Here is a 223,277-nt window from a genome sequence, read left to right as displayed (position 1 = left end):
GTGTTCCCCTCCCTTCTCAGTGTGCAGGGGAGGAAACTGAGGCCTAGACAACACGGGTGGGGCCAAGGTCACTGGGAGAGGCAGCACTAGAAAGCCCCCGGCAGCTTCTGCAAGCCTCCAAGGCCAGGGTGGGTGGGGAGTATCCAGTCCCGGAACTCACTTGGGCCCTATCACCTGGGCTGGGTGTCCCCCGAGGCATCTTCTCAAGGTATCCGAAAGGGATACATCTCTGGTCTCAGCAGGACTGAAACTAGCCAGGGGCACGAGCTTAGGCCATCGGGTGGGGACCTGCTTCAGCTTTTGGAGTCTGGCCAGCCTGTTCACTGGGCACCACCCTTCCCAAGTGGGAGAGGTGCCTGCAGTTGCTCCAGAGAGGTGGCACCTGCCAGCATCAGGGAAGCCAGCCTGGGGGGTTGGGAACACAACTCCCCACCTGGTTGCTGGGTGCTCAGGACACTTCTTGTAAACATGAGGCAGATTAGCAAGAAGCTAGGAAAATTCCTTGGCAAGTAGAATGCGGAAACCGAGTCAGACAGACCCCTGACCTTTCATATCACTGGCCATGCAGTCTAGATGCCTCTGACCTATCCTCCCTGGAGATAGCATGTAGGCTTCGGTTGTTATTTCAGCTCCAGGTGGGCGACACCAGGACCAGCTGCAGTGACTAGTGTTCTCCTGCCCTGGAGCTGACCAATCAGTGGAGACCATGACCCTAAAAGGCCACACCTGGAAAACTGATGCATGTCCCATTGAAATCCTCCTCTAAACTCCCACCTTTAACTCTCAAAACAAAGGACCCAGTGTGGGCCACCCCTGGGAGCCTGCCCTGTCCCCTTCGGAAAGGGGCGGGAGAGAATCATGAAAAAACAGAAGGCTAATCATAATGGGGTGTTCACCATAATTATAAGAAATGTTCAACATCCTTATTGTTAATGGTGGTTGCTTTGTTCTGATGGAGGAGAGTCCGTGCTGACCTGGCTGGGAGCTGCACACCCTGGGAGTTTACCTCGGGTCTGCTGTCCATTCTCTTTCCCTGAGAACTGGCCCCCTCATCGTGGAAAGACTAAGAACCTCGGAGCCTTGGAGGCGGTGCACTGGAGACAGCCCACAATCCCCAGCTCCCATGACTTCCCCGAGCCTGTAACTTGTAACTGTGTTAGCCGTGGATGTGCCCTTTGTCTGCTTCCCTATGTGATACCCACTAGAAGCTACTGGCTACGAGGGAGTGCAGAGCAGGTTTTTGCTGGACCACCCGGCTGCTCTCCCATACTGCAGGCGATGTTGGAATAAATGCTCAAATACAATTCAACCGTGTCTCTGCTTAATTGGCTCAAGTAGTGACAGGCAGCCCGGACCCATTTGCTGTCCAGTTTCGTTTCTTCTTCCCCCACAGGCACGGATCTCCTAAATTTTCAGGGTCCCCAGAGACTTGTGGCCGGGGGGGGGGGGGGGCAGCTCGTCCCTGGCTCACCCTTGAACCTGTGTCCAAGGTCCCTCCCCTTCTCTCACTTCCCAGGGAGCGCCAGCAGCCCTGCCTGGGTCTCTCCCGTTGCTGCTGCTCTCCTGGGCCCTTCCTGGGTCACTGTCCCCGGCTTTGATGAACGTACTCTCAGTCAACCGGACTCACGCTGTGAAATTTTTCCTGCACGAAGTCAAGAACCCACACGCTACCGGCTGGCCCGAGGCAGACCCGCTCGGGGCCAGGTCCATTTCCCCTAACAGGCAGTAGGTGTGGGTACTGAGGCCCTGACCAGGGAGCATCCCAGACACCCAGCCTGGGGGTTGGTGCTGTGACTGACTCATCACAGGCCCAAGGTCAAGTGTGCTTCCTGGGGAACAGGTGAGGGAAGGAAGGGGGCAGGACGGCTCCTGGGCAGCCCCAGGTGCCGTGCGGCCAGGCATGGCCCTGGGCAGTGGCTAGGTGCTCCCAGGGAGCGGGTCTGTGGTCCAGGAGAAAGAAAGGTTGCCATTCCCTCTTTCTAGCCTGGGCACTCGAGATGAGAGTTCTAGAACCTGGGAGTGCAGGTGGGGCTCCACACCCTGGGCCCTGTGGGTGGGGCGGGGGGTCAGCTGAGTAATTACTGGCCCCAGCCCCAGGCGGCCTTGCAAAGAGCCTGAAACACAACAGGTTCAGTCAGGGAGGATCCACCAAGGTGGCTGTGCTTCTGGGTCCCTGGGTCCCTCCACCCGGCCTGGGCTGGGGCCCCTGGCAGTGCCCAGTCTCTTGGGCCTTTATTCTTGGGCAGGGGGCACAAGGTGTCCAGCCCCCGAGGGGCATAGAGCATCAAGGAAGGTCCCTGTCTCCATGCTGGACAGAGCCTTTCAGGGGAGGCCTGGGGCCGCGGGGCAGAGCCAGCCCGGGGGTGAAGGCAGCTCGGCCCGCAGGGGAGGCCTGGGGCTGCGGAGCAGAGCCAGCCCGGGGGTGAAGGCAGCTCGGCCCGCAGGGGAGGTTGAGTGTGGAGGGATGGATGGGGCTCCTTAAACCTGTGCCTCCTCAAAACAGATGAGCTTGAAGCCCTGGAGGGCAGGGCCAGCATCACAGGCTGGCTAATCACTCTGCTGTCACCTTCAAAAAATTCTTAAATTTTTAAAAATCCTCATCCAAGGATATGTGGTAGAGAGGGAGAGAAACATTAATGTGAGAGAAACATCGATTGTCTCCCATTTGCACCCTGACTAGGGAATGAATCCCAAACCTAGCCGTGTACCCTGACTGGGAACTGACCCTGCTAGGTATTATGGGAGGATGCTCCAAACTATTGAGCCACCGGCCAGGGCAAAAAAATCTTAATATTTAAACAAGGGGCCTCTGCCCTGGCTGGTTTGGCTCAGCGGTTAGTGTGTCGGCTCGCGGACCAGAGAGACCCGAGTTCAGTTCCCGCTAAGGGCATGTACCTCGGTTGCAGTTTGTCCCCGGCCCTGGTTGGGGCTGTGCGGGTGACAGCCAGTTGGTGTCTCTCTCTCTCGTTGGTTTCTCTCTCTCCTGCTCACCCTATCTGAAGATAAGTGCAAAAATGTCTTCAGGTGAGGATAAAAATAAACAAATAAAGAGCCTCACCTTTGCATCTTGCACTGAGCCCCACAACGTATATGGCCTGTCAGAGGGTGAGTGTGGTGGAAGGTAAATGCCTTCCCCCCGGCCCCATCACCTCTCCCCCTAGATCACCCTTCCTGATATAGACCCTCTCTCTCAGGACCCCCCTAGGGCTCTACATTAGGGTGCAAGCCAGCTCCTCAGCACAGCCTGGACCCTGCCCACCCCTGCAGCCTCCCCCCACCCCACTCCAGAGGGACTGGCCCTCTCCCCTGTGTTCTCCAGGGCGCTCCTGACAGCCCTCCCAGGTCTGGCCCCAGTCCCATAAAGAAGGATCTGCCCTGCTTAGCTCTGGGCCTGGGCCCACCTCTTCCCAACTGAGCACCCTCGCCTGCTCTCTGGGGTACCTGCGGGCTGCACCCAGGCCTATGGGAGGAAGAGCACAGAAACTCTGGACAGAACTGGCTGAGGGAAGCCCAGGGGGTGCACAAAGATGCAAAAAGAACTGTTCCATCTTTATTAGAAAAGAAACCAAAAAAGGGAGTGGGGTAAGCCTGACCATAAATGACCCTCCACTGCGACACAGGCAGAACCTAGCTGGTCTGGCTGGCCTGGGAGCCGAGCTGGGGAAACGGCCCCTAGGCTGCGCTCAGGCACATTTACAAAGTCAGCATTTCATAGAAAAGGATGCGGCCTGTGCAAACTCCGACCCATCATCCATCCATTCTCACATGTTTAAGCTTGGCCTCCTCTAGGCCCCACTCGGTGTAAACAGCCCCCCAACCCAGGCAGGCAGGGAGGATGCCACGTAGGAGGGAGGCTGGGTAGCTGGCGGTTTTATGGGTCCCAGGGCATGGTTGAGGTCTCTGGCCCCTCAGATGTCCATGTAGTCATCGTCCTCATCCGTGTCACTCTCCAGCGAGGATTCCTGGCTTGATGTCTCCAGGATCTCCAGGGCCGGCTGGCACAGGCTCTCCTTTCGCACGTTGGCAGCCGACTGGGCAGATAGGATGGCTGACTGCAGACCGGGCAGGGCACTGGTCAGGGTGGCCTGGCCCAGTCCCAGGCCCCCTGTAGCCCAAGCCCCCACCCATGCCCCCTGCCCAGCACCCTCGGTCACCTTCAGCTTCTGCTTGGTCTCCTCAGAGATGCTGCCTTTGGGCGAGAGCAGGGTCGGGGTGGGTGGTGTGACGGTGATCTCAGGGGGGAACTTGGTGGCGGCTGAGGGGATGACCAACTTTGGCATGTTGGGCAGAAGGCGAGATTTGGCCCGGCTGGGTTCTGTCTTGCCCAGGTAGCCCTCAGGTGGCTGGGCACTCCCACTGCTGGGCACCTTGGAGCTGGCAACTGTGGGATGGACCATGGGCTTGGAGCCTGGCTCACAGTCTCCTGGGCCTACCTGCCCCTCCCCAGTTTGGGCCTGGTTTCCCTTCTGGAAGACAGGGGCTACATCAGACCGTGGGTGCACTCATTCTCTTGGCCTTTCTGCCTATGCCAGCTGGCCGAATCCAGGCTCCTCTCTCTGCCTCCCTGACTACTGGGCTCTGGCTCTAGGCTGTGAAGCCTGGGGGCTGGGATACCCCCAGGAGCATGGTGCACTCTGGGAGCCCAGGGCCTGGGACAGGGTGTGGCCCTGACCCCTCCCGGGGATTTCGCAGGCCCTGGGCGCTGTGTATGCGTTAACTCTCACATCTTCGCAGCTCTCCTAGGGCACATCTTATTAGTGTCCACGCCACAAGGAGGACGCCGAGGCTCAGAGCCCCAGGGTGCCCACTTTGCCCTCCTGCTCCAGGGCGGGCATGGGGCTTCGTGTGCCTGGAGCCTGAAGGCAGCAGTTCCGGGCTGGCAGCCTCTGGGGAGCTGCATGAGCCTGGCTGGTCTCCACATTCCTCCTCGGCCCCATGGCTTTAAAAGGAGCAGGGCTAACTCAGAGCTCAGGCCTGGCGCCAGGCCCCGCCGTCCGGAGTGGGGTCTGTGAGAGGCTCTGGCCCTGAGGAGTCCCCAAGGGGCCTGGCTGGGTGAGTGGCTGACGGGAATGGGCTCTGACGTGGACATGAACGCCTGGCTGACCCAACACTGCTGGCCACCCCTCTCTGTTGTCTGACTCCTCCCCCCACATGCCTGCCTCTCCCCTGGCCCCATCTGGGCGTGGGTACCCCTCCTGCTCGATCAGCAGCCTGGGCCTGGGCTCTGCCTGCTCTAGCTATTTCTCTAGCTGAGGGTGGACTGGGGGGTCTCTCAGGGGCTCCTCTCCTATCCCTCTCTCTACCCCCCACCCCCACACCAGCCTCGTCAGGTAGGGCCTCCTATGCCTGAACCTCACCACTGAGCCCTGCCCAGGCCCCAACTGGCCAGCCCTTTCCATCTTTCCCAGGCACCTGTGCTGGGAAACCCACCCCGGCTGCTGTCCATGGAGGCCAGTGCTGGGCTGCTCTCAATGCCTTACCCTGGCTGCCAGTTGGCTCGGTGCCTGGATGGGGGGCAGTCTCTGCTGGCCAGCAGTGTGGCTCTGCTGGGGGGCCCTCAGGGGTCGTCTTCACCTGTTCAGTGCACTGAGGCTCCTGGGGCGGGAAGCCAGCACCCTCTGTCCCTCCTGCCAGCTCTTCTCCCTCTGTGGGGACACAGGGTGGCTATGGAGCACATCCTCACCCAGCTCAGGGACAGAGCCCTTCTACCCCACGCCCGGGGGCACCAGCAGGGGATGTGTGCTGAGGCAGCTGTCTGCCTCTGCTGAGTGGCCCATGGACCAGCAGAGGCTCCTCTGGAACAATCACGTGGGCGGGGCCAGGCTGGTACTGGCAGGACGCCTTCATCCCCTCCCCCAGCAGTGGACACTGTCAGGAGCGGTTCTCTACCTGGACCGTTATGTACCTGGCACAGCAGGGGCAACGCTGAGACTACATGCCTCCCCCACCCCTCCACCCTCAGCTTACAGGGACAGCAATCAGAAACACGGTCGGGACCCACAACCAAACAAACCAGCTAAAACCAAAGTGGATGAAATGGTATGCTGGCACTGTGCCCTCCGGCCAGGCCACATCTTCCCTGGCATGAGGCAGGGACCAGGAACTGGCTTAGCTGTGCCAAAGCCTGCATGGGCCTGAGGGACAAAGACTGCACCATGGCCACCAGCCAGGCCATTAGTCAGCAGCAGTGTGCTTGTTCCCAGGCAGGCCCCGCCCTGCCTCCACCTCCTCTCCCCTCCCAGCTGCGTCCAGGTCTGGGTTCTTTTTTCTTTTTTTTTATTTTATCTTCAGATAGAGTGGGAGGGAGAGAGGGGGGAAGAGAGAGAAAAAAACATCGATGTGAGAGAGACACATCGACTGGTTGCCACCCACGCGACCCCAACCAAGGCCAGGGACAAACTGCAACCAAGGTACGTGCCCTTAGCAGGAACCAAACCCGGGACTCGGGTCCGTGGGCCGATGCGCTAACCACCGAGTCAGACTGGCCAGGGCAAGGCCCGGGTTCTTATCCAGCTCCTCTTCCTTCTTATTCAGGCCCCAAATCTCCTGCCATGCTGGCCACGGCCCTACTACCCTTCCACTCCCCCACCTGCCCACCAAGTTCCTGCCAGGAACACTGCCCCGTCTCCAGCAGGTGAAATGCCTTCCTCACCCCGCACCAGGCAGGAATGACAGCTCCTCGCCCTGGGGCACAGAGAGGCCGTGGAGCAGCCTTGGTCCTCCAGGGCAGAGCTCCCCTGGCTGCTGGAGCCTCGAGCCTCCCCCTTCCTCAGGTCGCACTTCCCGGTTATCAGGGTGACAGACTCTGCCCCACACACAATGGTAGGCAGGGATGCACACCTGGAAGGCTCCTCCTGGACCCAGGGAACAGGGAGAGCAGCAGGGCTCCTGTGTCACCGGGGCAGGACTCAGGCCACTGCGGCCAGGCACGCACCCACGAGGCAGGACCGCTGGTCACCTGGTCCAGGCCCTTCGTGGGTGGCGACGCCTGCCTGCCTCTCCTCACACAGCTCCTCCCGAGGGCCCGGCGCAGTGGCCTGGGCCTACGGCTGGGAGGCTGCCCTCAGTGGGGCCAGGTGTCAGCCCTTCTGGCCCCAGGGTTCTTTCGGTTCTTCCTTTTTGGTGGGTGGCCAGGAGGGTGCTCGCAGCAGGGGTGTCCAGCAGAGACACCAGCGTATGGGGTGGTGTTCTCTAGGCCACGCAGCCCCCTCTTCCCCAAAGCAACCATGAGGATGTCTACGGGTGGGCCTGAGGGCCAGGGGACCTGCCGGGGACTCAGCCTTCAGGGAAGGGCTGTCTAGGGCTCCCGCGTCCCCTGGCCTCAGGTTCTCTGTGGGAAGCTGGTGGCCGGGCTGGAATCCCGAGCACCAGGGCAACTCTCCCTGCTGCCCCGGACAGTCTCACAGCCTGGGTGCCGGGTTCCCAGGGCCAGCGTCCTGGGAGCCCCCTGGCCCTGGTTTAGACTTTCCCTGGCTTCTTGACTAGCATGAGGCTGGCACTCCAGTGCCGCAACCCCAGTTGGTGGGCGGTACCCTCCTCTGAGTCCTCACCCAGGCTGGTCCTGCGGCCTGCAGTCTCCGTTCTCCCTCCCTGTCCTGCTCTCCCCACCTTTGGAGACCCAACCACCTCAGAGAGACGGACCCTCACTCACTTGTGGGCCAGGCCCTTTCCTAGCAGCTGCAGAATCAGGAGGAACCCAGGGCCCGCCCCGTCGTGGGCAGATACCCATCAAATAAGCAGATAAGCGAGTGCACGTGCGTGGCCGAGATGGAGCCGACAGGAGTGCCATGGGGATGGGTGGGCAGGAGCCTCCTCGTGACCAACTGTGAGCTCCGCCGGGGGTGCATCTGTGCACGGACCACGGCCCTGGTCAGCGCGGCCAAAGCGAGCGGGTGATGTCTTTCCTGGCAACCTTGGCAGCTTGGCAGCACCCTTGCCTGTCTCGGTTCATGCAGGAGGCGAGACAGGAGCGGGCACTGCCTGCCGCCTTCCCTCTGGCCGGAGTTGGAAGGTCTGCGTGAGGGCGCCCCAGCTGGGGGAAGGCCTGTCCCTGGGGGGCAGTGCCCATGCAGGCATCCTTTGCGCTGACCTCCCTGCCCTCTCACACCTGTCCTTAAGCCTTGTGTGTCACTCACCATCCCCCGCTCCGGCTCCAGGCCCGCATACCCTCTGGTCTCTGGGCACCTACACAGGGCAGGCCTCGCCGTCCCTGTCCATCCAAACCTACACCGGTTCTGGGCTACCCGCTGGTCACCAGGAGTGGCAGACAGGCCACAGTGCAGGCCACCGTCACAGCTGGCGAACCGGCGGAGCCTTGCTGGCTCCGTCCTGGTGCTCCCTGCTCTGGAGGCCGCGGGAAGTGGGCCCTGTGGAAACGTGCCTGTCCCAGCCTTGGCCTCACAGCAGAAAGCTCTGGGAAGCACGGGGTCACTCACCCCAACAGGCCCACCAACATCACCCGCCTGCAGCAGCCCCCAAAGATGGGGTTACTGAACGAGGCAGGTGTGCACATGTGCAGGGAGGGCTGGTTGGGGGGGCACCTGGTCCATCTGGGGTCACCCCATTGCCAGGCCCATGCAGCACACATTCTGAGGCCAGGCCACCCCCCCAGAGCTTACCAGTTTCCTTCTGACTATTTTCTCTCTTTATCTATTCACCCCAAGGCTTTGTGGGAGGAGAAAGCAAAGTCAAAGTCTCGGCAAACCAGTGATGTCAGTGCTCTGTCCCTCCCTCCTCACCACACCTGTATGAAGGGGTTGCTGTCACCACCCCCCTGTGACAGATTGGGAGACTGAGCATGAGAGGGTTAGGTTGAGAGAGAGGTGGTGTAAGACATGTCCAGCCAAGGTGAGTGGCCGATGAGCAGACCAGGAGGTCCTGCCCCACCCCACTCCCAGCTCAGGGATCACCAGGATGGAGGGGGCCCTGACCCCCCGCCCCCCTCCTCATGCAAGGAGCAGGACTTGCTGCCAGCTGGTGGCAGAGGCCTGGGCCCAGCTATGGCCCAGCCAGACCTCACACCCCAGACAGATGGGACAGGACTCACCTGGGCCCAGAGAGGCCATGCTGGGGGTGGCCTCAGGCCTGTGTGGCTGGGGGGGCCTGGGGTCTTTGGATGGGTCTGGGGTGGAGGCTGACACTGAGGGAGGGCAGGTGACAATAGCTGTGGTGGCAGCCAGCGCAGGACGGGGCTTGGTGTGGCCATCACTGGGTCGTTGGAGTGTATCTGCTGACATAGGATCAGGGGCTGTGGGGGCCACAGCCGCAGGGAAGAAGTTCTCTCGACTGTCCTTGGGGTGCTTTGGGGTGGTGGGTGTGTCCCCTGAGGCCTGTGAGGACAAAAGGGAGGTGAGGAAAGCAGGCTGGACTGTCCCATAGGACATGTGTCTGTCCCGGGGACTGCCCACACAGCCCTCACGGTACCACACTCGGCTCCAGTGCAACCCTTGAGGACACTGCTGGGACCCAGAACCCCGCCCTGGGAGGATGTCCAGGCCATGGTGGTGGGGACTCAGTGGAGAGGCCTCCAGCAGGCTGCACCTGCCCACTTCTGGGCACCGGCCTGGGAGGGGCATGTGGGTCATGACTTGGGACATGGAGTCGTCATCTCCAATGTGAGGACTGCAGTAACAAAGGTCAGTCCTCGAGGGTGACTTCCCAAAGGCCACTGATGGGAGGGCGGAGGGAGCTGGAGTGACACTGCAAGAGTCAGCTCCCTGGGCTCAAGTCTGCAGCCCCTAAGCCACGTCACCCACCGCTGCTCCGCCCGACAAGCAGGCCCTCTTCCTGCCGTCTGGCCTTGGTGCCCCGCAGTCCCTTTCCTCCAGGCCTTCAGTGTTCTATCCCTTTGGGGCTGCCTGTCTGCCCACAGTTCCCTCCCCCTCTACCCACTGAGAGCCCACCCCCCTGCGATGGGTGCAGTGCACTCCTCGAGGAGGACAAGCTGCAAGGGGGGCACGGCGCCCGTATAGCCTCTCAGAGCAGAGCCGAGGGGGTGGCTGCCAGCACGTCAACAGACCCCAGCCCTCAGGCCCCCAGCCCTGGGCCCACTGTTCTGAGCTGGTGGGACCCCTCCCTGAGGCTTTAAGTTCGGAAGAGTCTTATGCCTGCTGGGGGCATCTTGGTCAGGCCAGTCCCCCTGAGGACCTGCCTCTTCTGACATTTGTTCTGCTTGAGATGCCTCACCCCAGCTCCATGTGGTGTGGCCACCCCGAGACTCTGCAGTGAGGTGGGAGTCTGGGATGAACCCAGGCTTCCAGTGGGAGGGTGGAAAGACAGACCTGTCTCATGGGTAGACATACCACAGGGAAGGTGAGTACTGTGTCCCTGTCCTCGAGGAGTGGGCCTCAGCCAAAGGTGATGGCAATGAGCCTCTATGTCCAGAGCGCCCTCCAGGCGTGTGCCAGGCTGCCATGGCAATTGGGACATGCTTCCAGCAAAATGAACACTCCCTGAGGGGCAGGAGCAGTGGGCTCTGAAGACCATGGCCACCTCCTTTCCAGCACTGGACAGAGGTGGGCCCAGGACAGCTGTGACCACCCCACTCACCTTCCTTGAGGTCCCTTCCTGGGTTTCTCTGACAGGCCAGGCCCCAGCTGGGTGCTGGTCCTCTTTGGGCCTCAACCACCTCCTCTAAGGAACGGGACCCCTCTGGTTCCTCTGGCAATTAACAGTGGTGTGGACTACGGGTGAGCAAGGCACATCCCTCCTGGGGAATCTGGCCCTTGGCCGGCAGGTGGGCTCACCTGTGTGGCCATAGCCTGTATGGTCAAGGCTAAAACCTTGGGTTTCCTCAGACCAAGAGCCCCTGCAGGGGTGGTGTCCCGATGCCCCATCCACTGAGGAAGCCCCAGGCTGCTGCTGAGCTTTTGCCTCAGGACACCCTCACGACACATTTCTCTAGGAGGAAACACTGAGGGAGAGCCCCAGTGTGCGAGGGATGAGAGGGCAAGGCCCACCCACTTGTGCAACTGGACAAGGGCAGTCGGGCCACCCCTGAGGGACACGAGGCTGAACCTATTCAAATGGCAAGTACCCTGTAAGCCAGTGACATTGGCTCAGGGTCATTCCTACAGAAACACCCATGTGTAGCATACAAAGATGCCCTCAGCAATGTTGAACAGGGAGCTGTGGTGTTCCCCACCCCACTTTAGACAGGGTGCCCCCTTTCTCTGCCAGTGAGACCCTGCCCAAAGGGCCTTACTTTGAGCTGGTCATCTCCAAAAGAGACTCCTTTCCTTCAGCTCCAGCCCAACCACTCCTCAAAAACAGCCCTGGTTTCTGAGCCCCAAATCCAGCATGCTGTCCTTCCTGGATACCCCTTGGTTCTGTCCCGGTTCTCCTTGTGCTGGCAGCCTGGTCTCTGAGCTCAGCCCTGCCCATGACCTCTGCTGGCTCCACCCCAATGGTGTTAGGGACACCTACACCCAGGGCTCCAGTCTGGACCGTCCCTCTGGGTGTGAGGCCCCAACCTTTCTGCCTGCCTACTCAGCTTCTGCCTTGGGAGATTCACAGACTCAACACAAATCCAGTCTCAACCTTGACTGGATCTCCCAGGAGATCCACCTGCCAGAGCCCAGGATGGCCTCACCCTTCCTCCCTGTCACCAAGTCTTGCAGCCCACCTTTTGCCTCTCTTGGATCCACCTATCACTCAGCTGGCCCCTGCATGAACCCATTCTCTCTACCCAACAGCCCGGAGTCTTTCGAAAACACAATGAGATCACGTCGCCTTCATGCTCCCACCTCTGCTGAATAAACACCAAGACCCCCACCCACTCTGCTCCGACATCCTCCCACCTCTCTCCCAAATGGATCAAACTTCCCAGGTGAGACCATCCTCTTCGTTTACAGAAAAGGTAGCTAAGACGAAGCTCAAGTCACACACTCAGAGGTGGGGTCTGGGCCTGCCAAAGCCCCACCCACCATATGATGGTGTCCCACACAGGCCAATTGGTCAGGGGCTCCCTATGGGCCTGAAGCTCAACTTCCCCCTGCCCATCTCCCCTCAGCCCCGCTGTCCACAAGTCAGTCCTGGCCAGGTTCTACAAGTTCCTTGGCCTGCAGCCCAGGACCTTGGCATGGGTTGGGGTGGGCCCTGCACAATGAGGCTGGGTCAGGCTTACCTGTCTCTGGGCAGCAGCCCCAAGGTGCACCTGACAGAATTTCACAGCCTGCTCCAGCGCAGCCTCCTCATCCACCTGAGCAAGGAAAACACCCGAAGTCAGAGGGCTCAACCCAGTTCCTATGAAGAGCCCTCCCTCTGCTGACCCTTGGCCCCCAAATCCACTTGGGAAGCCTGGGCAGGTGCACAGCCATCCCCCAGGACCAAAGTTGTGGCCCATCTGGCCATGCCAAGTTCATTCTTATGACTGTTTTATTTCATCCTCAGGAGCTGAGGCTGACAGGATGCAGGGCCTTTTGGAATCCAAGATCTGGATGGTGGGCATGTCTGATTGGACTCGGAGCCCAAAAGCCAAAGCCCAGGAGGGGTGGGAACAAGGCAAGGAGGTGGGGGAGCCACCTTGGAGAAGTGGACAGGGCATGAGCTAGATGGCCAGGAGTGTTGGGGGCAGCCAGGCCAGGGCAGGCAACGTGGGGAAAGGGCCTGCCCTCAGCAAGGAATGCAGGGCTTCCCCCCCAGTTAATCAGCTACAAAAACAAGTAAGAGTTAATATTGGATGCTGGAGAAGTGGCAATAAAACAGGCACTTTCAAAAGTGACACTGCAGGCCCTAGGCTGTGTTTCTCAGTGGTTAGAGCATGGGCTGCTCATTGAAGAGTCACAGGTTCGATCCTCAGCCCCAGTCCAGGCACATGCTGAAGGCAACCAATTGATGTGTTTCTCTCCCTCTCTCTCTCCCCTCTTCCCTCCCTCCCTTCCACTCTATCTATAAATCAATGAAAAAATATCCTCAGGTGAGTATTAACAACAATAACAAAACAGCAGTGGACTGCATATTGACACAGTTTGAGAAAAAATTGCATGTGAGGACGGTTGCCCCATCTGAGCCAGTCATTGTAGTTCTGGGGTTCTTCTTGTGAAAATCATTTTATTTATTTACTTACTTTATTTCTTTTTTTAAAATGTGTTTTTTATTGATTTTTTTGAGAGAGAGAAGAAGGGAAAGCTAGAAACATCGAGGTAAGAGAGAAACATCAATCAGCTGCTTATTGGGGATTGACCCCATAACTCAGGCATGTGCCCCGACAGGGAATCGAAGAGGGATCTCTCAATCCATGGGGTGATGTTCAATCCACTGAGTCACACTGGCCAGGCCATTGGTTGCTTCTTGGATGTGTCCTGGACAGGGATCAAACCCGCAACCATGGCACATCAGGACAGTGCTCAAACCAACTGAGCTACCCGGCCAGGGTAGAAATCATTTTACATAGAGAAAAAGCTATATGCCTAATATATTAAAAAAATTTTTTTTTTAAAAGGCAAAACCAGAAAGGCGAGTCCTGGCTGATTTGGTTCAGTGATTAGAAATCGGCCCTTGGACCGAAGGGTCGAGGGCTTGATTCCTGGTCAAGGGCATGTACATGGGTTGCAAGTTTGATCCCCGACCCTGGTCAGGGTCGTGCAGGAGGCAACCAATTGATGTGTCTCTCTCACATCAATGTTTCTCTCTCTCTCTCTCTCTCTCTCTCTCTCTCCTTCTCCCTCCCTTCCACTCTCTCTAAAACATCAATGGAAAAATATCCTCAGGTGAAAATTAAGAAAAGAAAAACCAGAAGGGCGACAGAACCCCCTCATATACTCAGGGCACTGCCACAGAGTGGCAGAGGACAGCCACAAAGGTCTCTGAGGAAGTGCCCCAGAGCCCCACCACGGCAGTGGGCTCAGGGGTGCTGATTCCCTGTCCTGGATTTCATAAGATTTCTGCGAAGTGGTTTTATTTTTTGTGAAATTGAACAAAGACTTTTTAAAGCTTGGGTTTTTTGGGTATATTTTATCCAATTTTATTGAGGTACAGTGACAAACTAATGTGTATTTACTTATTTATTTATTTACATCCTCACCTGAGGACATTTTTCCATTTTTTGTTCAGATAGAGTGGGAAGGAGAGAGAGAGAGAAACATCGATGTGAAAGGGACACATCCAGTGGCTGCCTTCCGCAGGTCCCAACCAGGACCGGGGACAAACTACCCTTAGCAGGAACTGAATCCAGGTCTCTCTGGACCGCAGGCTGATGCTCTAACTGCTGAACCAAACTGGCCAGGGCAAAACTAATGTGTATTTAAAAGCATACAACATGATGCCTTGTCATGCTCACTGTTTTCTGACCCAAACCTATTGCAGTTACGCTGTAGGAAACCTTCAATGTAGGAAAGTGAACAGCAGGGGTGAGGTGGGAACAACACCTAACAGGCACCCAAAAGGGCAGGCCCTGGAACATGTGGGTAGACTGAGCATGGCCCTCCATGAGCACCGAAGCCCAGACCCACCCCTTGGCCACTCACTTGCTTGATGAGCATGTAGGTCTCAGACATGATCCTCTCGATGCGGCCCAGGTCATAGGCCACGCCCTTCTGGCCTTGCTGCCATACTCGGTAGGCGTCCAGCAGAAGTGTCTTGCCTGACTCCGTGTCCTCCAGGAGTTTCCTCTTGCGGCTGGGCCGTGGAGGTGGCTCCTCGGGGTGGCCACCGGCCCTCGTGGTAGTGGCGGCGGTGGCGGTGGCAGGGGCAGGGGCAGGGGCTGTCTGGGCTGATGTGAGTGGGCAGGGCTGCTGCCTGGTGCTGATGCTCAGCTCCTCCAGGGACAGCTCGGTAGGCCGGCTCTCAGGGGCCCGATCCCGAGGGGAGCGGCCTGGTGGCAGGGACAGCGTCCGCTCTGAGTCCAGGTGGCGAGTGGCAGCCTCACCCGTGTCCATGGGCTCGGTAGGGCCCACCTGGGGACTCTCCTTGTCCTTCCGCTCCCCTCCCTGGTCTGCACCATCTCCTGCATCCATGGCCACAGGCCGGTGGTTGAGAGGACACACTTTGCCTCCTGGCTCAGCCCCTGGCCCTGAGCCATCAGCCAGAGGGGGCTTCTTAGGGTGGGGGAGGCCCTCCTGACCATCTTCAGGACTGGCCTGGTGAGAGACATCGGTGGTCATCCTGGCTCCGGGGAGGCCACAGGCCTTGGGCCCTGGGTGTTCTGACCCCTACAAGAAAACCAAAGGTAAAAGACTCTGTGTCTTTGTGTGTCCACAACAAAGCACCCCTGGGCACCACCAGGTGTGCCCACCCAAGGCCACTCTGGTTCTGTCCATCTGCTTGTGGGCCAGGCCTGGGCCTGGAGACCTGCCTGAAGAAGGTCCTCCCTGATCTGGGCCTCCAGCCTTGAGAAGGGCCAGTGGGGCTTTGGGGGAGGCACTGCAGCAGGAGAACAGCCCTGGCCAGGCCAGCCTTCCTCAGTGTGAGCCTCGGGGCGTGTGATGGGGAGGTGACCTGCCAGGCTTACTGCAGAGCCAGGTCTGCACAGAGGCCATTGTGAGGGTCTTAGGAGGTGCTGCCCTGGGCCTCTGTACCACAGTCCAGCCAGTCCTGTTGGGCAGGAGGTGCTACAGGGAGACTGCTCTGGCTCAGGTCCCAAAGGTCCCACTTGCTAAGCCAGTGACCTAACCTCTCGGGCCTCCGGGTGCTCAGCTGTAAAATGGGGCAAGGACTGTGCATGCCTTGGCGGATGAGGAGGGACTGTGTGTCAGGCTGCTCTCCGTGGCCTTCTCAGCCTGTGAGAAGCTGGCCAGGCGAGAAGATGGCTAGCTAGCCATATGCTTTGTCATCACAGCTGCTGTTACCGAGCTCAGAGGGGCACAGGGAACCATGGGCGGGAGCAGCCTGAGGAATGCCACTGTTATCCTCACTGACCACAAGTCTGTTTGCCTAGCATGCTGGAACCTTGCTAACTGCCTGTGCATGACTGTGGCTGGCCTTCCCCATCTGGGGCAGGAGGGTGATGTTTCACCGGCGAAGACACGGGAACCTGCCTGAGCACACTAGTGTGTGAATGGTGGAATCGGGACCCCCACCTGGGAGAGGAAAGGGGCTGCCGGCAGCATACCTCTGCGAGCTCGCTCAGTGTGTCCTCCAGCACCTTCACAGTGAGGATGAAGGCCCGCTGCGCCAGGACCTGGCGGTCAGCATCTCGAAGATACTTCCTGCAGGCACGTGGGGATGGCCAGAGAGGATGGCCAAGCATCAGAGCCACACAGCACTGCTAGATGGTGACCGGAGCCCCGCCCTGCCCCAAGAACACCTGCTAGTTTCTCAGTTGCTCCCCAGAAGCCTGCCCTGAAGGCAGGGTGGGCAGGGCCAGGCCCAGTGAGAACTGGGGGCCTCTGGCTTCTCTCCCACAGGGCTGTCTCCAGTGCACCCCAGGTCCCAGCTGAAGGCCCTTCCCAGATCCTGGCACAGGGCCGGAATGAGACATCGAGGAGGGGACAGTCCAGGCATGGAGGACAGCTGCTGGCCTCACTGGCAATGCAAGGACCACATCCGAGCTGTGTCTCTCTTGAGATCCCCCATCCCCCCTGCAAGCGGCAGCTGCAGCAGATGTCCCCTGGGCTTGTCTGTCACACCCTTTTTGGCAGAGGGATCCCTGGTTACCTCTGAGGCCCAGGCCCTCCTGTTCCCTGTCCTGTTGCCTGGCCTTCACCTGGGATATCCCAGCTATCAAATGGACACCTGTTTCCCCACGACCTGACAGCATCCCTGAGAGCCCCGAGTTGGAGAAAGCAGGAGGAAAAGAAAGACTGGCTTGTCCAGAGTGTCACTGGGGAGATCAAATCCAGTAGGGAGAGTCTGTGTTCACCCCAGTGTCCAGGGCAGGAGTGGTGCCATTTGGTTTGAGACTCTGGAACAGAGAAGCCCCGACCCATAGAGACACCCAGGGTAGGTGGGGACAAGAGGCTCCAGCCAGTGCGTGTGCTGCACTCACTTGCCCTGGTCCGGGGTCCGCTGCAGCATGGAGGACACCTTCAGCAGGGTGCTGTGGTCCCGGAGCTGGGCCAGCACCTTCAGTAGCAGCACAATGGAGCGGTTCATGTGCCAGGCAAAGCTGCCCGGCCGGTCGATCTCGTCCACTGGGATCCGCCAGATGCCCTGTGGGATATATGGGGAGGGAGTGTGAGATAGGCTGCTGCCACAGTGCCAGAGGGCTCCTTGGTTGCTGCCCAACCAAGGGCTCCTTGGCCCTCACTGTACCAAGGGGGACAGAAGTGTGAGCTCCCCATCTTGCTTCCTCCCCCAAAACGGCATGAAATGATCCCTGTGCTGCTGTGCCCCAACCCTCTTTTGAATGACTGCATGGCATACATTCACTCCATCTGCCCCTATGGAAGCACACAGGTCATGACTGATCAAATGCAACAACTGGGAGATCCCAGCTATCAAGCCCAGTGCCCACTCATCTGCACAGATGCAGACTCAGCAACAAGCCCAATTCCTGGAGGTAAACTGAGGGTCCAAAGGCAGCCGCTGTGAACTTCTGGCAAGTGTTGCTGCCAGACAAGTTCAGGCATGGGACCCTAACCCCCACAGGTGCTCCTTCCAGCAGCGTCCAGAGACTCAAAGTTTGGGCAGAAAATTACCTGGGGCTCCTAGAACATTCAGTTCCCACTAACTTGCCTTTGTCCACAGTTCGCTCTGGTCAGGACACTCTCTATCACTTCTTGCCCATCCAACTCATTGTCTGAAGGCTGAGCTGGGGCAGGGCTGGCTGTGGAGAGCCTCCCCCTACTCCCTCCACCAAGTTCACTGCTGAACTGGGCACCCTGCCCACTGTCTGCCCCAAGGTCTAGTTCTCTGCAATGTCCCCAAACCCAGCATGGCCTCTGGCACCCACTCGGGTCCACTCAAGGTGTGCTGAAGAAAAGGATGACTCAGGGAATAAATGATGAGTGAAGAGGAGTGCACACCTCTGAGCTGGCCTAAGGTTCTGAAGCTGGACCTTAGGAGTTAAGTGTCTGCAGCAGGACCTTGGGGCCTAGAAAGAGCTGGCAGGCTCCCAGATAGGTCCCTGAGCCAACACCCTAGAGAAACTCCTGCAGAGAATGAACCAGGACTGTGAGCGACACCACTTCCTCTGCATGGGCCCACGGCAAGGTGATCAGGTGGTGCCCCTCCCAGGGCCCTAGTCCCTGGATGCTCGATAACTGTTCACGGCACCCACCCTCTCCAGCAGTCCAGGGAGGGAAGCCAGGGTACCTCCTGACCTGAGCCATTCGAGCAAGAGAGGATCTGAAGCCCTCAGCTCTGAGTCCCCACAGACTCCACGCTGGGTCACCAGCTCACACTGGACATGGAGGGGCCACCCAGGCAGGCTGGGGGGCTGTGTGGAGCTTGCAGCCACCCTCCACCCCGGCAGTGCCAGAGGAGGCACCAGGTGCCCCACAAACTCCATCTGGACAGAACCAGAAGACTGAAACCATCCTTGCCCAGGGCATTTAACACCAACCCTGCACCTTCCCGCCCAGCAGATGCAGCTTCTGCAGCAGCTCAGGAGAAGATGCCACTTGAAAGAATGAGGGACAGCCTTGAGTAGCTGTCCCCACCAGAGTGACCCTGGCATCCCACCCTCCACTGTGACAGCAGCAGCCAGGAAGGTGCCACCTGTCACCTGTCAGGCCCAGCAGTGAGAGAATGGCCCTGAGGTCCTACAGAGATTACTGTGGTCCTCACCACAACTTCACAGTGGTGCCAGTGAGGGAAGAGCTCAGGGTCACACAGCTTGGCCCCTCACCACCCCTGAGGATAAGGAAAATGAACCCAGAGAGCAACCTCCACCGATGGCCCCTTGGCTCCTCTCTACACGTAACAGGGGAGAAAAGCTTGGAGCACTGCCCTGCCTCATGCTGAGACACCGCAGGCGCTGGCCCAGCGCCACAGCCCAGCGGGGAATCTGGGTGTGACCCTGTGCTCCGGATTTCACTCCTCGGGCACAGAGGGGCGCTCTCTCAACCACAAGACCCAGATAACCATGCAATTCCCTCCTTGGGGAAGCTATCAGGAAGGATAAATACAGAATCACACCCCCCCTTTTATTTTGGGGTATGTGCGGAGAGGGATGCTGACTTCTCTGGGCCTTCCTCTGAGAAGTGGCCCTCTTCCTCCTGTGTCACCCCTGCCATCCACATCAGTGGAGCCAGGGCACAGGCAAGGGGGAGGGGAGGGCAGGAAGTCTGAAGACAAGCCTGCCTGGCTGAGAAGTGGGCAGAGGCAGGGGTCACGGGGGCTTCAGATATAGTGCTAATGCCTCTGGAGACTCCAGGTACCTTGTGCTGCCTAGGCCATTAATGCCTGTTTTCCACATCTGCAAAGTGATGCCCACTGGGTCCACACATCTGGGAAGCCCACCATCTCTGGAGGTGACCCGTTTCATCTTTGGTTAATTAGTAGCAAAGGCCCTTTCTGCATACTGTGCTGGAACCCAAGGGTTATTCCCATGCCCCTGCTCCTCCCTGGTACCTAAGCCTGCACCCTATACCCCTAAAATCCCTGATCCAGCTGAGGCCTCATCCTGTCTATTCCTTCTACTCTTGCCCCCTAAATCCCTACCCAACCTGGGCCAGGGCAAGCTTGGAAAAGGATAATGTGGCTGAATCCCTCCCTGCTTACAACCCTGAAAGATGGCTCCCTTCACCTACCTCAGCTGAAGTCTGAGCCATGTTGGCTCTCACACTTCTCCTGTCTCAACTCAGGACACTTACACCCATTCACATAGCCATTGATTTCATGCTTCTTGCCTTTTCAGATGCCCTCCTACCTCCTCTGCCCAGCCAGCTCTCCTATATCCTTCTAGGCCCGGCTGCACATCACCTCTTCTCTTAAGTCCTCCTTACTTGTTGTCCTTAGACCCCCACCAGGACCACTTGAGGGCAGCCCCTCAGATGGTCAGGGGTGGGTCTGTGGCTGGAGACGTGTTCTAGATAGGGGTGGGTCTTCTTCAGCTCGGGGCCCCTAGGGTCCTGACACAAACCTGGCAGAACAAGCAAGGTGCCCAGCTTGAGAAAGGCTCTCAGAAGGCTAGCTCCCGCCTCTCCCTGCTGGCCCCTCACCCTGGAGAGTTCCATGGTAGGTAGGAGACAATCCTGCTCACAGAGAAAGGAATGTTGTTCAGAGGGCCGGGGGCACACAGCCCTGAGCTGGGGGCAGGGGGGAGCAGGTGGTGGCGGGTCTTACTGAAAGGGCAGTAACAGCGAGTCACCACCACCACGGCAGTAAGCAGCACACTCACTAGGGCTTGCGGGACCTTGGCTACGCAGGGGCAGTGTGGGCCAGGCTCCTGGTCAGGTGAGGGCAGGCTCTCTTCTCTCCCCTGAAAAAGGGGGCTGAGAAGGCACTGCAGAGGCGAAACACATTTGGCCCTCTGCAGGGTAGGCCAGGTGGGCACAGTGGCCTTTGCAGATGGTGGGGGCATGGGTGGGGCCCCTGGGCAGAGGGATCCCAAATACCTGCTCTTGCTTCCAAGGTCTAGAATCAAAGACACAGGGCATTTACCTGTTTTGTTTTTTCCTTTGCGGGGAATGGGAGTGCAAAATGAGCCAATCAGCACACTAAAAAAATTCCCCGGAGGGCCCACTATGCCGTACCCTAAAGTGAGCTGACCTGGGAATGTGCTGGGCAGCCTGACACTGTCAGTCTTACTAGGCATCAGATGGAGGCAGGGGCTGCCATCTGGTCACTGAAGCGAGGCAATGCCTCATTTAAGACATTCCCTGTATGCACACTGAGGCAGGTCTGCCAGCCATCCACTCCCCGTCACACCATGGCACTGCTCGCCCACCTGTCTCACCCTCTGGGGCTGCCCTCCCGCCCCCCCTTCTTCCTGCACCCCCGCCCCAAATCCCAGGACGCTGCCCACTGAGCAATCTGGTGGCATCAGAGTTATACAATCATGTACGTTTCCCAACATATCTAGCTGGCTGAACCTGCTCACTGTGTAGGTGGGAACCCAAGGGGGCCTGCCCCTAGCCACACTGCTGGTCTGCAGCTGAGCGGACAACGTGTGGGTTGTCTCCTCTTGTCTGGGGGTGGTAGGCCTGACTAAGCAGTCTCTCCATGGGCCAGGGCCAGGACACACCCTGTGAGGTCAGGTCTAGTTTGTATCACACATTTCAGGGCATGGTCTGAAACCCTTTACAGGAAGGCTCCCTATTAATCCATTTCCTTTCCAGACACATGCACGCAGGCATAACATAAAATCATCTATCTCCATAAGAATGAAAGATGAAACAAATCAGTCAGTGCGCCCACAGAAAATCAAAAGGGAACCACAGACAGGATCCCTGAGGAGGTTCCTGCAGCCATGAGGCTGGTCTCCAGGGACAGCTGGCCTGAGGGTCTGGGGCCACCAGGCAGTCACAAGCTGGCAGGGTAGCAAGCAAGCCTTGTGCCCAAGCAGGCAGTGCTGGGCTTCTGTGTTTACAACCAGTGCCCTGATACCAGCAGCCCCAAGATGGCTGGGACACACCCCACTCCTCAACACCCCCTCCCCAGACTGCCCTTGGAAAAAGATGGTCCTCCCACATGGTGCCTATGGACAGCCAAGAAGCCCTGGAAGGAGCCAGGGGGCTCCCAGGGAGGGGGAAGGCATCGTAAGGTGACGGACATGGGAGCCAGGGAACCCCAGGAGGGGCTCTGGGATCACCCTAGAGGGAAGGCAATGCTAGGCCAGGCAGAGCCCGGGGGCTATGACTCAAGCCCTCCCCAGTTCTCCCCCAGCACCCTTGCCTGGCTGCCGTCCTCTTCCAAGACCCTCTCCTAGCCCCGCAGGCTCACAACTCAATTCCTGGCTGGGAAGATGCTTGCCTGGAATGCTGAGGGCAGTTGGGGGCATACAGTGACAGCCTTGGGGCATTCAGAAGCACTGGGACTGTGCTCAAAGCTCAGTCCATGTGCTGAGCGTCTCAGTGGGAGCATCTCGGCCAATCCCTCACCCCATCAGAGTGGTTCCAGGCTTCTGACTGGCAGATGAGATCACCAAGACAGACTATAACCACCTGAATAATTCATAGGGCCCCAGACTCTGATACAAGTTACCAAATCCTTCCTGTAGCCTTGAGTCTCAGGCATCCTCCTGCTGCTCTTGAGGAAACAGAGCTTCAGAAGCTGAGCCCCACAGTGCCCCCTACCCCAGGGAGCCATAGTTGGGGGCCCTTGGAAACTTTCACGGAGAAGCTGGGATCTGGGTTGATGGAGGGGGTGGGTACTGCTGGCCCAGGTACCCAGCCAGCACTCTTGCCCACAAACACACTGTTTACTTACGAGGGGGGATGGAAAGCAGGGCCAGGCCAGTGCCTGGGCAGGAGGGCCATGAGGCTTGGCCTCTGGTCATCACTATCTTGACAGGTGGCACCCCAGGGAGGGGAGGACAGCAGATGCCACCTGGCACAGAGCACTGCTCCTGGTGGCTAGGCCAAGGCCATGCTCAGGCCCACAGCTCATGTCTCCAGAACACTGTGGTCTGAGAAGAGCTTCTTCCTGGAGAGGCAGGAGCTGCCCTCTCCCAGATTGCTGATTAACTGGCCAGTTCACACCTCCCTCACCACCTAAGTGTGGGCCAGAAGACCCCGCCCACCAGTGGACCACCAGTGCCCTGCACACTAGTGAGGCTTCGGGCACAGTCTGTTCACCAGGCTTAGAGCCAACTCAAAGCTTGGCAGCCTGAGGCCACAGATCCTGGCACAATTCTGGTTCTCACCACTGGTTCAGACCCACCACTCTGCTGGGCTACTTCTGGACGGCACATCCCAAGGTTGTTCTGGGGCTCCTAGCCCCACCCATCACCCTTGTGACCCTACCTTTCAGTCACAGCTCCTTCTGGAGCCTCCTCCACTCCAAGGACACAGGCAGAGGCCCTCCAGCAGCCTGGAAATGCCAGAGCATGAAAGAAGGTGGCAAGAGGAGTGCATCAGTCAGGCTCTGCTCCGTCCAGGCCATACTCACACCCAGTGCGCGGCTTATCAAAGAGTGGACGAGGCTCAGGCTGTGGGGGCGAGGGGGCACTCACACTCATCCCACACCCACCTGACAAGGACAGTTTGGGTGTCTGATCAATCCACTTCTCTCTTACAAGAGGGGAAAAGTGAGTTTAGATGACCTGCTCAAGGCTGCCTAGTGACCCTGGGGTGGGACCAGGACACAGAGGGCAGATTCGCTCTCCTCAAGTCTGTCCCTGCACCCTCCCTGAATGCAACAGTCTATATGCAGTCTATAATTTACAGATGTAGAAACGGAGACACAGAAAACTGGACAGTGACCCAAGTCACTTCAGTTTTGAGCCAGGGTCTTTGAAGACCTGAGGATGCCCCTCACAGGGGCAGGCTAGGACTGGAATGTTGGCCTACAGAGGGGTGGGAAGCCATCGGCCTTTGCCAACAACTGAGTGTCTCAGAGGCTGCAGAATCAAATCCCTTGGGCCCTTGTTGTTGGAATAGCCTCCAGCCTAGGTCTCTGGGACTCCACTGGGCTTCTCCCGTTGTTCCCTGCTGCCACACCCATGGACTCAAAGGTGGCCCCTTTCTCACTCTGCTGTGCCTAGGGCATTATGTGAGGCTCAGGTGGGAGCGAGTAAACATACCTGGGAGCAGCCAGCTAAGCCTGGGCTTCTCATGGAAGAACTAGGAGGGAAAGGCAGTGAGGTACCAACAGTGCTCTCTGGAGACCCAGGGCACTTGGCTTGACCAGGTAGCTGGCAGGCGGTGGCATGCCCCATGCAGTGGCAGTCTATAGCTCACCTCTAGCTGTCTAATCCAAAGGGGCCTGTGTCTGCTTGGGGCCTTCTGCCCACAGGCTGGTTCCACAGCTGACTTAGTTCTCAAGGTCAGTAGCCAGTCCCAAGGGCCTGCATCCTGATATGCCCTACCAGAGTTCCCTGGACTCTGAGCTGCCTAGGGATGGGTAGGGGACAGAGGAGCTGCCTCTCTTGCTCACCAGCACCTCCAGCCCCCTGAACAAAGCCTAGCCTCCGGGTGTGCTCACAATCTCTGAGATGAGATGAAGCCTCAGGGAGCCCCTGCAGCATCCAGTTCTCCCCAGGGGAGAGGGATAACCTGCTCACAAGAGAGTCAGGCCAGGTAGAGAGGGATGCAGGCCCTCGAGAAAAGGAGTGTTTCAGGTCAGTCACAAACCCTGACCTCCAAGCCTGCCTGACCTTGGTGCAGCTCTAGACAACTCTGAGTGAGTTTCTGAGTGTGGCATCTGGGCCAAGGTCTAAGCAGGCTCTATTTATGCCCAGATGAGTGCCCTTAGGGCACTGGGGAGCAGTGCCCTGGAGTGGCCCCTGGATCCCCCAGAGCAGGTCAGCCTGGTGTGCCCTCCCCTTTACAACCTGGCAACTACAAAGAAAGCCAAGTGCACCCTAGGGACCCAGGGTCACAGGTCAGAAGCACCCCCCACCCTCCCCGACAGGGATACCTACTAGTGGGACAGAAACACATGTGGTTGCCATCCAGGTTGAGGGGATGCAAGAGGCAGTTACAAGGGATAATGGGCCAAGAGAGTGAGGAATTTGGGGAGAGGTAATCAGGGAGAGCCAGAGAGAAGCAAATTAGAAGCAGGAGCTGGAAAAGGAGAGGAGCCTCTCCCAAGTGGGGAGAACACGGGCAACCCCTTAGGGTTGACCTCATCATCTGGGTGTCCTGAGCAGAAGGAACAAAGGAACGTGTAATTTTTATCTTAACGTTTAACTCAGTAAATACATCACATATTTCTTGCATCATCAAAAACTCCCCATCATTTAAAATGGCCACAGATATCCCCTTACTCATCAAATCCCCTCCCGGTGAGTATCTGGGTCTGAGTTTTCAGGTTTGTTACGAAGAAGGCCAGCTGAACAGCCTTCTCCATATAGCTTTTCGCCCTTTCCTCAGAATGGGTCTCAGAGGGGACCAAAAGGGTGGGTAGGCAGCAGCTGGTACACTCCTGGAGGCAGGGCCTGGGCCCTTTGTCTTCCTGAGCCCTCCAGCCCCCAGCCAGGCCTATGTGCCATGGTATGACTGGTGAGCAAAGCTTCCTGAGGCCCCTCAGCTCCAACATTCCTGTTCACAGAGAATACAGTGCTACGAGCACCCAAGGGAGAGCCCATTCCCCGTCAGCAGAGGGATTCCTGTAGCCACCCCCCCTCTGGCATGGGTGCAGTGGTGACTCAACTTCAAACAGGCGAGGGCGGGAGCCTGCTGGCATCCCATTCCCAGGAACAGCAGGTATGGGGCTGTAGGATCAGGCTACTGCTAGCTGAGGACCAGCTGTTGTGGGGGCAGCTGGCCCTGGAGAGAGACAGGGAGCCCCTCAGCATGGAGGGGTGCTGAGGTAGCCTCTCTCCCCCAGATAAGCACAAAAACTTTCTGCTGTTTTAGGACAACCAAGAATAGGATGGATTCTGGGCTGAAGGCCCTGAGGTTAGAAGCAGCCTTGGGGAGAATATCAATGTCCTCCAGTCTTGGGGAGACACCTGTCACCCACAAACTCACATGAACATCCCAAAGAGCAAAACCACTTGGTGCCAGTGAGCATCTGGGGCCAACAGTACTCACAGGGTGACTGCCCAGCTTCTCCAACACATGATTTCACTTATACCTCGCTGGGAGAGACTTCTTTTGGGGTACACAGCCAGCGGGGAAATGAGCCTACTGCAGAACTCAGCCTACCCGGCTCTTCCAACTCCACCCTGCTTGCCCCCAAGTAAGGTGAACATCAGAGTAGAGCAAGAAGTCAGGGAAGCCCCTCTCCCACAGTGGGCCCAGATGGCTCCATCTCCTTCAGAAGTCGCCCTGCTCAGCAACCCTCAGCCCCCTGGGGCCAGGACAGAGTTTCTAGGTGTCAGCTCCACATCTTCCTGATGCCCTGAGGAGCTAATGGCCCTACCCCTCCGACAGCACGCAGAGCCACCGATCTGCTCTAGGCCTAAGATTGGGGGTGACACCTGGGGCAAGCTAGGTTGAAGATCCTTGGTAGCAGGAAGTCCTGCAGTTTCCACTGCAAACCCCTCAGGACTGGCCTCTCTGGCCGCAGGGTTGTAAAGAGGCCACCAGGGGCGCCATTGCCATCCCCGCACAAGTGGTCCATGCTGGGCTGCCGAGGGCAAGGGATTCCCCGCGCCATCCACAGGTAACGAATCCCCAGCGCAGGCAGGGACTGGGGAAGCCTGAAATCTGCCTGCAGTGGGCGCCCGCCGTTTCCAGTCTCTTCTACCAAATGAGACGTTGCATACTGGGTCTCCAGAACTGCTGGGCTGTTCCTCCCCTCCCCCTCCCAGGGAAAAGCTTAAACGACAAACAACTAATTGCGTCGGGGGAGACCAGCTGGCAACTCCTCCAGGGCCCCACCTGCGCTTGCTGCACCTCTCACCCTGCACCCACGACCCGCGGCCTTCTACCCACTCCACTCCCTCCCACTCTGGCGCGGGGCAAGGTCCTGGCCCGGCTCAGGGCTCTGAGCAGGCTGGGCGCCCGCAAAGCCCTGGCACCATCTTCCCGCCCCCGCACAGAGTTATTTATAGCTGGGGAAGCACCGCGCGGAGCGCCGCTGCCCACCCGGTGGGTCAGCTCACCATCCCCGGGAACGCCGCCCGCCGAGAAGTTGCTGGGGCCCGAGGCCCAGGGAGCAGCTTTCGCTTTCGCGCGGCGCGGCGCACACCCCACACCCCCGCGCGCCCGTTCTCGGCCCGGGCTGGGTCGGGCTGGGCTCGCCCGGGGCTCGCTGCGCCAGGATTCTCCCCAGGCAGTGCGGGAGTGTGCGGCTCCTCTGGTGCCCGCCGCCCACCCCCGCCCGCTGCCACCCGGCCCGCCCTTCCGCCCACCTGACGCTGTGCAGGGCGCCGGCCCGGGGCATGGGGTGCCGCGGCCCACCACCGGCCGACTTCCTCCGCAGCGGAGCCCGGGAAACCACGACCCGCGGGCTTCCTGCTGCGCCAGGCGGGCCAGGGACCAGCCGCCCAGGCCAACCGGGGGAGCGCCCCAAAGCGAGAGCAGAGAGGGCAGAGGGGAGAGGCAGTGGCGGCCCCCGCCCCCGGGGCAAGTTCCTACCCGCTGGCTCCGCCGTGGCATCTGTGCAGAGGAGCTACTGCGGGCGCTGGGCCATGGCCGCGGAGGCTCACTCGCGGCGGGGCGGGGCGGGCAGAGCCGGACGGGGCGCGGGCTCTCGCTCGGCCTGGAAGCGGGCCCAGCAGCACAACTGACTTTGGTCGGCCAATCCTCGCGGGCTCCGAAGCGCGGCTGCGGTGGGCTGCTGACCCGCCGGGCTGGACAGAGTGGTGTAGAGGTGGCCAGGAGTGCAGAGGGCCGGGCGGGCAGCGGCCAACCACGCGCTGGCTGGGGCTGTCCTCACCCTGCACACGGTTAGCTTTGTGAATGGCGCCCCCCTGAAGTTGTGCCACGGCCCTATGGAGGGCAGAGCTGTGGGTGTGGAGGGGGCATGCAGCCACAGCGAGCTGTCCTTGCTGATCCAGTGGGACAATGGGGGCTGGAGTTAAGACTTTTCGAATAACATCCTCAGGGGGCAGGGCAGAACAGAGATGCCATGGCAGTCCCCCAGTTGGTTTTACAGCTGAAAGGGGCCTCATTTTCCAGCTGGGCTGTGAGGCCCAGCGAGGAGAAGGCATTGGGCCAAAGGGGTAGCAGGGCTGAGCAGAAGCCAGGTAGGCTCAGGACTACCCACCTCAGCTTCTGCATTCCAAGTATAGGAGCAGCACCCCTCCCTCTCAGTACTGGACAGCTTTTTGTAGAATGTTGGGAGGGCTGCTCTCCTGCACATTTGCTCTGCTGATGCCAGGAAGGGGGTACTGTGCCTATTTCACAGAGAGGAATGGGCTCAGAAAGGAAGAGCCTCACCCAAGAGCATACGGCCAATCTCCCAGCACCCATAGCTCCAGTGTGTACACAGCACCTTCCTCCCCAATTTCCTGTGGTTGCTCCTCCCATCCCAGCTCAGGAAAGGCCAAAGGCAGGCTGGATGGAGAGATGCTGCCCCAAGCCCTGACCCAGCACCAAGCCCCCACACATTTCTCTCTCACCACCTCAGAAACCACACGTTTCTCCCTTCCTCCTCCCTCCCCACACACCCAGAGGCTTCAGATCCACCTGGCCCATATCCTGGTGACACATCTAGGTGACATCTCTCCAAAATGGATAGTTTCCACCTGTCTTATACCCAGGCTGGCTCCAGTCCACTAGCATTCCCAGGTTTGCCACACACCCTTGCTAGGTGCCCCCAGTCCATATTGGCCCAGGTCCAACCTATCCTTTTAGCCATGTCCTCATGTTGCACTCACTGCCCTCTGTCTTCCCTCCTGGGACACAGAGGTAGTGTCTCAGCACTCCCTGGAGGATTACTACTCCCTGCCAAGTACTGGAAGAACGAGGTCTGGGCTCCAAGAGGTCACTCACCTGTAGAAGACAAAGCATAGGGACAAGCCACCCCAAGGCTGTGTGAGGAAAACAAGGGACTCCCAACTGAGTGCTATGGGTTGGGTCTCAGGCAAGGACCTTTAAATCCACATATCACTCAAGTCACAACAGCCCCTCACCACCTATATTTGTACTGCCATGACTCCACATATGGGAATGGGTTCAGAGTGTGGGGCTCTGGTTCAGAGTAACACAGCAGTACGTTCAGTATGGCCAGGACCCACCCCCAGGCCTGGACAGCTCTAGAGCTGGCATTCTTCCTGGCTGTCCCCAGGGCTGGGGCAGACATGCGACACTCGTGCATTGCACAGCTTATGACCTCACTTCATACCTTATCCACTTCCTGTAAGACAGAGTCAGACCAAAGAAGGTTGAGAACACGTGCTCATCACACCTAGGCCAGGAAGAAATGGTCTGTGTTGAATGTGTGATTTTAGAAATCAGTGTCCAGGAGGCCTCCAGGTCTGATCACTGGCAGCCCCCAAGCTGCCAGCACATGAGCCCTCCCACCCAGAGCTTGAGGGGAGTACTACTCTCATGAGCACACTGAGGCCTAGGGTAGGCTGGAGCAGCCCAGGGCCCTGGGTCTTGGCTGTCACAGCAGGAGGAAACCTATGGTGGTAGAGGGGAGCTCAGGAGTTATGTGAGTCAACTCCCTGGGGGTACTTCCCTGGTAGAAGGTTTGCTCCTGCCAGTCTCTAGCATCCTCAGCCCTGCTCCTGGCATGACAGAATGCCCTGAGCCCCAGGAGATGGACATCTCTGTCTCTAACTGACAGATCCAGGACAGGGAGAGGAGAATCATTTTCCCTAACCTCCAAAGGGTAACACTCCTACGCACATTTGGAGCCCCTGGAGGGGGGTGTCACATAAGAGCACAGTGAAAGTAAAGACTTGATGGGCCTAACTGTACCAGATCCTCAAAAATGCTTTGGGCCTGAAAGATCCTTGTGCCTCTGCTGGGACTTGTCAACACCCTATGCAGGAGAGCTCCAGAGCCTCTGATGTTGCCCGGAGATAGCCACTGACTTACCTCAGGGCCAACCCTGAAGGCCCAAGAGGTTAGAGGCTTCTGCAGTGATCTGTAAGCTCTGGGGACTCAGAAGGCCAGGCCACCCTGACCGCATTCACTCACAGGCCAGCAGGAGCCACAGTGAGCAGAGAGGGGCTGGTCTAACCGGTGAGCTGGCTGCTCTGGGTCAATCCTTGGGTTGGGGGTATCCCTGGCCACCTGTTCCAGCCTGTCCCTAGATCATTGCTCTTGCTCACTGGCCTCATCACAGCGAGAGCCCAGGGACTCCCTGAGCCTGGGCATCGCCCTGGCAAGGGCCAGGGACTCCCTGGCTGATGTTAGAGGTTGGGGCATGGTCCTGGGCTCAGACAGGCCTGGGCCTCTGAGAAGTCCCCTCACCCGTGGGGCAGGATGAGCCCCATACTATGAGGACACCCACTGCCTCCGAGGGATATCTGATCTTCAACTTCCCAGAGCAAACTTCAGTAATCACTTATAAGAAAACAAATGTCCCAAGGATGTCACCTGGTCACCAAAGGAGCTTTTCCTGGCAGACTCCTCTCCCTGCTCCAGCTCCAGAACAGGTGGATCACCACGGAGAGGGGAAGATGGTGGCAAGGGCAACAGATAGTTGGCCATGAGACCCCAACCCTGCCCCAGGGGCCTTCATTGCTGACCTCTTCTGGATGGGAGGCAGAACTGGGGCCAGAAGGTAGAGGTGGTCAGGGCTGGGCCGGGGAAGGAAGCAGCCCATCCTCCTGCCCTCTGCCCAGACCCCAGGCCTTCCTCCCATTCCCTTCACCCCAAGCAGCCCTCACTACCCACAGGACCCTGCTCTCTCTTCTCCTTGCCCTCCTCCTCAGCCGCAAGGGAGAAGGCCAGCCCTGGGAAGACCTGACCCTTCACATCCTCAGCTATTGTCCACCCAGGCATCCCCTGGCAGCCAGTGGGGAAGTGAGCCAGCCAGGGCTTCACCCATCTCCACAGTGGGAAGTTGGGCAGCCTGCATTCCTCCTGCAGCCCCCACCTGGCTGCCCCGTTTATTCTCCATACCACGGCCACTTCTGAAACACAAACTGCCTGCTGCTCTGAGGATCAAGGCCTGGCCTCCCCAGTGCATGTGCGCTCCTATGGGTGGCTGCAGAGAGGGAGATGTGAAATGGCAATCCGGAAGTCCAGGGATGGTCACCAAAGCCAGGAGGAACCAGAGGAAGCAGGACCGAATGCCCGTGGCCTTGTCTATGTGAATAGCCCCTGGCAGGGGCAAATGGGGCAAGGAAGGTGAGTGGCTTTAGAGGGCAAAGTCCAAACTGTCTCAAGGCATCGGTGTCAAGGGAGGAGCAGCAGAGGACGAACAATGGCTCTTGGAGCAGATGCTGTCAAAGGAAGACTCCAAGGTTAAGAGGCATGCAATGGACCTGGGTTTGGAACCCACATGAACGGGAGAGAATGTGTACATGTTCCCAAGTCTTTGCCTGAGGGTAGTAAATCCTCTCCCTGAGGTGGGCCAACAGAGAAAAGGGGGCAGGGGGAGCTGCTCACACCTCTCTTGGCCACCCTGACAGCACAAACCCCTTGAGTAGCCATAGCTCTCCTTGTAAATATGCACTTGGCGTTTGGCGCACATGGCTGGTGATGGTAAGCACCCCAAAGGCAGAGGTGGGTTCTTGGCCCTGTGAAGCCAAGGCCCAGACCTCAGAACGGGGCTGCTGCCCACAGTGCTGCTGGCTGAGCTGTCCAGAGCACCACCCAGCCCCAGTGGCCCCCTGCAATTATCCCTTCTCAAGACCTGAGCCAATGCAGATCTACAGGTCACTCCTGGTTCCTTTTTGCTGACTGTTACCTCAGTCCCCAGTTGTCCTAACCCCAGTCTTCCCAGGGCTGGGTCCAATGCTGCCTTTTAGATGGCAAGAATGCTTCTTGGAGTTAATACTCTGAATTCTCAGCCTTGGCGCTCTGAGCTGCCAGCCAATTTGGAGGTACGGGCCTTGCCACTTCTCGCCTGCCTCCCTGCTGTGGGACACAGCTTCTCTGCTGACTGTGTGCCAGCCAGAGGCTGCTGGGCCTCATAGTGTCACAACACCAGCTTCCTCTCCTCTGATGGCTACGACAGTGGAACATGCCTCTCCTCACCCGGTCTCCCCCATCACTCCCAGCTACAACCCCACCTCACTCTCACGTGCTAGATCTCCTGGTACTCAGAGACTGTTCAGACTGAGCTCTTTAGAGCTGCATGATAACTTTGAAGTCATTTAGTCCAGCTGTTCTTGCCTGTTTGACCCATGAGTAAGGACACAGGTAGAATGGGGAAATGACCTGCCCCAGGAAACAAAGCCATGCTTGACACAAGAACCCTGTCTTCAGTCTAGGATAGCGTCCACTTCAGTAGACAGCTGTACCCATGCCACGCTCAGCTCCACGAGGACCAGCATGTGAGTCCCTGGTGTGCCTATGTTTCCACCAGTGCCTTACCAAGAGAGAAAGGGATGCCCTGAGAGGGTCATGCCTACGTCCCCGTGCCATCATGAGGCACAGAGGGGGTCTGGGTCACGGATGCCAGGACTCTTGTAGCTACAGCCCATGTCAGCTCAGCTTACTTGGCACTTCCAGCCCAGTTTAGAGTTCAGGTGCAAAGCTGGCCACAGAGGGTGAGAAACAAGGACAGGGACAGGGGAAAGGGCAGCTTCCCAGGGAAACAGCAGCAGGTGTCAGGGCTAGGTGCTGATGGACTGGGATTTCCCCACACAGGGAGACAGATGGGGGGCCTGAGATAACCAGGGACAAGACCACATAAAGGGTAATGGGTACTCAAGTGTGTGTGATGGGGTTGCATGTGGCCTCTGTGGAGAGAGGGGGTTACAGGGGCCTGGGGAACAGGCAGGGCAGAGAATGGAGGCCACCAGGCTCCGAGGCCTCTCAGGCTGAGCTGGGACTCAGGGTGTGATCCGGTGGGCCTGTGAGAGCCTCCTGAGAATAAAAGGACACTGACGATGGGCTACTCTAAGCCCTCCCCCATAGTCTGAAAAATTTCTGCGTACTGGAAAATCTAGCATGTGAGAATGAAGTGGGGTTGTAGCTGGGGGTCTGTGTGCCTGGTGAAGAGAGGAATGTTCCACTGTCTTAGCCATCAGAGAAGGAGAGGAAGGAAGCAGGTTAGTGTGACACTATGAGGCCCAGCAGCCTCTAGCTGGCATACTCTCAGCAAAGCAGCAGTGTCCCACAGCAGGGAGGTGACATCTAGGCTTCTAGAACAGCCAATTCTGCAGGACAGCTGAGTTGCTTCCATTTCATCTCAGGAGGGGAGGCCACATACTAAAAAAGCCAGGTTAACATGCACATTGAGAAAACTAGGGCAGTCCATCTGTCACCTGACCCCTAGTCCCTGATGAATGGCCTTGGGGAACTTGGGAGAGAAGGGGTCTCTGGTTTCTCTGGCTGGGCTGCTAAGTGGTGGGGGGGAGAGATGGGAACAAAGCAGGGTTCAGGCCACAAGTGGCAGAAGGGGCCATGGTTCTGGGTGGCTCTCACAGGTTCCTCCAGCAAGGTGTCAGGCTCCCAAGCAGGCCTATGCCCACCACCTCCTCCTGCCCCATTAAAACCACAGAGAGAAACCCTTTAAATTTGGTATATAGCATCAGAAGGAAAACAAACTCATCCAGGCTTGCCCAGCAGAGAGGGCTCAGTCCCTAATCTGCAGAGGTATCCCTAAACAAATTCAAGATGTGACCAGAAGATGCGAGCCAGGCACAGCACCCCTCCCTTCTCTAGAGCGATGTGCAGCCTCCCTTACAGCATGGGGCCCCCCACCCATGCTGTGAGGGAACAGGACAGGCAGGGCTCCATCCCCTAGGAGTGGGGCTACCTGTTCAGAGAGGCTCCCACATCTGCAGGATGCACAGGCTGGCCCATGGCAGAACTCGGCGCAGGTCTAACTCCAAACATGATGTTCTTCCAGGAGAACAGCCACACTGAGCTACAGCCAGCATGTGTCTGATCACTCCACGGCCACTGACATTCCCTCTGACACCTTTAGGCACAGGGTGCTCTTGGTCCTAACCACCAATCTCTACAACCTGTATAGTTACCAGGCCTGACCTTCATGCTATGCAGCCCACTGCTCAGAGCTCCCAGCCGGACCACAGCACTCCAACTTGGATTCCCGAGGCAGTCCCACTGATGGGACAGATCCAACCTGCTGACTCTGGATACAAGTGGACCTCAGGACAGGCCCAACCCTCTTTGCCTGCCTCCAGCTTATGACCACATCCCACCCCACAATGCCTCTCTTGGTTCTTTCTCACCTGTGTACAATCTGGCCAATTTCAAGGTCAGTCCAGGCCTCCAGGAGTGCTCCTGAGAGTCACACAGTGAGTAATACACTCAGGGTGCCTGGCCCAGTGCTGGGAGTGGGTGCTCACACCCAACCTCACAAATGAAGCTGATAACACTAGGAGCTCTTCCTCCTACCACTTACTGGGCCTCTGAGCACAGCCATCTCCTTTTTCCCAGGAGAGGGTTCCTAACCTGCAGCCGTTGGGGGCCAGCCTTCCATTTCAAAGGCCTCCACAGCATTGCCTCATGGGGTTTCTAGCCCCTAAGGCCAGGTTCATTCCCTATAAGAGGAGTCTCAAGGAGCCTGGGCCTAAGCCACAGCATGGCCTGGAGCCCAAGACTCTCCACCCCTCTTCTGAGTAGGGCCAGGTGGGTCCCTGTTTGGGAATAAAGCCCAGCGCTGAGCCTTGGGGCTGAGGTCACCAGTTCCTACCCATGTTCTTGCTGCCGGACAGAGTCTAAGAGTCTGCCACCACCAGTGATGGGCTGGGGTTCATGGGGGAAGTCCTACAGGGAAGAACCTGTTCTGACATACCCTAATTTTAGAATTCTTATACATATTTAGAAATCAGCATTTCAGCCCTGGCTGGTTTGGCTCAGCGGTTGGAGCGTCGGCCTGCGGTACAGAGAGACTCAGGTTCGGTTCCCAATAAGGGCACGTACCTCGGATGCAGTTTGTCCCTGGCCCTGGTTGGTCGTGCGGGTGGCAGCCACTCGATGTGTCCCTTCACATCGATGTTTCTCTCTCTCTCTCTACCTCTCTCTCCCTCCCGCTCTATCTGAACAAAAAATGGAAAATTGTCCTTGGGTGAGGATTAAAAAAAAAAAAAGAAATCAGCATTTCAAAATTTGTTTTTGATCAACCAAATTTGTGTACTTCCTTCAAAGGGTCTTCCCAATTGACCCTGATCCATCTCACCTCCTCCTCCACTGACCCCTGTAAGCCCTGTCATTCATGTGCCCTTATCCACAAGGTCCCTTCCCTTGCTGCCCAGAGTGGGCCTCTTCCTCCTCCTCCTGCAGGGGTCTTCCTACCCCCTCCTGGACACAATGGCCCCAAGGCATATGGCAATAATGTCTCCTGTGGTCCTCAATAACTGCATGAGGGCCCTGGCCGGTTTGGCTCAGCGGTTAGAGCGTCGGCCTGCGGTCCTGAGAGACCCGGGTTCGGTTCCGCTAAGGGCATGTACCTCAGTTGCAGTTTGTCCCCGGCCCTGGTCGGTTGTGCAGGTGGCAGCCACTCAATGTGTCCCTTCACATCGATGTTTCTCTCTCTCTCTCTGTTCCTCTCTCTCCCTCCCACTCTACCTGAACAAAAAATGGAAAAATGTCCTCGGGTGAGGATAAAAAAAATAAAAAAATAAAAAAATAAATAACTGCATGAGGTAGGTCTGGTCAGCCTTACTTTGCAGATGAAGAAACTGAGCCTTACAAATACTGACTGGATTGCCCAAGTCACCTGGCTGTGTGGGTGAAGCCAGGCATGGAGCAGGGCCTGGGCCTGGCCAGGCCAGGGGCATCTCCTGAGGCTCACAGGCGGGTGAGGGTGAGCATGGGGACAAGACACGTCATCAGAGCAAGGCAGAGCATGGGAGACCCACGTGTGTGAAGGAGTCCACACCCATCACTATGGAAACCAGGCAGGAGCTCCTGGAGCCCAAAGCTCTGGTTTGGATTTCAAACCCAATGCTGTTCTCTCAGAAGCAACTTGGTCAAACTTTCCAAATAGGAAAAGTGGAAAAAACGAGAAGAGGGTAGAGAGACAAATTCCCAGACTGAAGCTACCCCAGAAAGAAGGCCTGGCCGCTGAGTGGGAAAGCCTTGTCTGTGTGACAGAGTGGGGGCAAATTAGAGACTCCTCAGCCTCTCCAGGGCTTATGCCCCTTTTTCCAGGGAGCCTGGGTGGGTGGGGGCACAGCCGGGCAGCTGGGGCACAGCCCTTCCGGTCTCTGCTGGAGTGGCTGTCCTTTCATATTTCCCAGCGGGCGGTGAGAAAGGGCTCTTTTGGAGAAAGGGCTGGAAAACCTCTGGCCCACCTTTGGAGATGGGAAAACTGAGGTCAGATGAGGCTAGGAACAGGAAGCCAACAACAGAACTAAAATCTGCTGGCCCTGCCATCAGAGACACTCTTAGAACAACTGCAACAATGCCCAGCTCTGGGCCATAGGAAGTACAGCCTGGCCCCTTACTCAGGCTCCCACGGCCATACCCATAGTCTCAGGAAACCCATCTTCCCTTGGGGGCTTTCACTCCAACTTAGGGTGCTTCAGGGTGGCCAAGGGCTGCCTCTCTGAGCTCCCCTGAGGACACCTGCCAAGAGGGACACCCTGGAAGCCTTCGCAAGGAAGGGGAAGCAAACACGCAGGAGGTCAATACCAAGGGGTAACAAAGGTGACCCAACACACCGTGCCCTTACCTTTGCCTCCCCTTTGGCCACCCTTTGGCCATACCCCTTTGGGACCCTCAGCTCCTCCACCCCTGCCATCTTCCACACCCAGAATTCTTCCTGTTGGGGATGCTAAAGCTGGTTTTACTGTCCAGGCAGGTTGTTTGGAGGCACAATGGGAATGTTAAAGGGGGACAATAGCCCACCAGTCACCAGTGCTGTGGCAAGTGTCAGGCAGGACAAAATGGTCCCTCCTGAATGACCTGGGGCCCCTGTGTGCCTTCCCAGTACAGGGCAGTCACCACACTGTTGGGGGTGCACTATAACAGGCCATGTCCTCACTACACCAGGCTGCAACTTGGGGCTCATATGTGTGGCTCATGGTCACATCAACACAGAGTTGGGACCACAGGGCTCTTGAGTGCCAAGTGCTGGACGCTCACATCTCCCACATGACAGGTGAGACTGAGTCTGAGTGGTCACGTGGCACCTGGTAGAGGACACAGCACTTCCACACCCCAGCTCAGGGACCAGGACTTGCCACCTCTATTTCCTCATCTGCAAACACGATAGTGTAATGCCCCTCCTTCCTGCAGGGTTTGGTGGGGCCAGCTGATCAGGGCTAGGTAAGCAGTTTCTGCAGGCTCCCTCCTCTCTGCCCTGGGCACCATGGCCATGCAGTGTGAGCTCTGCTTGGGCTTTAACCTCGAATCCTGTAGGTTAGGTGTTGTTGGGTGTCGGGGCAGCCAGGCTCTGTGGGTTGGGAATCCTAGCTCTGCTCCTCATAAGCTAAATGACCCTGGGCCTATGCTGCTATCATTATCGGCCTCAGCTTGCTCATCGTGAGATGGTATCATGGGGCCACGGGGAGAAGTAAATACGAAAGTATCTGGAAAGTTCCTGCCATCCCTGAGATCCTCTGCACCCCACAAAACAAGCCCTGTGGCCTCCCTCCCGTTGGTGGAGGCCCACTCACTGACCTTTCTTCCCACCTCCGCTTAGGAGCCAGGCTGCACCATCTCCCGCAGGCTGGGGGTGGAGGGTACAGGGAAGACCTGAATCTGAAGTGAATAGAGCACAGGCTGGCATTGCCAAACCTTCTCCTTTCCAAAGGGCACATTTTCCAGTGAAGGGCTGGGGAACTCCTCTTATTTCTGGCCCTGACCCCCGCCCTGGGTCCTGGTGCCTCAGCAACCACAGCCCTCCTTCAGCCTCTCCCCGCTGGCTCCCAGCCGTCCTCAGGTTCTTGGTCTGAGTGGGCTGCCTGCCCTAGTCCTCTGCCCAAGCCTGACAGGAGGCCCCATGCCTCCTCCCCGCTCCCGGAAGTAAGCCTCTCCCTGTGCCCTCAGGACCAAGTGCTGCCCCTCCAGATGGGGTGCCTGGGGTAGTATCCCAGGAGGACAAAGTTCAAAGTGCTCTGTCCAAGCTGAGCCAGTTAGGTGTGTGCCTCAGAAAGACATAGCAGGACACTTACTTCAAGAGCAAACCTATGCAAAATAACTTGCAGTGGGAAAAGCAGTCCACCCTGAGAAATGTTCTTCTCTTCAGGAATGTTAAACAGTGAGCTCCTGACTGAGCACCCTAGTGTACACAAACACCACCAGGGGCCCCATGGGCTGGCCAGAAACTCTGGCGTGGAGGCTACCCACAGGATGTGGGGTCCCCGGCCTGGACTCCAGGCTGAGTTCTGCCATTTATGGGCTGCGTGATGCAGGGCAAGCTGCAACTGTACAGGCTGCCGGGGTTTCTGCACCCTCCTGCAAGACTACATGGTGTGATTGTGAATGCAGAGGGCTTAAGCACATCCTTTCCCTCTGCCCAAGCATCCGGGTGCTACCACACTATGAATCCACACCTGGATATGGACACTGTCCTCTATGACCAGAGCAGAATGCATACCCAGATGACCTAGAGGCTGCTTCCATTTGTTTGTTTAATTCAGGCTGTGAATGAGGGTGGCTTGGCTTGGGCAGGGATTTCTGACTGCTGTGATTCTGTCAGGGCAGGGGCCTGGGCAGCCTGTGGTCTTGTCCTGCCTTGTCCCCAGTATATGCTTCCTGCCAGGCTGTGGAGGACACACCACAGCCTCTAAGACAGCAATCAGCCCTCCTTCACCTGCTGCCTCTTAGGCTCACAGACAGGGAGGCAGGGACATGGAGGGGAAAGCCTTAGACACCTGCTTCAGGCTAAACCCAGGCCTAGCGCGCTGGAAGCTGGGAAGTTCAGTGAAGCTTGCAGAGCCCAGGAGAGGGGAAGGAAATAGAGCTTGGGGTAAGTTAAGAAGCCACACAAGTTTGCTAACCTTTTTAAGATTTAAAGACTGGACCTTTTTTCCCTGGAGAACTTGAAATGATTCTTTTGTTTACTCTGCTTTTGCAACTGGCCCATAGATCATCTCAACAAGGCTAAAAATAGCGCTGGTGCAGCAATTCCTACTACAGCCAAGGAGCTCATATTTCCTCAATCTAAACTTTTTCCCTTTATTTTGTCCCAATTCCCACTGTGATGTAATTAGGTTTCCTGTAACCTCACTGCTGCACAGCTCCGAGGAGGAGAAGGGGGAGTCCGGGTCACCTGCCATCCACTGCCATCAAGGGTGGATTCAGGAGCAGAGGCCGAACCCCTTTCCTCACTGGCCTCGGGCGGGATGTCCCTGGCCAACGGTGACTAGGTACCCTGGGGGAAGAGGAACAGTCACAACAAACCCCAGGCAATTTCTTCTGAGAACCAGAAGACGGTGCACAGGAGCGGAGGCCACTGTGGAAGAAACAGTGGGATGATGCACAGTGGCCCACAGGCACACACACAGTCCCTGGGCCCCCTTCCACCCCTTCCCCAGACTCCCCATCCTTACAGCCCTGCCGTTATCCCACAGGTCCTGGTCTTTCCTCGGCCTGTGTCTGAGGCCTGTCCACTGGCTACCATTTCCATTGTCCCTGACTTGGTTCTAAGGCTGATTCCCGCCTTAGAAGATGACGTTGCTACTGTGTCTAGTTCTTGGCTCAAGGGCTGACTTGTGGTATGGCCAAGCCTCAGTTTCCTCATCTGTAAGGCAGGGATAATGGCACCACCTATACCTCATGGGTCATGAGGATTCAATGAGCTGTTGGGTCTACGTAGTGCAGCCCTGAGAAGTGGCAGGTTAGCAGCACTCCTGGGCCCACCCCAGCGGGCTCCTCCAGTCATGGTGGGACATCCGGAAGATCTCCTCCACTCTGCCCCTCTGCCCTGTGAGGAAGTCCCCACTATGCACCTGGCCCTGGTGGGCAGGGTGCAGTGGTGTCTGCCAGCTGCCCCTGCATGCACGCAGCACCATCTCTGCCCCCACCGGGCTCACACTGTTCCCTGTGCTCAGAAGCTCGTCCCTGCTCTGTCACGCAGGCACCTCCTCCAGTGTCACCCTCTGCCTTTCTCATACTCTCTGCTCAAGTTATGGGGCCTGAGCTTCAGGAGGGGTGGGGGCATATTCAGGCCTAGGGGCCTTAAAGAGCACGTATACAAAAGTGACTGCAATGGTGGGGCTCAGCAGGGCCTGACACTTGCTGGAGGATGCCAGCCATAGGCAGGGCTGGGTCAAATGAAGGTGGCATGAGCTTAGGAAGGCTGGGCTATGCAGAGACACTCCTCCTGGCAAAACAAAACATGTGAGGGGAGCACAAAGGGAAGTCCTTCCTACACAAATGGCCTCCAACCTGCATGCTTTAAAAGGCTTAGGAAGGCACTGAGGGAGGCCATTGACAGGCAAGGTTCCAAAGGGAGGCCCAAGCATGAAGGGACTTACCTGTGGCTTCAACAAACCTATCTCATCCCCATGTCCCAACGTGCCAACGATCTTCTCCATCTACGCAGCCCTATCCAAAACACACCATGAGCTCCCACAGCCACTGTTCACTTGATCACCTCCCCCAGGGACTTGGGTGTCCCTCAAGAGTGGGCCTCTCTCATGGCTTAATGGAAGACAAAAAGGGCCAAAGGTGACCAAGGACCAAGCAGAGTGCTTCACCACTAGGTGGTCTCAGAAGAAGGGAGGGGCAAGGGACTCTACCCTCTAAGGAGGGGAACAGAGGGATGAGGACACGACCTGTCATTCTCATCATCCCTCCCCATGCACCCACAGCAGACATCACTCACAGGGCAGACAGAGCCCTGATATGACCCCTGATCTCCCATCAACATAGCAGGCAAGGGCATGGCATGGAGCCTTGGAGGAAACAGACCTGGATTTGAGTCCCAGTCTGGCCACTTGCTAGCTGTGCGATCCTGGGCCACTCCCTCAGCTTCTGCACCTCGTTCAAGGGGGTCTGACAGATCAGCCTCTTGCAGGGCCCTGGCGGCTGTGTCATGACTAGTGGCCACTGCGGCTGCAGAAACACACTCTGCATGCACCCAGTTCACTCCTCTCCCAGAACCCAGAGCAACCAAGTCAGCTGGGAAGTGGCCTACAAGCAGAGCCTGAAAACAGGGTCACAAGCTCTGCTCTCCAAGGGGAGGGGCTAGGCCTCTGGTCAGCCTGGTGGGCAGAGGGAAGAAAAAGGCTTTTGGAGGCACCTGTTGGTATCAACTTCCCCACATGCACACTGGGGATAAGCCAGTACCTAAACATCACAGATGTGCTGTGGAGGACCAGAAGAGACACCCCAAGTGCCATAAACCAGGCCAGTCCTGCCACTGCTGCTGTGAGCTGCCCCTCTCCAACCCCTCAAAGCTGGATGGGCCAGGCACAGATGGTTTGGCACTTCAGGCAGGGTGGCAGCCCCCACTGTTGCTGCACTTGGTCTTAGGAGCCCTGGTACCTGGGTGAGTCTGGGGGGTCTACCAGAGAGATGTAGCCAGACAGACAACCACTCAACATCATGCTCATACAGGCCCGGTGCCTGAGCCAGTTGACAGTGCAGTGTGGTCCCCAAGGGTGGCTCTGGTCTATGCCTGGCTCATCCTGCTTTCCATTAACCTAGAATCCCAGCCTCAACTCTTGGGGCAGAGCTAGATGCCCATGCTCCTGACCCCACACACACACACACTCACTGCCATCCCACCAATGGGCCATTTGGGCAACACTCCTACTTGGGAGCAACTGCGGGCAATCTCAGGGTAGAAGCTAGTGGACCGCTGGCTTTGCACCCTCCTCCCTCACATGTGGCTGCTGGCCACCACTAGACAGAGCGAGGTTCACATCTCCCCTCAAGCACAACCTGCTTGTGGGACCTTGGCTAAGGCCCCTTACCTCCTGGCACCTCCATTAAATGGGACTAACAATCCAGCCTTCCAGTCAGCCTGTGGACCCTGGACTTGTTGACAATGCAGCTGGCCCAGGGCCTGGCACACAGCAAGTTTAACAGTGGAGCAACACCCTCCTTGAGGTGTGGGCATAGGGACAAGCAGAGGTGGACAGTGAACAGGTTAAAACCAGTCCTGAGTGGAGAGAAGACGATTTGGGTGGGACCAACTTCAGGAAAGGTGTGGGTCTGTTGCCAACTGGGCACTTCCCATCCAGACATTCCCCATCCCTGACCAGAGAGGGAGGGTGGGACTCAGAGCTACAGGAGCTGCACTGAGGCCCTCATGGGTCAGGCGGAGCAACCTCACCGGGGCTTGTTTACTGCTGGGAGGCAGCACAGATCTGCCGCTGTCTAAGGCAGTGTGGGGTGTAATTAACTGGGTGGAGACCAACACCTCATCCCTGGGGCGTGCCTTGGTCTTGGCTGATGTCTACCGGCAAAAGCCCTGAACTTGGGGCTGGTGTCTGGGGGCGGGTGTCAGTGACTCAGCTTTTGGGTAGATGTGAGTGAGGCACAGGCTCCCACAGGCCCACCAGCACAGTGCCTTTCGGAGGCTGGAAAGGGGTGGGAGGGAAAGACCAAGTCTGACCCTGTAACAGGAGGTGGCTCTCTCGGGTACAGACCCCAGGGCCTGACCGGGGCTGGTTCTTGGGCACCCAAGCCAGGATAGTGCCTGCTTCCTTTGCTCTGGGGCTGCTGCTCCCTATAGCTCCTTGTCCTAGGGAACTCTGCAGGGTGAAAGGAACTCTCTATCACTAGGTATGCCCTGCCTGCTGGGCACCATGCCAGAGGAGGCTTCAGGAGGATGATGGCGATGCTGTTCTTGATGAGTTCCCCACCTGAGGGTGCCCGGGTACACTGGGCACCTGGCTGTGCCCTGCCTGGCACCACTGGCCTCCATCTGGACCACTGGCTTGCTCTCTCCAGAAGCAGAGGGGCACTGGCTGAGGCCTGGCCTGTACAATGGGTACCATCTCAGGCAGGGCCATGCTTTAGGTTTAGAGGCGGGTTTTTCTGCCAGTCTCTGCAAAGATCCCTTCCTTAACACCTGGCATCTGCTCGCTGGGTGGGGGGAGGAGGATTCCCCTGAGGTCACACAAACAGCTGGTGGCAAGTCAGAGTAGAATGGGTATGACTGATTCTTGCCAAGAAGGATGGGTAGCAGGGGCTTTAAAAACCTTCTGTCCTTCCTCCCAGTTGGCTTTCCAACCAGTGGAGGCCCATCCTCTCACATCAGGGCCATCAGCGAGCCCTCAGGCTCCAGGGCTGGTAGCAGCACAGCACAAATGCTTAACGAAACAAAGATGGCTTGTGACAACTGTAACTCCCATCAGTATAAGCAATACAGTCATGACAAAGAGAACCACAGATCTGGGTGGTTCTGCCAGGTAGGCGATCTCACCAGAGCCCAGGCAGACAAAAGGATTGGCCACAAGTGTGGGAAGGGGCTCAGCCTCCCTGGCTACCTCAGATGGGCCAAAATGAAAGCTGTCTGTGGTTCTGAGTGCCAGGAGCGGGCAGAGCAGTGCTGGTGGGAGGGAACCTGGCTCAGCTCTGCAGAACCATCTGGCAATGTGTGGAGGCACTGGGTGCAGAGGGCCTGTAATCCAGCCTCTGCTTCCTGGCATTCGTCCTAGAGGCTTGCACAGGTGAGGAAGGAGACCAGGGAAGGCAGTGTTTTTGTGCTGGTGGAGAACTGGAAGCCACCTATCCACTGGGAAGAGGGTGAGCAGGCAAGCTATGGAACAAGGATCAGACAGTGGAGTGCTACACAGCTGTGACCAATAAGTGAGCACACCCACAGGCACCAACAACCAAGCCAGGCCGTGCAGAAACGTTCCATGTGGTGAGCAGGGGAGGCCACATCTGCATCTCAGGTGGCCCCACTTGAGCCAGGGCAACCCTGGAGCCTCTGGAGGGCCCTAGACAGGCAAGAGTTGCCTCCCCTCACCCCACTCCAGCCACATCCCTTCTGATATCAGCACTGTGATCCGGATCCAGAGATAAGCCCCAAAGGCTCTGTGCCTGCTGATTTCTGATCTTAAGGATAAATTGTGTGAAGTGCCAAGTATGTGCTGAGGACTCCTGTCCGCTTGCTGTGACCACCCTGCCTATGGCCAGCCCTATGCCATGTGTGGGGCCAAGTAAGAGGCGGAGTGGCCAAAAACTGAGCCTGCCTAAGCCCCAAATCTGTGCTTTTCTTGGTGCCTCTGCTCTGGGGCCGAGGGGCCCACCCCCAGCTGCCACAGGACATGGGCTGCTGGCTTGTGCTGCAGGCTATGGAGGCACCGAGGCAGGGAGGCCTACCTGCAGTAGGCAAGCACCTCCCTGCCATTCCCTCACACAGAGACCACAGCCGCTGCCAGCCTGTACAGCCTTAGAAACAGGAAGCAGTGCTGGCTGGGCCCTCCGCTCCCTTTGCTTCTTTCACAGTGGCTGGAAACTGGGTTGAAACAAGAAAAAACCCTGCTTGCTAAAATAAGCAAACATTTTGGGGAAGAAGGAAGAGCCATCTCTAGCTTGGTTACTATGGGGATGTTTCTGCATCAACTACAAGAGGGAGAAAGTTCACCCTGGCCAGAGCAGTCCAGCTTCACGGACCCACCTGCTCAGAGGTGTGCATACCTGCATAGGAGCTATGGAAGCTTCTGGGCACTCAGAGATGAGCCAGCCCTCCACCTGCAAGGTATGCTTGGCACCTGCTTTCCCGGTCCCTCTGCCCAGGGAGAGACAGACCCCTGGCTCTCCTCAGGGATGGCACTGTCTCAGAAAGTCTCCTACACCCCCAGGCACAACCTCGGCCTCCATGTTTTCCCTGTCCTTGTTCATTCCACACCCAATGCTGTGATCTGTGAAAGGACAGGCATCAGGGTCTAGGCCAGGCCCTACTGGGGCAGGGAGGGCTGCAGGACCTCAACCAACAATATTTGACAACTCTGGCTCTGTTTTGGCAAAGACCAGACTATGTGCCTGGTGTGAGATAGCTAGAGTAATGGGAGCCTTCAGATGAGGCTATGGCCTACCCTGGAGCATGAGCCCTGGCCCAGAGCTCCAATCTACTCAGGAAATAGCCCACAAGTGGTGATTCTCCATGGCAGAAGGAAACGGTGGCTGGGAGCTGTTCCCTCTCAGTCAAATTGGGATCAGTAGGATTGGAAATGCACCAAGTTCATTCCTCTCTCTTTCAAATATTCATTCAACTTCACTGCTAGGACCTGCCACATGCCACTTCTCTGCTGGTATGAGGCCCTGTGTGCAAGGAGCTCTCATTAAGAAAGCTGACCGAAGCCCCAGGTCATACTCACCCACACTTAAGCACCCATCCTTCACACTCCCCATGAAGGCTCAGCCAGCACTGCCTTGGGGGAAGGTCCATCCTTGAGTTCCTCTGAGGGTGCCTCCTTCTCTTGCCCCTTCCTCACTGAGAAGCACTCACCCTACCAGCGGGAGCCCTGCTTCCAGCTCACCCTGACTCCTAAGGGGTTCTCCATCTCTCCCACATGCCCACAGCATCCTCCAGAGGTCCTGCATGAAGGGACATGCATGAGGGGCTCTACTATAAGCTTTCAAGTATCCTATGGCAGAGGCCCTCCATTGGCCAGCACTGGCTGGACCAGGAGAATTTGCTTGGAGACCGTCTGTTAGGTGAGAAGACATGAATGGAAACAATTACCAAATGCTTAGTAAGCACCTCCTCTGGTCCAGGCCAGGCCAGGCCAGGCACTCTAAGAGGAACGCAGGGACAGCACAAAGATGCTTACATAGGGAGGCCCACAAAGACTGGCCCCACTTATGTGCCCACCCAAGGAGACTATGGTCTGTGCACAACCCAATATTTGGTGACAGCTGCAGAAAGCAAGACAGCCTGCACTTCTCACAGGAAAACTCTTCAAAACCCAGTGTCAGTTAAAAAAAGCAAGTTGCCAAAAAGCATCCCCCCACACATACACACACATGCACGTATATTTTTTAAAGCTGCATGACAAACTTGTCTGATTTTGTACACACACACACCTGGAAAAAAAAAAACAAAACAGCCCAGCCACTCACAGAAGTCCCTCTGAGAAGGGCATGGCGCCTGGGGATGAGCAAAATGGGAGGTCTGGGCTCTGCTATTGAACTGTGTCATTGAAAAATAACATGAGGGTCCCCTAACCTGGTAGCACCCAGACAGTCCTTTGGGTGAGTAACACTAAGGCTAGGCAGCGTGGGTGGCCCAGGACAGTGGGTGCTTAGAGGGATGGCAGGTTAGGGTATCTGATGACCCTGCCCTCACCCATTCTACACCTCCTCACAAGGGTTGCCCCACCCCATGCCTTTGCCCCCACCCCAGGTGGTAAACTCCAGCACATACTAGAAGGGAGAAGAACCAGCCTGTTTATCCTATCTACAGCCCCAGCTGTCAGAGACACGACCTCATCAAAGCACTCAGCCAATGGCTGCCCTAAATGCTCCTTCGTAAGCATGGTAGCAGTTTCATCACACTTGGGTAAAATCTGCCGAACAAACTCATGTGCTGAGAGAGTGCAGGGTCACACTTGGTGATGTGCTGGGTGTGAGGTCTGGCTAGAGGTGTCCACCCTGGAGGTCCACCTCTAGCAGCAGCAAGGACAGAGTGAAGTAGGTTCAGCAAGGGCCATCCTGTCACCAACAGGCAGGGAATGCTTCTCTTCGGGTACTTCATAAATGAAGGTGTGAGTGTCTTTCTGGCCTCCGTCCAAAGGTTAATTTTTCAGACTCAATAAGTACAAGGAGCCCCAACCCACCTCCAAAGAATAGAGCTAAGAAAGCAGAGTGTCCAGGACTCAGGCTGGGAGAGGGCCCAAGGGTGATAAAAGCAGCGGGTCACTGGGAAGCATGAAGAAACAAACAGCTGACCTGAAGGAGGCAAAACACCCAGAACATCAACCAGGCGAGGTGGCCTGCATCTGTAGGGGCTTCCAGCTGTGGGGAAGGTATTTCCCCTGTGCCAGGCTCACTGGGGCTCTGCTGGCCTTCCCTCCCATTGGCACAGACTGACTACCTTTCTGCAGGACTCACTTCTTAGAAGACCCAGAAAACCAGAGGAGTGAGCCCAATGGTGAGGGGCCTGGAGAACCAGCCACCAGCTCGTATGTGCTCCAGAGGATGGTATCTGAAGTGCCACCCTCCTAAACTCCAAGATTAGGGCACAGCACCAACGTGGGCAAGGGGAGAAAGAGGAAAACTGTTTTCTTGAGTTCCTAGCATGTGCCAGATCCCACATTAGGGACATTACCCCCTTATATAATTTGATCCCTAAAATTACTCTTCAAGGTAAGTAATGGGAGACCATTTTATAAGGGGAGTAACCCAATAGCTCAGGGAAACTAAGCCACTTTCCTGGCTCTAACTCTGGTTTAGCAACTGAAAAAAAAGACTGCAAAACATTGACAAAGGGCCCATTTCATTAATACATAGAGTTCTTACAAATCAGTAAGAAAAGGACCAATATAAGAAAATGAACAGGAGCAAAAACTGCACAAAAGAAATTAAAACTGCACAAAAGAAATTAAAACATGACGTCATGGTCAATTCCACTGATAATAAACGTAACATTTTCACCTACTGAAGAGCAAATATGAGACAGTTCAATAACACAGAGTGTTGCTGAGATTTGAAAAAATGAGCCTAAGGTTGGGAGTGTCAGCTAAATCAGTATGCCTTTGACCCAGGAACTGTTTCGAGCAATTTATCCTATGAATGGACTCCCACCTATGTGCAAAGACGTATATATGAAGCACTGCTTGTGATAACAACACTGGACACAATATAAATGCTCATCAAAAGAGGATGCGAAGGTAAACTGGAACAACCATATGTTGGGAGTACTATGCAGCTATTAAAAAGAGCAAGCAAGCTCTAAAACACTTTCTAAGATATACTCTTAAGTGAAAAAAAAAAAAAACAAAACCAAGGGGCAGAAGCATATGTACTCTGTCCTTTATGCACATTGCTGTGTGCTGGCTGGTAAACAGCAGACATCCTCTGGAAGGACACATGCAGGACAAGAAATCAAGGTTGCTGAGGGGCAGAGGCTGAGGCCTGGGCATCTGGGTGGGAGGGAGCTTTTCTTTCATTGCAAATCCCTTGGTCCCATGGAGATTAATTACAGGTTACATCTACCACTTGTCTATAAAATATCCAGAGAGAGGGCTGGCAGACGCAGGGCTCCTAGCTCCAGAGTTTCCAAACTGGCCCCCCAGAAGCTCACAGCCTGGGAGAGAAAAGCATGGACCCAGACACCCCACCACCTGGCTGGCTCTCAGTGAGGACCTCACCCTGCCCATATGCTTCCAGAACCAGCCTCTGTCACACCCCTCTAGACCCGAGACCTGCCCTCCTTGGCTCTTGTCCATGGCAACCCTGCCCTTCAATTCCTCTATATGTAACAAGGAATCCAGGAAAATACACAAGAAACCAAAGCTCAAAGCGTCCTTGTGACTTGCCAAAGCCACCCAGCTGGGAGCTGGCTGTGCTGAGAGAGATGGTGGAAGATGGCGAGGACTCAGAAGTGGAGCAGAGTGAAGGGCCAGCTGTCTCTGTGCAGGACAGAGTGAACGAGGAAGGGGTTGATGCAGGTCCGACAGGGCTTGGGTATGGGAGGCAGAGAGACCTTACCATGTGCTGGGCCGTGTCCTGCCTGACAGGTGGGTCTCTCCTCTATATGGAATGTGGAGGCTGGAAGGGCACTGAAAGCCCAGAAACGCATTAAACTTATTGTTTTTAAGCAGTGGGCCCAGCTTCAATCAGAATCTGCAGGTACCCCAGACCACACGGGGCCACACGGAGCTGCTCTAAAGGAAACAAGGCTATGGGAATGTATCCCCTCTCACCACTGCCTGCCATACTCCAGAGAACACAACAAGCTGGTCCATGCCTCTCTCCAAAGAGGGGCAAACTGGTGCCAAAGGGAGGCAGCAACATGCCAGAAGTCCCTCAGCAAGCATGGCCCCACTCCGGAGTCTGGCGCACTCTCGACTACACCACCCTGCCTGCTCTCTGAGGATGCCACAAAACCCATGGTCCTGGGAACGCCCACCCAAAGGTCCATTCACACACCTTTGGTGAAAAAGAGTGGCAACGAACAGCCTTGGAAATCAACAAGGCAAAGTACTCACGTTGAAGAAATTGGTCTTGTTCCTCTCGCAAAAGAGCCCCTGTGCCGGCATGTGCTGCAGTTGTTGCCACGGGATACTGCTGCCTAGCAACACATCACGGGCCCACTGGAGGTTCTGGGGAAACAAGAAGTAGGTTGGAAGTGAGTGTGTGGGCAGCTCACGGCGCCCACAGGGAAGGGAGGCAGTCCCTTCCTTCCGGGCTGCACTGGCAAAGCGGTGCTGAGCAGCAGCTCCTGTCGACATTGATCCCAAAGCTCCAGGCAGCTCTGGCTGCTGGCTTTGATCATCTGGCTGTGGGGCACGTTTCTGGAACTGATTTCTTTCCTAGCACAGCTGATTCAGGAGAGTGTGGCCTCAGACTACCCAAGGAGGGCACAAATAGGGACCCCTTCACCCTGACCAACCTTGGAAAGCTGCTGCATGGAACCAGCGCCCTACCTTCTGTAGGGAGACCCCCCCAGTAGCCCAAATGGCCGGTCCTGACTTGTCAGGATATCAGCAGTGTTACTCCTCATGGCCAGAAACACAGCCCCCTTAGGTTCAGGTTCATGGGAGCTCTGCAGGATGCCAGGGGTCTGAATGCTAGTGGGGGTGGGAGTTCTGTCCAAGTGCTCCAGCTGTGCTCTCTGGGCAACGGTGCCTCTTGGTGGAATCTGACAGGGTGAGAACAAAAAGCTGGCTGGCCTAGGTGGTACTGGGGGGGCAGAGTGAGGCTAGGCATGAATCTGATTGGCCTTCTCTGGGGCCTGAAGCCTGGCATCAACTCTAAGGCTGATTTCTATAGGGATATGGCCTGGTTCTCAGAGTGGCTGAAGGCTGAGGCCCCATAAAGGCAGGCTGCGCTTGCCCAGCAGTGCTGTAGCCCAAGCTGGTCTAACTAAGCAGGCTCAGTGTAGGGCCGGGTCCAGAGGGACATGGACATCCTACTGCACCAGGAGAGTAGGGACAGCCCAGGTGGACAAGAGGGCATGTGCTGTCCACTGCCCTCTGCACAGCTGACCTTTCTGACCCAGCACTCAAGTGGCTTGCTCTCTTGCTCAGAGCCTGGCTCCAGAGGGGAGCCCCCAAGCAAGTCACACCATGGGCCATGTGGGGGCCCCTCTCATTGAGGATCAGCGCTGTCAGGGAACAGCAGCTGCAGTTTGCTGAGACATTTTTCCTTAAAAAAAAATTTTTTTTTTCTTTATTGATTTTAGAGAGAGGAAGGGGCGGGGAGAGAAACATCGATGAAAGAGCACATCAATTGTCCGCCTCCTGCATTCACCCCACTGGGGAGTTGGCCCACAACATGAACAAGTGCCCTGACCGGGAATCGAACCAGCGACCTCTAGATGCATGGGCTGATGCTCAACCACGGAGCCACACCGGCCAAACTAGAGACATTTTTCTCCAGGACTCACAGTCCTTTCCAGGGCCTCAAAAATGGATGATGCAGCTATTCACGGTGACCAAGGCACCCCTTCTCTGCCCCCACCTGGAGGAGGCAGAAGTGAGCAGAGGAGAGGGGCAACCTGGGCAGCAAGAGTCCTCAACCCTCAACCAGGCCCCCAGTCAGCAGCACAGGGTCACTCTGCTCCAAACTCAGGAATGAGAGTGAATTACTCAGTCCCAGCCTTCAACTTTTAAGCTCCAATACACCAGGACGATCAACTTGCATTTGACATTCCAGTGCCCCTAGCAATGCCCAGCAGTCTGGCTCAGAGAACCTCCCAGACCTATTCATTAAGAAGCCCCCTAAAGCCAGTGACAAGTTGTGTCCCCATGCTTGCAACCCAGCCCCACAACAGGCCTTGGAGAAACAGTGCAGAATGGGGAAACAGGGTAGGTCAGGCATGCTTCATTATAAGGAATAAAATCCAACTCAGATTAGCTCAAGATGGCTCCTGGGATTCTGAGAATTCAAAGAGAAAGTAAAGCCTCAGGCCTCAGGCAGCGCGGGGAGTCCAGGAGAGAGGCTCATGACCTACATCAGTGTTCAGCCACGACCCCTCAAGCCACTGAGAGGCTTGGCCTAGGCAGGTGTTAAATGCCATGGTTCATCAGCCACAGATGCACCCTTACGGAATGATGTATGAAACAGACCATTACCTGCACTTTGAATATGATAGGTGAGCACACCCAACCATGCAAAAGAGACCCACCTTAGAGTAAGTAGCCTGAGCAGGTAGGGGAGGTTTCTGGAGGAGGCGACACCTGAGCTATGGTTTGCACAAGGCTGTCATGGGACTGAAGGGCTCATTGAAGCAAAAGTCCAGACAGGCAGGGTGGCCAGACATGGGCCCTGGGACTGCCCATGGACCTGAGCCTGTGCTTGCTCTTCCCCTTTTCTCAAGTCTCAGGCCAAGTCCTCCAGCCAAGGGCCCTTGGAAGACCCAGGACACAGTCCTGGCCAGCACTGCTCAGGAGGCCTGAGAGAAGTTACCCCAGAGCTATGACCTCAACACCTCCTCTGGAGCTCCTTGGGGACTTGTGGGAATCCAAGGGTAACCCCTTTAAGTAGCAGCAATTTGGGGGGGATTGGTGAGGGAACAAGGTTTGAAGAAGCATCTCCACAGTGGCCATCATTTTCTTGAGAATACCAAAAAAACAAAACCCAACAAAGACTTCCTTCTGGCTGGGACATGCAAGAGCACAGTACTGAGGCCGGGGGAAGCGGGAACTGGGTGAGGGAGGACCTTGGTCCAGACCTCAAGATTGTGTGACAGGAAGGCACATCCTTCTGTTTCCACCACTACTCTGCAGCTTCTCCAAAGACATCAGCACCAAGACTGCACTCCTGCCCAACAGGCAGAGAGCATGGAGGAACAGGGAGGGAGGAGGCAGTGGGAGAGGTCCCAAGGCTCTGAGAGACTTGAAAACCAGGCACTTGAGGAGAGTTCAAGAAGCCCTGGCCTGCCAAACCCAACCAGGATCAGCAATTAGCCTCCTGCAGACTTGGCCTGTGCACACCAGCGGGGAGCCCAGTTCCCCAGCTGCCTCCCAGGCCCACCAGAGAAAGAGGCAGCCGACAGCTAAGGCACAAAGTGTCCAGACAGACCTTCACATCTGCGGCCCCAGATGGGAGCTGACAGGGACCAGGCCAGTGGGGCGAGGTGAGGGCAGGGGGAGCTAACATGCACGCTGCACCTGGAGCAGAGCCTGGCCCACAGCTCTGCATTGTGGCAGGTAAGACTTGATGCCACCTGGGCTGAGCACAGAGCTCTAATTCCTCATCCCAGGTAATTGCCCTTTTAGTGATGAGGAAACTGAGGCTCAGACAGGTTCAAGAGCTAGCTCAAGGCCCCAGAGCCAGGAACTGGTAGAGCCAGGCTTGCCTTCTGGTCCAGGCCAGAGGAACTCGGAGACCTGGGCTCTTCCCCTGTCCCCCACAGGGTGAGCAAATCACTTTACAAATTTGCCTGGTCACATGCTGTGTGCCTAACACAGTCAGCAACCAGGGGTAGCTCCCAAGGCAGCACCCTCTCAGGCCCTGTCACCAACACTCTGTGAATTGGAAAAGCATGCATGCCAGAGAACAATACCGATCTTCCTGGGGTACTAAGTTCCTTGAGGCTTGTGCATGGACCCTACTCTGACAGAGAGCAGAACATACTAAATGCCCCAAAGAGGGGGCAGACGAGGGCAGAGGAGATCTGATGAAAGGCACTCCTCTGCTTGAAGGCCTCACCTTCCTCAAAGTGAGGGCCAGCTCCACACTTCAGTCTACCCACCAACACGCTAGCCTGTGCCCTCCTGTTTCCCCTGTGTGCAATCCTCTAGCCACACTTGCCTTGGCCCCGACCTTGGTCCCTGTAGGTCTCGTGGCCTGCAACCATCTCACCCCACCCCCAGAGCCATCTTATTCAGCCATCTTATTCAGCCTGTTCCGCTGACTGGCCAACACCTTTGCTGTCTGCTCCTACTTGTCTGTAAGCCCCACAAGGGCAGGCACACAGTCTGACTTCCTTATTGACGGCTCCTCAGGGGACAGACCACTATGAGGTTCACAGAGGGATGAGACAGATATCTGGGGAAAGAATGAAATGAAGATGAACAGGGTATGAGCTTGCAGAAAATGATCAGCCCGACAGGCCTAGAGGACAGGCGGAGCCCCAGAGGCAGAAAGGTGCCACAGTATATGGAGGAGTGGGGGGACCCACTGGGGGGGCAGTAGAAGTGGGAGTGCTGGGAGCAGAGCTGCTGCCCTGAGGCTCCTTTAACTCAAGGGAGCTGTAGGGAGAAGAGAATGCTTGAGAGCTCATATGCTGGGGGAGACTGGAGCACGAGGTCTGTCTTTTAAAAACACCCTTTACTATTCTCCAGAATAATTACTCAGAAGCTCTAGGTTTGCTGTGCAGTTTGTCATGGGGACATAGAGTATGCACACTGCCATCAGGAGTGTTTTCCCTCTGCATCCCGCTGTGCACACTTGAGGGTGGGGACTTGGCTATGTGCACGCCGCTGTATCCCCAGTACCTCAAACAACCTCGCACATAAACACCACTACGTAACCAGCTGACGAATGAACAAACGAACCCACAGAAATGCACAGGAACCACGCTGGAGGGAACACACTAAAACACAAGCAGTTCTGCCACATCATGGGGTGTGGGACAAGGAGGTGGTGGTAGTTTCACTCTTCTTTCCAATCTTAAACAGTGTATTTGTAATAGATGCTGCCAGCAGAGTGCTGAACCCGTTCATGCTGCTGGAATCCACATCTCTCTGTGGAAAGAGAACCAGGAAGGCAGCCGGCCCTTATGGGATCCATCTGTCCCACCTCTTCTGGCCCCCAAAGGCACAAAAGAACCTTCAAACAATGTGGCAAACACACTTTGAAATGCATAGCCAAGATGCCTAAGTTAAGAAAAATACTGAGTTTTCATTTTGCAAACCACGTAAGGCTGGCTGGGATCTGCAGCAGCCCAAGGCTTCCCCATGGGGGGCTGGGGCATAGAATCCTTTGGCAGGGGGGCCACATTTGTGTATCCAAAAAGAAAGTAGGGGGCTGAAGGAAGGTGGAAATGCCCTGTTCTGTGGCCGGCACACCCTTGTAATGCCTGGCCCCACTGTCTGGTATGGAACGTGAAGTTCACCACCTGCCCTGGGACACTCACTTGCACGTATGCAACGGGGTCTCCCAGCTTGTGCTGGAAGGGAATGACTGCTTCATGCTCTGGAGGATCAATCCCTTCACATCCAGACAGTCACACGGTGCAGGACCCTACTCAGAGGTCCTCTCATTTAACCTGGCTCTACAGGTTCCACACATGAGCTGGTGGCACAGGGATGTGGGGAACTATACCTACAACAGACAGGTGAGCTGGGGTTCATAGTCCAGCTGACAGTCCCCTCACCTGGGCTCACACCAGCACACAAGCTGCCTCTGAAGTCAAGGGCAGCAGATTCCTCTAGAAATAGCATGGAACTACAGGCCCTCCCAGCCAGAGGCAGCCTCTAACCAAGTAAGTCCTAAACAGACATGGGGCCTGGGCTCATCCCACAAAGAAGTGGGTCTGATTGGGCCAGAGCAGCCAGGCTACTATGCTGCCATATGGATAGGCGCTTGCATATCACCAGGAGGATGTGCCACAGCGGGCACTGGGTCATGACGCTGTGCAGCTGCTGCCAGGAGCACACTGAGATGGGGATAGGGGCCTGCGGTGGGCCTACAGCATTGCTCAGAGCAAGTGGCCTCTGTTCCCATCAGAGTCGCAAGCACGTGGGACTTGCAAGGTAGGCTGCTCGTTACATCAGGGACACATTTACTGCCTGGTAAAGCAGCATTAACTCACATGAACCTCACAACAAAACCTATAGCTAAGGTGCCATACCTCCCTTTCTGGCTTAAGAGATCTGTTCACAGGACTGAAACTGGAAGCCAACTGTCTGGCTGAATCCTGAGTAAGGGGAGGGACGGCTCAGTTCTAGCACGTGCACTAGCAAGGGGGACAAGTGATGGGAGGGGGATGCATCCTAAACACAGGGTCTGGGGAGGACCAGGCCTGTGATCAGGGAAGGCTGACTAGCCTTGGGTGAAGATTAAAAAAAAAAAGACTTCAACTTCTGTTTGCGGGCACCTGCCTGGTGATGGGCGTGGAGGTGCATGAGAAGCTGCAGACCCCATGACAGTTCTTGGGGGAAGGAGTATGGGCACACTGGGGCTTTGTGTCCCCTGCATGGAGGCCAGGGTTTGGGAACACTGGTAGTTCTCTCCAGAGATAGTTTTCTGGGGAAGGCCTCTTGGTGAGGTTACTATACTGCTCCCCAAACTTGCTTTGTTTGTGGTTGTTGCTCGGTCTCAACTTGGGGAGAAGGGGTGTTCTTCCCATTCTTTGCGTGCAATCTCTGTTCCTCCCAGGCCATTTATGTCTTAAAAGAAAGAGGACAAGAAGCCAACTTCAGTAGGGCATCAGATGGCCTGGCCTGGGCTTACACCTCGGTGCTGCTTCTTGAAGCACCCTGCCTGGCAGAGCAGCAGGAAGCTGAGCCTCTTCTCCATCTCACACCCCTCAGTCTCCTGAACAATCCTCCTCACCTGGGCGTCACCTCCTGGTGACAACTTGGGTGCTAGCTGCTTCAGAGAGCTGTTCTAGCCAAGAGGGGGAAAATCCATACAGCAAAAGATGGGCTTCATCCCATTGCATGGCCAGTGAGACTCAGGCCCACACTCAAGAGCGGAGGAAAGCCGTTGGCCAACCATCGACATGGACTGTGCAAGGGCCAGACAACATGGGCAGAGCCCCAGCCCAGGGCCCCGAAACAGGCTGTGTGCTGAGCCCCAGGTAGGCAGCCTCCCCCGCAGAACTCCTCTTCCCTCCCTCCTCATTTGGGGGTGCTGAGCGCTCCTGGCTCACTGCTCGCTCCTGACACACTGACTAGCAGCAGCCCTATTACTGTCTGGCGACTGTGCTTGGCCTTGACCCCCTCGAGGGTAGGGGCTGGTATGTTGGCCTGACTTCTGCTATCCCCCCAGCCTCTGTCACCAGGACTAGCATACAGTGGAATTTCAGTGAACATTTGCTGGGTCAGCCTTGATGCAACCATCAACGGCTATGTGGCTTTAGCAAGAAGCTGAGCATCCACCCCGCCTGACCGGGTGAAGGATCTAGGTCTGAGTGACTGTCTCCTCCGTCTGGAAGATAAAGTTAGAGTCAAGATTTAGGTCCTAGCGGCCCTCATCAGCCTGGCCACCCATGGGGACAGAGTCCAGGCCGACCACGTCCTCACCAAGGGGTATGAGACAAGCTACTGTCTCCTCTGAGCCTTCAGAACTGATTATAGGCAGTGGGTTGGGGAGTCAGGGCAGGGGTGCCCATGGATCCCATCAGTGAAGGCCAGAACCCCTATGACGAAGGGTATCCCAAAATCCATGTGGTCTTTTTCCTGGGCTTCCTGTGAGCTCAATGAGCCAGGTTTTTATGAGTACAAACTGAGTCTAGGGCTCAAAATGTGGTAAAGACTATGATCTCAGAGATTGCAAGTGATGAAATAACTAGACTTAGGGCCTGTGGTCATCAACGTAAGTGACCTTCCCTGTCCAAGGTGTGGAAAGCATTAGTGAGCACACCTCAAGTGCCCCTGGCCACTGATGTAGGCCAGCAGGAGGCCTGCCGTGGGGCACCATGGCCAGCCTGTACGCAGCAAATCCAACCTTGGGCAGGAGGGTGGACTTAGGCAGGCATCAAGTGTCCATCAGGAATAGACCAAGCCCTCAGAAGTCCTGGTGTAGGAGCTAGGAGACATGGGAGATGCTGACACTGAGGAATTGGGCCCTGGCATCCTGGTGAGAGGCCCAATTGGAATGAGAGGGGAGGGAAGGACAGTAGGCTGGGGGTTGGTGCATGGTGTGCTGGGTACTACCCGGTAACCCCCCCCTCACTTGTTGTCATAATAATTCTGTGGGAGAACCATGAGACAAGAGCCCTGAGCTCTGCAAGTTCCCACATACAGCCAGGATCTGAAACTGGATGGCATGGGTTTCAAAGCCCATATTCCCTCCCTTCCCCCCAAAATACTGCTACCAGCAGCTAAGCTAGTAGTGCTCTATGCCCTGCAGGCAGTTTCTTAGCAGAGGCTTGGGGAGCTCTAACCTGTGCAGATCCTCACCTGGGGACACTTATGAAAGACCTGCAGTCCCTGGGGCAGCTCTGAGGAAGCGGACATGGATGCTCTGGCAGCCACTGAGCCAGGGGAGGGCAACAGGAAAGTGCCACTGCCGAGCCCACAGGCGGGATTTGATGAAGCAATATGCTGCTGTTAAATACTCATAGTGGGAAGTGTTTGTTACCAAAACAGCTGTGTTTGAGACGTACTAGCTGCTTGTCAGTTGATGGTTCTGCATGAGTCATTGAGAACACTACTTATGTCCCCAAATCTGTGGCCAAGCTAATACCCAGGGCCTGGACAGAACCACACCCAGCACCCATGATAGCAGCATGCCCCAGGCAGGGTCAGCCTTAATTTAGGCTCTCAGTGGAGTCAGGAACCTTCCCTTCAAGTTGCAGTGGCAACTACTGCCCAGAAAAGGTCTGAATGAAGCAAACTAAGAAGCCAGCGGAACCTTTGGGAGCACAGTCAGGACCTAGGGTATGTGGTGGTCCTCCAGAGCACCTAGCACATCTGCACCCATGCAGAGCTCCTGCATGAGAAAGAGGATATTTTTCAGAATCAAGACCAGCATTCCACTTCAGAAAACCAAAGATCCCAACCTGGGAACACAGCTAACAGAAGAGCCACAGAAACACAATGTGGTATCTGTGAGGGGTTAGGAAAACTGACATTCAAGGGACAGACAACCAAGCCAGCCTCCATTCCCACTACCAGGGATGGCTGGGTCAGCTGGGGACCTCCCCAGGGTGACCAAAATGACCTGGGAACATTCACAGAAAGCGCAAAATGGCAAACTGTGGGCACAGATGCTCAAACAGTGTGTAGGGGTCAGTGAGGTAACTAGGTCTGGGTGAGGTGGCTGGGCCAATGCCAGGCTGTCACTCACCCCTGTGTGACCAGCCCTGAGCCAGGTGCCCAGATGTAAAGTAAAAAGGACATGATCCCTACCTCCTTGACCTGAAGCACCTGGAGCCTTAGAAGTAAGAGTCAATAGTGTATGTACACAAGAGCTGGGAAGAAACACACATAAAATGCTTTTGTTTTAGAGTGGCAGAACTGTAAATGTTCCCTCTGTAATGTTCTTTGACATAAATACTGTTCTCCACTTTAAAAAAAACTCCCCCAGTGAGGGGACAGGTTGTGGTAACAGCAGCCAGTGTCTGGTACCGTGGGGAGTAAAGTACCAGAGGCTCCTTCCTACTTAGATGAAAGCCATTTAATGGGGAGGGGGCCACTAGGGACTCTGTGGGGCCCATATCACAGCTCAACTGTCCCTCCACCCAACCCTGCATCTTCCCTCTCCCTTCCACAAGAACTAATCCCTAATAGGCATCTTGTACCCCAAATTTCATCTCAGCTTCTGGAGAAGGCAATCTGCCACAGTGGGGGAAGGTTTGGCTCAGCATGGGAAGCTCCATGTCCTACTCAGAGTGACCACACCTGGCAGGGGCTGCATGGCTGCCTGGGGGAGCATCTGAAGATGGGGATGCTCAAAGTTGGAAAGGCCTGGATGACAGTTGTTAGCATCCTTTCCACCCAAGACTTGTGAGAGCTCCTACACTGGGCTTTGCTAGTCCCGGAAGAGAGAAGGGAGAAAGTTCCCAAGGCAGTGCTAAAGCATGTTGAGGACAAGAAGGAAGCATCAACCATCGCGACCCTGTAGACTATTACTGAAAGGATTTTATTAAAACCCAGATCTTCCAGAGTTCAGAAAGCCAGTGACACCAGAGGTAAGTCCCACTGTGAACTGCAGTACGGGCAGTGAGCAGGCCAGGCTCAAGTACGGCATCAGCAGCGTGATAAGCAGTGGCAGCTGGGAAGGGCAGACCCCTGCAGCAGAGACGGAGCTCTAGAGAGCACCACCGAGCCCCAGCACTGATGGCACCAGTTCACCTGCTCCGCTCTGAGAAAGCCAACCAGAATACGAGTGTGCTGGGCAGTTACTACTGCAACAAGGTACTTACTGTGCCTAGTCCCCAAAGAGAATTCTGTCAAGTAACAACTTCCTGTCACATAACTAGTGCCAAGCCAGTGTCTGTCTCTGGCCAACTGCCCTTCCTGAAGTTCTTCAAACATCCCACAGAAAAGCTGGTAAGGGGTACTGGCAGGAGGAGGTGGTGTTTTTTTTTTTAATCCTCACCCGAGGATATTTTTGCATCTATTTTCAGATAGAGCGGGAGGGAGATTGGGGTGGGGAGAGACACATCGAGTGGTTGCCACCCACACGACCCCAACCGGGGCTGAGGACAAACTGCAACCAAGGTATATGCCCTTAGTGGGTACTGAACCCAGGACTCTCTGGTCCATGGGCCAATGCTCTAACCATGGAGCAAAACAGGCCAGGGCGAGGAGGAGGTTTTGAGCCTGGATCTTACTGAGGAGGCAGCCAGACAAAGCAAAGACCACAGCTGCCCCTACTTGCTCCTGCCACCCTGACCCTCAATGGTCCTCACCCTCACCCTGGTTACTCACCCAGGCCTGCCACATGCCCAGGCTGCTTACCCTGTCCTGCAGCCCACCACTGTCCCCCACTCTGCCCATGGTCACCCTAAATATCTCAGCATAATAGGTGCCTTCAAGGAGCCACAGTGGCACCTCCACCCCAGTGTGCCACCCCATTATCTTCTCTATAGTATTATCACAATGTACTTACTTTATTTGGTAAACTGCAGGTTTTTAATCTGCCTGCCCCTCTGAATGTAGCTCAATAGGGAGCAGGGACCACTACCAGGGTACTCTCTCCACAGTGCCTCCTGGCTAAGTGATGAAAGAATGAAAGAATGCAGAGCACGCCACAATCCCTCTACTAATGCTAAATGCCAGCTTGAAGGTCTGGATGGGAAACTCCTAGAAGCTCTTAAGCCTGGGGCACAGCTGTTAAGAATTGCTACATCATCTGCTTTCCAAAAAGAGCTGGAGGAGGCTGTCAGCACCCAACCCCCATGCAGCACAGGCTGTGAAGATGGCCCTGGCAGCTGCAGCAGAGCCGAGCCCAGGGCAGGGAGATGTTGGGAAGGCCTCTGAGAGATGCAGCCAGAGGGGATGGATCCCATGGCAAGCAAGACCCTGGCACAGAGAGGAGGGAGGCCTCTCTGGCATCCGGAGGATGTGCATGGTGGACCATGCTGAGGATGACAAGAGAATGGCAGGAGTGAGAGAACCTGACAGCAGGTGAAAGTCGCTACAGAGATCTCACAGGTCAGAGGAGATGAGTGTATTGGCCCTCATCCTCCACACACAGGAAGTGCCCAAGCCTGCAGTTCTGCTGTGGGAGCAGCCTCCATGCCCACTCCTCCTTCGATCCCTCACTGTAACCAGCACTGTCACCACTGAGATCTCACCTGGAAAACTGACCACCTTTGGACTGACCCCGCCTCCTGCATTTGCCCCTCCCATTTCCTCCCAGCAAAGTCACCCAAGACCTTTAGCAGCTCTAATCTGTCTTCGTTCTGCCCACCAAGGCTCAAAGATGTCTGCGAACCTTGGGAAGCTCCAACCCCTCTCTCAACCCGCTCTGCCCAGCACCCACTCACGCGGTGGGTCTTGCTGTAGGTATAGAGGAAGGCCAGCCGGTAGAGGCTCTTGTAGTGCTGGGGGAAGCGGCTCAGGCACAGGCGGAAGGAGGCGATGCACTGCTCCGTGAGGAACTGGCGCTGCTCCTCGGCACCTGTCGGCAGTCCCTGTGGAAAGGCTGCTGGCTCCCCCGGCGGGTCCCCTCTCTTCCTCCCGTCCCACGGGGTGGATGCAGGTGCTGAGGACTTGACAGGGACACAGGCAGAGGCTGGGAGGTCTGCAGCAGGCTTTTGGCTGCCTTGCTCTGTGGCTCGAAAGCCTTCTGTACTCTCCAAAGATTCCTCAGTTTTTCCTACAGTTAAGAAGGAAAAGAAAGTCACTCTGGTTTGAGGCCCTGGGTGGTCCACCACCAGCAATGGAGACACCTCAGTGAGCTTACCAGCGCAGCTCCCAGTCTCCTACCCCATGAAACAGGATGGCCCAGTTGGCATGCAGCAGAGGGGCCCCAATGCACAAAAAGCAGGGGTTAGAGTTGGGCTCTGTATGGTGGCTCAGGACTGTCCCACCTCCAGGGCCTGTGCAGGTGCACAGGGAAGCAGCCCAGATGGTGCAGGTGTGGCTACCACCACCACAGAATAGAACAGCCAGGAAAGGCACACAAAGCGCTGCACCTGTTCCACCACTCAGTAGCTCAGCCCACAACCCACCCTCTCAGGAGTGGCTGCTGCTGCTGTGTGTGAACCACCGGCTCAACACCCAGGACTGCTCCACCAAGACGGCAGGGCAGGCAGCACAGGAGAGCCTGCACTGGGCAACAGGAGCTGCAGAATAAGACTATCTGGCCAGGAAGGAAGGGATAGAAGGAAGGCAGTGGAAATAAAGGGAGAGATGGCCCCCAAGCACCCAGGACTCTGGCACAGACTGACTGGAAAAGGCCAGAGAAGCAGGCTGGCACCAACTCTGAAGCCTGTCTGTCCTGTGTGTTGAGCCCCTGACTGCACTCAGCCCGACAGCTCTTCCCTGCAGCCAGGAGAAGGCTGGGACAGCAGCCAGGAGAAGGCTTGGACAGTGCAGATTGGGCAAGGACTAGGGCCCCAAGTTCCCCTCATGCCAAGTCTAAGCATAACCATGCAGATATCAGGTGCACGTCAAGCTTGCCCACCATTGTTCTTCTTGCTAAGAAAAGATTCTGAGCAGCACCCCACCCCCCTCATCTGCCAAGACAGAGCCAGGTTCCTCCCAGGACACACAAGGCTACCTACTATTTGTCAGGCCATCCCTCCCAGCTCCCCTCCTGGCCTCACACCCTGTGACCAGCCACCGGGAACATCTCACTCCATTATTGCCTCCCCACTGTCTCCCACATCCTGGACACACTCCCTGCCCTCTCTCTTCCCCTGCTTCGCTCATATGCTCTTACCTTCAGGACTCTCCTCCTCTTTCAGGCCTCCCTGCCCCCAGGGTGGTATGTGCAGAGCATCTCCTGTGCCCACCTGTCTGATGTCACTGATCCTACTTGGTTTATGCATGAGTGCCTCCCCCTCCCCTGTTGCCCAGAGTCTAGCATTGTGCCTGGGGGTCGTTTGAAGCTGACAGAATGACAGAGAGACAGGCCATATCTGATCTGGACACTATGCTCTCCTCTCATGGGAGCTCAGGAAACTCCTTAGGTCCCACATGTATCTACTCACAGCCCAACAACAGCAACTGCAAGCCTGCTTAGGGCTGGTGCAAATCAGCCAGAGAATACCACCACCTTCCTAAAAAATATACCAGTTTCTAGTGTGTTCAATTAAAAAAATATATTTCAAATGTGGCACAACAAACAGTCTGGGCAATGACTCTGGACCCAGCCAGCCCTGTGCTAGGCACAGGAGACACAGGGAAATCGGATGAGGATGCAGGGCTCCCAGGGGTTCATATAAGGCGCTAAGTACTCAGACACAAAAACACACAGTCCCACACACTATCTGCTTAACCCATTGGCTCTTTTTTTTTTTTTTAATCCACACCCGAAGACATTTTTTGATATTTTGCTCAGATAGAGTGGGAGGGAGAGAGAGACAGAGAGAGAGAAACATCGATGCGAAAGGGACACATCGAGTGGTCGCCACCCACACGACCCAATCAGGGCCAGGGACAAACTGCAACCGAGGTACGTGCCCTTAACGGGAACCGAACCCAGGTCTCTCCAGACCGCAGGCCAATGCTCCAACCACTGAGCCAAACCGGTCAGGGCAACCCATTGGCTCTTAATGGAAGGAAGGAAGAGGCAGCATGCTGCTCATGTGTCTGGAAAGGCCTGCACAGTCTGGGCCAGACCAAAGCTGACCTCTCAGCTCAGCAACACCCCCAGGCTCCCCAACTTCCCCAAGCACAGTGCAGAGAGGCCTGTGATGACACAACAGCAATCACATCAGTTTGCTGCTTGATGGGCCAAAGAGCACAAATGAAAAGCCTCACTCACGCATTAGTAAAAATAATCTTATTTTTGAGACTGGGAGTATAGGTTACTTCTTCCTTCCCCTTCCAAATGCCCTATAGTGTGTTTCTAGCAGCTATAGAATGTTAACATTGGTTTGGGATAGTATAATGACTGCCTAGTGAGAAAGTGGGGCACTGGTCTCATCTCCGATGAGGGCCCAAGGCAGGTAAAGCCACGGCCCGTTCCATGTCCTCTTGATCCAAATGGGGACACCTATTCCAACCTACAGGGTATGTGGCCTCATCCCCTTCTCAGGCCAGCTAGGGGAGGCTGGCAAGTGGCAGAGATCTGGGAGAGGCCTTCCCTAGCACAAATGGTTCTGGCCCCACTGCCACACCAACATTGACCTCCTGAAGCTTGATTCTCCCATCCAGGGCCTGTGCAGCCTCTTCCTGGGGTTAGGCCTTGAACACTGGGGTGGCCAGGTTATCATCAACTTCACCTGCCATGTGCATCCCACCTGCCCATGCAGACAACCCAGAGAGGCAGCATGGGGTAATAGTTAAGGGTTCAGACCAACCATGGACAAATTGTCCCACTCTGAATCTCAGGTTCCTCACTATAAAATGGGAATCATCACAGTGTTTGTTTCTAGGGTGGTTATGAGAAAACAGTGCCTGGCACGGGGCGCCCAAGCATGGGTCTAGGTTGCTGTTGTTATTGTTATTGTTTGGCAAGCACCTGTGCACCCAGGCCAACATTCTAACAACAATGACAAGTGTCTCTGAATGCACACTATGAGCCAGGCACCATGTGGGCACTTTCTAAGCTGTCTCATTTAATCCTCACAACCCTGGAGTAGCCTTGGCATCATTCCCATTCACGGGAAGAACAATGGAGGCCCAGAATGGTGAGTATCTTGCCTAACCAAGTCCCAAGGCAGCAGGTGGAGGCACGAGGCCAGAAGCCAGGCTGGGCCTACACCACTCCAGAGCCCGCTTTCTTCAGCGCTGCCCAGACTGCTACAGGACATCAAAGCAGTTCTAATTCACTGAGTTAGGTCTTCATACCTCTTTCCTCTGCAGCCCCTGGAAGGTCTTTACTGGTTGGTCCTGGCTGGGAACTGGGAACAAGCAGCCTCTTCTCAGCGTAGGGTTTCCGGGAACCCTCCTGCAAGCTGGTGGGCTCATTAAAGAAATCCTGTGTCGAGCTGGAGTCTGAGAGTGCCACGGCCGTGCTGTCCTGGCTGCGCTCTGAGGGGAGAAAGAGGGAAGGAGGGCGGCAGCATGAACCCACCACCTCCAACATGGAAGGGTCTCCCCTAGGCAAGTCTCCCGGTCGGAGGCCTGGTGACTGCCCTGCAGAGAAGACAGCCTAAACACAGCCACTCTGACACTGCTGAGCCTGACCCGTCCTACAGGCCACTAAGCTACTCACCAAAGGCACCAATCTCCATGGTCAACCTTCTGGGAGTTTCCCCAAACAGTGGTATTACTGCAAAATTTTTTTTTTTTTATCCTCACCTGAGGATATTTTTTCCTTTTATCTTCAGATAGAGTGGGAGGGGGAGAGAGAGAAACACCTACGTGAGAGAGAACACATTGACTGGCTGCCTCTCACACAACCCAGACCAGGGCCAGGGCCAGGGCCAGATCGCAACCGAGGTACATGCCCTTAACCAGAATCAAACCCGTGACTCTTTGGTCTGCGGGCCAACATTCTAACCACTGAGCCAAACTGGCCAGGGCTCTGGTAAATATTTAACAACCGATTCTCGGGGTGGGAAAAGCCCTCGTTTGTAGCATTTATTGATTTCTGTGGTGTAAATACTCCCATCATGGCTGATTTCAAGCTTCCAACATGATGCTGCTGAACATGGAGTTGGGAAAAGATGCACAGAAGTACATCATTATGTAGTATTTCTACCACAGATATAATAGGCATAAATAACTGAAGTGGGTAAGAATTCATCAAAAACTTTTAAGCAGTTGCTAAAGGCCAAGTATGGTCTGGCATTAGAGCATATATTCATAGGAATCACAGACACAAGGGAGGTTGGTACCTACTTGTTGACACTTCTCAGACCTGCACGGTGTTCATGAGAAACAGAAAGGCCAGGGTTGGGAGGGAGATTGGAAAAAGCCTTATTTGGGTGCAGGCTTGGAGAAAAGAAGCCACTGCCAAAGGAAGGCATGAAGCCTTGGCTGGACCTTTCTCCCTTAAGGAACAAAGCCTTAAGACACCAGGGGAAGGGCAGCAAACCTTGTTGCCTCCAGGGCATAGGTGAAGACCCACTACAGGTTGGGGCGAGAAAAAGAATAAAACCTACCCTGAGGGAGGGGCAGGAAACCATCCAGGGCCCAAACATTCAGTTCTCCCACCACTGAGAGAGACCCACTCCTGAGATGTAGGGACATAGCCTGCCTAAGTCTGAGGCTGGACCAAGACAACAGAGAACCAACCCTGCCCCTTACTCCACACTACCAAGCATGAATAACAGGTAAAGCAGTCCACTGCAAGAAGAAAAGCAAGAATATGGAGAGAAGAAGGTGGAAATGGAACATGGAAAAAATCTTCCAGCAAACAAGCCCCCACTCTAAGCATAAAATCACATCAAAGAAATTTGAAGCTGGTGGTGTACCGAAGGTAATCACAGTAACAATAAAACCCAACCCCAGCTCAACTTCTTGACTAGCCTAACTCAACTTTCCCCCTCCTCTCACAGCATAGAAACAAAACAGAAAAGTCCATTCATTCCAGGCATAAATATTATTTCTTTTAATCTCTCTGTCCCACACATGCTATCTGGTATTCAATTAAAAATCTGGGACAGCCCTGACCGGTTTGGCTCAGCGGTTAGAGTGTCGGCCTGTGGACCAGAGAGGCCCAGGTTTGGTTCCTGCTAAGGGCACGTACTTCAGTTGCAGTTTGGCCCTGGCCCCAGTTGGGGTCATGTGGGTAGCAACCAGTCCATGTCCCTCTCTCGCATCAGTGTTTCTCTCTCTCTTCCTCCCTCTTTCCTTCCCGCTCTATCTGAAGATAAATGCAAAAATGTCCTTGGGTAAGGATTAAAAAAAAATTTGAAACACACACACACATAAAAGAAAAGAACATTGTCAGAGACAAAATAATCAACAGAACCAGACTCAAAGATGACCCAGATGTTGGAACTACTTGATGGGGAATTTAAAATAACAAAGATTAATATGATTTATAAATATGATGACTATGTTAAAAGGCCCTAGTGGAAAGGTGGACACATATATGAACAGATGGGGGATTTCAGGAGTGAAATGAAGAAAAGCAAGAGGAAAAAAAAAGAAAAAGAAAATTTTAAAAGTTTTAAAAAATAAGAGTCAAATAGAGATGCTTAAAAAAAAAAGAAAGAAAGAGAAGAATGCCTTTGTCAGGCTTCTTGGAAGACTTGACACAGATGAGGGGGAAATAATAAAAATTTGAAGGTAGATAATTAGAAATAATCCAAACTGAGAGAAAGAGAGTGGTGGGAAATCAGAATAGATCATCCAAATGATCTAACATATTAACTGTGATCCCAGAAGAAAATAAAACAAAATAAAATATATTTTAAGAAATAATGACTGAGCCCTGGCCGGTTTGGCTCAGCGGTTAGAGCGTCAGCCTGCGGTCCTGAGAGACCCGGGTTCGGTTCCCGCAAAGGGCATGTACCTCGGTTGCAGTTTGTCCCCGGCCCTGGTAGGTCGTGCAGGTGGCAGCCACTCGGTGTGTTCCTTTCACATCGATGTTTCTCTCTCTCTATCTGTTCCTCTCTCTCCTTTCCACTCTACCTGAACAAAAAATGGAAAAATGTCCTCGGGTGAGGATAAAAAAAAAAAAAAAAGAAATAATGACCGAGTATTTTCTAAAACTAATGAAAGACATCAATCACAAAGAATCTCAGACCATCAAGCAGGTGAAGGACTTCTTCACACACATTCAAAAGAAAAATCACAACACTGCATTATATTCAAACTACTGAAAATCAAAGATACAGAGAAAATTTTGAAGGTGGAGAAAGACACATCACATATAAAGGAACGAAGTTAAGAATCACAGCATACTTCTCATCAGAAACCATGCAAGTCAGACATCATTAAAGTGTTGAAAGAAAAAAAAATGTCAACACAGAATTCTATATCCAGTGAAAATCTTGCTCAAAAATAAAGAAGAAATTAAGACTTTTTCAGACAAACAAAAACAGAGGATTCCTTACCATTAGATCTGAGTTAATTACAAGAAATGTTAAAGAAAGTTCTTCAGGTAGAATAAACTGAAACCAGACAGAAATACAGATCTATATAAAGAAATAAAGCTCTTCATAAATAGTTAAAGTAATGATAAATATAAAAGATATTCTTTTTCATGTTTTTAATTCTCTAAAATATTGACTATTGTCTAAAGTAAAAAGAGTAGCAACACTTTGTAGTTATACAGTATGTATAAAGTGAAATGAATGAAAGCAAGTGTACAGAGGTGGGAGGTTCTTACACTGCACATGAAGTAGTAGAGTATCATTGGAAGACAGACTATGATCACTTAAAATGTATTTTTTGTTAACTCTAAGACAGTCACTACATTTAAAGAAAAATAAGTATAAATAATAAATCAATAGTAGAAATAAAATGGAATCATTAAAAATAAAACATGGTGCCCTGGCCAGTTTTGCTCAGCGGTTAGAGCATCGGCCCGTGAACCAGAGTCGCGGGTTCAATTCCAGTCAAGGGCACATACCACAGTTGTGGTTCGTCCCTGGCCCTGGTTGGGTCATGTGGGAGGCAGCCAGTCAATGTGTCTCTCTGGCACTGATGTTTCTCTCTCTCTCTTTCTCTCCCTCGCTCTCTCTCTCTCTCCCTCCCTCCCCTCTATCTGATGATAAATAGAAAAAAAAAAAAAATCCTCTTGTGAGGATAAAAATAAATAAATAAATAAATAAATAAAACATGGTTTTGTCTTGAACTCTGTGTCTGACAGTGAAGGTCAATGAAACAGGAATCGGGAAAGCTAAGTTCAAGTTCCTCTTGTGCTACTCACTAGTTGTGTGACCTTAAACAGGTAAATTCCTTCCTAAACTATGAATTGCAACCATGTATCATTTCAGAAAGGTCCATACCACAGTGCCTTCTGGAAGAAAATCAGGGAAAAAGTCAGCATGGCCTCCAGGACCCTCGAACCCTTTGCTTGACTGCCTTGAAAACCTGGTCTTGGATGATGCATTAGTACCTAGCAGGCAATTACCCATGATCCACTGGGAGGTCAGACAGGAATAGCTTAGTGGGCAAAAAAAACTTGCAACATAATGTAAAGTTGTCTCAACAAAGTTAAAAGCCTGAACTCAGGGAGATCCAGGCTGCTCTGCTGCTGACCAGGTGGGAGAGCCTATGCAATTGCCATACTTTCTTTACACTGAAGTTTCCTCACAGGTAAAATTGTGATAATACAAGTGCCCACTCTATAGAACTGTTATGTGGATTAAGTAGGTTAATACACATAAAGTGCTTGAAACAGGGCCTGATACATAGACAATGTTCACAAAATGCCAGACCAATTATCACTATTACTTCCAAGTACCTGAATCTATTTTATCTCTAATGTCTCAAACTTGACATTACAGAGACTGAGTTCTGAATGGGCAGAGGACTTTGCTTATGCCTACTGGAGACAATGCCTGAGCAACAGCATGTTGAGGGGGTGGTGACCACTTCTTACACACTGACATGACATCCAAAGAGTGCCTTCCTGCAGAGGAACACTGAGAATCAGGCCCATGCCTCCAAAGGCAGCCCACACCTCTGTCCTCCTCACCCACATCTGATCACAGACCAAGGTTTGAGGATAGTGACCTCTCAGACAGCTCCATATAGCCTTTCTCCATAGCTGCCTTTGCAATGTCCATTGACTAGTGACTGTGGGTCATGAGTGTCAGCTGAGCTGATGGAGCATAAGGATGTGAGGCACATGTGAGACCCCCTGAGTGACCCACATAGAAGCTCTGTGTCCCACTAACAGCAGGGATCTAGCTGGATCCTTCTGCCTTACATTCAGTAAGGAGCTCTTCCCTGACTCACAAGGCAAGACTCCATAAGCACTGAATGGGGATTACAGTAAGGCCTGCAGCCCTCTAGAGAAGTCCCAAACCATAGTCCTCAGTGTGAGATCACTTCTCCCAGAGAAGTGGAGGGTGCCACCCACTCTTTGTGTGGAAAAGGAGCGCTGGAAATAGACACTCTCGGTTTCTAGAGCCCGTACGTGGTCACTGCAGGAACTCGGGACTCAGCAGTCCCAAACCTGCATTCCAATCCCAGATCTGCCACTTAGGCTGCTCCAGGCTTCCACTTGACACTTTTTAACATGTTTGTCACTGCTCTCCCTGACTCTGTCCCTGACACACACATGGTATCCCCACAGGGGCCTGGCCTAGTGCCTGGCACATATTAGAATGATGGCCTGTGAAGTTTTAAGAAGTCCTTCTGGAAGCCAGGGCAGGCGCTCCTTAGCCAGCATCATACCAGGTGAAGTCACTGCAGGGCTGAGCAGCACACCCTGTGGCAAGCATCCAGGAAGCAAGCCTAGCTGAAAGGTTCTCATGAGAACTGGCATGCTGCCAGATGAGCTCATGTGCTCCCAAGCTGTTGGGCTTTGGGCCTAAAAGAATCGCTAATTTGGTGGAATCCAGTGTGATCATTATGAAATCCAGGGATTGGCTTAAGCAAACGGATATTTACTCCCAACATGCTAATGCCCTTTCAATGCTGCTTGGTGAGGGAAACTCTCACGCACCAGTGTGTGCAGCAAAGGCAGCAGATTGCACCAAGGTGTGGGCAACAAAGGGTGGCACTGCGCTTCAGGGTGTCTGCTCCCTTGGGAGGTGAGGCCTCTACTGAGCCTCTGGTAAAATAACATCCACAGTAGCCCTGGCCAATTTGGCTCAGCGGTTAGAGCGTCGGCCTGTGGTCCAGAGAGACCCGGGTTTGGCTCCCACTAAGGGTATATACCTCGGCTGCAGTTTGTCCCCGGCCCTGGTTGGTTGTGTGGGTGGCAGCCACTCGATGTGTCCCTTTCACATCGATGTTTCTCTCTCTCTCTCTCCCTCTCTCCCACTTTATCTGAACAAAAAATGGAAAGGTGTCCTCGGGTGAGGATAAAAAATAATAATAATAATAACATCCACAGTAACAACAGCCAAGTAAGTCAAGTGACTTGTCAGGGATGGGGGCTGTGACCATGCTTTCCTGGAACCTCTCAGACACATGCATGAGAATACAGCAATGGCTGACCATCTGAAACGGTGAAGAGCAGAGGCCTGCGTTGGCCCTGGGTGGCACTGTGGTGATTCTGGACAAGCCCTTACCCTGGGGTGGTCAAGGGTACCTAAGAAGCCCTGAGGAAGTCTGGTACTCAGAAGGGCAGAGAAAAGGGTCTGGAAGCCCCCAAAAGCAACCAGTTGTGTGGCACCCTGAGGTGCTCCCTGAGGGATGCTGGCTGAGATCTGGAGAGATGGGGCTGTTCACTCTGAAGTGCCCTGGCCGGAGCTGCAACCCTTTCCTCACCAGGCTTGTGAAGCAAGTAGGGAGAGGTGCCTGCCGAGGTTCCTGCTGGGGATGTACATACCTGGGCAACAGAGGACAAGCACATTGCTGCAAGCAAGCCACCAAGAGGGACTCAGAAAGCCCATGGTCTAGTTTCTCTCTAATCCTTTTGGGTCTTGTGTATTTGAGAGGGTTGGCACAAGGCTATTTAAAATTATCCTGGCCCAAGCCAGTTTGGCTCAGCAGTTAGTGTCAGCCTGAGGACCAAAGGTTGCGGGTTCAATTCTCAGTCAAGGGCATATACCTGGGTTGCAGGTTCGATACCCAGCCCTGGCCGGCATTGTGCGGGAGGCAGCCAATTGATATGTCTCTCTCACATCGATGTTTCTTTCTCTCTCTTTCTCTCTCTCTCCCCAGCCCCCCTTCCCTTCCACTCTATCTAAAATTCAATGGAAAAAAATATCCTCAGGTGAGGATTAACAGAAAACAAACAAATTAATTAAAATATTTTGAGTTTAATGATTTACTTATTTATTTTTAATACATATTTATCGATTTCTTAGAGAGGAAGGGAGATGGTGAGAGAGAAACATCGATGAGAGAGAAACATCCATCAGCTGCCTCCTGCACGCTCCATACTAGGGATCGAGCCCACAACCTGGGCATGTGCCCTGAACAGGAATCGAAATGGCGAACTCTCGGTGCATGGGACAACGCTCAGTCCATTAAACCACACCGGCCATGCAATGATCTTGATTTTAAATACTAAGAAGCAACTCAAGGTTTTATACCAAGAAGCAAGTCAGATAAAAAAAAAACAAAGTTTCATGTCTTTTATGTCAATAGGGTGAAAGAAGAATGAAAAAGCTCTCAAAATCACTCTATAGACCTGGGCATCTGGTGACTCACCCTTTCCCTCCTCTCCTGGTAAAGTGGACCTTCATTGGTGCAGCAAACCAAGGGCCTCAGTGAGACCACAGACAGACAGACGGTAGGTGAGATTTGCCTTGAGGACCATCTTCCTGCCACCAGCCAAACCACTGTAGATGGGAGAGCTCAGGGGCTAGGCCAGATGGGATGGGGAGGATGACAGGTTCAGTGCTGGGAAGCAGGTCTCAGAGAACATGGGGCCAGTCTTAGAACCCTGTAGGCAGATGAGCTGGATGGATGGGCAGCTGGCAGCAGGGGTTTGGGGAGCAACACAGAGATCAGAGGGCTATATGGACAGGAGTGTGCAACCCAGAGAAGCCCGAGACAGGAAACTCCTGCCCTGGAGGCTTCTGCAGTGGGGCAAGAGAGGGAAGGATGCAACTGACCCCTCTCCTCTCCCCACTCCCAGAAGGCCCCTCTGTAGTATGTCAACTCTCAGGCAGTGCAACCAGGAAAGGCCATGAATGGGGAAACTTCTGGGACAGCAGGGGTAAAGGGCCCTCTAGGGTGAGTAAGCAACAGCCCTGGACACCTCCCCACCCCCGAAGCTATGTGTCTCTGAGCAAGGACCAACTCTCCCTGAGCCACACTCCACCTGCCTCCAGGACAACTGAATTCAGCACAGTCTCAAACACCACCATGCATAGACTTCCCACTGCCAGTGCACCCTGACAAAGGCATGTGGGAGCCAGTATTGGGGGGTAGGGTAGTTCTGACATGGGGAACACCCACCTCCATCAGCTGGCCGAGCTTCTAGGCCTGGCTCTAATTCCACCCCCTCAACCCCCTGAATATCACAGTCCTTATCTGGGACTCTTATTTAGGCCAAAGGTCTAAATGGGCTAACATATGACTTTGTGTAACCATGTACTAATGGCCTGGGGTGCTTACTCCACATCCCAGAGGCCCAGGTACAGGCCAGGCACGGCAGGACACTCCCAGGGTGCTGGCCTGTGCTCAGAGAAGAACCAGGTGGGTCTGCTGATGCTCTGCAGGCAATGCCAAGTCTAGTGGCAACACCCTCTATTCTCCTACCTGCCTGGCGGAGGAGGGCCAGAGAGGGAAGGCAAGGGCCAGCAGAAATGTTGCCATCCTGTCATAGCCACCACCTGGAGGTTCTACGGAGGCACCTAGGCCAGGCTTCTCCTGGACCCTTGGTCCTGAGGCAGAGCAGTAGATAGATGGATGCTACTTCTGTGTAGGAGAGCCAGATTCAGCTGAAGAGCTAAACTTCCCCAAGAGCTGGGTGGGGAAACACGTACACTGAACGAGACCCTAGGGATATCCATAGCCCAGGCTCTGATTTTCTTCAGGAGCTGCCTACTGGCCAACAAGAAAGAAGACTGGCACTGTTGAGCAGGCTGTATCGGCTGCCCTGCTCTTCTTTTGGAAGTCTGCCCACACAAAGCCTGCCCACCCTAACTAATATTGTGGCAAGATTATAAATAGTTCATCCTCTCACTGTCAATCACTGAAACATTCCACTTCTCTGTCTTTGGGCCATCCAGCCCCTCTGCTGAGCCCTTTGAGGGACGCGCATCTGCCAACCAACTGCTGCAGACACGCTTCTTCCAAGCCCTGGCACCCTCCACTTCCAGAGCAGGATCCACAGGGCCAACCACAAAGCAATAAGTGCTGGGGACACAAAGAGAAAGGGATCTGGCTTGGTGACAGAAAGGCTGCCTGCCCATCCTACTTGGTGTGAGAGTGACAATAATCCAAGGACTTTCCGTTCAGGTTTGACTCAGTTCAAATCCCTTGGTCACTCTCAGTTCTAGGCCAGTTACAAGTTTTCTGGTGTGTGTTCTCTCCATTTGGTCCAGCAGTAACATTAGAAAGAGTTCACAGCCATTTATTCCATCAGCTCAGTTCAATGAAAGTTTGAAGAAAAAGACATGGTTATGTCATCAAAAATGGTAGCAACACTGACTTGATCACAAATGTTCTACCAACTAGAAAACAATGGTTTCTAACAACAGTAAACTTGGGTGAACCAATATGAGAAATCTTTCAACTAGACAAAAACTGCCCCAGTTGGTCCCTGATGACCACTGGAAAAGGACATGTCCACTGGCTGTATGGGATGGGGACACCCTACTGTAGGCTAAGGAGACTAGACAGATGCCCAAGAGAGACACCAAAAACCCAGGGGGCTCCCAAAAGAGGCAGACACATGAGCAGCAGCAGGTGGGTACCAGGGCATCACTGGGAGGCCAGGTTCATCCCCTGCCCCTTCTCTGCCAGTGTTTACCAGCAAGGACTAACCAAGCAGCACCAGGCACCTCACAGCCCTAACACGCTCAGACAGTGGCACTGTCCCACAGGGACCCTGTACTCAGAGTGGGGAGAAGGCTTGACCTCCCTGTGCATCTCTCATGGTGTGCCCCTCATCCTGTGTCCCTCCCCATGCATTACTCTGCTCCCCAAGCCAGGTGAGGCACTGACCAGGAGGGCCTTGAGGAAGCTTTAAGCATTTTCCTATCCAAAGCCAGGTGGGACAACTGCCTTATAACACAAAGGTCACTCCTGTCAGGTGAGAGTTTGCGGCCCACCCAGCGATCTAGTGAGGTTTCCAGGAAGGCTCTTCAAACAAAGGATGACTAGAAGAATCTGCCTTGTTTAGAGCCAAGAGAAAGAGATGCATGACCACATCAAGCTCCCTACTTTCTATAGGAAAGAAGCCCCTTTGGGCCCAGCTGGTTCCCCAAGCTTTATCCTCTCAAGGTCTCCTTCTGCCCACCCCAGTCACCTCGGTATTCAAAAGCCGTAGGACTTTCCAAACTCCATGTCTTTGCTCCAACTGTCCATCACCCAAAATGGCCCAAAGGCCTCTCTGCAGGCCCGTGCCTTCCAGTAAGTCCTCCAAACCCCAGAGTCAGCTCACAGCAGTCCCTCTTGGCACTGACCATTGCCCCATGACACTGCCTAGGGACACACAGATGCAACCAAGCAGCAGGGATCAGGGTGCCCTCATCTTGGCTTTCCCCATGGAACCCTCTTCCATGCCTAGCACATGGCAGGCACTCAATAAATGCCATGACCAGCTATGGCCTGAAGAGGTTTTATAAAAAGTAAGAATGAAGGAGAGGAGAACAAATGAGGTGACTGGCTCTGCCCTCTAACAGCCTCCCTTCTCACCCCCAAACCAGTCCCCACTCTATGGGGGACATGCAAGACAAACTGAGCTGCACTCAGAGTCCCTCCCACTTTAAGAAGGTCTATTCACAGGGACACAGCTACCCACCATAGGCTGACTTCCCTTGCTCTGCCAGGCCTGCCCTCCAGCACTGAATGCCATCTGCAGCTCCTCCCTCGTAGCATCTTGGCTACTGTGCACAATTTGTATTTTTACACACTTTTCCTTAAAAAGATAACTTGATATCTTAAAGAGTCTGTTGCCTTTGTTATTTTTTTAAAGCAAGAAAGAGCAAAGCAATGGGAATATAGAACTGAGACACCTGCCAGGCAGGCAGGCAGGCAGGGGAGGCCACTGCTGCATCCGCATCTGTCCAGAGCTGGGAAGATGGGCCGTGGGCAGAAGCCAAGCACATCAAACACACACTCTCCAATTCACAGGACCAGCAGATATGGAGGCACTCCTGGTCACAGGGGGAGCAGGGAGCCGGACTGAGGGCGAAGCATGCAGTCTGCGCTGTTCCCTGAAGCGAGCCGTGACAGTGCAAGCAGAAAGACAAAGCCTGGAGACAGAGTGTGGTCAGGGTTAGGGGCAGCACGGGCAATATTTTGACGGAAGCAATGTGGGTGAGCAGGCAAGAATGAGCACAGACAGGACATGATACAGATGGTGACAGCATGGCAGGTGAGGATGAATGTCACACAGGGGTTTGGCACAAGGTACCCTGGGTTCCCCTGGAAGGTCCACCTAGCCCACACCCTACAACCTGGGGCTCCGGGCAGCCTCTGTTCATGCTGTAAATGGGGTCAGATGGGCATCCTGCAACCATGGACACCAACCCCTATCACCCCAACTCTTCTGACCCCTGCTTGGTCCCTCTCACCCCACCTCATGGGAAATACCAACATACCCCTCAGATCCTTCTCAGGAAGGCCTCCCACCCCACCAAGAGGCCAGGCCAGGTCTCTCTGGGACAGTTTCAGTTGCACCCCAACCCTGAGCTGTGTAAGTCACTGATTCATAACTGCCTCCCCTCCTAAAAGCCTGCTGCAGAGACCAGGGTGGCCCTGTGCACCTGGCACAGTACTGATGGAACACTTGGATGATCATAGCCATAACAGACCAGACAACCCCACAGAAGGCTCAGCCTTAGACCTCTGAGGCCCTTTCTGGCTCCACATTCTGAGGTGACATGGAGCCTGTCGGGCAGATAGCAAAGGTCTTAGCCAGTCCAACAGAGCCACTATGGACACATCCCAAAGGCCAGGTGAGCCAGGCCAAGTTATGGACCAAGGCGTTCTTAACAGAGGGATGCACACCCAGTCTTTCTGTTCAGGTCAGCAGGCACAGGGACTCTCCTTGTGGTAGCCTCACCCTGGCCTAGGGTAGGAGGCTGAGACCCCAACTCTCCCTTGGCTCCGCCCGAACTAGTCACGTGGCCCTGGATGAGCAACCACCTGCCCTTAGCTGGGCTTCCTCATGGGGCACATAACACATGGCCAAGCCTACAGGGGAACTGTGAGGGCAGAAACATACTACTATACTGCAAGCACCCAACCCACAGACCAGCACAGAGCAAGCAAATGCTGCTGTGTGGCAGGGTCCAAATATGTACACACACACACACACACACACACACACACACACACACACAAGCATGCACACAATGCATGTGAGGGAGAGGTATAGATTTTGTTTAGAAATCTCATTATGCTGTGTTTGAACATGTATAAAAGCAATCACTGGAAGCCCCTTGAAGGTCAAAATGTGCTCCCCACGCGACTTTCTTTTCCTGGCAGGGAAACTTCAATTCTAAGGATTTCAGCACTGTGGGCAAACTCTAAGATGGACAGAAGGCAAGGAGGAGTGGTCAGGCAGGGCAGGCAGGGCCTCCAAAACCAGCAACCCATGGCTTAATTTGTTCTCTGTCTCCGTCTCTCAGCTTGGCTAACGGCTCCTCCTCAGGCCAGCTGTGGGTACCCTGCCACAGTCGAGTCTCAGAGGCATCTGAGGGCAAGTTCCAAGGGGTTTTAACCAGAGCTGTGGACAAACTGCAGGAAGCTTCTAACTCTACTGTGGGTGGCACAGAGGTGTAGTTGAGGCAAGTTCAGAAAGTGAATCTGAGTCCTACTGAGAAGACATCAAATGTCAAGCTGCCTACATATACCTGGGGCTATTTTTCTAAATCTTATGCCAAATAAGAACTGATCCGGCTGATTTTTGGTTTTGAAAAAAAAGGCACATGAAAGTGGAGAGGCACCTCTAAGGCAGGGTCTCCTAACCATGCCCAGGGAAGTCCTGATGTTTGGCTCCCTGTCCAGTTGGTGGCAAATCAGCCTCTGACAGGCTCTATTGATACAGAAGACTAGGGTCCAGAAGGCCCAAGGCCCAGGCTCACTCAGGGGACACTATCTGCCTCTCTTCTGATGCCACAGCACTGGCTGGAGAGAGCTGGGGTACAAACCGAGGGTGACCGGCCCCAGAGCCCGGGCTCCTCCCGCCACGCAGTGCTGCCTGGTGCTTATGTCAGCTCTGATGATCTAGGGATGACTGCGTCTCAGAAATAGCTATGATGGCCCTGGTCAGTTTGGCTCAGAGGTTGGAACATCAGCCCATGGACCAGAGAGTTGTGGGTTTGATTCCGGACAAGGGCACATACTTTGGTTGTGGTTCGATCCCCGGCCCTGGTCAGGGTCATGCGGGAGGCAACTAATCGATGTGTCTCTCACATTGATATTTCTCTCTCTCTTTCTCTTTCTCTCTCTGCCCCCACATCTGAAGATAAATGGAAAAATACCCTCAGGTGAGGATTTAAAAAAGAAAAAAAAAAATGTGTCCTCAAGTGAGGATAAAAAAAATAATTAAAAAAAAAAAAAAGCTATGATGTATAAGCATCTTTGTTCTATACCCCTGAGGAAAACATTATCCCATACAGGTGAGGAAACAGGGACTCAGAGAAGTGCAGTCCCTTGCACAAGACTGTCAAGAAAATAGGCGACAGAGTTGGGAATGGAACTCAGATCCCTGACTCCAAGGCCTGTTCTGCCCTGGCCTCCTTGTCTGACATCGAGTGGGTCCCTAAACTGCCTCTTTTCATCTGTACCAGGGCTCTGCTCTGGCCTGGAGTAAGCACTAATGCCTTAGCCTTCCACAACAGGAGACCCAAGGTTGGTCTTGGGCTACATGTTCTCCCAGGGCCTGGTCACAGGAGGCAGAAGAGGTGGGTAGTATGGACCCTTGAGGCTACTAGCATATCCCCTGATATTAGCAATCTGCTGCTTCTGTCTGAGCCACGGCCTTTCCCTAGGAGCTAGCACAACTACTAAAAGGGCTACTTCAGCATTCTAAGATCAATGGCTAAATATTAGGGTCAAAACATTTCCATATTGTGGACACTGCTTTCTCCCCAAGGTGAGGAGGGTGAGAGTTCTGAAAGCACCATGCAGCCAGGCCTGGGCAGAGCACAGTATGGCCAGTGCAGGGCTTTCTGGCACACGGGCCTGGGACTTGGCAAAGGTGGGCCATGGGATCTCAATGGTTCCATATCATGGACAGGAATCACTTTGAAAATAAATTTTTTTTACAACCATTGAAAACCCATTTATTTGTATGGCTCCCTCTAAAAACTTCCACAACAAATAACCATTATGTTGGCACCCAGGACATGTCACAATAGCACCAGGCCCCAGCACTCTTACTCACCCACAGCTCCCTGCACACATGTGTGCCAACATGGAATGGCTGGGCAGTAGTGCCAGGTGGCATCACAGCCCCTTTCTGAGGCATCCCTGCCTCCCTCTTCCTCTGCTCCTCTTGCTGCCCACAGCAGGGGAGGCATACCCAGCTCTGTGGGCTGACAGAGCCGAGCACAATTCCTGCCGCCTGAGTTTGGCTCAAGCCTGTAGAGCTGAGGAGGGTGCCAGCCCAAGCCGTGGACAACCATGAGAAAGTGTCCTCTCTCCTGAAAATCGGCAGGGTGCTAAAGCCTCAAGGAAAGTACCTGGCAGAAACTAATTCCCAGAGCAGGATTTACGTGCAATGTGTTTCCCAGCATTTTCATGAGTGAAAGGTTGGGAACAGAGTGGTTTTCCTATGTAACATGAGTTAAATAAGGGAGTCTATAGGACTGAAGCATGGAGGAAGCAGGCAGGCCAGTAATTCCCATCTCTACTCAATCCTCTGGGGTGGTCAGGGAGGGTCCAACGGCCAGACCAGAGGGAGATGATGGAACCACACAGCACACACTTGGATCCACAGCCTCTCTCTCAACACACACACCGAGAGCCAAACTGAATCCAGGAGGGGCACTTGCAAGTCTCCTTGCCTCTCATCATCAAATTTTCCCCGGGGCCAGAGCAGTCGAGTACTGCCACCTTGTCATCCTTCACCAGCTCTTCTCTAAACCTGCTCTCAACCCCGCTCTCAATGATGCTCGTGCTTTCCAGGAACCCATGCACTGGGCGGCTAAGAGGATCCCATCAGCTGGGGGAAAGCAGAGCAAGGCCCATTTCTTCGCAGCCCCAGTGAGATGAACTACATGTAAGGACCTGGATGTCTTTCAGCATTGTTACCACCTCCGCAAAGCTCTACTTTAACAGCCCTCTAAGTCCACCAATTTGGCTCATTCCAGCAAATACTCTGTCACCAGCTTTTCACTATAAATGTGAGGAGAACATGAAGTCGAACTACGAGGTCAGCATGCGAACCTCCTAATGTTAGTAAGGAATGTGGTTGAACAGTCGCCACCTGCCCCATCCCACATGGGATGGCCTTGTACAGTCCCAGTTGACCCCCCCTCCCCCGCCTGGATTCCCAGGGGTGACAGACAGCAGTCATAGCCTTCTCACGACTGTCAGAAGGGCAGGCCATAATAACGTAGCTGACTGCACAGGAGCTGCTCGAGGCAGCCCACAGACTGACAGCAAGCCCAGAGTCTTCCAACTGCCCTTCAATACCTCCATTTTGCAGGTGGGAAAAAGCAGGCTCAGAGAGGCAAGGTGCTTTAGACTGCCTCACCCTACCCCGGCTCCCAGGTGGGCGAGCTGGCAGGTGGCGACCCTGAGCATGTCTTGGAAGCACAGAATCATCGTGAGTCCATGAGGTTAATGAACAGCCACAACATTGCCCGTGTCACCCCAGACCCAGCACCCCCCTCACCAAAACAAAGCGACTCATCGCCCAAAGCTCCCGCCCCCGATTGGCGTGCCGCCCTGGGCTGGCAGTAGGGAGAACAGGGACTGTACCGTCCGGCGTCGCCTGCTGGTGGGGTTTTTTACATTTGACGTAATCGTGGTCAATCGGAGTGGCTGTGTAAGGTGGGGATGTCAGACCTGGGCCAGAGGAGGAGGGAAGGGAGGCTCCGGGGCCCGGCAGTGTCCCAGCTGAAGAGTGGGAGTCCTCGTCCACCAGGCAGGCCTTCTCCCTATGGGGCAGAGGGTTGAAGTACAGGTCAAAATCTCCACATGGCACTGAAGGACATGTGCAGGGCTGGGACAATGCCCTTCCCAGCGGTCAAGTCCCCAAGTTCCCAGGGCTCACAGCTCCCATGCACTTCCCCTCACTCTTTTGGCTGGTGTTCCAGGGCACCAAAGGAGCTGCCCACATGGCACCCACTCAGGCTCAGCCCCCAGGATCTGTAGGAATCTCAAGTCTCAGGCCTTGGAAACTGCAGGGGACCTGAGGAAGCTCACCTCAGACATGCCCACCCCAAGTCAGCATCCTTCTGTGTGATGCCCGAGCTGACAGATTAATCCCCAAGAGTGCACAGAGAAAAACACCTGCTCACATGCGCATAAGGGTATCTGTTACAACACTGTTGAACAAGTTAGAAACACCTGATATGCCGAAATGGTTATAGCAAAGTACATCTGGGCTATGGAACAGGACAGAGCCACAGCACTGGCAGTGACTAGAAAGAATAGGGAAGTGGAGCACTCTCTCTCTGGACTGGGTCCAGACCCATTGTCAGGAAAAAAGAAAACACTAGAACAACACCTTCAGTAGTTCATTTTCCTAAAAACAAAACAAAACAAAAAAAAACTCTATAATTGTATGAGTACATGTAAGTGTAAGTGTGTAAATGACAGAAAATTATTTGAGAAACTAAACTGTGAACAGTGGCTAACTCTGGGGAAGAGAGGGGTTTTTCTGTTTATAAAATGCCAGAATGTTCTACGACTAGAATATATTCACATGCCACTTGTATCTTTTAAATTTTTTGAGAAAGAATTATGATAAATAAAAGACAACATCACTAAGTTGGGGGCTCTTTGTGACTGAAAAATACGTATATGTAACTTCTGGGCATACTACATCCACCTGTGTTACCTGCCATGTGTGTGCCCATCTCCCCCATAAACCTGTCCTTGAGGACAGGGCCTGGGTGCTGGTCCCTCTGGCACTCAGCTGAGTCCTGAGCAGTGCATAGCCAGGCAGAGGTCCAGAGGTGGGGTGAGCTGAGCCAAAGCTCCAGGATATGGACACCCACTGATACAACTCACAGTCAAGGGGAGGCCTGGGGTTCTGTCTCAGACCCAATGAGGGGGCCACACCAGGGCCCCAGTGTCCTTGAGCCCTATGATACCACAAAGAGTCCATGCTTCCCACACTCCTCCCTGTTTCTTGGAAGAATGGGCAGTAGACCAGGCCTTCAGAGGGCCCCCAGATTTGGGAGAGGCCCTGGAAGAGGACCCAGGAGCACGAGTCAGCAACGTGAAAACTGCTCTCCTACAGTGTTCTGCACAGGGCAGAGCTGCGTCCCAGTGGGAAGGAGAAAGGATGCGGCTTCTCTGCAGGACCTATCCTGGAGGATAGGATGACCTGGACATGGCCACAGGGTGAGGTGACTGGAAACATACTCAGCCTCTCCTTCTCAAGTGCCTCAGCCCAACCATCAGGTATCTCCAGATGAGATCCAGAAACTCCATGAACTCTGGTTTACTCAGCAGTACCCCTTGAACCCCACCTTGCTATAAATGAACCATCACGGTACACTGGGGATTAGCTGCTAGATGAGAGTGTGCTACTCACTTTTCTGAAGCTTTGGGTGTATTCTTCTCCTCACCCCTGGCAAAGGGTCCTTCTGCAGCCTCCTTCATGAAGTTGACCAAGACCTCCGCACCAACCCCAAAATCAGGCTTCCCCAGGAGCTTCAGGATAGAAGCGTGGAGCCGGAAGTATACCTAAGGGGATGACACTCAGGTTTGTTCCATGGGCAGTCAGCCACACAGGAAGTGAGACCCTGATGGGAGACATGCCACCACATACTACCTTTCCTCATTCGTTTTTTTTTTAATGTTTTAATTGATTTTTTATTTTCTATAGTTTTTCTTTATTGATTTTTAGAAAGAGATGAAGGGAGGAGAGATAGAATTTATTGATTATTTAGAGAAAGAGGAATGGAGAGGGAGATGGAAACACTGATGTGAGAAACATCAATCGGCTGCCTCCCGCACACCCCCTACTGGGGATTGAGCCCAAAACCAGGGCATGTGCCCTGACCAGGTATTGACCCAGGACCTCTCAGTCCATGAGATGATGCTCAATCTACTTAACCACACTGACTAAGCTCCTCATTAGTTTTGTTTTTTTGCATTTTATCTTGAGATAGAGCAGGAGGGAGAGAGAGAAAGAAACATCGACGTGTGAGACACATCGACATGAGAAACACATCGAGTGGTTGCCACCCACACGACCCCAACCAGGGCCGGGGACAAACTGCAATTGAGGTACCTGTCCTTAGTGGGAACTGAACCCTGGTCTCTCTGGTTCACGGGACGATGCTCTAACCACTTAGCAACCCGGCCAGGGCTCCTCATTAGTTTTTAAACCAGCCAACCTATTACTTATTCAAAGCAAGCCCTGACAATTCATACATACACAAACTATCAGCATTCCAGCCTAATCATCTACCCAGTAACCCAGGAATGTGGTGATAAGATAATGAGAGTAATAACCCCTCAGCTCTGCTCACTGGGCCCCTCCCACCAAGGCACACTGTTGCCCTCTTTGTGCCCCTCTCCTGGCATCCATAGAAAGGGAGCTTCCACACCTGTCTCCTCACTGGACTCCTTGAGACAAGAAGTAGGCTGGATTTGTGTCCCAGCACCTAGGCAAGCTCTAAGAAGCTCCACCCAGTGGGTGGAGGGTGGGCAGAGGCTTGCTGAGTCAGTCAGGTCCTATTCCTTCCCCTTCACTTCCTTGAATCCCTTTACAAATGTGTGAAGTAAGTTGCCCAAGTCCTTACTGCCAGAAAGTCCAGGGTCAGGTTAAACCCAGGTGCATTCTGTCTCCTGCCCTTTACTGCCCCCAAGTAAATGCTACACCACACACAGGCAACTTCCATAGGCAACTTGACCCCACCTTCCCACCCAGGTGTGGATTTAATGCAGGCTCCCACCTGTGACACATGCTCCTTCAGATGGCAAAATGAGTGCCATGAGGGCTGAGAACCACTGTGGCTACAGGCCCTGATTAACCAGCCTCCCCTCACCCAGAGGTGGTTCTCCAGAGATGTAGCCAAGGACCTACCCAGGTGAGATGCCTGCAGGTCTGGCCCTGGCGGCACTCTCAAGGGGGCAGCCCAGTCCAGAGCCCTCCCCGCTCTAGCCCACCCACGGAACAGAGGAATTGGACCAGCAACTCCATTTTCAGATGTAGGAAACCTTTGAGGCACCACAGGTGCCCAGGTGGCCACATTTGCAGGAGGGGCAAAGTATCAAACTGGAAAAGTTTATTTTAGCGGCAGGTAAAGTATTCTGAATGAGAGCTCAACAGCAAAGGAGAATTTTTACAAGGGCAAGGTTTAATTCTTAAGAGAAATGTCACTTTTAAAGCAAGAGAGTGCCCGCTCTCCTGAGAGCCAGTGTGGTATGCTTGAGAAGGGTAGTCTACACAGCTGAGGCCTCAGTTCCTCATCTGGAAGTCCTTGGGTCCCACGGGACCACCATCTTGCCTGCCTGTCCTTGGACCTACCAGGTAGCAGCAGAGGCCAAAAGTCAAATGCACATGAAGCTGGAGTAAAAAGCATGAAAGAACTGTGATGGGGAAGGATGTGAACCGAGGGCTGTGAAAAGACAGCAACCAGGAAACTGCTGAAGACACCCTCAATAGGAAGTTTTGCAGATGAATCCCGCCCCACGCAAATATGGCCCCCAAACAGCTGCTATAAATACTACTCAGCATGAATCATTTTAAAAAGGCAAATTTTTAAAAATGAGACATACTGCTTGCTTACAAGATAATGAAATATTAAAAAGGATACTAGCTAGGTTGATAAAAAAACGTAAAAGTTCATAGATCAGTACAATGTTTTAGAGCAACAAGACATTCTGGATACAATGTTAAATGACCAACGGAAATATAGTTGAACCCTGAACAATGCATGTCTTAATTGGGCAGATATACGTATACATGGGATTTTTTCAATTGACCTTTGCAGTCCAAACCTGCGTTGTTCAAAGATCAACTGATGGTTGGGAATCTGAGTATGTGGAAGGCCTGGATTTTCAACTGCATAGGTAGCCGGGATCCCTAACCCCTTCATTGCTCAAGGGTCAACTGTACTCAGTTATGTGCTCCCTGATACATATTCAGGACTATGCCCTGCTTGCACCTTGTTATGGAAAAAGTGGAGGAGAAGACCAAATCCATGAAGAAGTGGACAGGCAAATACATGGATGCCCAGCCAGACTAGAGGGCACAGGACACGGAAGGAAGCCCACAACTCCTTCTACTACATCTTGTCCAGTGAAAAAGGCAAGTTGTTAAATGATAATGTATCTATATGTTAACAGGAAAAATATCTAGAAAGATAAAGTCATGCCCAAACTATACATAGTATGACTGGTGTAGGAAAATCACTGGGGGCTTTAACATTTTGTTTTAAATACTTCTAAATTGTTTGATTCTTATATATGTATATGTTTTAACCATAAATATGTGTTAATTTTATTTTATTTTTTAAATCATCACCCAAGGAGATGTTTTTCATTTATTTAGAGAGAGAGAGAGAGAGAGAGAGAGAGAGAACATCAATGTGAGAGAGAAACATTGACTGGTTGCCTCCCTTATGCGCCCTGACCAGGGATTGAACCTGGAAACCGGGTATATGGCCTGACTAGAAATCGAACCTGCTGCCTTTCAGTGTATGAGATGAGGCTCCAACCAACTGAGCCACACTTGCCAGGGCTATATTAATTTTAATATTTTTATTGACTTTTAGAGAGAGAAACATCCATGTGAGAGAATAACACCAATTGGCTGCCTCCTGCATGCCCCCAACTGGGGATGGAGCCCGCAACCTGGGTATGTGCCCTGACAGGGAATCAAACCAGCAACCATTTTGGTGCATGGATTGACACCCAACCAACTGAGCCACACCAGCCAGGGCATGAACTACACTAATTTTATAGTCAGAAAAAAATACATAAAGGCAGAAAAGGTGTAAGCAAGTAGATTCTGCCCCAAACTCCCAGAAGCTGGGCACATGGGAGTAGGGAGCTAGGCACCCAGCCTCAGAAAGGGCAAAACTAACAAGCTCTGGGCCTCAGGAAGTGGAGAATCCTGGGCCAGGCCAAGTATATCTGGATCCACACATGTCCTCAGTTTCCTCCCTACAGAATGTGCTGGTCATGGCCACCCAACCCACTTCACAGGACTGCTATGAGCATCAGTAAGACGTATAATGTGCCCTGGCTGGTTTGGCTCAGCGCTCCGCGGACCAGAGAGTCCCGGGTTCGGTTCCCACTAGGGGCATGTATAAAAAAAAAAAAAAAAAGCATCATGGGAAATGGTCCAGAAAACAGCAAACCCAAGCAGTAAACAAGTGCTCTCTGCTCTTGGGGAGCAGTGGGAGACCCCAAATCTGGGGTTAAAAGAACACGCTGCTCCCCTGGCTGTCCTGCCAAGGTAAGCGCTCAGATGTCTCATCTGCACCTGGAGAGCAGGGTGCTTGCCCTCCCCCTGCCAGCTGCAGAGTGTGAATGCTGCACTGCTCTAGTGTCCTCAAGCCAGGTTCTCAGAACCTGTGTGCTAATGAGGAAGGACGATTTTCTTCTGGGAGGTAAGAATAAAACGCTCACTCTCCCAGAAAGGATGACAAGCACCCCTTAGAAAGAGAGAGGAAAGGATGCTTTAATTTAATTGCACACAAAGCTGCTAAACAGAAGTTTCCATCGGGATGCAGGGGAGTCAGTGGGACCGCATGCCTCGTCCCCAGGTAGACGGGGAGACTGGCCCTCCCCTGCCTTGCTTCCCCGCCCAGAGTCGGCACAGTGTCACCTCCAGGGCCTCCATGGCCAGCTCAGGTGGGTTGTGGTAGTGGATCTTCTTGGGGTAACGGGCAGCCTCCTCATGCAGGTAGTGGCCAGCCTGCCGGTAGTGCAGCAGGTAAACGGTGGGTGGCTGCTGCTGCTTCTCAGCCACCTTGCCCAGCATGTAGTGGATGAGCCACTCCTCCTCATCACCATCACCCTCGCAGCGGGCCGCTGACATGAAACAGTGCCTGGCTGTCTCTAGCATGCTATCACGCCGACCCTCCATCTGTAATGAGACCACGAGACCAGGCTGGCCTTAGGCATACAACCAGAACTTGCACGACCAGATCATGCCTTATCCTGTAAGTAGCCCTGCTGCCTTGTTTGCAAATTGGTAATCCTTCTCAACAACCTTGAGACACAGAAGTGCTATCACCATTTCACAGCTGGGGACCCTGTGGAGAGGCCTGGGAACTCAGAAGCTCACACCAAGTAAGGCAACAGAGCTGAACTGAAACACGGGTTACCTCAAGTCAACTCCATGTTCTTTCTTCTACCTTTCCCTGCAATATCAGTTTATGTGTTTATAAAGTACCTACTGACATCCTTCTAAAGATCCCAACTACAACCTATGTGGCCACAGTGAGGCCCTGTGCCTGGGAGGGGAAGACAGCCATGGGCTGCGTAGGCTGCTGGCCATCACTGCCAGGAGGACAAAGCCAACAGTAGCTCTGCCACCACAGCCGGAGGAGGCCAAGTGATCAGAGGTAACATTCTGAGAAGAGCCTCCATTGCAGGCAGTGAGCACCTTGTTCTCTCATCCTCTCACTAGGGTGGGCAAGCAGAGCTGGAGAAGTTGTGCGCTTAGCACCCAGCTCCACAGCACCAGAGAGAATGTACACCCCTGGAGTCCAGCAGGACTTCCCACCCTCTCTCCACACCCTTCCAGGGACCTAGGGTGCTTTATAGAAGGGCAGATCCCCGAGCCCCACCCAAGCTCCACTAACTTGGATCCTGCGTATCTGTAGCACTGCACTATATAGATGGACACTGCTAGGACAGAGCGTCAGATTCTAAGAGGGTTTCTGACTCAGAGAACCTCTTTTCCAGTCCCTATATGAGATTCTGGGCCAGCCTCCTGGGTGCTATCCATGCAGGATGTCAGCTATCAGGTGCACCCACGTCCTTTCATGCCAGAGCTCCCAGACTGGGAGCTGGAGTGAACACTGCTTGTGTGGAGCACAGAGGCAGCTGTTCCAAGCACCCCAGATATCCAGCCTCTTCTCTTCATGGTCCTGGCTCGATGGCAGGGTAGCTGCAGCCTCTTCCCATCTCATCTCAGGGGCCAGAAGAGGGGAGAGGCTTTAGGCACTAGGCTCTGGAAAGGGTGCTGCTCACAGCCAGGGAAAGCAGCACCTCTGTTCCATCATGCATGGGGAGGCTGCCCTATAGACATCTGTCCCGTAAATGCTTATTTCTATGAATCTCCTATAGCAATGGCCCTGGGGCTAACACATAGGAGACTAGTGCTACCCCTAGTACTCTATGCTAAATACTCCCAAGAAAAGATTACCACCTAGGAATCAAGAAACCAACATGGGGTAAAATATGATAGAAAGAACCATGGTATAAGGCCAAAACATGGCACAAACCAAATGACTCCATCATAAACCTGCACAAATGGGATTCTGAGGCAAATCTGTGTAAGAAAAAGGTAGTCATTTACAGACTGCTCCGTAGCTGAGTGGTTTTGACCAAGTCACTAGCTCTCTGCCTGCCCAGCTCTGCCACTGGGTTCATATGGCTACCCACTGAGAAAGAAAGGGTGACTGTGAAAAGGCTCCCCACCTGGCACCATGCTGATCCCTCCCAAAAGGGGGAGCCTCACATAAAGGACACACTGCCAGTGTCCCTGCCCTTGGTAGGTGTGGCAGTCAGAACACTTCAAACAGGAACAGGAGGAACAGCCACTGAGGGTCTTGCCCTGTTTCAGAAACTCTGCTAGACACCCTCACACCAGTTCTCCATGCTCAGAGCAGGAGGGGCCCCTCTGCATGGCACCTCAGTTCTCTCATGGCCGGGGCCCTGGCCCAGGGCTGGCTAGTCAGAGTGACTCAGGAGATGTGGCTGTTAAAATATTGCCACAAAGAAGGAATGGTAGCCCATTTATAGCCAAAACCACAGCAAAGATGGCAAGGTCCTCACTCAGGCCACACAGCTGGCCTTGAATCTGGACACACTAGACTGGGTGTCCAAAGACCAGGTACCACACTGTCACTGACCAAGGCTTGAGTCTCATGAGGAGAATCATCCATGAGCCCTCAGCATGGTTGTGTGGACAAGAGTGAAGAATGGCTAGGACAGAACTTTGCTGACCCAAGGGCACTCTGGTCAGACAGCTGGATAGCAGCCCCCCAGTGCCCCTCCTTACCTGCTGCACAAGCTCGGAGGGCAGATCGCCTCTCCACTGTTTCAGCTGCCGAGAGGCGAAGGAGTGCAAGGCATAAGACATGGTGCCATACTCGATCCACAGGGACAGGTTGGAGCTGTCGATCTCCAGGGCCCGCCGGAAGCAGTTCAGAACAGGCGTGGCGTGCTTCCAGATAGGCCCATCACTCTTCAGCTCATTAGAATTCAGCTTGTCCTGAATGCGACTGGCCCGGGCCAGGGCCATGCCCGCCCAGGAATCAAACCTGTGGTCATGACAAAAGTACCTGTAAACACACCATTGCCCTTATGGCACTGGAGTCATGACAGCCTAGAGAGCAAGGAAGACAGCCACCATGGGAGCCCACCTCCCAAACTAGGGCCCAGAACCCAGCTCCATTATTCACTAACTGCATGACTATGACCTGACCAATCGTGTCTCTGAGCTTCAGTCCCTGACCTGTGAAATATGGCTAAGAAGACCTACCTCAAGAAGAAGAGCTGTGAGAGCACTACAGGCATGTATTTTAAGTTCATCAGCACCTTACATGTACTCAGTAACTGCTCTAAGAAAATCACCAACTAGAGCACAAATTGTGCTCTCCCACATGGGTGGCTCCTGGACTCTGCTCCTCTGCTTTGAGGAGTTACCTACAGAATGTCTCTGATGGAAAGAAAAAGGGATGTTCTACAAGGCAGAGAAGCAATGGCCCCAAGGCGATAGGAAGGCTATAACCCTAACCAACTACACTGGCAGAGTCTGCCATTGACACACACCCTGACCAAAAGCACAGTGCAGCCAAGATCCCTGAGACCACGACCACCCAGCTTCTACCCCATTCTCCCTCTGGACCATCTCCAGTGTAGTTCCCAGCAGCAAGATGGAGTGCGAGGGAACCATGTGATGGCTGAGCTTACTATTCTACAATGACCCAAAAGAAACTGATGGTGAGAATGCAGAAGCCTCTCTGAAAGGGTGAATTGGCCACAGAGACACCAAGACCAGGACAATTTCTGGGCACTTGAGAGAGCCTGGAGTTTTCCGAGTGCTGGTGCAGAGAACAGAAAAGGTGATGGTCACATGCAGATGCTATTCTCCATACGCTGATCATTCTTAACCCGCTGCTATACTGACTTTAAACTGGCTAACTGGTTTCCTGAACTATTTGACAGTCCCCAAAATGTGGTAAGGACAGAGGAAACTTGTGAAGCTCGCATGTACTTTTGCTGCACTCCAGGCACCCAAAGACGAGAAGTGAACAAAGACCTAAAGGCTTAACGGTGATAGAAAAGCAGCAAAAATGAAGGCCATATCCTTCATGGGGGGTGCTGAGTGTACCCTTTTCTCCTCAGAGGCCTGGGGGTCCAGGGCCACCAAGTCTCCCGCAGTTCTGTTCAGGTCACCCTGGGGAAAGGAGCAAGAAGGTAGGTGTATCAAATTCCCCTTCAGATGCTAGGAACTAAGTTAGGGACCGTCTACTAGGCCAGCTCCTGTCACACCCTGGAGTTTCCTTTCTTAATTTCCATAGCGCCTTCAGCAACTCCCCTTACCCTCACCTTAAGGAAAGAGACCACATGAGGGTGCATGTTCCTATGCCTACAGGAGTACCAAAATGGAAACTGCTACTTCCTGTCACAAATACCAAGAACACAGACACACTGTCACAACATTTAAAATGCTCCTCTGTGTGATGTGGGTTCCTGATTCTAGCAGAGCAGTGCACAGCCCACACTCAGACAGTGCTGACCTAAAGGGACAATGGGACCCTTAAGGGTGGTGACACCACGATTTCAGAAGGAGGAAGTGTCCAGAGCCCGTGTGCTGGGCGGGCCCAGTCCTGGCACTGGGCTCAGAGTTGTTTCTTTGGCAATGGAGATGAGTTGTACGGGGAACCATTCCCAGCCTCACCCTTCCCAAATACCATTCTTCAAAACACCTGGCCAAGTTGGGCCACATCACTAACATCCTCACAGACTCTGTGTTACTGCAGGAACCACCAACTGCAGCCAGAACATTCCACTATCCACTCAGCTGTCTGCTGTAGGCTTCGCCTATACCCAGTGGGCTCAGAAGATTTAAAGAAAAAAAACACCAGTATCGAAACTTCCATTTTGGCTAGCACAGAAGATGAGGCTGAGTCTGTCTTTCCCGGTATGTAACTGTCAGGGCTGGAACAAAGGAGGCCCAGGGCCAGGCCACCAAGTCCCTCCTGGTCCTGGAGCAGGTCCTCACAGGACACCCCACTTCTCTAGCAGGGCTCTTGGTGATCTGATGAATTGATATCCTCTACACAGCTGGGTGTGCAGATTGGAGGGATGCCCAATTGAGCGTTATGACCTTCACATTGCTAACTGAGGGACTGTCACATGAGAGGTGCCATGCTAGGCTCTCGCTCCCCATGGAAAGGTGGGTGTGATCACCCTCAGACATGGAGGCAGCAGTGCAGAGGAGGTGACTCCCCGCTGTTTTGCACAGTGAGCACTCAGCTAGCCTGAGTGTTGGTCTGTTCTACCACACCAGTCCACAGCGACCCGCGAGAAGACAGCTAAGGCCACTAGCATTCGGCTCCCTACCTGGTAGAAACCCAGGCTGAGTAAAAGGGGGTCAGAACCTTTCCCACAAGCTATAAGCCCTGAAAACTGGCTTCTACACTCAGATCCCAGCCCCTTTTTCCCATGGCCAGGTGGATCCTGACAAGATGGAAGAGGTGGCTTACCCATGGTTAGGGGAAAACCAACATGGGTGCCCCTGGTTACTTCCAGGAAGGCTGCCTGCACATACCACTCTGGACCCTTCAGATGCAGCTCAGCCACAGAGCGTAACCTCATTTTGACCTTGACCCAAGGTTTACCTCCGAGGTGTGGCAGCCATGAGAAAATATGCCCACTCAGTCAAGCAAGTCAGACTTTATGAGCCTAGCAGGGACCTCAGGACCCGCAGGTCAATCACTACATTTTAATAAAAAGCTACCAGGACACAGTAGGAAGAAGGCATGAGCTTAATGCACAATAGGCTCTTCTACATTTATTATTGTGACTATAACTACCGCCAACAAAGCACTGTGTCAGAGCAAGGAATGAGAACTCCTGCTTTAATGTTTCTATTACTCCACCATCCCTGAAATGAGAAAACATCCCTTAAAGACACTGCAGTGGAAGAAGCAGGAGTACACACCAGCCAACCTCCCAGAGCAGGAGCTAGGAAAGGGGGTAGCACACAACCCACAGGATGGAGCCAGGCTGCACACTCTTGCCCTGCAGGTCAGGACACCTCATACCTTCTCTGATCTCAATGCCCATCCCAGGGGGTCTTCCAGAAAGAGGCTTTCTCCATTGTTTTTCTTTTTACAGAGAACTTTTCCTAAGAACTGTAGAGCCTAAACCACTCTGTCATTTCTTCTTCCCTGGCCTCCATGCCATGGGCAGGGAAGAGCTTGCTGAGCTGAAGTCAACCTGGCTGCCCCACCAGCCTGGCCTCACACCAAGGTCCACTGGTCCCTGCGGCCAGCCACTCACCTGTCAGGGCAGATGCAGATGTCATGCATGTAGAACTTGATGGCCTTGGATTGCTCCTTGTTTTTGAAATGGTAATCAGCCAGCAGGTAGTAGAGTTCATTCACCACTGGAGGGGAGGGGTCAGCCCCTTCTGGGAGGCAGGGTACCTGGCAGGTGAGAGGGCAAGGATAAGGGAAGGTGAAGCCAGAGGGACTCAAATGTGACCAGTAATGCTTCAAATCCAGACCATTCACATCAGCACAGGACAGACCCTCGCTTCTCACGGCCCTGACTTCTGGTGAAGAGCCAAGGCACACCAGCAGCAGTGCTGAAGGAGAAGGTAGGACATAGCCCCTACCTCAGCCGAGGTCCCCTCAATGTATGCAGAGACTTTGTCCAGGCTCAGGGCTGGCCTCTCTGTGCGGGGCACAATGGTGGCAATTCTCTTTAGGAGGTTAGCCAAATCAGCAGAAACAGTGCTGGTCTTGTAGCTGTCAAATTCAGGAAGGGTCTTGGGCTTAAAATACTCAAACATAAACAGGGCATCTTCCCATATAAGGTCCACCTTGAAAAAAGACAGAAGGCCGATCATAGTATGGTCAGGGCAAAGCACAAAGGGAAAGATCTTCCAGAAAAATGCAGTGTTGATGCAGACAAGGTTACAATGTATTAGAGAGTCTAAAACAAGTCTTATATACATTGAAAAATGTAAATATCCCTTAAAATCCCTAAACCCAAGTTTCTGAAGAGCAAAAAGGAACCGGCTAAAGCCTGGTCTTCATAAAAAAAAATGCTGGAAACTGAGGGCTGCACTTAGTGAGTCCACATGGCCAAGCCAGAGAGTGAGGACCATGGGCCACTGACCCTCTCCTCACCTCAGCTGCCTCATCAATCACTTGGCTGACAAATATTGCCCAAGTGCTTGCTCTGGGAAAGGGCGGGTCCACACACTGTGCAATGGCCACAGCAGGGGCCCTGCCCAAAGGAGCTTACATTCAGGGATGGAATTCATAAGATCAGAGAATAACGGACAGTATTGGGAGCCAATACTCCCAATGGTGCTCTAAAATCCAAAACAATAAAAAATGAAAAATCTCTAAGAAATTATCCATATTATCCAAATTATTAAAAAGAAAATCCATTAAAAATTGCCATGTTGCATTCTTGAATGATTAGTCAACACTTTGTGCAAAAATCAAATACTTCGGACCATCTTCTCGTCCTCCTTATGCAACTTCAGCCTGGGACTTTGAAGCTGCATGTTGGCAAATGACATCCTTCAGGAGTGCTCAGAGCCCCTGCTTCCCTGAGTCCCACTCTTCCCAGCAGAGGTGGGGCAGCGGGCCTGGTGTGGTGCCTCACCTGCTGGGCCGAGTGCTCCTCCAGGTACCTGGCCTTGCTCTTCTTGCTGGGGAAGCTGTACAAGCAGTAGAAGCACTGCTCCAAGGCTGTCTCCAGCTCCTCCTTGTAGGGGTGTGTGTCTTCAGAAGTGGATGCAGCAAGCTCCTTCTGGAGAACTCGTACCTACAGTGGATGGGTGAGAAGAGATGCCTGAAGAGAGGGCCCAAAGCCTCCCTGGGACAGCAGGGCCCCAGGGAACCAACACTCTATCTACTCTGTTAACCCGAGGAGGCCATGATTATTGGGCCCATTTTCTGGAAAGAGTCTGACCCCCACAGGGGCCATTCTGGGCCCAGCTCCAGCAGTAGCCTACTAAGGGGCTTGCCAAGTGGCCCTCCTTTCAGCACACCCAGTCAGCTTCTACCAGCCTTCTGAGAAATTCTTACTCATTTATTTAGCCATTCATTTGTTCCTCAAATATTTACTGAGTACCTTCCTCTGTTAGGCACAGTGCAACATAGTCCCTGCTTTTAAGAAGCTCAGATTCCAATGCAGGGCAGTTAATTAAACAAATGATTATAAGATGATAAATCCCATTAGGGTTGAGGGAATCTCTCTTAAAAAAAAAAAAAAACACTAGTGACAGAAGCAGCCAGCCTTGGTTCACAACTTGGCTTTTACTGGGCACCTCCAAGCCCAGTACAAGAAGCAGCCATGGGCAGATCACTTTGTAGCTTATGTCAGGTGTCCCCGGATAGAACACAGGCCATGGCTGACCTTGCCTCAGAGCCAGCACACCCAGTGGACAGCTTCAGACCATATCGAAACACCACCTTCCAACCACCTCCACAAGTGACACATTTGATGAGTGGACCCAGTGGGTACCAGAGCCCTGATGAAGTAAGTCTTGCTCTGTGTGGTGGGCCCCTGCACATATGATCCTCCAAGGTAGTCAGAGGCCAGTGGTCAGTGGGCACAGGCAGTCCTTGCAGCTGATCTTCCTGAGTAAATCCCTCCCATTGACGTGCCAATAGCAATCAAGACTCAATTACAACAGAAGGGTAGACAGTCCACACAAGAGGTGCACCTCAAGGGCCCTGCTGGGGTGATCAAAGAGGCTGTGCCACTGGATCCTACAGGACAGCTACAACAAGAGGCCACCCTATGAAGCCTAGGAGACACAGCAACTCTACCTAATACATAGAAACATAGAAACAATCACAGAGAAGCAGCCTAAATGAAGAGACAAAGAAACATGTCCCAAATGAAAGAAAAGAACAAAACTCCAGGAAAAGAGCAATCAATCAGATGCAGAGTTCAAAACACTGGTTATAAGGTTGCTCAGAAAACTTGGTAAGACCTTCGAGGAAATTAGTGAGTTTCAAGGAGTTTAAGGAGACCTCTAAGGAACTTAGTGAGAACATCAACAACATAAAAAACGACCAGTCAGAAATGAAGGATGCACTAACTGAAATAAAGAATAATTTATAGGGAATCAATAGTAGAGCCAAGAAGCAAACCACTGATTTGGAATATAAGGAAGCAAAAAAACACCCAATCAGAACAGCAAAAAGAAAAAAGAATCCAAAAAAAATGAGGACAGCGTAAGGAGCCTCTGGGACAATTTCAAGCATGCCAACATTCGCATTATGGGGGTGCCAGAAGGAGAAGAGAGAGAACAAGAAATTGAAAACCTATTTAAAACAATAATGACAGAAAACTTCCCTAAATTGGTGAAGAAAACAGACATGGAAGTCCAGGAAGCACAGAGAGTCCCAAACAAGATGAACCCCAAGAGGTCCACATAAAGACACATCATCATCAAAATGCCAAAGGTTAAATACAAAGAGAGAACCTTAAAAGCAGCAAGAGAAAAGCAGTTCATTACCTACAAAGGAGCTCCCATAAGACTCTCAGCTGATTTCTTAAAAGAAACTTTGCAGGCTGGAAAGGAGTGGCAAGAGATACTCAAGGTGATGAAAAGCAATGACCTACAACCAAGATCATTCTATCCTGCAAAGCTATCATTTAGAATCAATGGACATATCAAGAGTTTCCCAGATAAGAAAAAGCTAAAGGAGTTCACCACCACCAAACCAGTATTATATGAAATGTTGAAGGGTTTTCTTGAAGGAGAAGAACAAAAATATGAACAATAAAATGGCAATTAATACATATCTATCAACAATTGAATCTAGAAACAAAATGAGCAAGCAGAACAGAAACAGACTCATAAGATACAGAGAACTTTTTGATGCTTGCCAGATGGGCGGGAGCTGGGGGAATGGGTGAAAAAGATGAGGAAATAAGTACAAATTAATGGTTAGACTGATGAACCTCAAAGGGAAGGGGGTAAGGAGGGCAGGATGAGATAAACCAAAGAACTTCTATGCATATATGAATAACCAATGGACACCAACAATAGTGTGGGGAAGGCAGGAGGGGTATGAGATTGGGGAGGAGGGGGTCAATGGGGAAAAAAAGAGGGGACATCTGTAATACATTCAACAATAAAGATAAGTTATAAAATGGGAAAATAAAGTATCTGTAATCTGGAAAAAAAAGAGAAAACACTAGTGAGGATTACAGAGGATGTGAACAACACAATTAAAAATTGATATCTATGGATAGCAGATCTAATCGCTATTGTTACCCCCAACTATTAGCAAATACACATTCTTTTCAAACATCCATGAGATTTTGACCAAAACTAGATAAGAAGAAAGTCTCAACAAATACGAAAGACTAGATATAATACAGACCACATTATCTAAACATTATTGAATAAAATCAGAAATCAAGTACATAAAGATAGCAAATGCCAAATGTCAAAATTATGGCATGTAGCTAAAAAATGTACTTGGGAAAAAATTATAACCTTCAATGCACGTATTAAAAGAGTAAATACTAAAATAATCATTCAACTCAATAAATTAGAAAAAACACAAAGTAAATCTAAAAAAGAGAAGATAAATAAAGAGCAAAAAAAAGGTAAATTTTTAAAACCCATAAATTAAATGTTTAAAAAAAGTATTAAAGTGGTAGTTAATAAACTAGAAAGCAAGAAAAAATAGATAAAAATACACCAACAGCTGACAGTTTGAAAAAATAATTTAGATAAACCTCAGAAAAGACTAGTTTTTAAAAAGGGTGGAAAAAGACAAATTAATAATTTAAGCAATAAAAAATGAGGCATAACTACAGGTAGCAGAGAGACATTTTAAATCATAAGCAAACACATGAACAACTTTATACTTAATGTGGACACTATTCTAAAATATAATTGACTTAAGAAGAGAAAATCTAAATGGACCTATACTATAGTCACTAAAGAAATAGCCCTGAGCCCTGGCCGGTTTGGCTCAGCAGGTAGAGCATCGGCCCGAGGTCAAGAGAGACCTGGGTTCGGTTCCCGCTAAGGGCGCGTACCTCGGTTGCAGTTTGTCCCTAGCCCTGGTTGGTCGTGCAGGTGGCAGCCACTTGATGTGTCCTTTTCACATGGATGTTTCTCTCTCCTCTCTCTCCTCTCTCCTCTCTCCTCTCTCCTCCCTCTCCCTCCCCCACTCCCCCCCCCTCACTCTATCTGAACAAAAAATGGAAAAATGTCCTCAGGTGAGGATAAAAAAAAAAAAAAAAAGAAATAGCCCTGTCCAGTTTGGCTCATCCAGTTTGGCTCAGCGGTTAGAGCGTCGGCCTGCGGTCCGGAGAGACCTGGGTTCGGTTCCCACTAAGGGCATGTTCCTCAGTTGCAGTTTGTCCCTGGCCCTGGTTGGGTCATGTGGGTGGCAGTCACTCGATGTGTCCCTTTCACATCGATGTCTCTCTCTCCCTCCCACTCTATCTGAACAAAATATCAAAAAATGTCCGAAGGAAGGAAGGAAGGAAGGAAGGAAGGAAGGAAGGAAGGAAGGAAGGAAGGAAGGAAGGAAGGAAAGAGAAACAGCCCTGGCCGATTTGGCTCAGTGGTTAGAGCTACAGCCTGCGGTCCAGAGAGACTCGGGTTCGGTTCCCACCAAGGGCATGTACTTTGGTTGCAGTCTGTCCCCAGCCCTGGCTGGGTCGTGTGGGAGGCAGCCACTTGATGTGTCCCTTTCACATCGATGTTTCTTTCTCTCTCTTCCTCTCTCTCCCTCCCACTCTGTCTGAATAAAAAATGGAAAACTGTCCTCGGGTGAGGATAAAAAAAAAAAAAAGAAATAGAAACAACAGGTTAAAATTTATCATCCCGCAAAAGAAAAAAACGAGAGAAAGAGAGCTCTAGATAAGGAGTGACAAACTATGGGATTCCAAAATGGCGGCGGAGTAAATGGAAGCTACACAGACCGTCTCCCAGGACCAAACTGGAATTACAACTAAAATAAAGACAAATTGCCCTGGCCGATTTGGCTCAGTGGTTAAAGTGTCAGCCTGTGGTCCCAAGAGACGCGGGTTCGGTTCCCGCTAAGGCATGTACCTCGGTTGCAGTTTGTCCCCGGCCCTGGTTGGGTCATGTGGGTGGCAGCCACTCGATGTGTCCCTTTTACATCGATGTTTCTCTCTCTCTCCTCCTCCTCTCTCCTTCCCACTCTATCTGAACAAAAATATGGAAAAGGAAAAATGTCCTCAGGTGAGAATAAAAATAAACAAACAAACAAATAAATAAATAAAAATAAAATAAAGACAAATCCACGGGAAAAAGCAACAGAAAAGCAGCTTGCGAGGATCATATAACCAGGGACACTGACTCGATCCTGGTAGGATTGCCAAGGCGTGAGAGGGGGGCTGGGAGCCCACAGACAACAGCGGCCTTAGCTGTGAGCAGTGCCCTCAGGTTACACTCCCAGGTGGCTCCACAGCGCAGAGCCAGGACAGATGCTAAAAGAGCCACAGCCACTCACCTTGGGCTCCGGCAGAGGGAGGGCGGAGTGGACTGGAACTGTATGGGGACACTTGGGATTTGAAGGGGGCTCAGAGCTTTTGCTGAGGTGGAGCCAGGCAGGATGGTGGCCATCTTACTACCTCCCAGGGCTCTGGGGAGAGGCAGTGGCCCCTCCCTCGAAGATTCAACCCCATGCTGTGGCCATTGATATGCAAATTGAGGCTCATTGACAACCAGCAGCTGCCCCACCCTCGGGAAATCCCCTTATGCTGAGCACCTGAGGGAGTTTTTCATTCAACTGAGAAGTCAAGGCTCTTCAAGTAACCACTACTGATAGCCTCCAGGCAAAGAGCTAGAGGATAACTGTACCATTCCTGGGCTAGCAACTCTAACCAGGAAAGAAAGACTTGACAGTGGTCTTTAACATGTGTCCTCCCTTGCTCATCGAAACCCAAGAGAGGGAGCCACAAACAGCAGAACACCAACACTCATAGGGAAAATCTGGCAGGGTCCAAAGACCACTGTGATAGCCAAAATGGTGAAACACAGTAACAAAAGCCAAATGAAAGAACAAGAGACTTCTACCGAAGATGAGATAAATGTGGAGCAGTTAAGCAAGTTAACAGAGCTAGAATTCAGAGCCATGATCTTGAGGAAGCTCAACAGCATAAGTAAGGACACAGAGATGTTGAAAATCAACCAATTGGAAATTAAAAACCACTAAGAAAAAATCAAGAATGACATATCAGGAATAAAGAACACATTGGAAGGTCTATACAGCAGAGTAGAGGAAGCTGAGGACCGGATGGATCAGTGAATTAGAAGACAGGGTAGAAAAAATCAACCAATCAGAAAACCAAAAGGAAAAACGATTAAAAAACAGAAAGACAGCTTAAGCGAACTGTGGGACAACTGGAAACGTAGTAATATTCGCATCATAGGAGTCCCCAAAGAAGAAAATGAGCAAGGGTTAGAGAATATATTCAAAGAAATAGTGACAGAAAACTTACCTAATTTGGTGAAGGAAGAAGGCATTCAAGTTCAAGAAGCACAGAGAACCCCAAGTAAGAAGAACCCAAACAGGCCCACACCAAGACACATAGTAATTAAAATGCCAAAAATTAAAGACAAAGAGAGAATCCTAAAGGCAGCAAGAGATAAGCAACAGGTTACCTACAAAGGAACCCCCATAAGGCTATCAGCTGACTTCTCAAAAGAAACACTACAGTCCAGAAGGGAATGGCACAAAGTAATCAAGGTCATGAAAAATAAGAATCGGAACCCAAGACTACTCTAACCAGCAAGGCTATCATTCGAAATAGAAGGTCAAATAAAGAGCTTCCTAGACAAAAAAAGGCTAAGGGAATACATTAGCACCAAACCAGCACTGCAAGAAATGTTAAAAGGACTGTTGTAATTAGTAGAAGAAATAGGGAGAAAAATATAACCAAACTAAACAAAAATGGCAATAAATAAGTACATATCAATAATCACCTTAATAGACACCTCTCCAAACAGGACATACAAATGGCTAAGAGACATATGAAGAAATGCTCAACATCATTAATCATCAGAGAGATGCAAATTAAAACAACAATGAGGTATCACCTCACACCTGTCAGAATGGCCACCAGCAACAAATCATCAAACAACAAGTGTTGGTGAGGGTGTGGAGAAAAGGGGACTCTAATACACTGCTGGTGGGAATGCAGACTGGTGCAGCCACTATGGAAAACAATATGGTGTTACATCAAAAAATTAAAAATTGAACTTCCATTTGACCCAGTGATCCCACTTCTAGGAATATACCCTAAGAAGCCTGAAACACCAATCAGAAAGAATATCTGTATCCCCATGTTCATAGCAGCACTATTTACAATAGCTAAGATCTGGAAACAGCCCAAATGTCCATCAGTAGACGAATGGATAAAAAAACTGTGGTTCATATACACAATGGAGTACTATGCAGCTGTAAGAAAGAAGGATCTCTTATCCTTTGAGACGACATGGAGGGACCTGGAAAGTATTATCCTAAGCAAAACAAGCCAAACAGAGAAAGACAAGTATCATATGATCTCACTTATTTGTGGAATATAATGAACATAACAGTCTGAGGTAGTCCCAGAGACATGGAAGTGGGGTACAGACTGACAATCCCCAGAAGGGGGTGATGGGGGAGAGATAAACCACATTGTTCATGTGTGCATGAACAATGGACATGGACAACAAAGCTGGAGACAGGGTGGGAGGGATGGGGAGGGGGGAATAGTGGCGGGAAAAGGAGAAACATCTGTAACAAAAATTAATTAATTAATTAATTAAAAAGAAAAAAATAAAATAAAATTTTACAAAACAAATGTACAAAATTAAAGGCACACCACATAAAACTGCACAGGAATAGAACTGAACACACATACACAATGTACATGTAAAACTGTTAAAATATATTAAGAAACAAAAGACTGGAATTCAGAGTATAAAAAGAACTTTACAAATCAACAAGAAAAAACAAATCCAATAGAAAAATGGACAAATTATAAGAACAGCAAATTACCAAAGGGCCAGTAAACATACAGATACTCAACATCACTAATATTAATCAATTATAAAAAAGAACAATGAAATACCACCTCACCCTCTCAAGAGGCATCAACATTTAAGTCTGAAGTACTTAGAGCTGACAGGGATGTGTGGAAATTCCCACAATGCCATGAAAAACATAAAATTAGTTCATCTATTTTGGAGAACAGTCTGGAAAATACAGTCTTTAAAGTTTAAATGTGCAAACCCTGTGACCTAACAATTCCTTTTATAGAAATCCACACTAGAAAAACTCTCACATGTACAAATAAAACAACTTGTTGGATGCTAACCACAATACTGCTTATAACACATACACACACATAAATGTATACACAACCTTAATGCTATCATTAGGAGAATGAATAAAAAAAAAATTATGGTAACAAATATTTATACGTGAAGTGAAATAATGCCTAAGATTTGCTTCAAAATAATGTGGACTGTGCCAGGGGAGGGTTAGACAGGCGAGTGACCATGCATTATGAGCAAGACTTTTTTGTATCAATGTGAAAATATCATAGTGAATTGGTGAATAAAAATAAGCTGTAAGAGGTTACATACTATATGATATTTTGAATGTAAAATTTAACCCATGCAATTATGCACTATTTCTTGATATACATTATGTAATAGATATAAAAATATGACCAAAAAGATACATACCAATTTCAAGAAAGTGAAGGAAGGAAGGTAATAAAGAGCATGTTAACTAACCGTCCTGTAACTTTTTGTTTCTATTAGAAGACAAGTTTATAGCAAACACAGCAGATGGCTAATGTGTGCCAAATCTGGGTGGTGATACACATGACACAGTGTAAGAGGGACTGGCCAGAAGTTACTAAAGCTCCATAGGAGAGAGGCCATTTGAGCTGAGTGTAGATGAATGGATAAGTATTCAATAATTCAAACAGAACACATGGAAAGAAATATAACTCAAGAAAATATAAGATCCAAGAGGATTTCCTTCTTGAGAATATTTTCACTCTATGCAAGAAAACAATCCACACAAAGGTCTATGTTGGCCACAAAGCACTCTCAAGACATAGTCTCTCCCAGCAGACCAGGAATCAGGGGCCACAAAAAGAGGCAGTAACAAAGTCTTCGCCTTCCTAAGTTTCACAGTACCCAAAAGGAGTGTGCTCAGCAAGCATTTCTGGATCAGTGAATCAATGTCTTTATGTTTGTTCGTTCATCCATTCATTCAATAAACAACAACTGGGCAGTAACTTATGCCAGGTACTGTTCAGATCCCTAGTGATGCTTCATACAGCAAGACAGAAAAGGTCCCTGGCCTCCAGGATGCCATCTGCTCGGGGGGAGGCAAAGATACAGAAACAAATAGCAAGGCTGCCTAGTAGTCCATGGGACAGAGAATGGCTGGGCCAGGGAAGATCTCTTTAAGAAGGTGTCCTCTGAGCTGAGACCTGCATAGCAGGAAGGAAAGGATAAGCCAGCCACAGAGGCCCTGGGGGAGAGTATGGCAGGCAGAGGGCACGACGGTGGTCAGGCTCTGAGCACAGAGAGGGTACAATTAACAAGCAGAGGCCATGTCCACAAAGGTGAAGTTGCTGCAGGAGTCAGAGGAATCTAAAGGCTGGACTTTAGACAGGAAAGTTAGGAGCTATAAAATGAAACAGCATTACTCATATCACTTATACTCCCCCAAATTCAACTGACAGATCCTGGGAGCTAAAATTCATGCTCCATCAAAAAAGACATACACTAAGAAAAACCAAGAGAACTATCCCATCATCACCCCTTCTGCCTGGGCTCTTTCCTTTCAGTGCCACTCCCAGTGGATGTCAATTTGCAAAGGTGCTAACTCATTCTCAACTGGCCCCTAAATTAGCATAAGGTGACTGCCTATGGAAGCACCCCTATGGAAGTAAACAGTGTCCCCACACTCTCTAACTGGGAGAGAGAAGGCAGAAGAGAGTCACTAATTCCTGGGCAGCACGATTTTTCCAAAAATGGTCCCAGAGCATGCAGCTGACCCAGGGTGAGCACCCCAGAGGCTCTCACAGGGTGGGGCAAACACTTAGGCATCTATAGCTGGGGCTGGAACCCACTTTAGATGTTAACCAGCTCTCAGGCCCTGAGCCAGCCAGATGAGTCTCTTGGCCAAGTCTCCAGGTTCTTCTACAAGTGCTTTACATATACATGAGCTCTATACATATTCTTAGTCTCATTCATTCATTCAACTCATATTTATTAAGTACCTCCTGTAGGCTAGGTGCTATGCTAGGTACTTGGATCCAGCAGTGAACAAGACTAACAAAAATCCCTACCTTCATGGAAATTACATTTCAATGGAGAAGAGACATACAATACACATAATAAATAAATCACATGGAATGCTAGAAGGTGATGAGAACCATGAGGAAAGCAAAGGGCAGTGAAGGAGGATCAGGAGGACTGGAGAGGGAGAAGGTAGCTGTGGAGAGGCTATGATCAATGAAAGGGTATAAAGCACAGGATGGCAAACCTTTTCTTAAAGGGCCAGATAGTAAATATTTTAGTCTTCCCAGACCATATGGACTCTATCAAAGCTTATCAACCCTGTTACTGTATTGCAAAAACAGCCCTAGTTAATATGAATATGTGAATGATGGGTGTGGCTATGTTCCAGCAGAACATTTACTAGCAGACACTACCAGCTGGAATGGGTGCCCCTCCTGTGCTCTGTAACTTGTCTAAGTGCTGCTTGGCCTCTAACTCAACAGTAAGATTCGGAGACAGCAATTATGCTGCTTATCACCAGTAAGCCATCAATCACAGCTGGCAAGGGAGAGGAAGTCTATGTATTTACTGACTGAATGAATACAATAGCTGCTGACTGAGCAACTAAACTACTACCTAGCATGATGAATGGTACTTGGCAAACAGGACTCAACAGAAGGTGGTGAATGCAGTATTTACTTCTAAAATTACTATTAATGGGCCTGGCACTGTGCCCAACACATTACAGACTCAGTAACAGATAGTGAATCTAAGTCTACCTAGAGTTCAAGGCCAGGTCCAGAGCCCCCTGAGCTTCAGGTGCACAGGACACCAAGTTCAGACCTTCTGGAAACTTTGAGTAGTCACCTCTGCACAACAAGTCAAAGCAGCACAGTAGGCCCCACTGCAGGGGCAGGCCAAGCAAGCCCCAGTAGTACTTACGTAGAATCGCAACAGAGCCCCATCTGAATTGCAGCACCAGGACCTCCTGCCCAAATACTCATGGGCTGTGTTGAGCAGCATGAGGGAGGATGGGAGCATGGGTGTTTCAGCCATCACTGGGGAAAGACCAAACCAACAGTGAGTTAGTGCAGGGACACATGAGGGAGCCGTAGGCACAGTCTCTCCTTTGTGAGCTTTGCTTTCGTTACCAAGGTAGCTACAGATTTTTTGTTTCCTTTTTTATCTTTTTGTCTTTTAAAACAAGTAATGACCTGATTGATTCTAGTAGGCAGTTCAAATTAAACAGCAAAGTATAAAGAAGAATGTTTCATTCACTAAGCAGACATTTGGTGAACAACACTACAAGCATCTTTCTGTGCACATGAGACATTTTGAAAGAAATAATTTGAAACAACAGAACCCATACTACATACACCATTTCTGAAATAAAAAAATTCTTATATTTAGGTCTATTTGAATATTACAAAAGAAAAAAGAACTATCAAACTTCAGTTAAATGTTTGTTCACCACTGGAACTATAACTAGTTTCTTTAAAGATCCCTCAGTAATTTTGAAACTCTGGCACATAACCCATTAGTGGGCTTATAATTAACATTTTTAAAGAGGATAAGAATAGAATATGGTAGAATAGAAAATACTAAAGGAAATCACACCCAGTAGAATAAGGAATCTTTCACAAAGATATGAAAAGCACTGGTTTAAAAGTCAGAAAATCATTAAGAAGTTCAAGCCATTAGATTTTTTATGGGTCTTTTAGTTTCCATTTTCAATAGCATCAAATGACAAGATGAGTGATAGCTTTGTAACACTTCCTTCTATACCTCCAACTCCCAATTTTGTTGTATATATTATTTGTAGTGCTTCAATGTTTATAGCATTCACATTCTGTTCTGCAGCCTTAATTAGCCTGGTTGCTTTCTGGTGCTCATCACAAGTTCCTTCCTATGGCTTTTTCGTTCTAATTCGTGTTGGTTTCCTGACTTCATTTCTCCAGTAGTGTTTTTAAGAATCCCTGTTTATAAATGTCTATTACCACTATAATTACAAACAACTTGCTTAGATTTAGATATCTTAGGTCACACTTTCTTTCCTTGAGCTGTGTAAACATATAGCTATCACCCCAACCGCCCTGAATGTTGCTATGGAGAAACTGGAAATGAGCTTCATTTTTTTGTCCCATAAAGATAAACTGCTTTTTCAGTTTAGAAATCTAAAACCATCTTTACTCTTAAAGTAAATTCTTAACCAGGATTATCTTGATGTAGATTATGTATATCAATTTTTCCTGATATATACCATACACTTTGCATCTGAAGATTCAGTTTTCATTACAATTCAGATAAATTTTCCTGTACGAATACTGGGTTGGTTGCTTCTCCTGTTTCAATGTTGAAGTCCTTCCATCAGACACCCATTTATCCTCACTCTGGACCATCTTTGTTTTCCATACCTGTCACCTCATCTTCTGTCCAATGCTCTTAATTACATCCACTGGTTTTAGTTTCAGTCATATTCATTCTGCTCCTTGCTGTTTTGGTTTATCAGTTTATAATGGTGAGATCCTCAACAGACCAGCTCAGTGTCTGCTTCCAGAGAACTCAATATGACAACACCCTACACCAGATCCCTCACCACCCAGTTAGAAGCATATTTCACCCTAGGTGCCTTCTCTCAACAGTCTGGTGACTGGAAGATGGTAGGACCTGCTGGCCCTTCCTGACTCTGCCAGGCCCAGGGAGATAAGGGAGGGCCTTCCCTGCTAGCCCATTCTCTATAAATGAGGATATTAATAATATTTCCCAGGATTCTGCCAACTTACCATCTTCCCTCAGTTCTACTAAGGGTAGAGGAGGGGACAGGAGCCATACCTACTACCAGTACACCAGAATCTTTTTTTCTTTATTGATTATAGAGAGGGAAGAGAGAGGGAGAGAGAGATAGAAACATCAGTGAGAGAGAACATGGACTGGCTGCCTCCTGCATGCCCCACACTGCGGATAAGGCCCATAACCTGGGCATGTGCCCTGACCGGGAATCAAACTGGCGACCTCTTGGTACATGGGTAGATGCTCAACCACTGAGCCACACCAGCCAGGCCAGAATCTTTTATTTCTTTCCTTGGCCTACATTTTCAAAGTTTATGGCATTTCATTAATCCCCTTTTCTTGTTTGCTTACTGGCAATTTTTAAGAACTATTTTTTTTGCATAATTAATATGGGGGAAAGGAGACCCTTATGCCAGGAGTCTTTTTATGTTATTTTCATAAGTAAAATAATAAACATTTATAGTTGTAAACCTTAACTTTCACCATTAAAACTCTTTAGGAAAACATAGAGGAATAAGTGGTACAGAACTCTAAAGATATTTGTCCTAGAAATTAATTTTTTAAAACAATTTTTATTTTTAAATATATATTATTGATTTTTAGGGAGAGGGAGCGGGAGAAAAAGAAATACTGATGTGACAGCACATTGATCAGCTGCCTCCTGCACACCCCCTACTGGGAATCGAGCCCGAAACCCAGGCATGTGCTCTGATTGGGAATCTTTTTGGTGCACAGAACAACACCCAACCAATTGAGCACCACACTGGCCAGGTCTAGAAATTAATTTTTTTTTTTATCCGTACCCGAGGACATTTTTTTTTTCCATTTTTTTGTTCAGATAGAGTGGGAGGAAGAGAGAGAGAGAGAGAGAAAGAGAGAAACATCCTCATGAAAGGGACACATCAAGTGGCTGCTCCCGCACGACCCAACCAGGGCCAGGGACAAAGTGCAACCAAGGTACGTGCCCTTAGCGGGAACCGAACCCGGGTCTCTCTGGACCACAGGCTGACGCTGAGCCAAACCAGCCAGGGCTAGAAATTAATTTTAAAAAAATCAATTTAGCAGAAGCAAAAAGGATGCATGAGGTGTTCACTGAAATGTGACCTGTGAGAGAGAACTACCGCAGCCAGTAGAGCAGGAAAGCAGGGCACCTCTCATCAGCATTATGAGACTATGGAACTTTATGAAATAGGGTATTAGAGTCTTTCTCAGTCTTGCCCCTTCCCATGTCTATCCAAATGGCCCAACTCTCTTGTGTCTATGCTGTTCCCGTCTCTCCAGTGTCCTCCTCTGCCCATGCTCTCCCCTCAGGCTTCAGCCCAACCCCCACCCCCACCCAGCAGGCCACTGACTTGGTGCTGTTGGTGTTTCTGTCTGTCTCCTACCACCTGTCAGAGCCTGAAGTATCTTATTCACAGAGGTCTGACATGCAGTGAGGAGCTAATAAGTAACTTGGGAGTAAACAAACTTAGACAGAGGGTGAATAGAAGGAAACATGTCACATGTTAACTCCGTGGTCACTGGAAGAGGGTTGGTTTTCTTTCCTTTCCACTTGTGATTTTTCAAATTACTGAGGGAAAATCCCCAATAAATTTAATTTTCAGCTAGTTAAATAAATATATAAATAAATATGTATATTACAATCACAGTCTATGTATTACAAATATAAAGTATATGTATTTTGGCCAAGTTTAGATAGAAAATGTAGGAAAATCAACGGGAAAAAATCATTTGGTAGTATAGACAATCTTTGCTTAAATGTCATTTAGCTGTTATGTAATTTATGCAATTTTCTACCACTTCATTGATAGCTCATATGCCATCTTCATGAAGGGTCCAGCTCGCCCTCTCCGACCTCTCCATTCATAACGACTACTCTGCACTCAGCATCTCCATGTGCCTGCACTGATTTGCCCTGGCAAGTGATGGCTTTATTATTACATTTTGTCCTCGGAACAACCTTCTGGGACAGGCACCATTATTCCCAGCGTGCATACAGGGAATAGAGGCCGAGAGGTTATATGATTTGCCCAAGGTTACATAGCCGAGAAGTGACAGCTGGGATTGGAACCACACTGCCCTCCAGCTTGTCCACAAGCCCGGCCTCACTGGCCCACATCCAGGAGGAGCCGCAGGGTGCAGTGGTTAATGCAAGAGCTGGCACTTGGCTACCCATCTCATAGGGCTCTTCCGGGTATAAGGCCCTTCATAAGCACTCACCATGCTGTCACTTCCTCTGCACTGCCACCTGTACCACACGTGAAATACCTCACACACCCACTGACTCTTGACCCCATTGCACAATGAGCTCCCTAACGGAGCCTCTGCCTATGTCCAAGTGCCACAAAAAGGCCTGTCAACTAAGCCCCAAGCCCACTCACAGCACCTGAATAGCATTGCAGGACCCTGGGGCAGAGGCAGGAGGCAAGGACACAGAGGTCAATGCCCACCCCCACCCAAACCCACTTCCCACCACCTTCATCCGCTGAGTTCTGAAGCTGCTGCTGGTGACACAGGGAATGGAAGGTGTCCTCTTCTTGCCAAATGATCCGATGAAGAATGATCCAGGGCAGCACTGAGGAGACATGGGGCTCCTTGGGTTCCTCCTGCACAGCCATGCTGTAGTCAATGATCTGGGGGGATAGGGTTGTTCAGTAGGGCCAGCTCTCCCTCCCATCCCCAGCCCCAACCCAGGATGAGTCCTCAGGGCAGAACAGGGATTGGGACAGGGGAGTCCTTCTCCACTGTTTTGATGTGGGAACACTGGCACAGCAGCATCCCAAACAGACGACCACAGAACCCAACAACAGAGCTATGCCCAGGCTACCTAGGAGCCAGCTCTGACTATCCTCTTTCATGCCACATGCAGTTTCTACTATGTGCTGGGCCCTGCGCCGGACATAAGAGTCACAGAGGTGAACAGGGCACAGAGGAGTTGACAGCTCCGGGGGAAGAGAGCCAGAGACAAGCCACATGAGAGCCATGGATCAGTACAGTTGCTGCAATGAAAGCAACTGAGAGCTGTAGTGGTGTCGCAGAGGACGGGTGGGGACAGAAGAGGAGCCCTTCACAGAAGGTTTCCAGGTAAGTGGCTGTGGGGTGCCCAATCCCCAGAGAGGGCAAGGAGTGGGGGCAGAGGACAGGTGTGCAGGCAGAAGTCCCAGAGGTGGCCAAGAAAGCAAAGGTGTGGATGGAAAGGGAGGCTGGTGGATCAGTGCACTCTGGGTGACAGGGACCCTGGAGGTAATGTGAAGGGTGCAATGAAGGAGAAGAATTCACATTTCCGTTTTGGAAAGGTGCTTCTGTGGCAAGGTGGTGGCCGGACTGAAGGGGACATCAGACAGCCACACCTGCTGTGGCGGGGCAGGGCAGGAAGGAGCCAGGGGTTACCTGGATGAGGTTGTTGGTGAGCCGGATGAGGCTGGTGGCAGAAGACAATTCCTTCAGGATGCTGCCACTGTTGTCTGCCGAGAGTGTCTGCTCGATGCCCAGCAGCAGCTGGGTCACTGTGGCCACCCATTCCTCCTTGGCTGCAGCCTCACTTGCATTCACCATCTGCTGGACTGCCTCGTTCAGAGACACATCGGAGCACTCAAAACACTGCTGGTGGTCCTTCAGCCGGAGCAAGGAATCCTAAGTACAGGAAGGTGTGTTGTGAGAGTACTGAGACAACGCTCACACCTGGTCTTTAGGACTGAGGGGCAGGTAGCCAGGGACAAAGACACGAGGGGACGTCTAAAGAAAAGGGGAAACATACACAGCTATCTGCAAGGGCACACGGTGACCTGTGTGCAATCACAGCATGGCAGGCCACCAGCCAGGGAGCTTTCAAAAATATGCTTAACTTCTATGCTTCAGTTTCCTCATTTATAAAGCTGGACATGGAGTGAGGACACAGCCGGCAAGAAGCTAAAATGAAGCTGAGTGACTCCACCAAATCTGTCAGCTCTGGCTGTGCCCCAAGTCACCCAATCACGTGTTCATCCAGTGCCATGGCTCTGGAGGGTCTCAGCAGGGGAGGGCAATTGCCAGGAAGGGACTGTCTTGCAAGGAGGGCCTGAGCCAAGGCCAGGGCAGGGGCACTGGCTAGGCAGCATTGAAGGTGTGAGGTGGAGCAAGAAACCCTCCTAGTCCCAGACAGAATTCTCACTGCACCTCAGAGGTGCCATGAGTATTAAATGAGCTGATGTCCATAATGCACTCAGCACAGTGTCCTGACATGAAGGAGCTCTCAGTATGCCACACCACACTCTGACTGCTATTTTAAAATCTCCTTTTGGGGAGCCATCACTTTTTGTCAAACTCCCTTTCCTTTTGCTCTAAAACAAACCCATTTAAACTCCTTGGGTCTCAGCCTCTTTCATTACTATGCTAGTGTGTGGAGGAACTCAGCCTGGCTGTGAATTCACAGATCTGGCAGGCAGCCTGTTAGACCCACAGGAGGCACCTGCTGCCTGGTGCCCTATCGGGCTCTGACCTCGCCACAACTGAGGCCCAGCAGCGGCTCCTGCCTGCCTTGGCACGTACAGCCACCACACACATAGGTGATACAGACAGGTGTGGGGAAAGAAACATCCAAAACTGCCTTTGGTATGTGCTGCAACATCTGAGCAGAGATCAAAACCACCTCTAATTTAAAAGCCCTAATTGCCAAGGACACAGGCCTATGTTTCTTTAAAGAAAACAAGCACTCTAGCAGGAGGCCACTGAGGTGTGAAGGACCCCTCCATGCAGACATGGAGCCCCCAAAGCCCTAGCTGACCCCTCCTGATCAAATGCCAAACATGCAAGGGGCAGGGGGCTATCTTCTAGCAGGATAAAGACTACTGACCTTAAACTGCAGCCAGAGCTGCCATGAAAGTCAAAGACAAGACAAGGACCTGCCAGCAGCACTCTAATGTGACATAAGCCCGAGTGCTTAAGGCCAGAAAGAACTAAAAGGCCAAAAAATAACTGCCAACAATGAGGAGACCAAATCACCACTATCAGAAATAATGGGAATTCAGTGAAGTGGCTAGATTCAAAATAAACATGCAAACATCAACAGGGTTCCTAAAACCAGAAATGAACTGTTAGGACACATAGTGACCAACAAAGAGGTATGCTCAAATCAGTAACCAAAAATATTAAGGACTCGTCCTGGCTGGTGTGCACAGTGGTTAGAGCGTCAGCCCATGTACCGAAGGGTCGTGGGTTTGATTCCAGGTCAAGGACACATTCCTGGAGTTACAGGTTTGATCCTGGGGCCCCAGTTGGGGCACGTGCAGGAAGCAACCAATCAATGTGTCACTCTCACCTCTCTCTCTTTCTCTCTCTCTCTCCCAACCCTTTCTCTCCCTTCTACTTGCTCTAAGAATCAATGGAAAAAATACCTTCAGATCAAGATTAACAAACAAAATGTTAAGGACTAAATATCAGCTTAACCATAAGAAAACTATACAATTATTTTGAAGAACTTTCAAAGACAGGAGAGACAGCCATCACTCTCTGGAGAGAAGAATTCCAAGACAGACCTCCACCCTCTAACAGCTCGATGAAGCAACCTAAATGCGAAACATGAAACATTAACACCGCTAGAAGAAAACAGAGGCAAACAGGTCTTTTTGTGTATTTGCTGACATGTTTCTTGTCTGACTCCCTTGTAGAATATAGGTTCCATTAGAGGTGGCTTCTCTCCTGTCCAGTGCCAGGCACACTGTAGGAACTCAATCCATATGTGTGGAATGAGTGAGTGAATATTTTTCCATTCTTGGAAAGGCTATCGAGGCATAATGAACAAAATCACAAACATTTGAAAATGTCAAAAGATTTGACAACATAATTCAAAACTTCTGTATGTTAAAAAAATATATACACAAGCTACAATTAAAAAGCAAACATCAAACTGGAAAAAAATATTTGCAACGTTTGATGAGAAAAAGATCAATATCTTTAATATGTAAAAAGCACTCCAAATCAGTAAGAACCACCCGACGGGTGTGGCTCAGTGGTTGAGCGGCAACCCAAGAACCAGGAGGTAGCCAGTTCAATTCCGGGTCAGGGCACATGCCCAGATTGTGGGCTCAATTCCCAGTGGGGGGCATATAGGAGACAGCCAATCGATGTTTCTAACTCTCTCTGCTTCTCCCTTTCTCTCTCTCTTTAAAAAAAAAAATGCCCTGGCCAGTTTGGCTCAGTGGTTAGAGTGTCAGCTTGCAGTCCAGGTCCAGAGGGACCCAGGTTTGGTTCCCGCTAAGGGCACGTTTCTCGGTTGCAGTTTGTCCCCAGCCCTGGTTGGGTCGTATGGGTGGCAACCACTCGATGTGTCCCTTTCACGTCGATGCCTCTCTCTCTCTCTCTCTCTCCCCCTCCCACTCTACCTGAACAAAAAATGGAAAAATGTCCTCAGGTGAAGATAAAAAAAAAATCAATAACAAATCAGTAAGAACCACCCCTAAAAGGAAACTGAGCATAAACCAGGAGCTTCCATGGTACTTGGCCCAGGCCTTGCCTCAGTACACAGTATTGCTCAGCGCCTGTCTGAACAGTAGCTCCCCCATCAACAGGGCATCTGCCACACCCAGAAGTTACAGACTACAGGAGTAAGACAACATCTGAGCCACTGGGACCATCTTACAAAGGCAGAAAGAACAGGCTTCTTTCTTCCTCCTCACCTAATGGCCTCCCTGGGTACACCCAGCTGTCCCTCCCAGACACCGCCATGCGGACCCTTCCTGCACCTGCCATGGAAACTGAGGTCGGACAAATCTCATCTTGGGCTGCCTGACTTCCTCTGCCCAGAGATGTGCCTCTCCTCTCTGCTTCCCTCCTTTCCCTTCCAGAACCAACTCTTTCCTTCCCTTTCACCAGGGTAGAGATGCCTCCATTTGTTCCCACAGTTGAACCTCTTAACTATTTCCCAGTTCAAGAAAGTTAATAACTACAATGTCTCAAGTAATCTGAGAAAAAACCTGAGAGAAGACCAGGCTCTTTTTTCCAAAAAGAAGGAAGAAGACCTGATAAGATAATAAATATAATGTGATTAGTGTGTGAACCATAAGGGACCGAACACTAGACCACCTAATGCTATTAAGCACATCATTTCTATCATCTTCCCTGTCAGTCTCTGCACCATCCGTACTTCCTGAGGATGGTGGCAATGATGATAGCTGGCACCCATATGGCACTTGCTACAAGCCAGGCATGGTGCCAACACAGACTAACTCTTATAATCCCTACAAAGGCCTCTGAGATAAGGACAGTGAACATCCCCATCCTAGAGTTGAGAGAGAAACTGAGGCACAGAGAGGCTGAGTAAATGTCCAGCACCCAGCAGATCCTGGTACCCAGCAAGCCCTCAGTAGGCATGGAGGAAGTCGAGAGGGCACATGAGCTTCAAACACCATACTGGTGTTCCTTTCCTTCAACAACACAATCATACATGGGTATTTATTTAATCTTGATTCTTTACATTTACAGATATTTTACCCATTTTTGTATCTACTCAGTAGTTCATTTTAAAAGTAATTTTAAAAGCCAGGCGAAGGAACAAACAGGTGGATAGATGGCTAACATCCTGACTATTCTTCCTTCTCTTCTGCCATGCAAAAGTTCAGAGTCAAGTGTGGGCTCACCTTTAGCCATGTACAACCCTAAAACCTACACTCATAAGTTCCAACTTTCTCCCATATCTTCTGACTGGCTTCTTCCTGGGTGCCAAGTTAGCGGTTTTTACTCCCACTTCTCTCTTCTAAGTTTTCAAGGGCCACCTCAAAGCCTCCAGGGAATAAACCCACAACAAGCAAAGAAGGTACGAGTGGGTTAGGGGACATGGCAGCATGCACCTGCAGCAGCAGCAGTTGTGCTGGCCTCTCTGGAATGGATGTCATAAACTCCAGGTGCTTGGCCCGGTCAAACCCACTGGTGCACAAAGTGGGGCGGAGCAGATGCACGACAGCCTCATAGTCACCAGCCTCATACAGTCGCTGAATCTCCTCCAGAGACTGGCACCGCTCCAGTGACTTCAGGTTCTTATCAATCTGGAAGAAACCCAGAATTGCTGCCCAATAACAAACCCTTCACATGCACTCTGAGTCCAGCCAGTGTTTGCATTTATCAGACCCAAAATTAGACTCCCCTTAACATATCAGCATTTACATTAAGTGAGTACTTTATAAAAGGTATTTATATTAAGGTCAAGGCATTCAATTCTTTAAAAAATAAACATAACAACAAAAACTACCCAGAAGTAGAGAGGTTCAGAAGAGTGTCTGCCAAAACAATAGGGCGGTCTCGTAGTCAGCTCAGCGAACCACACCAGGGGAACCACGGGGCATCAGGTTGCCAGGGAGTCAGTGAAACCAGGGCCAAAGTTCAGAATGCACCTTTAACCCACAAAACCCTCTCCTCACAGGAGGCCTGTTGTGGCCCCCAGGATGAAGGCAGCAGGGGAACTGCACTTTGCCTTGCCCTGAAACAACTTTGCCAAAGTTTGAAGGCCTCTCTCTGCTAACATGGACATGTCACTGACATGGAACTGCATGGGTCTGACACTGCACAGTGAGAACAGGATGAGAACCTGACAGAGCCTAGCATACGTACCATGCTCCTCTGACCCAGCCCCACAACCACACCAGCACTGTTCTGCTTCTGCTGGCATTTCCCTCTAATTTCACTGGGATTGCTGCCACACAGCCCAGAGAGCTGAGCAATAATCACTCTAAATCATGCCAGCAAATACCTCCACCCTGCCCCCTGCCACATGGACAAGCTTACCATCAGGGAGGTGTGCCTCTGAGTCCAAGGTGGCCTTGTGTGCTAGAGCTGCCCTCTCCCAAGCCCTTTTATCCTCCCCAGGGAGGAAGGAGCCCTACTCAACATGGGGACTATTTTCCTGGTCCTCAGGGACAGGTGGAGCCTGGTCTAACTGGGCCAAACCAGAATAAATCTTTGACCAAGAAAAACACCATTAAGAAAACTCCCACTCACCTCCTCCAGGGAAACAACCGAGTCGTTGTGGAGGTTGGGGAGCCGGATGACAATGTCTCTTTGCTCAGCCCCTGCCTCTGCCTGGATGGCAGTGGAGCTCTGGAGCATTTCTGTGCAGATGTCATAGTTCTCCAGGGCCTGTTCCATGTCTCCCTGGTCAAAGGAAAGGCAGGGAACAGGGGCAAGGAAAGGAACTCACTCTGCTGTGCCAGAAGCCTTACCTTCCTAATCCCATGAGAGTGAAGGCACAATGAGGGCAGTTCAATCCAGTTACTGCTATGTCCCCTGAAAAGGGATCCAACACATACTGGGGGCTCAATAAGCATTTTTTGGATGGATAGATAGATGGAAAATCAGGTGAATGAATTCATACCACAACTCTAAGGGGGGATATCATTAACCCCATGTCACAGGTGAGGACACTTCAGCAAGGCTGAGTATCTTGTTCAAAAATCATGATGATAAATGGCAGAGCCAGGAATAAAAGCTAGGCCTATCCTAACTCCAGAACTGACTGTGGCACTCTTCCACTCATTCTACCACAGTACACCAGGTATCACCATGCGTGAAGGTGCTGGGTAACTGATAGTCCATCCAGGCCCTCCAGGCTCCAAACGGAAGCTTTCTGAGAATTCACACAAGATAGGTAGTTAATTCCCTTCTAGAAAGCTCTGCAGCCATTTGTGTACTCACTCAGGCTTTCTCAGGAAAACACAAGCAAAGGGTCAAGGCAATCTCAAGTGAGGTTTCCTTAGGGGGCACAGGAGACCCCTTTCAGAGCTTTGTTATGCTGCTGTGCTTTATAAACTAGTGGCCATGCTGGGATTTCTGAGCTGCTGAAAATTCCCTACCATGTCCCACTTCCTTGAGTTGAGCCCAGTTGTAGGGCAGGTACCACAAAAGCATACACATACATCCTCAACAAGGCATCCAGCTCTCTTCTATCCCTTTAGGTGCCAGGGCATGCTCCCCAAGCAGCCAGTCACAGAACGAACCTGCAGTGCCAGGAACCGAGCTTTCAACCAATACACACGGACCACAAACTCCAGCCAGCCATCTTCAAACAGGTCCCGCTGAGACGAGGCAAATGACAGCTGCAGGAGGTCACCCAGGAAGTGGGTTCCCGGGAAATCAGGCCCAAACCTGCCATTCACCACACCAGCAGGGCAGTTCCGAGGAGACACTGAAAACAAGTCAGGCCAGAACAAGTCAACTTCATGTGCAGGGTCAGGTGGCCTTCTGCTCCCCAGGGGTCGCCCTCAGCCCACTATCTGGGGAAATTATTGAGACACATAAATTGTCACATGATAACCTGAGAAAACTAAGATCTCACTTCCTTCAATCCTGAGTAACAGAAAAGCAGGTAGGTGGCTGCTAACCACTTCTTGAGTATCCAAGGGACTTCTCTGAGACCCTGGATTTTTCTAAGCCTGACAAGCCAACCCAGGAAAGGTGCCCACTGCAGATTCAAGTCTTAATTCCATGTCTCAGCCCTACCACGTCCCCTCCCTCCTAAATACTAAGGGTTCAGAAAGTTACCCCTGTCACAGAAAACAGAGTGCCTCCTACCCGCAGAGCTTCTGCCCTTGGTCAGCAGCCACTGGTCCAGCTGGAGCTCCATGCAGGAGAGAGACATCAGCATCATGTCCTGTATGATAGACACCAAAATATCAGGAATGGAATCACAAAGAGTCATCAAAGGTAGGGGATGGAACAAAACTAAACTAAAATGTACTTCATTCTTCTACCTACTTCCCATTTAATAAATGATAATCAGTGGCTACTTGCCAGGACATAAAAAGAAACATATGCATCCACACTGGGACAACACTTGGGAGGAGCCTGGAGACCGGTCTTCAGTCCTGAGGGACTGTCACATGACAGAGGCAGCCCTGTCACCTGCCGAGTGCCAGGCCAGATACTGCATCCACACTACAGCTCTCAATCCTTAAAAGTATCTGGAGTCAGCACACTGTTCCCAGAGCACAAAAGGAAGCAGAGGCCCAGCGATAAGGAGGCACTGGCTAAGTGCAGGCACAGCTGGGAAATGACCAACCTGTTTGTCTGAGGACCAACGTCTCAGCTTCTCCTGCCATTCCACACTGCCACCAGGGGAGCAGCTCAGCAGTCCCTGAAGTGTCCCAGTGGAAGCTGCACAACCATGGAATATTGACCCACATGGCCCTAAGCACCTGCCAACTCCAAGCTCTTTCACCTTCAGTGCCCCAGCCAGAAATACCACCAGGACGGGTCCTGAAAGCTCCTAGTGCTCCCTCCTCAGCATTCAGCCTTCTTCCTCCACTGGGATAAGGGGCCAGAGCACCCTAGGCACACCTGAGCCCTGGGTGGCAAAGTGGAGGAGCCTGGAGTGCAACAGAGTCTATGAGCAGACGTGCTCAGCCCCTACTGCTGGAGGCCCCACTACTCCTCTAAGCAACCCTGCTTAGCCCCTGCACTTCTGTTTTCTCTCCCGTTTGAAAATCAGTAACAATCCCTTGAACCTCAAACATAGCCAAGTCATAACTTTCCCCAGCCTCTCTGCTGGCTCCGCCATCTCTGTAAACCACCCTGTCACCAGCCCCAGGCTTGGGCCAGCCCCAGAAGTCCTCCCCATACATCCCCTCACTTCCACATTCAGTTCATCTGGTCAGCTCTGCCTCCAGAACCCGCCCCACCCCACCCTCCACCCCCTGGCACTGCCATAGTTCACTGAATAACAGACTCTTGAGGACCCTGTGCCCACTCTCACTCCCACATTTAGCCTCCACTCAGTTACCAGGGATCTCTCTAGGCATAAACCAGGTTCCATGATTTCCTGCTCCAAACCATCAGGAGCCCTGGTTCCAGGCCCAGAAGTCAATGCAGCCAAACAGACCCAACACAGAGCTCTCCCCAACCCCAGAAGGTCCCTGCACCCATCTCCTAGTCCTGGTCTGACACTGGCCCTCGAGAGGCCCCCGACCGACCTTGATGTGCTTGTTGCTGCAGTCCCTCAGCAGCGGGTTGGGCAGGCTGGTGCTGTGCCTCCTCCAGCTGTGGTAGATGCTGAGCACAACCTCCGCCAGGCCCGAGGGCCACCTCAGCAGAAACTTGTGGCCCATGCCCTTCAGGTAGCGCATCATCAGCTCCAAGATGCCCCCATTGGTCAAGTTCTCCAGCAGGAATGCATGCACATCCTGCTTCTCTGCCCAGGGAGGGAGAAACAACCTGACTTGAATAAAGGACCTCCTGTGCCAGGGTCTCCCACTATCTTTGGAAGAGAGGAGAGCAATGACAGGAGTGGGGTGGGAGCAGAAGAGAGCCAGTGTCTCCCACATGGTGGTGCTGAGGTCAGGCTGTGGGGTTCCAATCCTGGCTTCAGCCCTCACCAGCTGAGAAAGCCTCTCTGAATCGCCAGGTCTAAGATAGGTATTAAAGGGTTGACCTCCAAGTGCTGACATGTGCACTGAGTGAAATAGTGCACAAAAAATACAACATGCACTCAATAGTTGTGTCAGATACATTTGACTTGCAAAGCCATGCCACTGGGTTTCACCTGAAGCACACATCCTTCAGGGAACACAGTTAAGTATGAGCATGGTCAGACCTCCTAACTAGCCATGGAGCTCAGGCCCGCCACAAATCCAGGCAGCACCTTGACCATACTTTTAAAACACACCCAGAACCATTCTCCCAGAATAAAACCTAAACAGGTTATAGGATGACAGGAGAAAGAATTCCCCACACTGAATGGTCACATTGTTCAATTTCTCCTACCAGATTCCATGAATGTGGCTGAGTCAAATGACAGTCTATGAGGCCCAATGCTTGGGAAGCTTTCCAGTTTGGCTTCTGACTGAACTTCATAGTTATTGAAGGAGTCATCTTCCTCCTCAGGGTCCAGTTTTCTTAGCCTGCATGAACACCCAAAATCACAAAAGCCACACCACACATTCTGATCCCTGAATCCTTATTAGAGAAAAAAATGAAATCTACACCAGGGAGAAAAAAACTATAAGTGAGCGGCAGGGTCCAGAGGCCAGGCTTCCAGGCAGCTCTGCCTCTCCAGGCCGTCGTGAGCTGGCAACTGGTCTGTCTTCTCACATTCACTCCTTCCATCGACAGACAATTACTGAGCACCAGCATGTGCCAGGTACTGCGTTAGACATCAGAACACAGCCAAACGTGTGGCAGATCATGCCCTCAGAAGGCTTACCTTCCAATGAGAGAGACAGACAATATGCAGATACACAAAAAGAAAGACCCCCCCAGTCCGGCCAGTGTGACTCAGTGGTTGAGCACTGACCCATGAACCAAGAGGTCGCTGGTTCAATTCCTGGTCAGGGCACATGCCCAGGTTGCGGGCTCGATCCCCAGTAGGGGTTGTGCAGGAGGCAGCTGATACATCCTTCTCTCTCGTTCATGCTTCTATCTCTCTCTCTCTCCCTTCCCTTCTCTCTAAAAATCAATAAAAACAAATTTAAAAAAAGAAAGACCCCCAAATAAAGACCAACCACAGCAGGGTGCTTGTCATAAGGGACCTCATTTAGATAAGTCAGGAAGGTTTCTGAGGGGGGTAATGTTCATGCTGACACTGGAGGGGCTGACCATGCAAAAAAGCAGGCTAAGAGCAAGTACAGAGGAATAGTCTAGAAGAACACCTGGGATGTTCTAAGACCTGAGGGGAGCCCAGTGAGCAAGGAGAAAGTAGGTGGGTTTACGAAGTATGGGGCGGGGGGGGGGGTACATCAGGCACTTCTGAGGCTGGTCTCCCCATGGTTTCTCACAGAGTTTTAGAACATCAGAGGTCTCTCCCAGCAGCACCATTCTTTCCAACTCCCTCAAAGACCATGTCTTAGCATCCTTGTCGATTCCTCTAAACCAAGCAGCCCTATGGTACACAAACACTCCAGGCACTTTACAATGTCTTCATTCACTTATTGCACACCACGCCCCCAGGGTGACTACTGCAGGCAAACGGTCACAGTGCTCTTGCCTGACCACTCGAAGAAGCAGATATAAAAACCACACAGGAACTACATTTCAAAATAAAAAAGGCTGGCTGGGTGGCTCAGTTGGTTGGAGCAGCATCCTGTGCACCAAAAGACTGTGGATTCGATTCCTGGTCAAGGCACATAACACAGGTTGCAGGTTTGATCTCTGGTCGGGAATGTGTGGGAGGCAACCGATCAATGTTTCTCTCTCATATTGATGTTTCTCTTTTTCTCTCTCTCCCTTCTTCTCTCTCTAAAATCAATAAAAACATATCCTCATGTGAAGATTAAAATATAAATATATATACATATATATACACATATATGTATATATGTATATGTATATACATATATATATGTGTGTGTGTGTGTGTATATATATGTGTGTATATATATATATATATATATAAAGGTAGAAACCATTCCAGATAAAGGGCTGGGAACAAGACCTTGGGGTGGGCTGAGGGGCAGATGGGGAAATGGGTCACTTAGACCTCTTGCGTCATCAACTACAGCACCATCCTGTGGCTCTCCCAAAGGGAAACCTGTTCCCAGTACTGCACCTTTGGAGCAAAGGATCAGAGAACACTGCATCCTCTACTTACCGAGAACCCCAATTTTTAAGCACTTCACTTTCACCACAGAAAGGCAACAGAATATAAAAAACAGGTATTTGGCTGTAAAATGGATTTACAATCCACCTAAAGCCTCTTGTTCCTCCTCCACTGGGTGTTGCCACCGCTGAAATAAATTGTCATGAGCCAAAAACCCAGCTAAGGACTCCTGGGTAAGATGCACATTGAAGCCCTGGCCAGTTTGGCTCAGTGGTTGGAGCATCAGCCTGCAGACCAGAGAGTCCCAGGTTCAGTTCCCGGTAGAGGCACATACAAAAATTTTTAAAAAGATGCACATTGAATACACATGGCTACTTCCCAAACTCCACTCTAGTGACCATGAAGAAATAAACAGGTATAAACTCACAAAGACACGGGGGATGGGGGAAGGAAGCCTCAGCAGACAAGAACTGTGACCACCAAATGTTAGAAGGCAGAAAGAAGACAGACCAGCAGACACTGAATTGTTTTCTCCATTCAGCTAAGGGTGGGAGGAAGGGAACATCAAAAAGCCCACCCACTGGCACCATAAACCCCGGATGACTAGGAACTGAGGCCCTGGAGCCTCTGGGAGGTAGGAAGGCAAGGACAAAAGTGGGAGGGCTGGTGAAAATCTATGGAAGGAGCATTGGGGCCCAGGACTCCCAGCTCTAGGTAGCCTGCCCCTTCTCTAAGGAACACTAAGAGCCAGTGAAACCAAGGAAGGATTTACCAACCCATCCATCCTCCACCTTCTCAGAATGTGAGGAAATACTGCTGAACCTGGAGAAAGAAGATAAGCACTGTCCCTGAAAACAGAAGGTGTACCCCTTCTGTGGGGTTTCCCAGTGTCTGTATCCAAGGAACAGCAGCCCCAGACCTCCCAAATGTAGGTGTGAGTGCAGGGGACATGAGTGTGTCACCTCCAGCTCCGGAATCCACTCATCTCCTGAGGGCCCAGGAAGTGCCTAGTCTTCCAAAAGATGCACAAGTCACAGTTCCAGCCCTCAGGAAGTTCAGAGGCAGGAGAGGCAAGAAAAACCCAAGATCCCAATTCAGTGAGATTTGTGCTTTGGTCATTTGCACAGATGTCAGGAGAAAACAAAGGACATGCCCAGAAAGGGTAGCAATGGAATGAGAAACATTGGTGGTATGTGCTGGAAGTTTGTGTGTCTGCAAATCAGCAAGGGTGTGCACTATACCTGGATGGCAAGAACTTCATCAGAAGCTCCTGAAAGTCTACTTTCTCTTCCTTTTTGCACTTGGTGTTTCGGACACGGGCAGACCGCCGCTTTGCTGTCTCCCCATTCTCTTCTGAAATTTTCTTCCGCTTTACTCCCTTCTTAGCTTTATCTCCCCCCGAAATGTCACCTTCACAAAGAGTGCAAATTGAAATCATACAGGGGGCAGAGATATGAAAATGCAGCACAGATGCATCAGTGCCCTTTCAATTGCTGTCAGCATGTTTAATCTTTTTCTTCTTTGACGCTCAAGAAATCTCCCATCTCTTCTTTAACAACAGCATCCTGAGTAAACTTAATTTCAAACTCTTTAACCCTCACACCTTTCTTGAATTCACAAAACCCATAGCCAGACTACTTTCCATGGCTACAGAACACCAATTCTCAAAGTCAAACGTTCCCCCAACCCTTGCCTTTCATGCTGGATGGCTGCAAGAGCCTCTGGGGCCTCGTGGATGAACCTGGAATGGGTTAAAGTAAGTAGCAGCCACACTGACTCTACCACTTGTTCAGGATCCTGAGCACTGAATCGTACAATGTGGGTGAGAGAATCTTGTGAATTATATAGAAAGCAGAGAAGAGTCACACAATTAAGTTAAAAAGTTAGAAACAATCACATATGTGTTCATTCAGAACCCTATCTTTCTAGTGACACAGAAAATCTGAAAAGGCTTGGGAGTTTGTCTGACTTTTTTTTTACAATTCCAATGATGATAAAGATTGATAAAACCATTGAGAAATAGACTACCACATGTGGTGGTAACTTTGCTGACTACTTTTTAAGGCCAAAAAACTCAGACTGTTAGTGCACAGCAGTGCTGAGTGCTGTGGCACGTGGCCAGCAACTGAGCAGAACCTGCAGAGGGACCTGCCCACTCACACATCACAAGCAGGAATAGCAATCTTTATGTCAGGACTTATCAGCCAGGTGTTGAGTGGTCCCAGAGCTGCATCCCTGAGCCCCAACCCCTTCCCTGAAGGGCTTCATCACTGAAATGGCCCCTAAGGAGCAGCAGCCCCAAGAGCAGGCTAATAGGTTTCTCTGTGGGTCCAGGGGCTCTTGCTTAAACCTCAGACCAGGAGTATCAGCAGGACCTGTTCCTCTGGAGAGACCAGACTCATTCCTGCCCAGCAAACGGGGTCTCCCCAGAAGCCAACCCCAGGAGGCCTGCTCACCCATGGGGACACCTGTCTCTAGCAGGCTGGGGCTGTGCAGCGGGAAGCTGGTTGTAGCCACAGGAGAGTAGGAAAGCGCAGGCTCTGTCACGGTCATGGATGAGTTGGCACTGACAGGGCTTGGCTGGATCACGCTGACAGGCGCTACCACCTCAGAGGACACCAGAGGTTGGCTGGGGTCCTGATAGTCAGACAGGTCAATCCTCTTGCCGAGGCTGGGCCGCGGAGGCTCACAGGTAGTGAGGTGGTTGTACATAGCCAGCAAACTCTCTCCGAGGCACTTCCAGCTGCAAGGAGACAGTCACCACAGTTGGTCAGCACCCCATCACAGGGTGCTCTGAACAGGGCCAGCTGGCCTATGGAGAGACAGCACAGCTGGCCCCGGGGCTGCCATCTCCATGAAGGCAGGGAGAGTTGTCATGGTTTTGTCATTGTTGTTATTGACAAAATCTTGAGTCTAACACAGCTGAGGTAGAACAGCTGAAGCAGGGGCAAGGACCTAGCACCCTCCTCCCCTCACCCCATCAGAAGCCCTGTAGCATCTCAACCTCAGACACCTTCAGACTCACCCAGGCATCATAAAACCACTGACTCAATTGAAAAGCTTCTTTCCCACAGGTCAAATATTTAAAACAGTTGTAACATTTCTCTGCTGCCACTGATCTTGCTTTTTTTCTTTTTTTGCAGAGGAGGGAGCTACTAACAAGGACATGGTCTAAAGGAACTAAATGGGCCCTTGGGAGCAGCATCTCAGTGAGTCCCCATGTGGGTCAGAGCTGCTGGATGACAAACCAAGACCCTTGTGTTTTACCGTGTGTTATGGTGTGGTGTGTGTTATGTTGTGTAATGTATTATGTTGTGTTATGGCGTGGTGTGTTATATACTGTGTGCCATCTATTGTGTTTTCTGTTGTATTTGTTGTGCTGTGTATTATGTTGTGTGTTGATATGATGTGGTATGGCATGATATTTCCATCCATCCATCCATAAGCCTTGAATGGCTTCCCATGCTCTAAGGCTAAAAATACCACCCACCCCGCCTCCCCCCCCCCCCAAAAAAAAAAAGAAAAAGAAAAAGAAAATCCAAATCCTCAGCCTGGCCCCATGGTGCTACACAGCCTGGTCTGACCAACTGCCCCAGCCTCATCTCACACCACCCCCACACTCCCACCATGCTAGCTTTCTTTCAGTTCTGCAAACAAAATCACACTTCTGCATACCACAGGGCCTTCGAACAGGCTTCCCTCTGCCCAGAAACACCACCCTGACCCACGCCCCAATCCTTCTGCCTGGTCAATGTCCACTCCTTCATTAGGCTCCTGTTCTGGCACCTAAGCCTTCTGAATCCCCAAAGCAGTGTGGACCCCCCCCCCCCCCCAGTGCTATGTGTCTCTCCTCAGGGTACCCATCAGCTTGGGGCACATGCTCTTTCTGAGTGACTGACTACCCCTGGAATTACCCCATGAAAGACCAGGCCCTGCCATGTTGAGCCACCAGCACAGAGCATAGAACCCAACATGAAGCTGGCATCCAGTATATACTGCAGAAGGAATGAAAAGGATGGTGCTTCAAAATCCAGAATATAACCAAATGGAGGCTCCTAGGACTATAAGGGAGTTCTTACTATTCTTTTCCTGCTTCAGTCAGAGTTACATTCAGACAGGGAAGAATTTGCTCATTAGCTGTGTTGTGTTGGATGCCTTAAAGACACCATTTCATTTACTCATGCCTTGTTCATGCCTAGTAGACACTGAATAGAACAGGGTGGCAAACTGTGGACCTTGGCCTCTTTTATACAGCTAAGAAAACACACACACGCACAAATACACAACAAAGATGGTACCTGGCCCACAAAGTCTTAAGCATTTATCATCTGGTCCTTTATAGGAAAAGTGTACCAAGTCCTGAAATAGATGGTGGTTATTTTAAAAGCCCCACATCCTTTGCTCCCAGAGAGGGAACCCCTAGTCTTCCTTTAATAACCCAATCCCATACTTAACTAGCAAGCACACTTAACCACCTTCAGCCAAACCTATTTCCCTCGTGCTTCCATTTGGCCTTCACCCTACACCATAGAGGGTACTGTGACAGCAGCCCGCAGCTTCTCCACAGCTTCTCTTCTCCAGTGACATCACCACAATCCCTTCAGGCATCATTCCCTCAGGAATTCTGCTCCTTCACTATAATAGATAAGCACCTGGGCCCTTCTAAAACCCCCAACCCTCCTGGTTAGGGAGCCCACACTCAAGACAGGATGGGGCTCCTGACCCAACTAACAAAATAGGGCGAAGATCACCTGACAAGAGTCCAAGAGCATTCCAAACAGCAGCCCTGTCTTCCTGACCATCTCAACACCTGTGTGGGAAGATTCTCCTAAGAAACTCAACATTCAGGAACAGACAAGGGTAGTAAAAATATGGATCAGAGCCAGTCCTTCCTGAGAGTGTGCTAAGTGCTGGCTCTGTGCTAGTCGCCAGATGTTCTGTTTAATTATCACCATGACCCTACAAGAGAGAGATGTTGTCCTCCCCATTTTCAGAGAGTGGCATATAATGTCCCTAGGGCCACCCAGCTAGGGGTGCCAGGACTGGACTCAGGTCTGTCTGATCCGGGACGGGAGCTACAGACCACTGTGACAAAGCCTCTGAGAATGAGACAGGGGAAGGAATGCCTCTGCCAATCCACGCTAAGTTCAAAATTTCAAGATTCGATGTCAGAATTTTAAACACAGAAACTGCACACCAGATCTCACTAAGCGGCTAAATTAAATTACCCCAATTCTAGTGCCCTGCCAATACCAGCTTATCCTTCCCGGGCTGGGGGTGAGGGTGGCTCTCACACGCCATGGGTCTCGCAAGGGTCCTGGAGGGACAGCATGGGCTTGAGAGCTGGGGAACCCTGACCTGTGATCACTCCAGGCTCCCCATTCACCATTTAACTGCTCTGAATCTGGTTTCCTCCTGTCAAATGCTTGGCAAATGTTAGTTTCCTTTGCCTGTAGGGGTGGGGCAGACTGAGAGGGGGTTTACAGGAATGTGGCAGGTAGCGGGGTAAGAAATGGTTTCTTAGTAGTCAAAAAGTAGACCAACACTTCCAGCCATCTGTCAATGTGCCCCCAGGTCCCATCCACGCCACCAGCCTAGAGTCAGTTTCTAAGTCTTGTGCAGGGCTCACCAGGCAAGCCAGCAACCCAGAGATCTGGACAACCTACGTGAAAAAGGGGATGGGCTGCACCAGCTTCAGGTCCGGCTCCTTCTCCCGCACAGTCAGCGCTTGCCTCTTCCTCCGTAGTCCCAGGGCCTCGTCTATGATGGCCTGCGTCTCAGCGGCACTCACCGACACATCGTGGATCGACATGTCACTAATAAGCACAGCATGTAAGACAGGAAGAAATTGCAATACTACTACAAACCAGAGCCAAACCTGAAATTTTACAGTCAGGGATGCAGTTAAGTTAATACCCTTTAATCTATATTAATTCTTCCTACAAATAAAGTAACCACTTGAGTCTGGCCTGGAAGGGCAGTAATTAGCATTCTTAATACCCACATACACTAGAAATGACTAATAGCCTTTGTTCCCCCTGCACTTAAAAATTGAGCAAAGGGTTTTCATTTGTATTAACAGTATCAGAGTAATGTCAGAAAAACAAAATCTTGCTCACTAATTATTTATGGAAAAATGGGTTTTTTTATTCCTCACCCGAGGACATTTTTGCATTTGTCTTCAGATAGAGGGGGAGAGAGAGAGGAGTGAAGAGAAAGAGTGAGAAACATCGACACAAGAGAGATACATCAACTGGTTGCCACCCACACGACCTAACTGGGGCCGGGGACAAACTGCAACCAAGGGACATGACCTTAGTAGGAACCCAACCCAAGACTCTCTGATCCACGGGCCGATGCTCTAACCGCTAAACCAAACCGGCCAGGGCAGCCAGCACTATTTATGGAAAATTTTTAAAGAATTTAACTAGTCCTGGCTGGTTTGGCTCAGCGGTTAGAACGTCGGCCCGCAGACCAGAGAGTCCTGGGTTCGGTTCCCGCAAAGGCACGAACCTTGGTTGCAGTTTGTCCCACAGCCCTGGTTGGGTTGTGTGGATGGCAGCCACTCGATGTGTCCCTTTCATGTTGATGTTTCTCTCTCTCTCTCTCCCTCCCACTCTATATGAACAAAAAATGGAAAAATGTCCTCGGGTGAGGATAAAAAAAAAGAATTTAACTAGACCATCCTGTCCAACCCAACAAAATGTCACCAGACTAGCCAAGCTCACCAAAGTCTATGGTGTCTCCAAATAACAGAAAGGGCGGGGCTTTGGGACCTCGGGTGCCCTTCCACAGACACACACCTCTGTCTGAGGTGGCTCAGCAGTACCTGCCCTCCTGCCCAGACTGTCCTGACAATCTCTGATCAGGGCTCCAACATGGAGCCACTTGCTTAATGACTCACCTGTTTTATCTCTCTCTCCAAAGGTCAGGCCCCTCAAGACAAATGTGAACAAAAGACAGTTTTACAAGGGACAGATTGAGATAAATAACCCCTCCAACCACCAGCTGAGTTCCATGGGCCAAGGAAACACCAGAGGGTGGAGGAATTGATTCAGCTGGAGGGCTAGACACTTGGAGAGGGGAGATAACTGCATCCCAGGTGAGAGTAAAGTGGGAGCCTGGGAGCAGGGACAGGACAGAACAATGAGGCCAGGCCTAGAATCTCCCAGGGACCTGAGATAGTTCTCCTCCTGGGGGAGGGAGAAGCAGAACTGCAAAGGACCTCCTGGGCAATGCTATCAAGCATGAAGGCAAGGCAGGGATGGTACAGAATCTGAGGTGTGTTTGGGACAATGAACTCGGGTAGCACTGGAAGCAAAATCTTGGAAAGGGGAAAGGCGAGTGTTGAGGACGCATGGTGGACATCAGGCTGCATCAAGCAGCCAGAGAAGAGCTGGCAATCACCAAGAGCTGGAGACGGGAAAGAGGGACCGAGGGGAAAGGAGGGCAGCAGCCAGCCAAGGAGGCAGAACTGAGATTAGGCACATAGCCGAGTACCAGTACACAAAGCAGATCAAAGCCAGTACACCAGATGATGAAGGGGGCGAAGTGCAGGGGCTTGTCCTCCAGGAGGATCTGAGAACCAGGTGTATCCACCTCCCGATATTTCCCAGCCACCTGGGAGGGAAGAGGGGCGGTACAGACTTAGGAAGGAAAGAGGCAGGACCTACCATTTAAGGAACATTCGAAGGGAGTCTTTCCGAAGACAAGGCTGCTCCTCAAATATCTTCTCCTTGAGAACCAGCCCTTTGCTGTACCGGCAATCTTTCTCCAAAGCTTTACAGATGAAGTACAGACATGCTGTCAGGGAAAGAAACAGTTATGACTTCTGTGTGCACTCTGAAGCCCTAACCTTGCCAAGTTAATACCAAGAAAACGTTCTTGCTCTAGAATCAAAGAAATGCACAGTAAGCAATAATGAGATCCCATTTTAACTAATTCAATCAGGAAGGATTTCTGAAAATAATACAATCCAACCACTGCTGGGGAGGATGGACTGTACAACCTTTCTGGAGAACCACAGGCATTACACACAATTGAGCTAGCAATCCCACTTCTAGGAATTGCTGTAAAAAAAACCTATGGGCCCAGCCCTAGTCGGTATAGCTCACTGGATAGAGCGTCAGCCCGTGGACTAATGAGTCATGAGTTCAATTTTGGTCAACTGTGCCTTGGTTGCGGTTTGTCCCCAGCCCTGGTCGGGGTCATGCAGAAGGCAACTGGTTGATGTGTGTCTCTCGCATCGATGTTTCTCTCTCTCTCCCTCCCTCCCACTCTATCTGAAGATAAAATGGAAAAAAATAAACTCGGGTGAGAATAAAAAAATAAAAATAAAAACTAAGAGCCCACAAAGATTAGCTAGTGGCTAGTTGTAAAACAGCCTTCCAAAAAATTGGGAAACCACTCAGCACCCCACATGGAAGCCTGGTTAAGGAAGGTTTCCCCAATCCACACACTGGGTAGCTGAGCAGCCACTGCGCAGATGGTTGAGGAGTGTGCTTACTGACCAAAAGGAAGGCCAAAAGACAGCTTGGGGAAGAGGCAGAGGATTAGTCACAGCTAACTACATTTGTACACACAGACATGTTTTCTCTGGGACCACAGTGGGAATAGAGGATAGCCATCAGTGACTTCCAGAGAGAAAACCAGGGAAGCACTGAGCATCTGAACGATACCGGTTTTTAGCAGGCATTTTAGCTGCAGTAAAGCTAACCAAACTAGCTGCAGAGGGAAAGCCTGAGAAGTCTCAAGGGAATTAAGAGGTGATCGGCAGGCATTACCCCCTAGCACCCCTGCCTGCTCATCTCAAATGTATAAATGCCACCTGGAGTCAATTTAACATGCTACTTTCCCTTTTGGGTTTAAATAAGTGTCAAATCTACCAGGGCTCTCACAGATATATGCATCAGGTCAGTCCCCTAAACCTGTTTTTCCTAGAGGACCTAAGTTTACCAAGCACAACTTCTCCTACCATGAGAGGGAGGGAAAAGAACTAAACCAGGTATCCAGGGACAAAAGGCTGAACACTGACAACCCAAGCCGCAGGAAGAACATCCCTGAAAAGATTAAAAGCCTTTGGAAGAAGAAACTGCTAGTCAAAACAGGGTCCCATAGGACTACCACATTCTGCTGGTAAGAGTGAAAACTTGGGCAACGAAGAGAACAAATGTCTATGTCCACCAAAGTAAGCGTACAAGAACGTTCACAACAGCATTATGCAAAAGCCCAAATCTGGAAATAACCCAAGTATCCAAGCACAGAATGCTCAAATTGTGTATGTACATAATAGACTACATAGCAATAAAAAAAAGGCCAAGTGGACCTAGCTGGGTGGCACAGCTGGTAGAAACAGGTTCAAGTTCCCATCAGTGCACCTACTTAGGTTGTGGGTTCGATCTCTGATCGGGACGCATATAGGACGCAACAGATCAACATTTCTCACATTGAGGTCTGTCTCTTTCCCACACTCGCAGTTAGCTTATGCTCTCGCTCTCGTACTCGTACTCCCCCCCCCCCCCTTTCCCTCTCCCTCTCTCTCTCTCAAAACCAAAGCCTTGAGTGAGGATTTAAAAAACAACAGCCCTGGCCAGTTTGACTTAGCAGTTAGAGCTTTGGCCTGCAGACCAGAGAGTCCCGGGTTCAGTTCCCACTAAGTCTATGTACCTCAGTTGCAGTTTATCCCCAACCCCAGTTGGGGTCCTGTGGGTGGCAACCAGTCGATGTGTCTTTCTCACGTAGATGTTCTCTCTCTCTTCCTCCCTCTCTCCCTCCTGCTCTATCTGAAGATAAATGCAAAAATGTCCTTGGGTGAGAGAGAGAGAGAGAGAGAGAAAAGAAAGAAAGAGAGAAAGAAAGGAAGGAAGGAAGGAAGGAAAAAGAAAAGAAAAGAAAAGAAAAGAAAAGAAAAGAAAAGAAAGAAAAGAAAGAAAGAAAGAAAGAAAGAAAGAAAGAAAGAAAGAAAGAAAGAAAGAAAGAAAGAAAGAAAGACCACCACCATCACAAAAGAAAAAAAAAATCCTAGTGAACACCACACCCCACCTAGGTGCGGCTCAGACAGGACAACCACAGCCTAGGGAGCCAGGCTAGGAAGAGTACCCACTGCTGTCTGGCGCCACCTACAGGAGGTTTTTGACAATAGTCAAAGCTCATCTCTGGTGACAATCCAAAGGGAGAAATCCAATCCAAGTCACCTCAGTGGGTAGTAATGACTGGAAAGAGAACCAAAGCAGCCTGCCTTCTAGAGCTCTGCAAATGTTTTGCACCTTGACATGTCTTCACATATACAAATTGATGAACCTCGCATGTACACTTTACTGTGTATATGTTTTACATCCATTAAAAAGATTTAAGCCCTGGCCAGTTTGGCTCAGCGGTTGGAATGTCAGCCGGCAGACATCAATGAGTCGCAGGTTCGACTCCAGTCAAGGGCATGTGCCTCAGCTGCAGTCCATCCCTGGCCCTGATCGGGTCATGTGGGAGGCAACCAGTCAATGTGTCTCTCTCACATGATATTTTTCTCTCTCCCTCCCTCCCACTTCATCTGATGATAAACAGAAAAATATCTTCGGGTGAGGATTAAAAAAAAAAATTTTAAAAGAGGTTGCAGAGAACAAGAACTGGAGGTGGAGACAGGTGAGCAGTGCTTCTCAACATAATCGGTCCTGGTGTTATTTGTCCTTAAAAAGGACAGGAAAAATCCTCTGCAAGTCAGCCCCCAGACATAAATCTTGGAAGTGATACCAAGTGCTTATCACCTGCAACCTTCAGCCCTGCTCAGAGAGCTCCTGGAAAGCCGCCCTCTACTTTGCCCTCAGACAGCACACAGGGGAGGCTGACTCCCATGGGAGGCCCAGAACCCCAAGGCCAGAACAGTGCCTTTCTCAGGACCAGCCCGTACAAGAGGCAGAAGTGTTCTCTGCAAAGCAGAGGGTAAGGCTGAGACCAGGGAGCTGAAGCAACTGGGCGGCAGACTGGGGCTCTGTCTGGCAGAGATCTTTCCAGTAACCCTTCTGCTCTGCAAAGGTAGTGAGCTCCCTGGCATCAGAAAAAGTCAAGCTACAGCTGCTAGGCCATCTGTCAGCAAGTTATAGAAACAGATTCTAGCACAGAATGGCACAATGCAGGAATGAAATGAGATAACCAAAGGGAAAACTACTCAGAGGACATGCTACTTACTACTATAATGCACTCAATAAATCTCAATTGAGTAAAAAAAACAAGCAGAATAAAACAGGGATGCAAAAACACTTCCATTTTCCCTGATAGACAAAAAACCTTCAGTGATAATTTTGGCTTTCAACTCACCCAAGCCACCCTCCCTCCTCTGCCCCAAAAACACAAGCACATAGGAGAAAGTATCCAAGCCTGACTCACTTGTATAATCGCTGAGGGTGTACAGGACAGTGATGAGATTGTCCAAACAGGGCCAATGATCAGGATTGCACCGCAGCCCTTCCTCAAAAGCATGGCGAGCCAAGGGGACCCGGATGAGCCTCAGGGCCACGTGTCCGATTTTATACCAGAGGTTGACATCCGTGGAGTCCAGCATGACCGCCTGGAAGTGACACAGCAGAAGATGCACACAGATTCAGTCAGTTCTCTCACTGAACAGGTGCCTGTGGTGACAGGAGGGGTACAGCACTGGCCCAGCCACTCAAACTACCCAGGAAAACGGCAAATGGAAGTTACATGAACCAATTTACCTAATTCAGAACATATTCTTGATATATTTGGTCACTCTGAACATCTGTATTTCTCACATATTTGCCAGAAGTGAAAGTGAAAGAAGTAGAATTATAAGAAAATACAAAAGTCCTGTGAGATTCTAGAAAAATTATAGGTTCTGAATATAGACCTCAGTTCATATCCCTGTTCCTGCCTGGGCTAGGAGCATGATCCTGAGCCTCAGCATCCTTATCACTAAAATGAGGATGAAGACACCTTCCTTGCAAGATAAAGAGAGAATTAGCACAGGCATAAAAAGCAGTTAGCTTGGTGTCTGGCACTTCAGAGGTGCCTATAGAGATGGTGACAGTAATATAGAAATAATGATAATACTGTTGTGGATGGGTACAGGGTGCCAGGTGCCCGGCTAAGTTCTTAGCACTTGTATACATTCCAACTCATTTCATTTTCATAATCATTCTCTTTTTTATTACTCTCATTATACTAGTGTAGACCTAGAGGCCCAGAGAGATTAAGCTACTCACCTAGAGTCATAAGTGGCAGAGGAAGAAGGCCCCTGCTCCGCAGGCCTCTCTGAACTCACTGTAACACCCACAGACAAGGGCCTTGGGGACTATACCTTGGTGATGCAGCACTACAAATTATTTTCAGCCAATAAGACTACAACCTCACTCTCTCCACGAAGAACTTTCAAAAACACCAAGGAATATGAGTACTGCCAAAACCACACCTCCAAGTAAAACTCCATGGCTGTCTCCAGGTCATCCCGCTGGGCTGCCAGCTGGGCCAGGTTCTTATATGTGGAATATTTCAGCATCAGCCCAGGGTGTTTCAACCCTTCTTTCTCATCACCAGATGAAATGGCCTGTGAACAAAACAAACAGAGGAGCAGAAGTGACACTAGGGCCTGAAGCCTCGGCAGGCAGTTAGCAGGACACCTGGCTTTCAGGCTGGCCTCTGCCACAGGCCCGTGGGCCAGTCTGGTGCCACCCTCCACTGGAAAATGAAAGCGCTAAGCCAGATGTTCTTAGAGGGCCCCTCAAGTTTGGAGCACACAGAAAAAAAAAGGCAAGACCACCACCAGGCAGTGGGCACCAAATGACACTGAGGGAATCCTCCCACCACTACCACCATGCCTGAGGGTTCAAGTCTGGATGGTGACATTTATGGCATCAGTAAGCCAGCCAGCGAACCCCACAGCAGGTTTGAAGGTAGGGGACAAGAGTGTAAGGAGACCGCCTCGGGACAACAGGCAGGGCCTGGAGTTTCACCCAGGCAGTCAATGCCCAGGCAGCCAGAGTCCCTACATGTCCCTACATGTTTTACAGCAGGAAGAGCACTGGCACAGGAGTTAGGAGGCTGAACTCCAGACTCTGTAACTTGTTACTTGACCACAGACAAGTTACTTTAACTCTGAAGTTAGTGTCCCAAAGAACTCTGTAACATAAGGACAATAATTCCTACCCTAAATATCAAAAGTGAAAGTGAGCCCAAAGAGCATAAGGATTGTAAACATGCTTTATATAAAATGTTATAACAACTCTTAGAAAACATTATAACCTCTAAAACACCACTGATTAGAAAAATTATTGCTCTAACCAAAAGGACACAGAGTAAAATATTTCCTATCATAGAAACTGGCTGGCACAAAAAAGTAGTTTCCAGGGGCGAGTCTACATCCCAGCCTTGTCTCGGTACAGGTCACATTCATGCATTATTCTTCACGTTCAGAACAGGCAAGATCCAAGGAAACTTCAGGAAGCAAACCTTGACTAATCTAAGAGACCTACCCTAGAGCTCTTAAAAAAATCCCATCAAAAACAATGAAAGTTCAAATAAAGCCTCATTCACTATTTTCTACTGTTGTCTGTCTTACACCGAAGAAAGATCCCCAAGAATAGGCTGACCAGGGCAGGGCTCCATACGCCTTTGCCCCTACGGCTACAGAACTGTTCAAAAAATGGTTATGAACACAGTGACAGAGGCTGTGAGTCTACCTCAGAGACTAACTAGTCAGTCACACAATTACACATAACAGCAGAAGCTCTAGTAACTAACTTCCATCTAACTGACCAGCTGCCTTCAGCACTACTTCCCATTCTCCATGAGACACTCCAATGCCCACAGGAGTTGAAAAGCTGGCCCCAACAAGCCCCCTCCAGCTTGCCCCCCAGCTAAGCTGTAGACTTCTTAGGAGGTCAGCTGTTTTCCAGGTCTGTTTATAGTGCCAAGTGGTTGTAAGAATGTAATTACGTAAGTTAGTTTATTATTAAGTACAACAATACCAGATGAGTGTGAAAAGAAACTTTTCTGTACTTTTCAATTGTTTATAATGAGCATGTTTTTAAAAGTGAAGAGGAAGGCTGCTACAATAATCTTTTAAGACTGAGAGTGATATGTAGAGATGGCAATACCTACAACTACAAGGCTGACACAGCCAGTGCCATTCAGTCAAAGGCCCCATGCCTGGCCCTGTCAGGTGCTGGGCCCACCCAGAATCATCTCTGTCCTTAACCAGCCAGCTCAGTGCTGTGCTTACCCATTCACGTTTCCAAGGCCCACTCACCTGTGGCCTGACAGAGAAGATCCACTCCTGAAACATATCCAGCACCTGGCCCACAACAGGTGCTCAGTAAAAGTGGAATAAAATAATTTTTCCTCTCTGGGCTCTCACTCACTTCCTACTAAAAGGGAAGGGATGGGTCACAATTCCTACAGCCCTAATTCTGAGACACTAAACCAGCCCCAAAGATTCTTGACAAGCTATACAATTAAGAGTAGGAAGAAGCACCTTGAGGGAGAGAAGAGATAGACACTTTCTGCTGACAATTAGAACTCTGCATCTGCCTCATCGGTGGTGAAAACCACCCAAGGGCATGGCCTGAGACACAAGTGTCAGCCTCCCTGAGGTTGTAGGAGACTGCTCAATTAAAGAACTATGTGGTCCCCAAAATGCCTATGGAATGAAGTCTGCCTGCTTCCTTACTACACATTATCTCTGTGCTGAGTAGTTGAAAACAAAAACCTTTCCTCTTACACATCATCTTTCTAAATCAATTTCAGGCTGAGATCTATTCCCAAACCTCCAGATAACATCTCAATGACCCAGCTAACTCACTCACCAGTACATTGTGGACCCCAGGCCGGATCCAGGTCCTGCCCTGCCTGCTCCTCTATACCACGCCCATGTCTTCAATATGGCTGTGCTTCCTCAGCATGCCTCTGTGTTGGTCTCCCAATCCTTCTCTCTAACTACATTTTTCAAAAGCCCATGACACACCTGCACAAGCTCCCTGAGTTCATGGACTGTCACCAAAATGTGCTGCCAACAGGTAGCAAGTAGGAATCAGAAAACCATGAGCTACAATCCTGGCTCTAATGTTTCACTATTTGGGTAGCTCTGAGCCACCAACACCTCACAAGACTCCGTTTCCACCTACTTGGCAGAGTGGTTGTAACAAATAATAGTGACAGCTGACACTTCCAGAGCTCTTACTCTACACCAAGAACCACTCTACATGCTTCACTGGATTCACTCAACTCTCACAGCAACTCAGCGAGGCACACACTCCACAGGCAGGAAAGCTGAGGGATCGATAGGGAAAATAACATGTCCAAGGTTACCCAGCCAAGAAGTGGGAAGGCAGAGGTCAGACCCAGGCCACCTGGCTCCAGGGCCTGCCTTCTAGTCTGCTGGTCCTCACCTCTCGCAGCAGGCGTGCCTCCAGCAGCTCATGATAGGCCTTGGCAGACTCCTCAAACTGGTCGTGTTTTTGCAGATCCAGGGCCTTGTGATACAAGGCAAAAGCCTCTGCTTCCTGCAAACAAAGACATGTGAAATTTTCACACAGCACAAAGGTTTGTCTTTTTTAAGCCAAAAATGTCAGCTGTACACTTTGTAGTGAAAACAGTCTTAACACTCCAACCTCCCAGGATCTCATCCCCTAAAATCACATTAAGGATTCATCTGAATGCATTTAAAATGAGGTACCACTTACAGAAATGAGAAGCAAGATCTACCTACAGAGGAAAATCATGGATTATATACCTGGGCTTCCTTCGTCTGGGTTTTGTGACTTTTAAAGCTTCCTTCATGATCATCCTCAACCGTGGAGCTGGCATTTAAGGCTGCAATTCGAATCTAGAAATAAAGGTTTGAGGAAAGAAAAGAGGTGCTTTTAAATGAGATGTCATTTGTGTCTTCAACAACCCACAATGAATATAAGTCTGTTCCATTCTGCCTTGAACAGCTAAGGGCTTCTCAGAAAGTAGGGAACAAATAATAAATGATCATCTGGTAAAAAAAATAAGTGTTAGATAAGACAAGAGTCTCAAGGTCTGGGCCATTCTTACTAAATGTCATTCTTGCTAAATGTTAAAATGTAGCACAATATTTTGCAGACCAACTGCAAACAGGATGAGTTTGACAGGAACTCATCCCATAAATATAGCCAACAGTGAAGAAGAAATCAAAGTGTAACTGACCAAATAGTATATATAAGTAAAGCCTCCCTTTGGGAGACAGGTTTGAATATGAAATTGCATCACATTCTTAAATAGAGCACCCCAAGAGGTGAACCCTTTGAGTTCAGTAACAGAAGGACCAGAACACATCTGGAGATACCATAGCAATCTGTTCAGAAAGCATGTCCTGGGTACTGTGCACTGCAAAAAAGAACAGAGGCTGGGGACACCTAGCAATGATCCCACATAAAGATCCAGAAATTGGAATAACAAATTCCAACAAAATGGGTTAACTTTGTTCCTTTCTAGCAACCATGTGGAGACCCTGCACACCACTTCAACAGAAGGTCAAGCATTCACACCCTTGAATGTGCCTACAGCCAGGAGGAAGGCTGCCCCATAGTGAGAGCCTTCAGGGTCCACTCAGGAAAATTCCCCTTACCCCCTCAAGTGAAGTAACAGAAGAACACTGACACCAGCAAAGTAGGCAAGTATCAGTCCTTACCATACTCAAGAGCTGTGGCACTGCCGCTTAGCACTGCTTCCCATCACCTGTGGAGGCTGCACCAGTCCACAAGTCTGCTAGAGAAGACAAAGGACAGACCAAGAGAGGGCCCATGAACAGCCAAGAATGTCATAATGCCAGGGGCCCACTGGGAACCATTCCCCAAACCCACGGGCCTCCCTAGCCCTAGGCACACAGGCTGGTGAGTGACTGCCTTGGAATGGCTGTGTAGTCTGTCACATAGGGAGTTCCTCGGTCCCTCAGCTTGAGCATGTGCCCTTGCTGGGCAAGGCACCAGGTGTCAGGACATGGAAAAGTGAGACCAACTCCTGTCCCCAGTCCTCACTGCTCAGCGGAAGCAATTATTTTTTTCAAAAGTTGACTAAAAGAGAAACAAGGCAATATCTAAGGGCGGAGAACAAGTCATTAAAAGGGATCAAGAAAGGTGAGGGGGTGGAGTAAATCCTTGCCTGGAGGAAGGGATAGCAGGGCTATAGTGAAGCAGGGACAGTGAGGTGGCAAACAAGCAAGGGCCAACAAGGGGCCTGAGAGCAGGGATGGGTATGGAAGACGGGAGTCTGTGCCAGAGAACTGGAACTTTATTCCGTAGAAAATAGGGGAGCCACTCTGTGTTTTCAGGAGAACAAAACTTTAAATATATAAAGGAAAAAAATTAGAAGTCAGCAAACCAGTTTGAAGTCTGTAAAAATGACAGGATTAGTGAAGAGGTGGAGAAATCAGAACTGCATACGTTACTGATGGGAATGTAAAATGGGGCAGCCTTGCCCTGGCTGATTTGGCTCAGCGGTTAGAACATCAGCTCTCAGACCAAAGGGTTACAGATTTGATTCTGGTCAAGGGCACATACCTGGTTTGTAGGTTCGATCCCCAGCCCTAGTCAGGGTCATGCAGGAGGCAACCAGTCGATGTGTCTCTCTCACATTGGTATTTCTGTCTTTCTCTCTCCCCATCCCCCCACTTCCTTCCACTCCTTCTAAAAAGTCAATGGAAGGCCAGCCAATGTGGCTCAGTGGTTGAGCGTCAACCCATGCAGCAAGAGGTCGCTGGTTCGATTCCCGGCCAGGGAATATGCCCAGGTTGTGGACCAAATCCCCAATGGGGGGCATGCAGCAGGCAGCCAATTGATGCTCTCTCTCGATGTTTCTCTCTCTCTCCCTTCCTCTCTCTCTAAAATCAACAAAGAAAAAAAAAAAAAGTCAGCGGAAAATATCTTCAGGTGAGGATGAACAAAAATAGATAGATAGACAGATAGATAGATAAAATGGTGCAGCCATTGTGGAAATTGGTCTGGAGTTCCCTTAAAACGACAAACACAGAAATTCCACTGCTAAGTATCTATCCAAGAGAAATAAAAATGTATTTTCACACTAGAAACTTGTTCACCAGTGTTCACAACAGCATTATTCATAACAGCTTAAAGGTGGAAAAAACCCAAATGTCCATCAAATGATTAGTGGATAAATAAAATGTATTATGTCCATACAATGGATTATTACTCAGTCAAAAAACAGACAAAAATACTGATACTACAACATGGATGAACTTTGAAAACCTCAAGCTAAATGAAAGAAGCTGGTCATAAAGGCCACATATTATCTGATTCCACTTACATGAAATGTTCAGAAGAGGCAAATCTATAGAAATAGAAAGTAGAAAGTGGGCCGGGGGAGAGGGAGTGACTACTAATGGGTATGAGGCTTTTTCTGAGGTGATGAAAATGTTCTAAAATTGACTGGGGTGATGGTTACACAACTCTGAACACACTAAAAACCACATCTTAGGTAGGTTAACTGTATGGCTTGTAAATTATGTCTCAATAAAGCTGTTATTAAACAAAGAGATGCTGGGAGCCTGGACAGGGCTGTGGTAGAGTGGATGGAGGGAATACATTCCAGGGGGTAGACTCACAATACTGGACACCTGTGAGGCTGGAGGAAGCAGCAGTGGTTCTGACCTGAGGAGCTGGGATGGGAGAGGGCACCACCAAACAAGCCAGGGAGAGGAAGAGGAGGAGCCAGAAAAAAATCCCATCTGAGAGGCTGGTAAGGTCCTGGAAGGACCTAGCAGGCAGTGGGAATGAGCCTTAGCAGAGTGAATACATATTCCACTTTTATAAAATAAAACGTCCACAGCTGTGGCCAACAGCGCTTACAGCAATGACTTCCAGAGCAGGCTTCCACAATGGGCTCTGAGTTCTCCAAGGGTCTTGCAAGGAAGGAAGTGCAGCCCTTTTCACAGATTAGGAAGACTTAAACCTCTCCTAGGCTGATAGCTATTTTATCTCCCGGGTTCTACGTTTAGAAAAGAGAATGCTGCTGATTAAGTTTGAAAACTGCTGCTTCACCATAAGCCAGGGGTGGGGAACCTTTTTTCTGCCAAGGGCCACTGGATATTTATAATATCATTCGGGGGGTCGTAAAAATTATCAACTTAAAAATTAGCCTGCTATATTTGGTCAGGCTAATTTGGTGAGGTATGTGATGTTAGCTGGTATTGATTTTGCAGGCCTTATATGGCCCAAGGGCCAAATGTTCCCCACCCCTGCATCATAAGTTATGTCATGATTGACACAGTGACCACAATACAATATGAAAAAATAATAAAAGTAGAAACTATAGCATTAAAACCTGCATCTAGCTATTATTAATACAGAGAGAGAGAGAGAGAGAGAGCGCGCGAGCGTGCACACCCGGCCAGTGTGGCTCAGTAGATTGAGCATCGTCCCACGGACTGAGAGGTCCTGGTTGGATTCAGTCAAGGCACATGCCTGGGTTGCAGGCTCGATCCCCAGTAGGGGGCATGCAGGAGGCAGCCGATCCATGTTTCTCTCACACATCAATGTTTCTATCTCTCTCTCCTTCCTCCCTCACTCTCTAAAAAAATCAATAAAAACATATTTTAAAAAGAAAGAAAGAGAGACAGAGAGAGAAAATAAGTGTTGACGAGGATGGAGAGAAATCAGAACCCTTATGCATTGCTGCTGTGGAAAATATGGTGGTTCCTCAAAACATTAAACATAAAGTTACCATATGATCCAGTAATTCCACTTCTGTGTATATACCCAAAAGAATTGAAAGCAAAATGTCAAAGAGATATTTGTATACCCATGCTCTTAGCAACATTATTCACAATAGCCAACAAGCAGAAGCAGTCCTGGCCAGTGTGGCTCCGTTGGTTGAGTCACAAAAGGTAGCAGGTCTGGCCCTGGCCGGTTTGGTTCAGCGGTTAGAGCATCAGCCTGCGGTCCGGAGAGACCCGGGTTCGGTTCCCCGCTAAGGGCATGTACCTTGGTTGCAGTTTGTCCCCGGCCCTGGTTGGTCGTGCGGGTGGCAGCCACTCGATGTGTCTCTTTCACGTCAATGTTTCTCTCTTTCTCTCTCTCTTCCTCTCTCTCCCTCCCACTCTATCTGTGCAAAAAATGGAAAAATGTCCTCGGGTGAGGATAAAAAAAAAAAACGTAGCAGGTCTGATTCCCAGTCAGGGCCCATACTCAGGTTGTGGGTTTGATCTTGGGTAAGGGCGCATGCAGGAGGCAACCAATCAATGTTTCTCTCTCCCTTCTTTGTGAAATCAACTTTTAAAAAATGTTTTTTAAAAAAAAGTTGCCCTGGCCGGTGTGGCTAGTGATTAGAGCATTGGCCCGTGCACTGAAAAGTTATGGGTTCAATTCCTGGTCAAGGGCATGTACCTGGGTTGCAGGTTCAATCCCCAGCCCATCAAGGCGAGTGAGGAAGGCAACCAATCAATGTATCTCTCTCACATAGATGTTTCTTCCTCTCTCTCTCCCCCCTCCCTCACCCTCCCTTCCATTCTCTAAAAATCAATGGAAAAAATATACTTAGGTAATGATAAATAGTTGAAGCAACCCAAGTATCCATGGACAGATGAAAGGGTAAACAAACTGTGTTACATCCATATAATGAAATATTAATTCAGACTTAAAAAGGAAGGATATTCTGACACATGCTACAACATAGCTGAAACTTACATTATGCTAAATGAAATAAGCCAGTCACAAAAGGACAACTATTATATGATTCCACTTATATGAGGAACTTAGAATGGGCAAATCATAAAGACAGAAAATAGAATGGTGATTACCAGGGACTAGGGGAGTGGGATAGGGAGCTATTGTTTTTTTGTTTGTTTGTTTTTACTTTTGGTGTATTTTTTTAATCCTCACCAGAGGATATGTTTCTTTTTTATTTTTATGTTTTAATGTTTTTATTGATTTTAGAGAGAAAGGAAGGGAGAGGGAGGGAGAAACATGGATGTGAGAGAATAATGATCAGCTACCTCCTATAAGCCCCCCACTGGGGATCAAGCCCACAACCTGGACATGTGCCCAGACCAGGAACCAGGAGTGGAACCAGTGGGTAACCTTTTGGTGCACAGGACAAAGCCTAACCGACTGAGCCACATTGGCCAGGGTGGGCATGTTTCTTTTTATAGATGTTTTTTGAGAAGGGAGAGAGACAGAAACATCGATCAGCTGTCTCCTGTACATGCCTCGATGGGGTATTGAACCCACAACCTAGGTATGTGCCCTGATCAGGAATTGAACCCACAACATTATAGGACAATGGGAGTCATTGTTTTTAATGGGGAGACAGTTTCAGTTTTTCAAGATGAAAAGAGTTCTGGAGATAGTTGTGATAGTTGCTCAAGAATGTGAATATACTTAATGCTCCTGAACTGTACAGTTAAAAATAGTTAAAATACGCCCTGGCCAGTGTTGCACAGTGGTTAGAGCATCGCCTGCATACCAAAGGATTTCGGGTTCAATTCCCAGTCAAGAGCACGTACTTGGGTTACAGGAAGCAACCAATTGATGTGTCTCTCTCACATCATCAATGTTTCTCTCTGTCGCTCTGTCTGTCTCTCTCCTCTCTCCCTCTGACTTGCCTGATCATTTATCCATTTAGTTTGTCCTAAAGACGGCTCTCCTGTCAACTCTAAGATTGGAAATGCAATTGAAAATAAAGATAAACTTTGTAATAAACATTGCTGGGACAAATTGGTAGCCATTTGGAAAAAGATAAAATTATATCCGTACCTCATACCATAAAAATAAACTCCAAATGGATTAGAAATCTAAATTTTTTTAAAAAATGAAACCATACAAGTATTAGCAGAAAACATGGTTAAATTCCTCTTTAACCTTGTATAAGGAAAGGCTTTCTCATGGTGATTTAAAATCAAGAGGCAAAAAAAGGGGGACATTTGCAATACTGTTGACAATAAAAAATAAAATAAAATAAAAGCCAGAAGCAATAAAGGAAAAGACTGATAAATTTAACTACATAAAAATGTTTTAAATTTTGCATGAAAAAAAATCAGCACAACAAAAATAAGTGGAACTACATCAAACTAAAAACTTCTTCACAACAAAAGAAACAACAAAATGAAACAGAATGGAAAAAATATCTGCCAATCATATATCTAGTAAGAAGTTAATATCCAAAATAAATAAACAAGTCTTAGAACTCAATAGCAAAACACCAAATAATCCAATTAAAATGGGCAAAGGGCCCAGCCAGTGTGGGTCAGTGGACTGAGCATCATCCCATGGACTTCAAGATCCTGGTTCAATTCTCGATCAGGGCACATGCCTGGGTTTTGAGCTTGATCCCCAGGGGAGGGTGTGTAGGAGGCAGCCAATCAATGTTTCTCTCTCATATTGATGTTTCTCTCTCTCTCTCTCTCTCTTTCTCTGTCTCTCAAAAAATCAATGAAAACATGTTAAAAAAAAAAAATGGGCAAAGAACCTGAATAGACATTTTACCAAGGACAATATATGAATGACCAACAGGTACATTAAAAGGTGTTCGGGCCCTGGCCTGTTTGGCTCAGCGGTTAGAGCGTCGGCCTGCAGTCCAGAGAGACCCGGGTTCAGTTCCCGCTAAGGGCACGTACCTCAGTTGCAGTTTGTCCCCAGCCCTGATTGGGTCGTGCAGGTGGCGACCACTCGATGTGTACCTTTCACGTTGATGTTTCTCTCTCTCTCTCCCCCTCCTACTCTATCTGAACAAAATATCAAAAAATGTCCTTGGTTGAGGATAAAAAAAAAAAGAAAGGTGCTCGATATCACTGATCACTAGAGAAATGCAAATCAAAACCACAATGTGATATCACCTCACGCCTGTTAGAATGGTTAGCATCAAAAAGAACAGATAGCCTGGCTGGTGTGGCTCAGTGATTGAGCATCAACCTATGCACCAAGAGGTCATAGGTTCGATTCCTGGTCAGGGCACATACCCAGGTTACGGGCCAAATCCCCAGTGGCGGGGCATGCAGGAAATAGCCAATGCTCTCTCTCATGGATGTTTCTAGCTCTCGCTCCCTCTCCCTTCCTCTCTCTCTAAATTCAATAAAGAAAAAACAATTTTTAAACAGATAAACACTGATGAGGATGTGGAGAAAAGGGAACCATTGTGCACTGTTGGTGGGACTGTAAATTGGTACAGCCATTATGGAAAACAGTATGGAGGTTCCTTAAAAAATTAAAAATAGTACTACCACATGAGCCAGAAATTCCACTTCTTGGAATAATCCTAAGGAAACCACTATATCGAAGAGATATCTGCACCACCATGTTCATAGCAGCATTACCTATAACCAAGACAGGGAAACAACCTAAGTGCCCATCAACAGATGAATGGACAAAACAGTTGTGGTGTATTAGATATACAATGGATGTTATTCAGCCAAAAAAAAGAAAAATATCCTGGCATTTTGGGGGGGGAGTTATTTTTGTTTTTATTAGTGAATGGGAAGGAGGGAGGGAGGGAGGGAGGGAGGGAGGGAGGGAAGGAAGGAAGGAAGGAAGGAAGGAAGGAAGGAAGGAAAGAATCCTGGCATTTGTGACAATATGAATGCCCTTTCTCTGTGTGAAATAAGTCAGACAGAGAAAGACAAATTCTGTATGACCTCACTTATTGTGAAATCTATTTTAAAAAAGCAAAAATTCATTTAAAAACGAGATCAGATTTGTGGTTGCCAGAGATGGGGTACGGGGGATGAGGAATTGAATGAAGGTGATCAAAAGGTACAAACTTTCAGTTATAAGATAAATAAGTACTAGGGATATAATATACAACATGATGACATATTAACACTGCTGTATCCTAAGAGTTCTCATCACAAACAAAATAATTTTTTTTTTATCTATCTGAGATGATGCATATTAGTTAAGCTTATTGAGACGATCACTTCACAATATATGTAAGTCAAATATCTATGCTGTACACCTTAAACTTATACAATGCTATATGTCAATTATATCTCTATAAAACTGGAAAAAAATAATATTTTTAAAAATCAAAAAACAAGATAAATTGGCAGAATATGTGCAGCATATGCCACAAAGAGCTAATATATAAAGAGCTCTTATAGACTTAGAGACACAGCCCTGGCCAGTTTTGCTCAGCGGTTAGAGCATCAGCTGGCAGTATAGAGAGATTCGGGTTCGGTTCCTGCTAAGGGCATGTACTTTGTCCCCAGCCCCAGCTGGCTGGGGCAGTGTGGGTGGTAGCCAGTGGATGTGTCTCTCTCACATCAATGTTTCTCTCTCTCTCTTCCTCCCTCTCTCACTCTATCTGAAGATGAATGCAAAAGTGTCCTCAGGTGAGGATAAAAATTTTTTTAATTAAATTAAAACAAAACTTAGAGACACAGCATTATTCACAACAGTCAAAGGTTAAAGCAACCCAAGTGCCCATTGACAAATGAATAAATAAAATGTGAGATATATGTGTTTGTGTGTGTATAATAATATGATATCATTCAGCCTTAAAAAGGAAACACGTTCTAACACATACTACAAGATGGATGAAACTTACATCATGCTATGTGAAATAAGCCAGCCACAAAAGGACAAATACCATATGATTCCATTTATATGAGGTACCTAGAATAGGCAAATTCATAGAGACAAAAAGTAGAATGGTGACTGCCAAGGGCTGAGAGAGGGAAGAATGGGGAATTAGTGTTTAATGGAGAGAGAGTTTTTGTTTGGGAAGATAAAAAATGTTCTGGAGATGGATGGTGGTGATGGTTGCACAACACATGTATGTACTTAATGTTATGTATGGAGCTGTATGCTTTAAAAAGTTAAAATGGGCCCTGGCCGGTTTGGCTCAGCGGTTAGAGCGTCCGCCTGCGGTCCGGAGAGATCCGGGTTCGGTTCCCGCTAAGGGCATGTACCTCTGTTGCAGTTTGTCCCCGGCCCTGGTTGGTCGTGCGGGTGGCAGCCACTCAATGTGTCCCTTTCACATCGATGTTTCCCTTTCTCTCTTCCTCTCTCTCCCTCCCACTCTATCTGTACCAAAAATGGAAAAGAAAAAAAAAAAGTTAAAATGGTACATTTCACATAAAATATATTTTACCAAAATTTTGAAAAAAGAGAAAACGAAAAACAAAAACTCTGAGGAAAGAAAAACAAAAACCTGATAGAAAAATGGGTTCACCGACAGAAAAAACAATTCACCGAAAAAGACATACAACTGGCTCTCAAACATATGAAAATATGTTCAAACTCACACATAGAGAAATAAAAACTTAAACAGCATTGAGACACCATTTCATATTTGTCACACTGGCAAAAATTAAATTATGACAGCAGCACACTGTTGATGAGGTTGTGGAGAAACAGGCATTGTTCTTACACGTTGGTGGGAACGCAGCTTGGTACAATCCCTTTGTTTATTGTGGTTTTTTTAAATTATTTTTATCAATATTTTTAATTAAAAAAATTTTTTTTCTTTATTGATTTTAGAGTGAAAAGAAGGGAGAGGGAGAGAAAGAAAGAAACATCGATGAGAGAGAGCATCGACTGGCCATCTCCTGCATGTCCCCCACTGGGGACTTGGCCCACAACCTAGGCATGTGTCCTGACCGGGAATGGAAACGGTGTCCTCTTGGTGCATGGGTTGACGCTCAACCACTAAGCCACACCAGCCTGGCTTTATTTTTGTTACAGATTTTTCTTCTTTCCCCCCCATTTATATTCTCGTCCCAATCCGCCCTCCCCCACCCTCAGCTTCATCGTCTATGTCCATTGGTTACTCATACATGCATATAAGTTCTGTGCTTTATCTCTTCCCTCCCCCTGCTCCTCTTCTGAGGTTAGTCTGTACCCTACTTCTGTGTCTCTGGGTCTATTTTGTTCATCAGTTTATTTTGCTGATTATATTCCACAAATAAGTGAGATCATGTGATATTTGTCTTTCTCTGTTTGGCTTGTTTCGCTTAGGATAATACTCTCCAGGTCCCTCCAGGTCATCTCAAAGGATAAGAGATCTTTCTTTCTTACAGCTGCATAGTATTCCATTGCATATATGTACCACAGCTTTTTTATCCACTCATCTATTGATGGGCACTTGGGCTGTTTCCAGATCTTAGCTATTGTAAACATACAATAGGAATAAATAGGGGTACATAGGGGTACATATGGTACAATCCCTTTGAAGGGAAATTTGACAAAATTACAAATGCAGCTCCCTTTCAACCCAGCAATTCCACTTCTAGGAATCTACCCTTAAGATGAACCTCCAACAATATGAAAATACATATGCACAGGGTTATTCATTGCAGCATTGCTTATAATTAATTGCAAGACACTGAAAACAACCTACATGACCATAGATAGTTGGTGGATGAATCAACCATGGTACATCCACACAATGAAGTAATATGTTACTGTAAAAATTAATGAGGGCATGAGCATAGCAACATTATTCATAATAACCGAAAAGTAGAAATAAACCAAATGTTCAACTGATGAATGCATAAATAAAATGTGGTATGTCCAAACAATGGACTATTATTCAGCGATAAAAAGTAATGAACTTGCCCTGCCCGGTTTGGCTCAGCGGTTAGAGCCTCTGCCTGCGATCCAGAGAGATCCGGGTTCCCTTCCCACTAAGGGCGCATACCTCAGTTGCAGTTTGTCCCTGGCCCTGGTTGGTCCTGCGGGTGGCAGCCACTCGATGTGTGTGTGTGTGTCTCTCTCTCTCTCTTCCTCTCTCCCTCCCACTCTATCTGAGCAAAAAATGGAAAAGTGTCCTTGGGTGAAGATAAAAAAAAAAAAAAAGTAATGAACTGACAACCTGGATGAACCATAAAAACATTAGCTCACTAAAAGCCAGTCACAGACCACATATTTATTGTATGATCCTATTTATATGAAATGTCCAGAATAGGACAATCTATTTAGACATTTTTATATTTACAACAAAAGTTTGGCGATCTCAAACGAAACCACAGTTCTGAATCACACAGAAGGAACCTGAGCTGCATGGAATCCCACCGTCTCACAGTTATGACCTGTGGTAATCATGGCCCCAAAGAATTAAGTGGCTCCCAAAGCCATTACTGGAGACACCTGCGAGCGTCAACGAGCTCATCTAGCCCGGTCCGCTTCCTCCCGGGCGGCAGTGCAGTCAAAATTTTCAGTCTGGAGTCGGGCTTACCCACTGGTTAGCTGGGGGCTTGGAACAACTCACTTCACCTCTGGGGCTCAGTTTCCACCTCTGTATATGGCGCTAATACCACTCACCTCGTGGGGCTCCAGTGAAGGTGAAGTGAAAGGACGCCAGTCAAGGGTTAGTGTCGGCTTTGCACCCAGCAGACGCCGAATCAATGGTGGCTTCTGCTGTTGTCACAATGAACCGCTCCCGAGCCGAAGCCCATCCTAGGCACCCCAGGGCGGCGGCAAGAACCGTGAAATGGGCCGCGGGGCAGCCGGGAGGCCCGGCCTCGTCTCTCCCGCACTCCGGCCTCTGTTTCCCCAACTGTAGACACTGGGGCTAGCCAGGAGCCCCCTGCATCTGCACTGGCCTCTGCCAGGCGCCCCTCAAGTTCGCGCCCTCGCCCCCTCCCCGAGCTCTGGAGAGCCGCGCCCCCACCCCGGGGCCGCCCCCAAGCCAGCCGCCCAGGAATTCACCAGGCGTCTCCACGGCAACAGCCTGTCCGCCCAGACCCCTGCGCCGGCCGGCTGCGCGCCTGACAACAAGGCTCACTCCCATTGGCTCCGGTGCCGGTTCAGCCAGCCAATCAACGAGGGCACACGCGCCGCTGAAACCCTGCGGGCGACCTGCGGCACCACTCGAAGGCTTGGCGCTTGGTGGTGACCGATCCTGGACCTTGGCTTGAGTTCTCGCGTTTCTGAGGCTTGGAGCGCCAGCTCGCGGTTGCACTCTCGGCTCCACCACTTGTGATACTTGGGAAGCGCCGAGATTGGTGCCCGCCCCGGAGCGGTCACTAAATGATGGGGAGTGTTATCGTTGCAACCTGGGGCAGGTGCTCTGAAGGCAACAGAAGCTTGGGGCACACTTAAGAGGGAACCAGGGGAGGGACAGTATTCTCCTACATATTACCTGTACCTCATCTCTTCCGGAAAGGATTGGAAGCCAAAAAAATACCGATAAAATTAACTATTGAAACAGAAGGAAAAAATAAACCAAGACCCGTAAACGAACAGCCAGGGAGGAAGTGACAATTTTAGAGCCCAAAAGAAGGTCCAGCGTGAAAAGGTTTCTGACAAGGCCTGGAGCTGAGAGAGGTTACTCTCTCGGGAGCTACGCGTTTTAGGGAAGGGCTTCACACTGGTTGAAATGCATAGCTACTTGAGTTCAGCAAGAATGACTTAAATAGGAATGAATGTTATGGCTTTCTCTTTGACCCTAAAGACAGTAAAATCACAAAGAATTAGGAGTCAATTCGGTACAATAAAGCTTTACTGATATGCCAGGAGTTACAAAAATAATTGCATCACCAACCTTTATTAAATTTTTTGTATTGATTGATTTTACAGAGAGAGAGGGAGAGAAACATCCATTTGTTGTTCCACCTATTTATGTATTCTTTTATGTGCCCGTGATTGGGGATTGAGCCCACAACCTTGGTATATGGGGACGATGCTCCAACAAACTGAGCTATGCAGTCAGGGCGCCAACCTTGATTTTGAGAATATATATAGCTTTGGGAAAGGGACAGTAAATAGAAGCATAAACAGATGGGTTTCAAAATTTCGGCAGATAACATGCAGGCTTGGATGTAGCTCCCACCCCTAAGTTGTACCTTGAAAGATGCTCTGGAGTGAAACAGTTGCAAAAAGATGAGAAGGGTGGCCCAAGCAGCAGGGAGCTGTGTGGCAAGGGTATGGAGGTGAGAAACAGTGCCACCAAGCAGAAGCTTGGGGCAGCACAGTATTACCAAGGTACAAAACTCAGGGTCAGTGTGGGGAAATAATGCTGGAGGGGCCAGTCCTCACAGCAAGCAGATGACATCACTCTCACTAGAGTGGTGATAAGAGATTTAAGGTGGAGGACCAGATAGGAGGCTGCTGTTGCCTTATGGTCCTGACAAGGGTTAGGCCTGAATCCCTCCTTGGGCACTTAACCCCTTCATTCACAATCAACCCATATTGGCAGAAGGAATGAGTGCAGAAACTATTGGGACAGGTTGCCAGAGGAACTCCAAGCTCTAACTTTTAATGAGAGTCCTCAGCCATGGTCTGGTCCAAACACAGCAGGCAGACCTACACATTCCATTGGAATGTGTATATTAAGTGAGACTGAAAATCTCAATTTGGTATTTCACTAGTGCACTAAAGGCAAGGGTAATCGAACCTTTAACTGTGCTAGGAAACAGTACCCACACTGTGTTTGTCCAGCATGATACGGTATTAGGAGGCTGAGGGAAGATCCCACTCATTCAGTTTCTAACAGCAGGCACTGCATTTCCAGGTTTGCCATTCTGGGATTGGGTTTTACAAGGTACACAGAAAATTCTCAGCAAGACTCATTGGAGAAGATGGAGTTTGGGAATGCCCAGGAAAGGTCCCTGAAGCCCAGCCTGCCTGGCTCCCCTGCCAAACACAGCAGTCTATGGGCAGGGAACTACCTGGCCAGCCCAGGATGAGGACAGGAACATCTGGTCAACGGAGTTTGCAAGAAGGCCCAGGCTGTCAGCTCCTCCCCAGCAGCCTGTACATGGGCATGGAGAACAGGGCCTCCAGGCTGAGCCCTCCATCTTTTCATTTGAGCAGCCTACATAAATGAAACAGCACCCTGAAAATAGGAACCATCCCACTTCCCAGGTTCCCTAAGGTTCTCATCTCATAAACCAACCCCACTGCCCAGGGTGGACCAGAATGCCTTGGTCGGGTAAAGAAGTCATGTTTGAAAGACGAAGCTCTCTTCATTTATTTGGCATGAGAGTGGGGAAGAAGAGGATTGTGAGATCACAGGCATGTCTGCATGTGGGGCTACCAGAAGCTGGTATCCAGCAGGCTCTCACTCTTCTAGGAACCTCTGGATGCACTCCATACCAATCACAAAAAAGTCATGACTGTCCCCTTCTTGCCAATCTGCCAGGGCTCCAGGGGGAAAAAGCGAATAATTATCCTTCAGGGGACAGAGAAAAAGATGTCATCAACTACTTAGCCAACGCCTCATATTCTAAGAACCCTAGCCAGGCATTTCCACCACGGGCTCCCCAGCCAGCCTGCCTTAGCCCACCTGGTATGTTGCAAACTTGCCTCACCCCATTAATGTTCTCCAACAGGGTACTGGGCATTTCAGGAGCAGGATGGTGGCTGTACATCATTGTGGCCCACCCAGAACTACACTAACAGCCAGAACTTAATTCAATTATCCTAGCACTCTAAAGGTGGCCCCACTAACAGGGAGCCCGACACTAGACCTTTCTTGGGCAAGGTAAGGAATTAACTTTCTTCCCCACCTTCAGGAGGGGCCCTGACGTGGGATTACAGACTCTGGTGGTGCATAGTCCCAAGAGTGTCCTCTCCCAAATAAAAAGAAAGAAAAAAAAAAAAGTCCTCTCCCTACCACTACGCACCGGTCCTGGCCCAGCTGCAGCTCCTTTGTGAGGAATTCGAAGAACCGGGAGCTGTGGCCGCGGTTGTCCTCAGCCGTGCCCACCACACCGATGGAGGAGACTAGCAGCTGCGCACAAGGCTCGGCCGAGCCACTCACCGCCATGGCCAGGCCGGGCCGCACCGTTACGCTCACGCGCTGCGGGGAACACGAAAGTTTCGCCTGAAGCCGGGCTCACGCTGAGGACCGGGAGCACGGGCCCCCGGGGTCACGGCTAGGGGAATGGGCCGGGGTCCTTGGTGGTCACATCGGTGTCATGGCTGGGGAAGGCAGACGTGGGGGGGGGGGGGACCGCGAGATCGTGGAGAGCAGAGTTGGGTGAGGGTCCCTGGGAGGAGGAGTCCCGGTCACTATGGGGAAGTCGGGACGTGGACAGAGCCCGACCCCTGGGCCATCAACCTCTCCCAGCCCCGTCCTCCCCGGCCCACGCTCACGTCCTCGGGTTTGCCCAGGATGGCGGCGGTGGCTGCGCAGAGCCGCTTCTCCAGCCCCGTGGGCACGCGGCCAGCGGGCAAATTTGTGTCCAGCTCCACGAAAGGCATGCCGAGCGGGAAGGCGCGCGAGCTGCAGCAAGGGAAAGACTGCGGATTCCGATGGGTGTTCCCCAGGCTCTGATCTAGGAGGTAGGGGCGGAGGGCCACGGAAACTGGGCTCCTTATTGGCTTTCAAGGCACACAGCGCCTCCCGATTGGCTGCCTAGGCCCAACCCCGACTCTGGCGTAGATTTCCGGAAGTCCTTTTACCCCGCTCACCCGGTGTTAACTCCACTCCCAAGGAGACTTCGGCAGAACCATGGCCCAGCCCTCGGCACCCCAGCCCCGCCCCCTCCCCAGCCACACTGGCCGCTGTCTCCTGTGGCTTTCCAGGGCTGGTGTCTTCTGCGGCCTATCCCAATTACGCGGAGGCCTGAACACCCACAAACACACATACCTGTAGGAGCCTGTCCCAGGATCGACCCTAACTTTACATCGTCATGGAGAATTTAAAAATTATTTTTATGTTTTTGTTAATCCTCACTGGAGGGTATTTTTCCCATTGAGAGTTAGAGAAAGTGGAGTGGGAGGGGGAGCGAGAGAAACACCCATGTGAGAGACATCGATTGGTTACCTACCGCATGAGCCTCTACCGGGAGGGGGTGGGGAGATAAACCTGCAACCTAGTTACATGCCCTTGACCGAGAATCAAACCTGAGACCTTTCAGTGTGCAGGCTGACGCTCTATCCACTGAGCCACACCAGCCACGGAGAGAATTTTAATTTTAATGTGTTGTCACCACTTCAAAGTTAAGCAACTTCACAATCAATAGGAGACGCTGCATTTCTCTGGATCAGGAGACCTGATGACACGTGGTGTTGGACAGCGATGCCAGGGTTCACTGAATCCCTGCCTGGCCCAGATATCTGCCTTTGGGTCTTCTTGTGCCTGTAGCACCTTTGCCTCAGAGTGAGGAACTGTCCACCAGGGAATGGGAGCCAGGTCCCAGTAGATTTACCAGCAATGTTTATGGTACTTTATTATATTTTTTTAATCTTCACCCGAGGACATGCTTTGTTAGAGAGAAACATGGGTGTGAGTGAAACATCAATCAGCTGCTTCCCACATGCGCTCTAACCAGGGATGTAACCCACAACCTAGGTATGTGCCCTAAACAGGAATTGAACCTGCAACCTTTCTGTGTACTGGACGATGCTCCAACTGACTGAGCCACACTGGCCAGGGCTACAGTACCTCACATTTTTATAGGCAAAACAAAAGGTGTTATTTAAAACATGGAAATCTTTTGGTGTGACTAACCATGGTACTATCAGTGTTTTGAAGTTGTTTGAAATATAAATGAAAATACAGTTGGAACCGTGTGGGTGTATATGAACAATTTAAATTACACATCTAAAATTCTTTATGTGTGCATATTAAAGGTGCCTCCATGGAAAGGCAGGTGGATTGAGAGGTTGTTTGTTCATGGCATTGTCCCATTAGCAACTGCATGACTCGGAGGCTCTGGGACACAAAACAGGTAGGCTGTGACAATCTTGAGGGGAAAGGGCAAGGAAAGGTGGCAAGTCTGGAACCCAGAGTGGGGCATGGAGATGACTGTGGTTGGGGTTACAAGTAGGCCTGGGAGAGCAAGGCCTCTCAGCAGCACTTGGAGGGCCGGGAAATCACCTGGGACTTCCCTCCCTGCAAGGAGGTTCATGCATTAGCCGGGACGCAACCGGGGAAGAGAACATCATTCCAGAGACCCAGATGAGAGGCCATTCCTGATTCAGACATCTCTTCACAGGGGCCAACCCCTATCTGTGACACCGGCTCAACCCAGGGTGGAGCATGGAAGCAATTTCCTGCCAAGACAGAAGGAAGCAAGCCCTAAGGCTGAAGACCCCAGAAAGATCACCAGACCAAACCTGGGCTAGAGAGGTCAAGGACACGTCCCTGGAAAAGTCACATGGTGACAAGTGCCAAAAGTTGAGGAGGGGGAGTACCAGGCAAAGAAGCTGAAGTGAGGCCTTGTAAGCAGAGGAATCAGCTTCAGCCAAGGCCAGGAAGCTGAGAGAGAAGCTGGGAGAGGGATGCTGGACAATGATGGGTTACTGTGTGTAATCATAACGGGGCAGCCTGGAGGGGTTGGGGCAAAGCCTGGATACAAAGTTCAAAGACTTGACTGTACTATAGCCTCAGGGCAGTGAGGCACCAAGGAAAGTTTAGGAAGGACAGGGTCAAATACATATTTACTAAAGCTCTTCCCAGAAGTCACATGAAAGTTGGAATGGAAGGGGAAAGAGTGGAGTAAGAATGCAGGCCTGACACATGGAGGGATCTGAGGACCAGAGACTGTGCAGGGTGTCTTACTCATGGCCAAGGAGAGGCAGTTCCATCTCTTTATTTTGACAAGTCTTCATCATCAGCTGCAAATCCCATCCCTACTCACTGCAACAAAACCTTCACCAAGGGCTTCAGCTTCTCTTTCATGGCAGTGTCTGCTGGAGGCAGGTCCTTGGCCTTCATGATATCTTCATGGGCCTCCTGGAAGAGGTCCTCCCCTACTGCAGCCTCCACACGCTGGCGCCAGGCAGCCAGCTTGGGTCGGCTTTTGAAGACATGGCAGCCAGCACTGACGGGCTATGGGAAGAGGGAGCCAGGTGGAGGGGCTGGGCATGGTCAAGCACAAGATAGCATGACCTAGTTTGGGGATCCACCAGGTGGATTTTCCTTCCTCTGCCCCATATGTTATAGGCTGGGGGTCCTCTCCCAGGAGAAACTGAGAAGCTCTTCAATATCCTTGCAGGGTGGGATTTTAAAGTCTCATTTAACAGATGAGGATACTGAGGCACAGACAAGAAACTGACTCACCCAGGGTTCCACAGCCAGAAAGGGCAACATGAACTAGTACATTGGCTCCCTCCAGGACAACCCATTCCCTAGTGGGTCACGCCACCAACCATGGCACTCACATGCATCAGTTCTGTAATGGCCATCAAGTCAGCCACTGAGATGTGGGGCCCAGCAAGAAAGGCTTCATTCTTTAGGAACTTGTCTTCAAGCAGCTGCAGGCACTTGTCCAGCTCGGTCAGAGTAGATGCCAATGTCTCAGGGGGCACCCGTTCGCCCAGGAACACAGGGAACATCATCTGGTGGGTGGGCAGGCAGGAGAGGGCTGAGCTTCTCTACCCAAAGCCCAGCCTGGTTCCTCCTTGTTCCTGCCCACCCCTTTCCACCCATAGCTACCACCTGCCCAGGCCTCACCTCCTATTCAAAGAGGGACAACCTCCACTTCTCTCTAGGTTCTCACACAGAACAGCTAGGGGGATCCTTCTACACTCTGAGCCTGCCCATATCTTTTCCCTGCATAAAGACTTCCATGGCTCCCACTGCCCTCACCACAAAGGCCTCACCACCAGATTCTCACCAGTGCAGCCGCCATCCTCTCCCCAACTCTCCACCTCCTACCCTACCCAGACTTCTCAAATGGGAACGTACCTGTGAATCCCTCTGGGATATGGTTCAAGTACACATTCCTAATCAGTATGCTTGAGCGGGGCCTGAGACTCTACATTTCCAATGAGCTCCCAGGTGATGCTGATGCTCATCTCTAGACCACACTTTTGGGAGCAAAGGTCTACACTCACTCTACATGACTTCTCTCCATACTACACTTAAATGCACCAGGCTCCTGCCCCCACCAGCTTAAGGAGGCTCCTCCCCTAGGCCCTAGAAGCTCAAGGAGGATACTTTTAAGGCAATAGAAAGCTACATTTTGCCAAATGGCCCTTCAGAACAGTGGTACCCCACCTGCAGCAGAGTATAAGCATGCCCATTTCACACTCCCTCACACAAGGCACTCATTGTGTGCCAGCAATCTACAAATAATTACTCAGAGTACACATCTCTTTCTTTTATTGTTAATCCTCACCTGAGGGTATTTTCTCATTATTTTTAGATAGAGTGGAAGAGAGGAAGGGAGAGGGAAACATTGATGTAAGAGAGACACATCAATTGGTTGCCTTCCACATGCCCCCAACAGGGGCCGGGGGATTGAACCTGCAATCCAGGTACATGTCCTTAACAAGGAATCAAACCCATGACCTTTTGGGCTGAGTGCTGGTGCTCTAACCACTGAGCAACCAACCAGGGCTCAGAGTACACATTTCAAAAACACTTGCACATTTGATAAGTAAAAATGGTATTTTTGTGCTATTTAATATGCATTTGCTTGAGTTTTACTAAAGTTAAATATGTTTCCATCCATTTATTGACCATTCCTCTCCATCTTTCCATTAAATTCCTGCCGGCTTCCCATGCCCATTTTCCTCTTGTGTCTTTGTCTGATGGATTTCTAAGAGCATACATATCTTAAATATTAAGATTATTACGTCTTTCTAACATAACTTTGTCAAGATCTTTCCCAGTTTTTGCTTGTTCTAAAATTATTAATCCTTTTTGTCCTTACACAAAATTTCATTGTATACGTAGGCTTTTAAATCTTCCACTGTTCTTAGAAATTCTTGCACACTCAGAAACCAGATCAACTTTATTTATTTATTTATTTATTTATTTACTTACTTACTTACTTATTTTATCCTCATCCAAGGACATTTTTCCATTTTTTTGTTCAGATAGAGTGGGAGGGAGGGAGGGGGAGAGAGAGAAACATCGATGTGAAAGGGACATATCGAGTGGTTGCCACTCATACAACCCAACCAGGGCTGGGGACAAACTGTAACCGAGGTACGTGCCCTTAGTGGGAACCGAACCCAGGTCTCTCTGGACTGCAGGCCAGTGCTCTAACTGCTGAGCCAAACTGGCCAGGGCAGAAACCAGATCAACTTTATTGAAATGTCTCCTCACTTCTTCCTAGTTCATTTTTTTTCACATAACACCTCTCTATATGGAAAGTATGTATGTAGCAAAGTGAGGATTTGATTTTTTTTTTCTCCCCCAAAAGGCAATATTCCCAGGCAGCCCAGATTGTACAAAGGGGCATAGGATTAATTTCCAGAAGCTCAGGAATTAAGGCACATTGGGTAGTCACTCCCTGGCTCTGCTTCAATTTCCCCTCTGAGAAATAAGATGGCTGGAGTCTCTAGCATTTTAGAGTTTTGTGTTCTAAGGTCTCAGGTCTGAACAGAATACTTTAAACAGAAAGCACTGTCCCCTGAGGATCCTGGGATCCTGGGAGGGGTCCTTGCCCCCCAGGACTCACCTTCTGCCACATGGCCCGAGTGCAGCTACTCCGCAGAGCTGTGTGCTGCCATGCCAAGTACTCATCCACACGGGCTCTGGTCTGCAGGTCCTGGGGGTACCAGTGGTCAGGGACCTCATACTTTCGGCTAAGATACAGCAGAATGGCCACACTGGGAGGGGTGAGGGAGATGTACCAGTCACTTTCCAGCTACTCCACAGGAGCCAGGCCCTGGGTGGGGCAGGCCCCTACTCCTGGCATGTGTTTTCCCACGTGGGTGGTACATTTCACTATCTCCATGGTGCAAAGTAGGAATGTGAGGCTCAGAGAGGTTAGGTGACTTCCCAGGGTCACACAGCTCTACACTGAGTTATCCTATCATCCAAATAAGGGCAGCAAATTATTATTTTTTTTAATGTTATAGGATTTCAGAAGAGGTGTGTACTCAGAAAAAAATTCCACAAAAAGGGGCTCCCAGCATGGGCCCTGAAGGATGAGAGCAATTCCAGTACGACTCCCCAAAATATCCAAAGCATGAACACAACAGGAGCAATGGCAGATGTCCCTCCCAGCCCCAGCAACTCTGCCCACTTCAAGCCACTCTCCACCCTGGGGCTGGCACAGTTAGCTGCCCAGGGCAATAAGCCATGATCCAAGCCATCAACAGAGGACACACAGATGGCTGACTGGCCCCGCATGGTCATGCAGCAGTTCAGGGACCCATTACCTCTCAGCCAAGGTGAAGTCCCCATCCTTCAAGGCTGGCACCTTCCTCAGGGGGTTAACCTGGGCAAAGGCATCGCTGTGGTGCTGACCTGTGGGAGAAACCAGTGAGGCAGTAGGAAGAACCCTGAGCCCTCCGAGGTCTCTGCCCACCCCCACCTAACATCCAAGACCCTTCTGAGGTCCCTATCCAGGTGGGGCACCATGGAAGAAGAGGCCACTCTACTGGTCACCACATCACCTCCCTCTGGAGCTTGCCCTATGGTCCAGTTACAGCCCTGCAGGCTGCACCAGATTCTGTAAACGTGGAGGGGACCTAGGCAGGGGTAAGTAGGAGTAAAGAGACCAGATCCAGATGGAACAACCTTCTCCTCCCAGGTGATGCAGAAACTCAGAGATGGGGAATACTCTCATTAGTAAATGGGGAGGCAGTTTCATTGTTTTCTCCAAGCCCCAGTGTACAGGTACTGGGGCACTCGCTCCCCTTTCTTATTCCCCACCCCAAATCCTAATGATCTTTACCTGCTCTGCTCCCTCTTAACCCATATTTTAAAGAATGTTTAGTTCATATTAGACAGAGATTGAGGCCCTTGAAAAATACACAACTCATAACTGATGCTACGTTTCCGCGCTGGAGAGTCTGTCTTCCAGTCTGTCTGCACACGCAGCGGGACCCTGAAGCGGCGCGGGCGGGCAGGGGTCCACCTGCACACAGGCGGCCCAGACCCCCAAGACTGCTTGTCCGCCCACCTTTGAGCAGCTCCACCCGGCGCAGCTCGAAAGGGATGCCGTTCTTCTTGGCGAAGATGTAAACGGCGCGGCAAGGCTGGGACAACAGGTCCAGGTAGAGCTCCAGACCCATGAAGAGGCCGGCAGGCAGACCAAAGACGGGGAAGCAGAACCGGGGCACAGGACCAGCGACCGGAACGGCGAGCAAGAACCGCCCAACCACCCAAGCCCACAGACGCACAGACGCCCGGTCACGCCCTCCTCGCCTATTGGATAGCTCCAGAGAACTTTGGACCAATCAGCAGCGTCCCGGGGTCTCGCTTTTTCCCTCTCCGGGGACTGCAAGGGAAACCTTGATTCTCGAGCTGGGGTCTCGCGGCCAGGTCACACCCCTTCTCTGGACCTGAATGTCTACCTTTGTCAAATGGGACCGGGAGAAAGGAAATGGGAAACGGGACACCAAGGGGGCTCCAGCGCTGATCCTCAGTGAATTTAGGACACCCAGGGAGGAGGCGGAGACCGGAAGGAAATCCTAGTCGCTCAGAACACTAGGGAGGAGGAGAAAGGAGAGGCAGAAGCCTTCCTTAGTTCTGGTGCGCAGTGCCCAGGGTGGAAGTTGGGAAGGGTGTCTGGACCTTCTCTCTGCAAGGGCCTAGCCCACATTCCAAGAAAGAATTAACTGCTCCTCCCCAACCTCTAGAATCGTATTCATTACACTCCAGTTAATCCCTCCCAGGGAGCAGAAGCCCTGTGGGGCTCATCTAGAGGTTTGCAGGGGACCTAGAACTTACCCACTTGTTCAGCAGGACCAAGTCCTCCAACTGTGACCCTAGAGCTCCTTAGGCCTTTGGCTATAATGCCCCATTCTCTAAGAGAGCCTCCTGGGTTAAGAACACTCTGCCCCTAAACCCAAGATTCAGAGAAAGCCACTTGGCAAGAGGATCAGTTATGGGAAATTTTAAGAATAGTTTGGATTTCGTGGTCTCCCATGTTTCCCAATTAAGGAAGCCCTATGCTCCCCTCCCCCCAAGAGTGCCTTCCTAGCCCAGCCCTGCAGCCCTCTCCAGGCTGGAAGGAGCATGTTCTCCACTCCCATTCAGTGGTCTGCCCTTCTCCACAAGTCACCTTTGACTGGATTACTGCAAGATCCAAACTTCCTGCTTCCTCCCTGGTCACCCCCTAGTCCAACCCTACCAGTAGCCAGAATATTATTCTAAAACACAATCTGAGCACACCATTCCTGTTCATGGTTTAGAGATCCTAGGTGTGGCATTTAAGGCTCTGAGTGACTGAGTCCTGACCGTGTAACACAGTAAAATTCTCGGTCTCTGACTTCATCATGTTCAAGCCTGCTTTGTTTCCATGCCCTTCAGGCTAATAGCTTCAGCTCAGTCTTGCATACAGACACGCTAATCATTAGAGGAATTCTGCTTGAGGTTTGAGTTTTACAAAGACAGCCCCTCCCATTTCCCCTTTTCTTGACATAAAAGAAGCCTGAACTCTTTGGTAAGATAAATATGAGGAGCCACTAAGGCTCCTATCTTCTCAGTTGTGCTAATTTTGAGTTTTGGCCTTTCAAAGCTTTGGGCACATGAACTTTGGACTGGTAGCAACCAGGAGGGCTGCTGTTCAGATTTTCCCCTCCCCTGACCTATTCCTCAGGACAAATGCAAAACTCATGACTTAGAGTATTTGGTGCCAAAGGGCAATGTCCTTCGAGGCTGCCCCAGCCAAATGATCTACTACCATACCTACAAACCAATACATGGTGGATGCCTGCTAACCCCTATCTGTCTAATAAATCACTTTCTCTAAGAAGCAGAAGGCTAGAGCTGTTGTTAATTTCACTCTTGGCAACCAGCAGTGGGAAGCTGACCCACAGGGCCTAGGAAAGGGGGATGGGAGTTGTCTTTTGGATAAAGACCAAGACCAGGGCCAAGGCAGAAGAAAGGTCAGACAAATCACACATCAAAGTTAGAAATAGAGGCTCAAGCTAAGCCCAGGTTTATTTCCCAAATGGAAAACAAAATATAATGATTAAAGGAGACAAGGTCTGAGTGTGCTATTCTCATCTCATGGCTCTCAGGCATCAGTGGAAGATGGGGTGGGGGTAGGCACCTGACCTGAGGAGCAACGGGGCTCGGGCAAGTCATTCCTGCTCTCTGGATCTGCATCCCATGGGACACTGAAATGAAGGGGCTTTGTGAACTGCAAACAGCAGAACAGGGGTGAGGCAGCTCAGCTCATTGTATCATGGCCAGCACCCTAGGCATCAGCTTCTGCTTTACGGAAGGGTCTGCAAGTGGAAAGTCCTTGGTCTTCAGGATGACCTCATGGGCCTCCTGGAAGAGGACCACCCCCACTGCTACCTCCACGCGCTGGCGCCATGCTGCCAGCTTGGGTCGGTCTTCAAAGATTTGGCAACCAGCACCCACGGGCTGTAGGGAAAAGGGGTACAGAACAGGATAGAGATGAGTGGGTGAGGCCAAGAATGATAGCATCTGCCTGGCTTGGGGACCACATAGCTCCAGAAGAGGATGCCACAAATAAGCACAGTCCCATGGCCAGGTGGGGACAGCATGAGCAGGACTTCAGCAACCCACCCTACCTAGCAAGCCCATTCGGCCCACAGTACTCACATGCATCAGCTCTGTGATGGCTACCAGGTCAGCCAGGGAAATGTGGGGCCCTGCGAGAAAGGCCTTGTTCTGGAGGAACTTGTCTTCAAGTACCTGCAGGGTCACATCCAACTCTGCCAGTGTGGCTGCCAGCATCTCGGGAGATACCGGCTCACCCAGGAAAACAGAGAACATCACCTGGTGGATGGGAAGGCAAAGAGGAGGTAGTGGGAAGTTAGGGCCAGCCTACCCTTGGGGGCACCCCCCCTACCCCTGGAGCTGCTTCCTGGTCCCATGTACCTTTCTTCTGTCCTGGATAGGCTTGCAGGGAAATCCCCAAAGAACCCCTTTTTCCTGAGCTATTCCTGCTGCCATGAACTCTGACTGGCTGAGGCTCAGAGGCTTCTGAAAGACTCAGACCTCTTTAAGAATGACTCAAAGGAGTCTGGCCGGTGTGGCTCAGTGGTTGAGCATCAAGAGGTCACCGGCTCAATTCCCGGCCAGGACACATGCCCAGATTATGGGCCCGACCCCCAGTGGGGGGCATGCGGGAGGCGGCCAGTCGATGTTCTCTCTCATCAATGTTTCTATCCCTCTCTCCCTTTCACTTCCTCTCTCTCTAAAATCAATAAGGGGAAAAAAATTTAAAAAAAAAAAAGAATGACTCAAAGGAAACCCAAGCACTGAATTTCCTACTTTGGTGGAGGGGAGGGGACTGGGTTAGGAACTAAGTGTTTTATAACCTCTTTCCTCCTGATATAAAATCTGATCCCTCTTACACTATGAGTAATTAGGAGGATGCACTTTTAAGGTCCCCATTCTGTCACTTATAAACTATGTGACGTAGAGCAAAACATGCAAACCCTCTGAACCTCGATTTCCTTGTCTATGATATAGGAATAACAAAAATGAGTCATATTGTATATAAAAAAGTGTGGCCCAGAAAGAAAGTTTCCAGAGATGGCACAGCCAAGATAAGACTCAGCTAAGTATAGAGCCAATGTCTTAACACCCATTGAGCTACCAGGGAATAAAGAAGGGAGCCAGGGCAGAAAGGTGTCTAGGATTTAGGGAGGAGGGCATTTTAGGCAAAGCCATCAACAGCCAAACCCCAACAGCTAGCCCCCCTCATTTATTACCCGTTTGCCTTGTACTTGCAAAATTGGAACTTCTGTTCCGACTTGGTAGTTCAAAAGTTCTTAGGATTTTTTTGTGTTGTTTTTTTTTTTTTTTGTAAATATGGAACGTGCCCTGGCCAGTTTTGCCTAGCGGTTAGAGCATCGACCTGCGGTCCAGAGAGACCCGGGTTCGGTTCCCACTAAGGGCGTGTATCCCAGTTGCAGTTTGTCCCTGGCCCTGGTTGGTCGTGCGGGTGGCAGCCGCTCGATGTGTCCCTTTCACGTCGATGTTTCTCTTTTTCTCTCTTCCTCTCTCTCCCTCCCACTCTATCTGAACAAAAAAGTGAAAACATGTCCTCGGGTGAGGATAAAAAAATATATATATATGAAACACTTCACGAATTTGCATGTCTTCCTTGCACAGGGGCCATGCTGATCTTCTCTGTATCATTACAATTTTAGTATATGTGCTGCCAAAGCGAGCACAGTTCTTAGGGTTTTAAAAAGTGTTTTTGTTCCTCTTTATATATAAAAGACCATAAGAGGGCAATAAAATTCTGATTTATTTACATGATGAAATACTGTAGAGTAATTAAAAATTAATAAATTAGATCCATCAGAACAATATGTAAAAATGCAAGTTGCAGAATAGTATGAGAGCATTTATATAAACTTTTAAACACTCAAAGCAAAACTGTATTTTGCTTATAGCTATACATAAATGTAGTAATATAGAAAATCATAAACTAGAAAGACTTGCACCAGATCTCAGAGCAGGGTGGCTCTCAGGAAGGGCTGAGGACAACAAATAGGTCTTTTAACTTTTGTTCTCTAATGTTTCTTTCTTATATAAAAAGTTATATGAGACCACCTGGCCGGTGTGGCTCAGTGGTTGAGCATCGACCCACGCACCAAGAGGTTGCCAGTTTGATTTCTGGTCAGGGCACGTGCCCAGGTTATGGGCCTGATCCCCAGTCGGGGGCATGCAGGAGGCGGCCAATCAATGTTCTCTCTCATCGATGTTTCTATCTCTCTCTCCTTCTCCCTTCCTCTCTCTCTCTAATATCAATAAAGAAAAAAATGTTTCTTAAATTATGAGACAAAACAATAAATCTCATGATCCAGAATTAGTCAAACATTTTTTAAAATGAGCCCTGGCCGGTTTGGCTCAGTGGTTAGAGCGTCTGCCTGCAGTCAGGAGAGACCCGGGTTCGGTTCCCGCTAGGGGCGCGTACTTCGGTTGCAGTTTGTCCCCAGCCCTGGTTGGTCGTGCGGGTGGCAGCCACTCGATGTGTCCCTTTCACATCGATGTTTCTCTCTCTCTCTCTCTTCCTCTCTCTCCCTCCCACTCTATCTGTACAAAAACTGGAAAAATGTCCTCGGGTGAGGATTAAATAAATAAATAAATAAATAAATAAATAAATAAAATGAGGAGTTCCACTTCTGATTAGGATATCAGCAGTCACAAAACTATTGCTCCCACCATAATGACCCTGAAAAGAAAATAGCCTTATATTTCTTTAAGCCACCAAAAAGTTATAGAACTTTTTTAGAAGGAAAAGAAAAGAAAGAACAAAAATGGAAAAGAAAAAAGCCAAACTTATACTGTTCAATACAGCAGCCACAAGCTTCAGGTGGCTATTGAACTCTTGAAGTATGACTGGTCTTAGCTGAGATGTTCTACACATATAAAATGCATACCAGATCCTGAGGACTTAGTACCAAATATATATATATATATATATATATATTTCATTAATAAATTTTCTAGCCCTGGCTGCTAGTGTGGCTCAGTTGGTTGGGTGTCGTCCTCAGCACCCAAAGGTTGCTGGTTCAATTCCCAGTCAGGGCCATGCCCAGTAGGGGGCGTGCAGGAGGCAGCTGATGGATGCTCCACTCTCACATAGATGTTTCTCTCTCCCTTCCTCTCTCTCTCTCTCTCTCTCTCTCTCTCTCTCTCTAAAAAAATCATTACAAATATTTTTTTAAACCCTGGCTGGTTCGGCTCCGTAGTTAGAGTATCAGACCACAAATCAAAGGGTCACGGGTTTGATTGCTGGTCAAGGGCACATAACTGGGTTGCAGGTTCAATCCCCAGCCCTAATCTGGGTCATGTAGGAGGCAACCAATCGATATGTCTCTCTCACTCAATGTTTCTCTGTTTCTCTTTCTCTCTCTCTCCCTCCCTTCCACTCTATCTAAAAATCAATGGAGCCCCGCAGATGTGGCTCAGTGGTTGAACGTCGACCCATGCACCAAGAGGTCACCAGTTCGATTCCTGGTCAGGGCACATGTGCAGGTTGTATGCCAAATCCCCGGTGAGGGGCATGCAGGAAGCAGCCAGTCGATATTCTGTCTCATCGATGTTTCTCTCTCTCCCTCTCCCTTCCTCATTCAATAAAGAAAAAAAAAGTTCTTTTAAAAAATAAATAAAAAAAATAAAAATCAATGGAAAAATATCCTCAGATGAGGATTAACCAAAAAACTAATAATAAATTTTAAAATATTTTTAATAAAATAAATTTTCTATTGATTACATTTTGAAATGATACCTTTTAAAATTTTAATTATGGTAACACATCATAAAATTTACCATTTTATTTAATTATCAGTGTTCAGTTGAGTGGCGTTAAGTTTATTTACATAGTTGAGCAACCATCACCATCATCCATCTCCAGAACTCGTTTCATCTCGCAAAACTGAAACTGTCCCCATTAAAACGTGCATCCATTCTTCTCTCTTCACCAACCACTGGTAACTATTATTCTAGTTTCTGTCTCTATGAATTTGACTACTCCGCGTACTTCATATAAGTGGAATCATACAATATTTGTCCTTTTCAGTTTGTCTTATTTCATTTAGTATAATGTTTTAGCATAATGTTTTCAAGGTTCATCCATGTTGTAGCATGTATCAAAATTTCCTTCCTCCTTAAGGCTGAATAATATCTCATTTTATGTTTGTACCATATTTTGTTTAGCCATTCGTCCATCAAAGAACACAGAGACTGTTTCTACCTTTTGGCTATCGTGAATAATGCTGTTATGAACACAAGTGTAGAAATAACCTCTTTGAGACCCTGCTTTCAATTATTTTGGGTATATACCCAGAAGTGAATGGCTGGACCATTTGGTAATTCAACCTTTAAATTTTTTTTACTTTATTATTGAATTTATTGGGGTGACATTGGTTAATACAATTATATAGCTTGCAGGTGTACAATTCTATAATACATCATCTGTATATAGTATTGTGTGTTCGTCATCCCAAATCAAGTCTACTTCCATCACCATTTATCCAACTTTTAATTTTTTGAGGATCTGCCATATTGCTTTCTACAGCTGCATCAATTTACATCCCTACCAACAGTGCACCTGAGTTCCAATTTCCTCACATCCTCACCAACACTTGTTATTGTCTATGTACCATCCTAATGGGTGTGAAGTAGTAGTTTTCATTTTTGTTTCCCTAATAACTAGTGTTGCTGAGCATCTTTTCATGTGTTTATAAGTGTATTAATTTCACTTATTTCTTCTTACTTTTTAAATGTGGCTACTAGAACATTTAAAACTACATGTGTGGTACTGGCTGGTTTGGCTTAGCAATTTGAGCATCAACCCACAGACCAAGGAGTCATGGGTTCGATTCCAGTCAAGGGCATGTACCTTAGTTGCGGTTCATCTCCAGCCCTGGTCGGGTCCTACAGGAGGCAACCAGTCAATGTGTCTCTCTCACACTGATGTTTCTCTCTCTCTCTCTTCCTCCCTCCTAAATGGAAAAATAGCCTCAGATGAGGATTAAAATAAATAAATAAATGAATAAATAAAACTACATATGTGCCTCACTTTATGCTTCCATTGTGCAGCACTGGACTAAATGAACTATTTCCAGAGGGTCACGGGCCCTTCCTAGATAAACCACTTTCTTCCCTGGGGACTAAGCAGGTAGGACTCAAGTTTGCCATTGGCAAAGGACTTCTCTGACTAAGCAGCCATGTGAGGAACTGAAGGTAGGACTGAAAAGTAGAGAGATCTCATGGTTGTAGTTAGATTCCTGCTGGAACAATCAAGGAATCTGATCCAACCCTAAAACCAGAGATGAATTGAAACTAAAGCTGCAACCCAACCGAGCTACTGATTAGCTGTAAGAGATTAACCTCCACCCAGGCTTACTGACAAAAGTGCAAGCCCCTTCCAGGGGTACTTATTATGTACTTCAATCTCTACCCTTATGCACAATGTCTGGCACACAATAATAAATTATAAGACATGGAAAGATAGAGGAAAATGTGACCGATCCATAAACAAAAGGGTAAAAACAATTAATAGAAACAGACGCACAGAGAACCCAGGCATTAAAATTCACTAACAAAGACTTTTAAGTAACTATTATAAATGTGTTTAAGAATTTAGAAGAAAAGATGGACCAAACAGGTGAGGAGGTGATGAATTTCAGCAGAGCAATGGAACTCTAAAAAAGAACCCCAATGACATTTCTAGAAATGAAAAAAATACATATCTCAAATAAAGAATGTATTAGATGGGCCTGGCTGGTGTGGCTCAGTGATTGAGTGTTGACCCATGCACCAAAGGTTGCAGGTTCGATTCCCAGTCAGGATACATGCCCAGGTTGTGGACCCGATCCCCAGTGAGGGGCATGCAGGAGGCAACCAGTCGATATTCTCTCTCATCAATGTTTCTATCTCTCTCTCCCTCTCCCTTCCTCTCTTTCTCAAATCAATAAAAAAAGAAAAAATATTTGTTGAAAAAACAATGTATTAGATGGGCTTAACAGCAACCTGAGCACACCAGAAGACAGGATTAGTGAAGTCAAAGTCAGGTCAGTAGAAACTGTCCAAACTGAAAAGAAAAATGTGATGGTACCTGAGCCTTTTGAGGTGATGCCCTCACTGCCCCCCTCTCAGGGCCTCACCTTATGCCACAGGGTCCGGAGGCAGTTTCTCCGCAAGGTTGTGTGCTGCCATGCCAGGAACTCATCCACACGGGCACAAGCCTGCAGGTCCTGAGGGTACCAGTGGTCAGGGACCTTATATTTGCGTGTCAGGTAGAGTAGGATGGCCACACTGCAGGAGAGGAGAGGACACAATGGGTGTAGAAAGGGCTGTGCTAGACGCTTTATACAGAGTCCCTTCTTTAATCTTCCTGACAACATGCAAAACATTTGCCTCAGTTTTCAAACAAGGAAGCCAGGCTTAGAACAGTGAAGGGACTTGCCCTGGGCACACAGCTTTTGGTGGCAGCAGAGCTGAGAGTCTTTCTGAGGCCAGCACCCAAGCTCATCCTACCACCAGGCAAAATCCCTCAGCAGAGTGTCCTGCCATGTGCTCAGAGACAATTTTTTTTTTTTTTTAATCCTCACCCAAGGACATTTTTCCATTTCTTGTTCAGATAGAGTGGGAGGGAGAGAGAGTAAGAGAGAGAAAGAGAGAAACACACAACCAACTAGGGCCGGGGACAAACTGCAACCAAGGTACGTGCCCTTTGCGGGAACTGAACCCGGGTCTCTCTGGACCACAGGCCGACGCTCTAAGCGCTGAGCCAAACCAGCCAGGGCTCAGAGACAGTTTCTGATGGGAGGGCCAGAGAGGGCTTCCTGGAGGAGATGGCATCAAAGCTGAGCCTTAAAGAAGCTCAATTCTTGCCCTGGCTGGTTGGGCTCAGTGGTTGGAGTGTCGGCTCGCGGACCAAAGAGTCACAGGTTCAATTCTGGTCAGGGGCGCGTGCCTTGGTTGCGGTTCGGTCCCCAGACCTGGTCGGGGTTGTGCGGGAGGCAACCTCGATGTGTCTCTCTCACATCGACATTGCTTTCTCTTTCTCTCTCTCTCTCCCCGTCCCACTCTATCTGAAGATAAATGGGAAAATATCCTCCGGTGAGGATTAAAAAAAAAAAAAAAAATGCAGCTTAATTCTTTCAAGTCTGCATCTACTGTCCTTATCTGGCATTCAGACCAGCCTCGGATGGCTGGTTGTTCACAAGACTTTCCTGTTCTGTTTGTTCTTTGTCATCCCTTTGTGCTCCTGTAGGAAACAGGGGCTACTGCAAGATCATGAAACAGCAGAACAGAGGGGGCCCCTGGAGCTTTCCTCCTGCTCTGGGTTATGAGGGCTGCCCTGGTGTTGGGACAGGGATGCACTAGGAGGGGCACGGAGGATGTGTGAATCTGGGGCCACAGGAAGCCTTCCAGGAACTTGGGATACCCCAAGGCTGGGCACCCCAGCCAAAATAGCAGAAAACCTCTGTATCTGCTACTGGTCCATCATCCTATTTGAAATCCTTCCCCCACACCGCAGCTTAACAACTCACCTCTCTGTGCAATACACTCTGAAGCTCCTTTTGCTCCCAGCTAATTGTTCATGCCACCTCTGAGGAGGCTGGCAGGTCCCTGGGAGCCACAGACTTCCCAAGGGGGACAGAAGAGACAGAGGAATACAGATATTGCATGCTACCCTGGCAGATACCCATGGGTGCTCAACACTAGGTGACGAAAGGACTCAGAAAAGGAGAGGCCACAGGAAGGAAAATGGCAGCACTGGCAGAATGTCTTGAGGAATTTTGGGGGTTGCATCTGTCGCCATATTCCAGAGGTGCCTTGTAAAGCTCCTTCTTGTGGGAGGGGTGACTTCAGTGATGAAAGGAGCAGAACCAGGAAAAGGTTTGGTCTTCTCTAAAGAGGTTTCCACTTCTTAGAATCTGTTGTGATGTAAAATGTCCACATGTCTTGGGGTCCTCCTATGGATAAGGCCCACCCAGGGAAGCTGCAGCTGGGAGATGCAGCCACTGGGCAGCCCAGATACCCCTGGGCCATCTGGCATTCAGACAAGTTTGGCCAGAGGGCTACCTTTATGAGGGCTTGATGCTGCTACTCCCTGCCCTGCACCCCTGCTCTGGGGTGCTCTTACTAACAGTCACAGGATTGGTACAGAAGTAAAATGCACACTTGCTTTCCAACCATCCCTGTGGCTAGTCCACCAAACAGGTGGGGGTCTGGGTTCAGACCTGATTCTCTGTGGGATGATGGGCAAAGGGCCCTTCACCGCTGAGAACTTTTTTTTTTTTTGGTCTATAAAATAGAAGGTTAGGACAAAATGGTTCCAGCAAGGCTTGGTAGCAGCCCAGGGCCCCAGTTACCTCTCTGTCAATGTGAAGTCCCCATCCTTCAGGACAGGCACCTTCTTCAGGGGGTTTACCTGGGCAAAGGCATCGCTGAGGTGCTGGCCTGCAGAGAGCACATCACTATGGTGGTAATAGAAAAATGCTGAGCCCTGTATGGCCTGTGCCCACTCCCTGAAATGCCCAGGCCCCAATTCCACAACTCTTTCCCAGCCTCCAACTGCTTTCCTGCATGGCAAAGGTTGGTAGGAAGAAAAAACAGGAAGCTGCTCTGCCAGGTGGTGCAAAATAGGCCTGGACACCCCTTGGCAAGTCCCAAAAGGCATAACCTCCCTCCCCCCCGCCCCCCATAGCACAGCCCTCTGCAACACAGCTCAAGGTGCAGGGCACGGTGCTGCAGTCTGGCCTTCATACACACCCTATCACCGCTTTTGCATCATCAGTAGCTTCATGAGCTCATATTTGGGGTGTGCCAAGCTTCAAGTGCAGGGTGGCTGAGTTCTGACTTCCTATAGTGCCCTAAGTAGGGACACCAAATACAGAGAAGTGGCCTTTTCCTTATATCGATTTAACTGCACCCAACTTCTACTGGCCCCTCTGTGCCCTCTTGCTCACCTTGTCTGGGCACTGGGGACACAGAGCTGGTCCTGCCTTTAGGCTCTGCTGGAGCTGGAGCAGTAGCATTCTCGACCTACCCACAGCCCCTGAAAGTTATAGCCCAGTTTCCCATCCCCCACTCCCCAAAGGACCCTGGCCTCTGCTTGAGTTTATCTGAGAGGTTTCTGCTCCTGCAGATGCACCCAGGGAGAAGCTTCTAAATGGCACTTAAGTTTCATCACTGCCCTGCTCAACAGCCTTCAGTGGCTGCCCATTACCCCAGGATTGGGGAAAGTTCCTCAAAGCTATACACAATTGTCTTGACTCTCCAGCCTCGACCACACCCATGATCCTCCCTTTTCCCTCCGTTCAAACTGTTTCTTCACCAAGAACACCCTCCCTCCTCTCCTGGTGAAACGCATCTCCCTTTGCACCCCTCTATTTGACAACCTTGCTGGGACACCCTTTGCTCTCATGCCCTCTCTCCTGCCCCACACTCTGCAGAGGTAACCGCTGGGTATATGGCAGTCCACAGAGGAGACTGGGAAGAGATGATGATTCAGGCAGAAAGGCAGGCCAGTGCAAAGGCACCAAGTCATGGTGTTGAAGTGCTGGGTAGAAGGTTCAGTCAAGTATGCCCTGGCTGGTTTGGCTCAGCGGTTAGAGCGTTGGCCTGCGGTCTGGAGAGACCCGGATTTGGTTCCCACTAAGGGCACGTACCTCAGTTGCAGTTTGTCCCCGGCCCTGGTTGAGTCGTGTGGGTGGCAACCACTCAATGTATCCCTTTCACATCGATGTTTCTCTCTCTCTCTCTCTCTCTCTCTCTCTCTCTCCCTCCCTCCCTCCCACTCTATTTGAACAAAATATTAAAAACTGTCCTCGGTTGAGGATAAAAAAATAAAGAAGGCTCAGTCAAGTAGAGTCACCCTACTTTCCCCCCAAGCAATACGTGGGTTCTACACCCAAATGCCAGAACTCTGTGTGTCACTTGTGTCCTTGAGGCTTTGGGACCCTGCCAAAGAAACAAATCCTCCTGCTCAGGGTGTAGGGTTCACCAAGTTCCCAAAACACCCCTCCCACTCCCAGTATACCTCATAGAGTGCCCTCTCTTCATCAGGAATAAGAGAAACAGCCTGGCTGGTGTGGCTCAGTGGCTGAACGTCAACCCACACACCTGGAGGTTGCTGGTTCAATTCCCAGTCAGGGCACATGCCTAAGCTGTAGGCCAAATCCCCAGTGGGAGGCATGCAGGAGGCAGCCAGTTCATGTTCTCTCTCATCGATGTTTCTTTCTCTCTCTCCCTCTCCCTTCCTCTCTCTCTCTAAAATAAATAAAGAAAAAAAATTTTAAGAGAAACAGAGGACAAAGTGAATAAAGACAAAGTTTGAGGAGAAGGGGAAGGGATAGAAGGGGACTCCAATGCAGACTGGGCCAGTGCAGAGAGCAGGGCTGGAAAGTCAGGCAGTGCCTGCTGTTGCAAGATTTCAGCAGTTGGAGACCACAAAGGAGAGACTGGATTATGTCTCCGTCTCTCTCTTTTTAAAAAAACTGTTGTTGTTGTTGTTGTTGTTAATCCTCACCCCAGGATTTTTAGAGAGAGTGGAAAAAAGGAAGAGAGCACAATAAACAACGCTGTGAAAGAGACATCTTCAATTGGCTGCCTCCTGAAAAACCCCAAACGGCCAGGGATTGACCCTGTAACCCAGGTACGTGCCACCCCTGAGCGAGAATCAGGCTTGAATTCTCTGTGCCAAACTGGCCAGGGATGTCCCAGTCTCTACACCTGGTCTCCTTAACCCCTCTCTTCCTGCCCTCATCTCTTGTCCAGAGGTCCCCTGTCCCTATGCCTAGGGGCACCGCTTTTTTCACCAAGTCTCTCCTTTCCTCACGATTGGCCCCCTCACCCCCACCCCATCGCTTTATTTGGCCTCAGCTGAGCCCTGTCCTCTATTCTTGGGACCAAGCAGAGTTTAGGGCATTACCAGAATCTCGGAACTTCCTGGTGGCTCACCTTTTTTCACAGTGGCCCCAGGAAGGAGGTGGCACAGGGAGGGGTCCCCCTCCAGTGGTTCTCAACCTTCCTAATGCCGCGACCCTTTAATACAGTTCCTCATGTTGTGGACCCCCAACCATAAAATTATTTTTGTTGCTACTTTGTAACTGTAATTTTGCTACTGTTATGTCTTAGGTGACCCCTGTGAAAGGGTCCTTCGACCCCCAAAGGGGTCGCAACTCACAGTTTGAGAACCGCCTTCCTTAAGGCCTAAGCGATGTTTGGCCTCCCGGTTCCTGCCCGACCTCTCAGGTCCGAAACCCCGTCCCACCCACCTTTGAGCAGCTCCACCGGGCGCAGCTCGAAGGGGATGCCATTCTTCTTGGCGAAGATGTAGACGGCGCGACAGGGCTGGGACAACAGGTCCAGGTAGAGCTCCAGACCCATAGCAAGGGGAGGAGAACCAAACTCAACACCCGCAAGCCACAGCAGGCCGAGAGCTGAGGCGCAGGACCCGATTTGGCAATGTGGCCACGCCCCCTGGAGGCCGTTCCCCATTGGGCAGCTCCCGGTGCCTGGACTCCTTGGTCCAATGGCTGGTGCCGCCTGGGCGTGTCTGAGAGGCTGGAGCCTGGGGCTCAGGGCCCAGCCAGAAGGGTGGCGATGGAAGGGTCACCCCTCCCAGGGTTTTGGGAGAGGTCCCATTCCAGTCCTTTGTAACTGGCTCATTGATTTAGAACAATAGCTTCAAGTTTCATCTATCAGCACGTATGAGAATTTTCTGTCATCCCCATTTTACAGATGAGGAAATTAGGCACAGAAATGAATACAGACCCAGAAAGTTTTCAGATATCCTGTTTCTGAAAGGGTTAGTAATGTTTCAACAAAATTAAACTTCATTCTGACCAGTTATTCCTGCACATAAACACCTGAGCAGTTTTCTAAAAAACCCTGGGACTGAAACCCAGAGGAACCATAAAGATAAGGGGTTAATTGTAGCCTTGGAAAACTTGGAGGGAGCATAAAAAAGAAAGAGATTAATGGCTGCCCTGATCTCTGTAACAAGCTCATCTCGTTCCCTGCAACAGATTCCTCCCTTGCCTCTGTAGCCGTTCATATCAGCCCCTGGTACCAAAAAGCGGCACCAAGAGAATGCAGTTTTTTTGTAGTTTCTGTAGTTTGTGCCTATATAAGCCAGAGAACAAAAAAGGCTCGAGGCTGACCCTTCTCGGCTCAGCTTGCCTGCACACAGGCGTATGTAATAAAGCTATTTTGCTCTACAGTGGCCTCGTAGTGTGGATGTGCTCTCCCGCCAGCTCAGACCTTTTAGTTTTCATTCCCTTTGGATATATATACCCAGAAGTAGGATTGCTGGATCTCTCAACATTTTAAAGATGGAGAAACAGAGGCCCAGAGAAGAAAAAAAAACAAACTCAGAGAATGTGAGGCACTGTGCCAACAAAAGCAGAAAGACCGAGGCTGCCAAATTCCCGGTGTGCATGCAACTGGAGTGAAGTGAGCTATCACAAAATGTTGACCATAAGCCCCAAGGCTTTGACACTTGCTAGAACCAGGATCTCTGGAGGGTGGGGCTAAGAGCATGGAGTCTACAGGCAGACTTTCTGTTTTATTCCATTGTGTTCAGAGAACATACATTGTTATGATTTCAATCTGTTTAAACTTGTTAAGATTTTATGACCTAACATACGGTTTATGGTGGAGAATATTCCACATGCACTCGAAAAAAATGTTTATTCTGCTGTTCTTGAGTGTTTTGTGTATATATAGTAGATCTAATTGGTTTATAGTGTTGTTCAAGTCTTCTATTTTTCTGATTTTCTCCTGTCTCGTTTTCTATGGTTTATTGATAATGGAATATTAAAGTCATCAACTATTATTATTGACAGTTTACTTATATTTAATCTTTAATTTTTTTTATTCCTCACCTGAGGATATTTTTCTACTTATTATCAGATAGGGAGGGAGGGAGAGAGACAGAGAGAAACATCCATCGATGTGATAGAGCCACATGGACTGGTTGCCTCCCACATGACCCCACCAGGGCCGAAGACAAACTGCAAGCAAGGTACGTGCCCTTGACCAGAATCGAACCCGAGACTCATTGGTCCACGGGCCGATGCTCTAACCACTGAGCCAAACCGGCCAGGGCTAATCTTTCATCTTTAAATTCTTTTGGAAGCTGGGAGGACCCATTACCACCCACTCCCACATCGAACACTATGTTCACACCAATTGTTGCAGGCTCAGCAGCCATGGTGGTTGATCCAGTTCTTTATTGAGCAAAGAGACAGAGTTGTCTTTAGCGTCTCTCCCAGGGAAGGAGGCTCAGAGGGCTGAGCCAGCCAAGCCCTGCAGGATAGGTTGCTTCTACTGGAACTTCTGCATCATCTTGCAGATCCTCTCTTTGACCGACGGATCCAACACTGAACTGTCCCACTCTGCCAACTTCACCAGCCGGGTGTGGGCCTCCGAGATAAGGGTGGGGCCAATGGTTAACTCCACTCTCATGCGCCACTCAGCCAGCTTGGAGCTGGTAAGGAAGACATTGTGGTTACCCCCCATGGGCTGTGGATAGACAAAGTGGAAGGCATGGTCAACCTGGGGACCAACCCCTGCATGGCTCTCCTCCAACAGCCTCAGTTAGTCTGCTGATCCCTGAGGCCTGGACAAGGGGTCACAGGCTCTGTAATAGTCATGGAATGGAGATGGAAGATCTGGAACTCCTCAGGGTTCTTGGTCACTGGTCTTGCTCCAAGGCTCCTAATTCCTCTCTGAGGTGAGCCCTGGCCCAAGTGTTTCCTACTTTTTCCAGTGTGAAGCTTCCCATGGGCCCTACCTTCTTCCAGAAAAAAACCCCTTGTCCCAGATGAAGGTTTGAGGAATCCCCACCCCCATGTTGAACCTCCCTCTTTGGTCAAGCAAAGGGGCTGACATAGGAGACCCAGGAGGCAACCTAAGAAACATGCCCCCAGGATGTTTGGGAGGCCCATAGAGGGTGAGGTGAGAGAAATAAATGTAAGGGGTGGGGGTGAAATGTAAGGGCTATACCCCTGGAACAGAAAATCTGAAAAGGTTTTTTCTGATGCTGATCTGCATTACACAATGACCAAAGATCAAAGTGGCCACTTTGAAACTGGCCAGAAATGATGCTGGCCTTGCAAGACACTGGCCAGGTTCTAAACTGGACATCCTGCACACCAGCTAAGTTAGAACTGGACACCCTCCCTTGCATGAAGAAGCTCCATAAATGTCCCACACTCAGGTATGTCCCCAAATGCACAGTGGCTGCCCAAGAGACCCAGAGGCAGGGGAGCTGCTCTGTACAGCTAGCTATCTGGAGCTCTGGAAAAGAAACAGTTCAGCCAGAAGGACCCTTTGGAAACTTCTGAACACTGCCTGGAGAGTCCATCAGAGGTGGAGGTATCCAAGACCCTGGCTGGCTGACCAAGAAATGTTGGGTTCTTCTCCCTATTCCAGGCTCACCCTCCACCACCTTCCTTTCAAAACTTTCTGTGTTTTCTGTGGTCCTCAGATCTAGTCCAGCCACCCAAACTTGGCTTCCACAGCCTCTATGTCTCCATCTTCACCAGCTTATCCTTAAGCTATGGTCCCAGTGGTCACAGAGGAGTTCCCACCTCTGTCTAGGCTCTGTTTCCCCATCACCAAACTCCACACCTGCATCATCTCCACCAGAGCCACCAAGTCAGCCAGTGAGATGTTGTCCCCAGTGATGAACATCTTGTCCTGCAGAAACTTCTCCTCAAAGAGCTTCAGGTTTTTATTCACCTCTGCTAGTATCTCTTCTGTCTTCTCAGCTGGAACTTCCTCACCTGTGATCATCGGGATCAGCAGCTGGCCAGGGTTGGGGAGAGGAGGGAAGAGGAGGCTGCACCCCAGTGCCCCAGGCCTGACCATCTTGTCCTCAATACCCTTGTCTGCTAGAGAAGTATTGGACAGAACCAAGAATGTAAAGTGGTTTCACCTCTTTTAGCAGTTCTGGCTGGCAGAAATTACCTAGGGCCATTGGTCAGAAGAATTTTGAGATCCCAGTAGGAAAGAATCCTGTGATTGATTAGTGATGTCTGTCACAGGTGTATGTAAAATAAGAAGTATGGGCACATGTAATTGTTACAGTCATGCACCACCATGGACCACATACATATACAATAGTGATTCCATAGATTATAATGGGGTTGAAAATTCCTGTTGCCTAGTGATCTCATAGCTGTCATAATGTAGTGCAATGAATTATTCACATGTTTGTGATGATGCTAGTGTAAACAAACCTACTACACTGCCAGGTGTATAAAAGTACAGTACATACCATTCTGTACAGTATATATGATAATAAATGACTACCTTTCTGGTTTATGTATTTACTATACTATACTTTTTTTTTTTAATTCTCACCCGAGAACATTTTTATGCATTTATCTTCAGGTAGAGCGGGAGGGAGACAGGGAGGGAAAGAGAGAGAGAAACATCGATGTGAGAGAGACACATCGAGTGGTTGCTACCCACACGACCCCTACCCGGGCCGGGGACAAACTGCAACCGAAGTATGCGCCCTTAGCAGGAACTGAACCCAGAACTCTCTGGTCCGTGGGCCGACGCTCTAACCACTTAGCCACACAGACCAGGGCTATACTTTTATCATTTGTGGTTTTTTTATAGTGTTTTCTTTCTTTTTTTATTGTTAATCCTCACTCAAGGATATTTTTCCATTGATTTTTAGATAGAGTGGAAGAGAGGGTGGGGGAGAGAGAGAGAGAGAGAGAGAGAGAGAGAGAGAGAGAGAGACATTGATATGAGAGAGACACATTGATTTGTTGCTTTCTACACGACCCCAACCGGGGCCAGGGATCCAAACTGCAGCCCAGGTACATGCCCTTCACAGGGAATTAAACCTGAGATACCTCGGTCCGTAGGCTGATGCTCCAAACACGGAGCTAAACCAGCCAGGGCTACAGTGTATTATTTCTATTTACTAAAAAAAAGTTTGCTGTAAAACAGTATGTGGTATTATGCCCGCAAAAGCCTCATACATCTTGTTTATCATATGTCTTGATTGCATCATTTTCTCTTATCCTTGATCTAATCTCACATCGTTTCATACAATAACATGCTATACAGGTTTGTAGCCTTGGAGCAATAGCCTGTACCATTTGGCTTAAGAGAAGGCTACACCATCTAGGTTTGTTTAAGTACACTCTGTCATGTTCGCACAACAACAAAATGCCTAACGATGAATTTATCAGAACATATCCCTCTAGCTAAGCAGCGCATAACTGTATTTGTCATCTTCCACTCTGATATATTCTAGTTTAGAATGAAGTTCCTTGCGTCTTATCCGGTGTGAGTGAGATCGGCCCCTCCTGGGTGCCCTTCCCCTTGCCTTTACAAGGCTCTATCCTACCCAGTGGTTCTCTCCATACTCCTAACAGCACTGTGAGGCCGGCAGGGAAGGGAGTTGAGGAAATGAGGCTCAGGAATGAAAGGACACTCGCTTAAGCCTACCAGCAGTCAGCCCCAGCCATGACCCACTCACCTTGATCCAGAGTATCTTGCTCATGGGCACCTGTATGGCCGTGTGCTGCCAGGCCATAAACTCGTCCACGCGGGCGCGCGTGTGCAGGTCTGGCGGGTACCAGTATGAGGGTGCGCTGTACTTGCGGCATAGGTAAAGGAGGATGGCCACGCTGCGGAGGGGCAGGTCAGGGCATTGCTCTTGCCTTCCCCAACTCTGCTACACAGACCACCACCCCAGCATGGCCTGGACCCAATGCAGGCCTTCCAGCCACAGGTGGGCTCTAGGCACTGAAATTCTTCCAGGGGAAGAATGAGCCCAAAGGCTCTGGGAAAGGCTATCAGTCCACTCGTCAGCAAGGGCAGGAGGGGAGACCTGCAGGGTGAGTGGAGTCGGCAGATGGCATTAGGAAGGGCAGTCCAGACAGGGAACAACATGTGCAGAAATATGAGGGTAAAAGGGAGCGTGGTAAAATTTTTTTAAAAAAATTTTTATTAAAAAAAATAGATTAAAAAAATTTTTTTGTCCTTTATTGATTTTAGAGAGAGATGAAGTGAGAAGGAGAGAGAGAAACATCGATGAGAGAAAACATCAACTGGCTGCCTCCTGCATGCCCCCCACTGGGGATTTGGCCCACAACCTGGGCATGTGCCCTGACCAGGAATTGAACTGGTGACCTCTTGGTGCCTGGGTCGACGCTCAACCACTGAGCCACACCAGCTGGACAGGAGGGTGGTAAATTTGGAGAAAGGAGTCAGAAACTGTGACTAGAAGAAGGGTGGGGTGGATGGGGAGTGGTCTGTAGATGGCCAGAGATGGAGAGGCCATATAAGGAGGCCCTGAGAGATGCAGGGAGGACATAGACTTAACCATCAAGGTTGTGGGTTCTGTAAGCAGGTGGATGAGATAGATGCACCTTGACTTTTAGAAAGATCTCTCTGGTGCTGGATGGAGGGTGAGCCAGAGGGACAGAAGCACCAACAGGGAGGCCAAGGTGGTGATGGCCAGGACGCCCAAGCAAGGGGTATTAGGGTCTGGGCAGGGCAGAGATTTGGAGGTGGGTATGTGAAGGAATGGGCTGAAGGCAGGGAATGATCCAAGCCTTGCTGTCAGCTGGTGAGGGGAAGGAAGGGAGGAAGTCAGGGTGCACATGGCACTTCAGGTGTCTGGGACATCTGGGGCCCCAGGGAGTCCTGAGCTGAGTCTGATAAGACATCAAAGTCAGAGGAGCAGATGGGGTCGCCAGGGCAGAGTCAGCAGGTAGGAGGGAACAGAGATGAGTGGAGAAAGAGGAAGAGGAGAAGGAACAGCCTAGGCGGGAGGAGGGAGGCTCCAGAGAAGGAGGGCAATTCTAAATCCTGAATCATCTCAGCTGACCTCACATTAACCCTGCATGCTGGGTACCAGTGTGTTCACTACCCAAATTTGAGGAAACTGGAGCTCAGAGATACAGCTAACTTGCCAAAGACACACAGCCCTGAGCAGTAGGATTGGGGTTTGACCCCAGCAACGAGCCCTGCATTTCTTGACTGCCTGGCATAGCTGGTGACCTTGGTCAGGTGGGGCTGGGGAATGGGGGGCTGGGGGAAGGGGACAGAAGAGAGTGAATTGGCAGCAAAGGGGTGAGCCACTGAGGGAGGCTTAAGAAGCAGGCAGAGGCTTGACTCACTGGCTAACACCCTGTCCATTCTGTGACATCCTGTGACTGTTGGTGGCCAGTTCCTAGGGCATGACTGCTCTGGGCAGACCTGCCAGTGGCTCCCAGCCCTAGCTGGCTCCTCCCGGCTTGTCCACTGTCCTGCCTCTTGAAGTACATTTCTAACTTCATGGATGAAATGATGGGGTGGCCAGGAGGCAGGGAAACAGATGATGCAAAATGGGTCCGTAAGCGGACAAGTGTTTGAGCTGGGTGGAGGGTACATGGGGGTAATTATACTCCTTGTTAGTTAGAATTCTGTCTATTTTAGTGGGTGTGTGGAATTTTCCACAGTAAAAGAAATTAATAACCTTGGCCGGTTTGGCCCAGCGGTTAGAGCGTTGGCCCGTGGACTGGAGAGTACCGAGTTCGGTTCCCACTAAGGGCACGTACCTCAATTGCAGTTTGTCCCCGGCCCCGGTTGGGTCGTGTGGGTGGCAGCCACTTGATGTGTCTCTCTCTTTGATGTTTCTCTCTCTCTCTTCTTCCCTCTCTCCCTCCCACTTTATCTGAAGATAAATGCAAAAATGTCCTTGGGAGAGGATTAAAAAAAAAAAGGAAAGAAATAAATAAGCACTAGCAGGTCAGCTCCAGGTTAATCTCCCAGGAGGAACAGAGGCACATAAATGGTGGGAGGGCCCCGGGAAGACTGTTACCTTTCGGATAAGATAAATTTTCCATCTTTGAGGCTGGGCAGCTTCCTCAGGGGGTTGATCTCAATGTATTCCTTGCTGTGGTGGTGACCTGAGAGGGGTAGGAAAGGTTGAGGATGCTGACACCCCAGGAAAGAGAGAGACAGGCATCACAGAGGCAGAAATGCCCTTTTCTCCATTTGCTCAAAAGGGGAAAGTGAGACCCAGAGGACATCATGGCTCATCCCAGGTCAAAGGGCAAGTCAGTGCAGTGGCAAAATAGGAACTCCTGCTCCCATCCCAGGTTCTATGACCTTTGGCTCACAAAAGCTGGAGGGTGTCAGTCCCACCCCCAACTCGGGGGGGGGGGGGCACTTAAGCCATAGCTGGCAGCTGGCAGCCCCAGTCCTAGCACACAGCTGGAAACACCTGGAATTCAAAAAAGAGCCTTCACTTGTAGTCAACCCAGTGGGGGGTGGGGGGGGCAGAAGTGTTAACTCTTCCTTGGCCAGCTGTCCCTGGTTGGAAAGATTTTGGAGGCTCCACTCACACCGTGTTCATTCCTGGAGCTCCTATGCACTCTCCTCTATGTTCTAGAGGCTCCTGCAAGTTGAGCTTTTAGGGCCCCCTCTGTGCTTGGCGTGGGGGGTGTTAGATACAGGTACCCTGGACCTCACCCAGGGGCTGTGTCACGTGAGCAGGTTTCAGTGCTGGGGGAGGATGGGTGTGGACCAAAGCAGCAACTGGATTCTTAGATGTGTGATGACCAGACACCTCTGTGACCTTTGCCAACCTCATCAGCGGGTGCTGCAGTTAACAAGAGTCTAGACTCCCATAAGGAGAAGGTGAGAGCACTGGGTGGGAGCTCAGGAGCCCCTCCACAGCTCTTTCTTCCACTTTACTCTCGAAGAGCCGGTTCATCGTGTGGGGCAGAATTAGTGGGGACTGGAGAAGGTAGGCTGGACAGGTGCACAGCCTATAATTCCCTTGGAAACCCTTTCTTCCCCTCTAGAGTTTGGGGAGAGGCAGTCTTCCTAGTCTCTATCTCTAGTTTCAGAAACACCCCAACCTTGTGCCCTGCCTTCTCTCAAGACAAGGCCTGCCCAGGGAAGCAGTGGGTACCAACCTTTCAGCAGGTCCACAAACTGGAAGTCGAAGGGGATGCCGTTCTTCTTGGCGAAGATGTAGACGGCGCGACAGGATGCTGACAGCAGGTCCATGTAGAGCTCTATGCCCATGCTGAGGCCAGTCCTGGGCCCTCACCAGCCACAGCCAGCAGGCCCTGAACCTGAGCCTGTATGCAGCCTAAACCCCTGCTCCTCTGCCCAGCAGCCCTCTCCAACCCAGGCTCAGGACCCCGCATTCTGGAACTTCTGTTTCACTTGGTATTGTCATGAGGCCATTAAACCTGGAATTCTCACAGCAGCAAGGATTCTGGGAGACCCAGGAGGAGGCTCAGGAGAGGCCCCTGGCTCAGGAATGGGAGTGGAGAGTAGAGGATTCAGGGGTGGCTGTGACTGCCCTTCCCCTCCCTTGGGCACACGTGTGCATCCACGGCCAGTGTGTGAAAAGGGCTTACTCAAGGGAATTCCCAGGGCCAGACCTTCATTGTGGAACATGACTAGAGGGGTTTTGCAGGGTCCAGAAGGAGGACAGATAATGAGAGCTAACCTTGGAAGGTTCCAGAAGCAGAGATTGAGAGTATTCACTGACCAATTGAGCCTGAACTATGGCTGGGAGAAAGAGAAACAGACACTGTCAAAACGCTGGGAACAATGTCACAGAGGAGTCAAGGGGCGGCCAGTTAGGCTATGCTCTGCAGAGGAGCCCAGCAACTTCCCGCTGAGTTGGGACCGGCAGTGGCCAGGCCATGCACCTGGGGCTTAGCACCTGGTGGCTGAAGAATAGGGACACTGTGGGGAGACCTGCCCAGTTGCTAGGAAGAATTTGGCCTCCAGGACCTTCCTGAGCCAGGTGTTACAGAGCAGGCACCAGCCTCCTCAACAGCTGCTCCAGCTGTGTGGTGTCCACAAGCTGCCTGGAAAAGTGGAGCAGGAGAGACTGGGCCGGGAAGAGAGGGCGCAGCTTATCTTGTGCTCCTCCAAGCTTTTCACAACACCCCCGCCCCACCCCCACCCCCAGCCAGCATCCATCAGTGATGCCCTCTAGGGCTCTGTGTTCAGGATTCTGAGGTTTCATTCAGGCCCAGGGGGAGAAGTGCTGGTACGGATTAGCAATGTCGCTCAGGGCAGTGGAAGGGCAGCAGTATATGGACTAACTGGTCCCTTCCAGCTCTGGGGGTCCTGGCTGCTGCCCAATCCTGCACAGTAGGGCAGGTAGGCTCACCTTGCAGATAGACATTGGTGGCAGGCAGCTGGATAGCAGCGTGCTGCCATGTCAGGTACTTGTCAACTCTGGTGGGTGCCGGTGTGCCTCCACCCGGTACTTGCAGCTCAGGTATACAAGGATGGCCATGCTGAGGGCAGGGGGTCAGAACTCTCCCACCCTGCAGGACTGGGCAGCTCTGCCTCTCACAAGCAGGATGATTTCATGGGATTTCCCTCCAACTCCACCTCCAGGGAAGGGTTTCCCCATTCCCACACCCTCCTCCAGGCGGCATCTCCAACCAAACTGCTCCATTCTCCCATTTCCAAACTCTGCTCCTCCCGGAGCCCTGCTTCAACCTCCTCTCCTGGAGACTGCTCCAGCCTGCCCTCTGCCTCCAGGCCCAGCTCTCTGGCCTCAGGCTCCCCACTCAGAGGGAGGAAGGCAGACCTGCTAAGGACACCCTCCCCAAGGGGTCTCCAAGTTCCTTTCCTGGGCCAGTTCTCCCTCGTTTTCAGAGTCTAGGGAAGGGGCTCGAAGAGTCCCCCCTCTTTGATCCCCCTTGGGCTCCTGGCTCTCAGAGCCATTTCCACCCTCAGGCAAGCTTCCTTTTACAGAGGAGCAGCCTGGGCCAGGAAGTTCTGTTACCTGCCCGGGGCACAGTGAGGATGTGGGGAGCTGGAATGTGGAGCTCTGTGCCACCCTGGGGCTGCCTGGCTCCTGTGGTTCTGAAAGGGCACGTTTGAGACATCTGGGAAGGCGTTCACCTCAAGTCTCGCTCCCGGTTGCCTGGGCCTGACTGGGTGACTTGTGCCTGCTCCCCTCTCTGAGGCTAGCTCTAGCCCCTGCCCTCTGAGCTGGGCAGGCTGAGAGGAAGAAGGGGCTGGAACAGCTGGGAAAGAACGCCAAGCCAGGGGTTATCAGCTCTCTGCCTTCCCCAGCCATGGGCTCCAGACCAGGCAGAGCCTGGTTCTAAGCCTAGGCTGTCCCCAGGTCACTGTCACCTCTCAGCCCACAGGAAGCCCCCATCCGAGGGCAGGCACTTTCCCCAGGGGGTTCACTTTCAGGAATTGGGGACTCAGGTGCTCCCCTGGGAGGCAGAGAGAGGCTTAGCACAAGATCTGGCCCCAGTGCCCCCTCCATGGGCCTTCCTAGCTTCTGGGCTAACCCTGTGCCAGCTCCACAGGCTGCAGCTCAAAAGGGACGCCATTCTTCCTGCAGGCACCAGGACAGAGAGCTCAAGGCCATCACTGTGCCTCGGCCTGGCCTCGCCTGCCCTCCTCTCAGGACTGCCTCCTGGGGCTGGCTGGGCCCCTCAAAATGGGGCCTGGGGTCTGTGCCCTTCCCTAAAGCCTACTTTGTCCATAACTGGTTGGGTGCCCTGCCAAGCACTACCCTTCCTTGCCTCTCAGGATGGCAGCAGGTGGGGCTGTACCCCTGCTGGGGTTGGTCCTGGGTTTTCCAAAAGCAAGGTTCCCGGCCTGGCCCTCTTGTTTTCTCAGGACTTTGCAAGCCCACGGACACTCCCACTTTCTGCTCCCTCCCTCTGAATGGGCCAAACACCTCCTGGGCTGCCCTGACCTTTGCTTTGGACAACAGGGTGGCTTTCACAATCCTTCAGGTAGTGGTGATGCAGGCAAGCAGGCTGGGAGGAGCTGGCAGGCACACAGTTCAGGTCTTTAAGGTCTTCCCTCCCACTATGCCTGCAACACACACACACACCACCACCACCACCATCACCACCCCCCTACCCCACCCCACCCCCCCGGTCCAGGCCTCACCTGCCCACACAGAGTAACCATCCCGACATCCTGGCACTGCTCTCTCCACTGCCTTCCTCCAGAGCTCCCCACCTCCGGTATGCACCTCACACCCCATGAGGCTCAGGCCAGACCCCTAGGCGTCCTTCCTCTTCTTCATCCCAAGCCCACCTCTACATCACCAAGTGCTGTCACTCTACATCCTGCACCTCATGCCCCCACAGAGCCCCTGGCTGGCTTAGCCAACTTCACCAGACTAGCTGCCTTGCCCCTGCCCTGGGTCCGTGGTCCTGGTCCACACAGCAACAGAGAGGATTTCTCACGTCCAAGTCTGATCCCATGCTCCCTGTGCAACTCCCCCCGTGGCTGGGTGCCCCTCGCCCAGGGCAGCCACACTCCCGTCCCATCCATTTGCCTTTCGCCTGCACAAGCCTTCTTGGACTGCCCTGTGTGTTTCTCTTCTGTTAGGACCCAGATTTGGGGAGCTGAGGGCTGTGCTGTAGACAAGGCCTCCACGGACCCAGAGGACAGCTGAGGCTTGGCATCCGCACTGGCCTGTGCTGGTTGGGTGGATCATGAAGTGGGTAGCAAGCCAGAGACCCTGGCCCTCCTCGTCACCCAGCCAAGGCCTCCCAGGCCCCATTCTGGGACTCAAGAAGACTGGAGCCATTCTCCGGCTCTCTTGACCTGTGCAAGGGGGCCCTAACGCCTGCCCACTTTTTTCGCAGAAACTGAAGTTTGCCAGTGGACAGGGCTTTGGGGGACACTATCTGACAAACACATGCTCTGTGGCTTGGGCAGGACTGACTTCACCCTTGCTTTCGGGAACAGCACATAGCCCAGCCTGGCCAGCGAAGCGATGTTCCTGAGGGGCTGGGAGGACAGGCCAAGCCGCGGATACCATAGAACCTGCCAGCACAGTAAGTTATTTTAGTTAACTATGATGAAGTTTCCTGGGACATATTTTACTCCATACCCTATAATACAACAATGTAATAAAACCAACAATTCTTGGTTCCTTATCAAAGTGTTCAGGATCTTCATTATATTTAAAAGACCAATGACATTTGCTGACTTTTAGTTGCTTTATTTTTCTTTATGTTATTGAATTTTAGGAGCCTTTTATATACAATACATTTGGCGGGTTTTAACCCTCTGCTGATTAAATCTGCTACACCCCAGAAGCACTGCCAAGGACAGTTGCTGTCCTACCTGCAGAGCTAGCTCCTCCTGCAGTCAGATACAAGAGCCTGAGACCAGATGGAAAAGATGGAAAGGAACATGTAAGAAACAGCATGCATACTTGCTAATCTTCTGAATCCCCTCAGCCCTATCCCAGGCCCTCAGGGGATCCTGGAAATACGAAGCAGCATATAAGAACAGACTTCCGGGGGCGGCTTTGCGAGTTTGTTGTTGGTGGCCTGTTCCAGGATGTTCAAGATGGGGCCGTGGGTCTCCTGGCACAGATCAGCACCCAGGAAAGCCTCCACTCGCTGATGCCATGCAGCCAGTCGCGGCCGTCCCTCAAACACGTCATAGCCAAGAGCCACGAGCTGCGGGGACAAAGATGGAAAAGTTGGTGGGATATGGAGGTCCCATTGCCAGGAGCACTGGCACAGGTGTCAGGTCCCTTTCCCAACCTCCAAGCAAGGCCCCCGGCAGTGTGCCAACCTCAGGGCCCAGGAGCACCAGGAGGAAACCCCACCCAGGAGGGAAGCAGTAGGTCATGGCCAGAAACTTGCTCTGTGATGCTGGACAAATTGCTAGCGTTCTCCAGGCCTCAGCTTTGCTGTCTAACGGGGTGGCAATAAGAGGGATGCTGCCCACAAATGCTGTTCCACCAGCCAAGCTCACACCTGCATCAGCTCCTCCAGCGCCATGAGGTCAGCCAGCGTCACCTGCTGGCCAGTGAGAAAGGCCTTGTCCCTCAGGAACTTGTCCTCCAGGCGTTGCAGTGCCTGGTCCACAGAAGTCCTATTGCGCTTCACCTTCTCCTCGGGTACCTGAACCCCAATGAGTGGTGCCAGCACCTGACAGATGAAAAGCGCAGGCTCAGTCTGTGGCCCCTCCTCCCAGGCCCCTGACAGTCAACCACTCCCCAGACAGTTCTCCTGACCTGGGTCCACAGGGATACACCAAAGATGCTACGGATACAGTCAGCGTGCCAGCCCAGGTACTCATGGAGACGCACGCGGGCCTGCAGGTCAGATGGGTACCAGTGGTCTGCCGTCTGGTACTTGAAGCTCAGGTAAATCAGGATAGCCACACTGGGGACAGAGGTGGGAGCAATGGCTGTGAAGACCTTGGCTTGTGGCCTTTATCCCCAATTATTCCCATCCCCAAGTGGGGCCCTGGGGCTTCTCTGCACTTGATGGCCTCCCCCTCCCATCCCCAGCTCCCTGGGCACTGCCTCCTCCCCCTCCCCTGACTGTGCCCTCCTGAGTCTCCTTCTCTCTTGGGCACTAACTCTTGGCCAGACCTTGTATTTTGTACTTCAAGACCTCATCTCTGTGACAGTCCCTCAGCCACCCTATGAGGTAGAGATTCTTGCATCCCTTTTACACATGAGGAAACTAAGGCTCAAAATAGTTAAGTGACTTGCGAGAAGTTGCACAACTCAGAAAAGACTCCCTGGACCTCTGGAATCCTGCATGGGGCTGCCACCCAGTAGGTATGCAATCGAGTCCCTCACATGTTTGAGTGCTTGGGTGCAGGAGAGGAAGCATGTCCTCAGATCTGTTGCAGGTCCCCTCTGACAGGCTCCTCAGCCATCACTCCCGTAGTCCCTGACCCTGTGTCCTCTCCCTGCCTGGCACTGGTCCTCACCATGAGCTGTGCCCTCTAGGTCCTGGCAGATTCTGGGGAGTAGCCTGAAATAAGGTGAGGCCCTTTTGGCTAGTATTTGTAGAGCCTCATCCCTGTCCAATGCTGAATGAAAGTCCCCATGACTTCTCTTCTAGTGCCCCTGGGTGTGGGGAAAGGCCCTGGGGAGAAGCAGAGTCTGAAGACAGAGGTACAGAGGTGCTTTATCAGCCGCTGGTCACCCTGGACTCCCTCCAGGCCATCTGCTCTCATCCCACCCTGCACCTTGGCCCTCAGTGCTCGAGGGGTTGGGAAGGGCCTGCAGTGGGAGAGCCAGGGGCCAGTGGGCTGGGGGTGCTTAGGAGGTGGTGGGAAGCAGAGTACCTTTCACTCAAGACGAAGTCACCATCCTTGAGGGTGGGCACCCTCTGCAGGCTGTTAATTGGTAAGAACTCCTTGTTCAGATGCTGGCCTGAGGAGAAAGAGGTCAGAAAAGGCCTACAGGGCAAGAAGCACACCTGCCCTGCCCTCCTTCTCCCTCCCCAACCAGAGCCCCCTGGCCAGGCTGGTCTGGGAACAGCAGGGTCTGCGGGGACTGTTGGGTCTGCTCCACTTCTTGGGTGGGCCTCCCAGGCTGGGCATCTGGACCAGGTAGGGGCTGGCCTCCCACCCTGCCACCTCCTAGAGCTGCAGAGGGGCTTTGGTGGGTGCAGCCAGGTGCTGCGGGTGGGTGAAGAGAAGTTATTTAGAGAGGACTGGAGTGAAGAGATGATTCAGCTCTTCCCACCCCTCAGTTCTCACCACAGTATGGCTGTCTCCCCAAGTCTTTAGGGCTTTGTGAATTTAAATACATGCTGTTTAGAGCAGGAACTCTGAAAATCCAGTTTTCTCCCAGCCCACAGAGTAGAAGGTAATATTATGCCCTCTTTCAGAGAGGAAAAATAAGATTCAGAGAAGGCCTGTGACGTGTCCAGGGCCACACAGCCCAGGTCATTCTCCAATGGGAGACAATACTGGAGATGAAGGAGCTATGTGGACTGTGAGGACTGTGGGGGCGCTCAGGGAGGTGCCAGGCGAGGAGCCTGTGGGTGCACGGGGCCGTGGAAACCTGGGGAGCACGCCTGGGCTCACCTTTGATCAGCTCCACGGTGCGCAGCTCGAAGGGGATGCCGTTCTTCTTGGCGAAGATGTAGACGGCGCGGCAAGGCTGGGACAGCAGGTCCAGGTAGAGCTCCAGACCCATCGTGGCAGAGGTGGCAGAGGTCGAAAGAGGCAGGGACAGCAGCTCTGGATGAGGCATTGCTGGGATAATAGGTACCTAGGCCCCGCCCCTCTGGGGGCCTCAACCAATGAGGGGCGTGCCCTTCCGGGCCATCCTCCCAAATCGATCCTGCCCTCGCCTCCCCTCCCCCCCCTTCCCTTGGCCTAAGTTAAATAAAAATACTGTTCTGACCCGCAGTGCTCCGGGTCCCAGGCCGCGTGCGGGAGACGTGTTTACGTCCAGCTGCGAGTGTTGGGGGTTGCGTGGCAGCTCGGCTGGGGGTCTCTCTCACCGGATCCTGCACAGCCCGGAGGGTGCGCAGGTCGGGGGAAACACAGTGGAGGGGGGGGGGACACAAGGGGGGGGGGCACAGGGGTGGGGCACAGGGGGGGGACACAGTGGGGGGGGCACAGTGGGGGGGGGACACAGTGGGGAGGGGAAGGAGGGGCCGCAGGATCCTCAGCGAAGGCAAGCTGCCAGCTTTGGGATTGTTATAACCCAGTAATTCTCCATCCTAGAAGAAGGAACCTCTCCTGGGTTCCTTGAACCGAAGTTGTTTTTGCAAAAATTCTTGAAGAGGAAGGTATGCATCAGCCATGACCACAAGGGTACTGACCATGAGCTTAACTAATCAGGAGATGCCAGACGGGGCAATGAGACATTCAAGGCTGGGGTCTAGTAAATGTTAAGAAATATAAAATAAACAACTTGTGCAGCTACTAACTGCTGATATCCGCTTCTGTACACTAGTTTACTTGCTCTGCTAAACTCTTAAGTAACCCCTGTCCTATATAAACAACCCTCCCCCTGAGCTCAGGGCTGCAGTTCTCCTCGGTGTAGGTTGTCTGCAATCCCTGCGCAGGTAATAAAGCTCACCTCTAATTCACCCAACTTTGTGTCCGAGTGAGGTTGACTCTCCTGGGTTACAACATTTGAAGGCCCCAGCGAGATCAACCGCAAGGTCCCCCACTCTAAGGGGTTGACCTCCTCGGAATAGGCGGAGAAAGCCTCCACATCCTCTGCCTCTACATTCGGCTTTCAATTCGGTTTGGAGGTTTCTGTTTCGTCCTGGGACGTGGGTAAGGGGAGTCCCCTTTTGCTTGTTTGTTCCCCCATCGAGGCATTTGCATTTGGTGGTGATTGCAGGCGGGACGCCGCACCAACTGCCTCACCCTGGTCAGAAACAGGACGCTGTTCTCTGGCTGTTGTTTTGGTTCTGCTCTGCAGTACCGAGTTGGTTTGGTCACCCGCGGGTGTAGTGTAATTTTTGTCTGTCTGTTCGTGTTTCTTGTTTTGTGTTTTTATTGCCTTCTGCCTTCCAGGATGGGACAAGGAAATTCCCCCCCACCCCCCAGACTCCCCTGGAATGTGTGCTTGCTAACTTTTCTGATTTCTTTAAGTGCTCCTGTGACAATGAAAGCCTGCCGATCCTGGTTTCCTGAGAGTATTCTATGAACTTGAATAGCCTGCCTAAGGGGTTAATTGGCCACCCTAAGGTAGTTTCAATTTGCAATTGGCTTTTATGGTCCGTCAGAAAATATACAGGAGCCTTGGTCACCTGGAACAAATGCCATATATTGATATTTGGATTGATATAACTACTGACAAACCCAGTTATATTAAGAAATGTCAGTGTCCAGAGGTTCAAATGAAAGGAAAAACAGTTTCTGTTAACAATGCCTCAGCCTGCCCTGAAGGACAGTTAACTCCTCCCAGCCCCTGAGGAAATTCTATCTGGTCCTTCAGGACCCCCCTTGAGGATATACTAAAATGTTAATTAACCTGAGTGTGCCTACTTTGGGTTCTTATTACAGAAAAGCAAGAAGATGAATTTGGATCTGTTAATGATCTATTGATTTGAAAAATATATATTGAAAATATGAATATATTTGCCAATCTAAGGAATGTTAATTACTTGTACTTGTAAAAAAAAAAAAATGATGATCGCCCTGGCCGGTTTGGCTCAGCGGTTAGAGCGTCGGCCTGCGGTCCTGAGAGACCCGGGTTCGGTTCCCGCTAAGGGCGTGTACCTGGGTTGCAGTTTGTCCCCTGCCCTGGTCGGCCGTGCGGGTGGCAGCCACTCGGTGTGTCCCTTTCACATCGATGTTTCTCTCTCTCTGTTTCTCTCTCTCCCTCCCGCTCTACCTGAACAAAAAAAAACAAAAAATGATGATGATTCTTTGCCGCTTTCTCCTGCCTGTTGGCAAGAAAGGCTTCTCTCAGAGCCTCAGTTGTTATGTCCCCAATATCTGAATAGATATGGATATATTCAGATGTACTGGCTTCTTTGTGGTGAGGTCTCAACGCCGCTCTGCAAGGCTTATTAACATTCTCACAGGCAAACTGTTTAACCATTGAAGTGCAGCGCGGTCCAGCTGCAGAAAGGGCATATTCTTTCCATGCCAGCCTGGGATGCTCCTCCGCAGCGGGTTTGGTAGCAGCTAGTTTCCAACAGGCTTCTCTGAACTTTAGGGAATTGAATGTAGGGATCCCAGGCACGGGTGCGAAATGCTCTTAGAGAGTTAAAAAACACTCTGCCCCGCCTAAACATATGTGTTAGGACATTGCTCCCCTTTCCTGCGTCCTTTTGTAAGCCTGGGGTCAGAGGAAATATTCCTATTCCTCTGCCCATAGTGGGACCCAAATACTGTCAGGGGAAGGGCTTCCTTAGACACTTTTCACCGTGTTCTCCTGTTGGGCCTATTGGCCCAATTGGCTGAATTAGCAAAGGTAATAGTAGCAGATTAAAGGGAAACAGGACACACGGAACAGGAGGATCACCCTAGGAAGGGAAACATGAGGAAGGGTCAGGATAGCAGGCCTAGGTCCCAATTAGGGATAGAAAAGACAAGAGCAAAGTCAGGTGTAGAGGAACAAAGTAAAAAGCCACCCTTAATGTAGAAAAATGACAGGGTTAGGGCTCCTTCCAGCTGAGCTCTCTGGAGCCCAGAATAATATAAGACAATAGGAGACAACCTAGTTAGTTTCCTGGTAGACACTGGTGCAGCAGACTCAGTCTTGACCGAGCCATTGGAGCCCTAACCTACCCCTGGACTTCAAAGAGGACTATTGACCTTGGGAAAAATACTGTGGCTCATTTGTTTCTGGTCCTGCCGGAGTGCCCATACCCCCTACTCGGATGTGATCTCCTCCAGAGATCATTCAATTGCTGGCCACTGCCACTCCAGGCCAGCCCCCGCATCAAGTTCCACAAGACACTGGCCATCAATCCTGCCAGCCTGCCTCCAGACGATGACCCGGAGAAACCTCTGCAGGATGGCCTGGGGGAAATCGGCACTGCAGATGGCCACCCAGACCTCAAGGATGACCCACTGCCATTATCCAATGAGATACTGTTCACGGACGGGAACAGCTATGTCCAGGAAAAAATCAGGTATGCTGGGACAGCAGCAATAACTCTGTTCCATGTCTTTAAGTAGGAAAACTTCAGCCCAATAGGCTGAACTCATAGCCCTAATCCAGGCTCTCTAATGAGACAAGGGGAAACCATGCTGCAAATAAGGAAGCTCAACATATGGCCCTAAAACCAGTGGGGACCTCTCTAGATATCAGTCACCACGCCAAACCCAAGTTTGCTTCTGACTCCTACTTACACTGGGTCAGAAAATAACTTAGCCAAGCAGAAACAAGCCACGAAGAAAAACAATGGATGGTAGATACCGTCGGATGGGAGGCTGTTAGTCCCAGCTCTAGGTTGGACTTTAGTCAACCAGCTGCACCGAGACTATCCACATAGGTTACACCAAGCTTACTGAACTCCTGAGAAACAGGCAATGTCCAGTAAGGTCACAGGGAAAAGGAAAAGGTAAAAGAAAACAGAAATGTGTGGGTCTAAGTAAGGAGGAGGAGGAAGAGAAAGGCTAGGGAATGTGCAGACAGCAGATAGATTGAGCAAGCTCTCAGGTTCATGTCAGGGGAGGGACTAAGAAAGTCACAGAGGGTCTGTATAAGTTGAAGAAGAATTGTATAAGTCACAAAGGGTCTATCAGCAAGCTGAAGAATTATAGACAGAAAAAAAATAAAAAATAAAATTATACAGAAAAATTTTTTAAAAAGGAACATACATATTACAAAAAACAAGACATTGAAAAAATACTCAAGAGGGGAAGACGATAGGACACTGAGAGAGGGAGAGCCTGCCCCTAGTAATGGAATAACTGTCTGGGATGTAGTAAAGGGAGTAACAGGTTTAGACTACTCCTGACCCTTAGCTCAGACAATGGCCCCGTCGTGATAGCAAAGATATCACAGGATATTTCTAAGGGGTTAAATATAAATTAGAAGCTCCATTGTGCTTACCGCCCACAGAGTTCCAGGCAGGTAGAGCACATGAACAGGACCTTAAAGGAAACCTTAACCAAATTTACTTTAGAAACCGGTGAAAACTGGACCACTCTGCTCCCCCTCGCTCTCGTACAGTTCTTGCAGGCCCTGCAGTCTGCCCAGAAGGCCATCCATAAACACATCTGCGATGCCCTGCCTGTTCCCACCTCGAACCCTGTGCACCCTTTCCAGCCCGGGGACTCAATATAGGTAAAGAAATTCACCACCCAGGGACTAATTCCGGCCTGGAAGGGACTACACACTGTCATCCTGCCTGCACCAACGGCTGTCAAAGTCAACAGCATCCCCATCTGGCTGCACCATTCCTGGCTGAAGGCGGAAAAAGCAGAACAGACGGTGCTGGCCTCTCCAGATCCCTTAAAAATAAGACTCTTACATTTATCAGGACTCTAATTTTTCTGATTATAACTATACAGGGGAATCTTTATAAATCTGGACCCCAGTAGAACTGGGAACTTAAAAATAAAATATTAGGGGAATCTTAAAAAATGTCACCACAAAGGGGATGTAACAACTCCATTCTGACCCTCAGTTACTACACATACACACCTTGGCAGACTTTTTAAATAAACATAAGGGCCTTAAAAAACCCAAAAAAATATATGAAAATAAAAGATTAATAATAGCCTTAGGAAACTAAAAAAAAAAAATTAAAAAAAAAATTAATAGCTGCCCTGACCTCTAACAAGCTCCTCTCTCCCCCTTCTCTATATCAGCCCCGCTTAATGGTGCCAAAAGCGGCACCAAGAAAATATAGTTTTTTTCCTACAGTTTACACCTTTAAAAGCAGACAAGAAGGCAGGTTGCTGAGGATTTGGGGAATGCCCCCCCAGCCCGCCCATGTAATAAAGTGCTCCTTTACAATTTGGCTGTGCGTCTCTAGTTATCTCCCTGACACTACACCATTTAGAGCACTAAGGGAAGCTTGCTGTTTTTATGCCAATAGATAGGAGTCATCAGAGAGAGTGCCCAGGTTCTTAGGAAGCGCCTCGCAGAACAGGCCAGAAGCGAAGAGGCCTCTAATAGCTATTTCGAAGGCCTTTATAACTGGTCCCCCAGGCTCACTACTCTTCTCTTTGCTCTAGCAGTCCCCCTCATAATCCTATTTCTAGGACTATTTCTGTGGATCTATAATAATAAACAAATTAATAGCTTTCGTAAGAGAGAGGGTCCAATCTATCAAATTATTAGTCCTGGCCTCTCATTACCAAAGGTTGCCATTAGATCATAGATTTGATCTGTACATAAAACCAGTGGGGAATGTTATAACCCAGTAATTCTCCATCCTAGAAGAAGGAACCTCTCCTGGGTTCCTTGAACCCGAGTTGTTTTTGCAAAAATTCTTGAAGAGGAAGGTATGCATCAGCCATGACCACAAGGGTATTGACCATGAGCTTAACTAATCAGGAGATGCCAGATGGGGCAATGAGACATTCAAGGCTGGGGTCTAGTAAACGTTAAGAAATATAAAATAAACAACTTGTGCAGCTACTAACTGCTGATATCCGCTTCTGTACACGTAGCTTACTTGCTCTGCTAAACTCTTAAGTAATCCCTGTTCTATATAAGCAACCCTCCCCCTGAGCTCGGGGCTGCAGTTCTCGGTGTAGGTTGGTTGCAATCCCTGCGCAGGTAATAAAGGTCACCTCTAATTCACCCAACTTTGTGTCCGAGTAAGGTTGACTCTCCTGGGTTACAACAAAGGTGTGACTTGGTTTCTTCTTCCTATTGTAAAATATGTGAGGGGAGAAAAATTATGAGGAAAGAATTGTCAAGCAAAAATGAAGCAAGACTTGATGACTTGGGAAATCCTCAGCCTATCCTGGACTTAGCCAGTCAAAACATTCATTAACCGTAAAGCCCATCTTAGAAAGCTAGGTAGTACTTTCCCTTCAGTTTCTCTATGAGCCTTTTTAAATCTGGCCCAAGGCACAGCTCTGGCCCGTAAATTGAAGCTAATGTTTTCTAGGATTGTCATTTAAGACAGGGTGTCACTGGGAAGGGACCCGGTTGAGGTGGGTCTGCCCATGCACAATTTGGAACGTGTGGATTCTTGACTTTGTGCAGGAAAAATTTCAAAACACAAATATAGGTGATTTTGAGAGTATGTGTATTAAAGCTTGGGACAGGGAGACAAAGGAAGGGCTTAGGAGAGAAGAGGCAAGATCACAGTAACAGGAGTGAATCAAGGAGGGGCTGCCTTGGCTGGACAGGGAGACAAAGGAAGGGTTTATGATAGAAGAAGCAAGATCAGACCTAGCCAGACAGTTCCCTTGATTAAAGTGTCATCAAGACTTTGAGTTTAGCCCTGGCTGGTCTGGCTCAGCGGTTAGAGCGTCGGCTTGCGGTCTGATGTGTTCCTTTCGCATCGATGTTTCTCTCTCTCTCTCTGTTCCTCTCTCTCCCTCCCACTCTACCTGAACAAAAAATGGAAAAATGTCCTCAGGTGAAGATAAAAAAATAAAATAAAATAAAAGATTTTGAGTTCAAAAAAATAAAAATAAAAAGATTTTGAGTTCAATTCCTTATCAGGGTGTTATAACTCAGTGCCATTGACCCAAACTCCCAGAGGCCTTCACAACAACCAAAGGGGTTGTCAGTTTACTCATTTACTGAAGAACATTCTTCACTAACTAATCCCTAAGTAATCGCTAACCCTGGGGTAATAACCCTTGAGTAATTTTGGGCGGCGCCAGGGATAATCTATTGAAAACATCTTGACCTTTGAGATGTCTGGGAAACTGAGTAACAGGTAATTAACTAACTGCTAAATTCCGCTTCTGTAACATGCTTGCTTACACATAGCACCCCCCTTACAAAATCCTATAAAAAGGAGCCATTTTAGCTCTCCTGGGCCGCAGTTACTCCTGTGTAGGACATACTGCAGGTGCCTGCGGACTTAGCTCAATAAACTCCTTTTGTTAAACCCCATCTCGGCGTCTGAGTTTCGTCGATCTCCTGGGTTACAACAAGGGCACAAACAAAAATGCATAAATAAGTGGAACAACAAATCAGTGTTTCTCTCTCTCTCTCCCCCCTCTCTTCCTCTTTCTCTCTCAAATAAATAAAAACACATCCTAAGGTGAGGATTTAAAAAAAAAAAAAAAAAGAAGCCAGGAAAAGAAAATAATTTAATTGATGCTGCAGCTAAACAGGCAACATTAAACAGGCAAATTATCCAAACCTGAGAGTGCTCCTTACTTCCTATTAAATTAATTAAAAAAACAAACTCATAGTTACAATGGACAGCTGAAGAGGAAAAAAGGATATGGCAACAAAAAGGGAGAACTTTTGTGCCAATCCGAAACCAATCTTACTGCCTAGCCAGTGTGGCTCAGTGGATTGAGCATCGTCCCATGGACTAAGAGGTCCTGGTTCGATTCCAGTCAGGACACATGCCTGGGTTGCGGGTTTGATCCCCAGTTAGGGGTGTGCAGTAGGCAGCCGATCAATGTTTCTCTCTCACATTGCTGTTTCTCTCCCTTCCTCTCTCTCTAAAAAATCAATTTTAAAAAAAGAAACCAATCTTACCTGTCCGATAGCCTGGGGACTGGCGCCAGGCAACTTGCTCGACCATTACCATGCTTACCCAACCTTAACCCCCACCCTGTTTCAGGAACTATTTGCCTCGGGCCTATAGATTAACCCCTGCCCTGTTCCAGGAACTGTTTGCCCCGGGCTTATAGACCCACACCCTATTACGCATCAGGCAGATATAAAAATCGCAGACCCCAGCATCGGGCATGGCTTCTAGGACTCGGCCCCCGGAGTCTGTGAACCCGCCGGGAGTGTACCCAATAAAGCCTGATCTGGTTATTCGGCTGTTTGGCTCTCCAGTCTCTTCTCATCTTTTTGGCGGCGCCCCAATTTCTTACATTACCTATAGAGGATTAATTACCTATACTTTAACATGCCTAGGTTGTAGGCCAAATCCCCAGTGGGGGGCATGCAGGAGGAGGCAGATAATCGATGTTCTCTCTCATCAATGTTTCTATCTCTTGCTCTCTCTAAAATCAATAAAGAAAAAAAATATTTTAGGAAAAAAACTCAACTAGTTTTCAGAAGCTTTTAAATATATTTTTATTAGTTTTTAAAGAAAGAGAGAGAGAAACATGGATGAGAAACATCAACTTCCATCGGCTGCCTCCTGCACACCCCCTGCTAGGGATCAAACCCTAAACCCAGTCATGTGCCCTGACGGGGAATCGAACTGGTGACCTTTTATGGATCAACATTCAACCACTGAGCCACTTGGCCAAAAGCTCTTCTTATCGTACTCTTCAACCTGAAATCTATTTCTTTTGGTGAACATAGGCTTCCTCCTTATGAAATAGTCACCAGCCATCCTATGCATCTAGATGAAGGACATGAATGAACCTTACTTAGAAGAGATATTCTGCATTATTATCAAAAGCTCATTGCCTTGGCCCTGGCCAGTGTAGCTCAGTTGATTGGGTTTCTTCCTTTGCACCAAAAGGTTTCTGGTTCAGTTCCAGGTCAGGACAAATGCCTGGGCTTCTGGCTTGATCCCCAGTAGGGTGTGTGCAGGAGGCAGCTGATTATGTTTCTATCTCTCCCTCTCCCTTCCTCTCTCTCTAAAATCAATTTAACAAAACATGTTGTTTTTTTAAATTTATTTTTATTTTTTAATCCTCACCTGAGGACATTTTTTCCATTCTTTATTCAGGCAGAGCAGGAGGGAGAGAGAGAGAGAAACATCAACGTGAAAGGGACACATTGAGTGGCTGCCACCCTCACGACTCAACCAGGGTCAAGGACAAACTGCAACCGAAGTACATGCCCTTAGCAGGAACTGAACCTGGGTCTCTCTGCACCGCAGACCGATGCTCTAACTGCTGAGCCAAACCGGCCAGGGCTGTTGTTTTTTAAAAATCTGTCCTCCTTATAACAGGATATAGTTAGACAAATTCTTGGCTTGGCTTATTAGCTTAAAAGGACTCTAAAGATCTAGTCCAAAATTTCTTATAAAAAGTTTCAGCAGCCCTGGCCATTTGGGCTCAGCAGTTAGAGCCTCAGCTGGAGGACCGAAGGGTCTCAGGTTTGATTCCCAGCCAAGGGCACATAACTCAGTGGTAGGTTCAATCCCCAGACCCGTGCAGGAGGCAGTCAATCGATGTGTCTATCTCTCATCAATGTTTCTCTTCTCGCTCTGGCCAGTTTGGCTCAGCAGTTGGAGCATTGGCCTGTGGACCAGAGAGTCCTGGGTTCGGTTCCTGCTAGGGGTACATACCCCAAAAAAAAGTTTCTCTTCTCTCTCTCTCTCCCCCCTGCCTTCCTGCTACTCTATCGAAAAATCAAAGGAAAAATATTTCAGGTGAGAATTAAAAAATAAAGAAGTTCCAGCAAAGCAGATTTTTAAAAGCCTATATAGTCAGCCACTATCCTTGCTATACTTAAGTAAATACACCTTTGCGTTTATCAGATTCTAGTGCTATTGTCTTTGAAGTTTTGTTTTCTACCTGTAAGTTGGACTGGATCTTGAATTCTTCTAGTTTCCTCCAATACTTGGCTACAATTCTCCAAACCAACATTTTCAATTTTCTCCCACTCTGGATTTGGTATCACTGTGAAACTGAAACTGTCCTTTTTCCAAAGCCTTGCAAGCTACAGCTAAGACAACTTGATATAATAACTTCAGAGAAATTGCAACAGTCTGGGTGTAGACAATCTTCATGCCTGTTGCTATGTGGCCTCTCAGAAAGGTCACCAGAGACATTCAAACTGCAGATCAGGAACATCTATCAGATCGCTCCTGCTTGTCCTCGCTCCATCTGAAGATACTTCAAACTTATGTCTAGAAATCTTCTCAAATGTCTGCTCATGGAACTCAGAGCCTGAATTTATAATTTTCATGAACTATTTACCTTTGTTTTTCTTTGTTTCCATACAAATGTCTCTCATTAAATTACCTGGTTGCTGCCCGGCCAGTGTGGCTCAGTGGTTGAGCATTGACCCATGCACCAAGAGGTCCCGGTTCAATTACCAATCAGGGCACATGTCCAGGTTGTGGGCCAAATCCCCAGTGGGGGGCATGCAGGGGGCAGCCAATCAATGTTCTCTCTCATCGATGTTTCTCTCTCTCTCTTCCTCTCCCTTCCTCTCTAAAAAATCAGTAAAGAAAAAAAAAATTTAATTAAAAATAAATCCTCATCTGAGGATATTCTCTCTATTGATTCTTTTCTTTCCCCCCATCCTCACCTAAGGACATTTTTTTTCTATTTATCTTCAGATAGAGTGGGAGGGAAGGGGAGAGAGAGAGAGAGAGAACATCATTGTGAAAGAGACACATCCAGTGGCTGCCTCCCCCACGATCCCTAAACTGGGCTGGGGATCGAACCTGCAACCCAGACATGTGCCCTTATCCAGGAATCGAACCCACAGCCTCTCGGTGTGCAGGCTGACACTCTTACCACTGAGCCACAACAGCCAGAGCCTATATAAATAAGTTTTTAAAAACTGAAACCCATTTGATTTATTTTATTGGTTAAATATTGGCTCCTGGGAATCTCTGCTCTGGGGAACTTTTTAATTCTTGGTTATTATTCCCCTTATAATCATCATATTAACCTCTCCAGTGCGTTATATATTCTCAAAGATTGTAAATGTCTGTCACATTCCAAATGGTATCTATCATGATCAGACAACTGAATGGAATCAACAATAACCACATAAATAACGAAGATTGTGACTACATGGCTCTCCAGCCTGACTACTCTACAAGTGCAAACACCAAATACATGATTCTTTAGCCTACATCAATGGCGGTACCAAGAATAACAGAGCCTGCTGAAAGTATGACCAAAAGGGAAAATTGTTAAAAATCAAGGCAAATGAAGACCAGCCTTGAAAATTTCCTGAGAAGATAAAATCAATCATACAAACAATGCTTAATTTAGCTTATTTTGCAAGACTAATGGTGAGATTTAAGGAAGGCAACCCCAAAATATGCCACTTTGGCATACTGATTGTTTTGAATTAAAGTTAATTAAGAAGCAGCCAGTGCAAGAAGGACACTCTGGCTCCCCTTTGCCCCCTGCCCCAAGGAGGAAATAAGTTTCTCATGAAAGACAAATACCAACAAAAGAGGCATTCTTATCGCAGGAGAGAGGGAATTCAGTGCTGGGGTGTATAAACAAACTTTGTTACCTTTTTATTAACTTGCTACCCCTAGTCCAATCCCTTTATGAATTCTTCACAAATAATTGTTTCTTTATTTAAAAGGTATCAAAGCTGCCTGCTTTAGTTACCTCTTTGAGCCTCATTCCAAGTTTTGGTTTGAGTACTACCATTTTGCAAACTGTCTTTTTGGCGTGTGCACTATGAATTTTTACTAGTTACTAGTCTGTAGTAGTAATTGGTTTTACTTTGGCTATTTATTAACCTTTGATAGAGGCAATTGTGAAGAAAAAAAAAGAAAGAAACTGTGGGGAAGATATAAAAATGATCATTGTTTTTACAGTCTGTATGGAATTCTCTTGGGCTCAAAACTTTTCCTCCATGATAAAAATGTTATTTTCCTTTGGCATAGGAAAGACATTTTCACATGGAATTTCATCTCCTGCTCTTAAGAAAAAGAAGGAAAGTTAGAGTGTTTTTCTTGCATTTGCTGTTTTCCAGTCTTTAACTCAAAACCATCAATATGCCAGAGCACCCTATTTTGGGGTGGTGTGTTCTAAACTCCTTCCATTATAAACTCTTTCACCACTGTAAACACCAAATGTGGAGCCTGGTTCCCCCTGTGGAGACTGAGGTCAACATGCCTGGAGGCTTCATTTCAGCCTGACCCAAGTGGTAACTCACAAGTATTTGTACATTATTCTTATTTTTTAATCCTCACTCGAAGATATGTTTTTATTGATTTTAGAGAGGGGAAAGGAAAGGGAGAGAGAGAGAGAAATATCGATGTGAGAGAGAAACATCCATCAATTGCCTCGGTATGCACCAGGGAATCAAACCAGCAACCTTGGTATGTACCCTGACCTAGAATCAACCAGCAGCCTTTGGTGTACAGGACCATGCCGTCCCCAGGAGGTTGTACATTATCTCTTACAGTAACTAATTAAAACCACCATACGGACAAAAAGACCACTGCAAAATTAAAAATTAAGCCAGATAATCCTACTCTTGGATGTGTGCCTCGTGCCAGGCCCCTGGCACAGCACTTTATTAGCCCTCACTTTGCCCTCAATCAGGCATGGCTAGCACTGGAGTCCAGAGGTTGCTAGGATCACACCAGTCCCGGCCGGCCCCGCCCCCCCGCCCCCCCCCCCCCCCCCGCCGCCCCCAGCATGCTGGGGGTGGGCAGACTCACCCACCTCGCCAGGCCTGCCCTCAGCCTGTATACTATGCGGGAGCTGGCTGGAAGGAAGTGGGGGTTAGTCCGCAGGTTGCCCTGGCAACACACAGTCCAGTAACGGGTGTCTGGGCACGTGCTGGGCCGTTAAACTCGCCCCAGTGACCAGAGCGGCCACTGTGCCCGGGACCTCTGAGAGTGCCGGGTGGCTCTCTTCCCAGGTGGTCTCCGAGGCTGAAGGGAAGGGGTGGAAAACTTCCTGCAAGTGGGGAGCGTAGCTAGTGCTGGGGCCTCTGAGGCAAAAAGGGAAGAGTTTGGGGGGTCTCAGATTGTTTGGGATCCGGGGCAGAAGGCAAGGGTCGGAGACTTCTCTGTGCCCACTGGGCAAGGGAAAGAAGCACCTCTTGTCTGCAGCGGGATCCAGGGTCTCAGGCCGTGCGCAGTGGAAGAAACTGCAGAGACCCAGAGGGAGGAAGGGGAAGGGAGCACAGGAAGGCAAGAAGAGAAGAGGAGCGAACTCAAAGAAAAAGGGAAGGGAAGAAAAATGGAGGTGGAAGAGAGAGAAAGCAAGGAGGCTTCCCACAAAGCTGCGTCTATGGCATCGTTCCCCAGCCTTAATAAACCAGATCATTGAGCGAATCATGATGTACTCCTACCAATTTTTGGAAGGTGAATCTTTTTTGTGTACCAAATAGGGTAGGGAAAGAGCAGTCCGTGGGAAGGGGGGCAGGGCACATAGAAGGAAAAGGAACAAAAGCTCTTTTGACTTAAATCAAGAGCTCAGATCTGGAGCAGGAAAGACCCTTTGAGGTTGCTTTCACATGTAGTTGGAAGTCGGACCACAGCTGTTTCTGGTGCCCAGAGCTCCCTCTTAACCACTCTGAGACTTACCTTTAACTCCTGGGTACTTAACCTTCAGGTTAAGGAGGGGAAAGAGGGTCAGGAGGTCAGTGGGAGGTGAGGGGAGGGACACCAGGGCAGGGTACTGGGGGCCCAGCCTGCTGAGAGCTAGAGACTGATTTTAAGAGAAGTATGTCATGAACACACCAGTCCCATTTCAGGGCTTGCGGGTGTGGTGAACCAAGTGTGAGACTAGGGGGTGTGGAGAAGACCCCTCTCAGTAATCCTTGTCAATTGGGAGATTTCATGTGGGACCCACTTCTTGGGGCTTGACCATCACCCCCCAATCTTGTTCATGCTTTGTTCATCCTTTGTTCCAGGGTACCTTGGGGTCTCAACCCACATCTGTTGGGGAAGAGCTTAGTGGTCTTCTCCCTATGATGTAAGGCAAATGGCCCCTGTGCATTTAGGGAACATTACTGCCAATGAAGAGGTTACATGAGCTCCCAAAGTTTGCTGAGGCTGTTTTGTCATCTGTAAAATAATCACTTCTCTGCCCCCTTCTGAGGATGTTATAGAGACCCAGTGAGGCACAAAGTGCTTTGAAAAAGGGTATGGGGCCCTCAAATGCAAGGCTGTTACCATCCGAGTGGCTTAGGGAATTATTGGGGGAAAGAAGGGAGGAGCCAACCTGTTCTGGCCACAGCCTACTGCTGCCACCTTCTCCTTGCTGCCCCAAGGGGGCCAGAGCAGCTTAATTGGCTCCCAGACTGTTTGCCTTCATTCTCCTTGGCCCGACTACCAGAGACCTGGATTTGAAACCTGGATCTGTCGCTTACTAGCTGAGTGATCTTGGGCAAGTCATTTCAGCTTTCATGCTTAAGTAGGACAAGGATGGCCTGTGAATGAAACCATATAAAAATCAAGGCATTTCTGGCTCTAAAGGGAGGCCACTGCTGTGAGGGAGGAGCTCTGGCTGGGAATCCGTTAAAGACAGTTCTTTTGTCACCAACTGTAATGGCCTTGGGACGAAGCACTGAAGCTATGTTGACCTCATCAATTACCTTGACTTCATCCCTTATGTTATGCTGTCACCTTCAATACTGTCACCTCCTTCAGCCTTAGTATTGGCCTTGACATCAGTTTCTTCATGTGTGACTTGAGAATTCCAGGGGATGATCATTCCAGTAGGAATCAGTAAGCTTGGAATAAGGAAGCTATTTAGGTTGTATTAGTTTAAATGCATTAAGGGGAGGTGTTCAGTTCTAGAGAGCAGCAAATGGCATGGCATGAGAACAGAGCCGTGGAGAACATTAGGGACCCATTAACAGATAGTCTGACCCAGAAGAACCAGGTGGCACTGAGTCTTGAGTGAAGAGTTGGTTGGAAAAGGAGGCTGAACAGAAGACCAGGTCCCTGTCAACACAGTCAAAATAAGCAATCTTTTTTTTATAAATAAAACTATTGTTTAGATTGAGGAAAAAATTACAAATTTTACAAAAAAACATACAAATGTTCACAAACTCAAGAACAATATCCTGACATTTTTTTCAAGATGGTATGTTTTTTACAAAAAGAAATAAATGGAAAATGCCAACTAAGGAAAAGCCATCAATCATTGTGTCATTTCCCCAGCTTAATGTTTTTCATGCAAATAACACACATCCAGCTTTTAAATTGCACTATTTAGTGCACCTGTAATTTTTTTTTTTTTTGGTGGTACATGCCCCTAGCGGGGGCTGAACCTGGAACTCTCTGGTCTGTAGGCCGACGCTCAACCTCTGAGCCAAACTGGCCTGGGCGCATCTGTAATTTTTGTGCATTTTTTTAGTGCATCCCTCTGATTTGACTAAATATAAATGTCATACTGTTGTTCCAACATGGATTAAATCTGGGAATGAAAAAACAAAAAATAACACTCATGAAGAAACTCAGCGAGATACAAGAAAATTCAAAAGGCAGTTCAGTGAGTTCAGAAATAAAATCAATGAACAGAAGGAGTTCTTTACCAAAGAGATGAAAACTATAAAAAGAACCAAAAAATTATAGAGCTAAAGAACTCAATACATGAGATGAAAAATGGATATATTAAGAACAATGATACCCCCTGGCCGGGTAGCTCCTTGTTTAGAGCATCATCTCGATGCACCAAGGTTGCAGGTTTGATCCCTAGTCAGGGCACATACAAGAATCAACCAATGAATGTGTAAATAAGTGGAACAACAAATCAATGTTTCTCTCTCTCTCTCAAATTTTTAAAAATTAAAAAACATGGTACACAATAAAAACTAGTTGCTATTTCAAGACTCCCTAACATTGCCATCTTTGTCATCAGTTATTCAAGGGCTGGCAAGATATACAGACATAAGCGAACTTCCATTTAAAAAATTCAAATATTAAAAACATTAATTAAAAAATTAAAATAATTTCCTTAATGTAACTAGAAAATGTACAACTGCTCAGCAAGACATTTTATAAAACCTGAAATAAAAATGCTGTAAAGTGGCAATTAAGAATGTTCTCTCACGTAAGAAGACAAAAATTTTCACTTAAAAACAATCATTTTAGCCCTGGCCAGTTTGGCTCAGCGGTTGAGCGTCAGCCTGCGGACCAAAGAGTCCTGGGTTCGGTTCCCGCTAGGGGCATGTACCCCCCCCAAAAAAAACCCATCATTTTAGTGTTACAAGTTTATTTAATTCATAAAAAGGATTTGTGAGGTGGAAATCACCAAGTTTTCTCTTGGAGTAGAATTTCTATTGAGTACAGAACTGTTAAGATTTCTGACATGATGTGTCTCCAGGACTGGCCTTGTATTCAGTGCTGAGTAAATCTGTTCTGCTGTTTTTATAGACATTTGGTGCTGACCTCTGCTAACCTCTTGTTAGTCCTCATGTTTTAACATATTAATCTGAAATATCCATTTCAATTTGATTGCTTTTAAATCTTTTAGGGAGCTCTGGCTGGTTTGGCTCAGCGGTTAGTGTCGGCCTGCAGGCCAGAGAGACCCAGGTTCAGTTCCCACTAAGGGCACGTACCTCAGTTGCAGTTTGTCCCCGGCCCTGGTTGGTCGTGTGGGTGGCAGCCACTTGATGTGTCCCTTTCACGTCGATGTTTCTCTCTCTCTCTCTCTCTCTCTCTCCTTCCCACTCTGTCTGAACAAAAAATGGAAAAATGTCCTCGGGTGAGGATAAAAATAAATAAATAAATACATCTCTAGGGAAACCAAGCTCTTCATTTTCATATTCATTTAACTTCCTGTCTGTAATTTTTAAGAGTTTCTTAAATCTGGTATTCTCTTTTTTTTAATTCATCACTTTTCTTCCTTTTTTTTGTTTGTTTGTTTGTTGTTGTTTTTTTGTTTTTATCAAACCTATATTCTAGAAATTGTTGTTGGGGTTTGGCCAGTGACTCGGGCTTGTGAAAGAATTCACAGCAGAGGAAAGGGAGGAAGTTTATTTTACTTTCCCACAGGGAAAGGACCCAGCATTAACTGGTAATACAAGGGCAGGGAAGAAAGAGTTGCTCTTCTATTGGGGGCTTTAGGGAATAAGGGCAACTGAGGCAGGGAGGGGGTTGCCTTGAGAAGTTGCAGTGTGCTTTCTAGGAGACAGTCCGGCAGATGTATTAAGGAGTTGTCTTTATCAGCATCTTTTCTGTCTGTAAAACAAGCTTTAAAAAGTTCGAAAGGGAGAGAGGCCTGTCTGAAGGGGAAGGGAGGACAAGGAGAAGGAATTCCTGCTAACCAGCCTGAAGCTGTTAAAACAGGAGGGAGGCCCTGGCCGGTTTGGCTCAGCGAATAGAGAATCAGCCATGGAACCTAAGGGTCTCCGGTTCAATTTCCAGTCAAGGGCAGGTATCTAGGTTGCAGGTTTGATCCTGCCCCTGTTGGGGCTGGTTCAGGAGGCAACCAATCAAAGTGTCTCTCTCACATCAAAGTCTCTCTCTCTCCCTCCCTCCTACCCACTCTATCTAAAAATAAAATCAGTGGGGGAGGAATATATCCTGAGATGAGGATTAACAACAACAACAACAAAACAGTGGGGGGAGGAGAGTAGGGAGAAGGGGAGGGGGGGGAGTGTGGCTTTGGTGCCTTATCTGGTCCTGCTGTTTGTTCTGTTTGAACAGAGAAGGGTTTGAGTCACAGAAGCCAACAGTTGCAGGATTTAATTCCCAGGTGCTTCTCATACATCGTGGAAAAATTATAACAAAAAGGCCTGTTTTCTGTCCTTAAAATTGTTTTAACGCAATCCTTTTAACAGTTCATTTTCATCCCGAGATGAAATTTTTCCCAACAGGTTTGTCTCAAGCTGTTCAATTTCTAGCGCTTGCTCTTTGATTTTAAGTTCTAACTTGGCATTTTCCCTTCCAAGCTTTCTCGTGCCATGTTGCTTCTCCTCAGCACGTGTTAAGGCTGCTGTACACGGGCCCAGAGCTTCTTGCAAACGATTTAAACTCCTCCTTGCACTACTTCTTGCAATCCTCAATTCCTTCTCTACTGTTGTTCCAAGAGTGGTTTCACCAAGGTGTCAGTTCGTTTCAACTTCTTTCATATATTGCTTTTCATTTTTTTTCTTAACTGTCCCTGCCGCAGTCCAGCTGCAGCAGGGTCCAGGCGGTCCCAAAGGTGGGAAGGCGTCGGCACTGGGGGACAGATGACTGTCTACGTGGCTCAGAGGAAGTGTGACACTGTTCCGATTTATTGCAAGTTTCTATGTGCTTATATACTTTCTTTTTTGGCATGAGTTCAGCATTTGAGGTTAAAAAAAGCAGGGAGTTTCATTCCATAGTACCAGGATGTTAGTTTCATTTTTGTCAGAATTCATTTATAACCTTTTGTGTTTATAGATACTATCAAAGAAGGGAGTAGAGTAACCTGTAAGGTGAGACAGAGTTTTCTATAGGCTCTTTGTCTGAGATTAATATTGACCTTTATTTAAAATCTAGTTCTGGGTTTTTAGATCAGCTAGTTTTTTATTTACCTCCCTAACTCAGGACAGCATTTCTTATAAAACCTATTCTATTGCAATGATTGAGACTTCTTTTGTTCCTTTGTGTGTAAGCACCAAGGGGGACCTTGGCATGCCGATGGTTCCATGAAGGCAAGCTTGCATAAGGAACATGTAGTCCGTCTTTGTCAACTATTCTTATTCCATCTTCATTATATGCTCCTGTAAAGGGCAAGGGAGGGTCAGGAATCCTTTGTATACTTCTAGCCCCTCGTGGTGGGTACCATAATTTTCCTTTTATCTAATAAGCTGTATAAGGAAACCCTTGAGTAGTGGGTAGGGGTCGATACAATTTTCTTTTATTCTCTTGAAATACTCTTTCTATCTGGGGAGGAGGCACAGGAGTATAGGGGACCTCCATTAGTTCTACCTGTTGCAATTCATCCATGAATCGTTTATTAGGGACTTATTAAGACAGTCTGGACATGCAGTGGTGACTGTTTCAGGGGAAGCTGGAGTTTCTTCAGAATTTAACTGAAGAGGCATGATTTCAGATATCTTGTTTGTTATTCCCAGGTTAGTCATATAGTAGAATAATAATTCCCAATATTATAATTCCCGTAATACCAGTTAACCCCACCCCCATGCCACGTCCTCTTCCTAGAAGATGTATTCCTTGAAGCTTTCTTCTCCACGTCCGGACTTGGTCAGACAATATGGTTGGAAGAGGACGTGGCATGTCCCCTATATTTTTTCATAGAACATCAGCTTTTTGTCATTTCTCTTTTCCTTTTAAGGTAAATCTCGGTCACAGCGTCGGTCGTTCAGCTCTACGTCTCCCTTTTTCCCCTCTCTTTTTAAAAAAATGTTTTACTTAACTGCTGGACACAACTTCACTTTTAAAAATTACCTCTCCCCATATTTTTTGACTGAGACTCTTTGATTACCTTTTTATGTGACCCATGATTTTGTAATATTTCCTACAGAAAGAATAGATAATTCTTTCTTTTGGCAGTAAGTGTGTCCCCCGAAGCCATTTATGCACCAAAATAGCCATAATTAAGTAGACACAGGAGTGATTTTAAAGCACAGAAATATATATCCCACTCAACCCACACATTAATGATCCCCCAATTTTACCTTCCCCTGTAGCCACATCCAAAATGCCCATGTTGTAGACCAACGAGACAGACCAGACTCAGACACCGAACTGGGTTCAAATTAAGGGAGCTTTATTAGCCGCGCGGTGACTGTCCCATCCTACGCAGAGGAGAGAGCAGCCCGAGCTCAGGGGGAGGGTTGCTTATATAGTTGTCTTTGCCCCTGTTAAGGCATTTGTGGTCAGCTGTTATGCCTGAGGGAGCAAGCAGTTTCGGGGTACACAAAGCAATGGTTATCTATACAATGCAGTGGTTATCTATTAACTCTAGCAGCTAGTTCTTGCCATTCTCTTAAAATCCAGGGGGTCTGCCTAATGGGAAAAATTTTACTGTACGTTCACATAGCCTGTGTTTGTCCTTTACACCCACAGCACTCCCACAGGAGATGTGTGACAGAAGGAACTTGTGATGGAGAGAGACAGTGGGCCTCATGACTAATATCTCACACAAATTTCCAAAAGCACCTGACAACTGAAAACATTGCTCGGGCCCCTCCTAGGACGAATGGAGGCCCAGCCGCTTCAGCGCCATTTACCTTGGCGGTAAACCCACCTCGGATTCATTGCCGCTGTGCAGGGCTCAAGGCATTCTTAATGTTGGCTAATTTTGGGTTGGCACACAAACTTCCCAGCCCACCTGCCTCCCTGTGCCCCTCCTCAAACATACAGAGTAGGGGAGCTTCCTGAGATTTGTGCCCACCCCAAAAACCACTCCTCCGGACAGACGAGGGTCCGTGGCCCTGAGCAGAGTTCTCCCTACTGAGCCCACCCTGCCCTCTGTGGCACACACAGAGCTGGCTGGTCAAGCCGAAAAGGACAAGGGGCGGGAGCCAGAAAAGCTGATTCAGGTGGCAGACAGGTCTTTCAGAACCGCGCGCCGGTTCCCCTTTGCTTGCCTGCCCTGTAATAAATAGGACTGTTGAAAACTCCACAAGTGTAAAAAATACATGTCATCAGGGGAGGGACGATGGGAGAGAAAAAGCGCAGAAGAATTGAAAGGAAAAAGGCCACGGTTTGGAAGGCCACAGTGGGATGAGGGTGGTTCTCTTTCTGCTGCTGTACCTGAGGCTGATACTGCCATTAACTTGACGTGTGACTGTGGATAGAGCCTCCTACTTGACCTCTCTGGGCCCCGGCTTCCCCTTGAAAGTTGGGCTGCTAATACCTACTTCACAGGGTTGTTGTGAGGATAACAGGAGGTAACGTCTGGGGAAATTGCTTGAGAAATTGGGAAAGGTCACTCACACAGGACCCCCTCGTCATCCGTTTGGCCAAAGGGGGGAAGTAGATTCAGAGGTCCTAGACCCAGGCTGGCCTTGCCTGTTTGGGAAGTCACCCTGGCCTTTACTCAAAGCTGACCCTGCCTCAGGAGGAGCAACTCCGCTCAACCCTCCTTCACCCCGGGGCAAGTGTGTGCCATCACAGAGAAAACCTGAACTCATTTGGTGCGTGCTCGAGGGCCAGGCCCTCTGGAGAAGCCTGAAAAACCGAGGACTTGCTATTCTGGTCCAGCAGGCCCCAGCTGCCTGGAGTAGCCCACTCCAGGGGACTGCAGGTGTTACTGGAAAGGGGACCTGGCCCTGAGCAGGTCTGCCTAAGGCCAGCCAGTAGTGTGTGGGTTCTTGACTTTGTGCAGGAAAAATTTTACAACACAAGTCCAGGTGATACTGAGAGTACGTTTATTAAAGCTGGGGACAATGGAACAAGGAAGGGCCTAGGATAGAAGAAGCAACAGGAGAGAGCCCAAGCAGGGCTGCTTTGGCTCACTGGAAAGTCAGAGAAAACGGGCCTTGGAGACAAGTTCATGGGGTTAACCTGGGACAAGCTGCCGCTGCCCATTGCTCCCCTGGTTGCAAGTCTCTTGGGGACTCATAGAGTTTAGGAGATGCATACCTGAGGGAAGAAGGAGAGAAAAAGGAAAGGTGCCAGTGTGCTCTCCTGGGAGGGAGGGCAGGTGCTGGGACCTTTGTTTTTAAGTTTTTAAAGGCTGGGAGTTTCGGGGAGGATCAATAGAATATTCATCAGTTTTATACTGATGTGCCAAAATGAGATTTATTCCCTTAACTTCATCTGCCCTTGGGTGTGGTTGCCACAAATGGCACTAAGTGGATTTCTGCTGTCTGTCTCCCTCGGTAGGGTGAATTAGCTATTTACCCTCTGGTTGGGGAGAAGCGCAAACCATTTACTCTCAAGTGTCCTTGGTTTAGGGAAGACAGGATTTACTAGATGGCTGCAAACTGCTTAACCATCTGTCTGTTTCCCTATTCCACTTGCCAAGAAATTTCCCTAGCTTCTTACTATCCTGCCTCACAGGGAAGAGGACCAGAGAGGACCCAGACCCAGATAAAAAAGTATGTGTGGGAGGCCAGTCACCTGAGTTGGAGACAGTGGCCCTGGGGCCAGGGCCAGGCAGTGAGGAGCAAGGGGTCCAACTGAGCAGGGGCTGCAAAGCCAATGGTCCACTCAGTCTCTGGGCGCAGGGCCAGGGCACCACCAATGGCAGAGGCCCCGGCTGCAGGGCAGAGAGCCAGCTGGAGTGTTTCAGCCTTCTTGCTTCCCTGGTTGATGTTCCCCCCAATGATACCTGGTGCTTGCTCTTGTCCTCCTCCTGCTCCCCATTGCCTCCGCTCTTTGAATGTATTCTGTCTCTTCAAGATGTACACCGTGAGCCCTTTCAAAAAACAAAAGGCTTACCTAAAATTATAGTTTGGCGTTCACTTCCAGATGTTCAGTTCTGGGGACAGGCCAAATGAGGTCAGGGAGGAGAAGCCAAAGCTGACTGCAGCATTGAAGATGAAGAGGAGGAGGAAGCCTGGCGGGAGGGTGGAGACACCGGCGCTCAGTGGGAGGGCTGCTCCTCACTAGCCTATTCTGGGGGTCTGAGGTGATGAAAAGAGACTTTCACAAGCTGGGCAGCTTGCTCTGCTTCACCCCAGTAGGAGAGAGGGCACCACTGGGCACCCACGTGGCAGGGTTGGCCAAATCCCAAGAGAGGACCCAAAGGAGCTGAATCACACCTGACCACTTTTCTCAGATTGTTGCTGCTTGCTGAGCAGAGTGGCTGATGCGGCGGGGTAGGGAATGACAGGGCTCCCCAGGGAAGGGGCAGCCATCACCCATTTCATATATTCCCCTTTGGGGGACCTAGGCCTTGGGATGGGTCAGAACCTGGTGTTATTGAACTCCAAGGGCACACTGGACCCTAAACTAAAGGTCTCTCCCTACTCTTTGCTATTCTAAATTAAGTTTAACCTTAAAGTCCAAATTTGGCTCAGGGGTTTTGCAAAGAGATAAAATGACAAAGATATTCCAATACAATTTTAACATAGAAATGGCCTCTCTCTGAATTTCCTAGGGTGAAATTTTAAAAATTAAATTCCCTTGCCCTTTTAGGTCAAAGTTCAGAGAAATAAAAGCTGAAAACCTTAACATAAAAATACTAAAATCCAAAGCATTCACAGAGAGCCCAGCCATCTGTCAAAGCCCAGTGGCGTCCACTCCCTCTCCAAGGCTCCATACCCACCCACCCACCAGTGGGCATGGGAAGGCTGGGTTGCTCCTGGAATGGGGTCCTCTCCACATCTCAGCATTATAACCTGTCATGTGCTCCACTTTTCAAAGATCCAGAATTAATAGGATGAGGCAGATGGTGACAGCCTCATAGCCCTGTCTACCACAGGGAAATCCCTGGGGCAGCCTGCAGGCTGCTGGATGAACCCAGAATCCAGTGCTCTGCCCCATATGGACCCCTCTTCCTGCTGCCTCCAGACCCTTGGCAGGAAATTCCTGGCAGCTGATGGAAGGAGGGTGGGCAGGGAAGAGAGTGATAGCCCAGACCCACACCTTGGGAGTCTGACCCAATGGAGTGTCCGCTTTAGCCCTGCTTAATCATGTTCGGTGGGGCAGGGAGCAACTTCTACATTCCTTTTCTCTAAGGACATCTGTGCCACTCCTGCCTTCTCACACATGGGCATCACCTGCCCTGAGGGCAGCTCAGTTGTTGGGTCTCATTTGTGATACTTTCCAGAACGTTCAAAACTTCGTAATTTCCATTTCCCTCTGTGTGTCCAGTGTTGAGCTCTGCTTAGTGACATGGCGACCAAGCTTGTGCTCTGCCCAGTGTGCAGTGCTTGCCGACCTTCGCTCCTCCTCACGTCCTGTTGGGAGCAGTAGCCCAAACCCACCAGCCAAGACCCCAAAACCCACTGGCCAGGGAGCAGCTGGGCCCCATTGATTCTCAGGACACTGGCTGGCCTCTATTGGGGATGCTCCGGCCTTGAGTGGCATTTGTTTCTGCAACAGAGCTCCAGGTGGGGAGGGCCTGTCTTCTCCCAGTAATGTTGGCGCTGGGCTTCAAGACTGCTCAGCAGAACTCCTCGCGGTTGTGTTGTGCTGGTTCCTGAGGAGTTGCATCCTTTCTTCCCCACACAGAGGCCTAGCCATTTTTATTGGATTCCAGCACCTTTCCTCCTTTTATTTTATCTTTGCTTTCTGATCCAAACATTTACTTTTTCTGATCTATCCCTCTAGATTTTGTCTCTTGGGGTCTCTCATGGCAAGAGAAAGAAATACCAGTGACAAGTATTCATGGTTGAAACAGTCCCATGGCTCCACCTCAGACAGGGCAGCCATGGTACCTTCAGCCAAGGGTTCAGCTGAGCCTTCTTTTTTGGTATGTGCAGTTCCCTACAGGGAACTGAACCTGGGACTCTCTGGTCCGCAGGCCGATGCTCCAACCGCTGAGCCAAACCAGCCAGGGTATTTGAGCCTTCTTGAAATCTAATCCTTAGTCTTAAAATATATGGCCTCAGGGCCCAAGCAATCCGTGGACCGCCCCACCTTCCCCCAACTAAATGCTCTGTCCTAAAACACACCTCAAAGTCATCTCAGGATTTGATGTTGATCTTCCTTTCTTAAACTGGCCCAGATTCTCTATGTTAGGACTTACACAGCAATATAACTCCCACCGGCCATGTTGCAAGCTTCCCTGCCACAGGAGAACAAAGACCAAATTTCCCACCACAGGAGAACTGGCTGGACAAGAAATGCCAGACACTGGAAACCATATACGGAACTAAAATTGCCCAAAAAGCACCCAGTCACACATCTGCATTCCTGCAGACCCAACCTTCCTGCCCAAACCCACCACCCAAGACCCCAAAACCCACTGACCACAAAAGTTCCCCCCATTGGACACATAAAACGACCAAACTCCAGCTCCTAGGGGCTGCCATCATCAACCCAACACCCCATGGCTCGGTGATGTGTAGCCCTTCCCTTTGGGTATCCCCATCCCCCATCCTCTTTTCTCTAAATAAACCTAATTTTTCTTTATTCACCATCTGAGACTGCTCTTTAGCATGCCCCACCGACTTGAACCTTTCACTCTACAGCCTCTGAGAGCTGCCAGGCTCATGGGATGGCTTCTGGTCCTTCCCGAGTTCCTGGCTGCAGCACTGAAGGGCCAACCCAAGAGTGTCTGGGTCACCTGGCTCCCTGGGGTGCGCCCTTGCCTCTTCCTCAAACCTTGCCCTCCCTTCCCAGCAGGACTTTGCCTACCCTCTGAGTTGGTCTGTGTGGTCTGGTCCCCTCCAAGCTCCATCAACACCATCTCTGCCCTGCCTGTCTCCTGACACCTTGTGTTCTCTTAAGGACATTCCTCTTCCATAGCTGGTCTCTCTCATTTTCAGTTCTGAGAGTTAGACTGTGGCTTGTTTTTCAACCCATTTCAATTCTTTCTGTATCTCTGAAGTAACCTGACTCCCTGGGACAGACAGTGCCCAGCACAGGCCTTTGGTCTGCAGGCCGACGCTCCAACCGCTGAGCCAAACTGGCCAGGGCCAGAAGCAGTTATTTTATATCAAAACAGCAAATCACTAAAAAGGAAGTTTAGAGAGCCCTGCTCTTTACTACCCAAGCCACATTCGAGCCTTCCTGACACCCCATAACCATGTGCTTTGCACCTGATACCGTTGTAATAACCTGTTTATTAATTAACAGGAAAGGAGCAAAGGGAAGGCCAGACAATATGGACATGCCATTTGTACAGCTTTGCCAGAAAGCTGCAGTTTAACGCTCTCTAGGTCTGGTCCTAGCAGATCAATGATGGGGGAAGAGACTAGACAGAGGTAGTCTAGATACATGCTTGATAAGGTCTGGGTGACTTGGGAAGGTGCTTGCCTGTCAATCACACACGGGATTGAATTATTGGCCAGAATAGGTGTGGCGACTACAAGTGCAGGAAGAATTGGATATTTAAACTCCTGAACAAAGGGGATCCCCCTCTGGGCGCTCTTGGTTCTCTCTCTTGGCTGTTGGCACCTGACTCCTGGCTTGCGGGGCTCTCACACTCCTGCACTCGCCACATGGCCCACAGCCATATGGACCCCCCACACAATGGACTAATGGACTGTGACTAGCCTAATGCTGTGTTGGACTTAACTCCACCATGGAACAAAACCTTTGGACACTGGCTTTGCTTCTAGCTCTGCTGAATCCACAACTGCTTATCTTCCAGGACTGGTTTAAGGGAGATGGGACTTTAGAAACTGAGAGAGGTAACTTCACACAAATAAAGCTTTTTACCACATCTTATCCCCCTGTGGAGGCCTCCAGAAATGCTTATTCCAGTGGCACCCCAAGAACTCCACTCTCACTAGCAATGAAGAAGGACAATCCATGCAATTCTCCAATAACACACCAAGCGGAAAATAAACAAGCAGCCGACATAAAAAACAAAAACATACTCGAAGCAGTGTGTGAGATGTGGGCTTGAAGGGGCCTAAATAGAACACTTTTTTTCCAGTTCCAATCTCGGGGCTTCTGCCATAGAGTTGGCACCTGTCACAGTGCCCGCCAAAGGGCAGGCAGGAGCACACTGGCAGAGCAGGCCTGGGGGGGGGGGGGCAAGCCAGGCAGTTCACGGAGGCGGTGGGAGGATGGGGGTTGGGATGCTAGGAGGACTTCTCTAGGGATGGAAGCAGCTCATGGGGAAATATGAGATGAGGGGGAAGGGCCCCTTAATCCCAGCAGCAGCACCAGTGGCAGGAAACTCAGGGAGGCTGGAACTGGGAGAAGGCAGCCAAATGAGGGCAGCTCTGGACATCAGCTAGAATGGGGCAGTTTCTTAGAGGGAAGGGGGAGTCGGGCAGCACTTCTGTACAATATGCTAGTGGTGGGCTTCCCTCTGTGTGCTTGTAATCATTTGTATTGTGAAGTGTAACACACCGATAAGTGCATACTTTAACAAATATAACAAAGATGCTTATAAGAACAGGGGGGAAAATACCACTGCAGCACCCCACCAATTCCCTCCCATGTGTCCCCTCCAACCCCAGGCCTCCATCCTCACAGTCGGATCACTGTCCTGACTATAAGGAAAACAGTTTCTGGGCTTTCATCACAGTTTTATTACCTAGGCCTGGACCTCTGAACAATATAGTTTGGGGTTCCCTGTTTTTGAACATTATTAAATGAAATTGTGTTGTCAGTATGTTGAATTGTTCTTTATTTCTACACTTTTCCACTATGTGCTAAATTGCAGGCACATGTGGCGGGCTTGGGCGGGGAACGAGGTTTGGTCCAGGTTCCGCATGCCTCTCGTGGCAGCGCAGGATGCGGTGCTCAGCGGCGTTGTTGGCGGCTGCTGGAAGAGATGATGCCTTGTGCTGGGTTTTGTGTCCTTCTGGTGATCACCAGCCCTTCCACATGCTGTAAAAACTGCTCTCAGCATCAGATACTGGAGCAGAGGACGCAGTGAGAGCTGGAGGAGGATTGGTTCTGCCTGGACAAGATTTGGATGCAAGATTCCAACAGGAGGATCCCCGTTCCTTGCATGGATCTTGAATGCATGACAAAGACACCTATCTGTAGCTTGTCCACCTTTGCTTCCAACAGCTTGGAACTTGACATCAATAAGATTGACCAGTTTATTCACTGTCTTTTTAGGGAGCTGATCTTTCTTGCTAGTTGTCCTGGAGATATTTTTGAAACAGTGTAAAGGTCACTTGTCTCGTCTCTGGACTCACTGTCATGAAGCTCGCTGCTTTTCTGTTTTGTTCTTCCCACCCGGAGGGTCATTTTCTCCATAGAAACTTCTTCCACTGTTGCCTCTGCCCTTGAAACAACTAAGGATGATGCTTGGTTCATTGGTCCCTGTACCAGTTCTAGCAGTAGTGCTGGAGGCTTCTTATATACAAGCTGTTGGTGTGTCTGCAGGCTGTGAGTGTGCTGGTCGGGGAGACTGGTTTGGGGATGGATTGTTTGGGCTGCTCTGCATTGATTTGGACATTTTGTGTTGTGCCTGCTGATTCCGGTATGTTGCATCTTTTTTTTTTTTTTTTTTTTATCCTCACCTGAGGACATTTTTCTATTTTTTGTTCAGGTACAGTGGGAGGGAGAGAGAGGAACAGAGAGAGAGAGAGAAAAACATCGATATGAAAGGAACACATCAAGTGGCTGCCACCCACACGACCGACCAGGGCCACGGACAAACTGCAACCGAGGTACATGCCCTTAGCGGGAACCGAACCCGGGTCTCTTCGGACCGCAGGCCGACGCTCTAACCACTGAGCCAAACCGGCCAGGGCTGGTATGTTGCATCTTTTGCTCAAGACTTTGTGCTTGTGAGATTCATCCATGATGATACGTGTACATGTAGCTTGTTCATTTCACTACTGTGTAGTATTCCATGACGTGAATGTACCACAATTTATTTATCCATTCTATTCTTGATGGATATTTGGTTGTCTCCAGATAAGAGTTTCTTTAGGGTACATGCCTAGAAGTGGCTTTGTGGACATGTTAATTATAGCCAACTCATGGGTGGTAGTGATAGTTTGTGGTGGCTTTAATGGCATTTACCTGTTTTCTACTGAGGCTGAACACCTTTTCCATTTGGATATTCCCTTTTGTGAAGTGGCTTCTAAAGTTTGTGCTCATTTCTTATTGGGTTGTCTGTTACCAGTTTGTAAGAGGTTTTTTGTTTGTTTATGTTTGTTTGTTTGTTTGTTTTTTAAGTATGTTATGGATACGAGCCCTTTACCAATTATATGAGTTACAAACATATCTTGGATTTATTCCCAGGTACAGGGCAACATATTATCAGAATGTATTTTCACTCTTTTTGTGGTGTCTTACTAATATAAGGTCAAATGTGTCCATCTTTTTCTTAGTTGTGTTTTTCATATCTCACTTAAGCTGCCCTGGCCGGTTTGGCTCAGCGGTTAGAGCGTCAGCCTGCGGTACAAAGAAATCCTTAAGCTGATATTCTCTTATATGATCTTTTAAGATCTTTATGATCTTTTCTTTATGGCTTTATTCATGAAGAACTGATTTTTGTGAGGGTGGAAATAAGAATCCAGCGTGATCTTTCTCCCATGTAGAAGCCAGCTGTCCAGTGCCCCTAACTGACAAGGGCTGTCATCACATGGACTTCAATGCCACCCCTACCATATACCGTGTGCGGAGTGGGGGGGGGGGGTCTGTTTCCTTTCTTTCCTTTCTTTCCTTTGGTCTGTCGTCTGCTGTTCTGATTTCACTTTGCCTTAACTGTGGAGTTTGATAACAAAACTTGACTTCAAAAAAGTCCTCCCACCTTGTTCTCTTCAAGAAAATGTTTTGGCTCCTCTTGGCCCTTTGGGTCCTCATGTAAATGTTAGAATTTGGTTGTCAAATTCCATCCAAATATCTGTTGGAATTTCTAGTGGGACGGTGCTGAATCATAAACCAGACTGGGGAGAGGTGACATCATTAGAGTATGGCCTCCAGTCCGTGATGTGTTTGTCCTTTTCATTTGCTTAGTTCTCCAGGACCCCTCAGGGGTTGGTCTTCTCTGTAGCATTCTGCATATCTTGGATTTATTCCCAGGTACAGGGCAACTTATTCTGTAATTGTTTCCTTTATTCCCTGCTACCTGCTATCTTCACTCCTCTGAATGTGTGAAGTCATATTCTGTGTGGTATCTATAGAAATATCCTATTCTGAAAAACTGTCTGCTTCTGCACTGATATTCACTGCATGTATTCTAAATATTCTCTGTTTTGCTTGTATGGTAAATACATCACTGTAGTGATTCTACAAGGGTACAAACTTTAAATTTGTATAAATTCACACCCTTCGTGTCCTCTTCTGGCCATTTGTATCCACTCATGTTCACCAGCATCCTTAATGTCAACACAAAGATGAGCCTCTCTACACTTGAAATGGCAAAGAGGGTCAGTAAAGGCTACACTTCTTCTCTGCTTTGTAGCTGTGTTTTCTTTTGCATGGTTGCAACTCACTAAGGAATCACCCATCAATGACTCACTCCTGGAAACAGGGCTTCTTAGCACACAGCTCTCATTCAGGTTTTGGTGTTAGAAGAGGGGCCCTCTGGATGGATGGGGTTCAAAGACTCACCTCTTTTTACTGGGCATTGTTACCTAGTCTGCCTGTTGTCAGTTACACTGTCTGAATGGAGAGGGTGGAAGGAAACCTTCTCTGCCTCTTATCTGGCTGCTTCCTCTTGTTTTTTCTTACCAGTCGGCTCCCCAAACAAAACACTCAAGAGCCATGCCACCTTAGAGTCATGGGCCCCGTGTTCTGGCAGATTCATTCATGTTCTTTTCCAAAGCCATGTGTTCATTGGAAGGGGTCTGGCCCCTGGCACCCTTTCCCTCCAGATTTATTGTTAGAATCAAAGTCTGAGTATGTATAGAATAGTCAGGAGTTAAATCCAGAGGGTCTGTTTCTATCTCTCTCTCTCTAGAAAGTAATAAAAACATATTTTTAAAAAAATAAAAAATAAAAATAAATTCAGACGGTCTTTTCACTTCTCTCAGAACAAGAAAGAAACGGGCTTATTTTATAAACAAGAGTATTATCCTCTGAATTATCAGAAACCAAATGTGTGTGTGTCTCCAAAGCCCACAAAGTCAAATGCCAGATGCCAAACTGGGAAGAGTATTTGTAGCTCATGGCAAAGGGTTCATGTCTCTAATACATAAAGACCTTGAAACAAAAATTCCACTAGGGAAAAGGGCTTGAGGATTTGATCTAGTTTACCAAACAGGAAGAGGGAATACCACTTCACCAAATGAAAAGAAATGTAAATCTAAACCTTTTGCCTGGCCAGTTTGGCTCAGCGGTTGAGCGTCAGCCTGCGGACCACGGAGTCCCGGGATCGGTTCCCGCTAAGGGCATGGGCCTTGATTGCAGTTTGTCTGTCTCCAGCTCTGGTTGGGTTGTGTGGGTGGCAGCCACTCAATGTGTCCCTTTCATGTCGATGTCTCTCTCTCTCTCTCTCTCTCCCTCCCTCCCACTCTATCTGAACAAAAAAAGAAAAAAGGTCCTCGGGTGAGGATAAAAAAATAATGGAATAAAAAAATAAACCTTTTGCCTTGAAAGAGAAGTGTTCATTTTCCCCATCAGACAACCAAAAGTCAAAACAGGTTGAGAGGGCCTCCGATGCCCAGCTGCATGGTACCACAGGCCCTCAAACACACACTAAGAGGGACATGTGGCCATATTAAAACAGCATCATCACCTTTGACCAAGCAATTCTACTTCTAGGAATCTATCCTCCAGGTTTACTTGCGCATGCGTGGGATTCAGTCTAGCTGAGCTAAGCTCTGAAGGCTGGAGAGCCTAAATGTTCATGGTAGGGGCTGGTTAAATGGAATCGTGGCCTTTCCTAGCAAGGGAACAGTGGAGATTCTTCAGGTTCTGAGAGAGCCTTTACAGTAAAAAAAAGCAGCCCTGGCCGGTTTGGCTCAGCGGTTAGAGCGTCGGCCTGCGGTCCTGAGAGACCCAGGTTCGGTTCCCGCTAAGGGCACGTACCTGGGTTGCAGTTTGTCCCCAGCCCTGGTCGGTTGTGCGGGTGGCAGCCACTCGATGTGTCCCTTTCACATCGATGTTTCTCTCTCTCTCTCTGTTCGTCTCTCTCCCCCCCACTCTACCTGAACAAAAAATGGAAAAATGTCCTCAGGTGAGGATAAAAAATAAATAAATAAATAAAATAAAATAAAGTAAAAAAAAGCAAAATGCAGAACTGGTATAGAATAAGCTGCCATCTGGGGAGGAGAGCAGGGGGGCGGGGTTATACATAGTTGCTTGTATTTGTATAAATTCTCTAGAGCAGTGGTTCTCAACCTTCCTAATGCCGCGACCCTTTAATACAGTTCCTCATGTTGTGGTGACCCCCAACCATAAAATTATTTTCATTGCTACTTCATAACTGTAATTTTGCTACTGTTATGAATCCTAATGTAAATATCTGATACGCAGGATGTATTTTCATTGTTACAAATTCAACAGAATTAAAGCGTAGTGATTAATCACAAAAACAATATGTAATTATATATTGTGAAATATTTATTTCTAATTACAAATAAATGAAATTTTGTCTTGAAGCATGGTGTAGCATGGGTAACAGTCTTAATATAACAACAGTGAACTACATTGCTACATTTTGCGACAGTCTGCGTAAAAAGCCAAGTCAGTGCAAAGGTTGAGATTGCTTCTTTCTCACCAGATCAGAAATTCTCGGGGCAGTCTGCAAGAGCACAGCGAGATCATCTTCCACAACAAGTCTACTCCTGTATTTAGACTCGAGACTTGATAACCAGCAAGCTGGAAAACCGTGTTTCACAAAGATATGTTGTTGGAAATGGAAGAAGGCACAACACAATCTCAGAACAGAATGTGACTGCAAACACTTGGTCCAGAATTTTGTAACTGGCATTGTAGAGAAATCAGTTCTCGCTGCATGGGTGTTAATAAGTTCAATAAACTCCTCTCGTGCTGTCTCAGGAACATCTTCAACTTTGATTGTGAATAGGATTCTGGCAAGTGCAAATGGGGTGTCAGGTAGATTTGGAAAGTATGATGAAATTTTGTCTGCAAGCATGTGCAAGTGTTCTATCACAGAAATTATCACCGTAATCCTTTTCTCTGGTTCAATGTCATGTTCCTCAAAGAAAGCAGATAAGGTAGGCAACATGTAAATTTTATTTTCATCCAATTTGTGTGTGTGTGTGTGCCAAAACTGAAATTTCATTTGGAATGATCAGATCTTTTCAGACAAATCGAGGCATATTGCATTGGGTCCTTGCAATGATAAATTTAACTCATTCAAGATGGCAAAGATGTCAGCCAAGGAAGCTATTTTCGGAAGTTCACTTTTATCGCTGAAAAGTGCTTTGAACTGCGGTCTTGCTGATTAAAAACGTTTTGAGTTCATCATGAAGCTCAAAAACATGTTTTGAAACTTTTGCTGTTGACAACCATCTCAGTTCTGTGTGAAATAGCAGAGCACTGTTTGGCGTATCCAATTTGTTGTATAGTTGGAAAAACAGTGGACTGTTTAAAGTGCTCGCCTTTACAAAATTGACAGAATTTATGACCCTTTTCATTACGTCTTGTAACTCTTGTGGCAGCGTCTTCGTTGCTAATATTTGCTGATGAATCATACAGTGAGTTCTGACGACTTTTGGTGACTCATTTAGTACCGAACATTGAAATCCAGATCAACATCCTAGCATAGCTAGAGCACCATCTGTGCAAACACCAAAAACCTTTTCCCAAGAGATCTTACGCTCTTTCAGAAATGAACCAACTATGTCAAATACATCACGGGCAGTAGTTGTCATTTCAAGAGGTTTGCAAAAAAACTCATCTTTAACATCGCCATCATTAATATACCTCACATAAACCAGTAATTGTGAAGTTTGCAATGTCTGTAGATTCATCAAGCTGGATGCTAAATATTGGAAGTGGACCAGATTTAATTTCCTGGATTACCTGATCCAGAATATCAGCAGACATATAATCTATTCTTCTTTGGACAGTGTCCTTACATAAGGAAATTGCACTCAACTTCATAACAAATTCGTCTACAGGGATTTGAGAGAGGGTTACCCTGTGGAGGGAGGTGGCAGGAAGGGATCCTTAGAACATTTTGAATGGGCCCATGTAAAGATATTACCTACTAAAATGAGAATAAAATTAGGTGCATAAGAATCCAGGACTTAGGCGGGGACATGGTCATGGGGGACACAGGCTAAGATTTCCCATTTGTAATTTTTGGATTCAGAGCCCTGTCTGGATGTTTTAAGGTCTAGACCCATGAGAATATGGAGTCCAGACCTTATTGCCCCGAGATTGGGGGTGAAGCTCCAGGAATGAGGGGACAGGGCCAATTTCTGAAAACTGGCAATTTTAGGTGGGCTTCAAACACCGAAATGAAGCAGTGCACTTAACCAGGAGGGGAAATCTGGGCAAATGGCTGGTGGGTTTGCATCATGTTCACATACATACACACCCTGGTTCTAGAATTCTCACAGGGAGGCTCGGAGGGCTGGGACCTAGCTTTGTGACTGTGAAGGGAGGCTGGGCTGGCAGCCAAGGGCTTTACAGAAACACAGTTTGGCAGCCAACACTTAGTTGCCCAGTGAGGCAAGGAGTCAGCCCAGAAACGCTAGAAACTTCCGAAGCTCCTTAAATTGGTTGACCTCCCCTAGATAACCGCTTTAGAAGCAGCGGGGTAGCCCTAAGGCCTGAGCTGCCAGCTCCTGTGATTGGTGGGTCCCTTGGTGTGGCCCAGGGTCCATAGTGAAGGTTACATCTGCAATCCCTCAAGGACCTTGTGCCCTACTCTGGGCCCTCCTCCCGCCTCTACCTCCAGCACCTCCCAACTATGGGTGGAGCTGACCTCCAAGATACCTGCCCACATCATTGCTCCAGGAAGGGGTTTCACAATTTATCAAGACCTGAGTACAGGCACAGGCCCCTTACCTTGATCCTTCCCCGCCCTCCACGCCCAAGACTGTGAGATGTCCTGCCAGGCTCCACGGCTGAGGCGATATGTAGGACATCTGGTGAATCCCTTCACCTCACAGATGGGGTAAACTGAGGCCCAGAGGGGGAGCAGAGCAGGCCAACTCCAATTTCTCAAGGGATGCAGGCAGAAGACTGAGGGGAGTTGGGTGGAGGTATGGGGTCTCAGCTGAGGCTGCTGTAAGGGGCAGTGGGGTCTATGCAAAGAAAGCATGACTGGGGAGGTGGTAGGCCCAGGGCAGAGCCTGCATTGCTGGAGCTTCTGGTTCCAAGATGAGAACTGGGTGCAGCCTCCTCTCCATGCCAAGATGCTAGGGGGCACAGGAAGAGAAACCCTACCTCACAAAACCTGGGCTGAAGCCGAGGGACTTTGGTGTCATGTACTGGGTGGCCTCAGAAAAGCATCCCTAGAAGGACACAGCATGGGACTCAGTGGGGAGATGGGGGACAGGCATTCCATGCAGAAGAAGCAGCACACACAAGGTGAGGTGCAAGGTTGCCAGGGCCTGCAAACAGTGGCTATGAGGACTGTCATTTTATATTTTATATTGTAATCTTCATCAGCAGATGACATGGTACCACTGGGGCAATGGAAGGGAGGTGGCAGTCTGTGTCCCTAACCCCATCTGTTCCACACCTTACTTTGAGGTGTTTGGAAAAGAGTTATGCTGCCATTCTGAAGGCTGACCATAGCCTTGTGGGCCCTGGGGCAACCACTGGAGTTTGATGGACAGGCTGCTAGGTGGGCAGTGCCCATGCTTTGGAGGAAATGGAAGTAGCCAGAGGGTGACTGGAGTGAGGTACAGGACTGGCTATTAGCTCCAGGGAACTTGGGAGCATGGTGGGCAGGGCCATGACTGTGGGTCCATTTTTCTTTTCCAAGGAGCCACTGCCTTGCAGATACCTAGGCTGGTTAGAGCTTGACGCTTCCAGGTTCGTGGTGGGCAGGGGACCAAGCTCCACTCCCGACTCCTGTGAGTTCCTCCAGCCTTCAACACAGTAGGCACCCAGCCTGCCCCACCCCATCTGCCTCCTTGGCTCTCAAAGACCCCAACTTTAGCAGGGAAGACATCCATTGCTCATGTATGGTCACAGGCAAAAACCCTAGATGGGGATAGTGGGGGTGAATGTATGGCAACGCTCTGGGAGATAGCCTGCCCAGCAGCGCCTCACCCAGTGAACAAAGGTCAGTGTCCTCAACTGAAATGAGGGAGTTTGACTAGATACTCTGACACTCGCACACCTTCTCCTATATGACCACCATGTATGACGCAGGTTGAGAGGTCAAGGCCAAGGGCCAGGTGAAATGGGGCCTGAAGCAGAGGAAAGTGGTCCTGTGTTAGGAACTGGGGGGGGGGGGGGGGCACACGGGCACACGGAGGCAATGTAACAAAGGCCAGGGCTGAGGCACAGGTAGGAGCCCAATAAGTGGCAGGTGCTTAGATGTGAGAGGCCCCAGCCCACAAGGTAGGCCGAGTGGGACCTCTGGCTGCAGCTGGGGCTGTGCTCCCCACCCCATGAAGAGACAGATGTGAGGCTCCACGGCCCTTTCATGGAGGACAGAATGAGTCTGAGGTAAGCTGGAGAAAGCCCCTCACAGATCTTTGTGGAAGAGGAGAGACCCCTCCCAAAGATGGGCCACACTCTTTTTGACTCCAAGCTGATTCTCCTTTCTCATTGCTTTTCTGGAAGTAAGTCCTTGCTGCCCTGGGGCGAGCTGACCGAGGCTGAGTGGAGAGAGCAACCCCCTCCCCCCAAATCAGGACATGGACTGAGAAGCAACAATCCTCAGGCATGCCGATTAGCAAGCTGGCAAGGGTGGGCTTCCCCCAAGAACAGACTCTGCCAAGACTGCTGCCGTGGAATAGGAGACGGAGGATCCATGTGGAAAGTACCAACTAATGGCTCAGCAGCCCTGGGCTTGGGCTGTTCTGGAGTTGTCATAATCAGAGGTATGACTTGTCATAATCAAGTCATACTTGTCCTCTGCTTCAAGCCTGGGCTGGGTAC

The 223,277-nt window shown here is 50.1% G+C and overlaps 6 protein-coding genes and 1 non-coding gene across 18 annotated transcripts; all 7 read right to left on the bottom strand.

Moving 5' to 3' along the window:
- Window positions 1-3,537: 3,537 nt before the first annotated feature.
- Window positions 3,538-147,174, bottom strand: CABIN1 (calcineurin binding protein 1). Of its 6 annotated transcripts, none has more exons than XM_036276178.1 (37): window positions 146,877-147,174; window positions 136,298-136,374; window positions 135,377-135,469; window positions 135,033-135,146; window positions 132,059-132,193; window positions 131,017-131,197; window positions 127,314-127,443; window positions 125,307-125,456; window positions 122,097-122,383; window positions 120,882-121,050; window positions 117,870-118,006; window positions 117,080-117,297; window positions 115,683-115,761; window positions 115,109-115,296; window positions 114,114-114,266; window positions 112,970-113,164; window positions 108,537-108,779; window positions 107,623-107,779; window positions 103,299-103,414; window positions 92,717-92,878; window positions 91,713-91,919; window positions 91,376-91,521; window positions 87,864-88,125; window positions 85,458-85,718; window positions 81,207-81,358; window positions 79,421-79,599; window positions 63,638-63,820; window positions 60,163-60,494; window positions 48,539-48,652; window positions 16,925-17,088; window positions 16,049-16,145; window positions 14,466-15,149; window positions 12,125-12,199; window positions 9,047-9,329; window positions 5,481-5,645; window positions 4,155-4,381; window positions 3,538-4,052 (listed from the first exon to the last, which is right to left on the bottom strand). In XM_036276178.1, exons 2-37 carry the CDS (start codon window positions 136,298-136,300, stop codon window positions 3,909-3,911), a joined length of 6,585 nt encoding a protein of 2,194 aa, XP_036132071.1. In that variant the 5' UTR covers window positions 136,301-136,374; window positions 146,877-147,174; the 3' UTR covers window positions 3,538-3,908. The 6 variants fall into 6 exon arrangements, with proteins under 6 accessions (XP_036132071.1, XP_036132069.1, XP_036132073.1 ...); XM_036276176.1 differs by having other exon boundaries at window positions 3,538-4,048; XM_036276180.1 differs by having other exon boundaries at window positions 3,538-4,031.
- Window positions 147,175-148,048: 874 nt separating this feature from the next.
- On the bottom strand, window positions 148,049-150,813 carry LOC118639981 (D-dopachrome decarboxylase). Of its 4 annotated transcripts, none has more exons than XM_036276712.1 (3): window positions 150,654-150,813; window positions 150,172-150,357; window positions 148,049-149,727 (listed from the first exon to the last, which is right to left on the bottom strand). In XM_036276712.1, the coding sequence occupies exons 1-3, from the start codon at window positions 150,759-150,761 to the stop codon at window positions 149,617-149,619; spliced, it is 405 nt and encodes a 134-aa protein (XP_036132605.1). In that variant the 5' UTR covers window positions 150,762-150,813; the 3' UTR covers window positions 148,049-149,616. The 4 variants fall into 4 exon arrangements, with proteins under 4 accessions (XP_036132605.1, XP_036132607.1, XP_036132606.1 ...); XM_036276714.1 differs by having other exon boundaries at window positions 148,049-149,699; XM_036276713.1 differs by having other exon boundaries at window positions 150,182-150,357.
- Window positions 150,814-153,071: 2,258 nt separating this feature from the next.
- LOC118639987 (glutathione S-transferase theta-3-like) lies at window positions 153,072-157,542 on the bottom strand. The gene is made up of 5 exons (XM_036276722.1): window positions 157,370-157,542; window positions 156,624-156,711; window positions 155,918-156,068; window positions 153,669-153,845; window positions 153,072-153,336 (listed from the first exon to the last, which is right to left on the bottom strand). The coding sequence occupies exons 1-5, from the start codon at window positions 157,479-157,481 to the stop codon at window positions 153,142-153,144; spliced, it is 723 nt and encodes a 240-aa protein (XP_036132615.1). The 5' UTR covers window positions 157,482-157,542; the 3' UTR covers window positions 153,072-153,141.
- A 1,810-nt stretch (window positions 157,543-159,352) lies between these two features.
- Window positions 159,353-171,293, bottom strand: LOC118640182 (glutathione S-transferase theta-1). Of its 4 annotated transcripts, none has more exons than XM_036277058.1 (5): window positions 171,141-171,293; window positions 168,234-168,321; window positions 166,017-166,167; window positions 159,988-160,164; window positions 159,353-159,786 (listed from the first exon to the last, which is right to left on the bottom strand). In XM_036277058.1, exons 1-5 carry the CDS (start codon window positions 171,250-171,252, stop codon window positions 159,592-159,594), a joined length of 723 nt encoding a protein of 240 aa, XP_036132951.1. In that variant the 5' UTR covers window positions 171,253-171,293; the 3' UTR covers window positions 159,353-159,591. The 4 variants fall into 4 exon arrangements, with proteins under 4 accessions (XP_036132951.1, XP_036132952.1, XP_036132954.1 ...); XM_036277059.1 differs by having other exon boundaries at window positions 168,234-168,338; window positions 171,141-171,258; XM_036277061.1 differs by lacking the exon at window positions 168,234-168,321 and having other exon boundaries at window positions 171,141-171,258.
- LOC118640445 lies at window positions 161,464-161,570 on the bottom strand. The gene has a single exon (XR_004961368.1). It is a non-coding gene; the product is annotated as a U6 spliceosomal RNA (small nuclear RNA).
- Window positions 171,294-173,193: 1,900 nt separating the features above from the next.
- On the bottom strand, window positions 173,194-180,024 carry LOC118640181 (glutathione S-transferase theta-4-like). Its single transcript, XM_036277057.1, has 5 exons — window positions 179,808-180,024; window positions 178,706-178,793; window positions 176,375-176,525; window positions 174,502-174,678; window positions 173,194-173,391 (listed from the first exon to the last, which is right to left on the bottom strand). Exons 1-5 carry the CDS (start codon window positions 179,917-179,919, stop codon window positions 173,194-173,196), a joined length of 726 nt encoding a protein of 241 aa, XP_036132950.1. The 5' UTR covers window positions 179,920-180,024.
- Window positions 180,025-183,852: 3,828 nt separating this feature from the next.
- On the bottom strand, window positions 183,853-186,828 carry LOC118640180 (glutathione S-transferase theta-2B-like). The gene is made up of 5 exons (XM_036277055.1): window positions 186,700-186,828; window positions 185,953-186,040; window positions 184,883-185,033; window positions 184,623-184,796; window positions 183,853-184,319 (listed from the first exon to the last, which is right to left on the bottom strand). The coding sequence occupies exons 1-5, from the start codon at window positions 186,809-186,811 to the stop codon at window positions 184,110-184,112; spliced, it is 735 nt and encodes a 244-aa protein (XP_036132948.1). The 5' UTR covers window positions 186,812-186,828; the 3' UTR covers window positions 183,853-184,109.
- Window positions 186,829-223,277: the final 36,449 nt, after the last annotated feature.

This window comes from Molossus molossus, unplaced genomic scaffold (genome assembly GCF_014108415.1).
Source record: "Molossus molossus isolate mMolMol1 unplaced genomic scaffold, mMolMol1.p scaffold_m16_p_22, whole genome shotgun sequence".
NCBI classification, from domain to species: domain Eukaryota; kingdom Metazoa; phylum Chordata; class Mammalia; order Chiroptera; family Molossidae; genus Molossus; species Molossus molossus.
The sequence above is the reverse complement of the archived record's forward strand: the minus strand, read 5'-3'. Positions and strand labels throughout refer to the sequence as shown.

What these genes read in the sequence shown, in the direction of transcription:
- LOC118639981 (XM_036276712.1), bottom strand. Translation starts at nt 150,761, where the DNA reads ATGCCTTTCGTGGAGCTGGACACAAATTTGCCCGCTGGCCGCGTGCCC. An exon ending in TCCTGGGCAAACCCGAGGAC is followed by an intron (nt 150,358 to 150,653) that starts GTGAGCGTGGGC and finishes TGTTCCCCGCAG; the next exon opens with CGCGTGAGCGTAACGGTGCG. An exon ending in GCCAGGACCGGTGCGTAGTG is followed by an intron (nt 149,728 to 150,171) that starts GTAGGGAGAGGA and finishes TGTCCCCTGAAG; the next exon opens with GATAATTATTCGCTTTTTCC.
- LOC118640182 (XM_036277058.1), bottom strand. Translation starts at nt 171,252, where the DNA reads ATGGGTCTGGAGCTCTACCTGGACCTGTTGTCCCAGCCCTGTCGCGCC. An exon ending in GACTTCACATTGACAGAGAG is followed by an intron (nt 166,168 to 168,233) that starts GTAACTGGGGCC and finishes CCTCTCCTGCAG; the next exon opens with TGTGGCCATCCTACTCTACC. An exon ending in TCCGGACCCTGTGGCATAAG is followed by an intron (nt 160,165 to 166,016) that starts GTGAGGCCCTGA and finishes CCCATCCACCAG; the next exon opens with GTGATGTTCTCTGTTTTCCT.
- LOC118640180 (XM_036277055.1), bottom strand. Translation starts at nt 186,811, where the DNA reads ATGGGTCTGGAGCTCTACCTGGACCTGCTGTCCCAGCCTTGCCGCGCC. An exon ending in GTGTATCCCTGTGGACCCAG is followed by an intron (nt 184,797 to 184,882) that starts GTCAGGAGAACT and finishes TTCATCTGTCAG; the next exon opens with GTGCTGGCACCACTCATTGG. An exon ending in CGCTGGAGGAGCTGATGCAG is followed by an intron (nt 184,320 to 184,622) that starts GTGTGAGCTTGG and finishes TTGTCCCCGCAG; the next exon opens with CTCGTGGCTCTTGGCTATGA.
- LOC118640181 (XM_036277057.1), bottom strand. Translation starts at nt 179,919, where the DNA reads ATGGGCATAGAGCTCTACATGGACCTGCTGTCAGCATCCTGTCGCGCC. An exon ending in GTTTGTGGACCTGCTGAAAG is followed by an intron (nt 178,794 to 179,807) that starts GTTGGTACCCAC and finishes TACCCCTCTCAG; the next exon opens with GTCACCACCACAGCAAGGAA. An exon ending in GCAAGATACTCTGGATCAAG is followed by an intron (nt 174,679 to 176,374) that starts GTGAGTGGGTCA and finishes AACCCTGGCCAG; the next exon opens with CTGCTGATCCCGATGATCAC.
- LOC118639987 (XM_036276722.1), bottom strand. Translation starts at nt 157,481, where the DNA reads ATGGGTCTGGAGCTCTACCTGGACCTGTTGTCCCAGCCTTGCCGCGCC. An exon ending in CCGGGTGGAGCTGCTCAAAG is followed by an intron (nt 156,712 to 157,369) that starts GTGGGCGGACAA and finishes TTTCTCCCACAG; the next exon opens with GTCAGCACCACAGCGATGCC. An exon ending in GACTTCACCTTGGCTGAGAG is followed by an intron (nt 156,069 to 156,623) that starts GTAATGGGTCCC and finishes CACCCCTCCCAG; the next exon opens with TGTGGCCATTCTGCTGTATC.
- CABIN1 (XM_036276176.1), bottom strand. An exon ending in TCAGAACTCAGCGGATGAAG is followed by an intron (nt 103,415 to 107,622) that starts GTGGTGGGAAGT and finishes GTCTTTCCCCAG; the next exon opens with TGATGGCTGAAACACCCATG. An exon ending in AGGGGCTGCAGAGGAAAGAG is followed by an intron (nt 60,495 to 63,637) that starts GTATGAAGACCT and finishes TCTTAACTGTAG; the next exon opens with GAAAAACTGAGGAATCTTTG.